The sequence below is a fragment of the Nyctibius grandis genome, chromosome 4 (assembly GCF_013368605.1).
Source record: "Nyctibius grandis isolate bNycGra1 chromosome 4, bNycGra1.pri, whole genome shotgun sequence".
NCBI lineage: Eukaryota > Metazoa > Chordata > Aves > Nyctibiiformes > Nyctibiidae > Nyctibius > Nyctibius grandis.
In genome coordinates, this window is record NC_090661.1 from 40,394,758 (window position 1) to 40,683,115 (window position 288,358).

The following is a 288,358-nucleotide window of genomic DNA, read 5'->3' on the forward strand; positions in this document are numbered from 1 at the left end:
GTACTTCAGCTGCCTTAAGCATCTTCTGTAGATTTAGTGTTATCCTGGGGGAATACAAATAATTTTCCTACTTTTCACCCAGCAAGGCTTACAGCTTCCTTTCCAGATGAGCTGTTCCCCTAAACTATCTTCTAGGCAGGAGAAAGTCTCTCTCTCTCTCTGTTGTCAACATCTTAATAAAAACACATTTTCCTTACATTTCTAATTTTCCTATTTCCACCTGTGGCCAGACATTTAAACCCATGTTTAAGTCCAAGCCAACAAACTGCATCATACAGTATTAACTGGAATTTTGATCTCACAGTCCTACTCCTTTCCCAAAATGCTGAAGTTTACACAAACACACACAAAAAATACATTTTTAAGAAAGCTGAACTGCAGAGTACAAGGAACAAACTTTACATATATTGCATTACATGCAAATTCTATGCTTCGAAGTAGTTTTCTAATATATTAGAAGCAATAGATATAAAAAATTTTTGTTGCTGCACACAAAACTTGAAAAATAAGTGTTTATTGCCATAAATTGTAGTTACTGGCAGCAAGACAGCTGACTAGGGTCCTGAGGATGGGCTCTGTTTGATTTTTATTACCCTAAAGATTTATATTCACTGTCAATCTAGCATGAGATAAAGCTAAAGATATGTATTTGAGTTTTAAGGAAAGATTTTACCCAGCAGAGCTGTATATAGAAATTTCTACGTTGCTATTCTGTATATTTCAGTTTACATTCTATCAGACATAGAAGTGTTGATGTTACAAATCACAGTGTAACTGCCCTCTTTTTTTCCCTTTAAAAAAATCTATGTTTTGCTAGTTCTGTTTCAAAACCTTTAATGTCAAGTTTTACCAAGTAGATAATTTAGTCACCATAGTGTAGCATGATGATCTTTTTCTTAAACAAGCGTTTTGTCACAATTCTGAACATTTTCTTGCAAGGAACAGCTTGAAATATTATATATAATACTAAACTATATTAATGAAAATTCTTGGGCGATTATAACTTTTTCTTCTGGCAGCAGAAAGCAATATTTCAGATAGACTCGCAGATCTATATAAAGTGAAAACTTTCTATTGCGCAGCCATGATGATATAAAGTTCACTTATTCAAATTCCTCTGTTTCCCAAAACAGGGTCATATTGCCTGAGGTGAAGGGGGTACAGTTAAGTGAATTGTGCATGACTGTTTATGCAGACCCTGTTTCTCATCACTCCTTATCCACCTGAACAGTCTGGCTATAGTTTTTCCCTGTTATGCCCCCATCACTGGAATTGTCAGGTTCTCCAAAGCCTGTTGGCTCAGCAGTACATGTCACCCTACAGCATGTAAATCTTTATGAACTATAGTGAGATGTCACTGTACATGGAGCTGCTGAAGCAGGTGGCACAGGGGATCTTGGATGGCTCTCCACAGACAAAGAAATCATCCAGAAGGTGCAGGGTTTTTAAAGAGTCTGTTGATTATTTAACTACTGAGTTATCCTCTTATATTCCAAAAGCATTCAAAAGGTATTCCAAAGACTTTTTTATAATTTACAATAACTTGAACTAAAAGAAGTACATTGGAAATTAGCATTTTGTTATTACTTAGATTAATCTTATTTTTTTTTGCATGACTACTGTACCCAAAATACATTTAAATTTGTGTGGTTTAAAATTTTATTTAAGGTTTATGGACCAACACACAATTAATTTCCTCTCATGTTCCTTGTTAGGTTTTTTTTCTGATATCGACTTTAGAAAATTGAAGATTACAGTTTATTGAGTGCCACTATACACTATATATTTTGGAAAGCACTGAAGAGTGTTTGACATAAAGTAATGTGCACTCTACTATATAAATCAAAATAAATAGGATTCCTCTGCACTCTCTCTAGTCTGAAAATGGTCATATGAAACAGATAAGCTACAAGTTTATTAAAATAGACATTTAATCATATTTTTAAACAACCTTCACCTATAAAATAAAATTAAGGAATGAATTAACAAAATAATTATAAACTGTAATTAATCTGAATATATGCATTATGAAATAGTAAATTAGAGGAGGTGAGCAATAGACAGCTAAGAAAACCTTTGTTAATTTTCTCCAGTATAAACTAAAAGAGCAAATTTGGCAGTATAATTCTAAACTTAGACTGTTCTGATTTTAATTCTTCACAGTTTCTAGAACACTAGATGAGATATCTAATGTTTAATTTCTTTAATTAATTTTGGATTTAAATACATTTTCATCCCTATTTTTCCAGTGAGATAAAAATATATCTACAGCTGAATCTATAAAAACCATTAAGTTCTAATCCTTTGGCAAAGTGCTCTGTCCTTATGGTTCTATGCTGAATTCTATAAATGTATCAAATAACTCCCTTCCATATATTCAGTCTGTGACACTCTATGGCTTTGTGTGGCCCAGCTACCTTCTCCTGGTTGTCTGTTAATATCTCAGTCATATATAAAAAAAGATAAGAACATTGAATTGGCTGACAGAGCTTTTACACCAGTTCATTTGTACTGACAGTATTCAGCTTAAAGCTACTGGGTGTTCCTGACGCACAGTAGCAGGAGCAGTTCATTACCTCTGCTAGGGCTCCAGCTCTTGCAAGCGGAGGAAATAAACTGCATTAATCAAAGGCTGATCATCTTTGGGTTTACTTCAAGACCTGATTCTTTGAAAAGTCTTTGATTCTTTGAATAGGATCGGAGTGGCATTTCAGTAATGGTTTTCCTTTCTTCCACTTGGCAGAACATTTAGACTATGTTGTAATCAGGTACAAAAAAAGACAGGAAGAATCAAAGCAGCTACTGACTTTTAGATGGCAAAATGGTTTATCTGAAATCTGTTTAGGTATTTTATGAATGCCTTCTGTAAACATCCATGAAATAGGTGGTAACTATGGGCTTCAATTCAGGATCTGTTTGTTCCGTAGGTCTGGGAGTCAAGAATAATTCTGTAGAGGACCCTTGGGAATAACTTCGCAGTGTCTAACTTTTAGATATTTTTCTTGTTTGTGTAATCTTCATCCTCAGATTTGCTGCACTGCCCTCTTACACATTGTGTAAGCAGAAGTATATGCATAAAACTGCAGTTGTAAGAACTGACTTGAACTTTTACTAAGGTAAGTAGTTTTAACTCAAATGGACAGATTTCTGAAAATGTCAACTAATTCAAATGGCATTCCTGCATCATTATTATTGTTATTGTTGTTGTTATTATTATTACAGGTTGCCTAGAGAAGTTGTGGATGCCCCCTCCCTGTAAGTGTTCAACAACATGTTGGATGATGCTTTGAGCAACCTGGTCTAGTGGAAGGTATTCCTACCCATAGCAGAGAGGTTGAAACCAGATGATCTTTAAGGTACCTTCTAATCCAAACCATTCCATAGTTCTATGATTACTGCTGTTATTATTATTATTCTACTTTGCTATTCCAAGAAGACTATTGACTGTGTGTAACAGTTTTTCCTCCTTTCACTTTTAGGAGACATGGAATTCCACCATAACATGTGGTGTATTACTCATGTATTACTCCACACACAAAACTGGGAGCTTTTAGCCTAAAGCGAGGACTTAGACTTACAGTTCTTATATAATACACACAATTAGATCAAGCCAATCTGTTACAGGTTACACAAGTAGAGCATTTTGCTGTGTGTGGAAGAACTTCACCTATCAATTCTAATTCTAAATGCTGACTGATTTAAAAGGCTAGTTATTTGTTGACAACTCTAGCTTGCAGTAAGCTGTAATAAAGAAGTGTGCTTTTAAGGCCTCACTAATTTACTTGCCTCAAGAACAAATACTTCTTTACGTTAATTTCATGTTTTATCATATATTGAACTGTTACTAAGCCATTAAAATAAAACTGTTGGTTTTTTTTTAATGTTAAATAAAACATCTGGAACTCTGTAATAGACTTATGAGTCTTAAATCCTTATTGACAGGTCCAGCAATTTTAAGAAAGTTAGTCTGCTGTCCATTCTGAATCACTTACAGGTTCTACTAGTTTTGGGGATTCTTTCTCTTTTTAACAATTAATTTAACACTTTAACACTTTATTTTTTTTATGATACAATCAAGATTCTGTCTGTGTTATGGTCCTTCCATTAGACAGCTTTCAGTATCAGATCATTTTATAGTTCTGCATTATTTTTATTCCTCTTTTTTCTACTCCCATTTTAAAGATACGGGATTCTTTAAGAAATTGAAATTTGACATTTATTCTAGTTCACACAGCAATAAATCAAGAGAGCTAGTTCTGAATGCTGTCTCTGTACAACATAGAGGGACTATTGGAGATTCTCTCTGACTCTACCACATAGTGAGTGGTACCAGCTAAATAACTGGGGTGCTTTGTTTTGTTTTTTAGCTTTATCTTGCCCACCAGAATTCTCTTCGGATTCTTTGGTATCTGGCCAATTCATCAATATAAGACCTAAACCCTTGAGATTTATGCATGCATTTTATCATTCTGCTATTTCTAAATTAGTTTGAAAATACAAGGGACATGCTATTTAGAGAATGTGACTTTTAAAATACAATTATTTTATTTCTTTACCTCTTTCTCTCAATTTCTCTGAGCTTTTGTTTCAGAAATGCTATGGCTAATACAGATATATTTACATTCATTAATTAATCCAAGCATTTTAAGAACCTGTTAGATGGTTTTTCTTTTTTGGTCTCCAATTAGGTTTGTAGATGGCAGAAGGAAAACAAAAGTATGTCATGATTGTTGGTAAATAAAAAGTCCTGCATGAGTGCTTTTTAATAGCTTATCATCAACGTGTAATTGAACTGAGTAATTGCTGCATAAGAGAGTGGCTGTGAACCAGCAGCTGCCCCTAGGCAGTACTTTGTTGAGGAATGTCACTGCGACAAAAAGTGCTGGACATATAATGCATCATCAGCATTTGTGCTATAGGCATGTCATGTAGGTGGATAGGAATCACTGGGGTGTGGTAAATATAAGTGTGTCAATGACATCTGAGTGGTATTAGATGGATAGGGGGCAAGCAGAAAGACAAAGAAGGCAAAAGACAAAGAAGCCAAAAAATTGAGGAAAACAGCTTTTACCACTAAATGGAAATTACCTTCAATACTGCAGTGCACCACTGACTTTGACAGCTGAAACAGCAGCAGAGAGAACTTGACAAAGATATTGGTTATAGCGTTTTCTTTGCAAGCAGCTAAGTCTGTTTGATTTTCCACTGGCAATATTAATCAATGTTCTTGCAAAAACATTAGACTGAACTGAAGAGTATTTTCTTAAGGCCGTAAGAAATTATTTGAAAGCCTAATTTTGTGTGTATGAATGTGTGTCTGCGTATGTCTATATTTTTGGAATAATGATGCATGAGTGAAAAAATTTTGTACTTTTGCTCATTGGACTCAAAGACTATGTCATTCAAAATATGAAAATAGTTCTGTAATGAACATATATGTTACCTTTATTTATCATAACTTCACCTTAATAGATACTGTATATCAAAACCAGAAGCTTATATATTAGGCTTAATTTAGACTTGGATACTAACTTCCTTGCTTGCTCTTCTTGGAATTACATTTCCTTCTAAACCTTTATTTCCAAACATTTTCCTTCAATTCTTCACTGACATATCAAAGATATCAAACCTTAGTAGAACTTATGCAGTTATTACTATATGTACCTTAAGAGACCATGCACATGTAATAACACTTCACTATCACACTGTTCTTTCAATTTATAAGAGAAGGGAAAATACCGTTAACCATACTTTGCATTTAGATACTTGAGTGAAGCGCCTTGTATTAAGTCACAGAGTATGTCAGTAGTAGTACCCTGCATAAGTCTAAGTTTCTGGATCTTACATTTAGAACATATTGCTTCTTACCTCTATTGCCTTCACATTTCTTCATTTTGAAATATAAATAATCTTTTATGCTACTGAATGTAAAAATTTATTTAACAATTGCCTTATAGAACCTGTACGAAAAAATTAATATATTCACAGGCCAGATTCTGCTCTCATGATTAAGGTTTCCTTTATATGAAAGAATTTGTCTTTATAATGTGGCTCTATGCTGCATATTCACCTTAAACTGTCAATTAGGGTATAATGATGTTTAGTGCCAGCTGCTTGCAGCAGGGCATGTTTAACAGAACCGGCAGTGACAGCCTTTAGTGGTTTGAACCGTTGTTCCTGAATTACTGTGAGCCACTCAGCATTATGACAAGTAACCTAAGCTGATACTTTGTTTCATTACTTTTACAGAAGAAAAAGATGAGCATGGGTGTTTACTCACAACTTGTATGCTTCTGACAGCAAATACGAGCTAGATCGCTTCCGTATCATCACAGTCAATGTGAGGAGGGAAGAATTTCCAGAAGTGTTGCCAATCTAACTCTACCTGTAGAAAAAGTAAAATTCCTCAGTGAGCTCAAATACATACATTTACTATAACACAAATACTTTAATGTACTTCTCTGAGAGGCCAATATTATCCTACTCAAATCCTGTGCCAGAACAGGCGGACTGGGAGAGATTCATATCCAGGATGCTTGCCTGTCTATACCCCTGTCTGAAACTAATCACCCATAAGCACAGCAGAGTCTTTGTACTGGAATTAACAATTCACATAAGCCGCTTCTGCTGTGGAGCAATTTTAGCAGGGAGCTGTCTGTCTGCCTGCATGAGTTTTTACACACCTGCCAGCCAACCCAAAGATTCATATGTGAACTTCAGCAGCCGGGGCATCATGTAGATATCCGATTCCCTCTGCAGACTTGTGGGTCTGTTAACAAATGAATGAGTTGCACATAATATTTTTTCACTTGCAGTAGTTAAAACATAGGCTATTTCCCTGTTTAATAAATAATTGTAGCATGTTTCTTTAGCTTACGATTGCAAAGAATTAGCCTCTGTTTTAACAGGGTTAAGACTGCAACTGTCTTAACCCGGCTATCAGCCCAGCTATCAGTGAAGTGATCAACTTGACACATGCTGAGCTGCTGTAGTGGTGCACTATTGCCATCTGAAATCTTTGAGAGGCTTTTCGTTTTACTGAGAGGCTTCCCGTTTTACAAAATGCTACCTTGTCCCAGAGAATGCATGTTGGGCAGAAGCTGACATACTTCAGCTGACTGCAATTACTGTAACCACAGGCAACACAGACAAAATAGCATAGTCTGTACTTCTTGCTTAAATATCTGTTCATTATTATGTGGACCTCGCAGCAACATCCAAAAGCTTTGTTTCTCATATGAGGTCAGTCTGGGTTAGTAATCTCAGCTAAATTATATCCAGAAATAAAGATGTAGAAATTTGTTTCCCCATGAACAGCTAAAAAAAAAATAAAAATGTATGTATATATGTATACACACACAGAGTGAGAAATCTAGTTCAGCTTTAATGCTTGAAATAGGTAAAAGAGTAATATACCATTCTTTGGGTTTGGAGTTTCTTTGTATTTTTTTTTTTTAAAGATGAATGTGCCTTCCTTCTGGGAGAAAAAGGCTTAATTTGGAGTGTCTGCAGGATCTTGGCAAAAAACACTTAGTGAAGCAGTCCACTTTTTAAGCTTCTGCCTCTCACAACTGCAAAATACAGTCTTTCATAAACTAGGTATCTTATTCCTCTGTGAGACATGGAAGGTCCATAATCCCAAGGTCTGGCTGAACTCTGAATTTGCTGGAGGAGAGATCTTGTACCCTCCTAATGAGCCCCTGTAGATTTTTTCTGAGCTATGGCTTCCCTCCTGTCCTGCTGAACACTGCCTATGGTAACAATTCAAGCCTGCCAATAACTGGGAAGGGAAAGAGCGGGAATTAGAAGGACAATACTTTTCTTCTCTAAGTCTGACTCTTGTTCCTGCCATAAATACAACTAAAGGACTTCTTTCTCCCTGCATACACCTGAAAGAGGCAAGGATTTGAAAGTTAAGTTAGAAAAATTCTTAAAGGATGGCTTGTAGGAAAACTGCTGGAGACAGAGTTGCATAGGAGAAAGATGCAATAAACTGAATGGAATGGATGTGAAGGAAGATGCAATTAGAGGATTAACTGGCAGAGAATGGATGAAGTAATGGGTTATGCACAAATCTCCAAAGACAATTTCAAGTAGATGATGATCTAGTTGAGAGAAAGGAAACTGAGAGGAAGGAGAAGAATAACAGTTTGAAACAGAGGTTTTGTAAGTCCTGGGATTTTAAACAGAAGGTAAGGAAACAAAACACTGTGAAGAGCCAAAGAATTTAAGGCTACCATAAAATATTCAACTAGTTGTGGAATTTCTTATGGCTGAAACTGTAGTTGAGCAGCACAAAGGAGGAAACATAAGATAATTTGGGCAGACAAATAACAATAATATTGGAGTACCAAGTTTGGAAAATTAACTGAAAATAGATTTAGGAGTTGTAGCTGTCAGAAGATAAATGCAAGGATACAAGAAAAATTAGATTTTTTAGAGGGTATAAAATAGGTGAATCAGCTATGAAAGTATTGTATGGAATTATTCAAAATAAAAAGAAATGGAGGGACATATTAAGGTCATACTGTCATATGGAAAGAGGACAAAAGCTTAGGGAATATTTTGACAAGAAATTTAATGGAGATGTATGGAAGTGGCACGGGCTGACGTAAAGAAAACCTAGACCACAAAAAGTGAGCAGGAGAAGTCAGAAAAATAAATCAATGTTTTTTCAAGCTAAAAAAAAAGGAACAAGAAAAAGTGATTGGCAAACTTGGAGTTTTGTTAGTTTCCTAGACTTTAAGGTAATAAGGGACCACTAGCTTTTCTAATTTAAGACATTAGATGAGAGTTATTCAGCTTCCTTGGTTTTGAAACCAGCAACTACAGTATTCAGATCTTCAGGTACAACCATTGTGTCCCAGAACAGTAGAATCACAAAGGTGGAAATGTCATGAATGTCTAAAGAGCTTTCACTGACATAAATTCTTTTTCTATGAGGAAAAACTAAGATGATCCTAGTAGGTCACCTATGCTTCAATCTGTTCCAGCCAATTGGACTTTCAGAACCATTTATTCCCAGCCTAATCTAGGAACCATTAGAAACGTCTTCATATGAGTCACAGCGAGCCAAAAGTCTATAAAGGGAATACCCTTCTTCTGTTACAGTATCTGTTGAAAAACATCTGTATATATCAGGAAAACTATCTGTTTCATTCCTACCTTATAAGTGTCTAAGAACATGATAAGACTTAAGATAGTTTGACTTACATTATTAAATAGAAACAACACAAACAGCAACAATGTTTAGGGCAAATATTATAAAAACCCCAACGTTTTGCTATTAGGATGGGCTAGAAATTAATTTAGAAGACTCAGTTTGGAGACAAGAGTTTCTAGAGCTTTAATATTATACATATGGAGAAATATTTCTATGGGGATTTTTTTTTGTCAAGATATAGAGCAATTTTGACAGCATCTAGATGAAAGTCACAGACAATGATTTTGTTGGTTTCAATGGAAATAAGCTCAGACCTGCTGTACTGCTACAGATGAAATCTCCAACCTCTGGTGCTAACCTAAGTGATGAATAAAGTGAGTTAATATACATCTGTATTTTTAAAATTAAATTAGGTCGGTTTAGAGAACAGAAATATATGTTATATTGTATATTGACACAGAAGTTGAGGCAAGAAATTCTTTAAAGAACAGAAAAAGGAAAATAATAATTTCCAAAGAAAACTGATTCAACCTTTTATTCAGTACTTGAAGAAACTTTTTCTGTTTTGAAAAAATTTGGTTTTCTTTTCTTGTTTGACATTTTGAGTCTTGACGTTAACCAGGAGTGGAAAACAAAACCCACATAAGCAATTGGACAGTTTGAGATGTTTATGAGCCAGACAGACCAGCAAATACTGCCAAATTATTTTTTAAAAAAAGCATTCCACTTCATTTTAAAATTAACATATATTCCATTAAAATGTTCAAACTCTTGAAACTATAGCACATGAATATATTACTGCACTTTTATTACAGTACTCACGAGATCTTCAGCTCAGCTCCCAAAACCTCTTTCTCATTAATTAAGTCTTGCTTACCTTTGGGGAAAAATGACAAAAGTGAGTAATCTCTCTGGTGTGAATGTCAAGACCTGCTGCTGTACACATAGGGGTCCTGTGATCACTTTTCTGCATAGACTATAGAAGAGCACACTTGCTCTTCTGTGGGTTCTTTTTTAGCATCTATTCTTTCTATGTACTTCTTTCTATTGATTATATCCTGAGTTCTTGTGCGTGAGAAAAAAGGTACTAGATAATACAGAGCAGAAGGGAAAAAGATAGTACAGATTCCTTTTCAGTCTGAGAGAGACACAGGAGCCTCAAAATTTAACACATACTCTATTCATCTTTCCTCCACTCAGGATCTTACCATAAGACAGATCAGTATTGAAAGCTAACTGAACAACAGGTTGGAGTACAAAGTTATCTTGTCTGTCTTAGCCTTAGCTAAACTTGGCTTCTTTGCTAGTACTGAGGAGTAACAAAGCAACAACAGAGAGGAAGAGCTTGATTTAATGTTGGAATGATGAATGAGCAATTCATCCAAAGCTTCCTTTTGGTCGGGAGAACAGTCTTAGACCTGTGTGTGAACTACTCTCTGGACAGCTGGATAATAGGTCAAGGCAATGTCATTCCCTTCCTGAGTTAGAAACAGTACTTTCTGTACTTAATGAGAGATTAGTTCCTTCCAATGGAAGCAAGAAATGCCATACAGATGAGTCAGCCTTGAGTGTCCAGGTGGTGCCATTACTTAGTTTTTGGACACTGTGCTACAGCATATTCATACACTCATTCAAACACTTCACAGTTGTGTAAAGGGGAAACATCTTTTCACATTTTTCCCTTTGAATTTTTAAATTAAGGACATTAAAACAGGCAGAGTGTTCCTAGTTTCTGATCCAGACACTACCCTATCAGTTTTAATTTCCCCTGCTGTTTTTTCAGGTGTTCCTAAAGTGTGAGGAAGTAATAGATTCAAACAAAACAAACAAACAAAAAAGCTTCAGAAGCTTCTCTCTTACTGAAAGGCAAAAAAAACAGATTTCTGTTCCTTCAGCATCAAAGTCCTCTTTGCAGCAAGTTTCCATGTTGACATCTTAGACACAAGGTTTCTGAAATGAAATAGAACTTGAATAATCTACCTAGAGCTCAATTGACGTGCATAACCATATCATTTTATTGTCATTGCTTAAAAAGAAATCAGAAACTGAAAAAAGATTGTGATATTTTTTATTTTGGCAAGGTAAATTCCTTGACTTCAGTATACTTAAAGTCCTAGGAATCTGAACTATAAGAACATACCTTAATTCATTTTCTCCAACATGCAAAAGAATATACATATCATATTTTTTCTAGCTTAACAACTGTGGTGGGTTGACCTTGGCTGGATGCCAGGTACCCACCACACTGCTCTACCACTCCTCTCCTCAGCAGGACAGTGGGGGAGAAAACAAGACGGAAAAAGGAAAAAAAAACAACTTGTGGGTCAAGATAAAAGCAGTTTAATAAAACAAAAGCAAAGGCCGCATGCAGAAGCAAACGAAAAAAAAATATTTATTCTCTTCTTCCCATCAGCAGGTGACGTCCAGCCACTTCCCGGGAAGCAGGGCCTCAGTACGCATAGAGGTTGCTCCGGAAGACAATCATTGTCATAACTGATACCCTCCCTCTCCCTCCTCCTTTCTCTTAGCTTTTGTTGCTGAGCAGACATCGTATGCTGTGGAATATCCCTTTGTTCAGTTTGGGTCAGCTGTCCTGGCTATGTCGCCTCCCCAACATCTTGCCCACTCGCAGCCTACTGGCCTTTTGGGGGTGATGAGGGGGAATGTTGGAGAGACAGCCTTGATGCTGTGCAAACACTGCTCAGCAGTAACCAAAACACAGGTGTATTATCAACATCTTTCTAGCTACCAATACAAAGCACAGCACTATGAAGGCTGCTATGGGGAAAATTAACTCTAGCTCAGCCAGACCCAATTCAATAACGAGTACTGCTTCAGTATCATTATCTCCGTACTAGACAATCTCTCGCCTAACTGCAAACGGGAAAAAAATTTCTTCATGGTCACTGGATGGAGTTAAATGTCAGTGAAAAATCTGAAATTTCTATGGGCAAATTCTGGATAGGCTATTAAAGGCAAGAAGGTTCACTGTGTGATTGCTTTGCTTATATTACTAAAAATACTGGAGCCTCCATTCTAGTAGATCATCTTGTTACTCTCCAATACATATGCTTTAACTCCATCTCTCAGTTGTCTGCCATAGTTTAGCCATCTTGAAAAAGTATTTCCCAGTCTCTGAAGAAAGAGTTTAGACAATGATTCACCGTGTAAAACTTTGACAAAAGCTTCATAAGTTTCATAAGCTTCTCTCACAGGCTGAGAGAGTTGGGGCTCTTCAGCCTGGAGAAGAGAAGGCTCCGGGGAGACCTCACAGCAGCCTTCCAGTACCTGAAGGGGGCCTACAGGAAAGCGGGAGAGGGACTTTTTACAAGGGCATGTAGTGATAGGATGAGGGGGAATGGTTTTAAACTGAAAGAGGGTAGATTTAGATTAGATGTTAGGAAGAAATTCTTTACTGTGAGGATGGTGAGACACTGGAACAGGTAGCCCAGAGAAGCTGTAGATGCCCCCTCCCTGGCAGTGTTTAAGGCCAGATTGGATGAGGCTTTGAGCAACCTGGTCTAGTGGAAAGGTTTCCTCCCCATGGGTTGGAACTAGATGATCTTTAAGGTCCCTTCCAACCCAAACCATTCTATGATTCTATGGTTCTATAATCATACAGCTACATGAAATTTGCTGTTAACCTTGATCTAAACCTTTATTTCACTAAAAAAAAGGACTGGAAGGAAAGACTCAGCAGAATGTCTCATAATTTATTGCTGAAAACTGAAAAACAAGTGAAGGAATGTTTCCATCTATGTTTTTGGGCATTACACATGCAGATAAGATTCTCTAAGCCTAGAAAATAATCAGGATGCTTAAGGATTCAGAACAAACTTTCTAAATGGAAATACCCAGATTATATTTATATCTGGCTGTAAAAAGCATGCAAAAGCATGCATCATTGAAGGTACTAAAAAAAAAAATCATAAAAACAGATTTCTGGGTTGGCATGGATTCAGGATAGAGAGCAGTAAATTTATTAAGAGACACAGCACAGTTGTGGCTGAAGGGAAGAAATAAGAAAATTTGAATTAAATTTTTTACAGTCACTTTCTACTATTTTACTAGAGAACTTGTTTAATGTTTACTGTTTTATGTATTTTATTTTCCTATCCTCTTTGGGCAACAGCTTTCTTGTGTTCTAACCCCACACAGTAGCTTAAAGAAGACACTTTAGCTCCTTGACTTGGAAACTCTCAGATCTCTTGCAGACTAAACAATTACTAATTATAAACTTGACCTCTTATGTTAAAAAGAGTTTGCAATATGTATATGCCCCTCCATGTGAAAATTCAACACCCACAGTGCTATGTTTCTAAATAAAATAAGCAGCCCTTTGACACACTGGAGTTTTTGCATGGTAAAAAGTAATGATTACTAGTGTTTCCATCTTCTTTAGAAGTATTTCAAGGAGTGCTGAGTTACTTTTTGCTGTGATATGCATCGTTATACTTGTGAGGAACTGTAGCACAAAAAATGACTACACCCATATATGGAAAGGTACTCATGGTTATGAAGAAGACAGTGAAGAATATTGGGCTGAATATTAAATACATTTTTGTAAACAACTACATTGTGTCACAATGTCAATGTAATATATCTTTGCATTGCATCCACTAAAGCTTCCCCATTACTGCACCTTATACTTTGAAGAGTCTGGAGTGCTGGCGACAGTCAAAAAAAGCTTCTATCATCTTTTCTTATTCTGTGGTTGGAAAGCAAGCAGGAAACTTGTGTCACAGCTATTGAGTTGTTGGCAAGAGTACTACTAGTGACACCATGAATTCTACAAATACATTCTAGTACCTCACCAGGCAGCACCACCAAAGATATTCATTATGTTTTTTTAAAAAAATACTTTCCTCAAAATCTTAAAAGGTTTAGCAACAAAAAAGGAAGGAGGGAAGAGAACAGAGCACAGTTTAATGTGTGAAACACAGTGGCTAATTTTTATTTCAGATTTCCTTTCTTGATTTCCATACACTGCAAAATTTCATGCTCTTTTCTTGTGCAGCCATAAGCACTTCGATGCAGTGCAGGGGGTTTTTGTATACATAAAAAATATTATAATATTATTACTCCTTGTTTCACAAAACCTTAATTATAATCTACTGAATAGTTAATCTTCAGTAAATACAATTTCAATAATCCGATGGTAATTATTTTGCCCACCATACCTGATTTAATAAAACCTAAATTAAGCAGGGAGACAGTTAAAACATTTAAGCATTTGATTGCTTTCAAATACAGCCTGTAGTTTCTGCAGATTATACACTAGCGCTAAGCAAATTTACCACATGGAATTTGAAGCACATTCATCTATTTCTAGTCTCAGTCTTCAGTGTTTTGGACTGTCTTCCTTGTGAGCTCAGATATGAACACAGGTCTGTCAGTTCTTGGGATTTAATATGGTATATCAAGGCTAATGACCAATAACATCATCTTTCTCCCCAAAGAAGTACGCAAGATGAAGTGCCAAAACGTTTAAAAACCTTTCATCCCAAAGGGTGCCGCTTCAGCCCAAATCTATGTAGTAACACACGCCCCTAAGATACTAACCACTGTGATTTTTCTGGGGAGTTTTGAAAGAGGCAGTAGTCACAACTCATGTGACTGACACACAGACAATTCACCAAGTTCCTGAAATCTACAAGCACCACCTCAAATTTAGAGACAAATCCCGTTTGTTTTATGGAGTTATCATCCCTAGGGACTAAATTTAAGTTAGAATATGGGCTTAAAGAGCTGTGTTACCTAACCTTATATAAAACATTCTCTGTAGACATCAGCAACATGATCTTACCTTTTTTATTGTAGTCAGCTGACAAAATAATGGAATTTAGGTAACTTAATAGATTATCTAGTTAATTCTCTTACTCTAAGACTAGCTATATATTGAGATCAGCTGGGGTGTTTCCTTACCTTCCTGATACAGTCTTTCTAATGTGTTTTTAAAAACACCTACTGAGAGAGGTTCCTGAAGTCTAATCTAACATTCTCATCCTCTTAACCATAGATATGACAAACAGATTAAGCTCCTTTTCATACTTAAAGACTGTTGCCATGTCTCTCTCTGGACTTCTCTGGAATAAAGCAGCTCAGTACATCCAGTCACTGAGCTTGGTCATTTTCTCTCAACTATCACAGAATCACAGAATCACAGAATCAATCAGGTTGGAAGAGACCTCAGGGATCATCGAGTCCAACCGTTGCCCCTACACCACCATGTCAACTAGACCATGGCACTAAGTGCCATGTCCAGTCTTTTCTTAAACACATCCAGAGACGGTGACTCCACCACCTCCCTGGGCAGCTCATTCCAATGTCTAATAACCCTTTCTGAAAAGAAATTCTTCCTGATGTCCAACCTGAACCTCCCCTGGCGAAGCTTGAGGCTGTGCCCTCTTGTCCTATTGTTAGTTGCCTGGGAGAAGAGGCCGACTCCCACTTCACTATAACCTCCCTTCAGGTAGTTGTAGACTGCAATAAGGTCACCTCTGAGCCTCCTCTTCTCCAGGCTAAACAACCCCAGCTCCCTCAGCCGTTCCTCATAGGTCATACCCTCCAGACCCTTCAGCAGCTTGGTTGCCCTCCTCTGGACTCGCTCCAACACCTCAACATCTTTCTTGAAGTGCAGGGCCCAGAACTGAACACAGTACTCAAGATGCGGCCTCACCACCTGAACTATCTTCAACTAGATCTTAAATAATAATGACCACTGCACACATTGCTTACCTGAATAAAATCCTAAAATAATATAATATTTTAAAGATAAGTCAGTCCCAAGTGAATGTACACTGGCTTTAGGAACCTCATTCCTCTTCTGGTTTTGCCTTGACTCTTATATGGCAGAATGTCAGGCAATGGTGTATGTTCTGTACTGTCACTGGCCATTCCCACACCTTGACACTACGCTCTACAGGTATTATAAGCTTAGCAGATGAGTAAGTTTGTAAACTGCAAAACTCAGCCTCTGTCACATAACTAAAGGAAGCACATCTCAGAAATGACGGCCCACAAAATTGCACTTCTATCAGCTTCTTCTAAGTCTATTCTGGAAACAGCTCATCCTTGCTAATAGTAGTTATAAGGAAACAGCATCTTGAAGCCACTCATGCTTTAAGCTATGGGAAAGGTACATCCACACACCATAGGGCTGATTGAATAGTGTTAGCAAACCATATAGTAAACAAATAATTTCTCTAGTAACTGTTAAATAAATTATTGGCTAACAAATGCCTTTATTGTTCCTCTGTCCCCAGAGAGAGTGGCAAAATATTCAGCTGTTACACTGTTTCTGGTTTTTAAATTACAAATGCTCAGAATAAAATATTTATGAAAACATATACATATATATTCCTTTATTTAATCAGCTTTGAGGGACAAGTGTTGCTGTCCATGCCCAATGCAACTGACATGAATAGGCTAAATTCTCTACTGGCATAAATCCGTTAAGTTTGCAACAGGCTAGACTTTGGCCCTTTGTTATTATTTAATGGGAAAATAAACATTCACACTTGAATTTGTGAAAGGAAATGATAAGAAGGTTGTACAGGTCAGTTTCTTATTAATGAAATAGAGACCCTTTCAACTCTGAGCTACTCAGATGAATTTGAAGCAGGTCAGAAGTAACCAGAAGTCATTAACATCTGACAGCTGGGTGACTGCCTGTGTAAAATGAGTTGGTGCTTTCAGCCCTGTACATAAAACATCAGAATAATTGGTGGTTAATTTGCACCCCTGTTGCACTCTTAGCACAGAGGCCAAAGATTGAATGGCATGAAAATTAAACTATCCTGTCAGCCATTAAAGGTTCTTTCAGGTCAGGATTGAAGTGCATTAACAGGATACTATAGAGGAATTTCCACTGTCAGTGCTAGGGCTGTAGCTGTTTGGTGAAAAAGCCAAAGACTTTGTGACTAAATTCAGTAATATGATGCACTCCCCAGACATTACAAACACTGAGGGTTTTCTTCTACTTTATTCATTTGAGAGAGAGAGAAAATAAATTTACGTCAGAAATACAGTGGTGGCAAGAATCAAGGAGGTCAACAGCTGATCTCCACATCAAGTGCAAATTATTGTATCAGTGTCAGGATCTGTGGAGAATCACTAACGTATTTTTGCAACTAAGAAGACATAAATGGTACTTTGTACATATGTGTTGATGGTAAAAGAATTTGCCATGTGGATAATTAGCCTTAGGTATGTTATGGTCCACTGTTAACTTCTAGTATAACTTTATTTTGGATTACCTCTCTGATAGTGATACAACTTGCAGTCTTTTTCAATCTAGTGCAGTCAATATTTGACACCAGGCACGCCTGTTCCTTTAATTCCTGGTTGCACATGAGAATAAAGTTTGCAATTAACTTGGAAAGACATGGAGATATTGAAAAGATGAATGCCTTCACATTGCCAACTGGCAGAAAAGCTGGCTGGGGAGGTTTGAGAAAATTCTGCAGTTATGTGGTTCTATACTAAGGAAGATGAGCTTCAGAAATTGAGAGTGGGTAAGTAACAACTCAAATTAATTTGCGTGGAGTATGTTCACCACTTGTCAAGTCTAGCAGATATCCACAAGAAATAAAATAAATCCTCTGAAGATTTAATCACAGGTTTAGATTTGCTTTAGTCTAAAAGGAAGGCAATCCTGAGTGAGCTGCAGAGTTAAGTAATGCGGATGTGGCTTTCATGTGCAAATTTCTTTTGACAACAACAGCTCCCAGAGTCTGGACTGATGTCCACACAACCAGGCCTGCATGTGAATGCAAATGACTTCATTATAGGCCAAGTCTCTGTGCACCTATGAGCTGTGCAGGACACTTGCAGTGATACCAGCTTTGTGTGCAACTTTCTTGCTGTTTCTGTTTCCTGTCTGAAAATACGTGGCATCTTATCTGTTGCTAAGCAGTAGGAAAGGAGTCTAGTGTGGCAGGGGAAGCAAAACTTCTTTTTGTTAGAGCATTCCTTTCACCCTGACAATGGTTAACTTTTATATTACCTTTTTCTTCTATAATCTTGAATTTCATAACAGTCATCTTAAAATGAGTCTGAATTCCATTCAACTTGCTGTATTGGTGAACTCATTGAATTCACACAGCAAACGATATATTAAGCAACAATAGTAATAAAAAAGATCAGTTATTTTCAGTTAAGTATAGCACAATATTTTACAGGAAATATTCAAGGAAAATATAAAGAACAAGGGCAGATCTTTATATATATTTTTACCCTTCTAGCTCAGAGATCATTGCCACTGTACTGTGAAGAGAATTTCAGATAAACACTGCAAGCTTTTGTTTGGCTTGAGAGACAAGCTCACAAGTCTTTTAAATTATGCCACACAAGTAGAGCACTTTAACAGATTGGGTTAAGAGTACATCCTGCAGAGCTTCTTAGCAGTTCCTGTAGCTAAAGATCTTTTTAGGTGAGGTGGGAAATGTGAATTTGTATCACACCACTGAGTAATTGAATTTGGATTACACAAAGCATACGTGTGGGCTGTCATCCCCAAAAGAAGATTTTATCCCCTACTAAAGAGATTTTAGGCACTTTGCACAATCGGTGGCTTGTGGACAGCAGGTACATTGACAGTGTGTTGTAAACTTGGTTCAGAATCCTAGATTCAAGACCAAGTCTACATTCCATTTGAATGGCTGAAATCTTCAAATCCGTGCCTGATTTCATCCTCCTCTGAACTACAAAATCTGCAGGACGTTCAAGGAGTAGTGCAGTAAAGCATAGACAGGCAACTAATTGTTCTTTCCAACTCTCAAACAGAAGGAGACCTTTTCCCATAGTGCAGATATTGAGACAGAGATAAGAAACATTCCTTACATAAGAATTTGTAGCTGAGTCCTGAAGATGATTCCCTTCTCCGGTTACCAATCATTGAGAAATAGTCTCTCAGACACACAGCTTTACCCTTGTACAAGATGCAGAACTTTAGCTCTGGATTTTGCTGTAGGTGTGGTCTGACTCCTTTTGTAAATTTATCATTTTGAGCATACAAATGCATTGCTTTATCAACCCTAGCTTTTATGTGTTTGAGTGCAAGAGGAAGAGACCAGATATGCTGTTTGGCTAAAATACTGTTCTTTTCCTAAATGAAAAGAAAATACATCAATATTTCTCTCTTATGGACATTCTCACGTTTCTGCTGAGAAAAGAAACCTAGAAGAAGAAACTAAAATACAAAGTAAAAGGAAGATCCCTCAGCATGTCTTTAAAAATTATTTTTTCCATCCTACATCGTTAGACAACTAACATCAACAACTGCAATGCACAGGCGGATGTAGATGTTTGAGGGCCATTAGGCACTGAGCCTTTCCTCGAATGAATCACAATTACATGATCACTGGTCCTAAGTCATTTTGTGCTAATCCATCATGAAGATTTATTAGTCCTTAACATATCTCACTGTTTACAGGAGTGCTTGGTGCTTGAAGGTGATCTGACAATCCTCTGCTTGCTAGTGCTGTATATTCCATTCCATATGAAAATTACATACGAACACCTAGTAACAAACACCAGTATTACCTAGTACCAAACACCCACTATTAAACACCAGCCCCTAGAAATACATCTAAGGATTCCAGGCCCCTGGCTGCCTTCCCACATCTGATGATAAACACATAGCTATTTTATATTCCATTACCCTGATGTCCCTGTGCTTCGGCATATGCTGTTGTCTGTCTTGGGCATATATCCAAACAGAGTGCCTGCAGGCTGTATTCTCCTGTAATCCATTGTATGTTCTGAGAAATCATATGATCCCACTGTTTTTTCAGATACCACAGTTTTAAGCTGTCAAAATTGACCTCGTGTCATGTTTCTCTTTTGCTTTTTTCTGTTAAGGCTGTCCTAGATCTTCAGGTTCAACAATGATTGAGTGCAGCAGCATGCTTCTGTCACAAAAAGAACAGATTTTTCTCAGATCAGACAGAGTATTATTATATAGGCCCTACATATTTCTAGGCTGTGCAAATTAAATTTTAAAATATATTGTTCCATCCCCTCAAGAGCTGAATTCAAAATTATGTAGCTGGAAACCCAAGACGGTTCTGATATAAGCAATAAAACTGTCCATCACTTCAGACCTCTTGGCAAACATTTCCTTCGGATATGCTATACTTAGTGTGCCAATTTGTACTTTTACGCACAGCTCAGGAAAAGAAATAACACATAAGCCACAGCAGTTCAGGAGTAGAGCTCCCTTCTTTGAGTATCTTTTTGTCTGTATCCATCACAAATTACACCACCACTCTGCACCAGCTGTGTTTCTTAACACAGTGACTGGGCCAAAGCAAGTGTATGTCCTCTTGCCTTTGCTCCGTACATGACATCTGATTCTCTCTCACTCTGAGTTCTTGTGAGCCTTCTCCAACAACAGTAATTCACCTGGTTTAAGAGTGAGATAAAAGAACAAAATAATGGTTTTGCAACTATTTTTAAAAAACAGGGAAAAATAGGAACAAAATTACATGTAGTTATGTAATTATAGATGGCATCATCATCATCTATGCACTCAAGGAAATCTACTTAAGGATGCCCAACTGATACTAATTTTGATATTTTCTAGGTTATATTTTTCCATATTAACATCTTTCAACAAAGTCTTCTGTAATTGGATGCTTTTGGGGATATGTGTATATGTGTATTTGTAAATTGCTAGGAGTGAGTGGTATTATTTAATGTATTTCCCTGGAACTTCTAAATGCTGTTTCATTTTGTGAGGAAGAATATTTTTACTCAATAGATTCCACCCTCATAGCAGGAAATTTTCAGCCCATCAAAGGAATTTTAAGACCCTCGGACCAAATTTTACAGTCTATATGTAAAATTTATTTTAGAAAATTCTCATTAAAGCCTATTCCCAAAACTAAGAAAGTGCTACAGGAGTTTGTCTCCAGTGTTATACTGAGGTTTAGATACAATTTATTAGTGGACGTCAAAAGAGAGCTTAATGAAGTAAGAAATCAAATCCATAAAAAAATCTGAAGTGAATTTTCAGTTACAAGGAAACAAATAACTTTAGAAAATTTTCAGAAACATTCTCTAAGATATTCTTATATGTCAAGCATCCAGTGGTCATTAGGGAACTTGTATGTGGAACAGGTTACAGTAGACTTCTAATAATTCCTATGTATCAAAAACACCCAAAACAACAACAAAAAAACGAAGTACAACAAGAAAAAAAAAACAATCCATCTCTCATAAACTCATAATACAGCAGGAACTTGTTATTCTCTCCAGCAAACAGCACAGGACTGAGTGAAGATGAAAACATAAAAATAACCAGATTCTATATATTGGCTTTTGGTGGGAGCACTGAAATGTTGTCAAACCACCTCCTATACCTGAAATAGTCATAGATGTGAAGGTGTTATAGTAATTGTATTTATTGCAGTATTAAAGTTTTTTCTTTATATGGGGAGATAAAACTTGACTGACCTGAAGAATAATTAATTTGATGGGCTTTTCAGTCCCTTGTACTCAGAATCACAAGTATATGGCCAATAGAGGCCTCTGCTTTCTCTTCAAAAGCCCCTGGAGCCTTGTGGTTGTTTTTCAGGATAGGGTAAATTTGTGCATGCTCTTTTCATGTCCTGTGTATAATCAGAGGAGTTCAGTCTGTAGAGCTCCTATGGTTACAGCTTTCTTGCAAAAAAGCAGCAGTTTGAACTGCTCCCTGTAGGAGAACAGGGTAGACAAGAATCTCATGAAGTTCAAAAATGAGAAGTGAAAAGCCCTGCACCTGGGGAGGACATATTCAAAAGCTATCTGGACACAGGCCTGGGCAACTGGGTCTAGGTGGCCTTGCTTGAGCGGTGGAGTTGGACCAGATGACCTCCAGAGGTCCCTTCCGACCTCAACTAGTCTGTGATTCTGTGATATGTCTAGGCTTAGTTTTTTCCTAAGTGCAATTTATGGTAATGTCTACACAAAAAAAATTATAATACAGGCCCATGCTAAAAATACAACATAGATTCTCCCAATGAGAATTGTAGTGCCCAGAATCTTGTAGGACTTGCTTCTACAGCAATAGTTCTACTAACTTTTCAGGAAGAGAAAATTTTTGGACCCAGGGAAAAGAGTGGGTCTTGATGAAAGTTTTTTATCTCTGACCACATGTAACAATTCAAAGGAAAGAAAAGAAAAGTTTAATGAACCTAAGATGAAGGGCAAATCAAGGCTTAAAAAACAGTAAAATAATGGGAACACTCCTTTCTTGTTAGTAAATAACACCATAAAATAAAAATCAAAATACTGAGAAAACTTGGAAACATCATGTCATATTTTTAATCCAACTTTTTTCCTCAGAGTATTAAAAATACAGAGTGAGAAAGAACAGTAAAGATATTTTCAAGCTTCAGGGAATCCAGTGTATCCTGAAAAAAGATGACAATGTTTTCTCCTGTAGCTATTAAACAGGGACAGTTGTTTCAGATGTCTCTCCAACAACTCAAGAACCAGTTTACACCACCTATTTAAGGACATTGCATTCAGTGAAAAAAAATCCCAAAGTTCTTGTTAAATTTACAGCTCATCATGTTTTCTTATGGGTGCTAGTTGCAGAACACCCTCTCCAGCAATTACACGTCTTTATTATCTGTAAACAAGGATTTGCATTTGGCACAGAGCATGAGTCTATGTTTAGTGTTGCACAACTTCATAGTATTTCTTGTTTTTTAAAAGAAGCCTAGTTCATTTCCATTTCTTTTCATTTCAGGGGCGAACAACTTACCATCAATTGTCAAAATTTCAGAAATGACTACTGTGTGTGGCAGCAAGAGCTACTCACTGAGGTAATGGCAAATTGTTTTCTAGCTTGAATGTAAGCTCATTGGGAAAGGAATGTGTATTTGTAGAGTGCCTACCACAAAAACTCCTTTCCAAACATTGGTCTTTACTTACAGAGCTCCAGCAAAGCAGCAGTAGAAATTGCTCTGGTTTAGCTCTGTAGAACAACTGTTTCATCCTTCTTCTGTTTCACTCTCTATTAAACCCTCTAAGCATCCTTCTGTTTTCTTTTGTGTTAAGTTCTTAAATATAATACTTTGTCATATTTTTGGTGCACAGAAAGATTCATTAACAGGTAGCAAAGAATTTCTTCAAGGCACAGTAGTACTTGAATGACATAAAATTAGAACGTCTAATTCTTTTTAGTTTTTAAATAAAACAAATCTTGTCCATTTGTTTCCTGCTGTCTTGCAGAACATATGAGCTTCTGGCCAGAAATGAAAGCCCAAAACATTTTCTAATGAAAACTATTAATTTTCAGCCAAACTATGAACATTCAGAAATGCTATTATGTGAACTCCAGGGAACTTTAGGTTAGAATCTCATGCTTCAGTCTTTTTTACAGGCTGGATTTCATGGCAAGACATAAAGACCTCCCAAGATGTATCTTGAAGTTACACAGAGTACACAAGATGCATTGTGTCTTTTCCAGCTAGCCACCTGCAGCCGCAGAATGGTATGGTCACACAAGTAAACCAGATTATTTCAGATGAGACATTAGACTGTTAATATAACAGTAGATTGTCTGTTTGGGAGTGCTCAGTTCTCTCCCTAAAAAATACCAAAAACGTCCCAAAAAACCCAACCAAACAAACAAAAAAAAATGCAAATGACAAAAACCAACACAGAAGGTCCTTCGAAAAAATTTACACTGAATCAAGAGACAATTTCCAGTGTAGAAATTTCCTTTTTGAATGAGAGATTTCCCACTAGAAAACATGTAAGATTTTTCATGTTCTTTTCCATTTAAGATGAAGGATCATATTCCCAGGCTACTCCTCACATAGATTCATAACAATATGTTAACAAAAAAATAGTCAGTGTTTTCCTCTTACAGTAGTCCCTTTGACTGCTTAAGTGGCTGAGTATAGAACTACCAGCATTTGGGAATCTGAGGACCAAAAAAACCTGGGAGGGTTCTCTGAATATTTGATATTAATTTCAGGTCTAATTTTGTTGCCTTTCTACCAATAGTTCCAGGAGTCAATTCTCTGAAACAGTCAAAATATGCCTACTTACTAGAGATTTATACAATAGAATTGGACAGATATTTTTTATCTTTCAGATGGAAAATGGCCTATCACACAAAACAATAATTTCCTCCAGAAAATTTTTAAATCAAATTTTTATTGCAGAAGGGGACAATGGCAGCTTTCTTGATTCTTTTCATTATTACTATGCAGGCAGCAGCTTCCAACTCACCACCATGTCAAAGGCTTTTGGCACATGTAAATCTTTTGGCTGCAAAAAGCCTTCCAGGCAGACTACTGACAGTCCAAAAAATCTGGGTGAGCATTCATTAAATGGAGTTTTTCAGAAAACTCCTTTTTTTGGGGAAAAAAATCATACACTTTTGCCTCTTGTTCTGTTTGCTGTGGGAGAAATAGGGAAAGCCTGAACTTTTATGTATGGATGTACATTTTACAGCTCCACTTTCAGTTCTGATAAGTATACATATATATTTGTTAGAATACATTTATATAAAACAAATACATAGAAATACATGCATTTGTATAAACATGTATAAATGCGTATAGTTGTTATACAGGTATATATTTGTTACAACAATAACTTCCCTCAGCTTGCAAATATGCTTCTGACTATTATTAAACTCAGTTTACAGTAGACTCAGTGTGGAATACAGCTTAAAACACTCACATTTTAATTCTCTATTAGATTTAAAATCTGTCTCCTCTTCTCATGTATTTCCACCTCACACACCTGCTCTGTGTTTTAATAATTACTCATAATCAATAAAGAACCACACTACTGTGTTTTAAGGAAAACAAGTACACTTATAAATGTACTATTTTTGAAATAACGTAGAAGCATATTTGTGCTACTTAAGCTCTTCTCAACATTAATTTGCTGTCTGGTAGTCTTGAGCTACTGTTAGATTTCCATGTTTAAAGAAGCCATATTATAATTTTGGATCTTAAAATAAATGTCAAAAAGATCTTCACGTGCTGAAACCTTCCTCAAAAATTTATCGGTAACAACAAAACTAAAAATAGGAACTGCACTCAATTAAAAACTGGTGGGTTTGTATGCAGAGTGGAGCTCTCTTCACTGTGATGTTATTAAATTTGCATACACTAAATTATAGTTGTTGGTTATAGTAATCTAATTGTTATATTTCTTTGAATATAAAATAGTCTGTTACAAGCAAGATTTATTTGCAAAAGTAACAGTATAAAAATGTTTTTTCTTATTTCTAGTTTTGATTTTTGCAAATTGTTTATAGAGAATAATAGATTAATCCAGTTCTTTCTAGGAACTTTCTAGGAACAGTCATCCAAGACAAGGCTGAATTTTAACAGAAGTGATCTCTCCATGTGTGCACGCCAAATACCTTTTGTTCCTTAAATCCTTACAGCATAAATCTACATTTGATCTTTCAAAGTGTTGTACAAATTGGTATGGCTAACCAGCATCACTAACCATTGATCTTATTCCTTTTAGCCACAATATAAATTGAATCCTTTTGTAGCAACCTCCTTCCCAACCAACTCCACTAAATTCTTAAATATTTTTGCAATGCAGAGAAGCAATTATCTTGGAACTACTTTGAAATATATAGCAGCTCTAATAAACGCAAAGGAAAAATGTGTTTATGACTATTTCTTACACATTTCTTTCAGAAGAAAACAGCATGAGTAAATTGGCAGAAACTTTGCAGGTAGCCCGATAAAGTTTATTTAAAGTAGCTATGATGTGAGTTTAAAAATGATTTTCAATAACATAAATCTTTAAAAGGCAGCTATTGGTTTTCAAAAGCCAAACAATTAAACGTCTTTTGCATTTTTATGAGATATATTTTTAGCTCAAAGAAAAAAAAATAAATTAAAAATATTTGATTTAATTAGTTTATAAATAGCTTTTATTTTGAAAACCTGCTGCAATATTCAATGCGTTTAAATACAAGAATGTGCAAATGAGAGGCAGAGCTAAATTTGTAGCATACAGGCCAACTTAACACTTGCATAAATCTTGAAAAAATTCCCCTTGTCTTCATTATGGCTCGGTCTTCTGGCAATCAGATTGGGTGTATTGTTTGTACTGTATAAGATGTCTGACTAACTTTAATGAAAGATTTGTTAAATTTGGAGCTTATGCTTTCTGATCAAGACTCAATACATGAGATATTTTGCTGTACTTTAGATTTTCATTAATTACTGTTGTGAATTTTCTCTACCCTTCACACAGCAAAATTGTCTGATACTTAAAATTTAAAGTCTGTGGTCTACTGCAGAAGTTATGCATAACTTAGCATTTTATCTGAGACTAATAGTAGTAGATGAGCTTATATTTATATGTATTACCTCACAAAGTACTCTAAAGATGTTCAAAAAACGCTTTAAGAACCATATTTACTCAATGAGTATTTCAGAATCTCTGAACCCATCAATGAAATGCCACCTCCGCAATGGGATGGAGTAGTGGTTTAACAGAACACAGCAATATTTTATAACAGCTCTTCTTGCATTTACTGTTATTTTCTAGAAATGGATGAAATATTATATCATGGAACTAAGTGCTCATATGCAATAATGCAGAGTTCAGCATCAACCAGAGCAGGATATAGTGTTAAGCTCTTTCATTTAAGTATCCCAAGGTTTTAACATTTCAGGCACCAGGCATAATAATTAGATTTTTGCATTTCTTAAAATATTTAAATCGGGAAATGAATGTTAATTAAAAACAACAAAAATACAAGGGAAAAAAAAAAAGAGGGGAAAAAAAGGTGCAAAAGAACACGGTTAGCAGAAGCCAGACTTCAATTAAGAAAGGACAGACTTTCCTGAGAATTCTATTTGCACTGAATTTAAAGAATTCTAATATCCCATAGCTGAATACCTACTTATTTTTATAGGTATTACTTTGAATTTGCAAGGGAGGTGTCACTGTTATAAATGATCCTTTTCTTGTTTTGGGTCCTGCTAAGTAATGAAACTACCTTCATATGTAGTGGTCCATTGTTAGAATTATTGTTGCATTCTAACAGTGAATTTTGACTTCATGTGACAAATAGGTTCAAGTAGACAAGATATGGAAGAAGAACTTCCTGATTTACTATTTGGGAAGACAGCATCATAACTGACAAAGATCTTCAGATGCAAGCTGCCATAAATATTCAAAGGTAAGAAGAAAAATAGCTATGGATTTTTAGTGTCACATTTTACTGCTGTTTTTGATGAAGTTTTTCATATTGTGTTTATGAAATAAAACTACTGATACATCCCTTGCTCTTAATTTCACTTGACAGAACAGTCTTTTTCAGAGGGTGTTTCACATTTCTTTCTGTGAAAAAAGACAGCCTACTGATTCTTTCTAGTGTTTCTAAGAAATGGAAATGACCATAACAAGCTCAAGGCAACAAAGCTGATAAAATGCAAGTACCTCACCCATGGTTTTTCCTGTGTGTGACTAAGGTTCTCTTATTGCTTCTCTTTTTCATCTGTGAATGGTGCTGCCTGTTTAGATGGTGCTATAGTGCTACCTCTTTGCTGTTGCTTTGTTTATGGGTACCTTGTAATTGTTTAGATACCCCAGCCAAGACTAGGACATGAGAAGCTCTATAAAAAAAGTGAAGTACAAGTCATTTTCTTTTCTGTTGTGCACTTTGAACACAGAAGAGGGGCTCTCAGTGAACAGCAAAAGCTGACACTCTATTTCCTTATCAAGCGAACCAGAATATTTACAAGGTAGTGCATTTTTGAGCACAAAACATCAATATTTTCCTGCTTTTAGTAACAAAACCTGTAGCAACCCCTCCATCTTCCTCTCACCATCATTCCAATGGTTTATTAATATTTTGAAAGCCAAGAAGTTCCATTCATTCATTAAAATCACATGGTCCCAGATATGAACATGTTCTAAGATTTAAAATGTGCAGTCAGTTTGATATTCTCAAAGATACCAGATATGTTAAAGATCTTTTTAATTATCCCATTGAAGAAAAAAGAAAACAAAACTCTCTTCTCCAGCAGGCTAGAGGTAGTGGTTTTTTTCTTTCCTTCAGCATTGGTGATAATTAAGCATGTATATGCTTAATGATAATGTATGCATGTTTATGTGAATATTAGGAGAAAGGGGGAGGAAGAGAAAGCTCATTTAGAACAATTCCAGACTTCAAAACTGACAAAAACAAACAACAACATAATATTAGTAATACTACTCCTAATAACAATAATGTGTGTGTTTGTTCTTCCTATCTAGGGTATCATCTAAAATATGTTAAATCTATCTGTTTACTCAAGGAGAAACATTACCTCATTTGCAGTTATCTCCAAGTAGGGGGAAGAGGGGAGGATGGGAAAAGCTGTCATCCAAATGCAGCCATTTGAAGACCCATGTTTTGAGACTTACCATGTTCTCTTGCTAATAAACTGCTCCTACATACATACCTACATATCACAATGGGGGAAAAATTCTTAAAATAAGAAATTGATTTCTAAACTATGGTGTTTTTTTTTCTACATCAATCTGGCTTTTAGAGTTTAGAAGCTGTCATTCCTGAAGTTTGAAAGGAAAAATAGATTGTTTCTGTGGGCTGTCACAGTTTCATATTTATGGTGGCATATCACTTTACCACTCCTGCTGATGGCCCACCTGTCTCCATTGCTCTGAATCGACACTTCAGGCCTCAGCACCTACTGTTAGCCACCAAGAAATACTCCCCAAGCAGGAAAGAGGCAGCAAGCCAAAACCAACATTCACAGCTAGTTAATGAATGCAGAAATTAAAACAAAAAAAATACCCTAGAAACATTTCCAGAAAAGCAATTAAATCATATGATAAAGAGTAAAAGGTAGAGTTAAAATATAGACTGCTAGAAAGAATAGAAACAAAATCATTTTATATGGCACCTGATTCGTCCTCTGTTCTATTATGTATTGAATTATTATCTTATTCTCACCTCACACTAGCTTAACTGATGCACTTAGTCTTGATTTAAACTGTATTGAAGGGAAAGCAATCCTTCAACTTTTAATTTCTTTGTGAACATCAGATGGAACATTAGAAAGAAAACTCTTTTCTTGTATGAAATTTTTACCCAGTAGCTGAAGGTGCTTTTGAGGTTTGTAACTTCCAGTCTTGTCACTTTCTCTTATAAAGTGATACCCTTAGATGAAAAATAAAGAAAAAAATAAAATAATTATCTTCTAGAGGTTTTAAAGCACAATCTGATTTAGCTCAGGTGTATGACCTGACCTAACTTTTGAAGAAGCTTGAAAGATTTCTTTTGTTTTCAGCAGGAGTTTGCGTAAGTTATCAGCACACTACAGAATTCTAACGTTACCTGAATGGTAGGTAAAAAAATCGTGTTTATAAGGTTCTCAGCTCAGTAGGAGCTAAAAGTCATTCACTCTTAGGCTGACTGAAAGTATTTTGCTTTCCTCCCAGCTCCTGCTGAGCTAGAACACAGTGGGAGCTAGAAACCATTGTCTGTGGCAGGAAGGGTATTCCAGCTCTTGCTGGTTTTGAAGCTTGTCCTGAGCTCCAGAGAAGATGTTTCACGTGTGAGAGATGAGGACATCTTCGTCTTGACGAGTTTTGCACTCAGTAGAACCTGTGAGCTAGAGCCTGCACATTCAAACCTGACTAGTGGCTGCCAACATGTTTCAGGACTTACTGAGTTCTGGCTCCTGCAAAACTTATGATCAGCACTTTTGTCCTGGTTTCATTGGGACTTGGTTTCAGTTTGTGGCCAGCCATGGTGATCAAGGCCCTTAGCAGTTAAATCCAGGGCAGCTGGCCCTGGCTGGCCCACAGGTGTATTCTATATCATTGACATCAAGCTCACTATAAAAGAGGGGGTTTTCTGGGAAGAGGTGGGGCTTTTTTTGTTTGCTCCTTCTTTTGTCCCTCTTATTCATTTCCAATGATTGTGGTTCATAGAGCAACTTGCTGGTGCTCTGTAGATAAGTATAGTTTTGTCTCTTGTGTGTTGTCATTTATATTGATTTCTTTATTTCATTAAATCTGTTTAACTTCAACCTACAAGTCTCCCTCCTTTTCCCAGTTCCCTTCCTCATTTGGGGAAGGGACACTGGGTGATAGAAGAACTGTTTATTGTTTAGCCCTGGGTGCAGGCTAAATGAGGACAACTTTTCATCAGTGCCCATCTTGTTTAGCTTTTGCTGGGAAGAAAAGCTCAGCTGCTGCTAGGTGCTAGACTGCCTTCAGAGGTCAAGCAGAAATTCAATTGGAGCAATACATATTACTGATTTGCTGATGATATGCAAATTCAGTAATTTGAAAAGTTGCACACTATCATACACTGCCTCATTATGTACTGAATGTACAGAAAAGAAACTATGAAGTGAAAAATAATTGAAGAAACAGCAAGGGCTTTAATAGACTTGATCCTGAATAACGCTGAGTTTATTTCTCTACCTATACCCATATTATATAATAGGGCCTTGAGACTGCGTCATGTAATTCTACTGCTACTTTGTTCAAATTAGAGTACGCTTAGGCATGCATCTCATCAGTATAAAAGCAAGTACTACACTTGTCTTTTGCAGCACTACCAATAATCATTGCTCAGACTAGTTCCCGAACTCAGATTTTACCTACTGTTTGGGGCAGAATGTGGAAGGAACTAATACATACAATCTAAGAGGCCACTTCATACCTGAGCAGCTTACTGCTGTTATGCTCAACTGTTTCGCTTCAGACACCGGTGGAGCAGAGAAGAGCACAAAAACCACGTTGTTGCCCTCACTGGAAAGCAGAAACTAACAGCACCTGTTCCTGGTTTAAAGTGAAAAAAAGCTTGGCTCTTTCCTTTGGTTTTAAGGGGAGAAAACCTCTAGGCTGTTAGCTATTGCAACCTAAACCCTGAAGAAAGAACTCACATAGTGTATCTCCATTCTTCTTTGGGAAAAGTACCCTTAATTTCATCTTCTTAGCTAAGAGTAAAGACAAAACCTCAGATTAGTCTTCCTCTCCTTGTCTCCATGTGGCCACCTGGAGAGATATTAGTCTCATATGGGAGATGGAGCTAACAGCTGCTCCTTTCCAGGACAGCAAAGGAAGATCAGTCCAGCTCAGGCTCAGCTGGGAAGTGGTAATTAACACTAGGAAGTAGTAGGGTATAGCTTTCTATCCTGTTTCTTGGCTGTGACTCATCATTGAGTTCACACTGATAGCGAAGGAGCTCTTACTTTTCTAGAAGAGAGCTCGTCAAGATCCAGAGCTGGAGTATTCTGAAATGTAGAAGTTTCATATTGCCATTGTACAGCAAAAAAGTCCGTGAATAAGCCTGGGCTCAGGCTAGTCCAAATCTGTACTTCAGATATGAAGGGAGACTTCAGGGCCTTAGGTCGACTAGTTAAGGGGTCAGGGGCACAAGTAGTGTTCTCCTCTATCCATCCAGTCGTAGGGTGTGATGAAGGAAGAAACAGGAAGAGTCAGGAGATCAATTCCTGGCTCCAAGACTGCTGTTACTGGCACGATTTTGGGTTTTTCAATCATAGGTCCATCTACAGGACACCAGGCCTGCTGGCTGCAGATGGGGTACACCTGTCTCAAACAGGGAAAAGGATCTACGCGGAGGAGATAGCGGGGCTCACTGAAAGAGCTTTAAACTAGTATGGAAGGGGGAAGGGGATAAAACCAGGCTCGCCAGAGACAAGCCTGAGGGTGGCACATCAGTGTTTGAGGGACGGTGTGCTAGCGAGGTCCTTTGATCTGCCAGCTCAGTGGAGGCAGGGGATGGAGAGCCATGCGGCAACAGGGACACAAGGGTTAGTGATGATTTAGAAACCGTGGAAGTGCCCAAGAATGGTCATGCAGGAATTAGGGCTTTTTCCCCCACAAAGGTGGCGGGATCAGTAGCCCAGCTGAAGTGCATCTACACCAATGCACACAGCATGGGCAACAAACAGGAGGAGCTGGAAGCTCTTGTGCAGCAGGAAAACTATGACGTAGTTTTGTCACAGAAACATGGTGGGATGACTTGCACAACTGGAGTGCTGCAATGGATGGCTATAAACTCTTCAGAAGGGGTAGGCAAGGTAGGAGAGGAGGTGGGGTGGCCCTGTATGTTAGGGAGTGTTTTGACTGTCTAGAGCTTGAGGATGTTGATGATAGGGTCCAGTGTTTGTGGGTAAGGATCAGGGGGAAGGCCAACAAGGCAGCTATCATGGTGGAAGTCTGCTATAGAACACCCAACCAGGATGAAAAGGTAGATGAAATAATCTATAAGCAGCTAGGAGAAGTTGCACGATCAGTAACCCTTGTTCTCGTGGGGGACTTTAACTTACTGGATGTCTGCTGGACATACAATACAGCAGAGAGGAAACAGTCTAGGAGGTTCCTGGAGTGTGTGGGAGATAACTTCCTGACACAGCTAGTGAGTGAGCCAACTAGGGAAGGTGCCCCACTGGACCTGTTGTTTGTGAACAGGGAGGAACTTGTGGGTGATGTGATGGTTGGAGGCCAACTTGAGCATAGAGATCGTGAAATGGTAGAGTTTTCGGTTCTTAGAGAAGTAAGGAAGGGGGTCAGCAGAACTGCTACCCTAGACTTCTGGAGGGCAGACTTTGGACTGTTTAGGAGCCTGATTGACAGAGTCCCTTGGGAGGCAGTCCTGAAGGGTAAAGGGGTCCAGGAAGGCTGGACGCTCTTCAGGAAGGAAATCTTAAAGGCACAGGAGCAGGCTGTCCCCATGTGCTGGAAGACGAGCCGGCAGGGAAGACCAGCCTGGCTGAACAGAGAGCTTTGGCTGGAACTTGGGAAAAAGTGGGAGAGGTTATGAGCTTTCGAAGAAGGGGCAGGCCACTCAGGAGGACTATAAGGATGTTGTGAGGCTATGCTGGGGAAAAATTAGAAGGGGCAAAGCCCAGCTAGAACTTAATCTGGCCACTGCTGTAAAAGGCAATAAAAAATGTTTCTACAAATACATTAGCTGCAAGAGAAGAGCCAAGGGCAAACTCCATCCTTTACTGGATGTACGAGGAAACATGGTGACAAAGGATGAGGAAAATGCTGAGGTGCTTAATGCCTTCTTTGCCTCAGTCTTTAGTAGTAAGATGACTTGTTCTCCAGGTACTCCGCCTCATGAGCTGGAGGACAGGGACAGGGAGCAGAATGAAGCCTCATAATCCACGGGGAAATGCTTAGAGACCTGCTATGTGATTTAGCCACACACAACTCTATGGGGCTGGGATGGAATCCACCCAAGGGTACTGAGAGAGCGGGCGGAAGTGCTCACCAAGCCACTTTCCATCATTTATCACCAGTCCTGGATAACCGGGGAGGTCCCAGGTGACTGGAAATTAGCAAATGTGATGTCCATCTACAAGAAGGGCCGGAAGGAGGATCTGGGGAACTACAGGTCTGTCAGTCTGACCTCAGTGCTGGGGAAGGTTATGGAGCAGATCATCTTGAGTGCTATCATGGGGCACATACAGGACAAAATTGTGTTCAGTTCTGGGCCCCGCACTTCAAGAAAGATGTTGAGGTGTTGGAGCGAGTCCAGAGGAGGGCGACCAAGCTGGTGAAGCGTCTGGAGGGTCTGACCTACGAGGAACGGCTGAGGGAGCTGGGGTTGTTTAGTCTGGAGAAGAGGAGGCTCAGAGGTGACCTTATTGCAGTCTACAACTACCTGAAGGGAGGTTGTAGTGGAGTGGGAGTCAGCCTCTTCTCCCGGGCAACTAGCGATAGGACAAGAGGACACAGTCTCAAGCTTCGCCAGGGGAGGTTCAGGTTGGACATCAGGAAGCATTTCTTTTCAGAAAGGCTTATTAGACATTGGAATGAGCTGCCCAGGGAGGTGGTGGAGTCACCATCTCTGAATGTGTTTAAGAAAAGACTGGACATGGCACTTAGTGCCATGGTCTAGTTGACATGGTGGTGTCAGGGCAACGGTTGGACTCTATGATCCCAGAGGTCTCTTCCAGCCTGGTTGATTCTGTGATTCTGTGAACCAGGCGATCAGGCCCAGTCAACATGGGTTTATGAAAGGCAGATCCTGCTTGACTAACCTGATCTCCTTCTATGACAAGGTGACCAGCTTACTGGATGAGAGAAAGGCTATGGATGTTGTTTACCTGGACTTCAGTGAAGTCTTTGACACAGTCTCGTACAGCGTTCTCCTGGAGAAATTTGCTGCTCATGGCTTGGATGAGCGTACACTTTGCTGGGTAAAAAACTGGCTGGATGGCCGGGCCCAAAGAGTTGTGGTGAATGGAGTTGAATCCAGCTGGCGGCCGGTCACAAGTGGTGTTCCCCAGGGCTCAGTGTTGGAGTCAGTTCTCTTTAATAACTTTATCAATGATCTGGATGAGGGGATCAAGTGCACCCTCAGTAGGTTCGCAGATGCTTGCAAGTTGGGCAGGAGTGTTGATCTGCTTGAGGGTAGGAAGGCTCTGCAGAGGGATCTTGACAGGTTGGATCAATGGGCTGAGGCCAACTGTATGAGATTCAACAAGGCTAAATGTTGGGTCCTGCACTTGGGGCACAACAACCCCATGCACCACTACAGCCCTGGGGAAGAGTAGCTAGAAAGCTGCCTGGTGGAAAAGGACCTGGGTGTGTGTGAGAGACTGAAATGTAAAGTGATTGTCTCAAAGTTTGCTTGTGTGTGCAGGCTTGACTGATAAGACGGCGGAACTGTGGAATCCACAAGCTTGTTGATGCAGCACACCACTCTTCTGCTTATCAGTCACCGAACATCATCTGGGCTGAGCGAGTAGCCCACCAAGAACATCCTGGTTACTACAGATTACTACAGACTACCACGCGAAGGCTGAGTGATAAGCGAGACCTGAGGTGCATAAACAGCACGAGACGTATGCGTATATGCAAAACTGTAACCACACCGTTGTCAAGACACCGTTGTCAAGAAGACAAAACCTTCTCCCTTACCTACATGGTATAAAGAAAGACCACCCCTGAGACGCGGTGCCGGACCACCACCAGAAGTCTGAAGACAGACAGAGGACCTGCGTAATGCCGCTGGATCCTGGGTGGTGACTATCTTTGCTGATCTATCTTCAATCATAGATTTTTTTCCCTCCTGTCTCTTGGTTTCCTTTCCGTATCTTTCTCCCTCTTTCCAGAGTATCATTATCCAATCATAGAATATCATTATCCAAGTAAACATAGCCAAAAGTGATCCAATACCGTGCCTCGTTTGTGCTTTATCTTCGTCTCAAGGATCAACTAAGAACCTTTCATAGGAGAGGGGAATCCCTACTCCCGAGTGCACTGGGAAGGAAGGGAGGGGGAAAATTATTTTTAGGGGACTCTAACCCATACAGGTGGGGCTAACTGTGGAGTTTTTAGGGGGCTCTGACCCGTGCCGGCTGGGCAGGGCTGACTGAGGAGGGCTGCGATCTGATCAATAGTAGCTGGTGAACCCCGACCCACAGGGAAACCATATTGGTTCTTGACAGGGTGTTGATCGATGGCCAGTTGAATATGAGCCAGCAGTGTGCCCAGGTGGCCAAGAAGGCCAACAGCATCCTGGCTTGTATCAGAAATAGTGTAGCCAGCAGGACTAAGGAAGTGATCGTCCCCCTGTACTCAGCACTGGTGGGGCCGCACCTTGAATACTGTGTTCAATTTCGGGCCCCTTACTACAAGAAGGACATTGAGGTGCTGGAGCGAGTCCAAAGAAGGGCAACGAAGCTGGTGAAGAGTCCAGAGAACAAGTCTTATGAGGAGCGGCTGAGGGAACTGAGGTTGTTTGGTCTGGAGAAAAGGAGGCTGAGGGGAGACCTTATCGCTCTCTACAACTACCTGAAAGGAAGTTGTAGCGAGGTGGGTGTCAGTCTCTTCTCCCAGGTAACAAGCAATAGGATGAGAGGAAATGGCCTCAAGTTGTGCCAGGGAAGGTTTAGGTTGGATATTAGGAAAAATTTCTTCACAGAAAGGGTTGTCAAGCATTGGAAGAGGCTGCCCAGGGAAGTGGTGGAGTCACCATCCATGGAGGTATTAAAAAGACGAGTAGATGTGGTGCTTAGTTTAGTGGTGGACTTGGTAGTGTTTTGTTAATGGTTGAACTCGATGATCGTAACAGTCCTTTCCAACCGAGATGATTCTGTGATTCTGTGGTCTCTGTCACCTCTTCTCTTACAAGATCTTTTTTGCTTCCATAAAATGCCCTTAAGGATGGCATATATTTACATTAACTCCTTTTTTAAAAAAATTAATATTACTAAAGGTATGTAAAAGCATAGGACAGGTATTAAACACCTTCTGTCATGGATATGCTGGAGATAGTTGCAGTCTCCAAGTCAGAATCTGGGATGCATTCCAGTTTCCCAGTTGCAGCAAATCATCAGTACCAGATTCATAGACATACTTTGATGGTGATCTTTTCATTTACTTGAGAATATTTGGCAAAGCTATGTGAACTCAATGAGACTTTTCAAAAATGGATTCCATGTCCTACCACATGCAAGTGCTGAATAAGTTTATTTCCATTTTAATGATGTGGTTTGTGCTGTTAGCTTGCCATTGGAAGCATTGCAAAGAGGAGAAAGTTCTGTGAGACAAGAATGAGAAAACAGCTTTGTAAATGAGAAGCTGAAAGCATTGCCTATGTACTGACCATGGCTGTGTGATGTTTTACTCTGGGATTCCTCTTCATGGATTTGGTGTTTCACAATATCACATCTTGGTAATACATTGCAGGTGTATTTTTAAAAGGAGATGTGCAACCTCTAATAAACCTTTGCTTACGTTAAGATCTGCAGGCCTCTGGCAAAGCTTTACAAAACTGGAGGCTTTCAGTTCACATGTGGTTTAAAAACTGATTGAAGAATACAATCTTAGAAACTCTAGGCATCAAATAAGGAGAGAAAACTTTAAATTTAATTTGAGTGACTTCTTGCTCAGAACTACATTAAAAACAACTCTATCTGACTCTTGCAATTCTGCGTTAGTAAGCAACTTGGTATGCCAGTCAGTAAGACTCAGTTCTCCAGAATCAATATTGCAGTTATTGAGTAATTACAGTACTTGCCTGAGAGATGGACAACGTGATATTTGTTCAGGGGCTGATGGGTGATAATGGTGCTCAATGAAAGACGATAATTGAAAACAAAATGGTCTTAATGCAGTTGACTGACACAATAGAAAGACTATGGTCTTTAAATCAAAACATTCTTTGTCTTCTTGATTATCAGAACATTAGTTTAAAAGTAGCAACCAGCAGCAAGACTTTTTAGAGGGTAATATACCACTTGTACTTCTTCATTAGCTTCAGATTGTCAATAAAGACTCTTTAAATGCTAATCCTCTTGGAAAAGCATTTTCTCACTCAAGGTGTTCTTACAGGCTACCAATAAGAAATAAGAGGAACTGTCTGCAATTCCTTTAAAAGCTAAGAAAATTAAACTTTGGCAATACACTCTTTGACTCTTCTGCCACTTTTAGCAAGTGCTCATTTAACATAAGTCATTAGTTCGTGAAGCGTACATAGTGTGCATTCCCCATCCCTCTACTCCTGCATATACACACTGAGGAGTTTGTCTCAACCTCATGAAATTGCTGCAAGTTCATCAGCAAGCACTCCCAATGAGTACGTAAAACCCTATGTTTCAACATTCAAAATACTGGAAAATTACTTAATATCATATACTTTGGTAATACAGTCATTTTACTGGGATTGCGTGGCAAGGTTTTGGTAGTGGGGGAGGCTACAGGGGTGGCTCCAGTGAGAAGCTGCTAGAAGCTTCCCCCATGTCCGACAGAGCCAATGCCAGATGGTTCCAAGACGGACCCACCACTGGCCAAGACCGAGCCCATCAGCGACAGTGGTAGTGTCTCTGTGATAACATATTTAAGAAGGGGAAAAAGTTAATGCACTACAGCAACTGCAGCCAAAGAGGGGAGTGAGAATATGTGAGAAGCAATTATGCAGACACCCAGGTCAGCGAAGAAGAAGGAGGAGGTGCTCCAGGCACCGGAGCAGAGATTCCCCTGCAACTTGTGGTGAAGACCATGATGATGCAGGCTGTCCCCCTGCAGCCCACAGAGGTTAATAGTGGGGCAAATATTCATCCGCAGCCCATGGAGGACCCCGTGCCAGAGCAGGTGGATGCCCAAAGGAGGCTGTGACCCTGAGGGAAGCCCATGCTGGAGAAAGCTCCTGGCAGGACCTGTGGAGAGAGGAGCCCACACTGGAGTATATTTGCTGGCAGGACTTGTAACCCCATGGGGGACCCATGCTAAAGGAGTCTCTTCCTGAAGGACTGCACCTTGTGGAAAGGACCCACACTGGAGGGGTTCGTGAAGAACTGTAGCCTGTAGGACTCACATTGGAGAAGTTCTTGTAGGACTGTCTCCTGTGGGAAGGACCCCATGCTGTAGCAGGGGAAGAGTGTGAGGAGTCCTTCCCCCGAGGAGGAAGGAGCGGCACAGACAACATGTGATGAACTGACTGCAACCCCCATTCCCTGTCCCCCTGCGCTGGTGGAGGGGGGAGGAGGTAGAGAAATCAGGAGCAAAGTGAAGCCCCGGAAGAAGAGAGGGGTAGGGAGAAAGTGTTTTAAGATTTAGTTTTTATTTTCTCATTACCCTACTCTGATGTGATTGGTAATGAATTAAGTTCATTTTCCCCAAGTCAAGTCTGTTTTGCCCATGACAGTAATTGGTGAATGATCTCTCCCTGTCCTTATCTCAACTGACAAGTCTTTCATCATATTTCCTCTCCTCTGTCCAGCTGAGGACGGGGAGTGATAGAGCGGCTTTGGTGGATGCCTGGCATCCAGCCAGGATCAACTTATCACAGTCATAAACCATTCTTCTCAAGAGAATGAGAAGTTAATCTAAAAATACCAGAATAGGAAAGATGTGATTTGCCAGAAACCACGCTTTGGTTCCATGATATTTCCCCACTCTCTACTAAAGCTGTCAGTGACCAATCAAGCACTAATTCTGTGAATTTAATGACATATAACTGGGCAAATTACTCAGCAAGGGTGATGGCCTGTAGAGGTTTGGTTGAGTGAGAAGGGGCACGATCCTGTGTCAGTCACTGAGCAGTCTGAGCAACCCAGGCTTTGAGCAAGGGTTAAGCCCAGAGCTAGCGACCTTGCACTCCCCTTGCACGGAGCAGAACAAAGAACCCCGTGGTGCCTGCTTCGCGGGAAGCAAAACTACATCCGGGAGGGGAGGGGGCGGTCACGGCTCTGAATATGTAAACCTATGGACCAATCACAAGTGCGATCGGGGCGCGCGATTAACATATGCATAGTCTATATAGCAACTGCTTTCTTTGTTAATAAACGAGAAGCTTCCATACTCACATTGAGATCGCGTAGCTTACTCCAGACCATTCCCCAGCACCTGCGAGCGCGCCTCCCCCGGTTTTCCCCTTACTACAACTGGTAGCAGAGGATGGTTCCCTTCGGCGTGCTCTCTCCGAAACTGCGGTAAGCAGTGAAAAGGAGGTGTTGGGAAAAAGACGGCTGGGAGCAGTGCTGTTCGGGTTCAAGAAAGGGCAGAACAGACACTGGAAGGGTTGGCCACCCAGCTCCCAGAGTTCAGGTGCTGTTCAGGTTCAAGAAAGGGCAGAGCAGACACTGGAAAAAGGGCAGCCATGGAGATAGAAGCTGCAGTCGTGCTGCTTGCACATATCTTCTCTAAGAGAGGGAGCAAGACAGCGGAGAAACAGCTAATTAAGCTGATAAAGTTGGGCCAGCGCTGGGGACATTTTAAAGACACAGCGCTTGTATTTTCTGTGGAGGAATGGAAAGAAGTGGGAGACATTATGTGGGAAAAGACTGTTGAGAGGGACCCCGAGGAAGAAGAAATTAAGGAGGTGCGTGAACTCTGGCAAAACGTGATAGAGACTTTAAAAAATATGAGGGCAGAAGGAGAGGTCGCCCGTGCGGCTGCTGAGATGCGGCCGGCGCCGCCGGAGCCCAACCCCCCAGCTAAACCAGAAAAACCTGGGGTTCTGGCTCGTTTCTTCAGGTTACCGGCAGTTAAGGGCATGTCGGCAAACATAAAGCCATCCGTGGCTGAGATCCGTACGGCGGTAGAAGCGGCGAACTCCCGGGGGAAATGGCGCAGCAAGAATTTAGAGGAGGAGGTTGCGAACAAAGAACCACGTGGCGCTCCTGGGACCGCATGGCAAAGGGAGCGGAAACAGGAGGGGGAGGGGTGGTCAGCCCCTCACCCTGCTCAGCCGCGTCCAGAGAGGGGGGGGCCGGCCCCTCCCCTCCGCGCCGCCGGAGTACCCGCCCCTCCCGCCTTGGCCCTGTCAATCAAGATCGCGAGCGCCATTGCGAAAGTGGTTTAGTGGCTAGCTTTCTTGGTTTTCACCCCGGTGGCCCGGGTTCGATTCCCGGCATGGGAATCACGTGATTGGAAAATTCTTTAACAAATAAAAGCTGCAGTTACACAGTATGGAGTAAAATCAGACGCTGTAGCAATACCAAATATACAGGTTTAGTACTTTTTTTGCCTGTTAGTGAATGTTTTACATGTGTAAGGTTTTGGTTGAGATGTTAAATGGTGGAGGAGTACTGTGGATGTGAATGTGGGAAGTAATTTTAGTCATGTGTAATTGGTTATAGGGCCTAAGTTGCAGTAATTAACTTGTTGCTGATTTATTCAACAATGCCTTGTTGCTTTCTGTGCATTAATGTTTGGGTGTAAAGATTGTGTGTATATCCAACAGGGAGACACAGTATTTAAATTGACTAACCTAATGTTACAACTGCTTTGGGGTGGCCTATGACTGAAGAGCGACTGCAGATTACTAAGGGACTGGTGGAGGAACAGTTAAAAGCAGGACATATCAAACCCTCAGTTAGTCCTTGGAATACACCCATTTTTGTCATCCCTAAGAAAACTGGAAAGTGGAGATTATTACATGATTTACGGAAAATTAATGAGCAAATGCAAGCAATGGGAGCATTGCAACCAGGTATTCCGTCACCTAAGATGTTACCAGCAGGATGGCATATATTGATTGTAGACCTGAAGGACTGTTTTTTCACCATACCCTTACATCCTCAGGACACCATGAGGTTTGTCTTTTCTGTTCCTGTTATCAACAAAGCGGAACCAGCTCAAAGGTATGAATGGGTAGTTCTGCCGCAGGGCATGAAAAATTCACCTACGTTATGTCAGCTTTATGTGGCATGGGCACTGAAACTATTGCGCCAGCTATGGCCACAGACTATCATCTATCATTATATGGATGATATTTTGTTATGTCAGACCGATCCTTTTTCAGAAGAAAGTCTCCACAAACTAGCAACAACGTTGGCGGAGAAAGGTCTCGTGATTGCACCAGAAAAGATTCAACGAACTGATCCCTGGAAGTACTTAGGATGGACAATTTCAGATGCTCAAATCCGGCCTCAAAAGGTGGAGCTACATACAGATTTGAAGAACCTGAAGGATGTACAAACACTTCTCGGAGATATTCAGTGGGTCCGTAACTGTGTTAGTATCTCAAATACCAAGATCGCCCCCCTCACCGAACTGCTGCGACAATCACACCCTGCTGACACCATACAGCTGTCTGAGACTCAACAAAGCGCGTTGCGGTCAATCATCGCCAAATTACAAACTGCATGGTCATCGTGACGCATTCGTGAACTACCTGTGTCTCTGCTTGTAATTAACAGTGAAAATATGGTTTGTGCTGTCATTTGTCAGTGGCAAAACAAAAAGGGGGAACTCCCCCAGGGCTATAACCAATGCCACTACAAATGCCACGATAAAGATGAAGCTTTTTGGGTGTTGGAATAACAGAAAATGAGGTAAAATCTATTGTTCAAGCATGTCCGAGGTGTGGGGCTCAGGGACCAGGCATTGGTATTGGTGTAAACCCGAAGGGCTTGGCAGCACTTGAGTTATGGCAGATGGATGTAACACATATTCCAGAGTTTGGGAGACAAAAATATGTACATGTCACAGTAGATACTTTCTCGAGGTTAATCTGGGCATCTGCAATGTCCGGAGAAAAGGCGCAACAGGTTTGTAAACATTTGTTGGCGTGTTTTGCCGTTATGGGGGTGCCAGAACAGATCAAAACAGATAATGGGCCAGCATACACCAGCCAAAGATTCGTGTATTTTTAACACGCTGGGGAGTGAAACATGTTACTGGTATACCACACTCCCCGACAGGTCAGGGGATCATCGAACGCACCCATAGAACCATAAAGGAATATTTAAGGAGACAGAAGGAGGTAGATACTGATCCAACATCGTGGTTGCATAAAGTGTTGTTTACTTTGAATTTTCTGTGTTTAACAGGGGACCGAGAAGAACCACCGGTTGTAGTACATCACCAGCAGTTGAAATTTAATAACAACACCATTATACCTCAGTTACAGGTGATTTATCGGGAACCTGCTACAGGGGAGTGGAAAGGACCGGTGCCAGTGATCCTTAGTGGCCGGGGATATATGTGCGTGGCCACTGACCAGGGACCACTTTGGGTGCCGAGCTGATCAGTAAAACCACACCTCCCCGAGAAATCGGATGGGTGATGGAACTGGTAAAAAAGGTTCTTACAGGAGTTCTTGTGATTGCAGTTATATTGTTAATGTTACCATGTTTATTTTCTTGTTTGCAGAAAGCGTTAATGAAACTTGTGAATCAGGCCTGGCTTGCTCACAAACAAGAAGGGGGAATTGTAGAGGTTTGGTTGAGTGAGAAGGGGCACGATCCTGTGTCAGTCACTGAGCAGTCTGAGCAACCCAGGCTTTGAGCAAGGGTTAAGCCCAGAGCTAGCGACCTTGCACTCCCCTTGCACGGAGCAGAACAAAGAACCCCGTGGTGCCTGCTTCGCGGGAGGGGAGGGGGCGGTCACGGCTCTGAATATGTAAACCTGTGGACCAATCACAAGTGCGATCGGGGCGCGCGATTAACATATGCATAGTCTATATAACCACTGCTTTCTTTGTTAATAAACGAGAAGCTTCCATACTCACATTGAGATCGCGTAGCTTACTCCAGACCGTTCCCCAGCACCTGCGAGCGCGCCTCCCCCGGTTTTCCCCTTACTACAATGGCCCTCTCTGAAATTTCAGGGTGATGATAAGGGCTCAAAAAGGAGCAATTGAATTTGTGGACCACTCACTGCCAAGCGCATATCAGAATCAAAATATTCTGGTTTCGGATGTAAAATCTGGAAGATGGGGTGAAATAGCTGAGGTTTTATTTTTAATCAAAATTTATACTCTTCACAGGGAAAAGGAAATAATCCTAGCTCATGCAGCACACAACATCTCACAAGCATCTCATTAATAGCGCTTTTTGTGCCAAAGTACGACAAAGTTGATGATACGTGTTTTTAACTGTTATACTCTATTTCTTATGTATGTTGCCCCTAAGCCTTACTGGAGCATTTGCCAATGCTCAGTGCTTGAAAAAATGGCTGGCTGAGGCACTGGCCAAAGTAAGCTCCTACCAAATGTGACTAATTCATTAACCCCTTGACAAGGCAGAAGTGGCAAGGTACCGACATGAGGATGACCAGAGATGCCAGGTATGCAATTTATCATGATAGGAAGAAGAAAATAATGTATAAAGTGCAGGATGACCCAGGTTAATCTGGAATGAGAACATCAAGAACAGGATGCCCTTAAAAAGAAAAAAAAAAAAAAGATAAAGATGAAAGGTAAAAAACTTGGTCTAGTTCATATCTGAACATGATATAGAAAGGAATATCTTATTAGAATAAGAAAATCTTAAGTGTTTTGAATTGTGAACACCAGGAGAAAATGTTTTGCTGTCTCCTCTCTAAAATTTAAGCGTAGGTATAAAGATAATAAGAATTTCCTCTAATGAAATCCATTTCTTTCCAAAAGTGGTGGTTTCTTATGAAATTTAATTCCTTAATTACCTATCAAAATGTAAATCCTTCTCTAAATCTGAAGAGTAATCAAGTGATTTGGAAACAGCAAGTACTGTAAGTAGTATCCTGTGTAGAAGAACTACCACTGTGCCTAATTATCTAGAAATTATTTTTGTACATTCCACTTCTAAGGTTCGTGTTTTTACTGCCCAGTAATTCTGTTAGTATGTGGGTTCATCTAGAATAACAGTGACCTCTAGGGATACAATTTAGTGTGATACATCAAGAGATGCAGTTCAGTGTGATAAATCAAGCTTTAAACTCATAACTGAAGATTTTATATTGCATGTAGCAATAGAAAGAGCATATATGAAAATGCTAAGTGAAGTTTCTCAAACCTTCTGGGCTGTTGAACACATATGCTCTGATCATGAATTAAATTCACATATATATATTTGTATACATGTACATATTCATATATACATGTTTATGGACATCATTATGCTTGCTGCTTTTTTCAGTTTAGGGCTACTTTAAACATTCTTTTCTGACAATGAAAAAAACTATTCTTTCAACATTTTATTCTTTTTTGTCCTAGACATTTTCTTAATAAATTATTTGGAAATTAAAAACTGTAATGTTTCATTTTTACATACAATCTTCTTGTTTGTTTTTTTTTTCTTCTTACTCAAACAGTTAAAGTAATTAAAATTGAACTTGAAAATTCTTCAGAATTACCTGAATATGCTTTTTTTCAGTGAATTTTTATGAGAAAATTTTTGTCTTTTTTTCTAACTGGACAAAAAGAATACAAATGCAAAATAATAGTTAATCTATTTCTTACTACTTCTGTATCAGAATATATAATCTGAAATCTTGATTAAATATTATGTACCAGTCATTTCTTCATCTTTAATGATATTAACTTACCATCAAACTGCTTACTCGGATGAGATTCTCAGTAAAAGATAGAAATTTCCTCACTAAGGAATATTCTCTGTGCTGAGGACTAAGATTTACTCAACTAATTTTATTGTAAAAATAATAATAATATTCTGGACAGTGTAATGATTTGGTTGGCCTAATGGTTTGGTTAGATGTAGAACTAAAGAACATATTTAAATTTCAGTACGTTGTTAACCCCCATGAAGGAAATACAGAACTGTTGCATCTGTTGCACAGTAAACAAGTCATACAATCAATTTGTAGTTCAAGCCAGAGTTTACAGAAGCAATAAGCAATAAGGTTACATTAGTCATTCCAGGTGCCAGACAGATGAGGAAATTACAAGTCCCAGTCTTGTTATAATGGCTTGACTAATCGACATCATTGCACATATTCCAACAGACTCTCATCTCTTTTGTGCTGTGTGAAGAGACAGTTGAGGACTTCTAAAAGTCAAGAATATGTGATTTGCCAAAAAAGTACTCAGTGAAAAGTGCTTGTTTCTATGCAGACCAGGCAACTGAATAGGACAAGGATCCATAAAATAGTAAAGGTCTGGGATGAGGCTGAGGGATCTGTTATGTCCTGTCCCAAGAGGGAAAGAATGATTGCGTAGCTGGAACACAGCACAATAGGTACTCCAGAGAGGATTGGGGCTGGTGACCTCTGCAAATTCCCACCTCTGCAAATTCCCACCTCTGTTAGCAACAAACTCAAATGTGGGTAAAATAGGCAGCAGGATCATGGCTATCCTACTGCTGCTTCTTTGTTGCCCTAGGCAGGTACCTTATTTGCCTTTGACAAGAAGATTGACAAGAATGCCAGGTAGACTCTGATTATTCATCCACCCTTAAGACCTGGGACTGGCATAAATAAACACCCCAAGGATGTCTGTAACTTGTGCTGTAACTAAGAGACAACAGTTGTCCTCCAGGGTCTACTCACAGTCTGAGCACAGAGGGGAGATAGCTCCCCAGTCTGCCCCTTCCCAATACTTGTCTCCTCATCCTGTGGACAGCACGAGGGCAGCTAGATTATCTAAAAAGATAGTCTAAAATGCAAGTTTACACTAGCTGTGCCCTTGGTTGTCTCATCTGCTAGAGAAGGCTTAACTAAAAGAAGGAAACTTGCCCTTTCTGACACCTTGGTTTTTAGCAAATATGTCTCTGTTCCTTCTTACAAGAAGCTACAGGAGAATCAAATGACTATACATCCTAATAACTCATGAGACACTCATTGCTAATGATAAAATAAAGCATAACATTGCATGTATGACATTATGGAAGCAAGCGTATAAACAAAGGGTCCCCAATTGTAAAGACTCTTATTTCTTTCAATGTTTTTACTCTCAATGTTTTATTTGTGGTTATATCAGATCATTATTTCTCTCAATATGTTTTCTCTCAATTCTGCAGTAACATACTGATCCTTTTTTTTTCTTCTAGACCAGCAGAACCCAGAGATGTGCTAGCTTTTTTTTTATATGAAAACCAGCTGAAAACTTGGCATAGTAGTTCACATCTAACAGAAACAAGCCTTTTCTTATTGCATTTATATTGTTTATCTTTACTGAAATAAATACGTGATCCATGTATGATCAAAGAACAATACTTGATTCTCATGGAAGGTATTTGCATTTTTTTAAGCTAGCTGAAATTAGAAGGGAAGACCCATATGGATCAGCTGGAAGATGATGGTTCTTTCTCTGGGTAGGTCAGTGGACAGGGAACTGGATTTGGGAGACACCTTTCTGCCTGAGGGAAACCAAACTCGGTCTCCAGTGTGGGAGCTTTCCCATCACCATTCTCTAATACATTGGGGAGTAAGATATTCGCAATCAATCCATACAAAAACTTTAAAATTTAGTAATCCAAAAATAACTACAGATTTTGGGTTGGACCAGATAATTTCAAGAGGTCCCTTCCTACATCAACCATTTTGTGATTTTCTGATTCTGTAATTTTATACCCTTATATACAGGACAGCTGCAAGTTTTGGACATGTGAGTTTCAATTCCTTTTCTTTTCCTTTTCCTTTCATTTCTTTTATAGACTATTGTCACGGTTTAAAGCTGGGCCAGCTATTAAACCTGTGGCAGATGCTCTCTGTTAACACACCCCCCCCCCCGCAAAGGGAAAGGGAAAAGGGAGAGAGGCTTCCGTGTTGGAAAGTTAAAACAGTTTTAATAAACTATAATAATGAAAAAGAGTATAATAATAATAATAGAAATAATCAAATATATACAAATATATACAAATATATATACAAAACCAAGATCGAGCTCCCCTGAAGTCAGCCACGTCACCACCGGCACTGCAGGGCAGGCTCCGGGAAGGCCCAGGCTGGGCCCAGCAACAGTCGAGAGCTGGATTCAGGGATGCATGGATCGGAATCGGGGGCAGCAGGAAAACAGTCGGAGTCCTCCTTGGACACCGGCCATAGCAGAAAGAGAGCGAGACCCTCGTGATCCCCCCGCTTTATACTGAGAATGACGTGTATGGGATGGAATACCTTCGCTGGTCAATTTTGAGTCACCTGCCCTGTCCGCTCCTCCCTGCAAGTGCGACCCCCCTTCGGCTCTTCACTCGTAAGCAGTGAGGAATTTAGCAGTGACCTTGGTTTCTCTAAGACTAAGTACAGCAAGAGCCTTTCTGCATAACATCCCTACCAGTGCCTCAGTGATAACTACAAACTTTGAGCGTTACCAGTACTGGAAGCAGACGCTGTCTACAAAACATGCAGTTAGTTTCAGAAAGTGCGGTTACTTAGAGGAGACTTAGCTGAAAGTAAAAATCACTGAAAGGAAAATTGGCCTGGTTTAGGCCAAACCAGGACAACTATTAACCAATAGGACACTCCTTTGAATAGATGGCAATACAAGTGAAAGTCCCTCTAGGAAGCAGAACAGAATCTGAGTTTTTTATATCTTGGATGAGTCTACTGGTGTTGAGTTTGTTGCATGAAAGATGAAGTAACTCTTGGTTTCAGAAGTGAGCTTTGTGTTCCTCCCTTCCAGGTGGCTATTTTTCAGCTGAAACTGCTCAGTGAGCTTGGATCAAAATACACAAGTAATTTCAAGCCACTGTAACTTGCTTTGTTCATCCAGTAAACTATTTGCCAAAATATTGTTGTTAGTGATTGATTTGACCAGTTCCAAACTCATTTCTCATAGGTTTTCGGGTTTCCATTTGCAAGGTCTCATTCACCTGTTTTCAGTTGTGCAGAAAGCTAAAGATGGTAACTTCTGTTAATTTATAAGCTAAATCAGAATTTACAGATCACTTATATTTTGTGTGTATCATCTACCATATATGTATATGTACACAGCATATACATCTTCCAGCATGATATCTACAGAAAAATTCAGAAAATAATACATATGATGAGTATCACACAGAGTTTATTATCAGCAGTATGACTTTTATTAAGTTAACAATGTCAACGATAGTGCAAAACAGAGTTAATCATTTTACGTTACACCGAATTCATTGTCTCTAATAACAAAATAGTATTCTTCTGTGGGCTTTTTCTCTGATGCTTTAATATTAAAAAAACATAAATCAAAGTTGTTTTGACAGAAGAACAACCCAATTTTGTAACAGAATGGAAAATTTTAAAAACTGAATAGCTGATAAAAGATGAGTAGAAGCAAGGAGGATTGATGTTATAGCTGAAGGCAGCATTAGAGATTAGGTACTCATTTGGCTTTTCAGAAGGCCTGGTGATTCATTCCACATAAAGTTTGTGATATGTAATGAAAAGCTGTCTATCTACACTGCAAGAAAATTAGCAGGTATTTTGTGGGAAGAATGTTAATGTTATCTTGCATTTGTTTCAGAGCAGAAAGACATTAACAGAGGAGATTTGAAAAGAATTTCACTTATATAACATCAGGTGCTGAGGGTATTAAAACAAGGTCACCTCTGTAAAGCAACGAGAGAAAATTAGGTTATAAACAAGCAGTGCCTAAAATATATTCAGTCTGTTTCACTGACCAAATGTAATACAGTATTGCCCCAAATTGTTAATTTTCTTTACTGAGAGTGATATTCATATGCCCAGACTTGAATCTGCAAAGTTAAACAGTAAAAAAACATTGTTTGGTGAGAGAGATGGGATAAGCATCTCAGTGGGCAAAGTCATTTCATTCCATTAAGGGAGAAAACCAGTCAGGCTGTTTTCCAGCCCTTACTGTTCCACATTATAAAGCAATAGACTATTTGAAGACATTACATCTTTTTTTTAAGGAAGGGAGTGAGGAACAGGAAAGGAGATATATCTGAGGAAGAAAAGATAAAAATAATCATTTTTCAATACTGAATAACTGAGAAAAATAGTGATCAAGACAGAAAAAAGAAAAATTTATTCAGAAAATTAAAAATATGTTTTAAATTATACTAGAGGAAACTAGAGTATATGAGAGATACAGAAAATATGTGTGCACTAAAACCAAGGCAGACAAGACAGAGAAATAAAAAATACCACCTTTATTTTTTATTTGAAAGCAAGACAGAAACTAACTAAGACTGTGTACATTTGCTAACATTAAAATAAAGAGGAAAACAGGACAAAGACGAGACTAGTTAGTAAATTAAAAATATTTCCTTAGAGATGACTGGATTACTTCATGGCTGGTTGGTGATTTAGGCACAATAAAGTCTTAGAGTGGGAAAATAAATACATATATATACACACACTTGTAGAGATAACATAATGGAGATAATTTAGGAAGAAATACTGAACATGAGGAAATGATGGCTAGATAGGAGGACACAGATAGGGAGACAGATAGAAAATTGATCTTCAAGGCAACCTGAAAAAGTAGATAAAGAAATACATTTGATGATAAAAGCGGCCTTGCAACCTGGGAGATATGACTTGCTATCATGATGACTTGTGGTAACAGTGGAAGAACTCCTAAGTAGGTAGCATATTTCTAGACATGATATAAGACTTTTTTATCCCTCCTGGTTTATGAAAGGGCCATAAAGATCAGAGACTACCCTTAATTTTTCAATTTATATTAAAGTAGATATCTTCTACATAATTCTTTTAAAATATGTTTATAAAAACCTTGCAAACCTTACACACACACACAAAAAAAGAATCACATAACTCCTCATTCAATCAGTGGTTTGTATCTTCACTCCCCCTGGCTGGGTCTAGGTCAATGCAATGAATCTGATCTAGGGTGTAAAAAACAATAGGCAGCAAACTTTTTGATGTTTAGCCAAACCTCCATCATCAAAATATTTTTATGCCACCTTTGGAATTTGGTAGGTGGTCAGGTAGAAGTTTGTGCGGGTTGGGACAAGTTAGAGTTGAGTGAACTTTCCTGTTAACCTCAGTAGTTGCTTTAGAAACGCTATTTTAAGATACAACATTTTAATATCCACTTTCTCTGAAAAGTAGTTCCCTTCCCTTGAAACAGTTTATAAACATAATAACTTCAAATGTTTGATAAAGAAAATGCCAGGAAATCTAATAATGCTTGTCTACCACACATTGGTGAAATAAAACTTGTTCAGTTAATGTTTCTAAAAGACCTTGAGGGCTTTTGATGAGGTGCTTGTTACTTCTTGAGCATGCTCTTATAATAAAATATTATGCTCTATAACTTCTGCTGGGGTACACTGACAGAGCATCAATGAAACCAACACAGCTACAGTTTTATACCAAATATATATCTACTCAAGAATATTTAATGCTTATTGCAGATAAATAACCTGAGGAACCTACATAAATAAAGAGCATAGTGTTAATATTTTCAAAGGAGAAACTCAGAGCAGAAGGAAAAAAAGAAGAAAAAAAAGAAAGCTTTATTTTGCATCTCTCCCAGATAAAAGCATAACATTTTAACTAAAGACTAAATCATAGAACCATAGAATGTTTTGGGTTGGAAGGGACCTTAAAGATCATCTAGTTCTAACCCCCCTGCCACAGGCAGGGACACCTTTCCACTAGACCAGGTTGTTCAAAGCCTCATCCAATCTGGCTTTGAACACTTCCAGGGAGGGGGCATCCACAGCTTCTCTGGGCAACCTGTTCCAGTATCTCACTACCCGCATAGTAAAGAATTTCTTCCTAATATCTAATCTAAATCTACCCTCTTGCACTTTAAAACCATTCCCCCTCGTCCTATCACTACTTGCCCTTGTAAAAAGTCCCTCTCCTGCTTTCCTGTAGGCCCCCTTCAGGTACTGGATGGCTGCTATAAGGTCTCCCCAGAGCCTTATCTTCTCCAGGCTGAACAACCCCAACTCACTCAGCCTGTCTTCATGGGAGAGGTGCTCCAGCCCTCTGGTTATCTTTGTGGCCCTCTTCTGGACTTGCAGCAACAGGTCCATGTCCTTCTTATGTTGGGGGCCCCAAAGCTGAACACAGTACTCCAGGCGGTGTCTCAAGAGAACAGAATAGAGGGTCAGAACCACCTCCCTCAACCTGCTGGTCACACTTCTTTTGATGCAGCCGAGGATACTGTTGGCCTTCTGGGCTGCAAGCACACACTGCCAGCTCATGTTGAGCTTCTCATCAACCATCACCCTCAAGTCCCTCACCACTGGGCTGCTCTCAATCCCTTCTCTGCCCAGCCTGTATATGTGCTTGGAATTGCCCCAACCCACATGCACAATCTTGCACTTGGCCTTATTGAACTTCATGCGGTTCACACAGGCCCAGCTCTCAAGCCTGTCAAGGTCCCTCTGGATGGCATCCCTTCCCTCCAGCGTGTTGACCGCACCACACAGCTTGGTGTCGTCAGCAAACTTGCTGAGCGCGCACTCAATCCCCCTGTCCATGTGTCTACGTTTAGCCTGTACCGGGGCTAAACAATAGCAGTTTTTCTCTCACCCAATGTCTCTTCCCCAAATGAGGAAGGGAATTGGGAAAAGGAGAGGAAGACTTGTAGGATGAAGTTAACCAGATTTAATGAAATGAAGAAATCAATATAAATGACAACACAAAACAGACAAAAGTATACTTATCCACAGATCACTGGCAAGTTGCTCCAGCAATCACAATGAGGTAGAGGGAGAAGGGGCAAGGAGAGCAGGAAAAGCTCCACCTCTTCTCAGCAAACCCTCTCTTTTATAGTGAGCTTGATGTCAATGATATAGAATAAACCTGTGGGCGAGACAGGGTCAGCTGCCCCGGATTTAACTGCTGAGAGTCTTGATCCCCACGGCTGGCCACACATTGAAACCAAATCCCAGTGAAACCAGGACACCATGTCACCAACAAAGATGGTAAACAGCGCCAGTCCCAATACCAACCCCTGAGGAACATGACTCGTCACTGGTGTCCACTTGGACATCGAACAGTTGACTGTAACTCTTTGAGTGCGACCATCCAGCCAATTCCTTATCCACCGAGTGGTCCATCTGTCAAGTCCATGTCTCTCCGATTTAGAGACAAGGATGTCAGGCGGGACAATGTCAAATGCTTTGCATAAGTCCAGGTAGATGACATCAGTCACTCTTCCCTTATTCACCGGTGCTGTAACCCTGTTGTAGAAGGCCACCAAGGTTGTCAGGCATGATTTGCCCTTAGAGAAGCCACGCTGGCTGTCATCAACCACCTCCTTGTTTTTCATGTGCCTTAACATCGTTTCCAGAAGGATCTGCTCCATGATCTTGCCATGCACAGAGATGAGGCTGACTGGCCTGTAGTTCCGCGGGTCTTCCTTTTTTCCCTTGAAAATGGGGATTATGTTTCCCCTTTTCCAGTCAGTGGGAACTTCACCAGACTGCCAAGACTTCTCAAAACTGATGGATAGTGGCTTAGCAACTTCATCCGCCAGTTCCTTCAGGACCCATGGATGCACCTCATCAGGTCCCAATGGATCTATGTAATCAATCTTGATCTATGGATCAAGATTCTGGAGGGAAAAACATATGATCACTTATTGTTTTCTGAGTAACATACATTTAAATTTGTCAGAGCATTGCTTTCAGGTGAACACAGAGTACATCCAAGTATGTGAAAACAAGTGGAGATGGAAAAAGGAGGTTTAATATATATATCCATAGGTTCACCACATGCAAAAGATATTCCCAAACACAGGACAAAAGCCAAAATGATGTCATTATTTGAAATATGAACCCATTTTCTAACTTAACACTACTTGTCGTCACTGATTTTAAAGCAAAACTGAAACTGTTTCTCCCTATCAGACAGTCTTCATTTATCACTAGGAAAAACAAACTGTAAGATTTATTTAAAACAAACAGAGATAATGGAAAGGGATATTTATGGATATGTTGTAAGTATGCCAAAACAGACCCATGAGATCTACCTGTAGTTTTATGAATAATATTTTCAGAAGCTGTGGGTAAAATTCCATTGAAATGCAATTATTTGAATGTGAAAACTATATACGTCTTCTTTTTCACAGTGAGAAAACAGAATGGAGGAAAAAAAGATGAAAGAAATAGAGGGCACTTGTATACAGCAAGGGTCTACAGTTACACAGAATTTGTACCTTACTCTACAATAGTCTGAATGAGCTTTCACTTAGGTTTGAAAATTATATCCACAGTGAGGAAAGTGTTTTGTGTATTGATATGCTCCCATGTAATACAATATTGTCTAGTGACCTGATCATGCTTATAGCTCAGACTTCATATTCGCGTTGGAGAGTCTGAACTTGCTCTCCAGACAGCATCAGCTACTGCAGACATTTCTGAGTTTTGTACCATGTAGACCTTCCAATTAGGGGTGGCCTGTGCCATGGAAGTGACAGACAAGTACCAAAAGCTGCAGGTATTCAGAGCCAGCTCAAGGTTCCCAGCAGGGTGGAAAAAAATTTAGGACATAGCAAGATTTAAGTAGCAAATTTTACTGTTTTGGGGATAGTTAAATTATTTCCGTGGAGAAGGAGGTGAGAGGTCAGTCTGAAATATCTTCTTCAGTGTCAGAGGATTACCAGAAGGTGTTTATTTAATATAGATTACCCATTCTGTAGCCTCAATTTATCTTTCAGAATCCACATCTCTTTCTCTCCCAACCATAAGACATGGTTTGACTACAATGGTAGATAAAGAACTACAAGTCCTATGAGGGATTTTTGAGCATTCGCAGGTAAGAACAGTTTTGCAGTGTTCAGACTGAATTCAGTCAATTCTTTAATTTATTAGCATGCCCTACCTAATATCTATTTCTGAGGTAGTCCTTCATGTACACTATGTAAAGTGATATTACTTGGAAGCAAATTTAGACGTTTCAGGTTAGCTTATAGTTAAATTTAGACCGTTGTTACTAATAGACTGATAAGGCTTTTCAATTACTGTATTTCTCTTTTCAAGTTTAACAATGAACAGGGCAAAAAGCTCAACCTTTTTGTCAATTGTTCTTGTGGCTGATAGCTTTCAACCCTGCAAGCATGAAATTTTAATATAAACCGTTTGTGACTCTTCATTGTTGATGACTTCTGTTACATGGACCCTCTTTGCTTGCTTCATAAATTACCAGTGAAGACTCCTATTTAATAGGGGATTGAGAGGATGATCAGAGCTTACACTTGTAGATTATCATTTGGTGTTTTAAGGTTGCATTAACTTCATCTACTCACTGTTTTCTTGGAAATGCCCAGTCTTTGGAAGTTCACCTGTCATACACAAATAAAAGATGGAATTGTTCATAGAAAACAGTGTGTCATCACTTCCATGGGTGAATATGAATGATTCTTATTACTAGAAGCAAATTGTATTATTTCACCCTGGAATTACACTTAAATATATTATATAAAATATCACTGTAAATATTGTACTGCATTCTTCTGTGATGACAATTCTAATTAGAAATTTATTAATTTCTGTTTTACGACTATTTTTATTACATATATTTTATTATATTAATTTGTTTTTGAAATTGTTATTTCATGTTTTTATTTTGTTTTCTTGTAGTTTTATAAGGAAGAGTATTGAACACTAATGGGAATTCCAGCAAAAGTTTGTTGAACCGGTCATTTGTAATGAAGTTGCATTAAGTTTTTTGAAGTGTAAAATCAAATGCTAGTAAAATATATCAGCCTCTCAGTGAAGCCAATTACACAGCAATTGATGAAACTCCCTTTGTTCAATAAAGAAGGTTATAATGTTCATGAGTAAAAATCCTTGTTGGCACTTAGTACTGCACACAAGGTAGTTTTTTCTGGCTGCTAAGCTTCACTGTGGAAGGAGATCAGTATTCCAAGAAAAATTCTTTTCTCATCTACAGTATCTGGTATTTGACTAGTGTTTGAACTACCACCGAGCTTAACAGTGTTTTGTTTGCCTGCACAGTCTGTGCATTATCAGTTTCTAACTAATACCTTTGTAAAGTAATCTGTGATCATTTAGTATAAAAATAATATTAAAGAGTCCAATTTATTTATTTTTAACATTCTTTAGACCTCTTCATTGAGAACTGTCAGTGCTGGTTTTGATCATTAGCAATGAATATCTATGTTAGCAAATAAATTATCACACACAGAAGTAGTCCTGATTAGCAAGATTTTCATATTTTCTTAAGTACTCAAAAGAATACCGGGGAATGTGCTATAGTAAATTGCCAGAACAAATACTTAACCTGAGCACCATTGGAAGGTTCAAAGGAAAGCAGTTCAACGTCTTCTGCCTTGGACTCCTGTCAGGCACATATTGATGTATTGGGCATACAACACGTTCCAAATACTTTCAACCCTGCAGAAACAGATGAACTCTTAATCATACATGCTGTGTGTTCTACACATCTATGAACAATAGCAGGTTTTTTATGTGTCATATATGGGAAGCATCTGCCCTGGATTCCTAGATGTCAGGCTGCTGGATATAGCTTGTCACTAGCTGACAAGGGAGCACTCCAGTAACAAATTATGACCAAAGTGCTGGTTGGCTTCCATGCCTGTAGAACTGAATGGGTCTGGTGGTCTGAATGTTCTGTCTAGCAGCAGAATCTATTGATTCTAGATCTATTATTCTAGATCTAAGTTTCTGCTTTCTTATAAGTCTATATGGTACCATACAAATTTTCTTTTTGAGTAAATAAATAAAAACTAACCAGAGAGAAAGAAATAATGTATTTATGCTAAAGTCCAGATTCCACTATGCTTAATCATAGTAAGTGGTACAGTACTAAGAAAGTTGTTTCCATGGCTTTTACTGAAAGGATCAGAATCAAACTATTATTTTTGCTTCTTCCTCACTTTACATTTTTCCTTCTCGTTTGAGAAAATACAAATCACTGTTTTTTTTTCACCAAGAGGCTTTAGAGAATGATGCTGAGAAGAAAGAAACAGAGAATAAAAATGTTTAGATCTTGTAAGCAAACTGTGGTGACATTTAAGATACATCGATAATATATTTGTTTTCTATGAATAGTACTTCTTACCCCCAGGTAAGGGGGCCCAAGATAGTTGGTTAGCATTCAAGGACTGCTTCTTCCAAGCTCAAGATCAGAGCAACCCAGCAGGTAGGAAGTCAAGAAAGGGTACCAGGAGACCTGCATGGTTAAACAGGGAACTGCTGGGCAAACTCAAGTGGAAGAAGAGGGTGTACAGATCATGGAAGGAGGGGCTGGCCACTTGGGAGGAATATAAGTCTGTTGTGAGAGGATGTAGGGAGGCAACTAGGAAAGCTAAGGGCTCCTTGGAATTAAACCTTGCAAGAGAAGTCATGGACAACAGAAAGGGCTTCTTCAAATACATTGCAGGTAAAACCAACACCAGAGGCAATGCAGGCCCACTGATGAATGAGGTTGGGGCCCTGGAGAGAGAGGATAAAAAGAAGGCAGAGTTACTGAATGCCTTCTTTGCCTCTGTCTATACTGCTGGAGGATGTCCTGAGGAGCCCCGGACCGCTGAGGTCCCAGAAGAAGTCAGGATAGAGGAGGAATCTGTCTTGGTAGATGAGGGCTGGGTCAGGGACCAATTAAGCAACCTGGACGTCCATAAATCCATGGGCCCTGATGGGATGCACCCGCGGGTGCTGAGGGAGCTGGCGGAAGTCATTGCTAGGCCACTCTCCATCATCTTTGCTAAGTCGTGGGCAACGGGAGAGGTGCCTGAGGACTGGAGGAAAGCGAATGTCACTCCAATCTTCAAAAAGGGCAAGAAGGAGGACCCGGGTAACTATAGACCGGTCAGCCTCACCTCCATCCCCGGAAAGGTAATGGAACAACTTGTCCTTGGTGCTGTCTCTAGGCACATCAAGGATAGGGGGATCATTAGGGGCACTCAGCATGGCTTCACCAAGGGGAAGTCATGCTTAACCAACTTGATAGCCTTTTATGAGGACATAACCCGGTGGATAGATGATGGTAAAGCAGTGGATGTGGTCTATCTCGATTTCAGTAAAGCATTTGACACAGTCTCCCACAGCATCCTCGCAGCTAAACTGAGGAAGTGTGGTCTGGATGATCGGGTAGTGAGGTGGATTGTGAACTGGCTGAAGGAAAGAAGCCAGAGAGTAGTGGTCAATGGGACAGAGTCCAGTTGGAGACCTGTGTCTAGCGGAGTCCCTCAAGGGTCGGTACTGGGACCAGCACTATTCAATATATTCACTAATGACTTGGATGAGGGAATAGAGTGCACTGTCAGCAAGTTCACTGATGACACAAAACAGGGAGGAGTGGCTGACACACAGGAAGGCTGCGCAGCCATTCAGAGAGACCTAGACAGGCTGGAGAGTTGGGCGGGGAGAAATTTAATGAAATATAATAAGGGCAAGTGTAAAGTCCTGCATCTGGGCAAGAACAACCCAATGTATGAGTACAAGTTGGGGACAGACCTGTTGGAGAGCAGCGTAGGGGAAAGGGACCTGGGGGTCCTAGTGGACAGCAGGATGACCATGAGCCAGCAATGTGCCCTTGTGGCCAAGAAGGCCAATGGCATCCTGGGGTGTATTAGAAGGGGTGTGGTTAGTAGGTCAAGAGAGGTTCTCCTCCCCCTCTACTCTGCCCTGGTGAGGCCGCATCTGGAATATTGTGTCCAGTTCTGGGCCCCTCAGTTCAAGAAGGACAGGGAACTGCTAGAGAGAGTCCAGCGCAGAGCCACGAAGATGATTAAGGCAGTGGAACATCTCCCTTATGAGGAGAGGCTGAGGGAGCTGGGTCTCTTTAGCTTAGAGAAGAGGAGACTGAGGGGTGACCTCATTAATGTTTATAAATATGTAAAGGGCAAGTGTCATGAGGATGGAGCCAGGCTCTTCTCGGTGACATCCGTTGACAGGACAAGGGGCAATGGGTGCAAGCTGGAACACAGGAGGTTCCACATAAATATGAGGAAAAACTTCTTTACTGTGAGGGTGACCGAACACTGGAACAGGCTGCCCAGAGAGGTTGTGGAGTCTCCTTCTCTGGAGACATTCAAAACCCGCCTGGACGCATTCCTGTGTGATATGGTCTAGGTAATCCTGCTCCGGCAGGGGGATTGGACTAGATGATCTTTCGAGGTCCCTTCCAATCCCTAACATTCTGTGATTCTGTGATTCTGTGATTCTTCTTGCACAATAGAGATAAATATTCAAACACAAATAAATACTGTGACCTAGAGCCTTAGGCATGCCAGACACTGGGCTATTTTGGTTTTATGCCAGCTTTCCTTTTTTTCCAGGTTGGGGGAATCCCCAGCTGCTCATTTGAATCAGTGGAAGTGAGCAAGTATGGGAGTAGAAACTGGCTGTCCCAAGTCTTATATACATCTCTCTAAATTATTTCCCAGCTGAGGGGTTTATCAAGTTGTAAATATTTATATTTAGGACATCTTATTACTATCATTATTATTTCTTATGTAGTGATAAAAACATGAGCGATGAGTTCGTTATAGAGTTTTAACAAAGCTCCTGCCCTGAGGAGTTCTGAGTTTAAGCTGGATCTTACTCTAGATGTCACTGAATACAGCAAAGTGAAATTTCACAGTAGACGTGGCTAAAGAAATCACAAAATTACAGAATCACAGAATGGTTAGGGTTGGAAGGGACCTCTGGAGATCATCTACTCCAACCCCCTGCTAAAGTAGGTTCACCTACACTATGTTGCACAGGGTCACGCCCAGGCAGGTTTTGACTATCTCCAGAGAAGGAGACTCCACAGACTTCCTGGGCAGCCTGTTCCAGTGCTCTGTCACCCTCAAAATAAAGAAGTTTTTCCTCATATTGAGATGGAACTTCCCATGTTTCCGTTTGTGTCCATTGCCCTTTGTCCTGTCACTAGGCACCACTGAGAAGAGTCTGGCCCCATCCTCTTGACACCCGCCCCTAAGGTATTTGTAAGTGTTGATAAGATCCTCTGTTTAGCCTGTGTCTCTTCTTCAGGCTAAACAGACCCAGCTCTCAGACTCTCCTCATAAGAGAGATGTCCCATTCCTCTGATCATCTTCGTAGCCCTCCGCTGGACTCTCTCCAGTAGTTCCTTTTCTTTCCTGAACTGGGGAGTCCAGAACTGGACACAGTACTCCAGGTGTGGCCTCATTAGGGCTGTGTAGAGGGGGAAGATAACCTCCCTCGACCTACTGGCCACACTTTTCCTAATGCACCCCAGGATACCATTGGCCTCCTTGGCCACAATGGCACATCACTGGCTCATGGTGAACTTGTCCACCAGGACTCCCAGGTTCTTCTCTGCAGAGCTGCTTTCCAGCAGGCCAACCCCAACCTGTACTGGTGCATGGGGTTATTCCTGCCTAGGTGCAGGACCCTACACTTGCCTTTGTTGAACTTCATTAGGTTCCTCTCTGCCTAACTCTCTAGCCTGTCCAGGAAATGAAATGGTTTCATTTTCAGTCTAGATTTGTATTTGTATTAAAAAATGACACAACCCCAACATGCATTTACTACCAGAGGTGAAGTAGATACTCATAAAAATGAAACAGATATCCATAAAAGTGCATTCCTTTTCCATTTTCAGAATTCGTATATTTAACTAATTTGTCAAAGCAAAAAATCTGATGCTCCATCAATCTGCATACATGACTGCAGATATACCTAGATTTCACTAAAGTGAACTATATACAATGACAGTCATTTATCTGACAGTATATAATTTTGTCCGTCTTCTTTCTTTTATATATTCTTCTGTTTTCTTTTTGTCTTTTTTTTTTCTTTTTTTTACATGCAAAACTAAATCAGCTATTCCGGTAAAAGTTTGTGCTTTCGAACTAGTTTGAGGCTATCTTGCAGGGAATTAAAAAATTCATAGGTGACCTTCAGATTCCGGGAACAGATTGCTCCTGAGTAGTTCTTTATGGCACATAGGCTAGATTTTTTTTTCTCTAAATTGAAGGTTATTATTAACTGAAATAAATAAAGGATTAAAGCCACTGGAGGCCCAAATCTAGTCTTATAGTGTATCTGTTTTAATTAATATCTCTGTATTCAAAATGTGAATCCATTTGGCTATGCAATACTTGTGTTAAATTCTTTAGCAAAGCATTTTAACACAACATTGTGGTATTGAATTGATGTGCAGACTACATAAGAAAGTCGAAAGATGCCTTGTGGGGAGAAAGGTGACTTACTTTGCTTTAGAGCTGTGTATTGGTGTCTCTCAGAGTTTCACGGGTAGATCACAGTCTGTATCTGTATCTGACAACTGAATAGCAAATCCTACCAGCATGTATAACATCTAGCATATATCTGCAGGGGATACAAGGTGTGGCTGCACTAGAAAGGTTTTGTTTGACTTCTCTGCCTTCTGAACACATAAAATGTCAGAGCTGTGTTAATTGTACATGCACTAAAGATCTTAAAGTGCAGACCATTTTCCAGACATACCATTAAAAATTAATCAATTTTACTCTATCCCCTTAAGACTACTCTACAATTCATTCACCAACAGTCATGAGACTGAATCCTAATACTAGCAGTCAAGTTGGGATTTTAACTCAGTGAGTTGTTGTGGCATGTTTCCAGATCATGATCGCGGGACAGCTGTTTTCTTCCATAACAGTGTGAATTATAGCGGACAGTGAAGCCAACAAAACTCTTAGCATTTGAGTAGGGTGCTCTCTGCCAACCAGGGAGCAGGCATTGACAGGCGTTGGCTTTGGAAGTGTTGGCATTTGTTCCATTGCTTTCATTTGCCAACAACAGTCATTATATAGAATGGTCCTGTGGTGCCTCCTGCAGGAACACAAGATTACAGTAACAGATAGGTAACAGCAGAGAGAACGCTGGTGTTCTTGCAAAACCATCTATGAAAAATCTCATTTTCAGATGACGTTTTGTATGTGTATGGCTGAAATACAGCTCCTAAATCTATGTGAACCCTGAAATGCTCCTGATTAAACATCTGATTATCAGGAAAGAATTAGAGAGTCTGTCCTGAAATACCTGTAAGATGGAGAAGCCACATACGTAAGCCTCTGCATCGTTGAGAAAAGTCGTGATCAAACTTTGCAGCCTTTTGGGTGATTTGGTACACTACACTTTGGTGAACGAACTGGTAAGATCGCCATGGACTTCCAAAATAAAAGAAAAATCTTGAAGTGGAGATCAGGACAAGACTTGCTGATATGCCCCTCATTGAGTTGTTATGGTAAAAATGTCCTAAGTCTTTCATAAATTTTGGAGAAAACAAGCAGTGTTATCATTGACTGTGGATTAATTCAAATCCTTTAGGCTAGAATCAAAATTAAGTGCCTCTATATCTAGTATGAAAAGTACAAACAATCTGTATCCTACAATGATAATAATCTGAATAATATTACTTTTATTCTTGCTCCATAAACATGAAACAAATGCTCTATCTACACTACAACATCAAGTCATAACCTTTTATTAATCCAGCAGTGAGGTACCAAAGTAGTACACAAATCCATAAAAAGGATCATCTCTAACATTGTTTGATGTGTTTAATAATTGTTCCCTAATCAGGGAAGACTGATGTTTTTTCATTGCTTCTTATTTAGGTTTGGCTGCTTTTGAGAGGTTGCAAGCCCATTGTTTTCTAATAGGGACAGTTAGAAATCTCTGTACGTAATGACAGTTTTTTTATCTGGCACTGCTTCTCTTCCAACATCTTGTGTAATAATACTTTTCCCAGTACGAATTCCAAACCAACTGCTAACAATACTTTTAATCTATATTTTTAAGGCATCTTGGTTAAATTGAGGCATTACGATATAACAACCCAGATTGCTCCCCTTGTACAAACATATATGCATAGTAAATGTTAAAATACAGTATGGTTGTGAATAAAATATGAACTCAACCAGATTTGTTAACCATATGTACAGACACACAGAAATACACATGAATAGCATACAGGAATGTTTTCTATAAGAGGATCAAACCAGATCTGTTAATCTGATCAGTATGTAAAAGAAGAGTTAGACTTACAAATTAAGTAAACACATAGTTCATCTTAATTTTTCTCATCAAGAGAATGTGACATCCAAGACTGAGAAGTCAGGATAATAAATATAATATTCCTATTGGCAAAATTCTGATTGATTGGAAATTTGACATACATAGATCTTCATGTGAATAATAAGAAATGAAGTTAAAAGTGAAACAAATCAAAGGCAATCTATAAAATACAATATTAGAGACCTCACAATAGCACAAAAGTTGCCATCAAAATGAGATTGTAATTGAACTTCTTGTTTTCTTTCTAAAACAAGTACCAGTTTCTTTCAGATTGCTTCCTGGGACAGCCATGATCAGTAAGGTCAAATAACATGTAAGTATAGGAATAATAGTATTTGAATCAACACTACATTTGGGATCAGCTGAACAATACTATGAAAAGCAAATTAATGATTTGAATGAACTACATCCAGAGTTACTGCTGCATCAATTAATACTGTATTTTAAACATTTCCATGGTGCAAATTCACATTCACCACTGTTGTCAAAGGAATTAATGTTGATTTGCATAACCTAACAATCTGGGTTTTTTTGCTGTCAAGCAGAATTATAACATTGGAAATCTAGATTACCATAGTGTTATTTCCAGTACCCAACAATCTTTTTCCTAACAGTCACTGGAAATTACATTAACCGAAAAAAGCTGACATAAAGAGTACTGGATTAATAACTGATTAGTGACTAAACTATGCAGATTTACACTTTTGCTGTTGGAATCACTTCCTACTTACAAACATTTCCACAGCTACATCATACTTGGATGTGGAAGGATGTGTGTGGCTGCTCTAAAGCAAGGCTTCAGGTGTTATTGTGGACCTCACAATATTTATTATGAACCTCAACCATGCATATGGAAAGATATAAAACCAAACATGTTAAAATATTACACAAAGAAGTTAAAAAGAACACTAATAATGTTTCAGTCCTACTAGAAATGTTCTGAGTTTCACTCAGGAAGAATACTGAGGGAGATTTAATTACTGCCTTATCTGATGAGATACAGAAGAACCAGGATCAAGAATATGAAAAAAGACAATGGAAAGGCTGGGGAGAGGGAGGAAAAAAGACATGGAAATCCTTTGTATTTGCATAGAAGGAAAAAGAATTATCATATGTCAATGACGATAACCAAAGAAAAAACTGATATAATACAGGTGTCTTATAATATTACAAAAAAAGAGAAAAGCCAGACAGGTGCCCTGCCAAATCTTACTTTACAAAAGCCTTCCTAAAAGTAACTGATTAAATGAGCTTGTCAACTTCAAATCACACTAATTTTATGGCAAATAATGATTTTTAGTGCATATTTATCAGATTAATTAACATTAGAAAGGTAGCGAAGATGCTCTGAATTATTCTAGACGCATACATGGTGGTCTCAAACTTTTGTCGCACTGCAGGTGATGTGAAGCCTCTAATGCAATAAGGCTGAAATAGCATTGCTTGTTTCTTGAAAATATTCTCAGGGAAAACTAGCCATTCCCTGCAACAAATTCCTGGTATCAAGTAGACTGCTAAGGAGCTAATGAACTGAATTACAGAGCAAGTTTCACTAACATGGAAGGAAAGGCAAGACACACCTTCAGTATGGCACTATAATGGCTTTTAGCTATCCAGATAGGTCTACATAGTGATAACATTCATAGAAAGGAAAAGCATAGAGCCATGTGCTGCTTCAACTAGATTACAGCTAGCACTTGATCTAACTAGTTTAAAGCCAGCTTAGGTATCTCTCTAACAGACTGTTGGCAATGCAGACATGCTCTCCATCTTATATCTTTGCGTGGTTCGAGTTCACATTTTTAACATAACTAAGAACTGGTCTTTTCTTTATAGATTGTGTGCAGTTACATATAGTCCCACTCCCTGCACCTGATTACCTATTTTATCAATCTTGGATAAAATGCAGGACTCTTGACTCTTAGGAAAATAATAATTTTATTTTATCTGTCCTGGATAAAATACTGTAAAAATAAATAACATGAAAACCAAATTTTAGTGAAAATATATTTCATTTCTTGGCTTAGGAAATTAATTTGAAAATAAAGGAAACAAGAATATGGAAAGATCAATCTAAAAATCCACTAACAGGACTTTAGTAATGGAGAATAAGTAGAAGAAAGATGCATATCAACCAATCAGATAAACTCACTCAGAAAAGTTCACAAATAAAGTGAGAGAATGAGAGATATTTCAGGTCCAGTATATAGCAAATAAGCCAAATTTAAAGAGGATAACAAGCACTTTTCATTTATTTAAAAATATTTATTTTAAAAATGTTGATATTGAAAAATATTTTATCCAGATGTCTCAACATAATTTTTAAAAAATAATTTAAAAAACTAAGCAGCACCTTAAAATGTTCCTATGAGGACCATAAAAATTATTTTATTCTGATAAAAAAAATGAGATATGCTTTGGATAGCTGGGAATAGCTGAGTCTCTTAACTTCCAGCTTTCTGTGTTAACCATGAGCCCATTCTCAGAGTGTCAGTCAATATGCCAGTTGGAGCTGGCATCTGAAATGACTGTAACAGATGGTGAGTGTGGTCATTTTTATTTGGCTCTGAGTGCATTGATTGAGCAATTATGTATAGAAAAATACATTCTAAAGGTACTTTATACAAGATGTCTCTGCACTGGTCATATGTGAAAGCTAAGAACTGAGACAGAATAAACACATCAGAAATGGTTAAAAAAATTCCTGAGTACAGCTAGAGTTAAGAAAAAAGGTCAAAATGGGTGACTAACACATGCTCCTTTTAAATATTCGCTGTTCCACCCCGAGGATGTTTTAGGAAAGATATTCTTTAAGACATTTGCTACTAACTAAATATTCTTGTCGATCTTAAGGAATAATTTTTCTTAGAGAAATTTATTTCTCTGAACTTAGATTCCTCATTCAACTGATATGTGCAATGGAGTGAGGGTAAAATGTCTGAAGAGACATCAGCTACTGTTGATAGTGGCCACTGATAGAACAGCTACATTTGACATTGTGATAAGTTGTACATGCACACATTAGCAGAACAGAATTAATAACTGGTACATTTATAGAGTCCCTAAACCAGTATATATCTACTAAGCCAACTACAAGGTAGTGTCAAACTAGGGATGGCTAGGACAGTAGGGAGTGTCATATTCTAGGGATGGAAAGGATTTCATTCCTTTCCTTTCATAATATGTTAATTTCAGCTGTTGATATTTGAAGGGTATAGAGTGTTGTTGAATAGAGAATATATGACAGTGACTTCTGTCTGGTTTTCACTCTGGCTATCATAATTTTCTCCATATTGTGTTCCAAACATCAAAGAGTAAGTTTGTTCTGCTTCCTGTGTTTGTTGATACTCTGCTGCAGTTTAAGGCAGAAAGTTCTGCTGAACTTTCTTATAGAGTTAGAAATCATACTAGAATATAGACTGAGAGTGTTGGGATTAATCTTCTGTATAGTCAGGAGTCTGGATTTTTTCCATTTTTCTTTCACAGCATATGTGAGATCTACTAAAAAAAAATTCCTTCTATGTCTTTTGTGTGCAAGTTTAGTCAATTTAATGTCCTTATGTGAAGTATTTTTATCATATCATTCTTTGATGCATCATCTTATGTTTCAAAACATTTAGTTACTAACAGCATAATTGAGATAAAATCCTCGCACCTCATTTGGGCTTTTGTATATAGAAAATGGAATCAGACAAAAGTTGCCTTTGTGTATGTTGCTCACCTATGGAAAAAAATGTGCAAAAATATTTAGGAAACATTAAAAAATGTAAGCAATTTTGGGTTTTAGAGTTGCAGGAATGTACGTGAATAAGCAGGTAAAAAAAAATTAACTAGATAACAAAAATTCTAGGAGTTTACAACCTGGGTAAAATCAAGCTAATATAATCCTAGTAAGCGGTTTTCATAATAACAACCAAAAATAAAAACAAGCACCGTTAAATTTACATTAGAAATATTTCTGAGGCAACTTTTTCAGTTGTCTGTCTTACTAAGCACAGTTATAACAGGCAACAGCTGCTGCAAACTTATATGTTGAAGTCACACAGAAAAGTTGACAAGTCACTAGAAGGACTGGCATAGATTCTAGTCAGATTACAAATGGGATTTACATGGGGCATTTCACTCTATGTAAGTAATAAATAATAATTACTCATTTTTATTAATTTCTATTTCAAATAATCTTTGACATTTTTATCAAGTCCACTAGATGTGATGAAAAATTAATGTACATTTTTTTTTATAAAATTGTCTGCCTTTTCTGTCCTCATCCTTTGTTTTTTTCCCACAGAATAAACTGCCCACGTGGAAATAGTCTGTGTAGTTTCTCAATCACATTTATCATCAGATTTTAAGTAAACTAAAATTTAGCAATACTTTAGGAATACTTTAGGAAAATTTTAAACTTTAACCAGGAAAAAAAGAGTTTACATGGTGTATGAAGTATTTCCTAGTATTTTTTGTCAAGTGGAAATAGCTATCACCTTGCATCCAGTTTAGAAATTATTTCTTATGAGAAAATGCATATTTGCCTATATTTATAGATGTAGGATTCTCAGGACCATAAAACTTGCTATCAGTTGTGTTTTAGGAATGAGCACAACCTACACACACTTATTTTTTTGTGCAGTGATTTCATATAGATATCTTTGAGGTTTTTTCAGCTTTCAAAAATAACTTGCAGATGTTAATAAAAGGCAGATCTTAACAGAAGTCCTGAAGCATTTCTGAACACCTATAACATTTCTGTAGAAAACTAGAAAATATGTCTATTTCAGGGAATATCTTATGATAAATTGTTGAATGCAAGTATCACATAGAAAATTTCAGAAAAAGCTTTTAAATCTTGGAAACCAAATATATCTTGAAAACGCTCCTCTCATTATGACAAGTGTTAATTTCATGAAAGAGATCCAGGTTTGGCAGAGTACTAAACCTCATGAAAAATACAAGTTTACACCTGCTTTTTAATATGTTTGTTGTTTTTTTTTTCTGAATTCAAACTAGTTGGTATTAATCAAACTACTAAGTAAAAATTTTTAATTCTTACTTTGTAAAGAGACTATTAGAACTATTCTCACATTCACCTATGATATTGCTTAATTCAATATATTTACATGTGTAAAATTTGATTTTTTTTATTATGGTAAGGAGTTTTTTTAAGAACAAAGTTAATTTTTTTACTTAATTTGACTTCTAAAATATTTGTTTAAAATTATTGTGCTGCTTTAAATCTTATTCTCAAAAATTTTATCACATCATACATTCTGCAGAAAATGTATAATGAGAATCTGGTTTGTAACAACAATAAATAACCTAACATTGTACATTCAGAAAATAAAGTAAATCCATCATAAAGACATATTTTAAACTGCATCTTCCAAGAATATAATTTTCTATGACTAGACAAAAATCTTACAAATTAACTTATCAAAACTATTTTTATTATCAGAAGTTGAAATATTGCAGTTCGAAAATGAATTTGTGTTTACAATATTTAAACTTTATTCTGTAATTCTTAATATGCTCAATTCACTATTTTTGCACTGCATGAAATTATTCTAGCAATTATCCTAGTAGAGGATATTCAGGAATAACCCCTCCCCTGACATATTATCTTTGATTACTGCCTATAAATATTAATAATGTTCCTGTCTTATAATACAGCGCAAACATAGAGAAATTCAACTACATTCATATGGTGCTACTGCCCAGATATTCATACTCCATGTGACAAGAGATGTAACCTGTAATACCAAACCCAGTGATTTCTCTGACTGTATCTCATTTCTCAGAAGTTCCTGAACTAAATAGTTTTGCTCTGATAGCAAAATATTCATTTCTGGTATCTTGCACTGATTTTAACAATCTACATTGCATATGTTAGAGTGTACTATAGGACGTGCAGATTTGGGGATAATATATATTCTTTTTTTTTCTTTCTCTAATTAAAACTCTTGGCAACACTTGTTTTTAACTATATTTATTTTTGCTTTAGTGTCTGCATTTATATTTAGTTTGAAAGCCAACTGTACAGATGGTATTTTCATAAAAGCCCATTGAGAAAGGCTGGCAGAATAATTCCAAATAAGTTCCTATGAGAAACAGCAAAATATATAAGGTTACTTCTGGAACTATGAATTTATTTCACTACAACAAATGCCTTACAAACAAATGAGTAGTATATACTTCACAGGGGCAATTAAAACTTATCATCTCACTGTGGGCTAAATGTACAAAAGGGATTTAGCCTAGAAGCCGAGTCTTTGAGTAAGCACCTGCTATCCATAGTTAGGAAAGCTTCATGAGTAAGCACCCGCTATCCATAGCTTCATGAGGTGTCTGACTCTCTGCCAGTGGATACATGGAAGAGTCCTAAATCTTTTTAAAGTCCAACTCAGCAGGGTTTTCATTCTACTTTTTTCCAACCTATTTACTCCCATGTCCTTATTCACACTACAACTATGAAATCAGGTCTTTCCAAAAAGTTTTCTGAGGACTGTGCTGATCTGTTACCACAAAGGCCACAAACTAGTTGATCCCTTACTTAGGAACTGGGAGAAGTCACCAGAATAAAAAAGCGGGAAAACATCTGTTAACTGTACACACTTTGATGGTTGTATGCGCTAACAATCAGTCACAGGCAGGGAAACATGTAACGTACCTTACTAGGTATGATGAAAATCTTTAACTGGAAGGACTCTATAAACATCTTCCACTATTGTCTGACTAATTTCACTGTATGTTTTATTTCCTTATAGCTTTTCACTTCACTTCAACAAGATCTCAGTAACCTGCTTTTGAATTTAAATTGGCACCATTTGTACAAGCTATGTTCAGACTAGGATTGTAAGACGGCCATTAGTGCAACTCATACAAATGGAGGACATCTGCAACTCCCTGTTACAAAATTGCCACGTAACTTTCCTGCTTTCTCAGGGAAATCTGTTGCTCAAATGAAGTAAACATAGGCTTTTTTTTTTGATCGTGGGATTTTTGTCTTATTGTAGTCCTCCACAGATTCCATAGTGGTTATAATTACCTTTAAAAAATATATTTTCAGGAAGTAATTATCAGTCCTAAAATATTCACATTCCTGTCAGTATTGTTTTTTTGTAGTACTTGTTGGTAGTACCAATTCCTATTTACAAAGTAAGAATATTTAATCATTTCATACTAGAATAAGTTGGATATTGGATTACCAAGTTTTGATAGTTTTTTAATTAGCTTGCAATAGAAATATTCTGAAAAAATCATATGCACTCTCTTCTTATGCGGCTCAAAAGAAAAACCTAACAAATCTTAACCCCAAGATATTAGATAGATGCAAAATGAACAGGGCTTTTGAGGTGACTAAAAATTGCCTAATTCTACTGATAACATGAAAAGATCAACGAACTTCAGCTTTTAAAATGGAGCTTTCTTTTTTTTCTCAGATATGCTCTTACAAAGCATAAAATGTTTTGTAAATAAATGAAGAAAAATGGAGTACATGCTCTCTTACACTATGTCATTAGGACAAAAAACACTGTATTTTTCCTTATCTGTATCTTGGATACATATAAGCAACGCAGATTTTAAATCATATATAGACCTTATTCCGGAACCTTGACCAGATTAAGGACCATGTTAAATGTACACACAGTTTGAATAAGGTGTTCCTTTTTGCTTGATTAATTTTCTTATCCATAGCTGAAAGTGTTAAGTCTATTGATCCGTTCTTCACTCCTGCTTCACTTCCATTGATGGTACAACTGAAAAATGTGTTGCACACTAGCTGTGTGAATTTCATTCATTTCTGTGGGAATTGTGAGAATGTTATGCGTGTGAATATAGAGAAACAGATATATAATCTGAAGTCATAGTACAATAAGCTTCAAATTTAACATAAATGTTTGAAACTAAGGAAAAAATATGGTTCTGCAATGACTGTGAAGATGTTAATAAAGATGTATCGTTTCTGGCACTAGAAAAAATCGTAAAAGACTAGATACTAAAATGAAAAGCAGAAAAGTGTGCAGCATTGCAATTTTAATATTTTTCTGTACTGCAGTGCATCAACTCTATAAACCTGCAGTACAGTGCATCAACCTTACCACTGAAAGCAAACCTAGCTAGTGTCAAGCATGTCTATGTGCTGTACCAATCCCATTGATATTAAATTAATTGAAGCTGTGTATAAAACAACATTTCTTTATCAGTTTGTCTTCAGAGTTTATCTACTATAACAATATTCAAGTACAGTGGCAAAGACCTGCAGTCTCATCACCACTGAATGCCTTTATTCTGTGGCCTTACTCCATTAAATTTGAGGTTTATCAGAAATTGCTCTCTTAATCTATTGATTCTATTTTTCAAATTGAAAAGAAAGCGAATTTGTCACCCAGCAAGCAGAGAAAGGGTCAAGATTTGGGTCAAGATTTTCAATGGTATTTAGACATGAGAATATATTTTAATAAGGAGCTTAGGCAACTAAATCTAAAAACATTACTTTGTCAAGCCCTTAACCCTCTTTTCAACAAAGTTTTCAGCAGTAAAACATTTATTTGCCTAAAGTTTCACAGGTCTGCAGACACCTTGGAAGGACTGAGCAACTACCGAAATCTAGTGAGAAGCTACTTACAGTCTCTCAAAGGCCCAAGCCTGCAGCTGATCTTGCAGCCAATGTGCACGAAGAACAGAGTTCCATTCAAAACATAGCCAACAAATACATTTTCTTGAAAGAAAGATGATGGTCTTTTTCCTCTAAAACATATGAATTAACTAGCAGGTACTCTGGCTGTATCTGACCTTGCTTCAATCATCTCCTCATTCGTAAGTATCCAACGAAACCTTCATGAGAGCCTAAACTGCAAAGGGGTGTCCACATAAAGTTATTCTCTGTTTTACTGAAGCTGAGCAAATTTTAAGAAACAACTCAAGGTTTACAGGAAAGGAACATGATTCTCTATCCGATGATTAGAATAACGAGATGTATGAAAGAAGAGAAGGACCTCTGTCTTTTACCAAGCTGATAATAAATTTAATAATAAAAGTTGTAGGAATTGAATATGCAGCCTCAGGAAATGGATCTCTCTTCTCCAAGATAAGTACTATTATAAAGAAACAAAAATCTCTGGCTGCTTGTCTCTGGTTTTTAGATATTTTTTTTTCCTGTGGAAAGGTACCCTATAAATGGAAAGGAAAAGTGTCTTCCTGCTTAGAACACGGAAGACTGATGATTTATCCCCATTTTCCAAGCTATCAACTGAGGCAGTCACCATCACAAACGTTCTCCAGAAAATAAGAAATGTAACAACAATCAAAAAGGAGAACTTGAGCCCTTCTGAGCTCTTGAATACCCCTGGTTTTACTTTTCTGTATATATTTAAAATGCAAAGCAAAAGACAGAGAAAATACTGCTGGGAATAACAAGTAAAATTGTCCAGTGCATAGCAAACTGTGTTGTAAAAAGGTTATTCTGACAGCAGTCAGCATAGCCCCTACATTCCATGTTGTGTTAAAACTTCACCCTGAAGGATTAAGCACCCGCAGCCAAGTAACAGATTGTTAGAGAGGAGGCAGCTTTCATCTGTATACCAGTGGCTACTAAGGTCTGGTGTTTTTTGAAGAAATAATATCAGCACTTCCTGCAGAGATGAGAGTTCAAATTCACAAACATGAATTTCTAATGTGTTTCATACCTGCATAAGTGTGTTCACCTGAGCAGGCCATTTTGCCAATACTTTTCCCACAGAAATACTCAGAACCTACTGAATTCAAATGAGTTCAATACACAGTCTTATGATTAATGGAAAATGGCAGAGAGTAGGGGACTGAAACAGTTCGTGTTTTGTTTGATTAATTAATAAGAGACTCTCTTTTCCCAGCTTCAACTCATTATGCTAATGAAATGTCATCAATTAAGGCTTTCCCCTGATTATTGAACCTGTCAGGTAGTACTCAGTTAAAAAGCTGCATTCCTTTGCTGTCTTTGTAGAGTTGCCATCACAGCTTTTTATGAAATGCTACTTCCATTAAACAGTGTTTGTTCTGCTTTCTCATTATTATATCATCCTGTTGACCTTGAGGCAGGTGAATATGGAAGACCCAAAGTGAAACAGAGACAACACTATCCGTGGCACTGTGAGTCAAGATAATGTGTTAGCAGAAAGATAGATACCATTCTTCATTCACGATTCCTTCATAATTATTAATAGTCTGGTCAAAGATAAATCCAAGGAGAGCGTGTGACATTCAGAAACCTATGCCATGCTGTACTAGACTATACTGGAAGATTAGTGCAAGATGGAGGGGAAACATTTTAACCACTCAAAATACATCTTTTGCTATGAAAGTGATTTAATAGACATATGGAAGTGCGACTGTATGATAAAGGTATTCTCCTAAGTAGTTCACAGAGACAGAATAAAGAAATTCACATTAAAAAAAAGTATAGTTACAATATTTTGGGGTATTCATTTTCTGTGCATATATTTAGGACTGTTAATTACTTTGGATATCAATGTATGGCATTCAGAATACTGATCTATGTGATGCCAGTGGCTACAGTAAATTTTGATTAATCTCTTCTCATGGAGAGAACATAAGACATTACACAGCTGCTTGGGAATGAACCTTTGGAGGGGCAGGAGGTGGGGGCTCTGAAGGTCTTATCTTCCGCTTTTTCTCCAGCAGTTGGAACACTATGACTTCTCTCTAATGGGCTACTCTGCACATGAGTTACAAATGATCAAAGGTTCAGTCAAATACCTGTGTCTGGCACATGGGTCATGAACTAGGGGAGAAGCTGTTGTGTTGCAATGCAAATGCATGAGATACAGGCACCACGGCAAGGAAACATACAGGGCAAGCAAAATGCATTACTTGAATGTTTCTGAATTTTCAAAAAAAAATCTCACAAGAACCCTCTTTGAGAGAAACAAAGCTCAAAGCTCTCAAAAGAGTGGGTCATCTTGTGATTTAAAAGATATATTTGAAAGACAGAAAACAGATTAGAGAAAAATCTTCACAGTGATTGATATGAGTGATGACTATATCGGGTCATCCAGGGATCTGTACTGTTCCTGCACAGGCTTATATATTATATGTACAGGCTGGAGCTGGAAAAGAGATTGAATACTGAAGCAATAAAATTTGCATACGACATGAAATTATTAAAGAATATCAAATACAAAACTAACTGCAAAGAGGTGTAATACAAAAAGGTCTCATGATACTTTATGTATAGCTAGACAATAAAATGACTGGTGAAATTCAATCACAGACTCTGAGTTACCTATTACCACACAACAAGAAAGTGCTGGGATCTGTGAGGATAGTTTTTAAAAAACTTCAGGAATCAATAGCTTTTAAAATGGTCAAGATTCAATAGCTGTCAAAATAGTAAATAGGATATTAGCAATTACTAGGAAAGCACAGAGAGAAACTTTATAGCACTATTTTAATTTGGTATGCACACATATCACAAAAATTTAATATAGTTCTTGTCCTCAGTCCTCAGAATTATATAATGACACTTGAAAATGTACAGAGAAAGGCATCAGAGATGATCAAAAGCATGAAATGGCTTCTTAAAAAAAAGATATTTGGTAAATGTCAATTACTTGATAAAGAAGAGAAAGGATAGGAAACATGGTTGAGTTTTGTAAAGCTTGGAGAAGATGAATCAGTAAAGATTTTTTCATTATTTACATATTGTGTTATTACATTGAAGGAACTAAAGAGAAAATGAAGAAATAAGAAGATATAAAACAAGGAAGTGTGGTGATTTTTGAACTCCTCACTCAATATGTCATCAATTTGAGGAAATCATTGTTACTAAATTTTGCAGAGGCCAAGAATATGAATAACATTCAATTAGGTAGGAGATGCCCTTGTGTAGGACAGGTCCAACAGTAACTGTTACATGAGAAGGCTCTGCTGCAGTTTCTGTCTTAAGTCCACTGAAGACACTCCCGCAAAAAGAATCACTCTGCTTCTTACCATCTTTCCCTAAGCATTTCTTTCAGGCTACTGTCAGAAAAATGATGCTAGGTTAGAAAACAGGGCTTTTGGCTTACAGCAAAATAACCCCAAAACAACCGATCAACCAAAGAAGCAGAAAAAGCAGACATCTAAGTTGTAGAGCTACAGTTCTTGTACATCTTCAAGAAGTCTGTAAGTCAGAAATTTGCCACTTGGCAACCATACTATACAGACCCTTAATCTAATAAAAAGATCAAATTCTTGAGAAAAGAAAGAAAATCAGCAAAGAGAAAACACCCCCAAAATTATAGTCTTTGAAGTATATTTTGATGCTTTCTTCTTATGGTGGAAGTTCACTTTAATACTTTCCCTTTCTCCTCACATCACTTCTGTTGGAAGGGGTACAAAAAGTTACAGAGACTTTTAATCTTAGGAAATTAAACCAAATATTAAAACATACAGCACAGCCTCTGAATCATTGCAAGTATTTTTTATATTGTCTTAGTTTGTTGGACAGGAATTTCCCATTTAACACAACAATTAGAAGTTTCTCTAGCAATTCTATGTTGCAAGTTGTTATAGCATTCACCATTTTATTTTTATCTTCCCACAATCCAATCACTTTAATAGCTAACTATCATCCAAAGCAGATTCAGGAAATTTTCTGGGTGAGAGGGTTCTGTTTATTGCTAAAATGACTAATTCTGTGAAGTTATTCTTAAAAAATGTGCAGTGTAAAAGTGGCCCATATAAATACAGAAGAAAGGCATAGTATACTGACTATTTTTGCGATTACTAAAATGCCAAAAAGTTTTTTCTTTTTTTTTCTTCTTTTTGTACATTAGTCATGGATTCCTCAGTTTAATCACATACGTTTATCTATAGTATCAGCTGGCCTGTGTCAAAGACAAGAATTCCGAATTTTTTTTTTTGGTTAATCTATTCATTTAAAATATCCATCTGTCTGCAAAGGGGGATAAAAAATGAGTGGTTATAGAAGGAATACTTGCAACTTGGGTTCAAATTCCAGTTATACATCTATTTTAAATGAGATTCAGTATTTGTATGGTTCAAATCCCTTTATAGTTCATTTCCTTGCCCCACATGCTCTTTTAAAATTGTTGGATATTCTTAATTTTTCATGGTTACATAGAACCTACAAAAGAATACAGAATTTCTCAGAATTATTTTTTTCATGTTTTTAATCATTTAAAACAATTGGACTGTATGTGTTTGCAAATCTCTCCTTAGGTTTGCTTGTAGGACTTTGGGACTGTAATTGGTGTTGAATTATTTCTTCTAATGTTCTTGGGGAAGGACTGGAAATATTCTGAATACATTTCATTTAATAAGATTAAGCACCTTGACTGAGACTGCAGTATGTTTGCAGCAGGGCCTGAGACTTGATTTTTGAAGGTGCTTGATTGTTGAAGGTGCTTGATTGACACCTTCAACTTCATTACAGATTTGGTTTATAACATTTGTGGAGATACGTAACTTGTATGCTTCATTTTACTCATTTACTAAGCATAAATACTTTAATTAAAGAAGATGCAATCACATTTTGAGTCTCTCAAGGCTCAATGATAGAGTTCTACTTCAATATGAACTCTAACTATTATTTACCATAGCCATTACCTTTCTAGTGTTGTGAACACTTGAAATTCCCCGCCCTCCTAATTCAACCTCTTGTTATCGTGATTACGTAGTAGTCAGAAGAGCTTCTATGTGTTATGGAAGCTGTACAGATACAGGAAGACACTACTTCAAGAAGTAAAATATAAAAACTATACATAAAAGGAGAATAAAAAATTAGAAAAGAGTTCCAAATATAATAGCTGCATAGTTAAGGTGATAACAGTCACAAATAACTAGTTGTATTTATTTGCATATTTATTCAATGCTGCTGTACTTTCTCTTAACATCAATACAGCCTACCTCTCTTCTCCTCCTCTCTTCCATACAAAATGAACTATCCATTTGGAATCATCCGTAAGCAATTCCTGATAATTATTTGAAAGAGTGCTGCTATTATAGGTAGGACTCTCCTTCAGGGAGTAGGATAATAGTTCACCAGTATAGATAATTGCACACTACCATAATACATAGTCATGTGCTTTGGACCACTTTAGTTTTGTAGTTCAGCTGCATATCAGTGGAAAATCTCACAAGATTTTCACTCCCCTCTTGTGAGTAACACAGTTTGCTTTAGATGGGGTAACAGAAAAAAAAAAAAACCTACAGGAGCTAGTCTTTTATGGGATAGAAATGACTAAATATAAGGAGATGATACAGACCTACAAGAAATATTTCATGAAACCTAAATGGAGCAAACAGCATGAAAAGCAGAGCCTACTGGACTTTGCCATGGGGTAAGATTTCATAAGAAAGCTGAAATATCCCATGTAGCACACTTTGGGAGCTTTACGATTAGTACTCTGTTGAAGAATATTATAGAAGACAAGATAGTGTTTATTACTAAGAAAATCATGCTTCTCTTTCAAGGATGTACATAACCTATGAAGCAACAGATTTGGCAATTCTGATGCTGAAACCATCTTCCCATTTCAAGAAATGGGGCCACAGAGAAATAATATACAAAAAAGTCATGTAACCACATGTCAAATTGTGTATAAATATTCCAGTTCTTTATGAGGAAGCTAAGAAATCAACCTGTGCGTTCACTTGATGTTTTGATAAATTACTGGGGTAACGTACATACTAGTTATATTAGATCATATCTTTTTGATTTGATACAATAACAGATACAATGGCAATCAGTAGCTCCAGTGGTTCTGGAAGAGTGGTGGAGAGATGAAGCGGGGTGGCGGCTCACCGGGTGTCGGGCGACGGTCCAGAGTAACGACACAATCTCAATGTGAGTATGGAAGTTCTCCGTTTATTCGCTAAGCACACAGCGGGTATATAGTCTGTAAGCTGAGTACATGCTGATCACGCGTCCCGATCGCACTTGTGATTGGTCTATAGATTTACATACTCAGAGCCGTGACCGCCCCCCCGCTGAAGCAGGCGCCGCGGAGCCCCCCGCCCTGCACCGCTCAAGGGGAGTCCAAGGTCGATAGCTCTGGGCTTAACCCTTACTCAAAGCCTGGGTTGCTCAGACTGCTCAGTGGCACAAGATCGTGCCCCTTCTCACTTAACCAAGCCTCTACAATTCCCCCTTCTTGTTTGTGAGCAAGCCAGGCCTGATTTACACGTTTCATTAAAGCTTTCTGCAAACAAGAAAATAAACATGGTAACACCAATAAGATAACTGCAATCACAAAATCTCCCGTGAGAACCATTTGTACCAGTTCCATCACCCATCCGCCAATTCCCAGGTCTCCAAGCCAGTCATCCAGGAATCCATGGTGTTCACGTAACTGGTTTGTGGATTTTATCAAATCCTGGACCTGCTTATGAATAGACTGAGAAAAATCGTTTAAATCCATACAACACAACCCATCAAAGTCTTGGCACCCATGTCCATGCATAAGCAAAAAAATCTATAGCAGCTCTACTTTGCAAAGTTGCATGCCTAACACTGTCTACATCATTTGCTAAAGCTTCTAATACCCGGGATGTTTTATTGACCCTTTTTCCACTCCGGCAGGCCAACCCTCGTATCTGCGAGATCGCATGTGCCGAAGCAACCCCGGGGGCAAAGATAGATGCGAAGATTGTCTCAGTTTTGACCATAGTTCTACCTCATCCTCACACTCCTCATCAAATGCGACATGCCCCGTCACCAATAATTGGCTCATTCATGGGCAGTCACTTACATCTGTCGCATTTCCTCGCCCCTCCGATTTCTCGGGGAGGTGTGGTTTTACTGATCGGCTCGGCACCCAAAGTGGTCCCTGGTCGGTGGCCACACACATATATCCCCGTCCACTAAGGATCACTGGCACCGGTCCTTTCCACTCCCCTGTAGCAGGTTCCCGATAAATCACCTGTAACTGAGGTATAATGGTGTTATTATTAAATTTCAACTGCTGGTGATATACTACAACCGGTGGTTCTTCTCGGTCCCCTGTCAAACACAGAAAATTCAGTTACATTTGGCCACCTCAAAGCAGTTGTAACATTAGGTTGGTCAATTTAAATACTGTGGCTCCCTGTTGGATATACACACAATCTTTACACCCAAACGTTAATGCATACAAAGCAAAAAAGCATTGTTAAATAAATCAACAAAAAGTTAATTACTGCAACTTAGGCCCTGTGACCAATTACATATGTTTAAAATTACTTCCCACATTCACATCCACAGTACTCTTCCACCATTTAACATCTCAACCAAAACGTTACACATGTAAAACATTCACTAACAGGCAAAAGTACTAAACCTGTATATTTGGTATTGCAAATACACTTATGACTATATTCCTCGTAGCGTCTGATTTTACTCCATACTGTGTAACTGCAGCTTTTTCTTGTTGAAGAATTTTCCAATCATGTGGTTCCCAAGCAGCTACTCCATTCTGAATCCATGAGCAGATGCTCTTGGCTGTAGTGGCTGTACCTTTAAATCCTTCAATTCTCGCAAGACCTGCCGTAAGAGGCCGGTGGGATCAGTTTCCGGGTTCTCACGGTCAGGTGGGGTAGATGACGTTGATGTTGACGAGCAGGGCGAGGGAGGAAGGGGTGGGTACGCTGGCGGCGCGGGGGGAGGGGGGCGGCTCCCCTCCTCTCCCACCAACCGGGCAGGGTCGGGAGGAGCTGACCACTCCTCCTTCTCCTCCTCCTCTTCCGCTTTCCGCTCCCTTTGTCGCGTGACTAAATTCGTGCTGCGCCACTGCTCCCGAGAGGCTGCCGCTTCTACCGCCGCACGGGCTTCGGCTACAGACGGTTGTATCGGCGCCGACATGCTCTTAACTGCTGGTAACCCGAAGAAATGAGCCAGAGTCCCAGAAGTTTTTTCCTTTTTAGCGGGGGGGGTGGACTCCGGTGCCGCCCGCATCTGAGCAGCCGCGCGGGCGACCTCTCTTTCTGCCCTCATAGTTTTTAAAGTCTCTATCACGTTTTGCCAGAGTCCACGCACCTCCTTAATTTCTTTTTCCTCGGGGTCCCTCTCAACAGTCTTTTCCCACATAGTGTCTCCCATTTCTCTCCATTCCTCCACGGAAAATACAAGCGCTGTGTCTTTAAAATGTCCCCAGTGCTGGCCCAACTTTATCAGCTTAATTAGCTGTTTTTCCGCTGTCTCGCTCCCTCTCTTAGAGAGGATACTTGTAAGTAACGCGGCTGCAGCCTCTGTCTCCATGGCTGCCCTTTTTTACTCTGGGAGCTGAGTGGCCAACTCTTCCAGTGTCTGCTCTGCCTTCTTTGACCCGAGCAGCACCAACCAGTGTCTGCTCTGCCTTCTTTGACCCAAGCAGCACCACTCCCAGCCGTCCTTTTCCCAACACCCTCCTTATCACTTCTTACCGCAGTCTCGGAGAGAGCACGCCGAAGGGAACCATCCTCTGCTACCAGTTGAAGGAGGGGAAGAAGGGGGGGGGGGGCGGCTCGCAGGTGTCGGGCGACAGTCCAGAGTAACGACACAATCTCAATGTGAGTATGGAAGTTCTCCGTTTATTCGCTAAGCACGCAGCGGGTATATAGTCTGTAAGCTGAGTACATGCTGATCACGCGTCCCGATCGCACTTGTGATTGGTCTATAGATTTACATACTCAGAGCCGTGACCGCCCCCCCGCTGAAGCAGGCGCCGCGGAGCCCCCCGCCCTGCACCGCTCAAGGGGAGTCCAAGGTCGATAGCTCTGGGCTTAACCCTTACTCAAAGCCTGGGTTGCTCAGACTGCTCAGTGGCACAAGATCATGCCCCTTCTCACTTAACCAAGCCTCTACAGAGAGATCCAGAGTTTGACCCTCACTCTCATCAAACTTTCTCCACAAACCTCTCTCTAAAAGACTAAATATTTAATAGCATTTGTAGAGGACAAAAGTATTTGCCTACAAAATTTTCATAGCTTGCCCAAACTATACAAAAGGTTTCCAGTAAGATTTTGAATACTGGATTTATTTTCTATAAAAATGGGATTTTTAATTATTTCACAGGATTTCTTTGTCTCACTTCTTTTTCGTAGGTGAAGCAAGATACTTTTAAAAGTCAGAATATCTGACATTGTATGTTATACATTTTGTGCAGGAAAAACTCAGCTTACATTAGCATGTCACAGTCTGGTGCTAGACTACGGGGGAAAGAAGAAATACAATTAAATTGAAGTCTCTACCACCCATATTTGCGGAACAACAGGAACAGTTGCTCAGCTGCATATATTAATGTGTACTAATGTTTTCTGGGCCAAATTAATTTTAGATGTATATAGGTGCAACTTACTTAAATAGAGTATACGTACTCAAACCTGCAGTATGTCCCTCTGTCTTTATCATATGAGTTACTCTAATTTCTGTTCCTGAAAATGATTCAAACATCATTTAAATTTATTACTTTCAAAGTCCCCTTGATTTCCAAGGAAAAGGTAGCTAGAAAATTTATTATATATTTCAAATGCAGTTTTTTTGCTTTACTTATTCCTGACGCATGAGAATGGAAGAATCAATCTATTGAAGAGCTGTAATACCAGAAACTGACTTTTTCAACTCATCAATGAGCTGCAAAGTCTAGATTTAATCAAATTGTTCTCTTGGTTCAGAGGGAAAATTTATCTAAGAAAAGAGTTAAGGGCTGTCTCTGTCTTCATATAGAAAAAAAATGCATTTAAGATATCTGTGTTATCTTGGACACAAATGAACACAATGAACACAAGTATCAGTATCCCAAAAATAAATTAGGGAACATAGCTTTTAGATGGAAGCAGCTGAACCTTCTATTTACATGCTATTGCATGTTAGGGTGCAGTGGTCTTGTGGGGTTTACTGAAAAATCAATACAAGTGAAAACAAATATCACTTTACAAACACTCAATCAACTCACACTCTATGCCATTTCCCACCTTTGAAGTGAATAGGAATGTCATAAAAGAGGTGTTTATCTGCGGTCATGGCTTAATACCCTGCATAGTACATATTGTAACCATTGGCTAATATCTGTGCTATTAAAAATAATAACCAAACTTTTAGAGACATAGAGACATAGAGACATAGAAAAAGAAAATTGCTCCTGAAAATTATCCTGACCATCAAAGCAGCCATTTCCTTATAAAAATAGTTCACACAGTTAGATTAATATGTTGAAAATTTTCAATTGTCATTGTTTCAATGAATTGAGCATATACAGTATAATTCACACAAATGCCATCATATGCAAAGACAACAGTTAGCAGAACAAACAGGAAATCTAAAGGTCCCAGGTTTTTATGTTTTACCTACGTGTGTACATATAAAAACACAGAGAATGATACAGAGGTGAAAGCATTAGTAGTTACCAAATCAAATTCTGATTTCTCTTGTATTTGTTAAATAAGAAGTGTTCTGAAGTAAGCTATGGAATCTCCATTATTGTAAAAACCAAGATCAGAATTATTTTGTTTACGTAACTTAGATTTTTCAATGGGTAAGGTTTTCTAAAATAGATATTTAACAGTCATTGATCAAGGAAGATTAAAAGTAAATATGAATTAGGTAAGTACACTTTAAGCATAAATTTCTTGATGTGCAACCCATGCGTGATTAATCCAAAGACTGGAACAGTTGTAAATAGTCGACTGACTCATGAAATGTAATGGATAGCTAATAAACATTACAAAAGGTAGAATTATCAATATGAAATTCTGTGTGTCTATTTTCACATCATGGACATAGTAGGAAAAACTTGAATTTAAAAAAGTATTTATAAGTAGAATGTTATGTATGAAAAGAAACATTAATTCATCAACAAAATGACGCAGACTGTCATATTGAGAAGATAAAGCAGGAAAAAAGAAATAAAGTCAACATGTTTGTATAAATACATGCAAATTTGTTATGAGAAAGCAGATCAGCCAATTAGTTCAGAAGTTACAATTTCCAGCCAGGTTACTGTCCTAGGGTTTGAGGAACCTAGAGGATATTAAACAGTCAAATTTGATTTTCCAGGTAAGGGCAGGTTACTTATCAGTTGCTGCTCATAAAAGGTAGAGCTGGAAGTTTCTAGCAGACTGGGAGGTCCCTGTTCTACATAGGACTGCCTGACCTCAGCAGGGGGCTGGAGCTGAGGCTGTCAGTGCTGTTGTTTGTATCAGGGTCACGGAAATCCAAATAATTGCTATGAAGTGACTTCTTCCTGTGTTCTAGCATCTTCTCTCCTGACCTAGGACCCTCCTTACTTGCTCTGGTTATTAATCCCTAAATCTGCTTCTGCATACCTCAGCTCACAACCTGCTATGCTGCTAGACTCTGTGAGCCAGATTAAAAAGCTTTCAACTACAGCAACTTGGTCTGACAGGTCAGTGTTATTTCTACATTTTAAATAACCACTCGATGCCAGTATCTTTGGATTGGCAGATCTTCTGAAGTTAAAAAAGGTCTCTCTTGCATAATGAAGATTTTCTTGTTTTTTTAGAAAGGCAGTCCTCAAAAAAACCAAAAATTTTACCAGCTATGTTTAGTTTCTAAGGAAATCCTAGGAAAAGAACGACAGTCCTTGCAGGTAACTGGTAGCTATGACAACCAAACTATGGATTGCAGCAATAACTAATTACTAGATAATAAGAATCAATGATTTTTGTTCAGAAATGAAAGCTAGAATCTAAAGATCCTACATTAAAAATTATGACTCTGAATATTAAAAACAAATTAAAAAAGACAAAAATCTCAATTAATTCAATAGGGAATTCTGACAATATGGAGTGAATTTTTTTTTCATTACATGTAAATTGCAGAATTAAGAAAGAGGCTTGGAAGGGAGAAAGCATTCTAGTGGCTTTTGCTTTTCTTTCTTTTAAATACAACACTTAGGACACTTAATTGACTTAGTTTGCTTTTCTGCTGCAGTTACTTCTTTCTTAGTGTATTGGCTGTATGTGGCAAGGTCTTGGTCTCATGGTGACTGCAGGGGTTGCCTCTGTGAGAAGAGACCAGGGCCCCCCCTCTGATGAACACAGTTGGTTCCAGCTGGCTCCAAAATGGACCCAATGCAGGGTCAAGTGTGTGGCACCTCTGTGAAAACATATTTAAGAAAGGGAAAATATGCTGGATGGAGAGAGGGGGAGAGAACAAAAAGGGTGAGAAGTAACAAAGGGAACACCAAGGTCAGAGCAGGAGGAGGAGGGGCTCCATGATGCTGGAGCAGATATCCCCTGCAGTGCATGGAGAGGTGTCCCTCTGTATTCGGCACTGGTAAGGCCGCACCTTGAATACTGTGTTCAGTTTTGGGCCCCGCACTTCAAGAAAGATGTTGAGGTGTTGGAGCGAGTCCAGAGGAGGGTGACCAAGCTGGTGAAGGGTCTGGAGAGTATGACCTATGAGGAACGGCTGAGGGACCTGGAGTTGTTTAGTCTGGAGAAGAGGAGGCTCAGAGGTGACCTTATTGTAGTCTACAACTACCTGAAGGGAGGTTGTAGTGGAGTGGGAGTCGACCTCTTCTCCCAGGCAACTAGCAATAGGACAAGAGGACACAGCCTCAAACTTCGCCAGGGGAGGTCCAGGTTGGACATTGGGAAGAATTTCTTTACAGAAAGGGTCATAAGACATTGGAACGGGCTGCCCAGGGAGGTGGTGGAGTCACCATCTCTGGATGTGTTTAAGAAAAGACTGGACATGGCACTTAGTGCCATGGTCTAGTTGACATGGTGGTGTCAGGGCAATGGTTGGACTCGATGATCCCAGAGGTTTCTTCCAGCCTGATTGATTCTGTGATTCTGTGAGAGGACCATGCTGGAGCAGATGGATATTCCCAAAGGAACTGTCACCTATGGGGAGCCCACACTGGAGTAGAGGAAAAGTGTGAGAGGAAAGTAGCAGCAGAGAGAAACTACTATGAACTGACCATAACACTCCCCAACCTACTGCACTGGTTGGGGGATAGAGGAGTCTGGAGTAAAGGGCTGAATTTGAATCTGGGAAGGGTCAAAGAAGGGTGTTGGTTTAATGCCTGTCTTTTTGTTTCATGCTACTTGAACTGCTAACTACATTGGCAATAAATTAACTTAGTTATCCTCAGGTGGAGTCTGTTTTACTTAAGACACTAACTGGTAAGCGATCTCCTTGACTTTATATTAACCCTCAAGTTTTCTCATTCTTGTTCTTCATATTTTCTTCTGTCCCATTGAGGGAGGAAGTGAGCAAGTAGCTGGGTGTGAGTCTGGCTGTTAGCCAAGGCCAAGCCACCATGATTAGTTACAGAATAAATATCTATACACAACAGCTCTCACTTTCTAATTCTGTATGTCTTTGTATAAGCAGTAATCAACTTACAAAGAGAGAAACATGTTTTTCCAAGCACCCTCTTCAGTGGATTCTTTGTGCTTTAATCAGAAAATGAAACTCATTAATACAGATGAAGGTATTACTGACTGATGCATATGACTATTCTGTATGTTAACTCTACTCAATCTATCACTGTTAGCAGCAAAATAAATTAACATTAGAAATTGTAGTCATTCCCTCTTGAAAGCTAAAAGCTTTCTGATCATCTCTCTATCTTCATCTAGAAAAGAACTTAAATGCACAGAAAATCTTTTGTATTTTATATATGCTCTTTCAACATTCCCCAAAAACTTCGGGATCTTGAGTTCTGAAGTAGAAGTAACTCGGCAAAAACCTAGGTGCCTCTGAATTTTTTCTGACTAAGATACTGAGATAAAGGCTGCTGAAATTAGTACAGCAATCCTGACATAGCCACCTCTTCAATTCTCCCTCAGCTGTGTCATGGAAGTCTTCCAGGGTTCTCTGGGAAGACAGGGTCTGGAAATATGACACACTAAGATCTGAATTTTCCGTGATCAGCAAGACCTAATAAATTGAAGAGCAGAGCAGCAGAAAGAGGTAGTTCCCTAAGTGAAAAATTTGGGGAGCTATTTATAACACCTAACATTAGGGACAGAAGTTAGCTGACCAGTCTCTTTACATCCCTTTTACATGTACAATTGGTAGCTTCCCTACAGAATGTTTTAGATCAGGAACCTAATGTATGTGCACTGAATTGTTTTCTGAAGGAGTTTGTCTTTCTCCACAAACTGCAGAAGCAGCTTATGGAATCTATTACATAACATAAGTAATTAAAATTTAAAGTTTGTCAGTATGAATACCATTCACTTTTCATTCAGTATTAATCCTATTGGGGGAAAACATACACTATAATATATGATATTTAAAACAACATTGAATTGTGAATGTCGTCTTTGTTTGCATTACACTGAAATGTACTGAAGGAGGAGTACCTGTATATTCAACATGGTAAATCCAGATCAGTGGATCAGAATTATTAAAAACTAATACCTTCCTCAGGTACAAGTATCCTAGAGATCACAAGAAATAAAATGTAACCCCTTTTTCTGGATGCCAAGGTGATTAATGATTTTATTTCTGGGATTAATATTATAGATGAACAACAGTGCAATCTTTAGATAAAATGGGAAAATATAGAAGATGATTAAGGAGTTTAATTTACTTGGTATATTATAATTATGTTATGTTAAAATACAGAGAATTACACAAAATTTTTCTTTTTATCATTAATACTATTTTTGCTCCAGCAGGTTTATATTAGCAAAACAATCTTTGAAGACAGACAAAAGAAAGGCTTATTTAATATTTTTTACATCTTTCCTTTCTATATAATTGTTTATGCCTGTCTTTTTATATCTGAAATCATGATCTTTCTCCACATTTTTTCCTTTCCATTGCATTATAGTTTCAGTTTCACATTGGAAGGCTGCTCAAAAAGCTAGATTCTTGCCAGTAACAACATTAACTTCGATGTGCATGTTTTATCCTGTTATTTCATACAGTTTGTTGTTCTAGTTATAATCAATGGTGGCCAAGAAGAAGGTTTATCAACATTAGACAAGAGCAAAAAAGAAATGAGATCTAACAAGGTCACACTGGTTCTAATGCAGTGTGAACCAGTTAGAAGGCAAAAATCAAACCCTTTCTAACTTAAATAAAACATTGTTCATGCATATAGACATTCCCCATTTTTTATTATTTTCTTCATATCCCAGTGTCTCAGAAATGTTCCTGTCTATTTTAATAAATATTCAAAAAAATTTACGCTTACCAAATATTGTATTTTTCAAAATGTAAATATGTAAATAAACTGGAAAGATTAACAAGCATTTCCTTAGGATATGTCAGGAGCTTTCTCCTTTTATTCTCTTCACATCTGTAACTATAAGAGAACATTTAATGTTTCTATAGGCCATTGAATTATCATTCTGTTAGGCATACTATGCAGTCTGTTTTTAAATACTATATGACCCTTGGTTTCAAAGCATCAAAGAACAACAGGAGCATGGAGACAACAGAGAAAACAAATGTCCAAGAAACGATAAAATGTTTGATAACTCTGCATTATATAGAGCTGCTTTTTCATATTACCTTTATTCAGCCTGACTGAACTCTAAAAAATAACATTATTACAAAAATATCATGGTAAGCAGTCAGAAGGTGGTAGATATTTCCTGGTGGTGGAATTAGCCCAAATAAAATGTTTTTTTGAGTAACTGCCATAAATGCAGCACTGTTTCCCAGTTTGCAAAGTATCATGAAGGTTGACATTATTTAATTTTCACCTTCACTGGTATTGAGTAATATTTTATTACACAGACAAGAAGTCTTATTGCTGCAGCAAGAGTACCATGCTACTTATAGTGAGACTCTATTCATTTGTCATCTGGCCTCTATTCACTGGCCTGAGCCTGATTATAGATACATTGGCTGAACATTTTCACATGTATTTGCAAGGCTAAAAACCAGGAAAGCTGAGTTATTCCATTTTTAAGTGGATGCATGCATACCTAGGATATGTCAGAAATTGAACAAAATAATTAATACTGTGTTCTATTGTTATGGGAACACAGTAGATACATTTCAGTGGGGGATTCTTTCCTCATGATTACAATTTCATCTTTGACATTGCTATTTTGAACACGGTATTAAGTGAAAATTATTTTCAACTTTAGATTTTGCTAATACACAATAATAACTTGCAATTCTTCCTGTCACACTTGCACTGAGTCTAAACTCACCCTAAGTGCAGCCTAAAGTGTTAGTCTCTTGCTAAGGAAATCTTGCAGAGATAGGCCCATGCAGCCACCTCAAAGCACACACAGTACAAATCAGATGTAGTTTTTGTGCCTCACCTTAGTGTTACAAAATTATGGAGTTTTCTCTATTTGGAAATAGTACATACTGCAAAATCAAGGGAGGTGATTCTGCCCCTTTACTCTGCTCTCGTGAGACCCCACGTGGAGTACTGCGTTCAGCTCTGGGGCCCCCAGCATAAGAAGGACATGGAGTTGTTGGAGTGAGTCCAGAGGAGGTCCACGAAAATGATCGGACGGCTGGAGCACCTCTCCTATGAAGACGGGCTGAGAGAGTTGGGGCTTTTCAGCCTGCAGAAGAGAAGGCTTTGGGGAGACCTCCTAGCAACCTTCCAGTATCTGAAGGGGGGCCTACAGGAAAGCGGAAGAGGGACTTTTTACAAGGGCATGTAGTGATAGGTTGAGGGGTAACGGTTTTAAACTGCAAGAGGGTAGATTTAGATTAGATATTAGGAAGAAATTCTTTCCTGTGAGGGTAGTGAGATACTGGAACAGGTTGCCCAGAGAAGCTGTGGCTGCCCCCTCCCTGGCAGTGTTTAAGGCCAGACTGGATGAGGCTTTGAGCAACCTGATCTAGAGGAAAGGTGTCCCTGCCTGTGGCAAGGGGGTTGGAACTAGATGATCTTTAAGGTCCCTTCCAACCCAAACCATTCTATGATTCTATGAAGATATAGTCCTCTTGATCTTGATTTTTCTTGATCAAGGTCCTGAATTGATAGAGGCAGATGAAGCAGTAGCATGTCACAGAAACATGTCCTACAGTAAGAACCAGGAGTGCTAATAAAATGCACCAGTGAGTAATACATAAATCTATAGATTTCAGTGTAAAGAGAAGGAGCAACACAGACCTATTTGTATGTGGGAAAAGTTTCTTATTCATATAGCAGTTAGGCAGTGAAATCCATCATATAGCAGTTCTATACCTAGTATATGATAAGAAGGACAGATAGGAGTTCCTTTTTTTAAGTGTCCTTCTTGAAGAATACAAAAATTAAAAAATAAAATAAAGTAAAATAAAATAAAATAAAAGCACAAAACTTTCCAAAGCCATTAAAAAGATTGAAAGCAGCTTCTTTATTCAGTAGCTATAGCAGAAATATTTTCTAGGGATGGCAAATCTTTCTTGCAGGAAGCATATATTAGTGGGTATAATGATGGCATGCAAGGATGCAAATTAACTAATTAAAATAATACTATATTGAAATTGTATTAAAATATTTACAGAGATAACCTGAGAATTGTCTTACTTATCAGGTCATTGATGTTTGTACTCACCGATGAACTGCATTACCATCATGATGAGTTTTATATAATTTTCTAAATAGGTGATTAAAAGAAAATCTCACTATGTTAACAGTTCCTCTACCTTTTTATAACAGAAGTCCTACTTTTGTCATGATTTTGCTTCATTAATTCCCCATACTGCTGACATCTAGTGACCAAAGAATCCCATCTGCTTTGATATTTCTCTGGTATCTGAAAATAGGTATTTGGATATTGCACTATAGCTGTTTCGAGATATTTTTGTCCATACAAATATCAGTTGTCTAGATTTCATTAACTTATTGAACAAAACCTGTATCTTATAACTAGAATACTTGAACTGAAAATACACTTTCTTTTCCACTTTAGACAGTGAATAGATACAAATATAAAAAGTAGCTTTGTCAGGCTTAATTTATGTATGTTATAATTTCACCCCAGTGTTTGCTGTGCAGTCTTTTATGTTGACCGTTTGGAGTTCAGGTTCTATTTTTGGAAATTACACTAGCGGTGGGCATGTAAATGAATTGATGAAATGGAGAGATAGATCATGAATGATGAAACCTGCAGAAAGTAAGTTGCCCTGAGCTTTGAAGTAAAGGAATTGTCTCCTGCTGAGCACAAATTAAAGAAAGTACTGTTAGAGCTCTGTCCAGCAATTATGAAGAGTTCAGGCTTTCCATGCTGGGTTCAAAATTCTGCATTCTTTTGCATGTGGAATCAGTCTACCAGTGGCAAAATTCCTGCCAAAGATCAAATCCATGCTACAGTTCACACAGATGAATAGAAGAGCCAAACTTGTGCCAAAGCTCAACTGATGGAGCTAACCTAACTCTCAGCTCCGAGTGGTGCAGACTCCAGTGTATTGTGTCAGGCAGATGGAAAATACTTTTAAGTCCTCTGAAGTTTTTTGAAAAACTAATATGATTCATTGCTGAAATGGCTGGTGTGTAGGCATATTTTAGCAAAAAAGACTTCAGAAACAGACCTGATAAAACAGGTAGGTTAGTCATACCATCCATTCCTAGTTCAGTTTTTGACAATATGAATATTAAATAATTAACAATTTTAAATTGTGGTGTTATCATTATTTCCTTCAATAAAAGGCACTTCATGTTTCATATTTTGAAGTGCTTGACAGTGAGGACAATACACGTACATGGGTAACCAGAGTATCAAAAAAAAACAGGGACCAGACAAATTCATTTAATTGCTTATCTGCTCTATGCAGTTGCACAAGATGATCTCCAGAGGTCTCTTCCAACCTCAGCCGTCTTGTCATTCTGTAACACAGTTCAGGTGTTTGACTCTGGCAGACACTTCTGTTCACTCTTATTCTAGGGCCTGAAGATGTCTTCTGAGCATTGGTAATATAACTTTTAAAATGTAGTTGAAGAAATGACATAGACACCCACATTTTCATATACTAGACTAATAGCTACTGTTTTCTCAGCTCCACCTCTGGAAGTTATACCACTGTATTGGAAAGACTTCAAGACTGATGAAGCTAGAAAAAAAAAGAGATATCACAAATGATGTGACTGTAGATTACTGTTAGGTCATTTACTGTCTTAAAACACTGATTTGGGAGATGTATGCTCCAATCTGCTATCTCACCACTTTCTATGCATTCTACGCTATATCCATCTACATTGGATAAAAATTACAAAAATTACCTTGGATGTAGAAACTGGATCTTGAACAATGAGAATTCTCACTGACATTAAAACCAGAGCTCCAGAGTCATGTTGCTTTCTGCCCCATGAATCTTGCAGTGTGCAAGTGAATCAGCTTTCCAACGAAGGCAAGAGTGCAGAGTGCAACTCTGGCTTATATGATTCAAGAACTGTATTTGTATCCATTGAGGTTAGGAAGAAAACAGGCTAGGGTTTTCCTCTCTCTGGATGAATTCTTTAGTTTGCAAGCTGTTGTAAATGGAGAATACTAGTTCAGGAAAATTTTGTTTTATTTAAATAGCAAGCTTACCTAAAGGGTGAAATGAACTGTAAATGAGAATCCTCATTTCTGCTTCCTCTGTTGACAGAGGCATCTTCTCAAAAACCATTATTCTCAGCTTTTCATTATTTTAGATTCATTCATTCAATATCATTTTCTTCTTAGCATTTCTTGCTGGGAAGCTTGCAGCTCTCTATTCAGCATATATATCTTTGTATCCCATCTGTGAAGTACATAATTCTTATACTCAGAATTTAAAGCCAAATGCATTAAAGTTGAGCACTGCAGTGTCTCTGTCCTTTCCCCATGCATTCAACCAATCCTATGTATCTATGTTTTAATCTGAAACTGTTGTTAAGTTCCTAATACCTGTGAGTCAGTAAAGTGTATGTGAGGAACTGAGAAAAATCAATGTTTTTTGTAAAATTAATACTTATATTGACACAAGCCCTATTTTTATGTCAATAGGTGATAAGAGAGAGATTCTATACAATTCAGTAGTCATAAGGCCAAGGAAGCAAATTCTACCCATGAAGAGTATAACAATGAATCTCTGTTGCACAATGTATTTTTAAGAGACATATATTTGTCACACCCAAAATATTATCTTGCTATAGACTTGAGGTATATTTCTTTAAGGGTCTGACTATGCAAAGTACTAAAAAAAATTTAACACTAAGTATATGAATACCCCTACCTCATTCAAGCTGTGATGCTTGTTAAACTTCAGTACGCTAAATTAGAACCTACCAACCCTGTAGTTGGTCGTAACATTCATTCCTGTCATAACACTCTGTTTAAAAAAGAATATATATTTCAGTGTCATTGGATGCAAATTTTAGGTTATTTCTGTTTAATTAAGACAGAAAAGAAAAAAAAAAAGATAAGAACAAGGAGTTGTAAAAAATTTGCAGCCATGATAAGATTATTTGTTTGTGGTGACTGATTTTTCTTGCATTTGATAATGATAATAGCATTGCAAGAAGCTTTGTCAGCTCTGCCAAAGGACTTGCACTCTTAATTACTATTTTCACTTATTTTTTGGTGTTTGATGGTAATTTTGAGCCACAACTGCTGATTCCATTTTGATTTGTTTACTTCCGATATGACAATTTGTATTACAGAAATGAATTCCATTAAACTGGGTTTCTTTGATATGTGAGTATAATTCTTGTCTTAGGGTTTTCATTTTAGTGAACACTTTTTTTATAATTGCTTTTTTGCAGAATATTAGGTTTAAAGATTTAGTTATTCGTGTTTATTTTCTTAAGAAATAATGCAAATAGTTTGTGTTGATATTACATTAAGGCAATACGTTTAAAAAGGTTGAATGAAAAGTCCTGCAACTGGAAAGGAAGATTCCCCTGCAACAGTGCAAGCTGGGGACTCACTGAGGAGCACCTCTGCTGAAAAGGACCCTGGGAATCTTGGTAGGCAGCAAGCTGAACATGAGCCCACATTGTGCTCTGGCACATCAGAAGCGCAGCCGGTAGCTCAACAGAAGTAATTGTCAGGGAGTTGCAGTGGCAGACTGGGAGCTGAGGGTAACAGAGGAGTGGGAAAGAGTACCAACCTCACTGACAAGGAATCAGAGAACTGAGTCAGTAAGTCAGGATCAGGATAGGTGTGGAGATGGTGATTACAGTCAGCCTATGTTCTGTGATCACACAGCAAGTCCATTGTAATGAGGCAGGTCCAAAGTCAACCAGAAAGCAAGTCAGTGGTTTAGGAAAGGGGTAAAATCAAGGCAGCACGAGCTTGGGAGCAGATCTGGCTGCAATACAACTGCAGTGGTGCTTAGGTAGAGGCCAAGTGTGAGAGCCTCAGCTGAAAAGGAACTTGCCAGGGAAGGAGGGGCAGATCCTCACTTCCACCTTTCTTCATAACAGCTTGTAGCAATTGGACTCGGTCAACCTTGGACTCAGTCGACTAAGCTCCTAGAAGAGAGAATGTGCTCATAGCCACAACAATCATTATTCTCCTTTACTTTGTATTTGTTAAATCAATCTAGAGTACTTACATATAGATTTGGGCCCCGTCCAGTACAAGAAATACATTAATAAGCTGATATTTGTTCAGAAGAGGACCAGCAATATGGTCAGGGAACTGGAGCCCTTGCTCTGTGAGGAGGTGCTGCGGGAGTTTTCTTGTTCAGCCTGGAGAAGAGACAGCTTTGGTGGGCAGCTAATAGCAGCCTACGAATGTCTACAAGGAGGTCGTCAAGACAGAGCCAGTTAAAACAATAGATGTCTGAAGTGGATATAAGGGGAAAATTTTTTTCCACCATGAAGACAGTCAAGTAGTGAAACAGGTTGCCAAGAGAGGTTGTGAAGTCTGTATTCTGAGGTTTTCAAGAACATAATGGGTGAAGCCCTGAGCAGCCTAGCAGTACCTTACATCTGACCCAGCTTTGAGAGGCCTCCTGAGGTCCCTTCCAGCCTGAGCTGTCTTATAATGTTAGGGTGCTACAGAGTCTATTTACTTCATTATTTTAACTGATTTATTTCAGTTTCTAGAATTTTATTTTTTATTAGTGTTACATTTATCAATATCAATTTTGAGAGGGGAAAATTGGAAAGAGGAATGGAAAAACAAATTTATTTCAAGATTAAAAAAAAAAGAGGCAATGGTGTCTAATAAAGATCCGACCTAGATCTTCAGAAGTTAATTAAAATTTACTTATCCTGGTCACTGGTAAGTAAAGATAGGAGCTTGCTACTAAAAAATACTTTCTTCAAAGAGCAAATTAAACCAAATCCAACTCTACTACATAAAACTGTCAGGATATTAGGTAGTTATTCTCTGTTACTCAAAGGAATAGGTTAGATAGATAAATAAGTCAGGAATAAGTTCTCCACATCAAACAAAGAAATAAAAAAAAAAATCCTACAATAAGTCGATGAAGAAAGAACTACAAGGCAATCAAAAAGTCTTCAAATTGAACTATTAGGAAGTGTAGAACTACACAGTAAGGTCCTTGGGGGAGGAGGGGGAGAGTGAGGGGGAACTGAGGTTCATTTTACCATCCTGATACCATCTTTGAAATTAATGCTTCTATTTGTAGGGTAAGGTGTGAATCAGCATGAGCTAATAGCACCTAAGTTATCATGAACTAGTCATACTTGTTCATTTTTTTTAATTAGTATTTTAGTTTGGGTAACAGATGTACTTTTGAGGACAGTCTCCTGATCATTCCCTCTCACTGCATTTTGTTTCACTTTGCAGACAGGTCTTAGAGCTTACCAATTGTACTTCTTTCGGGCAAAACTAAATCAAGAAACTGTATTTAACTGCTAATGGGCACTCAGTCCACAAATCCAGACAAGAACCAGTCCAAAATAAAACCTTCTGAAGTGCATATAGCATGGACATAGGTCTCAGTACCAACCGTCACTATAGATCTCTTCTCATTGGTCTGCACTAATTACTGACACAGAGATAGCAGTTACTTTCGGGAATTAAAGCACCTCTCATATGTAAAAAAAAAATCTTGTCTAAAGGATATTCTAAGACATGAAAACTCAGTAACATCAACTGAAACTCTTCTATTGACTTCACAGGAAACTGGTTCAGTTTGAAAAACAGATAATAGCTCACAAGTATGAAATCTTATACTTACCTTTTGAATCATCAGTATTTTAAAAGGCCAGGTAAAACAAAACTTTTGTGTTTTTTTCACAAATTGCTGTTTTTAACAAAAGGCATCTTTTTTTTTTCTTTACTTGAAGTCAAAGGAAAATGAAGCCTGGTTCCATATCTTTTTTCTTCTAGTGGCAGACAATAAAGTTGTACCTCTGTCCTCTAGAAGGAGAAGCTTAAGTCAACTCGTCTATCCACATTTCCATCAATTCAGAAAAACAAAAACTTGGCAGAAAGTTAGGACTTGGGTGTTAAGGATTCCTAGTGATAACATTTCTGAATTAACAACAAATTATTAACTGCCTTTGATAGCACTTTTATAGCTGGGTACAGCTGGATTAAACTTAAATGCAAAGGGAACTCAATTTTCTTTATCATCAATTTGACTTTGTTTAACACGTTTTCTGGAAAATATTGTAATATTTTTAATTTGTCTCTGTGTAATGTGCGGCAAATATCCTTGGTTAATAGTTTGATTGTTAAATTTAGTTATTTTTCAATAGCATTTTTCACTGTTGCAGAAACTTTGAATCCTAATAACAACGTTGTAAAGAACACTGATTTCATTCTGGTTTTAAAGCCTACAACTATTTTACAACAGACACATGCTAAAACAGTCCTTAATATGAAACACTCTGTGACAGCCTGATGCCAATAGATAGTATAATAGATGAGGGAATCTTTAGTGATCAGTCTTTATCTAAAGCCTTGGAGATATTTTGTCTTGATGTCTTTCTGATTTCTCTGAAATCTTTCTCCCTTACACCACCTACCTTCTCTGCCCTTTACATAAACCTCCTTCCACCCTTTACGTCTCCTCATGTGATATTCAGACTTGTTTCTCTTCCACTCCCAATGTCAATGTTTCTAATTTTAGATGACTTCTGTGGCTAAAATGTTAGTCCTCTCTGCACTGTCACTCCCTTTTCCTCCTATTTCAGTGTAGGGTCAGTATATTTTAAGATCTTACATATGTGTTTGTATTATCATTCATCATTTGTTTTAAGTCATACCTACAAACGACTAAGCACTGTACAAAACAGATAATAATTCTTATTAAGAATTAGGAAGACTTCTTAAATCTGAAGAAGTTTACAGTCCAAATTCTGTAAAGTATAAGAGGCAGGCTCACTCTTTGCCACTTTGACATACTGTTCTCCTCTACATTTGGAATATATAAATCTTTCTCCACTGCATAGCTCTTGCTGTCACTGAGAATTTTTCATAAACATGTCAAAAAGATTTGGAAGACCTCAGCATGAATATAAGATACATAGGAAAGATGAGTTAAGAGGACATATAACACTAGCTGAAAGCCTAGAACAGATACTATTTGTTACCATACTCTGAAATTACATCAGAGTTGAATTAATGATCAAATAGGTTCAATTCAAAAAATGAAATAAATTAGAGTTTAAAAAAACACCATGGATTTGATAAGTCAGAAATTTAATGAATGCCTTACTAAAATACAGATGAAGAAGTAGTCACAAATTCTTTGGGAATTGTATTGAAAAGGGAAGTAAATCCTAAACTAAAAAAAAAAAAAGTAATAAAATTAAGCACATGCTTATGTGTTTTGCTGGAGAGAAACCTCTATCTCTAGTACTTGAACTGATCAGAAATATGGATATTTTTATTGATTTATTATTATTGTTATTTTTAATCTAGAGACTAAACCTGCTTATGGAACTTGTGGAATAGAAAAAAATATAAACAGAGGTAAATTACTAAGGAAGATCTGTCTGAACACGAACAAATTAGCAGAAAAAGTAGAGTTTCAACATAGGTGGAGACTATTACACATTCATAGAAGACTAGAAGACTTAGGGCAGAGACACATTCAACTTGTACACACAAGCACACTAAATGTGTCTTGTTAAATAAAGTAGAAATTAATACTTTATATTTGGAAAAAGTCAACATGTATTTGTTTATAAGATAGTTCAGAGTTTATTAGTACATAAAAAACAACATAAGGTAAGTATGTCAAATTATATTGCAAAATATTGTTTTCCTGTGCACTTCCTCCACTATTTATCACAGGCATATCACAGTTACTTTAAACCTTCTAAAGGTGTTCCTGTATTGCTGGATGAGGGTGAAATAGGATCCCAGATGGAAGAAGGTAGTGTTAAACCACACGACAGAGGAGAAGACAATCGCCTCCTTCAGGAAGAAAACCAGGGCGGGGATGTTAGTTGTGAAAGAATCTAAGCAGGTTTTATCCCTGTGTAGGATTTGTGTAGCTTGCTTTAAAGATTTCACTTTGATTTTGTTCTATTTCATAATAAAATATCCAAGTATGCTTTGAAATGACACATACTCTGTATGAAGTCGCATCCCACCACATTACAGAGGTATTGTCTAAATAAATATTTAAAACTTCTATACAAAATGAAATATCATCAGGACAAGGGATTAAGAATCATCTCAGAATATCCCACTAGCTAGAACACTTCATCTAGATTGTCAGAGAGCTTTCTCTTACCAGATCTGAAATGTGCATTTGCAGTTTCTTAGAAAATACCATCACTGCTAGTGAAGTTTCTATAAGCTACTGGTATTCACCTGACTAGAGAAGGCAAGAAAAAGTGAAGACTTGATTCCATAACCCAAAGATGGGTTATGGAATCAAGTCTTCACTCTATAACATCAGAGACACAGGAAAATCATTGTCCATCTCTTACAATTAGTATTTAATATAAAACAAACCCTACAGTTTATTTATTTAAAAATATTTTTATTTATAAATTATTTATAAAACAAGTTATTTATTTAATAACCTACATTTTTGTATAACCTCTCTTACCATTACTGTTTAGTATAAAAGTGGAATTGTCCCAAGAGACAGATATCTTTCTTAGAATGTCTTTCATACTTAGGGAATTTCTGAGCTGAAATTACGTCACTATTTTATTCTTAATTGGCTTTCGTGGACTTTTATTTAATGTCATCTAGTTACTATTTTATGAATTTGGGGAGTATTTTTATGGTTTTCCAAAACAGAAGCCATTCTTTTTGCCACTGTTCTTACCTAATATTACAGCATTATATCTCAATTCAGGTAGAATGAGGAATTCATGTAGTATTCAAGATATGGATACACCACAGCTTTTCAGAACAGCATTTTTTTTGTTGTTCTCTAATCCTTTCTTAAAATTTCAGTCATTCTATTTGCGGTTTTGAATGCTGCCAAGCATTGAGATAACGATGTGACAAAGACACTTACAATGAAAACAAAATTTTTTTCCTGAGCAGTCATAACTAAATCAGAGTTCATCACTGTGTATTTTTAGTTAGGGATGTTGTTTCTCATGTGCATTAGTTAGCATTTATTGACATTGAATTTCATCTGTCAGTTTATTGTTCAGTCACTTAGCTCTTGAAACACTCTCACATCATTTTACCATCACAGTTATTCAGAGCAGTAAAAAAGATCGTCAGACCTTGTCACATCACTGTTCATCACCTTTTCCAGGTCATTTATACTGAACAGGTATCATCTCAGCAGATAACAACCTCCATTGTGAGAACTAATAATTTATTCCTACCTTTTATTTTCTATCTGTTAACCATGTATCACTCTACAAGAGGACTTTCTCTCTTATCGCAAGAAAAATTGTTGTCTTTTTAGGATGAGAACATAAAAAAATTTAGTAGTTTAAGTACACTATATCTGCTGAGTTTCTTTTGCCTGTACATTTGGTGATGTCTACAAAGATTGCAATAGATTTCTGAGGCCTGGCTTGCCCCTCCTACAAAATCCTGCTTGAACTTTCTCCATTTTGTCATTTATCTGCATGTTTACTTATTTCATATTTTATTTTACATTTTTCCAATTTGTGTTGGACTAACTGACCAAGTTTTATGAAACTGACCTTTGTGCTCTAAATTAAGCAGAGAAAGAATTCAAACCTAGGTTTTCCACCTTCTATTGGTGCTTTCAATCACTGGGTTGAAGCAGCACCTCTGACTCTAGAGATGGGGTTTTTTGTTTGTTTGTGATGGAGGAAAAAGAATCTGGTTTATGCTCTTAACTCCATTCTCACATCTGATGCTTGTTCTGAATTTCAAACACAGATAAGACCCAGATTTAACCAAATAGATGCTTAACAAAGACTTAAATCACACACCATTTTCTAGTACTGACTAATAGCTAGCTCAGGCAACTATGGACACTGACTTTCCTTGGGCACTTGGTCCCTTTGTTGTAGGAGGCCCAAGGTGATATCTCTACCAACAAACTGCACATGCCCAGGAGCATTCCTAGGCACTGAGGCCAGCTGGCACAGAGTGCTCAGGCCTGTCTCCTGCACAGAAGGCTGCATGCAGACTGCCTATGGGAATGGTCCCTGGAGCAGTCACCCTTCTAAACCAAGTGATTCTTTAGGAGGTTTCTAACTGGCATATGCTGAAAGCACACAAGGACTGCATAAACAACCCAGGTTAGCACATAGCAACAACCTTCCCTGCAGTTACAGTCTCAAAACAAAGGACCTGTGCTGCTGTATGGAAGTAGCTCTTTGTTCCCCCTCTAAGTATAACTTTACAATAATGAACAATTTGAATTGACTTCTTTGAGAAAAGCATTCGGCATTTCTTTTCACTTCTCCAACACCTCAAAGAAATTCAGTGGCATAATAAAAAAAAATGAGTTCTCTACTATGACATTCCATTTCCTTAATCCTAAAGAAATTTATATTTTTTTTTTTTTGCAACACTATTTATTTATTGTACGATATCATGTGCTGCCACAAAGGAGGTAAGGTTCCTTCACTAAATACTGCCACGGTTGCTAAGTCGTGGGCAACGGGAGAGGTGCCTCAGGACTGGAGGAAAGCGAATGTCACTCCAGTCTTCAAAAAGGGCAGGAAGGAGGACCCGGGTAACTATAGACCGGTCAGCCTCACCTCCATCCCCGGAAAGGTGATGGAGCAACTTGTCCTTGGTGCTGTCTCTAGGCACATCAAGGATAGGGGGATCATTAGGGGCACTCAGCATGGCTTCACCAATGGGAAGTCTTGCTCAACCAACTTGATAGCCTTTTATGAGGATGTTACCCGGTGGATAGATGATGGTAAAGCTGTGGATGTGGTCTATCTCGATTTCAGTAAAGCGTTTGACACGGTCTCCCACAGCATCCTGGCAGCTAAACTGAGGAAGTGTGGTCTGGATGATCGGGTAGTGAGGTGGATTGTGAACTGGCTGAAGGAAAGAAGCCAGAGAGTAGTGGTCAGCGGGACAGAGTCCAGTTGGAGGTCTGTGTCTAGCGGAGTTCCGCAAGGGTTGGTTCTGGGACCAGTTCTATTCAATATATTCATTAATGACTTGGATGAGGGATTAGAGTGCATTGTCAGCAAGTTCGCTGATGACACAAAACTGGGAGGAGTGGCTGATGTGCCGGAAGGCTGCGCAGCCATTCAGAGAGACCTGGACAGGCTGGAGAGTTGGGCGGGGAGAAATTTAATGAAATATAACAAGGGCAAGTGTAGAGTCCTGCATCTGGGCAAGAACAACCCCATGTACCAGTACAAGTTGGGGGCAGACCTGTTGGAGAGCAGCATAGGGGAAAGGGACCTGGGGGTCCTAGTGGACAACAGGATGACCATGAGCCAGCTGTGTGCCCTTGTGTCCAAGAAGACCAATGGCATCCTGGGGTGTATTAGAAGGGGTGTGGTCAGCAGGTCGAGAGAGGTTCTCCTCCCCCTCTACTCTGCCCTGGTGAGGCCGCATCTGGAGTATTGTGTCCAGTTCTGGGCCCCTCAGTTCAAGAACGACAGGGAACTGCTAGAGAGAGTCCAGCGCAGAGCCACGAAGATGATTAAGGGAGTGGAACATCTCCCTTATGAGGAGAGGCTGAGGGAGCTGGGTCTCTTTAGCTTAGAGAAGAGGAGACTGAGGGGTGACCTCATTAATGTTTATAAATATGTAAAGGGCAAGTGTCAAGAGGATGGAGCCAGGCTCTTCTCAGTGACATCCCTTGACAGGACAAGGGGCAATGGGTGCAAGCTGGAACACAGGAGGTTCCACTTAAATTTGAGGAAAAACTTCTTTACGGTGAGGGTGACTGAACACTGGAACAGGCTGCCCAGAGAGGTTGTGGAGTCTCCTTCTCTGGAGACATTCAAAACCCGCCTGGACGCGTTCCTGTGTGATATGGTCTAGGCAATCCTGCCCCGGCAGGGGGATTGGACTAGATGATCTTTCGAGGTCCCTTCCAATCCCTAACATTCTGTGATTCTGTGATTCTGTGCTGCGTGGACTGCAGCTCCATGTGGGCCTGAGTCCAGGAGTGGCAGGAGCTCCCCAGGCTGGCAGCAGGGCAGAGACTGGCAGCCAGTGCCCATTCCAGCCCCCAGCCAGAAGGAGGGCAGACAGAGGGCACGAGGGCAGCTCCATCCCCAGGCATGGGACACTTCCCTGGGGATGGAGACTGGCTGAGGCTGGGCTGGGATGTTGGCCTGGCTTGGCAGAGCCTATGGTAGGGCAGAGCAGGGCTGTGGAGAGCTGGAGACCAGCCATGCTGCAATGTCACTGAGGCATCACTGGGGCAGGGGCTGATGGCCCTGAGGGTGTCAACATGGGGTCCTGGGCAGTGGGCAGGGGGGAGGGACCCCCAGGGAGGAGGGAGGACAGACAGGGCTGTGTGTGCCCTCAGGGCCCTCACAAATATTTTCAATTTGTCCTCAGAAAAATTATGTGTGGGGAGAATCTAATCACATAGTGACAAAATAGTATAATTCATGTACACGGGGGAGCATAGAAAAGGCTGCACAAGAAAGTATAATTTTACCATATCCCAACTTTTGACTGTATTGACTGTTTGGTGTTCTTTTAATATGCTTTTTTGTACATAATTTTTATAAAATGATAATAGGTTATCCAAATGACTCAAACATCAATAAAACTATATCAGCAATACATAAACTTAGAATGTTTATGATAAATATAACATTCTGAGAATTAAAATATTACAAATAATGGCTTCCTCTTTGGGAAGCTTAGACATGTACTGAGAGGAATTAGAGAGCCAAGAAGTATTTATGATGCTTTTTTTACTAAAACTGAAGGTATTAACATAATGACATTGACATCATACCTTAGTCTGCAGTTACAAATTACAGATCTGAATGGATGAACTGCTAGATTTGTTTTTTTAAAACTTTACAGGTAACTCAGTTAACTCTTCTGGACCTTTGCAAAACTCTACAACTGGTGGCTCATTGAACAACCTGTAAGCTTTCTGGGGTAGAATTTGCTTATAGCACCCTTCTCACCTGTTTAAAAGAATATATATACATAACAAATGGGGTATATATCACTAATGGTACATACCAAAACTAGCAGACACACACAGGGCCTCAGCATGGAACAAGTTCTGCGGATACCTCACTGTTGTTTCCTGACATCTGTCTCTTGTAGGACCAATTGACAGTCTCATGCTTGCACCTGCTTTCCATATCAGGTGCCTTGACTAACAATCACAGCCATAGTAATTGAGGTGATAGATTGAGGGATCACTTGATCAGATCTGTCTCTAGAAGAACTAAGAGCTTTTAGAAATCTGAGCATGATAGAACATATTTATCTCTCATTTATGAGTGAAGATAAACATGTGAAGTGTTTGTATCATTTGCATTAATCAGTTATTTATAAGACTAGTTAAATGATGCTCTTACTCTGTGTGCCAGAACAACTGCTTTTGATTTTTTTTCCTTTGGGATCAATGTCGTGTCACTACGATGACGAGTGACAATGTCTCTATAACTACCACCAATTTTCTAGGCATACTGTTAAAAGTAGTGGAGATGCTCTTGCCTGAAGTACCTACAGTCTTTCAGACCTTTCACTGCTATTATTAATGTTAGTTCACAAAAGTTAAAGGACAATTTTACTAACTTGTGATCAGGATATTGACTTTTTCCTTTATCCCTGTTCTGTCCTCTTAAGATTAACAAATGGATAGTGATCTGTAATCAGCTATATTGACTTTACTGTACCCATGCGTTAATTTATACTAGGAAACTTCTGATTTTCCTTGTACCATGGGAGAAGTCAAGATACGTCCCTTAGCTCTCTTAAGCATTCAGCACTGACTATTTTGTAGTTGTCTTGCAAAAATTCTAAGCAACGTTATGGTTTTTAACTGTACTTAGCTGTGATTTGGGACTTGTGACTGTTCTTACGCTTTCTTTATATGAATCATAGAATGGTTTGGGTTGGAAGATACCTTAAAGATCATCTAGATCCAATTCCCCTGCCATGGGCAGGGACACCTTTCCACTAGACCACATTGCTCAAAGCCCTATCCAACCTGGCCTTGAACACTTCCAGGGATGGGACATTCATAACTTCTGTGGGCAACCTGTTCCAGTGTCTCACCACCCTCACAGTAAAGAATTTCAAAAACATCTGAAGCTTCAGCAAGAGTAAACAGACTACCAATAAATGTTGGAAAAAAGTTGGCTATAAGAAAATGGATCAAGTACAATCAGTGAAAAGGAAAATAATCAAAGATTTCTACATAACACACTAACTGGTTAGGCTAATTAGTGTGAAATGCGATTTGTATTCTACAGCCCAGAAACAAAAGGACTCCCAAAGGAATGTGGCATATTATTTTTTTTGTTTTACAGCTACTACTACCACCAAAAAAAAAAAAAAAAAAAAAGACACCCACTGGTGTAACTTCTGTTGCTGTTCATTATAGCAGGGACATGAGTGACAGAAAAGTGGCACATGGACAGGTATACACACAAATGCAATCATGGCTTTAAAAATTTTCTGTGTTCTTTGACATTTCAAACAGTATCCCTTAGAATTTATTTCCTTTCATCTATTTTTCCTGTCTCAAGTTCATACAATGAAATATGCTAAAGCTTTTTTTATATTATTATTTTCCTGCTTTGCCCATCCTCAAAGTTTGATAATCTTTTTCTCCTATTATAGGTTGCCTGCATCTCCTTTGGGCAGCAAGGTATTTTGATGTAGTATGTAATCTTTTGTTTTTCCTGCAATTCCTTATCTTCTGCAGAGGAAATTGATTTTGTTTTTCTTTTTATCATTCAATTAAATGATTATTTTTCTCTGGAGATAGTTTTTTCTTCTTTTGACTTGACTTTATTTTTATGGCTATGGCATATTTTTTGGCTGAGATTTGAGTAAGATGATTTTTGTGTTGACTCTTAAGCCATCAGCATAAATATACTAAAGCATAAGAAGAAAAAGAAGCATAGTAACATTTAAAAAATAGTGAATAAAATTAGTAATCTATCCAGATATAATATTAACCCTACAGGACATACAATCCATGACATATTTTACTTACAGGAATTTTATTTTCCTATTTCTCTGATAATCATGGTAGAGCTGTTTCAGCAGAATTTCTTGGAAGAAAACAGAAGACTGCAGCTCTTGACGTGTGCTTGCTTCCCCCCACCCCCACCCCATATGTCTATAGTAGTATTTCAATGTACTCCTTTGATATTTTTCCTGAAAGCACTGAAATAAGCCAAAGAGGTTGCGGGGGATAAGCATGCAGAAAGTAAAGCCATATAAGACAACTCAGTGAAACAACAGTGGGTAAAATACTTACTAGAACCAGCAGGAATACTCCCAATCTAACTATCAAAATGTACTCTTCCCAGGCCTGAAGAGTAAACTAAACCAGTGGGTGATCCTGGATTTACAGAGGAAGAGGCAGACTGGATAAATAGTTGTGGACGTCTCTCTGACAGGGAACACAGCACCGTCACATGAATTAAACAGAACAAAACTACTAATACCCAAGACGGGATGTGGTGATGGAAAGCGTGTGTTAACACTTGAGACATGGGTGGAGTGGTGATGGTGGAAACGTTATATACTGCTTGCTGTGCTGGTGTTATTTTCCAAACCAATGGAATATTCCCCTTTTCTGTGATGTTTTCCATCAAGAGATGAAAATACATGGCACGAATGGAAAGGTGGTGATAGTTCTAATGAAAAGGCCATCAGCCTGAGGCTGGGCTTAGTCCCTGCAACAGAGAGGATTATATGCCATGCTCACCTCTGCTGCATGTGACAAGAGAGAGTGGAGAAGAGGAGGAAGCTGACAGGTGGGGAAAGCAAAATCCATATAGCACAGCGAGTGTTTTATTCCTAATAAAGATCAAAGCTCGGGCCTCTTGGGCTTTTGTCTACATGAGTACCTATAATCATGAACACTGTTTGCATTTCCCTGTTCAAAAGAATATTGTTGGAAAAGTCCTCATAAATGCGAGAAGGAAAAGACATACTGCTGAACAGGCATTGATCTTCATATTCAACAGCTACTGAAGTAGTTTCAGGGATGCTCAGGTGGACGGCAATGGTCAAAAGATAAGATTGTCACTGACCAGTGCTGTCCAAGGCTGCCCTGACAAGAGTCTGTGCAGGTTTGGGTCACCTAACAATTTTCTGGACACTTGGAACACAGTTTTAAAGGAGATGACTGTCTGAAAAAAAATGAGGATAGATAAGTCCTGAAGCCACTTTATGTATTTATCTACAGCCAAGATCAAATACCTATTGCTTTTCTGTTAGCATTGCTTCTTAGGACTAGGAAAAGACAGGGGTAAATTAGGGTGACGACAAAAGACATGGGCTAGGACAGATGGGAACTAAACCCCAGGAGAGGTAATGTATCATAGTCCTCTGTGATGAAGAGAGGCTTTTGATGACTATGTTTTTAATATGAAGGAATTTCACAAAACAAATAACTGCCACTGGGTTCTACTTACAGTCAGAAGGCATAAGAAGGAGTTGTACTACTCAGCCTTCTATATGGCTGAAAATAATGTGACTTTCAGAGCAGTGTTTGGAAAAATTGAATTAGTTGAGAAGCAGAGATTGTATCCACAATCCTTGAGAGCAAGGAAGTATCGCAAAACTGGTTTGCACACAGTCAGATCTTAATCTGAGCCTCAACAATGCAGTTACAGACCTGGTGAAAGTGATGGGAAAACAAACTTGGTTACAAAGTATGCAAACTTCCATTCGTTGTTTGGGGAACATACCAAATTTTGTACTTGCACTTTGATTTCACATTAGACAGAAATAAAACTATTTGTTCATCCTCTTTTTGGTTTATGGCAAATAAACTGAAAAACAAAGCACCACTCGTGCAATTCTTACAAGTATACTTCATTATTTAGTCAACTGTGATCAAGGCTGTAAATTCCTTTACGTGTCAATTTTCAAACCAGAGCCAAAAAGCCCATATCTGTCAGCAATTAAAAAAAAAAAAAAAAAGGGCTGTGCATGGTTTCTGGTTTCCATCAACTTACTGACACAGCATCCCTTGCACTACTGGAGGCAGGAGTATTGCTCTGTGGAAGAAAGTATTCTATAAACAGTGTAACACCTTTCTCATTTTGAAGAATAAGATATCACTACATTCACTCTTCGCTACTGCTCTAATCTTTGAAAAGGTCTACTTCTTCTGTGATGCAACCTTTCATCCAAGCAGCAAATAAAAAGCCCTTCTTGACTGTCAGCCACCTACAGAATTTCATATCAACATGTTTGAAGTCCCAAACAAATCTTTGTTTGTCCTACTATGGGCTGTGTCCATCACATGGACTCTTATTTCTGAGTAAAAACACAAGACAAATGAAAGTAAGTTTCTGCTCATTGCACAACATGAACTTATAGAGCTCTCTGGAAATATGTCCCAGTGACTTACTCGTCTGACAGGGACACATAGAGGTACCTCACAAAGTCTTTTTCCACCTCAAAGTTATCATGGCCAAAAGCCACCCTTACTTAGTTTGGTTATATTCTCACAGTTTGCAGCTGTGTCAACACACTGAGCTCAAACTAAGATCACTATCTCGTACTAACTGTTTCTCTACCAACCTATTAGAGACACATTATGTTCCTGTTTCTGTTTTGTAGGCAGAGGCATACCTTTTAGTTTGGCTGACTGTTGCTCCATACTCTTCAGCTGTTATTATTTTTAGTCTAATAGATGAAGCTGTTCTGAGGACATAGTCAGGATTTTCCCTTGAGCATCAACCAGCTCAGCCTGTGGCTCTGAGAACAGTTGTTTCCATCACTTCAGCAAGTTAATAGACAGAGAGGCCTTACACTCAAAAAAATGTCATTCCTCTGGTCTTTTTGTTTACTTTTATGCCAGTAAAAGGAGAAATGAAGAGTAGTTTTACTTTGCAAAATAATACTTTCCCTCAGAGCTGGCACAATGTCATCTCCTGAATGTCAGTGCTTTGTTTCATACACTCAGTGAAGGTGGTATTACACAACTCTCCTTTAAAAGGAGTCTTACACAGGTTCTCTTGCAATTGCCTATCTAGACAACAAAAATGTTCCATACGCTCTACACCTACCACAGAGCCATCTAACATGAATATTGAAACCATACTTCTACTGCTTGTTAGAGATGAGAGCTCTATTCAATTAAAATGGAACTAAAATGGAAAGCAAGCCAGATGTGGTATTAGGAGACAGAATAGGGTTTTTTTATTTCCAACTAAATGATTGTCACTTGTAGCTGATAAAACAGTATCAGTATATATGTAAAAACGCTGACTGATAAGGACTGTGCTTAAGAGCTGCTACTAGAGCTTATTTAAAATATGGCTTGAGACATGTCTAATATGTTTGTATTCACATTCACATTTTTCTGAAGTTATGGAGTGTTGAAATCCAGGGATTTTGTTTAGGCCAATCATTCGGTTTTGATGTTTATTCTTCTTTCTTTGCTGTTTTTACCATCATCTTAGAAATATCCCTTTCTTTTCCAGGTCAGTTATTTCCATTCCAACAAACAATGTTTTCTCTCTGTTTCTTCCTGATTCCCAGCCAATGAGTCTTACTTGTTTATAACTGTAATTTTATTTGTCAAAAGCATCTGTGATTACATCATCAATGATGTCAGTATAGTTCTGGGAATAGACTTTCTGAGTTAACTGTTCTGTCTGGAAGACTACATCTCTGTACACAAATTAAAAGTGCTAGAGAAATATGGTATTTTTTTAAAGTTAAATTTTCTCAGTCAGAGAGTAATGGATTCAGAAAACTCTGTTCATTTAAAAATCTAGGAAATATTTTCTGCCCAGTTTCACTTAGGTCAAAACTGGGACTAAACTACTTATTAAACAAACAAAAAAGTCTTCACAAGTAGGGAGGTCTCTGTTTCACTGTAGAAAAGCTGAAAAAATTTTATATTCTATGTCACATTTTTCTTAGAATCAGGAGCTTCACATAGGTAAGACCTGCAATTGTTAATTTTCTAAGCAGCAGCTGCACAGTGAGACAGAAATGCTGCTTGTAGGAGGAGGGAGGCAAAAGAGAGCAATAGCATTTATTTCCCCCAGGAAATATTTAAAAAATAAAATCATTTTGGCAGATCTCTTGCACTTCATTAAATTTAAATTAGGGGAAAAAAGGAGTTTCAAGAACTGCAGCGACTGGCCATCTGTCCAAACAGTGAGGAATAAAAATGCACTGACCCTTTCCCATCTGTATTTTTCAGTGGTTTGGGAGAAGTACATAATGCTGTCTCTCTGATCAGCACTGAATGTTCAATCCATTTTCATTTACATAAGCTTTGGGAGTAAATTCATGCTGATAATTATTTGGCCACAGAGACCATTATTTAATTTTTTTTTGTAAGTGAATGTGTTTTTCTATGATATTGATTTTAACAATTTGACTAAAAAATAGCAAACAAAACAAGGTAAATGAGTATTTATATCTATCGTATGAATTTATCCAATAAATAGGAACAAAGGTGCACACAATGAGTGTATACATTGCTCTCTGAAGCAACTTACCACAAGCAACAAAACAGACAAATTAATCACCTACACTCCATATTCCACCCCCTCAATAAATCTTCCTCATTTAGCTATGACATAGACTGAAGTCCATTATAAGTGTAGGGAGTGATACAAACTATCCCTTGCCAGTTTCCAAGAAATTAGTAATACATTTCTATGCCCGTGGTGAACAAGAGATAAGGCATCACTAGTGTTAAATACACTGTAAAAAAACCATGCGGGTGCTGGGTTGTTGCAGGATCCAGAAATGTCTTTTACAGTCATGATGTGAAAGAAGAGCTTTGGCAATCACTGTATTAGTTCCTTCACAGCTCAACACCATGTTGCTGTGAAGTTCAGGGTTAGGCTGACCCTTTGCAAACACAGACTGGATGATATTTCATTGCCAGCAAGAAGTATACTAGGGCATTATGGTCTGCGTGTACTTTTGAGTGTTTAAAGAGAACTAACTTGTTGCCTGAAAGCAATCAAAATTAGCTTGCCAGTGTTGGAATTGAGTATTGGTATTGATATTGAGTATTGGTAAAAACTGATAAGCACACTTGGGAGAAGGAAAAAAAGGAGTATTTTTGTGGAAGAATTTGTTGTGGAAATGTCATCTGCGTGTGAATGCACAGTGGGGGTTTTGACAGATTTTTATTATTATTTATTTATTTCCTTATTCAGTCCAGATCATACATGGAATTTGTGTGAAAAGAAGGGGGTGGGACAGAAAGAAAAAATAGGAAATTATTGCAACCAGATTAAATAACAAAGGAGAGCTATGTACTTCAATTTTTGACCACTTCTGCAAAGTAAATAAAGCAGTTCCTGAAAAAATTCTGTTAACAATATATACTAATGCTTGATGGATAAAATCATAAAGTTACACCATTGGAGATTTGATTTATAACTCTCAAGGCTATGCTGAAGTACAAGAAGTGTAGGGCATTCTGTGGTAGAAGTGAAGGCTGAGAAACAAAACTCCAAGGCTTCAGATATTGTCAGTTGAACTGATTTAAATTTCTACCTGCTGAAAACTCTATGTCTGACAAGAATTCAGATTTTCTGCTAGATAATGTTGTTTGAATCTTGATTTTCATTTCACACCTATCATCTCTAATTAAAATTGGAAACTGTAATTATATATAATTCAGGTATTTTTTAGCCCAATGAAATAAGCTCTAGCTATATAATTTCTTTATTTTGATTTTTCACATTTTGTCCCACCATTTACAGATATAACTATATTGATTAAGCAACAGGTTGAAAAGGTTATACTTACTGGAATTCTCTAGTGAGCCAAAGCAACCATAGCCTTGGCTCGCTTGCGTGGCAATGGCAAGTTGACGGCTACGTCTCTAGGTGGCTGATGAATGTAATCCAATGCCTCTATTATACAGGTAACTCAAGTGATCACTCTGTGTGTGAAAATAAAAAAAAACCTAAACGAAGATGAAAATGAGAAAAAAAATGATACATTCATTTTCATACCTTCTTCTGAGAGATAGAACCAATTCTCTGGGCAGCTTCAGAATTCTTTTCCTGTTGACAAAAAAACCTGTATGTTGCAGCTATGCAAAAGTATATAAAGGTAACCAGCCAAAGAAACAAGATCACTACACTAAAGCATGAAGTTTCCTGTTAAGGTAATTTGCTTGACTTGGTCTAGAAAGATTTGGAGAGAGGGTTGTTGTTTAGGTTTTGGGTTTGTTTTGGTTTGTTTTTTAACAAAGAATAAGGCAAATAAATACAACTCTAAAGCAGCTAATTTTTCATGCATTGCATATTACTTTCTAGTATTTTTAGTATGTACCACTCTTGCTGTGAGCTAATCAGTCGTGTAAATTTTTTAGTTTAAATTACTTTAGATTGTATACAGTACATTTGATTTTTTCTTTGAAGCTTAACATTAGTTTTTTGAAGTCTTCAATACTTGAACTTTTTATAGGAAACCATAAAGAGATGAAACTTGGGGGGAAATTAATTGCTCTTTTCTAGCAAAACAAAAATACCTGGGTATCCATGAGTTAAGTTTAATCTAATCATATCTGTTTTTACAGGGTGTTATTAGTTATGCTAGTGATTAATAATGTTACATTGCCTTGCATTTCGAAACTCCAGTATGTTAGTAAGACATTGCAAAGGATAAGAGATGTCATGGCATTTTACTTCATTGTATTAATTCCCATATTACATGTATTACATGTGTAAAATACATTACATTTTAAAATGCAGGAGTTCTTCCTGACCAGTGTTTATTTAACAAGGTTTTTCCACAGTTCCTTGTTAACTCTGTTTCAGCCTGGAAGAATGGAGTTAAATAAGACTTTAAAAGCTAAAAAATAATTTTAAAAAGACACAAACCTTTAACATAATTTTATACAAGTTTTATAATATCTGGGATGGTTAATCTAACTTTTAACTGTCCACAAAAGGACTAGAAAGAGATTCTTATTTGGGACACACTTCATGGGGAAATCCTATTATGAGTTCATTGGTAAAACTTCCATTTACTTAACTGAGTCCAGAATTTCAACATCTGTGTGAAAAAAAAATACCATCGGTTCTTTAAGAGCTTTAAAAGCTAAAAGATTCTTTGGTTTCCACCTAAAAGAAAAAATAAAAGGACCTTTTTAAGGACAGTCAAAATACTTGTGAAAATTGTGTATGATTGTAAAACTTGAATGATCTAGTCTCCATTTTGATAATGTTTTGTGCTATGAGCTCACTTGGTGTTACTTTTATCTGGCTAAAATTACCACAACAGAAATAGTCTTACAACCAACAACCTATGTCCATCCAACAGAGCTTGTGCTCCCAGTGACTAATTTACAGGGAACCCTTTTTTTCACTCAGCATCATCCCTTGATTTATTCAAGACTTACAGGGCCAAGGGTAAGCCATGAGTGTTTGATTTTTAAAGGTATTTGCTAACACTCCATACCTAGTCTAAATATTTTTGAACTTTAAAACAGTAAATATGTATCAAGTCTTTAAAAAACATAGTTATGCCTTCAGGAAAATAATTACCTGTTTCACTAAATCTGACACAATCAAATGAAAATCACTGCAGCACAGAAAGCCCTTGAGGTACCCAAACTGTAAACATCATTCTGTGTGCAACTGGGAAACAATTTTTCAGTTGGTATCAAAGTTACTTAAAAGGACTTAGCTCATCACTAAAATAAATCAGACGCATGTTGATTTTATCTTTGCCATACTAGAACTAGAATGTGAATTACAGAAAGGAGGAAAAAAATTGTTTTGACGAGTAAATGAATATTGGGACAGAAAAATTATATTGGGAGTACATTTATATGATGCCATAGTATCGCTTTTACAAAGTGACTTCTGCTGGAGGGGCATTTTCAGATAAAGCGTATGAATTAGGGTGTCCCCAAGGCATAGTTTTTCATTCTATGTGAAACCAAGAAAGAATTATATGTCTGAAAGGAGTCTGTAGGGACAAACAGGCTCATGCTTAGTTAAGGGGAAAACTGCCATAGGGAGGGATGTTAGATACATGATCTTGATACTCAGCAGGGAAGCTGGGTTGATATCACTAGCAATAAAAAACCATCAAACTCAACATGTAGTTCAGCCCTTGGTTGGAAATGCTAAGTGACACTGACAAAAAATGTTACAAGGGTCATCTGCAGAATTGTTCGAAGTCAGGTGTGACCTTTTTTAACTTGCTGTATCAAAGTTAAAGTAATGTGAAGAACAGTAATTATTTGCCACAAAAAAAAAAAAAGATAATTTAAGAAGAAAAGGTGACAGAAATCTATCTACATACGAGAGCATTAGTGTGTTCTCAGTTATAGTTAACTGAGTAAAGATAACCTAGCCAAACAGCAGATTCTGACCTCTGCAACACACACTTCAGGGAGAAATCTACTGAAAGGTACTGGATTTAGAAAAAAGAAAAATTATTTAAAATTGTAGCTCCTGCTCATAGATTCCATAATGATTCTGAATTAAAATGTTAGCTGATATTACTCAAGTCCTACTCTGATAATTGTCCCAAGTGACTGTTTTAAGATTGGGATGAAAAAGAGTAGCAAAGCAAATAAGCAATGGAAAATCTGAGAAATAATCCCATTTTAATTAGATGACTTCATGATATCTGAAACAGAAAATCCAGTGGGGGCTATTGCAACCACTCCTGAAGAATTTTCATTCTTTTTTAACGCACTCTTTTGTGTTTCTATGAATCAGTTTCATTTGGAATCTTTCCAGAGTTTATTTGATATTAAAATAAATTAATATTTTTTTTCTCCTGATATTGCTCTTGCTCTATTTTCTCTTTGTCTACTCTTCTGCCTCCATTCTGTTCTTTCTCTTCTCCATTCACGTTTAGCTAGAAGACTATATACCCAAAATAGGTACTTTTGCATTTTCTTTGCCAGAAACATTAGCTGGCATATATTAAAAGAACCATTTTGACTCCCATTTCTTCATTTCTCCAGAGATAAGGTTAAGTATCTGTAGAGTAATTTAATATGCCTGGACTGTTTGAAATCAAGGATTTATTCCAGTGTTTCATTTTATAGCCATAAATGCTACTGGTTTTGACAAATTGTTTTTTATAAGTGAAAGAATAACAGATGTCTTGCAGTCCTCACCACCAGCAGCTAATTTGGCTTGCAGAGTCAACACTGTAAAATCCCTTTGTGTCTATAATTATCTCATTCATGTGATTACTGGCATGGTCTGGCCAACTTTACCAAAGTTAATCATAAGAGTTGGGCACAACCTAATGGAAATGCTAATAAAAAGTCAGCTTTTGCTAAAGTAACTTCTGTCAGTCTCCAGAAATAACTTGAGGGTTACTGACTGTAAAAACTGGGGAACATGAGCAGCCTCTGTGGTGCTTGAGTTTGGCTGAATTGAAAAGTGCTAGCTTTTTTGGAGTCTATATAGATATTGCTGGTACGTCTTGATGGTTGTCAGAGGTGTGATTATGTAAATGTATCTGAGTTAGGGTGTAGAAAAATATACAGACAGCTGAAATACTAGCATCAAACCCCAGGGTAAGTACTTGCATTGCTGGATCCACTATCTGCAATGACTAAAATAGTATTGGAATGTTGCAGTCTAATGCCAGCTTAGATTGGTTTGTATGAGCTGTGAAGTTGTACTTTTGATGGCAATATAGTCTCCTGTGTATTTTCCAGTCATGGAAAGGTTAGAAACACCTACGTGCTTGACCACTCTTTGCAAACATTTGTCTCACACAGGCAATTGCATCTATAGCTGTATAGTTGCCTTGAAGCAGACAGTAGCTTGTGCTCCAAAGTTTCTTTTGGCAGGTGCTTTTTCAGTCCTTTTTCAGTCACAAACATCCTGAGATTGACCTCAATGCCCAAGACTTCGAAGTAAACTCCTGTATGGCAAAACTTCATTGCATGCCAGTCTCACCATTCCTCCTACTCTCCTTTTGTAGGTGATTCACTTACAGTCAGTTGGATATTGGAGAAAGGTAGTTACATCAGCTAAAAGGCTATCTGCTCCTTTGGTACAATGCCGCTTTGCAACAATGCATAAAGCCCTGGTCTACTATAGAAGGTTAGATGTCCTTTCAGGCTTATGCTTCCCCTCAACACCTGGCACTGCTTTCTAGCGTAAATGCAAAGTGCCTTTTGTATGAAATCTCTTGTTGCATCTATTGCCATTTCCTCCATTCCATGATTTGAAATGATATGGCCTGCGCAAAGATTTTTCCATGCCTTGTGAATGGCAACAACCATACTGCTTAGGGCAGGGTGGTGTAACTGCAGCCTTGTCGTATCCCACTTTTAGATTACCTAAGTGCTTCATGTGAAAAAAAAGTTTGATTTTGTTTCAATGACTTTTGTTATTTATCTCTTTTTGCTCTTTCTGATCAGACCAGTTTAGTCTATACAGTTCGTGTTTTTCTCTTCTTGATTCCTTTTTCTGTTTTTTGTTCATGGCCTTAGCAGTTATGCACTTCTTTCATGTGTTTATTGACAAGGACTTGAAATGGAAGGGGCTGAGATGTGAAGGCAAAATATTTCTGGAGATGAAAGTTCCCTCAATATAATTCAGTCTATGCTATGTCTCTCCTTTGCTTCCACAGCAGTTGAAATCAAAAAGGACAAAGACAAAGCATTTATAGAACTCTATGAGAAACAGAAGTAATTTGGGCTTTCTGGAGAGAAAGAAGAAGCAGAGTAGGCTTTGTCTGGAATACACAATGATTTACTGAATTCCTATGCCTTTTCCTTTTGAGAGATTTTCAGGAAAGTAACAGGCACAGACAACCCCAATATGACAATAGATGAAGCTTGTGTACCATATAACCACTTAATGATTATGCTAATTAAGTGTTTCGTGATGTTGGTTTTGTCAAGTAACTTTGCAAAATAGAAGAAAAACATGAAAGAAAATAAAAGTTATTTTATTTATTTTTTTTACAAGTATTTTGATATGTTTCTCTGGAGATCAGTCCTGGTATCCTAGGAATTAATTCTATGGAAGGATGTTTGCTAGAACTAGGTGCTAACGAAAGTGTTTCAAAAACACTTAAGGAAAATTAGAAGCCTGAGCTGTGCTGAGCTATACTTTCAGGCCTGAAACTGGTGTTTTCTACAGCCAGCACTTGGCTCTCAGCTGTCCAAATCATCACTGAAGGTGAGTTGGAACATTGTGGAGCAGCACCTGGAAAACTAAACTGTAACTTTACAGCTACTATACTGTGTTGCTAGGTCTACAGTGACAATGCAGTGGTGCACAGTGAACACCTTAGTGTATGACAAGGTACTGAAATTTGCTTTGGGCAAATTCCCTCAGTATGATGAGGTGGTCTTTGAGCAACACTGCAGGAGCTATTGGGTGTTGTGTAACTGTGAACATAATAAAGTGTTTTACAATGCCAGCTAGTATCAGTAAAGACAAAGTTTACAGTGATTCACAGCGTCCATTTAATCCCAGTGTATGTAAATACAATGATGCACATAAAGGGCAGGTTTCTTACTGATACCTGTTCAATATCAATGTTCATGTGGGGAATAATGATACACTATCAATATGCTGCTTTATTTAACAGCATTTAGCTTGCTTGGTGCATCATTTATGGACAGGCTCTCCCTTTTGAAATCTTGCAATCTTATTAAAAGGCAAAGTGTAAGAGAGTGATGCATGGCTAAGGGGGTAAATGAGGGTGAGGAAAGGGATCCTTTATGGGGCCATACACATGGCTGTTTGTGTGCCATGATAATTTAGAAGCTGTTATTGTCAAGAACAAATAAATAAATATGTATGCATATCTGCCTAGGTGTTTTGGTTTCAGCATTCTTAAAGTCCCATCAATGCAAAATTAACATTAGTGTATCCACATTCCTCCCCCTCTCCAATTCATAATTTTAAAACCTCCATATATGTCACCTCAGCGCTTCCTCTTACACTATGTTGCTGTCCAGAAGAATTATGAAAACAACATGATGTTAAAACAAGAACAATAATCACTGTTATTCCTGGAGCACTAAGAATAACAGCATTTATTGTCCTTGTGCTGACATTGTTTCTCTGTTACAGTTCTGACTTAATGCTTTGTGCTTTTGCTGCTCCCATCCCAGTGAGCTTTCAGTGCACGTTTAGTTACTAACCCTTTAAGGGCGAGAAGCCCTGATTTGTTGTTGCAAAAATTAATGCAATGTAAAATGAGGTAAAACACAAACCCTTTTTAGATCCCAGTGATAAAGAGGTCTTCAGGGGGTGCCTCACATTGTGCAAAGTGTGGACAGATGGAAATTGGATGTGAGAGTTACTCCAGGGGAGAGTCTGTCAAAATGGGAAGAAGAAGGATATACATTAGAGAGAGGGAAGTTTCCAGACTGCACAATGTGATTTATAAGAATAAATAAGTGGAAGATTGTCCTAGCTTAGAAAACAAGTCTGTAGAAACCTGTGGTCAGAGAAAAATTCACTCTTCGACACAGTATATAGGAGAAAGCTATGCTAGAGGTATAGGGAATTTTCTTTCTGTCAGCCTTTCTAATGAGCGCGAGAAAAACAATCCAATCACACTTATAGAACAATATAAATGAGTGATTTCCAGAAAAAATCCTTTTCCTTTTCTGAAAGGCAGGAGCTATCAAATACCCTCATCTCAAAGTTAAGAGAAATCTCTGCAGGGAGAAAGTGTTTACTATTCCTAGCACTGATACCTCTGAGGTACCGGGAGCGTGGAACAGATCCTGTTACTGCCTCTCTTTTCATCCTCTGGTTTCAGCTGGTACGTGGCACTGAAGCCCTTTTTTTTTCCCTTTTCCTTTTATCACCCTTTCTGCCTTAACTGTCCAGACAGTAAGGCTTCTAGAGAAGAAACTCTCACTGTATTTTATTACTACGTATGGCAAATTGAGGCCTTTTGACACTCCTGTAATAAGTACGTTCCAGTAAACAAGTTAGTGTACATTTATGTAAAATACTATTAAAAACATAGGATGAATGTACTTCAAAATACCTACATCAGTTCAGGCCCAACAAATTAGAGGTTGCACTATTCCATATTTCCTGCTTATTTACTTTTATGAAAATTTCTTTGCTTTGTTTCCTGCCAGCTGTGCAAAAATCTACCATTTTTAGCTCCATATATTTTTACGGATCAAAACTTATGGGTCAGGTTCTTACAGATTCTCATATAGAGCTGTGAGATGCTTGTTATTTCATGTGTTTAAAACTTTTGACTTTTCGTATCATTTAGAGATTAGCTTTGTCAGAGGGAAGGGGTTGTAGATTAAAGGCTGTTGGTGCCTATGTACAGCTGTGGATAGAATCATCAAACTAACTTAAAAGTACGTGATCAGGTTGTCCTCTAGTGGCTGCCCAAGAGAAGATCTAACCATAAATTTCACAACAAATGTTGCTGCAATGGAAATTAGTGTAAGTCCTTGCAACTTTTGTTTCTGCAAGGATTTGATAACCAGATCTCAAAATTATCAGTCTCTGTGATTTGCATTCTAGTGGCAGACCCTGCAAGCTTTTTTCTTATCTCTTCGTGAATTATGCCTCACAATAACATCCTAAATTATGCTTCTGAAGGGTCTTTTTGGGTAGAAAAAACAATCCCACACATCTAGGCTTTTTTTTACAGGGATGAAACAACCCTCTTCTGGCATTCTTTTTTCCTGTTATACTTCTACCCTCTCTGCCACTGATTTCAGTGCTTTGGCCCCAGTTCAAGTCTGTCTTCTTGGGAGACAAGAAGTGTAGTGGGAAATAGGAGACAATTTCCCCCTCTAATGCCACAAGAGAGCATTCTGTCTTTCCTGTAGCCCCACCGGGTGTGGTGCAGATACCCTCTTTATGTTAGTGAATGAAGGTCTTGTATCCCCTGAGGAGCTGTCTGGCAGGGCTTTTGACTGTTCTACTGACCCAAGAGAGGTCTTAGACTCTGAGATTTATTGGGAACCATGAGTTTTCTGAACACACTGACATTGGTTTTCAGATCACTGTAATAATTTGTAGTAAATTATGTAATAGAGTTCTTTTATTGTTATTTTAAAATGGAAGGTCTGCTTATAAGACAAATAGAAATAGAAAAAGAAACCACGTTTCTGAAAATAAAATATTTATTCATAAGTGCGTATTCAAATTGTACACCAAAATACCCACAGAACTGAGATTTTTGAAAGCAGCTGAGAAATCTTTCTGAGTGGGACTTACGGAACTTATGAGGCATCCACTGGCCAGTTAGTAATACCTGGCATCAGAAGAATGGAAGCTGAATCAGGCATCAGACAGACTACAAGGCCAAGATTCTCTAGGTTTTTGCTGTATGTAAATCTACCTGTTATTCAAGCCACAGTTAAGATTTCTCATTGTAAAACAAAGGCAGCAATGAAAGCATTCCACGACTGTTCTCAAAAGGAAGTTAGGATGCATAAGTTCTCATCCAACAACGCACTTATTACATGTGTTTCACAAATGATGACTACTGAGGCAGAGAGCAGTTAACTGAGTTGCACAAGGTCACACCTCAAATATCCACAGCAGAGGAACAAATGCATTGTTCACTCCTGTCCCCTCTGGACCACTGTTTGTCCTTCTCCAGACAAGGAAAGCTTGTGTGTTGGTGTTAATTTATAAACAGAATAAAAGTAGCAATACAACAATCGATGGTTACTGTACAAACATATTCTATATGACACTGCAAGATTAACGCTAATAATAGTTGGAGTGTGGATCTATGAAGCCATAGTGTAGTACAAAGCAGAGAAAAAATATCAAGTTCAGCAGCGAAAGCGGCGGCAGCAGCGAAAGCGGCGACAGCGACTTGAGGTTAGTGCGGGGGCGAGGGCAACATCGGGCTTAACCGGGCGGTTTTTCATACTCTGGGCCCCCCCTGAGCCCCCCGCGAGCATCAGCCCCGAGCTGCTTCCTCCTGACCCCGGACCCGGACCCGGAGGTTCCCGGCAACGAATCAGGAGAGGAGGGGGCGTAGCCGGAGGCACCGCGGAGGCACCGCGGGCGATTTAAGCGATTTAAACGCTCCACCCCCTGTTATCGGGTGATAAAAAGCCTCCTGGAGGGCAGGGACTAGTCCCTGGCCAGAGGGGAGAGGGGGAGGAGACTCAGCAGTGCCTGTGTGAGTCAGCACTGACTGGGTGTGTCCCAGGGCAGGAGAGGCTGCAGTTGTTTGCAGCTCGTTGGGGAGGGCACTGACTCCCTCCCAGTGCACAAGGTGAGGAAGGCGCCAAGGAGCTGTGAACCAGGGGTGGCACCAACAGGTATTTCCCAGTTCAGTGGAAGAACAATGGTATCTACCCGGTGGAAGAAGACCAAAATGGATGTGGGAACCCAGACAGAGCTCCCACGGAAGGAGGCGAAGGTGCAGGTTGCAGGCTGCAGGGAATGCTACACCGTCTCTGTGGTGTCAGGGGGCTGTGTGCGCTGTGAGCAAGTAGATGATCTGCTCGGCCGAGCGGCACAGCTGCAAAGCCAGGTTGAAAGGCTTCAAGCCGAAGTAGAAAGGCTTAGGAGCATTCGGGAGGCTGAAATGGAGATAGACTGGTGGGGCCAGGCTCTGCTCTCCCTGCAACAAAAATGGGAGCACCTGCCGGAGAGCTCCCAGGATCGAGGGGCCCCTGTACTCTGCCCCTCTCAGGTGGAAAACAATAACCTAGAGGAGAGGAGTGAGTGGAGGCAAGTCTATGGCCGTGGCAAAAGGCGAGTGCCCTCCTTGCCTACCTTGCCTCCACAGGTGCCTCTGAGCAATAGATATGAAGCCCTAGTGGAATACAGCCGGTCCAATGGGGATGTGGTGGAGAGGCAACCTATATCAGAGGTCCCACCACAGTCAGAAAAACCTGACGGGTGTATAGCTACCTCCTCCACAAGGAAGAAGAGAAGAGTTTTAGTGGTGGGAGACTCCTTCCTAAAGGGAACTGAGGGCCCAATATGCAGAGCTGACACCCATCACAGGGAGGTCTGCAGCCTGCCTGGAGCCCGAATCAGGGATATCACCAGGCAACTCCCCAACCTGGTGCAGGCCACAGACTACTACCCCCTGCTGATCTTCCAGACAGGTGGGGAAGAAGCTGCATCCCGTAGTCTGAGGGGGATGAAGAAAGACTATAAGGCTCTAGGACGGTTGGTGAAAGAGTCTGGAGCACAAGTTGTTTTCTCCTCCCTCCTTCCATTTTCAGGTGATGACGTGGGATGGAACAGTAGTATTCTCTCTATTAACGCCTGGCTACGAGACTGGTGCTACAGGCAGGGCTTTGGGTTCTTTGATAATGGCTGGTTTTATAAGACAACAGGCGTGACAGTGATACATGGGAAAGGTTTATGTCGTAGGGGCAAAAGGGTTCTGGGACAGGAATTAGCAGGGCTCATTCGGAGAGCTTTAAAGTAGATTCGAAGGGGGATGGGGTGGTAGCTGGGCTTGCACCACTGGGGCAACGCTCTAGTGTTGAGGAAGACCAGGAGGCCTCCCATCCCCCTGGGGTGAATTCAGGGAGTGAATCTGGGATGAAATCGGTGTGCCCAGCTCGCTCCCTGAAATGCCTGTACACCAATGCACGCAGCATGGGGAATAAGCAGGAGGAGTTAGAAATCCGTGTTCGGTCGGGGGGCTATGATCTAGTGGCAATTACAGAGACTTGGTGGGACGCCTCGCATGACTGGAATGTGGTCATGGATGGCTATGTCCTGTTCAGGAAAGACAGGCCGCTAAGGAGAGGTGATGGAGTTGCTCTTTATGTGAGTGAGCAGCTAGAATGTATTGAGTTCTGTCCAGAGGCGGATCAGGAGCGAGTTGAGAGTTTGTGGGTGCGAATTAAGGGGCAGGCTGGCAGGGGTGATACTGTTGTGGGTGTCTATTACAGGCCACCGGATCAGGATGAGGAGGGTGATGAGGCCTTCTACAGGCAGCTGAGAGCAGTCTCGCAATTACAGGGCCTGGTTGTTGTGGGGGATTTCAACTACCCTGATATTTGCTGGGAGGCCTACTCAGCCAGCCATCCTCAGTCCAGGAGGTTCCTCCAGTGCGTTGATGATAACTTTCTGATGCAAATGGTGGATGAGCCAACTAGGAGAGGAGCGCTGCTGGATCTGATCCTCACTAACAAGGAGGGTCTGGTTGAAGCAGTGAAGGTTGAGGGCAGCCTTGGTTGTAGTGACCATGAGATGGTAGAGTTCAGGATCTCATGTGGCAGGAACAGAATAGCTAGCAGAATCACAACCCTGAACTTCAGGAGGGCCAACTTTGGCCTTTTCAAGCAATTGCTAGGGGAAATCCCATGGGACAGGGTACTAGAAGGTAAGGGGGCCCAAGATAGTTGGTTAGCATTCAAGGACTGCTTCTTCCGAGCTCAAGATCAGAGCATCCCAACAGGTAGGAAGTCAAGGAAGGGTACCAGGAGACCTGCATGGTTGAACAGGGAACTGCTGGGCAAACTCAAGTGGAAGAAGAGGGTGTACAGATCGTGGAAGGAGGGGCTGGCCACTTGGGAGGAATATAAGTCTGTTGTGAGAGGATGTAGGGAAGCAACTAGGAAAGCTAAGGGCTCCTTGGAATTAAACCTTGCAAGAGAGGTCAAGGACAACAGAAAGGGCTTCTTCAAATACATTGCAGGTAAAGCCAACACTAGAGGCAATGTAGGCCCACTGATGAATGAGGTGGGGTCCTGGAGACAGAGGATAAGAAGAAGGCGGAGTTACTGAATGCCTTCTTTGCCTCTGTCTATACTGCTGGAGGCTGTCCTGAGGAGCCCCGGACCGCTGAGGCCCCAGAAGAAGTCAGGATAGAGGAGGAATCTGTCTTGGTTGATGAGGGCTGGGTCAGGGACCAATTAAGCAACCTGGACGTCCATAAATCCATGGACCCTGATGGGATGCACCCGCGGGTGCTGAGGAGCTGGCGGAAGTCATTGCTAGGCCACTCTCCATCATCTTTGCTAAGTCGTGGGCAACGGGAGAGGTGCCTGAGGACTGGAGGAAAGCGAATGTCACTCCAGTCTTCAAAAAGGGCAGGAAGGAGGACCCGGGTAACTATAGACCGGTCAGCCTCACCTCCATCCCCGGAAAGGTGATGGAGCAACTTGTCCTTGGTGCTGTCTCTAGGCACATCAAGGATAGGGGGATCATTAGGGGCACTCAGCATGGCTTCACCAACGGGAAGTCTTGCTCAACCAACTTGATAGCCTTTTATGAGGATGTTACCCGGTGGATAGATGATGGTAAAGCTGTGGATGTGGTCTATCTCGATTTCAGTAAAGCGTTTGACACGGTCTCCCACAGCATCCTCGCAGCTAAACTGAGGAAGTGTGGTCTGGATGATCGGGTAGTGAGGTGGATTGTGAACTGGCTGAAGGAAAGAAGCCAGAGAGTAGTGGTCAATGGGACAGAGTCCAGTTGGAGGTCTGTGTCTAGCGGAGTTCCGCAAGGATCGGTTCTGGGACCAGTTCTATTCAATATATTCATTAATGACTTGGATGAGGGATTAGAGTGCGCTGTCAGCAAGTTCGCTGATGACACAAAACTGGGAGGAGTGGCTGATGTGCCGGAAGGCTGCGCAGCCATTCAGAGAGACCTGGACAGGCTGGAGAGTTGGGCGGGGAGAAATTTAATGAAATATAACAAGGGCAAGTGTAGAGTCCTGCATCTGGGCAAGAACAACCCCATGTACCAGTACAAGTTGGGGACAGACCTGTTGGAGAGCAGCATAGGGGAAAGGGACCTGGGGGTCCTAGTGGACAACAGGATGACCATGAGCCAGCTGTGTGCCCTTGTGTCCAAGAAGGCAATGGCATCCTGGGGTGTATTAGAAGGGGTGTGGTCAGCAGGTCGAGAGAGGTTCTCCTCCCCCTCTACTCTGCCCTGGTGAGGCCGCATCTGGAGTATTGTGTCCAGTTCTGGGCCCCTCAGTTCAGGAAGGACAGGGAACTGCTAGAGAGAGTCCAGCGCAGAGCCACAAAGATGATTAAGGGAGTGGAACATCTCCCTTATGAGGAGGGGCTGAGGGAGCTGGGTCTCTTTAGCTTAGAGAAGAGGAGACTGAGGGGTGACCTCATTAATGTTTATAAATATGTAAAGGGCAAGTGTCAAGAGGATGGAGCCAGGCTCTTCTCAGTGACATCCCTTGACAGGACAAGGGGCAATGGGTGCAAGCTGGAACACAGGAGGTTCCACTTAAATTTGAGGAAAAACTTCTTTACGGTGAGGGTGACTGAACACTGGAACAGGCTGCCCAGAGAGGTTGTGGAGTCTCCTTCTCTGGAGACATTCAAAACCCGCCTGGACGCGTTCCTGTGTGATATGGTCTAGGCAATCCTGCCCCGGCAGGGGGATTGGACTAGATGATCTTTCGAGGTCCCTTCCAATCCCTAACATTCTGTGATTCTGTGATTCTGTGAAAAACAAATTCAACGATCCTCTGGGCCAACAAGTAACATGAGAGCAAAAGTCATATTATTTGCATTTGAGCAGGACTGTGCTCACCAAGAAGGCATCATTAGCAGGAGCAGAATGTGTCTAGCAATGGAGAAGGTCCTCTGGTTATTGAACATTGTTCCACAAATAAGCCAAAAGTCCTGGAAATCTAGGTATTTATTCCTTTTTGCAGAATCAACACTCATGTACAACCATGAGTATAAGAGTAACATAAGGTTTTAATCTTTTCTGTTGTAGCGAGGAGCTATAGTTATTGCTTTCACTAAGGCATATTGCATTTTTTAGAAGATAACTTCCAAATTCCCCAAACGCGTCTACAGAAAAACATCTATATTCACGCATATTTATAGGATGCTACAGGAGGAAGATTGCTCCATCTGACATCAGCAGGCAGCATAGTTTAGCTTTAATAACCACACAGTACCTCCTAACTGCTGCTTAGCTATTATTCTGCTCCTACCAGTTACGTCTTTCTTGCACTTTGCTTTCTCTCAATTTCAGCAGCTGGACCTGCATTAGAGTTCAGGCCTAAGGGAGCACAAAGAATGTTTGAACATTTAGTAATAGTGTTCTTTGAGAATTCCTACAGATAAAAATCTTCCCTCCTCCAGCTCATGATCTGGGGTATTAGATAGCTGCTTACTCCCTGTACATGACATTGCTTCCAGCTGGCACTGTCACAACATGATCATCACTCTCTCCTGAGAGTACAGGATCTGCAAGATAACAAAACTAGTAATGGATTTCAAGCCATTACCCTCCTACTAAATAACCTAAAAAACAAATACAGGAGAAGATGTTTTTTTATTTCTGTTCCCTGTCCCCACCCCCACCAATATATTTTGCTGCAATTGGAAGAAACTGTCTCCTTGAAATCAAAGAACACATAAGAATTATTGGTGATCTCTTATTTTAAAAGTTCACAGACTGATAGACAAAGAGATATAGAAAATCATCATAGTGGTGGTATAAAGGTTAGTGCAATTGCGTATGTATTGGGAAATAGAACACAGGAAAATGAAGCTTTTAAAAATCTACAGTACTCTCAGATCTGTCTAAACTATGAATTTACAGACACAAAAAAAGAAGCTGTCCTGCAAAAGACAGGAAGGTGCACAAAAGCTTTAACAGCATAAGTCTGAAGCCTTAAGATTAAGAAGCCTAGTTGGAACATTTCTATCTATAAGGGTTTCAGTTTAAAAAAACAATAACTTTTCAATAAAAATAAGTTTATTTTGAAAAATGCCTGGTTTTGCAGGAAAGGACCTCTTTCCATCAAAATAAACTGCGTGAATACTGAAAAGCTGATAGGCATAGACTAATAGATTACATACTGGAAAATAATACCTTTTGAACAATTGCAGACTTTGTGTCTTACTGTTCCCAGCTTATGTGGACCACTTTCCCAGCTGGACTTCAATTGTAGTGTGGCATTATGGCCAGAGATTCCCATAATAACAAATGATAGGTTAGCAAGACTAAAGATGACATATGGTTAATATTGCCTGAGAAGGGAGCCTGGTCCATAGGCAAGAACAAGGGCAATGAAACATTTAAACTACAACGTCTTCATCCATTTGGGCAAAGGAGAAACTGATATAACGAAACATAGAGGATAATATTTTAAGATCTTATGTTTGGGTCAGTTAAAAGAATTACACTTTATACTAGGCAGTTTTTGAAATGAGATACAGTTTTATACAAACTTGTTTTATTAGTACAACAAAACTACTCATCCATTGCAGAAAATAAAACCTCTAGGGTAGCTATTGGAAAATTTAAGTTTTGCTGAACTGGCAGAAACCAAAAGTTGTATAGGCTAGTCCAAAAAACATGAAGAATAAACTTGTCATTGCACATGAAATAAATCAATATACTGTTGAAAGGCATAATGTAGCTATTAGTGAGTCACTTAGTGACTATCACTTGGGAAAAGTAAGCAGAGGGAATCAAAATATATTTATGCCAGTTCATTCTTGAAAAAAAATTATGAATCTTTTGTAAGGCTGTACTCTCCCAAATGCCTTTTTTCTCATACTTAAAATGACTTTTCCTAATAATCTAACATTGTTGGTAACAGAAGGAAAAAACAGAGAGTAGAGAATATTCGGTATTGGAAGCTTCAAATTTTAAATAGAGTTTTAACAATTATCAGAAACACATGAGAAAATATCTAATACTCAAACTCACAAAATCCATCACCAGTGTTTTCATATCCAGATGCTGTTGTGAATGACTGCCTTCCATATCTGAAAATGTAATTTTGTTATAGAAATTAGATATCTTCTGTCTACAATACTTTTTTTTATTTTGTACTTGTATTCAAAAATATTCCACAGTGTCATAGTAAAGGGACTTTTGGATGGTAAAAATAGATTTTTTAGAAAATTGGAAGAGAGTATGTTTTCATTAAAGATAGCATAAACTGTTCAAAATATGGGTATTGGCCAGATATTCACAAAAATTGAAATTTTACAATTGTAGGAATCCAAATAGCATAAAGAAATGTTAGTGTAATGAGTCAGCTTTATGCTAGAGGTGAACAAAGTTGTGAGGCACACAGAGAAGATGAATAGGAAATAATTATTTATTATTTTTAATAATAAAGCATCCTGAGGAACACCAAATGAAAATGATGTCAGGTGATACAGTCAAGACAATAAAAATGAGATTTTTTTTCATTACATGTATAAACTGGAGCAAAGTGCTGTGAGATACTGTGGATATTAAGACATGAATTCAAGAAATTACATTAATTCAAGAAAAAAGAATCCATCCAGGACTAGTAAGCACATAGCTATGATCAGTCATGCAGGAAGTGCCTCAAATGCAAATTGATGAAAGCTGAAAACTTATTGCTCTGAAGCACTATTATCATATACTTACTTGGTCTTATAATCTTTCCATAAGTATCTGCTCCTGGTCCCTGTCAGATTGAGGTTGCTGGACATGATAACGGTTGGACTTGATGATCTTACAGGTCCTTTCCAACCAAAACAATTCTATGATACCATGATTCTATGGTTCTATGATGGACTTTTGGGCTGCCCTGTGAAGGATGCCCTTATAACCCTGCTCCCCACAAGTTCTATTTAAACAGCAGCCACCAGGTTTGGAATTTTAACCAAAGCCTTCTAGCTGAGGAAAGCTATTATTTATCCTTTATAAAATGCTACATATTGTTTCAGGAAAATTATTTATAACAGGTAGTAAAAATTTATTTTCTAATAATATTATTATTAAGGAATCTAGAAGCCACATCTTAGATGACTTGTTGCAATTTAATCCCTCCAAAATAACTTAAAGAGTATCTATTAAACAGTGGTGCCTTGTGCCAGAAACTCCAGTAATGTGACTTATCCCAGTATATCAATTCAATTGTTGCTACTCCAGATCACTGCTCCTTTTTTCATCACAGAATCACACAGAATCACAGAATGTTAGGGATTGGAAGGGACCTCGAAAGATCATCTAGTCCAATCCCCCTGCCGGGGCAGGATTGCCTAGACCATATCACACAGGAACGCGTCCAGGCGGGTTTTGAATGTCTCCAGAGAAGGAGACTCCACAACCTCTCTGGGCAGCCTGTTCCAGTGTTCAGTCACCCTCACCGTAAAGAAGTTTTTCCTCAAATTTAAGTGGAACCTCCTGTGTTCCAGCTTGCACCCATTGCCCCTTGTCCTGTCAAGGGATGTCACTGAGAAGAGCCTGGCTCCATCCTCTTGACACTTGCCCTTTACATATTTATAAACATTAATGAGGTCACCCCTCAGTCTCCTCTTCTCTAAGCTAAAGAGACCCAGCTCCCTCAGCCTCTCCTCATAAGGGAGATGTTCCACTCCCTTAATCATCTTTGTGGCTCTGCGCTGGACTCTCTCTAGCAGTTCCCTGTCCTTCTTGAAGTGAGGGGCCCAGAACTGGACACAATACTCCAGATGCGGCCTCACCAGGGCAGAGTAGAGGGGGAGGAGAACCTCTCTCGACCTGCTGACCACACCCCTTCTAATACACCCCAGGATGCCATTGCCTTCTTGGACACAAGGGCACACTGCTGGCTCATGGTCATCCTGTTGTCCACTAGGACCCCCAGGTCCCTTTCCCCTACGCTGCTCTCCAACAGGTCTGTCCCCAACTTGTACTGGTACATGGGGTTGTTCTTGCCCAGATGCAGGACTCTACACTTGCCCTTGTTATATTTCATTAAATTTCTCCCCGCCCAACTCTCCAGCCTGTCCAGGTCTCTCTGAATGGCTGCGCAGCCTTCCGGCACATCAGCCACTCCTCCCAGTTTTGTGTCATCAGCGAACTTGCTGACAGCGCACTCTAATCCCTCATCCAAGTCATTAATGAATATATTGAATAGAACTGGTCCCAGAACCGATCCTTGCGGAACTCCGCTAGACACAGACCTCCAACTGGACTCTGTCCCATTGACCACTACTCTCTGGCTTCTTTCCTTCAGCCAGTTCACAATCCACCTCACTACCCGATCATCCAGACCACACTTCCTCAGTTTAGCTGCGAGGATGCTGTGGGAGACCGTGTCAAACGCTTTACTGAAATCGAGATAGACCACATCCACAGCTTTACCATCATCTATCCACCGGGTAACATCCTCATAAAAGGCTATCAAGTTGGTTGAGCAAGACTTCCCGTTGGTGAAGCCATGCTGAGTGCCCCTAATGATCCCCCTATCCTTGATGTGCCTAGAGACAGCACCAAGGACAAGTTGCTCCATCACCTTTCCGGGGATGGAGGTGAGGCTGACCGGTCTATAGTTACCCGGGTCCTCCTTCCTGCCCTTTTTGAAGACTGGAGTGACATTCGCTTTCCTCCAGTCCTCAGGCACCTCTCCCGTTGCCCACGACTTAGCAAAGATGATGGAGAGTGGCCTAGCAATGACTTCCGCCAGCTCCCTCAGCACCCGCGGGTGCATCCCATCAGGGTCCATGGATTTATGGACGTCCAGGTTGCTTAATTGGTCCCTGACCCAGCCCTCATCAACCAAGACAGATTCCTCCTCTATCCTGACTTCTTCTGGGGCCTCAGCGGTCCGGGGCTCCTCAGGACAGCCTCCAGCAGTATAGACAGAGGCAAAGAAGGCATTCAGTAACTCCGCCTTCTTCTTATCCTCTGTCTCCAGGACCCCCACCTCATTCATCAGTGGGCCTACATTGCCTCTAGTGTTGGCTTTACCTGCAATGTATTTGAAGAAGCCCTTTCTGTTGTCCTTGACCTCTCTTGCAAGGTTTAATTCCAAGGAGCCCTTAGCTTTCCTAGTTGCCTCCCTACATCCTCTCACAACAGACTTATATTCCTCCCAAGTGGCCAGCCCCTCCTTCCACGATCTGTACACCCTCTTCTTCCACTTGAGTTTGCCCAGCAGTTCCCTGTTCAACCATGCAGGTCTCCTGGTACCCTTCCTTGACTTCCTACCTGTTGGGATGCTCTGATCTTGAGCTCGGAAGAAGCAGTCCTTGAATGCTAACCAACTATCTTGGGCCCCCTTACCTTCTAGTACCCTGTCCCATGGGATTTCCCCTAGCAATTGCTTGAAAAGGCCAAAGTTGGCCCTCCTGAAGTTCAGGGTTGTGATTCTGCTAGCTATTCTGTTCCTGCCACATGAGATCCTGAACTCTACCATCTCATGGTCACTACAACCAAGGCTGCCCTCAACCTTCACTGCTTCAACCAGACCCTCCTTGTTAGTGAGGATCAGATTCAGCAGCGCTCCTCTCCTAGTTGGCTCATCCACCATTTGCATCAGAAAGTTATCATCAACGCACTGGAGGAACCTCCTGGACTGGGGATGGCTGGCTGAGTAGGCCTCCCAGCAAATATCAGGGTAGTTGAAATCCCCCACAACAACCAGGCCCTGTAATTGCGAGACTGCTCTCAGCTGCCTGTAGAAGGCCTCATCAACCTCCTCATCCTGATCCGGTGGCCTGTAATAGACACCCACAACAGTATCACCCCTGCCAGCCTGCCCCTTAATTCGCACCCACAAACTCTCAACTCGCTCCTGATCCGCCTCTGGACAGAACTCAATACATTCTAGCTGCTCACTCACATAAAGAGCAACTCCATCACCTCTCCTTAGCGGCCTGTCTTTCCTGAACAGGACATAGCCATCCATGACCACATTCCAGTCATGCGAGGCGTCCCACCAAGTCTCTGTAATTGCCACTAGATCATAGCCCCCCGACCGAACACGGATTTCTAACTCCTCCTGCTTATTCCCCATGCTGCGTGCATTGGTGTACAGGCAATTGGTGTATCAGTTAAGTATTAAATCAAAAGTGAGGGAAGTCGCAAGTTTTCAATGACACTTTAAAGACATATTTTTCCTGAATCACATTTATTTAATGTACTATTAACTAATGATGTAAAAATGTCACTAAAATTAAAGGGAGTACTTTAAAGTCATAAAATAATAGGAAATGCAATGTTACAAATGAATTTTCTTCTAAGCATTTCAGCCTACTAGGATAAGGCAAATTCTAAACCTTCTTGTGAGTCGTTCAGCTGATGGAAGACAATGATTGCTTCTGTCACTATGGTTTACTCGATCAGTCCAGGTACATCTGATACAGTAGACTGCAAAGTTTTATCCACCACCATTTGAAGTGATTATATTAATTAAGAAATGGCAAAGCAGCTTGTTGAAGAACCGGTTCAAAAGTACTTGGAGTTTTTTTAATGACATTAAAGCAAAGAAAGGCCTGTTCTACTCCCTCTTTTTGGAAATTTGACCACTTTGTCCCTGCCTATTCCTCTTTACGATTGTGAGGCAATAATTATGGAGGGTTTGGGTTTTTTTTTAATTAATTTCCAAGTAGCTGAAATTAGGATTCAACAAGTGCAACTCCTTACTCAGTTAGATTTTGCATTTTTAAGCTTCTGGAATCCTGATCTGACCCTATAGCTTTAAAAATCTTTAGCATTTAAGAAATCTGCTTCCTGTGCTTCACATAATCTCTTCTTGGTGTATGCCCTAGAACTTCTACAAACCAAGTCTTACTTTCAGTTGAAAAAGTCTGGAAGCAATTTGGATATCAAAATGAATAACATGTGGGTGAAGGTGGTTCAGGTAGTGAGTTTGAGTGTGAACCAATAAAATGGTTCCACCAATATTCATCTGCAGTGTAATCCCCTTGACAATTAAGATATTCAGAAATGAACAGTTCTGAAGTTAAAATGATAGAAGAAAGCAGATATTTTTTCTGTTATTTTTAATTTTGAAAATGAAGTCTCCTACATTGCACAATATTTTAAAGAAGGGCATTAATTTTCTTTATGGAGTAACTCAGAAATGTTTATTCTGAGAGTCTGGCTTAGTTTTGATTGTACAAAGACAAATAAATAAAAGCTTGACCAGGATACTTTTACTCAGGACAGTGTATAAAAAGCACATACTTCTATGAACTACATAGCAACTTTTAAAATAAAGTACAAAAACCTGTCTGGAATTTAAGTTTAACCCAGTGCTTATATGCTATGCTATATTTGTATCACAGAATCACAGAATCACAGAATCACACAGAATATTAGGGATTGGAAGGGACCTCGAAAGATCATCTAGTCTAATCCCCCTGACGGAGCAGGATTGCCTAGATCATATCACACAGGAACGCGTCCAGGCGGGTTTTGAATGTCTCCAGAGAAGAACAACCTCTGTGGGCAGCCTGTTCCAGTGTTCGGTCACCCTCACCGTAAAGAAGTTTTTCCTCATATTTAAGTGGAACCTCCTGTGTTCCAGCTTGCACCCATTGCCCCTTGTCCTGTCAAGGGATGTCACTGAGAAGAGCCTGGCTCCATCCTCTTGACACTTGCCCTTTACATATTTATAAACATTAATGAGGTCACCCCTCAGTCTCCTCTTCTCTAAGCTAAAGAGACCCAGCTCCCTCAGCCCCTCCTCATAAGGGAGATGTTCCACCCCCTTAATCATCTTTGTGGCTCTGCGCTGGACTCTCTCTAGCAGTTCCCTGTCCTTCTTGAACTGAGGGGCCCACAACTGGACACAATATTCCAGATGCGGCCTCACCAGGGCAGAGTAGAGGGGGAGGAGAACCTCTCTCGACCTGCTGACCACACCCCTTCTAATACACCCCAGGATGCCATTGGCCTTCTTGGACACAAGGGCACACAGCTGGCTCATGGTCATCCTGTTGTCCACTAGGACCCCCAGGTCCCTTTCCCCTACGCTGCTCTCCAACAGGTCTGCCCCCAACTTGTACTGGTACATGGGGTTGTTCTTGCCCAGATGCAGGACTCTACACTTGCCCTTGTTATATTTCATTAAATTTCTCCCCACCCAACTCTCCAGCCTGTCTAGGTCTCTCTGAATGGCTGCGCAGCCTTCCTGTGTGTCAGCCATTCCTCCCAGTTTTGTGTCATCAGCGAACTTGCTGACAATGCACTCTATTCCCTCATCCAAGTCATTAATGAATATATTGAATACTACTGGTCCCAGTACCGACCCTTGAGGGACTCCGCTAGACACAGGCCTCCAACTGGACTCTGTCCCATTGACCACCACTCTCTGGCTTCTTTCCTTCAGCCAGTTCACAATCCACCTCACTACCCGATCATCTAGACCACACTTCCTCAGTTTAGCTGCGAGGATGCTGTGGGAGACCGTGTCAAACGCTTTACTGAAATCAAGATAGACCACATCCACAGCTTTACCATCATCTATCCACCGGGTTACGTCCTCATAAAAGGCTATCAAGTTGGTTAAGCATGACTTCCCGTTGGTGAAGCCATGCTGAGTGCCCCTAATGATCCCCCTGTCCTTGATGTGCCTAGAGACAGCACCAAGGACAAGTTGCTCCATCACCTTTCCGGGGATGGAGGTGAGGCTGACCGGTCTATAGTTACCCGGGTCCTCCTTCTTGCCCTTTTTGAAGACTGGAGTGACATTCGCTTTCCTCCAGCCCTCAGGCACCTCTCCCGTTGCTCACGACTTAGCAAAGATGATGGAGAGTGGCCTAGCAATGACTTCCGCCAGCTCCCTCAGCACCCGCGGGTGCATCCCATCAGGGCCCATGGATTTATGGACATCCAGATTGCTTAACTGGACCCTGACCCAGCCCTCATCAACCAAGACAGATTCCTCCTCTATCCTGACTTCTTCTGAGGCCTCAGCGGTCCGGGGCTCCTCAGGACAGCCTCCAGCAGTATAGACAGAGGCAAAGAAGGCATTCAGTATCTCCGCCTTCTTTTTATCCTCTGTCTCCAGGACCCCCACCTCATTCATCAGTGGGCCTACATTGCCTCTAGTGTTGGCTTTACCTGCAATGTATTTGAAGAAGCCCTTTCTGTTGTCCTTGACCTCTCTTGCAAGGTTTAATTCCAAGGAGCCCTTAGCTTTCCTAGTTGCTTCCCTACATCCTCTGACAACAGACTTATATTCCTCCCAAGTGGCCAGCCCCTCCTTCCACGATCTGTACACCCTCTTCTTCCACTTGAGTTTGCCCAGCAGTTCCCTGTTCAACCATGCAGGTCTCCTGGTACCCTTCCTTGACTTCCTACCTGTTGGGATGCTCTGATCTTGAGCTCGGAAGAAGCAGTCCTTGAATGCTAACCAACTATCTTGGGCCCCCCTTACCTTCTAGTACCCTGTCCCATGGGATTTCCCCTAGCAATTGCTTGAAAAGGCCAAAGTTGGCCCTCCTGAAGTTCAGGGTTGTGATTCTGCTAGCTATTCTGTTCCTGCCACATGAGATCCTGAACTCTACCATCTCATGGTCACTACAACCAAGGCTGCCCTCAACCTTCACCGCTTCAACCAGACCCTCCTTGTTAGTGAGGATCAGATCCAGCAGCGCTCCTCTCCTAGTTGGCTCATCCACCATTTGCATCAGAAAGTTATCATCAACGCACTGGAGGAACCTCCTGGACTGAGGATGGCTGGCTGAGTAGGCCTCCCAGCAAATATCAGGGTAGTTGAAATCCCCCACAACAACCAGGCCCTGTAATTGCGAGACTGCTCTCAGCTGCCTGTAGAAGGCCTCATCACCCTCCTCATCCTGATCCGGTGGCCTGTAATAGACACCCACAACAGTATCACCCCTGCCAGCCTGCCCCTTAATTCGCACCCACAAACTCTCAACTCGCTCCTGATCCACCTCTGGACAGAACTCAATACATTCTAGCTGCTCACTCACATAAAGAGCAACTCCATCACCTCTCCTTAGCGGCCTGTCTTTCCTGAACAGGACATAGCCATCCATGACCACATTCCAGTCATGCGAGGCGTCCCACCAAGTCTCTGTAATTGCCACTAGATCATAGCCGCCCGACTGAACACGGATTTCTAACTCCTCTTGTTTATTCCCCATGCTGCGTGCATTGGTGTACAGGCATTTAAGGGAGCGAGCTGAGCACACCGATTTCACCCCAGGGGGATGGGAGGCCTCCTGGTCTACCTCAACACTAGAGCGTTGCCCCAGTGGTGCAAGCCCAGCTACTACCCCATCCCCCTTCGAATCTAGTTTAAAGCTTAAATCTGTATGATTTAAGCATTAGTAAATATGATCACATATAAAAAAGACAATTACATTTGGTTCAAGTATCAGTGAACTGTACTGTTTTGCTCTCTTATGTTAATATTTGTGTATGGGACTTTAATAGTTTTCAGCCCAGAAAGCTTATTGCTGTGTTGCAATGGCTGAAAAGCAGTCCAGTATTCTGTTAATTTTATACCAAGAGAATATCGTCAGTTTGTTCTGGTTAATTTTCAGAAACAAGAGAAACAAGAACATTTCAGAAATGAGCCGTTAACTGACGTAAAGAACTGCTATGAATTTGACCAGAGCTTCACTTATCTGTTTCTCTTTCTGCTACCTTTTGCTGTTTGTTACTTTGTGTTGACTTTGACTGTCCATGGCATATTTTTCCAGTCTAAAGTAAAACAAGAGTCTCGCTTAATATTGTGTATGTTTAAGATAATAGACTGTTCTTCATTTAGAAAGATGAAATTCTTTATCACAAGTCCTTTTAAAAAGAGAGTAAAATTATCTTGTCAGAGGTATATTCGATATTTTTAAGCTTAAGCACCCATCAGTAGAAATTAATCTGACCACTTTCTCCGTAACACTTTTGATGTCATACACTGACCTTTTGGGTCTCCATTAAGAGTAGCTGTTGTCGTTTTCTAACAGTGGCTACCATATTATTATAAATTCCAATAGTTTCTATTTGTATTATCCAGTGCCTTGTAAGATTGTATTAACCAGAATTAACTTGGTAAGTCAAAAATAAATGATACCTGAGACAGAGTGGTTTAAGTAATGTCCAGAGAAGAGGAAGACCCTTGGTTATTTTCCTCACTCAGATTAAACACCACATATAAGTCACATCTTTTCTCTGATTATATACTGTATACTTTTTCCATAAGAAGTGATTTTTTAACACTCTAATTGCCCAGGAAATTTAATTTTCATTTAAAAATCAATTTAATTAGCTCTGTAGCAGTACAATGAAACACCCTAAATGATTCTGTTTGTTAATCTTTCATTTTCATACTTCAAATAAAACAGCACGGTTAATTTTGTTTTATTTTTTCCTTTCCTTGTCTTTCAAATATAATAAAATCTGTTCTTTGAGGGGAGGTGGGAACGGTCAAGGGGTAATGAAACTTAGCATGCTCTGTCTTATCCTGGAGGAAAAAAAAGTCAAGAAAATTAGGGGGTTATAATGGATAAGCCTGAAGACCTTTAACTATAGTTATAATAAATGGCATATCAAGCAGAGGGATCACGATATCTGCAAAAAGCTCTCCAGTAATATCTTGAAGCTGAAGAGGAACAAGAGCAACTGATTGGCACTTTGTTACTTGAATGGTGGCCCCACTGATGAGGCAGAAAGGCCATTAAGGATTATTTTTACACTATCTAAAATCTGCCAGATGTCAAACTTAAAACTGTGAAAGTTATAATGCAAAAAAAAAAAAAAAGTTCCCAAATTCAAAAACCAATACCTTTCCTAGGCAACCAAGACTTATATATACTTCTTCCTTTTTAATACTTTCCCAGCATACTCTTCATCATAATGTCTCCTTTATTCTCCTACAAACCAAAAATTGTCTTAATTTATATGCAATATGGGCCTACTGCCACTACTGCCACAATATGAATGTGTTGCATTAAAAATTAAAAATATTTTTTTTACACTCCATCAAGATAAAAAGTGAGCCTTCATTCCCATTTGCAGTTCTGCTTCTACGCTGTCATCCTTCTTGTATTGTACTGCAGGACATGATCGCTAATAGACAGCCAAATTCCTACAGACCTTAAATTACCTCAGCTGTGCTCTGAGCTTGAATCCACATCATAGCAAATACAGAAGAATTTTCAAAGGTGAGCTAAGTCAGTTGCTGTGCTTCACTGGGAATAAACTTCTTTGATCTAACGTCAGAACAACAGAGAAAAGAATGTATGGGTTGGTTTATCTTTCCACACAAGACTCTTAAAAGTTGAAGGAGCCATTATTTGTTTTGGAAGATAAGAAATACAAAAGTGACTGTTTCCATACAGTCCACCAATCTTTCAAAAAATAGAATAAAATCTCTACTAGATGCATATCTCTTGGATCCTTTGTCCACTTAGTCATTTGATTTTTTTTTTCTTTTCCTGGGGCAATACTGAAGTCCACATTTGTGTTTGCAGAGAAGTAAGGCTAACTTGCAAGTTGGCTGAAGTCCTGGCTCTGCTGAGCACTCTGTTTTGTAATTTGAAGGTTAAATTCTTCTCAGACAGCCTTGCTAGAGTTAGTGTTCTCACTCCCCATGACTGTAGGAGTTGCCTGACTTTTGTAAGTGCAAGTCAATATTCACACTGTCAGAAGAAACATCGTGGAGTAACCTTCACAATCACGAGCAGAAGCGCTTTGCCACAGGCTGATCATGACCAGTGGTGAGGAATCAGTGAACAGCCAGATAAAACTGTTTTAACTGTATTCAAAGAGTATCTTTTACACAGCTTCAGGTTCTATTCAAAAGTCTGCAGACCTGCAGCTCTTCTCCAAATTTCAACAAGATCAATGGAAAAATAATAATAAAAAAGGAATTAGGAGGGAAGCACTCTAAATGTTTTGACCTCTAGGTCATCTTCTACAACACTGCTTTCTGGCAGATTTAGACACATGTAACTGGAAAAGATATAAAATAATTGCCTATTGCCTTTGTCCTGTACCCAATATAAATCCCAGAGCAGGTTTAGTATGAAAATGTTTTGGCGAAAAGCACTGTCTTAACATACAGTATCTTGAATACCTCACTGCACCTCATAAACATTTCCACTTTTACAATAGAAACACTGGGAGTTTTGAATACAATGTCAGACCAATAATAAACACATCATCTCTAGTCAGACTCTCAAAGTAATAGCAGCTTTTCTGTGTACCTGCAAAAGCAGGGAAAAACAGTATTCTGTTTGAGATAATGCTGGTATCATGCAAATATGCTCAGGTTCCTGTTAGCACTTACAAATAGATGCATGCAAGCAAGGGAAAAGAGTGAACAAGGAACCCAACCAAGAAAGAATGACCCAAGATGCAGCACGTAAGTGAGAGCTGGTTATTTTTGTGAAAAAAAGAGATGTCATGAGCATTTGAGAGCAAAGCGCACTTTGGAAACTCTGTTTCTCCATGTCTTCTAGACATCTGAGGTTACTAGAAATCCCCAAATTTTGTAGAATCCCTTGCTCCAAAATAAATGTTTTGGACCATACTTCCTCTTCTAAATTTTCAGTAAATGAAAAGTCTGTTTATAATTTAACGACAAAGAATAAATTACATCTGAAACTTGGCAGAATAATGTAAACTGGGGCTTGCCTGACTCAAATTAAGTTTCTGGCTCTGTTTAAAGCAGGAGACAACGGAGGAACCAAGCCAGTGGAAATTTTGTAACTTCGCTAACATAATAAACTAAGATAGTATATAATTTTTTTTTTTAAAGCTGTTTGTTCAGTTCTTTGGCTCATGACCTGGCTTATGTTTTGAAACATCTGTTACCGGCTGCAACCAAGGCAACCAGAAAATGCTGGAAATTTCATAACACTTAAGGCATGTTGAAATATTATTTATGGGAACACCCTACAAGTCAAAAGGATTTTAACTAAAAACTGGTTAATTTTAGGATCTGCAAAGATATATGCACATCCTTTTCTTCAATTATGCAAGGCAATATCTTCACTTATAAAGATGAACTATTCCATCATGTATATGATTTTAATACTATTGGGTATTTAAAAAAAAATCTTGCAAAAAATGCATACATTTCAGTTTTAGCTTTCACGTCAAATAGACAACTTTTGCAAAAGTTTCCATCCCATAACATCACTTGGACTTTTCCTGTCAAAATTTTCATTCAGAAAGTCGTGGTTAAAATGAAAATTTGATTTTCACATATCATGACACTTTGATTTTTGTTTATTGTTCTGAAGAAATCTTCATTTTGACTTGCTATGGCACTAATTTATATATACCTGTGTTTACCTTGTTTCTTCTGTGGTTTGTATTACAGGTTTTTTTCTAGGATTTAGTCTTCTTTCTGAAGTAGTTCCCTGTTGAGAAAAGATAGATAGTGATCATAAAATTCTTGTCTTGAGCTGTGTCTGTTCAATTTCTGGGCATACAGTGATGTGCATTACGGGCATTGCAGTCCAGCCTTTCTCTTATATTGGTGAACTGGTATAAAATGGAGTGAGAAGACAAGAATGATGAAACAGTGAGAAAGGTCAAATAATTAAACTCAAAATAACTCAGAAAATATCTATATATTTCTATATAACAGCTTTAAAATGTCAATTACATAGAAAGATTCATTTTGCCAAAACAAAATTCATAATCATAAAAGTGAACTCCATGAGGCAATTACTGGGAAGGTACTATTCATTTAATTTATTTTTACTTTTTAGACAGGTTTCAAACAATTGTTCAAACAATCTTTATGGTTGAAAACAAATTACAAAATACAATAATAATCATCAGCATCCAACTGCAGTTTCGTGACAATGATTTTGTTACTTCATTTTAAGTTTTTTGTCCTCCTTTAATTCTCCAAGAGGAAGGAAATAGATTTTAACGGTGCAGAGTTGCCTTGGGCAACAGATTATATTCTTCAGGGTTTCTATTTTCTTCACAGGAGGAGATATAGTGTGGTACCAAAAGAATCACTTATATTTTCCTTGCTTGGATAACATTTATTACAGCATTTTATAGTGCCTGATTTTTTCTGTTTTAAATCTGGTCATTCTTTTGATGTCAAGAGTTATGTTCATTATTTCCAGAGCATGGTGAGAAGTTATATGAAATATTCCCATATAGAGCAGATATAAGATACTGTCTCAATACCTAATCATGGTTTAGCAGTAATTTATAGTTTAATTGGTAATAACATTCAGGATTTGAAGTGATTCAGAGCACGTTGATTTGCTTCTTTAAGCAATGAATCTCAGGAAGGGTCTGTTCCAGTTATTCCTTCTATCTTGCATCTTCATGTGAACCACTAGGTAGGGTGTGGTCTTGTTCCCATTTACAGTGTTTACTGGTAGTGGTATTTGGCACCCACAGATTTCTAAACTCAGCAAAACACATTCTCCATCCAGAAGTAGAATGACATTGTTATGTGAGACAAAATGTGAAATACTTAAAAGAGAAGAAACAGTTACAAGAAAATAGTAAGCATAGTAGGAGTCTAAATAGACTATTACAGAGGATTATGATAAAACAGTTGTATGGTCTTCCAGGTATTATTCAAATCCCAATAATTTACCTTGAATTTCAAGGAGCACAACAAGCAGGGAGGTATACAATCTTGCTAACTGAAAGGAAGTTGACAGTCCCCCCAAGACCCCCAAATCAAACCAACTCAAACTAAAAAACTCTACCAAAAAACACCCAGAGTTTTCTTAATTAAAAATTTGGATACCCAAAGGTCACAATTGTCAGCCAAAGCTGGCAAACTGTTCCCGTTATAAGACATTGGGGGTTTTAGGCTAAATGCTTGTCAACCATTTGCAAAGCTGCCTAGTACTATCCAATGTTAGTCTCTGGATGCAACCTTTTAATCTTTTTTGAATAAATATTCCATGAAAGTATTAATTTCACTTTTGAGAATGAAGGAAATATTTGCTCTGACGGTGTTATAAATTCTGGCATCCTTTCACAAGAAGCTAAAAAATACTTACGCTTCAAAACAGGCTAAAGACTTTCAGCAGGTATGTTACATTCATATCAAGACATTATTTTTCTATTCCTCTGAAAACTGTCCCAAATGTAGGCTTAAAGGTTTTGTTTAAAATAAAACCTTTGAAAAATCTCAATTTTCATTTGCTAAGATATCATTGATTTTTTGCTGTTAAGTCCCACAGATTACTGCTGCAGTAGCACTAGTTTGTTCTTGTGGCTAGGAATTTTGTTTCTCCCATTGTTTTAGAAACTCAAAGTGAGAGAGAACGGGCATAAATCTTGTGAGTTCACTGTGACAGTTGAACTGGAGACCTGTGAATGTGTGAAATGTTATTTTAAAAGAAGAATTTCAGAAAATCAGATTCAAGTTACCAAAGTGGAACACCCAAATTATTGATTTAGTGTATACATAAAATATAAATATGAAAGAAACAGAGAAACATAAGGATCATTGGCCGATACACTGTTAACTGCAACTTCAGCCAAGCACAAATATATTTTCTTTCCTGTATTGTAGCAAAGTGCATATGCAACACCCCAGAAGATAGGCACATGTGCAAAAAAAGCATTCTATTCAATGATGAGAATAAAGTGGCTAGTGAAACTGGAATGAAGGTAGAATATTTTTACACTTTCTTTTTTCCTTTTTCTTTTTCTTTTTCTCTTTTTCTGAAATAGGCATTGCCTTGCATACTCCATGCGCAGAGTGCCCCATGGCCAGTTGGAACAAAAAAAGGAACTTGCTGAGGAACAAAACAGAGAAAATATTTCTGCTCTTCTGAAATGTTTATAAGAAAGTAAGTTTGGCTGAATTTCAGACATGGAAGAAATAACGTATAATTTTCCATATATGGATATTTCTGTATCTTGAAATGCCCTTTCCTTAGAAAATGTGTTTATTCTGGGACATACTGATGCAATGAAAAAGGAGTCCAAGGGATTTCACTAAACAATTAGCGAAGTTCTTACAAAAATATTTGTAAAGAAATTAATCACTTGTTTTTAGTGTAGATCAGACCAGATCAGACTAATATCAAACACTCTAAGGTCCGAGTGAAGTAGTTTGCAGATATCTACCTATTGTTTGTAACGACTGAGTTCAGAAGTTTTAAAATAAAAATATAGAATTATATGACAGGCAGAATATTTCTTTGCAAGTAATTTACTATTTTATACTCTCACGTCAGTATTTTTGGTGTCTTCTGAAAAGTGTGGATAGCACAGGAGACACAGAAGCTGAAATTATTAGCTATTGTAACTGCCACAGAAGAAACCAGTGATTAAAGTATGAAGGAATAAATTATATTTGGCTAACTTGTTGAATAAATTATATGTCTAAATTGAAGAACAGAAATTTAAACAGTTTTCTTGCTAATAAACAATCTGGACAATGTTAGCACTAAAGAGAATAATAGGACAGAACTTTATAACTGCAAATTATATTTTTTCCTGTCTGTATTTGTTGACATTTATAATTAAGGATATAGCTTTATAAAGCTCACTTACTAAATGAATGTGAGAGAAAGTCTCTAGTGCTAACTGCTTTACTGAAGCCAGGTTATACATACTTATCAGTGATACCAGAGTGAAAACAAATTTAATTTTGTATTTTTCACATTCTAGGTCCTGTTCTACTGTGAGAATAAGATTCTGCACACCAAACTGGCAAAAGAGGAAACAAAATATACTTTGTGAAAGTTTATAATGCTTTTACTTCACTTCTGCTTTATTCCATGTGAGATTTACAGTAGATTTTATTACCAGCTGCAGCCACATCCATTCTGTGGGTTTTTCTGTTTACCGAGGACTGACTCTGGCCCTTCCCTGTGCATGTAGTTATCTTGAGGTTGAAACTTTGAAGAAAAATTGTAAGTGGTTGCTCATACTCAGTGAGTTAGTATGTACTTGAGACCAATAAGCCACAACCTCATGCATAGTCTCGGTCATTACCAAGAGTATTTACTCTGATAATCAAAACTTAGTAGCTCCCCTCAGACAGACATCACAGGAGACTGAAAATAAGGCAAAATCAGGACAATGCATCAGAAACTGTTTATACTGATGCATGTATTGATTCACCTTATACTTTCTTGGACAAAAGGTTCACTTAGGAATAAAAATAAACTTTTTATTTTTATAATTTTAAAGTCATTTTCCACCACTGAAAAATTAAAACAATAAATCCTACCCTGTGAAGTCCCATATCCCAGCCAGCTTTATTCTGGACAACTACAGGGACTGAACACTTCAGAACGGCCTAGTGGATTATATACTTTAGATCAAAATTTTAGTCTTTCTAAAATTTTGGAATAAAAGGTGCTTTTGAAAAGTGACATTAATTAATATTATTTTCATGTTTTCAGGTTTTTTTCTATAGATATTGCCACTGAGATTTGCTGCTATGCAACAAGGGAAGCACCAGTTGTTTTAGTCTCTGCAGGTTAAAATTTGTAACTGGTTGACTTTTTTAAGTACTCATCATCTATTATTATTTATTCCGCCAATTCACTGAAAATGCATTCCAGTTGTCAAGGGAAGTTAAGAGTGCCCACTGCTTCCAGCAATTCCATGCCCAAGAATTCCTCCTGCCCTGCTGCTGGAGCCCAGTCCTGGACATCCAGGGACCAGGATGTCTTTGTGCCAGAGTGAGGGACACAACTGCTACTTTCTTGCAGGCTCAATCAGTAGCAAAGCTCAGCCTGTGTCTCACATACATGCATGGCCATCTATATAGAGTACCATAGACAAGGTGTTGCCTTCAACAGCACCTATTTATGACTCGTATAAAATGTAAGTACAGACAGTCAAGTTGCCTTCCTTCTCTTTGTCTGATAAAGACTGAACTTCATGAGTGAAAGCACACAAACACTATGCTCCAGATCCATGAGATTCACAAGGACACGCACATCGTTGGACCACCCTGAGTACTGGCACATCATGGTCCCTCTGTCTGTCCGATACCACTGCCTGGATCCCAGGCACTATAAACCACTTCCCAGGTCTCCTACTCTTCCACAAGTTCAGCTTGATGCTCACCAGCAAACAGATGCACACACTCACACTCATCTCACAGGCACCCCACACTCACAGGTCCTCCCAAATACCAGCACAGACCCTCTGCCCTGATAGTCATTGCTGGACTAAGGGCCTTCTACCCACTGGCTGGTCCAGCTTGATGCTTGCTAGCGAATGAGGCATGCAAACCCCATCACACACCATTTTGGGGAAGATACAGGCAGTTGGCCCCCTCCAGCAGTGGGCACTAGTCACAGGGGCTGTGACTCGTGGTTCTGATCCAGCCACCAGCATTGAGCCCCTCATCACCCCACTCACTAGTCTCCCCAGTAGCTGGTTTTCAGGACACACACCATTCCCACACCAGTAGCTAGCAGCAGAGACCTTCAGCCACTCCAGTAGCTGGCACTGAGACCACTTATTCTTTCCAGTTGCTGGCACCACAGGTCAAAGTCACCTATGCCCCCACTCTGACTCCAGTTGGTGGCACAAAATCCACTCATTCTGGTCCCCTCAGTAGCTGGCACTCTGGGCACAAAACCTGCAGGACCTAACGAGACCATCTGGAGAGCTATTTTTTGATAATCTTTTTTTGATTTATATACCCTGAATATAACTTTATCAACTTTCAATACAGAATATAGCCAAATATGGCTTCAGTCTTAACATTTTCCCACCTTTTAAATACAGAGATCCATTTTAGGTTGTTTTCATGCCATTATCCAATGTTCTAGCATCTTGTAGAACTAAGGTTGTAAGAGAGAGGTGCTGTGAAATTTCCACAGAGCCAAGATCTGATGCGTAATTCCTTTGTAACTCAGACGTCAATTTTGTTATGATTCCTGCCAGAAGATCCTTCCAGACTTTGCATTCAGGAACCTTGGACTGGGCTGAGAGGTCTGTCTGCTAAAATCAGGGCATGAAAGCTGCCAAAATTTGAAAGAAGTGCTAAGATCATTTGGCCACCTCAAAAACTCTACCCCTCCCTTTCTTCTCCCACTCCTTTCTGTGAAGAAGAAAATCATAGCTGAAGTGTTAAGAGCTGGGATAGGAGAATTATGTCTCTTAAAACATTTAAATCTTTCCACCCCCTAATTGCAAATTGCCAAACAACAGATTGCAAAGACAGCTTTGACTACTGTGCTTACAAGTTCCATACCATTTGCCTGTTAAGTTCAAGATGGAAAGGTAGCCTGAAAGCTGTCAGTATTTTTTGTTTATTTTTTTTAGATTCATCTGTTTCAAGAAAGATTGAGATAAGGTGTAGAGAATGAAAACAAAAAATGAAAAAAAAAGGTTGTTATTCAAGAACAAACAAATTACATATGCATGCTACAGAAATCAGGTACATGTCATGAGTCCCCCCTTAAATGAATTCAGTGCTGCCAGACTGATGGAATATGTGCACTGCAGGGAGTATCATCAGACTGCTGGTATCTCAAGTCTGCCTATCTCAGCTCTGGACTAGCCATTCAGTTTATGTCTTTTAGTGTATCTTAGCTCTGAACTGAAGAGATTGCTCATGAGATTTCTGTTTGTGCTGCTTCCTTCTTGGATCTCTCTAATAAAATTTTCAACGCAAATGTCTATTAAAGCAGCTTTTCTGATTTACATTTTCAGTCCAAGAAGGGCTAATGTTGTACATTCTGTTCCAAAACTCTTTTAGTTTTGGATTAAGGAAAACAACAAAGACAAAGTGAAAATTTGTAGGTGGAAAAGTGGAACAAGACATACATCTTATCTTTGATAATGTGATAATTGACTAAGATGACTGAAGAAAACTTCCTTTCAGTCCCTCTGCAACTGGTACAGTGATCAGGGAGGTTTGGAAGTCTGATTTTCTCTCTGGAAGCTTCCTCTTGGAGGTCATCCTTCCAGAATTAGCAACACAAAGCAAATTGAGACCATATTCCTTACATTTTAAGGCTGTCATTTTGATCAAGATGGTTATGCCAGGTTACTGTTTACGTATACTGCCTTTTCAGTCCTGGATTCAGGGAAGAAGGAGACACTAGTTGCAAGCCTTTAATTACTCAATCTGATTAATTAAGTTAGCAATTCTTAAAGCTGAGAATAGAACTTTTCTCATTTAAGTTTAGTAATAAATTGATACAAATACATATGAAGTAAGACTAATTTCCTTTTGATATTCTGCTTGAGTGACCATCAGTAGAACAAGTTCACATTAAGAGGTTTGGTCAAAAAAAACAGAGAGCTGAAGCTGAGCTGAATGACTGACCCAAGTAGGAGTTACATAAACAAGGAAAAATAATTCCATAACTCTAAGGTAGTAAAGAGCCTCACTCTGAATTTAAAACTACTTAAGAGATGGGAAATAAAGTGTACTAATAAAGTTTTTATTGACAGAGATTCTGATAGATTGCTAAAGAATTTTGGTGGTTCAGTGTAGCTATAAATCCAGAGCAGAGGTTAGTAGTAAAACGCCCTAACATTTAGACTATATTACCTTACATTGGTTAGTCAAAATGATGGAGGATTACAGAATACTTCTTGAAGGTCAAATGAAACAAGAGGAAATGATCTCAGCTGTTATAATTTATTCATTAATAATGCTGTTCATTATAGGTGGTTTCAAACTAATATATGTTTAGAATTCTGGCATAGAAATGAATTCAAAATTCTAGGGAATAGAATATATTTTATATATAATAAGCCTTGGAATCTATGGTACTGAAAAACTGCAATACCTGATTTCTACTGCAATAATAGATAAATTGGTTAATACATTGGCATTTTGTGGTCACAGGATATGTGATTAACTTACTCTGGCAACTGCTATACACACTATATAATCTATTTAATATAAAGCATATATTTTAGGGATTTACAACATGAGTGAAATGAAACCCTGTAGCACATTTGTGTTTCTAACTTTTCATTTAAAGCTGTAATAACTAATGGTAAGTTATATCAGCTTTATTGTCTTCCAAAAATCACAAGTAATAAGACATAATAAAAGTGATTCTCAAAAGTATGTTGATAATCTCTTCTCATGTCTTCACATGGTATACATCACGTACCTAAAAGATAATTTCAGACAGATATTTTTATTATCATCATTTTTATTCATGTTTAAGTAAGGACTTTTTCATGGCTCTTGCAAATTTGTAGTATGTTTCTTATCACCAGCTTGCAAAATCTACAGAAATGCTTCCTTTCACTAAGAGTATATGTAACATTTTCAATGTTTAATGCATAGCAAAAACTATTAAGAGCTCTAAAAAAGTCTCCTTTTCTTTGTTGCAGTAATATATCATCATCATTATTGTCATCACACATCGTCTGGTAACACTTTCACTTCTAGAGGAATTTTACATTTCTCATCTTTAAAGTTCAGAATCCATGGATCTTATAATGCTCTCATGCTGATAATGCACTTCAATAATTGTGCTGTACAGCGAATATTTCTGTGTGCAAGTTTTAAAGTTATTCAGCTGAATAATGTCACAAATCAGAGGCTCTATTTAAAATGCCAGCATGTTCTTTCCATTAATACCACAGGAATGAGACTGACATTATTACCAATGCATAACAAACAAGACTTAATGAGTAACTGCAAGGCACATTGCTCTGTGTACAGCTGTGCTATCATAAGTATAAAATTTTATTCACTACATCGTAGGACATACATTTTGTAAGATAAGAAAAGATAATCTTCTTTTAAATATGATAAACAGGAGCTAAAGGCAACATTATGTCAGTATATCTCTGTTGTATAATCAAAGCTCTTAGCAAAAACCACTAAGCTGGACATTGAAGTCAGTTTTAAAGGCTTTAAAAATAGTTTTCTGACCTATTGTATCCAATATCCACAGGAATGAGCTCTCTGTCATGTAAGTGAGTTGCTCTGTGTTCCACTCACTCTCAAGCATTGTCTTCTGCCAAACTGTCAACTTAAGATTGCAAGATCATCAAAACAACTCAATGTCTTTATTGCCATAGCCATGTCATAAGAAAGACAAGGTAGATGGATAGTGCTGTATTTTGGATTTTGCTGAGCAACGTTTACACAGCGTCAAGACCTTTTCTGTTTCTTATGCTGCCCCACTAGTTAATAGGCTGGGTGTGCACAAGGAATTGGAAAGGGACGCAGCCAGGACAGCTGACTCCAACTGACCAAAGGGATATCCCATGCCATAGGACATTGTGCTCAGCAATAAAACTTGAGCAAAGAAGGACGGGACATTTGCTGTTACGGCGTTTTTCTTCCCAAGTATCTGTTAAACACGACAAAGCCCTGCTTTCCAGGAAAGGGCTTAAACATCTGCCTGCTGATGGGAAATAGGGAATTATTTACCTATAAAACTGTCTTTATCTCAACCCACGAGTTTTCTCACTTTTACCCTTTTGATTCTCTTTCCCATCCCATCTGGGGAGGAGTGAGAAAGCAGCTGTGTGGGGCTTAGCTGCCTACGGTGGTTAACCCACAACACCCATTAAAAAAAAAAACCTTGAATAAAGTATCTCTCACCTATTATATCAGAACATTTAGACAAGCAACAGCTTGTCTCTAGCTAAGCAAATCTTTAATTTTTTCTGTGGGTGGTCAGGAAAAGCTACGTCATCTTGGCCATCAGTAAAAAGAAACAAACTTGATATAAAAGTTGGTTATTAATACAGTGTCTTCAGAAGAGTTGAAAATAGACTTCAAATGACAAAAGAAGGGTTTGACAGGGTGAGTATGGTTATCAATCTTTTCTTTTACTCCTTGTGATAAGATGAATTCTCAGTCAGGTTATGTTTTTTCAGATTTTGCTTGTGGAGACCACCAAATGAACACAGGAAGCAGTAGTACATCAAAGACAGTGGCACATCAGGGACCAAAACAAAGGCTGTCTTAATAACAAAGATTCCAGGATAGAAAGTTTAATGTGTGATATGAAATGTCTATATTGAAAGAATATGTTTCACTGTCATAGAATCATAGAACAGTTTGGGTTGGAAGGGACCTTAAAAATCATCTAGTTCCAACCTCCCTGCCATTGGCAGGGACACCTTTCCGCTAGACCAGGTTGCTCAAAGGCCCATCAAAACTGGCCTTAAACACTTCCAGAGAGGGGGTATCCACATCTTCTCTGGGCAACCTGTTCCAGTGTCTCAGCACCCTCACTGTAGAGAATTTCTTCCCAATATCTATTCTAAATCTACTCTCTTTCAGTTTAAAACCATTAGCCGTCATCCTATCGCTACATGCCCTTGTAAAAAGTCCCTCTCCAGCTCCTTCATGTACTGGAAGGCTGCTAGAAGGTCTCCCTGGAGCCTTCTCTTCTCCAGGCTGAACAACCCTAACTCTCTCAGCTTGTCCTCATAGGAGAGGTGCTCCAGCCCTCTGATCATCTTCATGGCTCTCCTCTGGTCTTGCTCCAACAGGTCCGTGTCTAGGTGTCCTCCTGTAATGGTGACAAATCAAGAAAAAGACTACTAAAATGTAATACATTATATAGTATTTATTCTTAAAATTAGTTTTCCTGGGAAAAAAAATGCTGGAGATAGTCTTTGAAGTATAAAGACTTACCTGCTGTAGTAACTTTTATTTCTCATCTAAGAATGAAACTCAAGAATGAAAGACTAGGTAGAACTCCTTAATAATCTACAGTCTATCCACTGTATTCAATTTTTATTATTCAATGTTATTCTTATCTTTATCTGATTCAATTGTTTTTATTTAATTTGAAAGTAACTACCACAAAGTTACTGCAGGAAAAGACACTACACTGATAAAACAAGTATCTTCATCAGTAATCTCATTCTTGGTAACTGAAATGGAGATACGTAACTGACAGGAAATTAGCAGTAACCTCAAGAAGTTCTTTTTTCACAATTCATACAATTCATCAATGAAAACAAAATAAGCAAATACATAACCCCTGAAACAATGCTATTATTTTCTTTGTAGTGTTCTTCAGTGGTATTCAGTATAAAATATTCGTGCATTTAAGTCGGCTTACATTGTTTGAAATAATTTCACTTAATATAAAAAATAATCAAGCTGATTTCTAATGTATTTTTTCAGATTTTCCCGAAGTTACTTGTTTCAGTAAGGATATTAAAAAAAAAAAACAAACAAAACCCCCCAAAAGTACCCCAAACAAAACAAAAACCCAAAAAACCCCAAAACAAAAAAACTCCAACTTCCTTAGGCAATGGTACAGTGTCCACTATTCTCATTTCCACCTTTTATAAGTTATATCAATCAGAAAGACATAATAGCGTAAACTCTCAAAGAATAATTTTCTAAATAACAGGACTTAGGGTTCTTTTTTCTGAAAAATTCCTGCTAACTAACAACTCAATTCAAACAGGAAAACAATAACCTTAAAATTATATATCTCTTGAATGAACAAACAGGATTACAAAGTAAACAAGCTTTTTAAACTTGAGTCATGGTTAACAGCTGAGAAATGTTTGGACACTCTTTTTAAGCAGCAACCCTTCCTAAATGGCAATATATGCCCTTGCCCAATATCCAGTGCTCAAGTCCCTCTAGAGTCCATCAGCTTCTCCTTTTTCTGTTTCATCTGCCGTTCAAATTACTGCCATTGTTAAAACCTGTTTCAAAATCAACTTTTGTCAATCACCCCCAGTTTGTAGAAACACACATAAAGGTGAAAATCCTGTTCTCAATAGGTTAAAATAAATCTTTAATACTTGGAAGAGAAGCAAGCACATATAAGTGTCTATTTCACACTATAACTTATTTTCTTGAAAGGTGAGGAAAAAAGGGTATTCGTTATTCCATGTTTCCTTGGTGAACACCTGAGCTTTTCTTTTTGTGACAAAATTTACTTCTGTGCATAGGACCAGCTCACTGTGACAACAGGACTTGCATCCCACTAACAAATACAAAGTAGTTTTTAATTACAAAAGAGGCATTCTTTCACCCTGCACAAATGACATCGTTCTACTGCATTTCAGTTTCATTTTACTGAGTAAAGCAGAACCAAATATGTAACCTTCATGATTTTCTGAATCGCATGGTTTTCTAGTATTGATATGAAGATATTCCTTTTTCCTGAATCTTCCTGAACCCTGTTTACAGGGTTAAGTGTCAGTACAAAGAGCTTCACAATAACATCAATTTTTTATTATGAATATATGTTGACAAAGACCAAAACGTGACAAAATCAGGTGTAGTAGTTTACAAGAAACCTTAGTCCAAATATAGAACTTCAATTAACATAGTTGCAAAATGGGAGACACAAGTGACCCTGTAGGTAGGTTGCTTGGTAAGTTGTATTTTTCAGTCAGTTTTATCTACAGGGTAAGAATTAAAAGACATATTTTCTGTGTGATGGATTGGTTAAATAGAGTGGTACCATTTACATTAAGTACAACAGGTATTAGAATGTCAATATTTCAGTGAGTCAAAAATAACTTTAATCCTTCCTAGACACCATCATACTATTAATATTATTTTATATTATTTTACATATGAGCTTACTGTATCATTAGAACTCTCAGTATGCAATTAGGTATTAATACGTGCCTGAGAAAGGAGGTATAATTTTTGACAGTGCTTCAGGAATAAGACAGAAATCCAAATCTCATTTTCAAACATGATTTGGGAATATCCTATTGTAGATAAATACCCTGACTCTTTATGGAGCTCATCAGTGGTAGTGAGGTGCTTGAACACCTCGAAGGTTCTTGGATGTACATATTAAGATTACTTTGGAAAGAGGACTTGATACACCAAGGTATATCTATGATTTCTAAAAAAAAAAATGCTATTCTTACTGAGTAACTGTATATTAGTACTAAAACACTGTCAAATTTCTCCATTTCTCATGACCAACTTCACAGTCCTTTTTTCTCATTTCTATACGTCTTAGTCTTGAAAGCTATACATAAGCAGCTGAAATTCCTAGCAACATAAAATGATGGACCATAGCTTGCAAAGGTCGGTTGATGTTGGTTCCTGAACACAGACCCCTATGTTCCAAACATATGCTCATTTTCTAATTTGGTGTATTCTGATAAGAACTGTCACACATACCTATAGACAGTCCAGCAAGACCTTAAAAGTCATCCAGAAAACATTTTTTTAAAACTTTATTGCAGATTACATCTTGCTGTCATTATGACATTATGTCATGTCCAGTGTATTCTGATTGCAGGCATGGTCTTATTAAGATAAAATTATCAGGGAAAATATACTTTGTTGAGGGCCACACTGAAAATACTTCAGTGTAATAATGACTGTATCTCATATTTAGGGCATTGATATGACATAAATAAAAGGTTAAGTCAAGTTAATGGTAATTTCCAGAAGCTATACAGTGATTCATCTGCCAACATATCTTCTCATATGCTTTTTCCTTGTATAGTTCCAGTATGATAATATCTGAGTATATTAGAGATAATGAGAAGTTTTTTCATTCATTGTAGGATTTTAATAATGACCATTTTAAATGCAACTTCACACATAAAATGTATTTATTATAATACTTTAGGGGAAGAACTTGCCAAATTCATGGTGGACATCTAAGTTTGGGAATAATACTGCAACATGTTGAAACAAAGGATTTTGTCAGTTTCATTACAAAGTAATTAAAGAGAGTTTCTGCAAGTTTCAATTAGGTCAACAAAAAGGACTATGTACCTGTACATTGAAAAAAATCACGTTGCTAGAAATTAATTAATTCACAGTTACAAAACAATCACAAAATCTTCACAAGCAGTTAAATTTGTAGATTTTTTAAAATAAATTTAAAAATTAATTTTTATATTTCCCTTAGTACTTTATTATGAACTAAAATTTAAAAAAAATCAGAACTTTTTTATTGGCTGATTACATAACCTGGCATTTTATATGCTGACTGACTGAATTACACACACACACACGCACACACATATATATTTATATCTCTAATTAACACTGTATAAAGTTTTTTTATAGCTTCTAGGATCACTGTTCAAACTTCACTTTGGATTTTGTTTTAAATATCATACATTTTACTTTTTATTTTAAATGAAAGACTGATTTTTTCCAGAAAGCAAACATGAAAGCCAAAATGTAGTGAAATTAAATATTCATGGAGAAAAGTATCCTCAGCAAGATATATTTTTACACAGGTGTGAATAATTTTTATTTCAGTTCAAGCACTATAAATATATTTCAAAAATTTTATCACTGCCTTCACTGTTGTCTGGAGTAAATATTCATGTCTGGATTCAGTGATCTACTTAAAGGATTTTGATTTAATTGTGCTCTTACTATACTTGAAGTTAGAAAAAGTCTTAAACATTTTGCTGACCTTTTGCCAGGGTAACTTAGATGATTGCTCCAACTGAGAAAATGCATTAATAGTAGAAACAGAAGCCCAATATATAGTAATATGGTACGGTCTTTGTTTCATGTACTAGGAACTACAATTCAAGTTCAAGGCAAAAGATATTTTTTAATAGCATATTTCCAGTTGTCTCAGGTTAATCTTCTACTATTTTATTTTATTTGTAGCAGTAACGGCTACTAAGTAACATCTGCAACGGCTTATTTCCCTACATCTTTTCTTATAACTGTCTTTTTTGTTGTTTTTTACTTTTTTTTTTTTATTACTATGCCCTTTTATTTTCCTACTAACACTTCATTCTCCTGAGAAAATGAAGCACATTTTGAATCTGTGTTTAACTTCTGGGTGAGCCTGAAACAAAATGAATTGTCTCAATTCTTCATTTTGTTCATATAGCAGTCATGATTTAATTCAGACTTCAGTTGATACACTTTTCTTTATAATTGACATAGTTGATACCTGCTATAATGAACACATACGACCCATGAAAACCAGGAAGAGATATTTTGAAGTGGGGAGCCTGGAAACTACAATTCATAGAACCACTAGATGTGAAAATTATTATCTCAGAAAAGATAGTGACTTCATTACATATTCCAGTTTCCTCCTACTTCATTTCTCAGTGTCCCAAATGTGATATTTCTCTCTTTTTTGTTTCATGGATAGTGACGTTATCTACTCTCACCTTCCTAACATGCTTCTGTGTTCACCAAGTACAACACCCTTTTCTCTCCAGCAGCATAAATGATGGTCATAACTGGATAAAACTCAGACCCAGTTCTATTCTAAGTCTGAAATGAGTTGATTCTTTTTCACATCTGAAGAAGGAATTAAATGTCCCAAATCTCATTTTTAAAATCTATCTTATTTGATCTATCTATTTAAAAAATAGATACATACAAGCTGTGCCTTAGGGACATTCTTAACTTATGTCATTGATGCTAGTAATACTGCTTCCTCTTAGAAACAGAGGTTTTTCATGGTGACTCCTGCATACAAGATAGGTATCTGAATAATTAGACTGTCTAAGGATAAAATGACGAATATTATTATAATTTTTCATATGTTGTTCTTTTAGCAGTGAAATAAGATGGCAGATTTATGTTGAAAAATCATTGCATTATCTTAGGTTTTTAGCAAATGTATGTTTGAAGGATTTGCTACTAAAATGCAAATAAGGGATCTGTAAGTGATACTGAGGAATTTGAGTCAAAGATTAATGAACATCTTTTTTTTAAGTAAACACATTTTGTTCCTGCAGAAAAAGGTAAAGGATGCCCCACATGATGATGCAAATTATGACCTCCTAGAAATAAAACAGGGTCTATCAGTGACTGTCTGAGCTAATGTTCAGTATAAACAGTGCTAAAAATAAAGACCAAGGCCTTAGTTTTATGTTATTTTTTAAAAGCCATTAGTTGCTGAGATACTTCTGACACAACTCAACCAAAGACCCTACATGTTGTCTGTTAGCATTTACTATTATGGAGTCATCTGTAGTTTGTCATTTACAGCCTCGAATTCTTTCCTGATGAAGACAGAGTTAGAAAATTAATTCATGGTTTAGGAAAGATGCTTTGATTTAAAATAGTATGCATGGTGGAGAAAGATTTGTTTCCTTTTATGAGAGCAAGTACTATCTGAATGATATCTGAGGATGACCTTCCAAAACACGCAGCTGTTATCTATCTGAAACATGAATCAAATTAAATGCGTTCTCTTTTCCTGTCTGTAAAACATGTATTATGAAGCATTACATCATTGATATGTAATGAAAAAAGAAAACTCTGCCGTCACTGAACATCTGGAACTGCACTGATGATGGAGTGCAGCTGTTGCCTTTTATGTGAACTGTGATATACAACTGCACAGAGGCATTTACTTCAAAATCCTTTACTTATGAAATAATGTGTGACAGGAATGTGCATTTTTACTTCATCCTACACACAGTCTTCAGAACACTATCAAACACACACAAAGATATACATAGAATACTTCTAAGGTAAGTTTGTGAAGTGTGAAGTATGAAGTCTCAGCCCTTTTAAGATTTCCTGAGAATAGTTTATCTTAAATTATTATGAATAATTGAGAAATTCAGTCACAGAATCTTGTAAATCTGGAGCTGAATTCAATACTGAAAAATAATTGGCATTAAATGGATCAAATACTTGGGGTACAATTATTTGTACCATTATGAGTGGTTTTTGCCGTTCTTTAGAGCACAGTTTATTTAACTCTGTCCTTGTCCAGTTTTCTTCTCATGTGACAGAACAGGCTGAAAAGTAAAGTGAAAATTTTTGTCTATATTTTGTATTGATTCTCTCTTATGCATAGCATTTAAATTAAAATTGGAAAAAAAAAAATAATAATTCTGTAGACAGAGAAAGAGATTACCTCAGTAAAGCTCACCTTTTTATTCAATCCGGTCATCCTGCCAAATGCCAGTTGTAAATTATTTTTGTAATGCCTCTGCATACCAGACAAATAATCACATTTTAGTCTCATAGAATATGGCCTTATCTAAATAGTTTTCTCTTTCCCTTTTGAGCATATCCTTATCAAGCTTATTAATGTCTACAGTTTATCCCACCATAGGCTCTTGGCCTTCAGATGATAAATCAATGAAATTCAACAGCACTTCCTCAGAGCCTCATCTACACAGTACCTGTTACTTTTCTAAGTACTCTGTATAAAGCTATGTACTTTAAATGAAATATCAGACATCTCCACACATCTTTATTTTAAAAGGAACAATAAAATGTGCAATAGAATGTTTAATTTCCTGACACAGAGAATAGTTTATATTTCTTGATTAAAAAGCCAAATTCCTATGTACATTTCCTCATTTAGAAAAGCATAGATTGGTTCCCCAAACAAGCTCTTACCACTTGTAGACAGAGCAGTCCAGACAGGTATAGGGTCCTATGATTAGGCAAAGCAGAACTGCACTAGACCATCTCACCTCCACTACTGCCATCATTAATACTTCCTATGAATCCTTCCCATATAAGTACAGGCACAATATTAGAAGGACAGTTATATTAACTGTCTATACAGTCCACTGAGAAAGCTAGCAAGTTAAAGGAGAACATTCAGTCCTTCAGTGGCATAAATTGCTCTTCGTCCCTGTCTTTTGAGGGCTATCTTTTGAGTTTAGTTGGATGTTTAACACTGAGTGGGATGAAGCTGGTCCTTGGGCTTCAGGGCATAGTGGGGCTGACATTTCAACAGGGACATTTCCTTAGCTCTTGTAATGATTCAATCCTTTTTGCTGCATTACTGGTTTGAAGTACCTGGAACAGATTACAGAATTTGAGTATACACATCCAAATACCAACAGTAAAGAGACTTACTTGAATAAGATTTAAAAAATATATTAATTCCAAATAATCTTCTGTTTTATTGTCTAATATTAGACAAGTAAAATATTATAGCAAGATCTTGCTAAAATCTCCCAGGAAGTACAACCTGTGTAGGTGTTATAAATGAAAAGATGGTTTTCACAATTATTCTTCCCCATAATATGTCATCAGTCTTTCAAAACTGCAACCAGAATGACAAGAAGTAAGATGTCCTCCACAGATATATTAACCAATCTATGGATTTTCTATTAAATCTTGATTTAACAGCAATAAGAAAGATCAAGTATATATTTTATAAAAGGATGACCTGGAAGGTGACTGCGCTATAAAATGAATAGCCTCATTTTTCACTATCATGAATTTTGTACAGATTTAGTACACTTAAAATACTACTAATTTAGATCTTGACAATTCTACAATAACTCCCCGCCCTTTTCCTGTGAAACTGCACAGCCCTGTTTGAAAGCCCTGATGGAGTCACTAGGACACTTTCTTTGATCCCTCCCTCTTATCCCCACCCCCCATTTTCATAGTACTTCTGCATGAGCATAATTGTAAACAGAGTTTTCTCCATCTCTGTGACAAAGCGCCATAGCTGTGCCTTAATCCTAGTACTCGAAGATAGTAGTCAAAAGCCAACACGTCAGCAACAATAAATGTATATGGTTACAACAATGGCAAACTATTTTCCGAATTCAGTCAGAATTTCAACATTGTATTTGCACTAAAAATACCTAAAATTTAGAATTAAATTTTAAGGTACTTGAATTTCATTATAACCTTCGTTTTATTTAGCATTTGCTAAAACAGCTACAAAGATAGTACTGAAAGAGATTCTTTGTTAACGAGTTGCATAGTCCAAGCACTTTCTTTCCTTTCCATCCCTTCACAAAACCAAAAATTTTGTGTCTGGGGAAACTCCATGATATTCTGTATTCATTTATAATAAAAGGAATGTGAAAGGTGAATTTCCTTCATTATTAATATTATTGCAACTAGAACGTCATGATTATTGTTGCATGCTGTCTTCAATAGATAACATGTAGAGACATTTTTTAGTCACAGCTTTGCATTTTGTATTTTCAGTATATCTAGTGTAATTTTACAAACCTGTGGGACTCCTTGATTTTAATGAGATTACTGAAGTAATAAATGAAAATTCTAGTGTTCACAAAATACAGGTTTGCTGTGGACCATTCCCAAAGCTAGTAAACAAGGAATATTCTTAAATCAAATTTGGACATACCAACACTGACAGCAGGTAATCTTCCCAGAATTCTTTCTGGCACTTTTGCGATATGGGTCATGATAATCTCTCATTATGCCAGATTGCCAACATTTTAATCTCTGGGATGAAGGAAAACAATTACAGTGTGTGTGATATGAACAGTCAGAGCACCAAACCTTTCATCACCTATGTGAAGCCTGAGGAAATAACATTTATGATAAACCACATTATACAATATATTTTATAACGACATTAAAATGAAATGAGGGAAATTTGAAACTGAAGACAAGACTCCAGTCTCATTGTTTTCACTGCACTCCAGGAGAGTGGCAGATATGATGAGATTGTAGAAGTAAGAGTGTACTGGTAAATGCTGCACAAGATCCAGTGGGATAAACAGAACTTTTATTAATCTTGCAATGTATGTATGCATCATATTTCTGTGAATATTCAATAGCAGTTTTTTTAAAATATGGCCATTTCCAAAATTAAAAAAGAGCACTAAAAATTAAGCCCAAAACACAATATTTCTGTTGGACAATGACATCTCCATCTTTATTGAATGGAATGCACCTTTTACCTGTTCTTCTGGAATTTCAGAAACTTCCAGAATACCGGCTGTATGCTAGCAGATCGTAGAGATGAGCCCAGTATTATTAATGTTACCAACAATGAAGAACTGCATGCAAACTAATTCCTGGAGAGAGTAACAATGAACAAACTCTTCTAAAAACACCCATACCTCTGCATCATCCCATTTTCTTTCCTCACTATGTTTAGGATTATGAGTCATAACTGTCCTAAGACTGATAGGAAATGATGCAATTGTAATTGTAAAATATTGTATTGGTGCACACTTCATAACATTGTGTTTGAATTTATCCTAAATGTTGCTTTCAGCTTTTAATCACCTATCTTTAGATATGTGTGAAAAAGTTTTCAGCTAGTATACTTAGGTTTGAAAAATATCAAAATTTTCAGTGGAAACAAGCCCTAGAAAACTGTAAGACAATATCTAAGGGAATTCATTAACTAAAATAAAGGTCAAATAGTAGTCTCAATTACAGTGGCTGGAATTCCCTCCTGCAAATCCACTGTCAGTTGTGTGAGAATGTTGCTGCCAAGAAATCCCTCATTATAAAGATAAGATTTTGGGGGTACAAGACCTCTGAGTGCTCAGATACGACGTTGAGCACTTACACTTATCTAAAGGTAAGATTTCAAAGATTTCAGATGTTTATGACAGCTGATTGGTGACATTGGTATACTCAATAAACTATATCTATCACAATCCATGTCATCTTTGCTTCTTTTTTCAGGGGCATGACTGCATGAATTTATGATTGCATGAGTATTTGCCTTTTTTGTATATGCTGCTAGTGGGTTTTTCCCAGGAAAAAGGTGAATTGGGCTTGCAGAAATAGCTTGGAATTCACACTTTTGTAACAGCTGATGTTCTACGAGGGGGGAAGGGTATCAGAGTCCAATACTCTCTGACTGTCACAACACTGGGCATCCGCAGTAGCCAGGAAGGAATATGTGGACTGAAACCAGCTGAAGCCCTTTGCTCTCTTCAAAAGTCTTTTGTTATTTGTCTAGTTTTTATACCATATGTTGGGCTGAACAATGAATTCACTCCCTCCATGCTGGTCTGACTACCTCAGGGTAGATATTCACACTCTTTTAATGAACTCAAGGAGAAACATTTACATCACCAGTTGATCCAATCAGCTGTTGATAGTTGTTGAAAAATTGAAGGCCTGCTCTAGTTCCTTGATGGTGAAATAAAGTCAGCTTCTTTGCAACAGCTGTGGTCAGACATCCTGCATTATTCGCTGAGCTTCACAGGCACATCTTCCTTGCCCATCTCCTCTGAGCTTTCCTCCATTTAAGGGGTTTATTTAGTGAGTCACATTCTACCCCTAGGGGCTTAGTCAGTCACAGAGAGGGGGAACAGTAGTGTTTACATATGCATCTACCAAAAAATTAAATCAACTATCACATTTTTAATCAAAGTTTTTGGGAATCATGATGTTAGAGCTCTAAATAAAGTGCTGTAAATTAAAATCTTATCTGTATCTATGAGGACTAACCAATATAAAATACATAAACCATATTAAAGTATTTTGGAAGACTTTAAAATAATACAGTGAGCTCCTAACAAAATCTTTGTTGAAGTATTAATAAAGAAAATGAAGCAAAACCATTGCAAAATGTGTGTTGAGAAACAATTTCAATTAAGTCACTGTACTGATGAAGCAGAAAACACTTAGTTCTACAGGTAATAGAAATAATAAGTCTTGAATTCGTGAGAAAATGTACATTCCATACATTCCATTTGAATTCTGCTACATTGCACATTGTAATGGAAACTCAATACTGTGGAGGGTGAGGTAGTAAGATTTTTCTCAGTATGTTCAAGGTATGTCTTAGTATTTTTTTAGGAAATCATTAGAGAAATAGGTCCAGCTCCTCCTGTAATGTGAAAATACACATATATACAAGATCGTGTAAGCATATAAGCCAATTTTAGTTTTAAACAACATTCAAGAATGTAATTGTTGTTCTTAGAAATTACTATAGCAGGAAATGTGGATAAAATAATATTTTCATTTACTATGAAAGTCTTCGAGCTTTTGAGCAAATATTATACTTGGCTGATATTTAATAATTTGTCTGGTTCCTTAAGGAATGCAGCAGTGATTACTTCCAATTACTTGGAAAGTTTAATTAATATTTTGCTTAATGAATGCCTTAAGAATGTATAGATTAGCTTCCTTACACTTGGTTGCACTTTAGAACACTAAGTCTTTATGTATTCCTCAAAATGAAACAAAATCTCTTCAGAACAAAGTTTGTCTAGAGTGCTGTTCATTTTTCTAATCTTTTTGACTCATCATCCCTGAAAGTGTAGGACATCACAATCTGCCACTCCTTCTGGCCTATCCAAACTACACCTATCTAATCATTCAGAGGAAGGGAAAAGCCCTTCCTCAGAAGAGAATAAAATTAACTGTCTTGGTTTCCAAAAATATTTAGATTAGCATTTTCTACAACAATATGAATTTCACTAGACTAACAACACACAAGCAACATGCCGTCTAAAAATTCTATAAAAATGAACTCTTCATTATCCAAAATTCTGTGGAAACCATGATGGAGGTATAAATCCTACTCTGCAAAATTATATTACCTAATGATGGAGCAATTACTTCTTCAGCTTCAGCTAAGTAACTGATTAGCAACAGCTGGGATAAAAACCTAACAATAAGGAGATATTAAGTGTCTGCTCCTAGAAATGTTAAAGTTTATTTTATGAAAAATTCTTATAAAAAATTTTATGAAAAATTCTTTGTATCAAATAGCTAAGACTGTGTGTCCTGGTTTTACCCAGAAACCTATTCAGGAGTAGAGCAAAAAGACTGGGAAACAGAAGAGAAAAGATTCCGCTTTCTTATAAGACAGGACTGATCAGGCTTGAGGACAAGACTTTTAGATTATCATATACAAAAACTAAAATGTCTTGGTGTAGTCCTGGAAATAATAATGCTTATTACACTTTAAAATGGATGAAGTAGTAAACATCCTAAAAGGGTATAGTAGAAGTGGGATATTAACTGAAGTGCTTACAAATGGATGTAGGAGATTTCCATGAAATGATAGAGGCTGATCAATGACTATAAGAACAAGATGTGTCTTTACAGAAGCAGAAAGAAAACAACAACAAAAAGTACAGATAGATGCTGGTGATTCTACTATTACAAAAGTAGCAATGTTTCCCAGTGAACTACTGGCTCTAAATATCAGCAGCAACAGGAATAAACAAAACCTCCAACTATTTTTAGCGGCAGTTCAACACTGGTAGCTGGGGACCTTGTTCCAGGGCACAGAGCTTGGCCTGAAGCTTGTATCTAGGCAGAGGATATATGGGCTGCTAACACAAGAGGCCACTGTTCTGGTAGGGAAATTAGTAAATCAATGATTAGCTGGATCAACCACTCAATTGTCTTTTATTGAAAATCTACCAATCTCCTGAAAATAAGAGAATGCCACTGCTTAGATGCAGAAAAATAGACTAATTGCTCTAGTCCTAGGGAGAAGTACCCAAAAGACAGATTTTTGTCATAGACTTTTTGAGAAGTCTAAAGCCCATATAGACTAAGTTAATCTTCATTAAGTAACTCATATTTGAGTTTCAAAAGCCTTTCAATTATTATTGGGAATTCTGTGCGGCATTTCCTGACTGGGAATTCATCCTCCCTGACCCAATATTCATTTGTAGAATACAGAATCTGAGGCATTAATTCCTTCCACCTCCTAAGATATCAGGAAAAGACTTTCTTCGCTCCTTAGCTTGAGATAAGTTGCTGTAATTGCTGTAAATAAAAATGTGCATTTTGCTCATTATTGTCTTCATGGTAAAAGTGGAAAAGAGTTTGTACCCCACCTATTAGACTTTCAGAACAATTATATAAGCCTGTGTAGGACAGTCTTCTTATTTCTTTCAAAACTACTTGAATGATGTGTAATCACTTTCAGATTCAAATAAAGTCCATTGATTTTAGTTTTTAACCTAGAAAATTTAACATCAATAGTCATTTCTTTCTATGATGCAGGTAGAAAGAAAAGAAATACACACTATATAATAGATGGTAGCAAAGGGCCTTATGCTTTGTCGTTACTTAAAGTTTACCCTTTGTAACTTGGAAGGGTAAAAAAGGCAAATCATTATGGGACAGTAAAAATATACTCTGAGAATATTAGTCACAAATTGCACTATAAAAGCATGCATTCAAGAAGATGAGAAACAACCCGTCATCATTAAAATGTCACAAAATTTGCAGAGGCCAGTATTTCTTTGCGTTAGAGGCTATGAACATAACGATTATGCAGTTATAATGCCAGGATAGCTGCATAAAATATTTTTATTTCACATGACTGTTTTCAGTCTTTCTGTGCTGATTTCAACTTGCCTTCCAAAAGAGCAGTCATTCTCAGTCATTTTGAGGGCAGCCAAGTGAAGCAAAAGGTCAATCTAATTAAAAAGGAAGAGAACTTCAGCCCACAGGGAAAAGGGTCCAGTAAAATGCCAAAGGAGTTTGTACTAGAGAAGTACAAAGTAAACAGTCCAAAACAATGAAAAAAATCCACATTGGTGTCAAAAATATAAAAACAAAAGGAGAGTATGTGACCTTTTCCTACATTATAAATAAATGGTTTTGTCCACATAACAGAGAAATATTTTTTATTAAATATAAGGAATAAAACTTTGGGTTCAGAAATTTTACTACCATTTTCTCAGAGACACAGAAAATATTATATTTTAATAAGTACTTTGAGGGGTGAAAGAATTAAAATGAAACCTGTTTTGAAATTGGTTTTCCCCCAAAAGACATGCTTAATGAGTTTAATATCAATGTGAGTCATCCATCATTCCAAAACCCTCAAAGAAAAGATACAATTTTAGTGTATACATGCAGTTCAGTTAGACTTGCAAAGAGCAGGAGATTTACACCTCTATGGCTTTTGTAACTTCTTTAGTCAAACAAGAATTTACTTATGAAAATCAAACATACTCTGCATTTTATTGAGTCTGGCTTATGGACTGGAAAGAAGAAAGAAGTGAATTTCAAACTCCAAGTTTTCTGAAATAGTTCATAAATCATATAGAAAGCACACCAGAGAAGCAACTTACAAACTCATCAGAAAAATATTCATTAGCTATTTCCCACTACAGAATCCTTGTTCTGCATCATGACCCCATCCTTCAACCATTTTAATTACTGACAAAACTTTTGTCTTTGGAAACTCTGCCTCCACCTTTCAATGTGAACTTTTCATAAAATATGAATATATTGGAGTCCAGCTTCTGTACTAGAAACATGTACATAAAGCACACTTAATGCAGTGATGGTGTAATACAATGTGACCGTAGGTGCTTCTCTTCAGTTCATCGGTGGTCTTGTCCCAAAGTCATAGTGCATTAACAAGTTGTCACATGGCCTAAGTGGACATCGGTGGCTGATTCTCTAACAGACGTGTTTTGTGAATTAACTGTATCTTTCTCAACATACAGTAGAAACCATTAGTCACAATTCAACCTTTTTTAAGTTTCTTTTTTCTGAATAATGATAATATGAAAATAGTCTTGAGGGACTTCAGTGGTCAATGTCTCAGTGCTTTCAAATTGAATTCTCATTAAAAAATGGAGCTTGCACTCATACATCATGTATTAATAAAGAGAGGTTTGTTTTGAATTAATTTCTGAACTCAGTCATTCATCTTGGAGTTTAAAAATTAACTGGCCAGTCGGCAACGGCGCAACGGCGGCAGCGGCGGCGGCAGCGGCGGCGGCAGCGGCTGAGGTTGGTGCAGGGAGAGATCGGGCCGTGGCGGGCGGGCGGTTTCCGTGCGGTTTCCGTGCTCGGGGGGGCCCGGAGCAGCAGCCTGAGACCCGCCTGGACCCGGAAGTTCCCGGCAACGAATCAGGAGAGGAGGGGGCGTAGCACCACCCCCTGTGATCGGGTGATAAAGAGCCTCTGGGAGGACAGGGACTAGTCCCTGCCCAGAGGGGAGAGGGGGAGTCAGCAGTGACTGTGTGTGTCCCGGGGCGGAGGAGGGCACAGCCCCAGGGGCGTGGCAGTTTGCGCAGCAGTTCTCGCAGGCAGGGCGGCAAGCAGGGTAGGCGGGCAGGCAGGTATGGTTTCCACTCGGCTGGGCCCTAAGTCCCTTGCGGGTGCCAGAAAAGACATGGCAACCCAAACAGACCTGCCGCGGAAGCATGCGGAGGTGCAGGTGGCAGGCTGCAGGGAGTGCCAGAGCCTGGCCCTGGCACTCGAGGGTAACGGAGACCTCACCTGTGTGAGGTGCGAACAGGTCGACAACCTGATCTCCTTGGTGGCCCAGCTCAAGGAGGAGGTGGAAAGGTTAAGGAGTGCAAGAGCATCCCAGGAAGAGGATGGCGGGCAGTGCTGTTCCCTGCCTGTCCTGGGGAAAACGGACTGGCCTAATGCTCCCCGGGTAGTGGAGGATCCTCTTCCTCCTCCACAAGGAGCAGGAGGAGACCTAGGGGATGGGGGGGAATGGAGGCAGGTCCCTGCTCGGGGTGGCAGGCGAATCCCATCCCGACCTTCCTCCCCTCCCCACGTCCCCCTGCAGAATAGGTATGAGACGCTGGAGCCTGAGCGTCTTCCTGAGTGTCAGGAAGATACAAATCTAGGTGAAAGATCCTCTACGGGGCTACGTAAACAAAAGCAACCAAGTAAGAGGGTTGCAACCAGCTCCAAAAAGGAGAAAAGAAAAGTAATTGTTATAGGTGACTCCCTGCTAAGGGGAACGGAGGGCCCCATATGCAGGCCAGACCCGACTCACAGGGAAGTCTGCTGCCTCCCAGGGGCTCGGGTAAGGGATATTGCCAGGAGGATTCCTGATCTGGTGAGGCCCTCTGACTACTACCCACTATTAGTATTCCAGATGGGTAGGGATGAGATTGAAGAGAGAAGTCCCAGGGCAATCAAAAGGGACTTCAGGGCCCTGGGGCGTTTGGTAAAGGGGGTAGGTGCGCAGGTGACATACTCTTCAATTCCTTTGGTATTTGGTGAAAATAGGGAAAAGACTATGAAAGTACAGCAGATTAATATGTGGCTAAGAGACTGGTGCCGGAGGTGGGATTTTGGGTTTGTTGACTACGGGGCGGCTTTCATGACACCGGGCCTGCTTATGCTGGATGGGGAACAGCTGAATCAGAAGGGGAAAAGGGTTATGGCCCAGAAGCTGGCAGGGCTGATCAAGAGATCTTTAAACTAGGTTCGATGGGGGAGGGGGATAAGACCAGGGCAGCCACAAATGAACCTAGGGGTGACAGGCCTGTGTCGGGGGCAAGGCCGCTAGCCCAGCTGAAGTGCATTTACACCAATGAACGCAGTATGGGCAACAAACAGGAAGAGCTAGAAGCCACTGTACAGCAGGAAGGTTATGATGTGGTTGCCATCACAGAAACGTGGTGGGATGACTCTCATGACTGGAGTGCAACTATGGATGGCTGTAAGCTCTTTAAGAGGGACAGGCGAAGCAGGAGAGGCGGTGGGGTAGCGCTATATGTTAGGGAGTGCTTGGACTGTGTTGAAATTGAGGAAGATGGAGAGGATGACAAGGTTGAATGTTTATGGGTGAAGATCAGGGGGAAGGTCAGCAGGGCGGACCCCAACCAGGATGAGCAGGCGGACGAGGCGTTTTACAAGCGGCTGTCAGAAGCCGCCCAGTCGCCGGCCCTTGTACTCGTGGGCGACTTCAACTTGCCGGATGTCTGCTGGAAATAAAACATGGCAGAGAGGAAGCAATCTAGGAGGTTCCTAGAATGTGTGGAGGACAACTTCCTCATGCAAGTGGTAAATGAGCCCAGTAGAGGAGGGGCCCTGCTTGACCTGTTGTTTGTGAACAGAGAAGGACTAGTGGGACTGTGAGGATCGTGAGGGTCGGTGGACTGTGAGGACTGTGAGGGTCGGTGACCGTCTTGGGAGTAGCGACCATGAAATGTTAGAGTTTTCATTAGTGGGGGAAGTAAGGAGGGACAAGAGTAGAACTCCTGCCTTAGATTTCCAGCGGGCTGACTTTAGCCTGTTTAAGAGGCTGGTGGACCGAGTCCCTTGGGAATCGGCCCTAGAGGGCAAAGGAGTCCAGGAAGGCTGGACATGCTTCAAAAGGGAATTGTTAAATATTCAGGAGCAGGCTGTCCCAGTCTGTAGGAAGGCAAGCCATCGGGGAAAAAGACCGGCCTGGTTAAACAGGGAACTTAGACTAGAACTTAAGGAAAAAAAGAGAGCCTACTTGCTCTGGAAGAAGGGTCGGGTAACTTGGGAGGTCTATAGGGACGTGGCCAGGTCGTGTAGGGAGAAGATTAGAAGGGCCAAAGCTCAATTAGAGCTTGATTTGGCTGCTACAGTCAAAGATAACAAAAAAAGCTTTTACAAATACATCAACAGCAAAAGGAGGGTCAAGGAGAGCCTCCACCACTTGCTGAATGAGGAGGGTAGTGTAGTGTCAGGGGATGAGGAAAAGGCAGAGTTGCTCAATGCCTTCTTTGCCTCGATCTTTAATGTCAAGACCGGTTGTCCTCAGGAGACTCGGCCCCCAGAGCCTGAAGTTAGGGACGGGGAGCTGTGTGAACCTCCCAGGATCCAGGAGGAGACGGTTAGTGACCTGCTGTGCCAGTTGGACACCCACAAGGCTATGGGCCCGGACGGGATTCACCCTAGAGTAATGAAGGAACTGGCAAATGAACTTGCCAAACCACTCTCGATTATCTACCGGCAGTCCTGGTTAACTGGAGAAGTTCCAGCTGACTGGAAATTAGCAAATGTAACGCCCATCTACAAGAAGGGTCGGAAGGATGATCCAGGGAACTATACGCCTGTCAGCCTGACCTCGGTGCCAGTCAAGGTAATGGAACAGATCATCCTGAGTGCCATTACATGGCACATGCAGGACAATCAGGGCATCGGGGCCAGCCAACATGGATTCATGAAAGGCAGGTCCTGCTCGACCAACCTGGTCTCCTTCTATGACAAAGTGACCCGCTTAGTAGATGAGGGCAGGGCTGTGGATGTAGTCTATCTAGACTTCAGTAAGGCATTCGACACTGTCTCCTACAGCATCCTCCTGGACAAACTGGCTGCCCGGGGCTTGGATGGGTGGACTCTTCAATGGGTTAAAAACTGGCTGGATGGCTGAGCCCAGAGAGTGGTGGTGAATGGGGCAAAGTCCAACTGGTGGCCGGTCACTAGCGGTGTTCCCCAGGGCTCAGTTCTGGGGCAGGTGCTGTTCAATATCTTTATAGATGATATAGATGTAGGGATTGAGTGCACCCTCAGCAAATTTGCAGATGACACCAAGCTGGGTGGGAGTGTCGATCTGCTGGAGGGTAGGAAGGCCCTTCAGAGGGATTTGGACAGGTTAGATAGATGGGCCGAGACCAACGGCATGAGGCTCAACAAGAACAAGTGCCGGGTCTTACACTTTGGCCACAACAACCCCATGCAGCTCTACAGGTTGGGGGAAGAGTGGTTAGAAAGCGGCCCGGTGGAAAGAGACCTGGGGGTGCTGATCGACAGCCGGCTAAACATGAGCCAGCAGTGTGCCCAGGTGGCCAAGAAGGCCAATGGCATCCTGGCCTTTATTAGGAATAGTGTAGCCAGCAGGTCTAGGGAAGTGATAGTCCCTCTGTACTTGGCACTGGTGAGGCCGCACCTTGAGTACTGTGTTCAGTTCTGGGCCCCGCACTTCAAGAAAGATGTTGAGGTGTTGGAGCGAGTCCAGAGGAGAGGGACCAAGCTGTTGAAGGGTCTGGAGGCTCTGACCTATGAGGAACGGCTGAGGGAGCTGGGGTTGTTTAGCCTGGAGAAGAGGAGGCTCCGGGGTGACCTTATTGCAGTCTACACCTACCTGAAGGGAGGTTGCAGTGAAGTGGGAGTTGGCCTCTTCTCCCGGGCAACTAGCGATAGGACAAGAGGGCACAGCCTCAAGCTTCGCCAGGGGAGGTTCAGGTTGGACATCAGGAAGAATTTCTTTACAGAAAGGGTTATTAGACATTGGAATGGGCTGCCCAGGGAGGTGGTGGAGTCACCGTCTCTGGATGTGTTTAAGAAAAGACTGGACATGGCACTTAGCGCCATGGTCTAGTTGACAGGGTGGTGTAGGGGCAGCGGTTGGACTCGATGATCCCTGAGGTCTCTTCCAACCTGGTTGATTCTGTGATTCTGTGATTCTGTGATCTTTGGCACATTTGTTTTCATACCAATAATATCACAGAATCACAGAATCACAGAATGTTAAGGATTAGAAGGGACCTCGAAAGATCATCTAGTCCAATCCCCCTGCCGGGGCAGGATTGCCTAGACCATATCACACACGAACGCGTCCAGGCGGGTTTTGAATGTCTCCAGAGAAGGAAACTCCACAACCTCTCTGGGCAGCCTGTTCCAGTGTTCGGTCACCCTCACTGTAAAGAAGTTTTTCCTCATATTTATGTGGAACCTCCTGTGTTCCAGCTTGCACCCATTGCCCCTTGTCCTGTCAAGGGATGTCACTGAGAAGAGCCTGGCTCCATCCTCTTGACACTTGCCCTTTACATATTTATAAACATTAATGAGGTCACCCCTCAGTCTCCTCTTCTCTAAGCTAAAGAGACACAGCTCCCTCACCCCTCCTCACAGGGAGATGTTCCACTCCCTTAATCATCTTCGTGGCTCTGCGCTGGACTCTCTCTAGCAGTTCCCTGTCCTTCGTGAACTGAGGGGCCCAGAACTGGACACAATATTCCAGATGCGGCCTCACCAGGGCAGAGTAGAGGGGGAGGAGAACCTCTCTTGACCTGCTAACCACACCCCTTCTAATACACCCCAGGATGCCATTAGCCTTCTTGGTCACAAGGGCACACTGCTGGCTCATGGTCATCCTGCTATCCACTAGGACCCCCACGTCCCTTTCCCCTACACTGCTCTCCAACAGGTCTGTCCCCAACTTGTACTGGTACATGGAGTTGTTCTTGCCCAGATGCAGGACTCTACACTTGCCCTTGTTATATTTCATTAAGTTTCTCCCCACCCAACTCTCCAGCCTGTCTAGGTCTCTCTGAATGGCAGCACAGCCTTCTGGTGCATCAGCCACTCCTCCCAGTTTTGTGTCATCAGCGAACTTGCTGACAGTGCACTCTATTCCCTCATCCAAGTCATTAATGAATATATTGAATAGTACTGGTCCCAGTACCGACCCTTGAGGGACTCCGCTAGACACAGGTTTCCAACTGGACTCTGTCCCATTGACCACTACTCTCTGGCTTCTTTCCTTCAGCCAGTTCACAATCCACCTCACTACCCGATCATCCAGACCACACTTCCTCAGTTTAGCTGCGAGGATGCTGTGGGAGACCGTGTCAAACGCTTTACTGAAATCAAGACAGACCACATCCACAGCTTTACCATCATCTATCCACCGGGTTACGTCCCCATAAAAGGCTATCAAGTTGGTTAAGCACGACTTCCCGTTGGTGAAGCCATGCTGAGTGCCCCTAATGATCCCCCTATCCTTGATGTGCCTAGAGACAGCACCAAGGACAAGTTGCTCCATCACCTTTCCGGGGATGGAGGTGAGGCTGACCGGTCTATAGTTACCCGTGTCCTCCTTCTTGCCCTTTTTGAAGACTGGAGTGACATTCGCTTTCCTCCAGTCCTCAGGCACCTCTCCCGTTGCCCACGACTTAGCAAAGATGATGGAGAGTGGCCTAGCAATGACTTCCGCCAGCTCCCTCAGCACCCGCAGATGCATCCCTTCAGGGCCCATGGATTTATGGACGTCCAGGTTGCTTAATTGGTCCCTGACCCAGCCCTCATCTACCAAGACAGACTATTCCTCTATCCTGACTTCTTCTGGGACCTCAGCGGTCCGGGGCTCCTCAGGACAGCCTCCAGCAGTATAGAGAGAGGCAAAGAAGGCATTCAGTAACTCCGCCTTCTTTTTATCCTCTGTCTCCAGGGCCCCCACCTCATTCATCAGTGGGCCTACATTGCCTCTAGTGTTGGTTTTACCTGCAATGTATTTGAAGAAGCCCTTTCTGTTGTCCTTGACTTCTCTTGCAAGGTTTAATTCCAAGGAGCCCTTAGCTTTCCTAGTTGCCTCCCTACATCCTCTCACAACAGACTTATATTCCTCCCAAGTGGCCAGCCCCTCCTTCCATGATCTGTACACGCTCTTCTTCCACTTGAGTTTGCCCAGCAGTTCCCTGTTTAACCATGCAGGTCTCCTGGTACCCTTCCTTGACTTCCTACCTGCTGGGATGCTCTGATCTTGAGCTTGGAAGAAGCAGTCCTTGAATGCTAACCAACTATCTTGGGCCCCCTTACCTTCTAGTACCCTGTCCCATGGGATTTCCCCTAGCAATTGCTTGAAAAGGCCAAAGTTGGCCCTCCTGAAGTCCAGGGTTGTAATTCTGCTAGCTATTCTGTTCCTGCCACATGAGATCCTGAACTCTACCATCTCATGGTCACTGCAACCAAGGCTGCCCTCAACCTTCACCTCTTCAACCAGACCCTCCTTGTTAGTGAGGATCAGATCCAGCAGCGCTCCTCTCCTAGTTGGCTCATCCACCATTTGCATCAGAAAGTTATCATCAATGCACTGGAGGAACCTCCTGGACTGAGGATGGCTGGCTGAGTGGGCCTCCCAGCAAATATCAGGGTAGTTGAAATCCCCCATGACAACCAGGCCCTGTAATTGCGAGACTGCTCTCAGCTGCCTGTAGAAGGCCTCATCACCCTCCTCATCCTGATCCGGTGGCCTGTAATAGACACCCACAACAGTATCACCCCTGCCAGCCTGCCCCTTAATTCGCACCCACAAACTCTCAACTCGCTCCTGATCCGCCTCTGGACAGAACTCAATACATTCTAGCTGCTCACTCACATAAAGAGCAACTCCACCACCTCTCCTTAGCGGCCTGTCTTTCCTGAACAGGACATAGCCATCCATGACCACATTCCAGTCATGCGAGGCATCCCACCAAGTCTCTGTAATTGCCACTAGATCATAACCTCCTGACCGAACACGGATTTCTAACTCCTCCTGTTTATTCCCCATGCTGCGTGCACTGGTGTACAGGCATTTCAGGGAGCAAGCTGAGCACACCGATTTCACCCTAGGGGGATGGGAGGCCTCCTGGTCTACCTCAACACTAGAGCGTTGCCCCAGTGGTGCAAGCCCATATACTACCCCATCCCCCTTCGAATCTACTTTAAAGCTCTCCGAATGAACCCTGCTAATTCCTGTCCCAGAACCCTTTTGCCCCTACGACATAAACCCTTCCCATGTATTACGGTCACGCCTGGTGTCTTATAAAACCAGCCATTATCAAAGAACCCAAAGCCCTGCCTGTAGCACCAGTCTCGTAGCCAGGCATTTATAGAGAGAATCCTACTATTCCATCCCACGTCATCACCTGAAAATGGAAGGAGGGAGGAGAAAACAACTTGTGCTCCAGACTCTTTCACCAACCGTCCTAGAGCCTTATAGTCTTTCTTCATCCCCCTCAGACTACGGGATGCAGCTTCTTCCCCACCTGTCTGGGAGATCAGCAGGGGGTAGTAGTCTGTGGCCTGCACCAGGTTGGGGAGTTTCCTGGTGATATCCCTGATTCGGGCTCCAGGCAGGCTGCAGACCTCCCTGTGATGGGGGTCAGCTCTGCATATTGGGCCCTCAGTTCCCTTTAGGAAGGAGTCTCCCACCACTAAAACTCTTCTCTTCTTCCTTGTGGAGGAGGTAGCTATACGCCTGTCAGGTTTTTCTGACTGTGGTGGGACCTCTGACATAGGTTGCCTCTCCACCACATCCCCATTGGACAGGCTGTATTCCACTAGGGCTTCATATCTATTTCTCAGAGGCACCTGTGGAGGCAAGGTAGGCAAGGAGGGCACTTGTCTTTTGCCACGGCCATAAACTTGTCTCCATTCACTCCTTTCCTCTAGGTTATTGTTTTCCACCTGAGAGGGGCAGAGTACAGGGGTCCCTCAATCCTGGGAGCTCTCTGGCAGGTGCTCCCATTTTTGTTGCAGGGAGGGCAGAGCCTGGCTCCACCAGTCTATCTCCATTTCAGCCTCCCGAATGCTCCTAAGCCTTTCTACTTCGGCTTGAAGCCTTTCAACCTGGCTTTGCAGCTGTGCCGCTTGGCCAAGCAGATCATCTACCTGCTCACAGCGCACACAGCCCCTGTCACCAGGGAGACGCTGTGGCATTCCCTGCAGCCTGTGACCTGCACAATTGCCTCCTTCCGTGGGAGCTCTGTCTGGGTTCACACATCCATTTTGATCTTCTTCCGCCGGGTGGAGACCATTGTTCTTTCACTGAGCTGGGAAATACCTGTTGGTGACACCCCTGGTTCACAGCTCCTTGGCGCCTTCCTCGCCTTGTGCACTGGGAGGGAGCCAGCACCCTCCCCAACGAGCTGCAAATGGCTGTGGCCTCCCCCACCCTGGGACACACAGTCACTGCTGACTCCCCCTCTACCCTCTGGGCAGGGACTAGTCCCTGACCTCCAGGAGGCTTTTTATCACCCGATCACAGGGGATGGTGCTACGCCCCCTCCTCTCCTGATTCGTTGCCGGGAACTTCCGGGTCTGGGGTGGGGGGGGGAAGCAGCTCGGGGCTGCTGCTCGGGGCGGGGGCAGAGTATGAAAACCGCCCGGTACAGCCCAATCTCGCCACCGCACTCACCTCAGTCGCTGCTGCCGCTGCCGCTGCTGTCTCCACATGTGTATGTGTGAAAGGCATTATGTGTATTGAATAAGTGTAACAGGAAGAATTTTGGATCCTGCAGTTAAGGCTTTGTTAATGATTGCATTGATAATATTCACACCTGAATAAAATTTATTTCAAATTTTTTTCCTCTGCAAGTTAAAAGGGGACTAACAAAAATAACTGTTATTGAGAAAGGAGATAACAGTTTGAATTCAGGGATAATAAGATCCGCTGAACAAAAAAAAATACTGTCTTTCCTTTGTTAGTATTTGGAATAGAAGTTTTTGGACGTGTTTTGCTACGTCATGGTTGAACAAACTCTCCTTTTCCAAATTCAGACAAATGTATTTTTATTGAAACAACTTTTATAAATTAGGTTTTTAATTATTTTTTCTTTTTTTTTCTTAGTACATTCCCCATTTTTCTTCTGTAGTTTTATTGTTTGGAGATCAAATGTACCAACATTCACAGTAATATATTTATTATTAATAGATAGTAATATTTTTAGTATAACACAATGTCTTTTATACTAATTTGAATATTGATAAAGAATAATTCAGTATATAATAAATATTAAATAACATCTATTTTTTAATGTTTAATAATAGTTATTTGTTCTTTGAGCAAAACATAGAAGACAAAGACCTGTTTTTGCAAATTCAGTTGTCAGTGGGTATTCCCCATTTTCCATATACTGAAGTTCAAATAGCAAAGCAGAATTACTATATTATGTTAGCCTAAAGTTTATTCCGAGGTTTCTAGTAAATCATAGAATGTTTGTAACAAATTGTAGTGATCTCTTCATTTTCCATAGTAAGAGAGAGGAATACTGTCCAAAACTGTTGAACAGCTGTTATATTGAATTCCAGAGGGGGCTGCATTTCCATAGTGGTTGAAAGGGCTTCTTATATACCATGGAGTATGGAGTATTATTATATACTCTCAGGTTAAGTGTATTAAACTCCCACTGAAAGTAAAAGAATTTATGCTTGCTTCCCTCAGTGACTGAATTTAGTGTATGAACGAAAGAAGCACATCAGCCTACAAGGTGAAAATCACTGTTATAAATACAGGTAATCCCATTCTAGCTATGTGGCATCTGCTGTTGTTCCCTCACACTATTTGCACTACATACATAATAGAAAGGAACCTCAAAGGCAGAGGTGACTCAGTTCCACTTCTGCTTCTACAGCTGTGTTAAGAGTGTGTGGAAGCGCTTTTTGAAACAAAGCCTTACAGTGTGAGCTGCAGCTAAACAAAACAGACACAGAAATTTACTTTCACGTAGATTTGAAATGCTGCACACATAGATTCTTTTCCACAGTTGCCAGCTCTCTTAGGATAAAACTCATCTCCCTGCAATATAATAAAGAATTCAGAAACTTCAGGTTTCTCCATAACAATAAGACTACTCCTTAATGCTGCTATACTACATCAGCAATGCCTTCTTTCTGCATCAGTGGAGAGACACTTAAATCTAATCTAAGGAGGTACCAAATCAGTTATTTTGAATTCTATATTGAATATGTGTATTTATTACTGTAGATTTCCAGCACTTTAAAGTATTTGTGCAATCTATTGCTAAAACACTTGGCAAGATATCAAAACATGAGGTGAATACTAATGATGTTGATCTGATTCTTTCTTGGGTGCATAGGGGTTTAATACTGCTCTTCAAAATTTAATAGAGTACCAGAAACACAGACTAATTCAGTTTTATATTCAGTAAGATTTAAAGCTAAAAACTTTTTATTAATCTATCAGAATAATAAAATAAAATGAATAAATAATGATCAAATTTCGGGATGCTGAAACATATTATTCAAAGCTTAGTAACAGAAAGCTATCAGAGTTTCCTAATGCTTGTTTCAAGAGTTATCTTATTTCATGGCCTGAGTTGGAGGAAATAAATGTATAGGTTTTGTGCAGAAAATGTCACAAGCTATAATTGAATTCTATTCTTGGAAGTCCCCATTGGCTGCAGTATGAGCTTTATATTATAAGATGGAAAAATCTGAATTGGATATTAATGGTATCCATAGGAAAACATAGTTGGGGTATGTCCATACAAGCTTGACAATGGTGAAGCTCTCTAGATATAGCTATATGGAAGAATGACATCCTGTTCAGAGATACCTGAGCTACTTCCAAAAAACTACTTCTGGAACTGGGAATTGTAGAACCATGGGATTATACCTCAATTAGTTGTTCTGCTGAGAAGCTATACATGTTAACTACTGGAGAAGCACTGTAGTAATTCAGCACACTGCATCCACGTTCAAAGGACTACTACTGTATGGAGCTGTGGTATTTTATTCAGCCACACAGATATAACTCAAGACATGGTTACTATCTGTCAGCTTTCCTGTTCTTCCAGTCACATCTGATTCCTGAAACACTGTTCCAGCTTTCTTATTCCTGTTTTTTTCCAAAAGCATGTGTACATTGGAGACAGAAGACTTCATATCCTTCTTCACACTCCTATGGCAAAGAACATCTCAGGAGCAGGGAGACAATAAGGAATAACACAGTATTAGGCAGCATAGTGCCTAATACTAGGCATAGGATTTATACAGCAAAGCCCATAGTTGTTTATTGCAGATCTACAATGAATTATACAACCATCTTCATTGCAAACTAATTCAGTCACCATTAGTATTATTTGGACATTTCTAAAACAGCATCACATAGTAAAGGTATTATCAATGCATGCTATTTTTAGCACTTCAGAACAAACACTTCCCATATATTTTTCAGTATTTTCATAGATTCATACAGGAGAGAATCAAAGGAACACATCTGCTGAAAACATCTCAGTAACTTCAGTAAAGATTGCCCCATTTTCACCCCAAGCCAGATGAGCCACTGTGCCCTGGTTCCATACCTTTTCATTATACCAGCTAGTGCTGAACTCCAGCCACTCTCTTGATTCTCTGTCTCCTGCCCAAAGCCAACATTTCCCCTGAAGGGAGTAAGGGATCGACAGAATCTACCAGAAACCTGAGGGCAGTTTCTCTTTCTTCTGTAACCTCTGAGTAGTTCAGAGAAAATCTTCTGCACAGACCAGAAGCAAATGTTTGTTGGTGTCTGATATAGCTGGTTGACTCTAGCAGATTAATAGCTCAAGCTATGCATAGCGGTCACAGTTCAGGTACCAAACTGAAATATGACTTGACTCAAATCCTCCCTTGAAAAATAAATGTTCTATTTTGTGATAGTCTTATGAAGTCTTTCTAAGCAAATGTAGATTTTCTATTTTTTAAAAGCTTAATTCCAGTGCTTAATTTCTTTTATAGTAAGAAAGTATTTTTTTAAAAATATCTAAGCTTAATCTTTTAATCTGCAAATTAAGCTGATTATGTCTGTCCTCAGGGGATATAGTGAAAAAAAATACATCATTGTTCTATTTATTTTTTTTCCATATGAGCAAACAAGCTATTTGGAACTAGTAAATATTGACTTGCGTTTCATCATATGCTATACATTTTATTAAAACATTAATTGAAACAGAAGAACAACAGAAAAAGTCTAAATGACCAATAGGCAGCTAAATCAAGCCATACATATTTGAAAATTCATATTAAGTTCCCTGCAGTCCTTTTTGTTTGGGTGGGGGTTTTTTCCCCCTCCAAAGAAAATTACTTTAGTTCCTTCATTCTTTATTCTTAGGTCATGTTCTTCTGTTCTCTTATTATCACCATTAGTCTTTGTAATTTTTCCATTTAACCCACAGGCCCTAAGTAAAATTTTATCCTATGTCTTACACATTACAATCCTTTTAATATGTCCTTCAATAAGTTTTGAATTTTCTGGGTGTTCTTTCAACTGTATTTTTTTTCAGTTTATGAACTATTATAATCCCAGACCTCCCAGAATCTTGCCCTCAGCCATGCTGGTTTTGACTGGGATAGAGTTAATTTTCTTCATAGTAGCTAGTATGGAGACATGTTTTGGATTTGTGCTGAAAACAGTGTTGACAATGCAGAGATGTATTCGTTATTGTTTACACAGAGTCAAGGCCTTTTCTGCTTCTCACATGACCCCATCAGCGAGTACGCTTGGAGTGCACAAGAAGCTGGGAGGGGACACAGCCAGGACAGCTGACTCCAACTGACCAAAGGGATATTCCGTACTATATGACATCATGCTCCGCATATAAAGCTGGGGGAAGAAGAAGGAAGGGGGGTACATTCAGAGTGACGGCATTTGTCTTACCAAGTAACCATTACGTGTGATGGAGCCCTGCTTTCCTGGAGATGGCTGAACACCTGCCTGCTGATGGGAAGTAGTGAATTAATTCCTTGTTTTGCTCTGCTTGTGCGCAAAGCTTTTTCTTTACCTATTAAAACGTCTTTATCTCAACCCATACGTTTTCTCACTTTTACTCTTCTGATTCTCTCCCTCATCCCACCAGGAGGGCAGGAGGTAGTGGCTATGTGGTGCTTAGTTGCTGCCTAGGGTTAAACTACAACAGTTCTTTTTGGCACCCAATGTGGGGCTCAAAGGGTTTGAGACAACGACGGATTTGACTGGAATGTGCCAGATCAAATTTATAGCTGTTATTGCTGTCTAGCTATTAACTGACAGGCTTCTGTGCTTGCCATGGGGCTTGCTTGCCTTACTGTAAAGTAGAGTCTTGTGCTCTTTAGTGGCTGCTTTTTGCTTTCGCTGCTTGCTGTGCTGCTGTACTGCTTATCATCTTACTCTGCTGTGCTGTCGCAGAACCTCACAAAACCAAGCCAGACTGACTAACAGACTAGAAACAGGATTTATTTTTACAAAATGGTAACAAAATCAAACTAAGTTTTACTCTAACTGAAACTGCTTTGAGACTCCGACAAACATTAAAAATCCACAGGTTCAGAATCTCATTCAGGTATTAATACTACACAATGACCTGAGAATTCTTAAGTTTTATGGCCAATGACCCAAAATGTGCAATCACTCACCTAATAAAGGGAGGGCTCTCAACCTTGGGGAGTTTCCTTTGGGCAGTGTCCTGACGCAAGGGGAGAGTCTCCGACTGCAGACCCTCTGCTCCGAGGAGGACTGACTCAAAATGTCTCTCCGGCAAGGTTCCATTTATATTGGCTGAGGACCCCAGCTTCCCCATGTTTCAACCAAAATGTGTACGTGCTGACAACCCCCATGTGAATGTGAAAAAAGCTGTGGTGGGAAGTTTTCATAGGCCTTTGTCAGGCCTTTGTCATGGCAGGTGCATCTGTCACAGATGCCTGGGAACATTTTGATAATAGCAACGGCCATGCACTTGGGCTGACAGATGGGCAGGGCATCACTGCTGTTTCTGTGCCACTGTACTGGACAGGCTGGAACTCCAATGTAAACTCTTCCAGGAATGGTAAACTCCAGGAAGAAGAATGGAAGTCAATTGTACTTTATATCTAGATCTAAGAAATCTCAATTCTTCTCCATACCAGTTTATTCTACCCTGTTATTATCCTAGGAAAATGTCTTGAGAAGTTGTTTTGGTTTTTTTTTTTTCCCCTCCTCAGAGGTAAGGTCCGAGTCAAACAACTGCAGAAATTAAACGGTTAAAGTTCAGGCAAAATAATTTTCAGCCACTTGGAAGTTGGTAATGAATGTGAAATCTTAAATGAGGAGGACTTGGAAAACGTGCTTAACAGTCTAAATAAAATCCTGGCTTAGAGGAAAAAATGCATTTTTCTTGGAAGAGATCTCTGAGACTGGAGAAGTAGAGTCTGAGGACACTAGTTTATTCTTAATTGTGTCTGGTGTGTAGTACCTTAGAAAAGCTGACGCAGTGGTATCAGAGCAATGAAATTTTATATATTATGACAGACTAAACAACCTGTAGGATGTTCAACATCCTACATATTGTAGAACATATCATATCCTAGCATATTGTAGAACCAATTTTGCCTTTAGGCCATTACATAAGCTATAAAAATCACTTTTTAAGAAGTATAATTCTGTCCATGTCTGCTCTCTGCTGAGAAACAATATTTCTATGCATTGATCCTGTGTTGCTCACACCTTATCTGGTAAAATAAGACAACATAAGATGCTAACCGAAGTGCACTATTGATTCCATATTTTTGCTTCCACAAAAAGTGGTGGCCACAGATACTTACAGTATACTGGTCTAAATCTGTATGTGCAGTCACTCAAATATAATTTATATCAGATCATTATTAAAAAACATTAATTTTTAAAAAGCTTGTTCCAGGTTATTTTGCAGATGCACATGCCATCACATTACTTTGTGTATATATAGTGGGCCCCTGTTATCCCTTCTGAAATGGTAACAGACCACCTAAACAGCTTAACTTGCTTCATTTTTTGATAACAAAACCACTAAAACCTTTGGAAGAGGGCAATTTGCTATGGATTTTCCTTTAATGTAAAAACAGAGGATCCAAAATATATTTCTTTGGAAAAAATAGAAGTAATACTTCCTGATCTCTCTGAGTAGGATTCCAGTGAAATCATAAAATTAGTTTCTTACTGCTTCCAAAAGGTTGTGGAAGAAACTGAAGGAATAAGCTTTCTTGATCAAACACAGGACTACAGTGTTCAAATATGACTGCAGATACACCATCAATAAGAAGAAATGTAATTAGATGCTGATGAGACTTAGATAGCATTCAACACATGCAGAAAATCGCCACTTCCTGAAATGAACCAGTTAATGGAATGAAACATTATACATTATAACATGAAAAATTATAGTCTAGTATATAGACTTTGTAATAACAGGATGTTTTTCAGAATTCTTGTGCTTATTGTATGATCTGGGGTTAGCTGAGAAGATACATTGTCTTGTATTAGTAGTAGCTTTAAATCCATAAAATCTAGGGAACTCATGCCATTTTACTTTTCCTTTTCTGTCTTCAAGTAAGAGTTTCTGAAACAGAAGTAATAATTGGAGACTTGTTTTAATGTGTTGAAAATTGAAAATATTTTAATAGAGCTGATTTCTTCTACAGAAGAGGAAAGAGAGCCCATAAACTAATAGTTTTGCAGTAAATTTATCTTTGTTCTTTTTGTTTTATCAGCAGGATGCCTTTGTTGTACAGTTCTTGGCGTCTTTTCTGTTATGAATAACCCCACACTCATTTTTATCCTATTTAATTATCCACTCTGGCTTAAAACATAATCAGCATTAAACCAGCTGTGCAACCTTGAAAGAACACCATTTCAATAATACATTGATAAAAAAAGAGCAAGCAGGCTATTAATTTTAATAGGAGCCCCCCCTTCCGACTATGGCTTGAACACCGTTTCAGAAGCTGTATCCATTTACCGCCAAGCAGTAGCATCCCTGGTGCACTCATTATCACAACAGATTCCATTCATAGCCTGACACTGTGACTAGCTAGACAGCCATCCTGGGCCAATAAGGTCACCTTTGAGGTGTCAGCTTCCCTGCTAATACAGTGGAATGACTCCTGGAAACACTGATCAGTAGCAGAAGGTAAAATATGTAGTAAATAATTAAGAAGCTTAATACAATTTCAAAATGTTTTGTCAACTGAATATCTGTGACAATGAAATTTAATGCTGCAAGCATCTTAATCACTCCACCCTGTCAGTTATGAGTTCTGGCCAGAAACCTTAACTGCTAAAGTCAGAAATTAATAATAACATATATCCCCTGATCCCCCTATGTACCATGATACAAAGCAGAAGTCTTAAATTAGATACTGGATTCAGACTTGAAGTCTTCTATGACACTTTAAAATCTATCTATAGGTGCTGTTATTCAGTGGGCCCAACCCATCCTAGTGAAGCTGCACTAAGAATAAGCAAGATTTCAAAAATTATGGCATTTTCTATTCGGTGTATTTGCTGCACTCTAACACAGACCATTCAGGTGGAAACATTACTGTTCTCAAGTTTATGTTCCTTACCAGAAAGACCAGGTACGTGCACAAAGAACTGATATTAGAGGTACCAAGGCAATGAAAACTTCCCTCACTATCACCAACAGTCGCTATATTGATGTCATGAACAGTATGCACTGTGCATTCTCTCAAGCTTAGTAACCTTCCAGGCCTGCCATACAGCACTGAAGGGTTTAGCACAGTGGTGATAATGACATTTTACTCTTCACTCTGCTGAGCAGCAAACTTACAGAAAGTAGTGCTGATAGATTTATAGAATCCGTATTTTGTTCATTCTGTATGGTGGAAATACTGTAGTCCTCTTATTTGGGGATAAAGACCTAACTGTGAATTATCTGCAGCCATAAATTATAAAGCATGCACATACTCACTTATTACTGTATTTATAAACACTTAGTATGATCTACAGGTCAATGCAGCCATGAAGTACATTAACTCCTACATGTTAATATATGTTTATTTAATATAGAGCCAAACATATATAAATTAGCCTGGATGGCAGACATATTAATGAATTTCATTTTAAAATAATATAGCAAATACTTACATCAGCTCAAAACCAAAAATCTTTCTCAGTGAGATGTTTTCAAGCAATCTAGATATTTTAGATACGCATTTTTCATTACTTTGATTTAAGCTCTGTGGTTAAATACCATAGCATTCTTTGAAAATAAGCTTGAAAATACTGCTTCTGTTACAGCCAGAACATAACATGGAGAATACAAAAACTTTAAATTAGATGGGAATAGAAATTCTATTTTGCATTTTTTGTTAAAATCTACTCATAAGCACCCATTTCTAGTGGAAAAACAAGGAAAATCTTTACTGGTCTTACAAAAGTTTTGTAATTTTAGGCATACGTTAAAGCCTGTTTATTTACAGCTTAGTGAAAAAGGTAGGACAAAACTAGGACAAAAATTCTGACCCTTAAAAGTCTCCTGTAAACTGCTGTCTAAGTATGCAGCACTTTTTCACTCTGAACTTCTTAGGTACCTTGAATTCTTGCTGTATGTGTAGCCAGAGGAGCTACCAAAGAAAGTTCACAACGCTCTGACAAAAACTGAGAGGGATCTATAAGTGGTTTCGAATACATTAAGGAGTTTGATGTCCTAACTGTTCTCTGAATCAAACTATGTGCAAAATGTAATAGTGAACACTTTTTTTATAAAAACCACAAACATTAAATAGACACTTTTTCCATCTATTTTGGTACAACTGCCTTTTCCTGGCTATTTCCCACTTCATAAACAGCATTACTCTTCCTAAGGCTGTGTAATTGACCTCATAGATTGCTTAAATGTGATTCTGATCCTTAAAGCATTTTGGAATAGCTCATTTTCAAATCATAGGAGGCACGGTCAGTCTCAGCTGGGCTGGCATAGAAATGCAGTAATTTCTTATGACTAGTTTTGATGTGATCTGTTTATGAACTGTAATGAAATGGCTGCTAACATAAACAATGTCCTCAGGCTGAAAACTGTAAACAACTAGACCATTGTGTCCCTAGCCAAACACCAGCACATATTTCCTGATGGTCTATACCTTATTATGTTCCTCTTTTCAGAATAGATGGCTACATTACAGGAAACGTGACAACAAAATACATAAAATTCATTTTTCTGGGCATACTTTAGGAGTTATGTTCTCCACCGTATCTCTTGATTTTTCTGAGATACTTCTATCAAACAAATTTTGGAATTCAACTTAAAGGTATCTACTAATATCTTTCCTTTTTTTCACTTGTAATTAGAGTTCAACAGAGTACTTTTGGATCTTATCCTTCATTCTTTTGCTCTAGACTTACCTCAAAACATTTTATATGAAAAAAATTACATCAATTTGAACAGGCACAAGTTTTTTGTCTCTATCCCTGAGTCAGGTAAGAAGGTTTTGTCCCTGTCTTTGTTTAGCCCACACCCGGGGCTAAACAATAACAGTTTTTCTCTCACCCAATGTCCCTTCCCCAACAGAGGAAGGAAATTGGGAAAAAGAGGGAAACTTGTGGGTTAAAATTGAACAGATTTAATAAAATAAAGAAACCAATATAAATGATAACATAAAACACAGAAAAGTATATTTAACTACAGTAGCAGCATATTCCAGGAATATCAATCATTGGCAATGAGAAAAAGGGAGAAGGGAAAAGAGAGCAACAATAGGCCCACCTCTCCCCTCCAAGCCCTCCCTTTTATAGTGAACTTGAGGTCAATGATATAGAGTACACCTGTGGGCCAACCTGGGTCAGCTGCCCTGCATTTAACTGCTAATGGCCCTGATCACCATGGCTGGCCATAAACTGAAACAAAATCCCAATGCAACCAGGACAGTCCCATTTTGTAAAACTAACTAATATGTTATTTCTAGGGGGAATAAAAAGAATTACTGAGAAAGGAAGGAAAACCAACACTCCACAACTGCTGTTCAACATACTCTACACCCTCACCCCAACCAGCTCCCACTGAATGCTTGGTATTACTACAGCTTTATCTTGTGTACTGTGAATCAGACTCCGAGCCAGACTGAAGTGCTGTAGTTCCACTGACTTCTCTTAAGCTACAGTAATTTACGTTAGCTCAAGTGTTGTGGGGAATGGAGTTAAAGCCACTTGGTGGCCGGTCACAAGTGGCATTCCCCAGGGCTCAGTACTGGGTCCAGTTCTCTTTAATGTCATTATCAATGATCAGGGAGAGGGCATTGAGTGCACCCTCAGTGTTGCAGGCAACACCAAGTTGAGCAGGAGTGTTGATCTGCTTGAGGGTAGGAAAGCTTTTCAGAGGTATCTGGACAGACTGTATTGATGGGTCGAGGCCAATTGTATGAGGTTCAACAAGGCCAAGTGTCAGGTCCTGCACTTCGGTCAGAACAACCCCATGCACCGCTACAGGCTTGGGGAAGAGTGGCTAGAAAGCTGCCTGGAGAAAAGGACCTGGGGGTATTGGTCGATAACAGCTGAATACGAGCCAGCAGTGTGCCCAGGTGACCAAGAAGGCCAACAACATCCTGGCTTGTAATGGGAATAGAGTGGCCAGCAGGACTAGGGAAGTGATCGTCCTCCTGTATTCAGCAATGGTGAAGCCACACCTCAAGTACTGTGTCCAGTTCTGGGCCCTGCACTTCAAGAAAGACACTGAGGTGCTGGAGTGAGTCCAGAGGAGGGCAACGAAGCTGGTGAAGTGTCTAGAGGGTATGTCCCATGAGGAGCGGCTGGGGGAATTGGGATTTTTTTAGCCTGGAGAAAAGGGGGCTCAAGGGAGACTTTATCACTCTCTACAGCTACCTGAAAGGAGGTTGTAGGGGGATGGGGGTCGGCCTCTTCTCCTGGGCAACTAGCGACAAGACTAGAGGACATAACCTCAAGCTGCGCCAGGGGAGGTTCAGGTTAGACATTAAGAAAAATTTCTTCACAGAAAGGATTATTATGCATTGGAATGGGCTACCCAGGGAGGTGGTGGGGTCACCATCCCTGGAGGTGTTTAAGAAAAGACTAGATGTGGCACTTCGTGCCATGGTCTAGTTGACAGAGTGGTGTTAGGTCAAAGGTTGGACTCGATGATCCCAGAGGTCTCTTCCAACCTAGCTGACTCTGTGATTCGGTGATTCTGTTGCTTCTCCCAGGTAACTGTTGCCGCTTGTCTGCGGCAAGCTCCGTTCAGTTGCTGGCTGGCCTGAGGCTATCCGCACCCCAGGGCCATTGAGCACTGACACCAATGTGAGGATGCAACAAATGGCATTTATTTAACTGCGCAACAGCCTTATATAGTCGTCTTGTCCCGTTCGAACTCGCACGATAATGACACATCCTGCTCCTTTCGCCACGCCTACCTTCCATTACAGCCCGAGATTTTCCGGTCGCCGTACCCTAATCTACCTACATTTCCCCCTCCCCATGCTTCCAGTCGTGCGAAGTAAAGCGTATCGCTGATTCTGGAGCCTTGCATCAAAGCGTAAGTGTAGCTGGCGGATACAACATCCCGAGCCCAGGTTCTCCAGTAAGATTCCCCTGCAACTCCTGAGATGCAAAGCAAAAGCAAGCTAATCATGAGCGCATTGTTCAAAGCTTTTGTTTCACTCAGCAACGGCCGCCGTTCCTCATCTTTCTTGGTGCCCCGCCGCTTTACCAGACTCTCTGTACTGTCATGACTCCTCACGTCTGAAGGTCGAGGCTGGTGCTGTTTCGGCTTCCCCCACAGGTACTCCTGCAAAACATAAAGCTCGGACAGCGTACATATTACTTCGGGTTAGGATTTTGTTTAAATCAGGGCGTAAACAGCATGTAGGGACCCACTGTATAACATCATCCCATTTAATGGCGGCATACCCCCTCCCGTGATGTAGCAGCTCCCAACCTGTTTCCCACTCCGCTGTCCCAGGGAACCGAACCTTGACTGGGGGGCCCACTTCTGGCACCCCTGGACCCCAATGTCGCTCAATTGGGGCACGCTCTTGGTCTCCCCGGGCAAAATGATTTAAAGAATAAAGAGGGCGATGTAAAATGTGAGATTGGTAGTTGACAGGAATTACGTCTGGGAATCCTTCCTCCTCCCCAAGAATCTTAATTCTGTGTTTTTGTTTCTTACTCAAACCTGGTTCCCTGTGTCTCGCAGAGCCCAGCCAGAGAATCCCAGCCTTGGTTACCCATAAATCCTGCTCTCTGTTGTTGAGCCACAAAGGTTGTATTGACCATTCGTTGCACAGTTTTCTGCAAACATGCAAACCAACAGGGTAACACAAGTAGGATAATGCCTATTATAAACATTCCCATAAGCAGACTCTATCTGCAAAACATGCAGTTTACTTCAGAACATACTGTTATTCTCTATTATTCTAGCTGAAAGGAAAATTACTGACAGGAAAGCTGATTCTGTTTAAAGGTAACACAGATCAGGCCTTTAAGAACCTACTCTGAGGCCTACTCTTGCTAAACCGTTGCTAAACCATCCGGTATAAATTCCCCCTTTGGAAGTAGTTAGATTTATTATCTCACTACTTCCATATACTATTCTCAATGATTGCCTCAGCACAACCCACGCAGATCCCTATGATAATTATAATCACAACTATATAAACTATTCCCTCTAACAATGCGGCTAACTATCCTTTTAGAAACAATCCACCGTACTCCTGCGCCTGTAGAGACAGAAACATAACCTCGACCCATTAGTAATAGTTCCCCTGGTCCCAACCACTAGTTAGTACCTGGTTCCCTATACCACACTTCGCCTTTCTTTTGCACATAGCTTGCTCCCTGTCGAACTGCCTCCCAATGTATTACAATTGGGGGTCACTCCTTATCTCCTGCTAAAGTTAAATGGTTAAGTACACAAACAGCCTTTGCAAGTCTCTCAGAAGGTTCAGTCTCCTCTCCCTCTTTTTGTTTTTGCAGAAGCTGTTTCAATGTACTATGAACACGTTCCACAATCGCCTGACCCGTAGGTGAATGAGGAATCCCAGTGACATGTGTAATATCCCATAGTTGACAAAATTGACGAAAAATCTGTGAATAGTATGCTGGTCCATTATCAGTCTTAAGTTGTTGTGGAACCCCAAGACTTGCAAAGCAAGCAAGTAAATGTCATTTGACATGACGACCTGTTTCCCCAGTTTGTGCTGTTGCCCATATTACATGTGAAAACGTATCAACAGATACATGAACATATTTGAGCCTTCCAAATTCTGCAATGTGAGTAACATCCATTTGCCACAGTTGCAACGCACTCAGTCCTTGAGGATTTACCCCTATTCCAATTCCCATGCCAATTTTCTGACAACTAGGACAAACACTAACTAATTCACGTGCTTGTGCCATGGTGAGGTGATATTGTTTCGCTAACATTTTCGCTGATTGATGAAAGAATTGATGGGATAGGTGTACTTGTTCAAATAAATTTGGTGATATTTGCGTATAGGACACAAGTGTGTCTGCTTTATTATTGCCAATGCTCAAACCTTGATCAAATTGATGACTACGAATGTGGGTGACAAAATAAGGTATCTCTCTGAGGTTTATTGCTTGATGCAACTGTAGCAAAATGGTGTAAAGTCGCATATTTCTTATTGGTCGTATAAAAGCTCTTTCAATTCGATCTAGAATGCCTGCTGCATAAAGAGAGTCTGTTACAATATTGACAGGTAAATCCTTCCATTTCACAAAAACCTGATATATCGCAAAAAATTCAAGTGTCTGCAATGAGTCCTCAGTAAATTCCTGAGAATTTACAATGTTTCCATTGTCCATCCTCTTGTCAGGTAATAACTGCTGAATGTGATCGCTTTCCTGCATCAGTAAAAACAGTTAGTCCAGTCACAGGTATCTCTGATCTGATAGGTTTTTCTTCCCAATCCTGTTTTCAAATAAACTGTAGCTTTTTATCTCTTGGCAAATGTGTTACCAGTTGTCCAGTAAAGTCCTGTAAGGCCATTTGAAAAAGAGTTGACTGATTTGTTAACCACTGTAGATATTCCTTTCTGATAGGTAAATAGATAGCATCTGCGTCTAGTCCGGTAATGTCTGTAATCCTTTTATGTACTTTGATAAGCAATTGTGTTATTGCTTCCACTCTGGTACAAAGTGTTGTTTTAGGATGAAAAACCAAGAGTCCACTCGAGCATTGTCTTCTGCAATAAACCCAGGCAAATTAGTATGATTTCTTACATGTAAAACATAAAACAATGCAGTTCGGATTTGAATTTCTTGCCACAGAGCTCGCAGCAATTCAAAAACACACTGATTACATATATGCTCTATAACAGATCTATCCAATTGCTTTATAATGCCAGCTACATATGCTGGATCTGTAATCAAATTAAAGGGAATGGGAAAATTCTGAAATATTTTTAATACAGCTCGTAATTCTACCACCTGAGGTGAACCCTTTTGTTGTACTACCATAGATTCCCACTTGCCATCAGAATACCAGACAAGGCCCGCCTTGCCTGTGTTCCCAGATCCATCCGTAAAAATGGTAGTTCCATCCACAGGAGTGTCTGCGCACCACACTCCTGTGGCAATTGGAAGTTCCGCACTCAATTTTATAACAGGATGGGAGGGCAAGTGGTAAACAACCTGTCCCGAGAAATTCTCCATAGCTGTTTGCAAAGCAAAGCTATTAGCCATACACCACTCAAAATATTGAGCTGCAATAGGAACGGTTAGTGATGCAGGGATCTCTGGCCACAAGCTTCCGACATCGCATCCGTCCTTTGATGAATAATCTGTGCCAATAGCTCTGTAACGAATCTGATCATTCTGAATTCCATTGACCAATTATTGCATACGGAATTTGCCTATCAAACAAAGTGATAATTTGTATTTCCTGATTCAAATCAATACGATGTACAAATTTGGAACGTAGCCTGCTTTCTATTTCTGTAATCAGTTGCTGTACCTCTGCAGTAGTGTGTCGTGGTGCTGTTAAAGTTGTGTCCCCTGCTAACAATTGGAATAGAGACTGCAATTGTGACCACGTAAGCCCCAAGCACAGCCGCAGTCATAACTTGAGCCTTATGTTCCACAGTACCCACTTTTGCACATGCCTTTATCATAGCATTCAAATCTGTTTTTTCAGGTAAAGCTTCAATGATCTTTTGACAATCAGCATTAGCATTATCCCTGTTTGCCACAGGTCCAAGGCTTGGCAGCCGCACAGGTTAACCCCGTGTGGAAACACCAGTCCTGCGCTCCCTGAGGTTTGGGCTGCGAGTTAACTGCATAGGCCTGGAACTGGTTGGGAAGATTCATTTGTGTCAGCATACAGTTCCCCCTCCACGTTCTTTCTCCAGTTTCCCTGCACTCTGCAGCTGGTTGTTATCAGCTGACCTTGAGCATTATACTGAGACCTGCACAGCTTCACAAAATGCCCTAGCTTCCCACAGCAATGACACATCAAAACAGAGTTATCTCTCCCACTCAGCTTCAACTTCTTAAGGCAGTTTTTCTTAAAGTGACCTTCCTGTTCGCATGTATGACAACGATGAACTACCTTAATTGCCGCCGCAAAAGTTTTTGCTAAATGCTCCATCTGAAATGTGGTGGTTCCTACTTTCTCACAAGCATCCATTAGCTCATTTAAGGTGGCATTACTATTTGCCATCCCTGCAACAACTTTTCTGCAGTCCTCACCTGTGTTGTCTTTCGCTAACTATAGTGGTAATGCCTCTTTTACAATTTTCCAATCTAACAGTTGCCAAATATTTCTTCCCTCAGGACCCGCACCCACAATCACCGGATATGCTTGTGGAATTATAACTCCTTCTAATAACGCATCTCGAATGACCCCTTTCCATTTCACTCCTCCCTCACCTCCCCCCCCTTCCCCTGTATACGCGGGCGGACGCTGACCCTCTCCCTCACCTCCCACATTACCAGATGGACGCAAACCTCCCCCCCTGCCCTGATCTAAAGGTGGAGTAGGGAGTTGTAAAGGAGGTTGAGGTGGCCCTAATACTTGTCCCGAACACAGAGGGGGGTTTTGGGGGAGACATAGTCACGTGTCTCGAGGCGTTGGCTGAACGATGCTGTTGCAATTCCGTCTTTAATTCTTCCAGTCGTCTACCAAGCTCTGTCATGTCAAGTTCGTGTCCATTTCGTGATGGTAACAGTCCTTTAAGTCCTTGTGACTCTGGTACTGCTGACTCCGTAAATGGCAAATCCGGTAAAGGTGGGTACAAAGCATGTTTACCCTCCTTCTTGTCCTCCTGCTCAGCCTCATCCGTAGAGAGATCAGTGAGAGGGAGGGGGTTTCTGCCAAGTCTCCTGTTCAGCGTCTGAATCAATTAGTCTAAATCGAGTTCGTGTTTTAGGGCGCACTACCGGTTCTGATGGATCTGTATCTATTTTTCTCCCTCCCCGCTCCTCAGCTTTTTTCGGAGCCGTCCGTACCCACGGTGATAAAGGAGCTGCCACCGGTACAGCCACCGGGGCTGTGGGAGGTGTTGGTCCCACAAACAGTGAGGGGGTAGTAGACGTCTGCGGTCCTAAAGCCATAAAAGCTGAATGCGTGACTTCTCTCTCTGCTTTTATTCCTTTTAACGCTTCGTTAACCAGCCTCCATGTAGCAGACAATTTAAAGGCTTCCTTATCACCACTTGACACTGCATTCCAGAGAGAGTCACCAATCTTCTCCCATCAAGGCACTTCAAAGACATCATTAAAGGTTGTAAAATGTCCTTTATCTTTTGCCCAGAACAGTAACTGCTTTAACGCAGCTTCATCGTATTTAATTCCTCTCTCAGAGAGTATATGTTGGAGGAGTTTCACCACTGCCACTTCTGTCTTGGTCAGGGTAGACCCCATGTAAACACGTCCGAGCCGCATCCCATGTCGCCCAGTCCTCCCGCGCAGCCCGTAGCAGCCACAAGATAACTCGTCATGTTTTTAATTTTTTGGCAGAACCTGCTGCCATAGCTCGCTCAGCGAGCTGCATCGAGCACCGCTCCCAGGTATTCGGCTGTAAACAATCAGCCGGTCCTGCCACCGCCCCCCACTTTTAACGAGACGGTCCACACACTGGGCTACATCTTTCGATTTCACAGAAATCTTAAATTCCCCGCCCAGTAACGAAATCACCTTTATCAAGGTTTCCATGGTTCGCGAACCCACTCCGACCGCCTGTGGTCCTCCAGCCCAGCAATCACGTCGGGGTCACCACTTGTTGCCGCTTGTCTGCGGCAAGCTCCGTTCGGTTGCTGGCTGGCCTGAGGCTATCCGCACCCCAGGGCCATTGAGCACTGACACCAATGTGAGGATGCAACAAATGGCGTTTATTTAACTGCGCAACAGCCTTATATAGTCGTCTTGTCCCATACGAACTCGCACAATAATGACACATCCTGCTCCTTTCGCCACGCCTACCTTCCGTTACAGCCCGAGATTTTCTGGTCGCCGTACCCTAATCTACCTACAGGTAACAAAACATAGGACAAGAGGAAACAGCCTCAAGTTGCGCCAGGGGAGGTTTAGATTGGATATCAGGAAAAATTTTTTCACCAAAAGGGTTATCAAGCATTAGAAGAGGCTGCCCAGGGAAATGGCTGAGTCACCATCCCTGGAGGTATTTAAAATACATGTAGATGTGGTGCTTAGGGATATGGTTTAGTGGTGGACTTGGCGGTGCTGGGTTAACAGTTGGACTCGATGATCTTAAAGGTCCTTTCCAACAAAAAAATTATATGATTCTATGATTCTACAATTAGGCCTTATTACCATTTAACAGTATACCGTTTTTAAATGCTGAACATATTTTTTGAGATTCATATTATGATACAGCATGTGTTTTGGTGGATATCTGTACATTTTGGGTAGCTGGAGACACTTCACTTTGCCATATATCTGCCTGTACTCCCAAATCTTACTGATGGCTATAATGCACTACTTGTTTTTCATGTCTTATTGCTTAAAAGCATCTCAATGCCTTTATGCCAGGAAAGTAATGTTATATCACCTTAATGACATTTTTCACCATGTACATTTGCATTTTTGCATTTGTTAAATATGTTCTAAATTTTAATAAACCCTAACAATATAGTTAGAGATGGGTAAAATCTACAGGTTCCTGGGGTTTTTTAAATCTGGATGGAAATTTATATTTCAAAGTTGTGCTCACAGTTAAATTCTTTTTCTCCTTCTTTTTCTTTTTAAGAAAAATAATAGAAAGTAGACAAAGAAATAAATCTAGTGAAAAATGCTGTGCACTATATTGGGCATCTCCTTTGACAGACAAGTTTGCTACATATTTTGTACTTTTAGTAAATATCATTGGTTACTTTGTTTCATTCCAATCATTATGTGTTCTCTCTAAATGGAATTTAAGTTGCTGAAAAAGATATATTTTTCAGCTTGAAATAAAATGGATTGTGCATGCAGATGCCTGAACAGCAGCACTGCAGAAATATAACAGCTTAATGTCAAACTATCCTTAATGTCATACATCTACATTACATAATGTCATACTATAAATTCAGAGTCTGGGTTGATAAAATGTTTTCCTCTTCTTAGGTGCCCTTATTAGTGTGTTTTTCTCAGCCATGGAAGTGCCTGCTCTGTTATTGTGTCTTGAAAATAAAATGGAAACTAAATAAAGTGAAAAACTGCAGGGCGCTATTAAAAATAAATGCTGCAAAAATGTGAAATGTTGATTAGAGATCAAATAGTAGGCAAATTAATTATCTAGGAGCTGTGCAATAATTTCTAAACTTCATCCATTAAAAAAAAAACCCTAAGAAGTTTATAAACTTACTTTTAATTCCATTTAACTTACAAAATTTTAATAAACACAGACAATAAAGAATAAAGAGATTTTAACATTTCCAACACAAGTTTTGCACTTCCCACAATAGACTTATTCTAAAGAAAACATGTCATTTTTAATCAATTTCATTCTCTCAAAATTAGAAGACAATGAAATTTAATTAGTAAAAAGGTGACTACAGATGTAAACCAGACATGAATATTTAAGGAATACATAACAGCTTTGGTTTCAACACTGAAAGTGCCAATGGAAACAGTACTATCATCCAAAAACCAGGTATTATCATAAAGGGAAAATTACTGGACTACAAAGCAGTACGGACAAGAATACCGTAAGGACTGCTGGGATAAAATACTTAACTTCATAAATAAAGACTTAGAGGGAAATAATCTAAATTAATTTTATTTATTTTCATCTTTATTTTTCTGAGCAGATAAGAATGCATTTCAAAGAGGGAAACTGCACTGAAGATATATTTTGATAAATGTAAACTTTATGCTTATTGATGAGAAATTGCTAATTCACTGCCATTAAAAGTCACAGAATCACAGAATCAATCAGGTTGGAAGAGACCTCTGGGATCATTGAGTCCATCCATTTCCCTGACACCACCATGTCAACTAGACCTTGGCACTAAGTACCATGTCCAGTCTTTCCTTAAACACATCCAGAGATGGTGACTCCACCACCTCCCAGCAGCCTGTTCCAATGTCTAAGTCTAACTGTTCCTTAGTAGTTCTAGTTCTTAGTAAGAATCTCATTTGCTACTTGCTCTATATGGATTTCATCTTTTCATGAGATACAGATAAAGTAATTCAAGTCATTGATTGTTCCTATATAGCACTGAAAAAAGTAAGATATTTTTGAAAGCCCATCCTAAATTTCAAATTGTACTGCTTTTTGATGCAATTTGGATCACACTTTTACCTCCCTGGGGAAGATCAAACTTGTGAGAGATCTGCAATCTTTCTAACCAGAGATGATTTCATACGATTTTTAATCAAAAACTCAATAAGATCTTGCAGCTATTAAGCCACTGTTTGTCACTAAATGAAAAGCTTTAACATGAGCTATTCCTTTCAATTCATAATTGGAGAAGTTGTTGTCAAGTTTTCCTTTGACACACTTTTACTTTTGCCAGATATCACAGAATGACAGAACGGTTAGGGTTGGAAGGGACCTCTAGAGATCATCTAGTCCAACCCCCTGCCAAAGTAGGTTCCCCTAGAGCACATTGCACAGGGTTGTGTCCTGGCAGCTTTTGAATATCTCCAGAGAAGGAGACTCCACAACCTCCCTGGGCAGCCTGTTCCAGTGTTCTGTCACCCTCAAAGTAAGGAAGTTTTTCCTCATATTGAGATGGAAATATCATATCCTTTCATGTTGGTATTTTTCAGGAATAATGTCTCCATTTTGGTCAATGAATTACTGTGTCCAAACTACTCTGTATCAATTAATGAATGAATAAACTCTGCAATACATCCCCTGCCTTATATCAAGGTGAGGCCAGAAGAACTTATTGCTATTATTGGTAGCAGTGCTAATTTCTATTTTAATCTGTAACATTTGCAATTTTTTTTAGTTAAATTAAGATTTATTGTTCATCTGCATTAGTAGTTGTCAGTACCATTTATTGGGAATTACTCACTAAAAGAGATTAATCCTTCATGTACAAGAAAATTCCTAGTCTAAAATGACATAGTGTTCCACAGCCATTGAATGCCAAGATAGGCAAGACTAGTGAAAAAGAGCGAATGAAAATGCTGATAAAACTTCACTACAGGTAGAAATGCCTTAGAATTCTTAGTGTTGCAGTTATGTAGACTTATGATAAATTCTCCTGAATGAATCATTGACATGGATGCACTGAGATATTTTTGGTATTCAACAGTATTTCCTTCTTTGCAACTCCCCACAATTCTACAAAAGGTAACATTACATCAGGTTGCCAGAAAAATTATTGCTGACAATTAATCAGAATATAATAGTACTTAAGAGATTTCCGTGTCTTACCAACAAGAGAAAATAAGTCACTCTGTTGATCACGTATCCTATATTCTGATAGGCAGCATGTACTTGCTACTGAAAGTAGTAAATCTATGCCTATATATAAGGTCCAGTGGCTGAATTTCCCTTCCTTTTTAAAAATGAACACTCCATCAGTCAAATCAATTGAAGCATCACTTAAATGTTTTACAGCCTTCTTCCATCAAAACATTCTTTTCAAAGCATCACAGAGGGATGTTTGACTAGCTGAAAGAGACATATTATTGCAAAGATCCTGGCTGAAATTCTGGTCCTACTGAAATCAGTGAGAGTTTTGCCACTGATTCCAGTCTGGCTATTACTTCATCATAGTCCAGGATGCCAGGCTTCAGAAAAATGCAAATTAGAATAGCAAAGTTATAAAAACAGAGTTTGTAAAAGAAATAAGTCACCCTTATCTACCTGTAATGCCCTGAATTTGATACTATTATGATAGCACTTAGCTATCTGTTCTGCATTGTGACTTATTGCGGACAAGGAAAAAGCTAATCGGTGCACTTACCATCAGAGACAGGGGACTTTTAACATGTATATGATTTTCCCTCATGTCACACCATTCTTATTCCTTCAATTTTTTAGCCAGTACCATGTTTTTAATTGCGAAGTGAAATAGATAGTGCTTTAATTTTAAATTAGGACTTTATGCATTTAAGAGGTGACACAGGTATTTTCAGGATGATTTCTGTGTATCTTAGCTATATTTTTTAGGTGAAGAAAAAGGCCAAACTTCTAAGGAGAAATGTGTTAATGTCAGGGTCTCCGCTGTCCACTCAAATGCCATAGAACACATCTGACTTTATAATGAGCCAAACAGTTGTCTCTTCATAATCTCAAGTTAGCCTTCTGTTAGGTATCTGTTTCCAAATTTTACAACACTATAGTGGAGGTTGTGTGCTTTCATGGCTAAAATCCAGTTGAAGATGCACTTGTTCTAAAATCTCCCACATTTTGTCAAAATTATTGGCAAGCAGTTGCCTTCATATCCTTTGTAGTGAAAACGTTTGACCTTAAAGAGTCCAAATGGCTTATTGCCTAGTTTTGATCTACTTTGTACACTAATGGGGAAGAGATCAAAACCAGATGACAGACATCAAGGCAAGCAGCCAGTGGCAGAATGGTTGGCCTCAAGGCCGAAAACTGAAATAAACCTGCCAAGTATTATTTATCTAAGGGAAAAATACCTCAAGCTGACTGCTTTTATGATTAACTCCTAAATGGTTACTGAGAACCACCAACAAAATTTATTTTGAAATTTGACAGCTTGAACCTTTTTTCCTCTTCTAAAATGGGTTTTCTTGTATTGGTTTTAGAAGGAAATGCAGAAGAACCATGGTTTGATAGCTGCACATATAAAGGCAGGCAGATCTTGAGAAAGTACAAATATGGCTGCATGAAGGACATGGTAATAAAAAGAAGTAACTTTCCCATATTTTTCTTAGGTAAAGGACAGTGTTAAACAATTTCAGTTTCATGGCAATTTAATCAAGTAAGTTGGTATTGTGTCTGTTGGATTCTTCTCTCTAATATAACCTCAAGTAGAAGGATTTAACTACAGACATAGCAAAAGGAAAAATATTAAAACCCAAATTTAATAAAGCTTCTTTTTCTTAATAAAAATAAAATAAACTTGACTATGTTTCTGCTTTATGATTGTTTATCACTTCTACTGGCAAACAAATGTTATACTCAGAGTAACGAATAATAGAAGTGCATAAAAATTAATAGCTTAGTAAACAAACATGATTGTCATAATTAAAAGTCACAATTTAGTCTCCATAAATTACACCTTTTCTTTAAGTATGATAGCTTGTATTTGTTAACTTTGCAATATCTTTAAACACATTCATATTTAGAGGTTGAAGACTGCACAGCAGACTATAGTAAAAGAAACCTCAACAAGCCATTACTGTATTATTGTTCTCTTACTAACAGAAACAAGGAGTCAAACATAGCACACAAAACACAACCACAATACATTGACCCAGACATCCAACAAAAGAAAAAAAAATAGGATGAATCAGCCATTTAGGTGGGATTAAACCAAATACCCTAACTATTTTTTCCATTTTTTTGCCCATGATTAGGTATATAAATCTACAATCACATATTAACTAATTATAATGCATTACCACAGGCAAATCTGTAGCTGTCAGTCACCAAAATCCTTGGGTCATTTAGGGATACTGCATGGTAAACAGGAAGAGAAGTATTTCACATGGATCCAGAAATCTCAGCCCCTTCCCCAGAGTTCAAGTTCCATGACTCTAAAATGCTGTCCCTAGTCAGAGACCACGGTCCCCAAAACTGCTCTCAGACCTTGTTTTTTGTGAAGACTGACCCTTGGCAATCCAGCTGTATGATTTACTGACTGAAACAAAAAACTAATTATCAGCAAACATTAACATCTAATATCAACTCTTGGTAACTTGCAGACTGTAAAAGCAGCTTGCAGAGGTGGAATGGTGTGGAAACAGTAATCTTTATGGTGTGCTTTGGGTGTCCAATCCTATGCAGAAACACTACTGGATTTTCTGATATTCCACAGTTTTAATTATGTTTAAGACATTACCATGGGATTTCACAATAATCTGCATAAACTACCAATAATGTTGGTTTCATACTATCCTCAAAGTGTGATAACACTGTGGTGGAATAGCTTTGTACTACAGATAATTTGTTAAGTGGTAAAAGAAAATTATCACAATAAAAATGACACATAATAAGTATTAACCCTTTCTTCTCAATTTTTGTTGGTATATTTTGTTTTAGCTACTGGGATCACAAAATATGCAGCATTGTTTGCTACTTTACAAAGGAGAAACTTGCTTTATTTCTAACAATATTGTGGCTGTTAGGTGATTTTCAGCCTCCTGCTTCTGCATTTTCTTTCCTTTTCAGTCCATTTGGAAACAATAACATGTGTAGTTTAGGAACATCTGAGCTTGTCCTGATTGAGAATGGTGGTACAGTAGTCACAGTGAAGTGATGCACCAACCTTGTTAGCTTAAATTGAGATTTCCATCAAAACTGTACAGAATTAATTCAGGTATTCTTTAATGGCCCTGCATTGTGCCATGTAGACCAGCTCTTGAAGAAAGGCTGTAAACGTATTCAAAGGCCTACTGAGAATATAGTAACTAAACTTCTGGAAGGAAAAGTGATTCATGTATGAATTCCTCTGATGTACTTCTCTTGAACTTATCTTTACTGTAGTGGTGAAGAGGTAAATGTTACACTTACCGATTACAGGATGCACAAACCATTTGGTTACAAAACATGAACCGCCAAACATGCCATTCACCCTTTAGATGGTAAAAGGGTCTGGCTAGGACTGGATTTATTTCTCATTTAAAACTTTCACAGAGATGTACAGTTTTGCTTGATTAAAAAAAGTTGTGACAAGTTGGTTGGAAATAACTTTCACCTCCTTAAACAAATTTTCAAACTTTTAATTTAGAGACTTTTAAACAAAATATTTCCATTTTTAAATATATTATGGTGTTTTACTTTGAAAATTGCTATTTCCTTAAGAACCATTGAAAATCCTTTTAAACAAAAATTATTCTGGTAACCATAGGGCTACCTTTTATTTTTTCCCAATAAAATAGAAAGTTATATGCACATTTTTAATCCAAACTTTACATAAGCTTACCCTGTACATTATGCTGCTCCATCCTGTAGCTTGTGTGAAGACAATTAGTTATTGAGTCACATAGTGTTCCATACTATATCTGATCTCACAGAAGACAAAATATTTACCACTAATATTTTAGAATACAGTAGCTGTCTCCCCTGCTGTCTATAATTAAGACAGCTTTGACTCCTGTGTCCAGCATATGACATGTTACAGCTTTCCACGAAAGAAGTGCAAGCATACTCCTTTTTCAAGGTGACCTTAATTTTGCCTTGAGAATGACAAAATAAGAAACAAAAAGTAAAATCTCTATGGAAAAGTAGCATCCCCTTCTAGGAAAATTCATTATAACCTACTAAATGGCAGCTGCTCCTGCAGCATATATAGGGAATGCCTCACCATCTAAACTTGCAATATACACAAAATAAATCCAAGCAGATATATACTCCATAAGAAAAAGAGTTAATAGACAGCAAGCTTCTACAATGGAAAGCTCATGGACACATTTTATTTCTGCCTCAAAGTTTATATTTATCTTTCTACATTCTGCTATTACTTTACATTGCTTTTTTAACAATGTCTTTCAATACACCAGTTACACGGATTCTTCTGATATTTAATGATGTGAAAATAGAGGTGAGAGGTAGGTTTAAGACACGAAAAATGAATCAAAAATATAAAATATTCTATTTAGGTTTGTTAACTAGATCAGATGCAGAATGGATTTTCTACCAAAATGATATTTTTTTCCTTTTCAAAAGAAAGAACATTTCTGGATAAAGATTTAATTATATTTAATTCAAATAAAATATTCTGCTTTTGTCAAAATTTTATTTAACATAAATTTAGATGAGAAATACAGTTGCATCTGAATCGAAAACGTAATGTTCTATTCTAAAAATCCTAATAAATGTTTTGATCTCATAAAGGATATAAAAATTTATATAAAATTTATTGAGATTAACAAAATCTCAGGACCAGGATTTCCCAATGAAAGGCATTTCTTCAAAGGAACTGCTGATGGTCATGGCAAAAGGTGAGTGCCCTCCTTGCCTACCTTGCCTCCACAGGTGCCTCTGAGAAATAGATATGAGGCCCTGGTGGAATGCAGCCAGTCCAAAGGGCATGTGGTGCAGAGGCAACCTATATCAGAGGTCCCACCACAGTCAGAAAAACCTGACAGGCGTATAGCTACCTCCTCCACAAGGAAGAAGAGAAGAGTTTTAGTGGTGGGAGACTCCTTCCTAAAGGGAACTGAGGGCCCAATATGCAGAGCTGACACCCATCACAGGGAGGTCTGCAGTCTGCCTGGAGCCCGAATCAGGGATATCACCAGGAAACTCCCCAGCCTGGTGAAGGCCACAGACTACTACCCCCTGCTGATCTTCCAGACAGGTGGGGAAGAAGCTGCATCCCGTAGTCTGAGGGGGATGAAGAAAGACTATAAGGCTCTAGGACGGTTGGTGAAAGAGTCTGGGGCAGAAGTTGTTTTCTCCTCCCTCCTTCCATTTTCAGGTGATGACGTGGGATGGAATAGTAGGATTCTCTCTATAAATGCCTGGCTATGAGACTGGTGCTACAGGCAGGGCTTTGGGTTCTTTGATAATGGCTGGTTTTATAAGACACCAGACCTGACAGTAATACATGGGAAAGGCTTATGTCGTAGGGGCAAAAGGGTTCTGGGACAGGAATTAGCAGGGTTCATTCGGAGAGCTTTAAAGTAGATTCGAAGGGGGATGGGGTAGTATCTGGGCTTGCACCACTGGGGCAACGCTCTAGTGTTGAGGTAGACCAGGAGGCCTCCCATCCCCCTAGGGTGAAATCGGTGTGCCCAGCTCGCTCCCTTAAATGCCTGTACACCAGTGCACGCAGCATGGGGAATAAACAAGAGGAGTTAGAAATCTGTGTTCGGTCAGGGGGCTATGACCTAGTGGCAATTACAGAGACTTGGTGGGACACCTCGCATGACTGGAATGTGGTCATGGATGGCTATGTCCTGTTCAGGAAAGACAGGCCACTAAGGAGAGGTGGTGGAGTTGCTCTTTATGTGAGTGAGCAGCTAGAATGTATTGAGTTCTGTCCACGGGCGGATAAGGAGCGAGTTGAGAGTTTGTGGGTGCGAATTAAGGGGCAGGCTGGCAGGGGTGATACTGTTGTGGGTGTCTATTACAGGCCACCGGATCAGGATGAGGAGGGTGATGAGGCCTTCTACAGGCAGCTGAGAGCAGTCTCTCAATTACAGGGCCTGGTTGTTGTGGGGGATTTCAACTACCCTGATATTTGCTGGGAGGCCCACTCAGCCAGCCATCCTCAGTCCAGGAGGTTCCTCCAGTGCATTGATGATAACTTTCTGATGCAAATGGTGGATGAGCCAACTAGGAGAGGAGCGCTGCTGTATCTTATCCTCACTAACAAGGAGGGTCTTGTTGAAGAGGTGAAGGTTGAGGGCAGCCTTGGTTGTAGTGACCATGAGATGGTAGAGTTCAGGATCTCATGTGGCAGGAACAGAATAGCTAGCAAAATCACAACCCTGGACTTCAGGAGGGCCAACTTTGGCCTTTTCAAGCAATTGCTAGGGGAAATCCCATGGGACAGGGTACTAGAAGGTAAGGGGGCCCAAGATAGTTGGTTAGCATTCAAGGACTGCTTCTTCCAAGCTCAAGATCAGAGCATCCCAGCAGGTAGGAAGTCAAGGAAGGGTACCAGGAGACCTGCATGGTTAAACAGGGAACTGCTGGGCAAACTCAAGTGGAAGAAGAGGGTGTACAGGTCATGGAAGGAGGGGCTGGCCACTTGGGAGGAATATAAGTCTGTTGTCAGAGGATGTAGGGAAGCAACTAGGAAAGCTAAGGGCTCCTTGGAATTAAACCTTGCAAGAGAAGTCAAGGACAACAGAAAGGGCTTCTTCAAATACATTGCAGGTAAAACCAACACTAGAGGCAATGTAGGCCCACTGATGAATGAGGTGGGGGCCCTGGAGACAGAGGATAAGAAGAAGGCGGAGTTACTGAATGCCTTCTTTGCCTCTCTCTATACTGCTGGAGGCTGTCCTGAGGACCCCCGGACCCCTGAGGTCCCAGAAGAAGTCAAGATAGAGGAGGAATCTGTCTTGGTTGATGAGGGCTGGGTCAGGGACCAGTTAAGCAATCTGGATGTCCATAAATCCATGGGCGCTGATGGGATGCACCTGCGGGTGCTGAGGGAGCTGGCAGAAGTCATTGCTAGGCCACTCTCCATCATCTTTGCTAAGTCGTGGGTAACAGGAGAGGTGCCTGAGGACTGGAGGAAAGCGAATGTCACTCCAGTCTTCAAAAAGGGCAAGAAGGAGGACCCGGGTAACTATAGACCGGTCAGCCTCACCTCCATCCCCGGAAAGGTGATGGAACAACTTGTCCTTGGTGCTGTCTCTAGGCACATCAAGGATAGGGGGATCATTAGGGGCACTCAACATGGCTTCACCAATGGGAAGTCATGCTTAACCGACCTGATAGCCTTTTATGAGGACATAACCCGGTGGATAGATGATGGTAAAGCTGTGGATGTGGTCTATCTCGATTTCAGTAAAGCGTTTGACACGGTCTCCCACAGCATCCTCGCAGCTAAACTGGGGAAGTGTGGTCTGGATGATCGGGTAGTGAGGTGGATTGTGAACTGGCTGAAGGAAAGAAGCCAGAGAGTGGTGGTCAATGGTATAGAGTCCAGTTGGAGACCTGTGTCTAGCGGAGTCCCTCAAGTGTCGGTACTGGGACCAGTACTATTCAATATATTCATTAATGACTTGGATGAGGGAATAGAGTGCACTGTCAGCAAGTTCGCTGATGACACAAAACTGGGAGGAGTGGCTGACACACCGGAAGGCTGCGCAGCCATTCAGAGAGACCTAGACAGGCTGGAGAGTTGGGTGGGGAGAAATTTAATGAAATATAACAAGGGCAAGTGTAGAGTCCTGCATCTGGGCAAGAACAACCCCATGTATGAGTACAAGTTGGGGACAGACCTGTTGGAGACCAGCGTAGGGGAAAGGGACCTGGGGGTCCTAGTGGACAGCAGGATGACCATGAGCCAGCAATGTGCCCTTGTGGCCAAGAAGGCCAATGGCATCCTGGGGTGTATTAGAAGGGGTGTGGTTAGCAGGTCAAGAGAGGTTCTCCTCCCCCTCTACTCTGCCCTGGTGAGGCCGCATCTGGAATATTGTGTCCAGTTCTGGGCCCCTCAGTTCAAGAACGACGGGGAACTACTAGAGAGAGTCCAGCGCAGAGCCACAAAGATGATTAAGGGAGTGGAACATCTCCCTTATGAGGAGAGGCTGAGGGAGCTGGGTCTCTTTAGCTTAGAGAAGAGGAGACTGAGGGGTGACCGCATTAATGTTTATAAATACGTAAAGGGCAAGCGTCATGAGGATGGAGCCAGGCTCTTCTCAGTGACATCCCTTGACAGGACAAGGGGCAACGGATGCAAGCTGGAACACAGGAGGTTCCGCATAAATATGAGGAAAAACTTCTTTACGGTGAGGGTGACCGAACACTGGAACAGGCTGCCCAGAGAGGTTGTGGAGTCTCCTTCTCTGGAGACATTCAAAACCCGCCTGGACGCATTCCTGTGTGATATGATCTAGGTAATCCTGCCCCGGCAGGGGGATTGGACTAGATGATCTTTCGAGGTCCCTTCCAATCCCTAACATTCTGTGATTCTGTGATTCTGTGATAATTCTATGTTAAGCTGTTGTTCACTTTTGCAGTAGTTCGCTTATACTTGTAAACCTTACAGTACTCTGAAGCAATAATGTTAATCTGCTTTAAGTAATGCTGTAAGAATATTTTCATTGAAAAATGAGCCTTCTTCAACTACCGAGATAATACTAATTATATGTACATATAACGTGGATAGTGTAACTACTGTTTTCTAATATACATAGCTTTCCAAGTTATTTTTTAATGATACATGAATAAATTTAGGTTCTTGGGTAACTATCATGTCAAGTTAGGAATTCTAAATTGCATAACTTTTTTTGTAATTCCAGACTACCTTCTGCTGACTGTTTTGTTTGTTTGTTTGTTTGTTTTCACCAAATCTTCAGAAAGACTATTTTATGGAAAGAAAAAAAAAATTATTTCCAGTTCATTGTTGCTATTTGGAAAAGAAACAAATTGGAAATATGACATTTTTCTTGAGAGGAAAGCCAGTTTATTCAGCATTCTACATTTTTCCTGTGGAGTTCATTTTCAGGGAAGAAGCTGTGTTAACGACTGAAAAGTTTATCCTCTTCCCTTAAAGTGGAATGAGATCTTGAAAGTTGTTCCTGGAAAAGAGGCATTGTTAAGGGCTGTTGTGTATGAAACATGGAATTGCATTGCAATCTGTTTTGTCATCTTGTTTCAGTACTATATATAAATAAAGTATGTGTATATTGACCTGTGTCACCAGTAGGTCAATGGAGGTGATTGCTTTTCTATGCATTGGTGAGATTGCATCCGGAGCACTGTGTCCAGTTCTGGGCTCCCCAGTACAAGAGAGATATAGAGCTACTCCAGAGAGTCCAGTGAACGGCCACAAAGATGATTAAGGGACTGGAGCATCTGTTATATAAGGAGAGTCTAGGAGAGCTGGGACTGTTCAGCATGCAGAAGAGAAGGCTTGTGGGGGTATCTTGCCAATATGTACAAATACCTGACGGGAGGGAATGAAGACACAGGAGCCAGACTCTTCTCAGTAGTGCTCACTGACAGAGCAAGAGGCAATGGGCACAAATTAAAATACAGGAAATTCCATCTGAACACAAGAAAACACATTTTTGCTATGAGTGTGGTCAAACATTGGAACAGGTGGCCCAAAGAGGTTGTGGGGTCTCCATCTGTGGGAATCCATCTGGGTCAGATGGATCAGATAGATCAGATCTCCATCTGGAGACGGTCCTGGACAACCTGGTCTAGCTGACCTTGCTTGAGTAGGGAGGTTGGACTGAATGATCTCAAGAGGTCCCTTCTAACCTCAAAATTTCTGTGATTTCTGGAATTCCCTGATCTCTTTTCCTGAGAGAAACAGATTAGAAAGTGTTATTCTCAAAAGAGAGGTATCACTGCTGTCAAAAGATGCAACAAAAACAGTAAAAGGAGGGGTTTATTGTTGTTATTTATAAGGCATGTACAACATAAAGGATTATGAAAAATTCATGCAATCCAACGTCCTTCTGTACATCCTGGAGAATTTGAAGAGAACTTATAATACAAGCCCTTATAATGTACGTCTAAAAAATCTGAGTAAATTCAAGCACTGAAGACTGGAAACTGATCTTCTAAGCTTCTTAAAATTATCTGAATTTTTAAGACTCTTAAGGAAATAGCACTCAAATTCCAATGCAAAAAAAATCTATTCTTCTGGATAATCAATTTCCAACATGAAAATTCTATTCTGGATTTTACTAGGCTGGGTAGTCTTTCATTTTTTTAAAATGCCATCTCAGTGAGAAGCAAGGTATACCATAATAATAAAGTTTCCCAGATTGAATGCTGATTTCAAGACAGAAACTCTATATCTGATTCATGGGGAAAGTAGAAAATGTGAAATGCAGCCCAGAACAAAAATATATACTATTTTGTTTTTTTCTAATTTTGAAATTAATGACGTTTTCAGTAACACCACTGTCACTGCACGGGCCTCAAAAGTATGTCACAGATAAAAGTACCTCAATGACCAGAATTCCACCCACTGTATCCAAGTCTGACAACAGAAGGTTGTTGGATTCAGCAATACCATGGCTGATTAAAGAAATTGTAACTTTCATTTACTTGTTATAGATTGGTAGAGTAAACTTTTAAAATTATAAAACCTGATATGCTTAATTGGTATTGGCTTGGGTTTTTTTATTTAGTTAATGTAAATATTATTCTACCTTTGAATGAGACTTTTTCCTGTTCATTTGAGCCTTCAACAAGTATCTACATTTCCCCTTAAACTTAGCACTGATTCCTTGTTAATTCTTTTTTCCGCATTTTTTGTTTGTGTCTTACATCAGGTTTCTGAACAAAAAATTTTGCTGGAACATCTGTTATTGCATTAACCAGAATACCAAAAAGAACCAAAATCTCAAAACCAAAATCTTTTGAAAAATGTATTATACTCCCATATTTGTACTAAATTCATTGGCTCTCAATAGAACATCAAAAAATATTCATTCTTCCATTTAATCCAAATTTTAGGAATGGAGAAAAGTGTGTTATCTTGCTAGGTAATAGGAAAACACGAGCTACACAGTTTCTTCATGACACCTTTCACAAGATGCTTCTAGAATTTTTGCATTTCCTGAAACACTCATTTTGAGTTTTATGGTCTTTGATACTCTCCTGCTGTTGAAAGATGTAATTTTTCCTCCAAATCTTTTGTGCTTGATATGTAAGCATAACCTAAAGATACACATTCCTCCCTCCTCACCCATAAAGTTGTTTGAATTATATGATACATTAAACTGAGAGGAAATGCCAAAAAATTACAAAAGATTATAGACTTTTTTATGGACGAGCTGAATTCTGTAAGGAAGATAGTCATGCCATCAATTCAGCACAGTCCTGGGTCCTTGAAATTTCTCCTGGCCAGTAAAAAAGGAATGTTTTTCTTCACATTTAATTTTTAATTAGTGGATAATTGTCAGTAACACGTGGATTTACTTTGATTCCAGGATTAGGTAAGAGAAAATCCAAAGGGAACAGTTGTAAGAATGTATTTTCCAGTGACTAGGCATATTCCTCAGTCTGTATACATAGAATAATGCACTAACAATTCCTAGTACTTTTCACATACTGGCAAGATATTCTTAAGTGGTATGTGAATCAGTAAAAATAATACATAAAATCTCATTACTTTAAAAAGTACTATAAAATTTTGCATAAATTTGTTCAAGAAAAGTTTCTGAAATACTTTCATTTTCTTCAACTATTAGAAATCTGTTTTCCAATTTTCTTACTGTCTCTTCTATGTCTTCTCATTTCTAAGCAGCAGCATATTATAGTACTTTATCATAGTATAGTACGTGAGACTTCTCTAATACAGAAAAAAACATATATAATTTATATGCTATTTAAATAAATGTTTTCGTGCAATATCCTAGGAAATCTCTTTCTATTGAAAAATTAAAATAATCAGATTTCTTGTTTGTCCTCAACAGCAAGGGAGATACCAAATTTCTGTTTAGCTGTATTCTCTCTATGAAAAGAATAGGCATTTATAAAAAGAACAGGAAAGTAAGTAGTACTAGGTATGTTGTACAAACCTGGATTTGTTCGACAATAACAAAACTAGGATACTCAGAAAGACAGCTCAAGGCTTGCCAGAGATGAGAGCAAAAGTACATTTTCCTTCCCAAAGAATGGGGGTACCATCCCTATCTTGAGCAAGGAAAGAATAAAGCTGAAAAAGGGTTGCACATGGCAGAGAGTTCTGAAGACTTAGTTTCCTGTGTTATTCCCATTGGATAGAGTAAAAGAGGAGAGAAACATGGGAAATCTTGGAGTAGGAATAGATAAGTACTGCTGCTGGAAAAAGTTGTCTCAGAAATAGATCCTGCTCCACTCTTAGCAACCAGTCTGTCTTTCCAGAACTCTAACACAAGGTTTACTTTTCACCATATCTAGTAGTTTGATGGTCTCTGTGACTTTTTTTGTCTATATCTACATCCCTCCTTGCTCAGTTTCTGTAAAATCCCATAAGAAAATTTAAAAGCGATTAAAATTTAACCTCATTTTCTCATACACTATGCATGCTACTCCTTTGCAAGCTGCACTAAAAACAGAGGGCAGAAGACCAAGATGAAACTTTTAAGCAAAGGAACTTAGTAAAGAGTAACAGTCAGCTTGTGACCTGAGCTGAACTGCTTCATTGGAAAGATTAGATATCTGAACACTACACTTACAAGAAGTAGCCTGTGTTCAGCCCCATGTACTCCAGAGCTGCCTGCACAAGACCGTATGTAGACACATCCTTGTTATCTTTAACCTAATACAGTCAGCGTGTAATATCTCCATAGCTAATTAAATGAAAACCTATTTTCAATAACATTTTTTTGTCCTTTTCTTTTTTTTGACTTGGTCATAAATGCCAAAACAGATTTCAGAGCAGACGACAAAAATGCGAAGCTTGAAGAGTATATCAAAGCTTAAAAACTGGAGGTTATTTTGTGGCATTTTGGTGTAAAAACAGGTAAAACTGAGGATGCCACCCAGACAGTTATAGGTCTGTCATTTCCAAAATGATCCAGTAAAGACTGAGAGAGCTCCTAAGTGCATTCACCCCTGAACTATGGTATCTGAGAACAATTAGAGAATCTAAGTCTGTATCTCGTTCCTTTATTTCTGATAGTGAATGTCCTTGCCTCTTAATACTATCCATCTCTTTTGGGTTGGTGAAGGAGTCTTGTGAACTCCAAGATTATGCTAGTATAACAAGCTTGGAGATAATTTTTTTAGGGATAGTAAGTAGATATTCTTTTGTTTCTGGGACTTTGATATCGCTTTTTTTTTTTTTAAAAAAAAAGCTGTCTCTAAAATGAGAAACTGGTAACACTGATAATTCCTATCTGGAATCAACAACTTACAATTTTTGCTTTGCACACTGATGAATGTAATAAAAGCTCAGTGTATTGAAACTTGTCTTTCAGACCTTGGATAATTTTTGTATTCGTGGTTTACTTTTGGTTCTAGCAATAGTTCTAAATCTATTCAAGTGTTATGCAGTCTTTTCTCTTTGAGACTTTTGTGTTTAAAATTTCCATTCTAAGACTGTTAGCTGCATCATATTAAATTATTTATTCTTGTAGTTAATCTTTTGCATATGTCTTAGTATTGCATCAATACTCCTATTTCTGAATTAAATTCCTGGACTTAAACACATGAGTAAATGTAAACATCTGAAAAGACATATTTAAATAAAGAAAATTACTGACATTGAGAGCTACGCTTACTGAGCTAAACAAAGCATTGAAATATATAACGTATTATATATATGCAAGCACATTAAAAGACCCTCCATCTACTGTACATGTTTTGTGTAATAACTTAAAGGCATCTTCTCCTCATAATTTGTCCTAGTTTCATTTGTGAGTTCTTTTTATATTATTATGAAGAAAACAATTTCTAATCAAAACCTGTGAAGGTACTTCAGAATTCTGGGCTCTTCATTTTTATAGAGACATTGTTTATGTGGTATCTGTCTTAATTTTCAGATAAAATCTTGAATAAATGAGAAAAGATTTTAAAATATTTGTTGATGTAAATGTGACTCATATAACAATCAGAATACAATGAGAAGACAGCCCCATGTGAAAATAGGACTGGGAAAATTGTGGTACAAACATATATTTGCATCTGGTAACTACTTTAAAAGGGCTTTGAGAAAATACTAGGCATGCCATTAAAATGTACTAGGTGGGCCATTTATACCAGCACATTGTTTATTGACATTAGAAGTCCATTGCAAAAAATATGTTTCCTGCTGATCACTCCAGCAAATGCTTGTGCTCATTTATAAGGGTTCCAAGAAAAACTGGATTCCACTGCAGTATATTACCCTCCAAAACTTAAATAATGGTGATGACAACTAAACCTTCCCAAAAGCCCCTACCTCCCAGAATTCCATGCTAGGAACTTACCTTTCCTCCTTTGTCAAATATCTGTGTGACCTCTTTCTTATTATTAACTACATCTTATTCTGTTACTGGGGATTGGTAGTTATACACCATAGGAATACGCTGATCTATTTAAGACAAAAACCTACTGTTGTATTCAATGTCACAGCAGAGTTTTATCGCAGTGAGGAATTGCCTTGATAAATGGCCCTGACATTAGCGTTTTCATGACTCTACCTTCAATGTCATCGCATCACAGTGCAGAGTGTTAAAGAAAGACCACTGCTTCCAACAACATATTAAGTTGAAGCTCACTCTATCTCTGGATCCCATAGGCACAATAATGGAGAAAATAACACATTTACAAACTGATAAAACCCAGCAAAGCTAATAAAATCAGACACTTTATAGCTTGGCTAATAGTGTCCTTTGAAGGGCATCAAATAACACATCATGTACTGCTCTGGGGGAAATCAAATTAGGTACAGCAATGCTCCCTCTGAACTATGCATTTGAATAGGTAGGAGATGATAAAGCTAATCAACTCATAACGACAGAAATTTTACCATTAATGCCCTGGTTTTGTTAATGTGGATGTATGCTGTTTTGCTAGGAGCAGCGATCACCTATTAAATAGTTCCAATTTCAATAAGGAAGTTGTTCCAAAATTTTAGAAATATTTCATCTATTACACTCTCTTTCCTAATATTGTGTGTGAAAGTCTATCGGAAGGACATCACCATATGTCACCTTAGCAAAGATGACTTTTTTGTTGTGGCCAGACAACTGCAACAATAGCTATATTATTTATTTGTTCTGGCTCAAAAATTAATACAAATCCTTTTTAATTTCTGATAACACATTCTATGCAGCCATAAAATAAAAATATTGATTGCCTTTGTTCTCATGTTGCAGTTTAAAATAATACTTCAATTCCACTTTTCTTTTACTCTGCCACAGAAGGATTTCACTGTGTTGATCTTAAGTACCAAGCATCAGATCTAGTCTGTGTTGAGGCTTAGCTACTGGCTCTAGCTCCCTTGATCTCTGACCACTTCCTTCATTTTAACAATATTTAGTCTGCAAAGAGTTCAAAAATAAACTTGTTAATTAGTATAGAAATGTGGAGCAGGGTGCCTTGAAAGGCAATAACACTCATTTGTGCTCTGATTCTATCAGATCTGACAAGCTAATCAAGATTAAGCCTGGATAATAACAATGGAGGAGATTTCCAAGGACAAGCTAGACTAAGAAAGAAAGGTAGTACTCTTCCATTTTTGTCATTATCTCAAAGACTATGTAGAGAATGTCAGTCTGCTCTGCTTTAGAGCAGAGAGCACTTTTTTTTTTTTTAATCACCTAAGGCTAAAAACTGAGACCTGCAGACCTGTTTTCTATCAATCATTGCTAAAAAATACCACAGTATATTACATATTTAAAACAGATAGTATGTATTCTTGACCCAAGGAACTTGCGATAGAAAGGCACAACAGGTATTTCTGCAGAGCAGCGTAACTGATTTTTAAAAAGCAAAACCACAAAATGGTGTTTGTGAATAAGGTAACTGAAAATCATAAAGGGTAGGTGGTACCTTACATGGAGAACCCATTGCCTTTTGTAGGATTCTGGGCTCATAGGTTGTTGCCATATTCAACCAATATCTGCAGATCTATCATCTACAGTTTAATCTCATTTCATGAGAAATAGTGGTCACTGTTATGAAATCAGGAGCAATTGCTAAAAATTTCCACATTATTCCATCACATACACAATAAAAATACATTATAGTGATACTGAACAAATAACTTTCTGGTTTTAGATATTAAACTGCTTACAAGTAATTGGTTATTAATATTTTCAGGTAAAGTATAGTCCTAACTCCCAATTAGCTGTAGTGCGATTGCTGTTTTTTCTCATTTAGCAATTACATTCCATCTTTGAAATTGCTGCGTATCTCAGGTATGTGAAATAATCTTTATTTATAGGAAATTCAATACATTTATAAGAAAGCTAATGTGCATATATATATAAGCTGACAGAACCAAAGATCTCTGAAGAACGTGAACCATACCTTATGCATGGTAGAAGGTTGCTCATGTTATTTCCTGCAATGCCAAGGAAGTTTTTGGTATTGGATAGAACTGATCACATGACAGTATTGGCAGTCATTAGCAGGTTGACTCAGTGACAAGCCAGATAAAATCCTACCGTAACATTAAAAAACTATCTTTAGTAGTTGTGAAGGGACTTATCTGAATTGTCATATTTCAATATGACTGTGCTTTCATCTTTCCTATATATATTGGAACATTTAAACAAATATTTCTTGACTGGTAGGAGCTCTTCTGAGAATCAAAACAGCCCTGTTACAATGCTTTTTTTTAATTTAAAAAAAAAAAAAAGAGAGAAAAAAATATGACAAACTGGTTCTTAATTGTGAGTTCTTTTCACTTTTTGTCACCTTTTGAACTCTTATGAATTCTTCCTATATATGAGGCACTGGCACATCTACCGTAAATAAGCAGTTGGATTTGTCACATGAATTAAATGGTTCTGCCATGTTTTTATGAGATCGCAGCATGTCTTGTTTTACCAGAAAGATTGCTGCACACTCTACACTTGCATACTTTCTAGGTCAATGTAGTTCTTATACAGCTGATCAAAGACTGGTTGACATGCCTTCGAATATAAGAATAAGCATTTCAGGAAGTGTTATTTATCCCATCTAAGCATATGTCTGTTATAGTCTTGGTCTTCTTAATTAAACATTCTTATATGCTGCATTAATGTGTGATACTGGTATAATGTAATCGATCATTCATATTCACTGTGGTTTGTATCTCCTTTAATTAAGGACAGAAAATATGCTTGTGCAAAATAGAAGATAAGAACTGAAATTTCTACTCTGTACTGAGGCAATTGATCATTTAAAAATTTTGTGAATTTGACTGTAAATACGACTGTGTCATCTAAAAATATCAAGTACAATGAACAGCCAGGAAAGCTAAACCTAATCTCAATTCTGCAAGAAGAGAAACCTCTTAAGGAATGTTTATTAACCTAATAAATTAACATATTAACATCAACTTCCTTTTCACAACCTGTGAAATGATGAGGATCACCATATTATCTCATAAGTTCCTGCTGTAGCTCTTTGTTGACAGTTACAGTGTACCTTAATATTTGGGCAAAGTAATAGTATATAAGACCATATATTACCTTCCTCTGTCCTTTCTGCAGTAGCCATTGCCTTCTCTTTCACTCCTGTTTTAACCTCCTTTATGTTCTGTGGGCATCAGCTACCTTTCTGAGATGATCTAAATGATGCAGTTCTTTTTTACATAGATGTGTTAGATAAATAGGCAAATAATAAATACATGATACATGCCTGAACATCCATAGATATAAACAATAATAAAGTCCAAATGATAGCTAGCTGAATAATTGCTTCTAACTTGTATTGAACTATTTTTCACCAACCAACTCGAATAGCTGAAGGTATTAATGCAACACAAAAAACTTTTATTACCAAAGTCCTTATGCCATCAGTGCTCCAACAATACGACTAATTAAATACTAAGCATATAGGACACTTCTTTTCAAAAGTATCCAGCAGTGCTTCCTATAGTTAAGACGAAATAAATCAATCTTCCATTAATCCTTATTTTTGCATAACCTCTTTTGAACAATATTTTCAAGATTTTACCTCCTAGAATTTTTCCTCTACTGTGTAGGGACAATCAATACGAGAAGACCACAAACTTCTAAAACAAAACTTAATCTTTCAGAAAAGTGAGGAAAGATTAACTTCCTAGAATCTTCTGTAAATTCTTCTTTTCTATGGTGTTCTGTCTTCTTTCAGATTGTGTGTTTGCTAAATGTATTCTAACAGAATCACAGAATCACAGAATCACAGAATCACAGAATGGTAAGTGTTGAAAGGGACCTCTGGAGATTATCTAGAGTAGATTGCACAGAGTTGTGTCTAGGCGAGTTTTGAATATTCCCAGAGAAGGAGACTCCACAACACCCCTGGGTAGCCTGTTCCAGTGCTCTGTCACCCTCAAAGTAAAGAAGTTTTTCCTCATATTGAGATGGAACTTCCCATGTTTCAGTTTGTGTCCATTGCCCCTTGTCCTGTCACTGGGCACCACTGAGAAGAGTCTGGTCCCATCCTCTTAACACCCGCTCCTAAGGTATTTGTAGGTATTGATAAGAACCCCTCTCAGTCTTCTCCAGGCTAAACAGACCCAGGTCTCTCAGCCTTTCCTCATAAGAGAGATGCTCCACTCCTCTAATCATCTTCGTAACCCTCCACTGGACTCTGTGCAGTAGTTCCTTGTCTTTCTTGAACTGAGGGGCCCAGAACTGGACACAGTACTCCAGGTGTGGCCTCACTAGGATGATGTAGAGGGGGAAGATAACCTCCCTTGACCTGCTGGTCACACTCTTCCTAATACACCCCGGGATACCGTTAGCCTTCTTAGCCACAAGGGCACATTGTTGGCTCATGGTGAACTTGTCCACCAGGACTCCCAGGTCCTTCTCTGCAGAGCTGCCTTCTAGCAGGTCAGCCCCCAACCTGTGCTGGTGCATGGGGTTATTCCTCCCTAGGTGCAGGACCCTACACTTGCCTGGGTTAGACTTGATGGTCTTAAGGGTCTTTTCCAACCAAAACAATTCAGATTCTCTCCTTCATTTGTTTTCAGCTAATGTATTATAAGCATCTAACTTTGTATTCTTTCCTATTGTCACAAAAGAGAATGGATATAAAAATAAATAAATAGTAAATTAAAATAAAATCTGCAGTATGAAGAGATTAAATCTATTTATTACTCCATTAGCAGCAGTTTTACAAGAGTTACAGAGAGCAAATGGTATTTTTTCACTGCAGAGGATTTTGCACTCTAATCCTCTTCACACTGGATAGTTCACCTGTACACAATGATTATTCTTGTGTTCATCTTATATCAGTCAAGCAAGATGTCTTCAATTTTTTTAAATTTTTTTAAGATACTGAATACAAACACCAGTGTGGTGACTTAATCTAGGTTTGCTGTCATACTCCCACTCAACAAATCTCTTGCTCCCTCTCCTCAACAGGAAGAAAATAAGATGGAAAGCTCAGGTGTCAAGATAAAGACAGGGAGATCACTTACCAGTTACTGTCGCAAGGAAAACAGACTTGACTTGAGGAATATTAATTTAATTTATTGGCAGTTACAGATATAGTAGGATAGTTAGAAACAAGACAAAACTAAAACCACCTTCCTCCCACCCCCCCCTTCTTCCCAAGCTTAACTTCACTCCTTCATTCCTGACTCTTCTCCCTCCTCTCCCCCTTGAGTGGCACAGGGGGATGGGGAATGGGCGTTGCAGTCAGTTCATAACACCACATCTCTGCTGCTCCTTCCTCCTCACACTTTTCCCCTGCTCCAGTGTGGGGCCCCTCCCATGGGATACAGTCCTTCATTAACTGCTCCAGTGTGATTTCTTCCCATGAGCTTCAGTTCTTCAAGAACTGCTCCATCATGGGTCCTTTCCACAGGGCACAGTCCTTCAGGAACATACTACTCCAGTGTGGGTCACCCATGGGCCAGAAAATATGATCCTGCATGGGCTTCACTCCATAGGCTGCAGTTTCTGCCAGGAGCTTGCTCCAGTGTGAGCTCGTCTTGATCTGCAGCTTCCTTTAGGGCACATCCACCTGCTGTGGCATGGGGTCCTCCATGGGCTGCAGTGTGGATATCTGCTCTGACATCATCCTCCATGGGCTGCAGGTGGACAACATGCTTCACCATGGCCATCTGCAGAGGAATGTCTGTGCCTGGAACACCTCCTCCCCCTCCTTCCTCACTGACCTTGGTGTCTGCAGGGTTGTTTCTCTCATCTGTTTTAGATTGCTTAGATCTCTTTTAGCTTTCCTACCATTATATGCTTCTAACTTATAACTCACAGATCTGACTTATTTATGTTCCTGTTTCCTTCTCAGCTCTGAATGTGAAAAGGTCTTGATGTACATGTAAATGGCACGTAAGTGCATACCAAAATCTCTGTGATAACAGTCAAATAAGTCTATATAGAAGCTGGTTTGCTACAGATCTAGATTTGAGTTCCTTACATATACTTCTAGTTTAAGAAAGAATTCTTTTGCTACTATTTCTCCACCTCTCTTTCTTTCTTCACTGTCCTACACTGAGGTTTGTCCTGATATACTAGTAGTTAAAAATACCAAGTTATCGCTGGGCAGTTTCCAATCATCTAACTTCTGGCAGCTGCTCAAAAGGTTGTGGAATTATATTTGTACAAATGTTTTGATGTTACCAGTGGGGATCTAAAGATCTATTTTTCAAACAATGCCCATATCTGTTCCTGGTTTCCCCTGGAAAATGACAGTGAGGCATCACTTGTAATTCTCTGTGTTGGATGTAATCTGCAATATAACTAATGCATCTTCATTAGAGTGACAGCTCTCATCAGATATATTGTGTGCTAGAATCTAGCAGCAATTGAAGCAGTGATGAGGCTTGGATCATGTCCCAAATCTGTGAGGAGCATGAGTGGTATATTGGCCTCGTCTTTTTTTTTTTTCTTCTTCTTTTTTTCAGACTCAAAGAAAAAGCCAGAACCGGATATGTGAAAAGTGACATACTCCTTTGCTTCTGGTCTTTGCTATCTAGCACATTAATAGAACGGAGATAGTTTGGAGAAACTTACATTCCCACTGACTGCATTGTGGTTGGTCATTAAAGTTTTATTTAGTGACTAGGATGCAAATTGGCTTGAACTTTTAATTCCTAGAAGGTAGGCATTATTAACAAACAGGAAATAAATTGTGATGTCCCTAATTTAATTTCCTTAAATTTTAGTTTGCACTTTCTGACCATGTGTAAAATAAAATAAACCGTGTATAATTTTCATTCTGTGTGAATGAAAGAATATATCAGGCATAGCCGCTGGCTCATACTTCAGTGCTATGTGATGTTCAGCAGCAGGACATGCTCTTGCAAAAAGTAAAAAAAAGAACATTAAAAGCTAGCCAAGGTGCCCTCAGGTTGACGTGCAGACTGAATGTTCATACTGCTAAACAGTGTGATAAAGTTTATGTTCCTTCAATGTGTGAATGTGCTCTTTGGAAATGTTTTTGCTTCATGCCTGAACAACCAGCAATAAAGAGAAGAGGCACAGCATGTGAAGCAGATCCCATCCAGATGCACTCTGATGTCCTTCATCTGCACTGTGTCAGATAATGGACGGGATTGTTACCGATGATCATCAACTTCAGTATTATGTTCAGTGAAAATGAAATTAAAACACCAGACAGATTTAACTCTCCCCTCTCTTATTATAGAGGCTTTTTTCTCCTTTCTTTTCTTTTTTTTTTTTTAAGAAGAAGAAACTAGTAGGCAGACATGCTTGAGGCAGAACTTCACAATCAAGCAACATCACGAAACATGACATAAAACATAAGTGACTGAGCATGAACTTTGCTTAGTGAAAATTCACAGATTATTTGAATACTGGATGCTAACTGCCATACCTACCACAGCAGCTTTAAAACTATCAGGATATGATTTCAATGTTTAAACAGTAAGTTCAAAGGTATGAAACATGGTACACTAAACCCTTTTAACCTCTTGGATCAGTACATTCTTCCAGCAAGTTCAAAAGCAACAGCTAATCATTAATCAGAGCACCTAAAATTGGTTGAATTCCCCTCCCGTTACTTCACAATAGGTCTATGGTCACAAGTCCTTGCAGGATGTAGTTATAGGCAGAGAAGGTGCTTGTCCAAATAGCTTACCTTGCTTGTAGCTGCTCAGTGTAAATATCTGATGTTTTCTTTGGTGTTTGTGTTCCACGTTCACATTACAGAACACAGAACATTAGTTCTCCCCTCCCTGCCTCCCCCCCAAAAAAGGATAAATCATTTAGCTTTTTTTTTAAAGCAACACAGTGTGGCCTTCATCAAACCATAAGGGTTGATCATGACATTGGGGTATTCCGTTGTTAAGAAAAGGATCTTTCTGGCTGAGACACACGTGATAACAAAGTAGTTCTGAAATAATTATTCTGTTTTTTCTGTGTGAAAAACTATGGCCTGGATTTCCGTGTGGCTTTTCCTCCCTGCCCTTAACTCTAAGCCCAGACTTGAAAGAAGAGTCATGCAGGGAATGTTGCTGGTTTAAATGAACTTTTTTGTCCTCTTTCTCAAAATATTTCTCCTGGAATGAAATCTGGTAGAGTTTCTTGATTTTGGAGGATTTGCCCTTAATGGTCATCATAAATAAAAATATTAGTCTTTTTTTCTCACTTTTAACAATAATTCATGTGTTCATGGCTGTATTCATGGCAAAGAAATTTTATGTAGATATTTGTGAGTTAGTCCGCAAAGGGCAAGATTCACCTCATTCCTCCTAGCTGACTACTTATTTTTGAGGTAACCCCTTTTCAGGAGCTGAGATGGTTTAGGAAACATTTTGATTGTTTATTTTCATGGCCATTTTTATGAAGCCTAGGAACAGAAGTCCTGGAGATTTTCTCACATTTCAACCTTTATTTGTAGGCTGGAAGTGTTAGAATAGTTCAGGTAGTTTGGAAAAGCAAGTGAGCATTTGGGAGTTTAACCAAAGGAAACCCTGTGTTCTAAGCCTTCAGAGGTTACAAAGGATTGATTTCAATCTTGTTTGCCAGGAAAGACTGATTATAAATCTACAAAAATTGAATACACCCTGAAAAATTATTCACACTGTTTACACTTCTGAGTGTTAATTCAGTCATCCAGTTGGAGAATTATGGACTACGGATAGTCAAAAACATGAAGTTCTTGAAGGCAGGAAATAGATCTTGCTCTCAGAAGTGTGTTCAGGCACTAAGTCATTCATCTGTTTGTAATGAATCTTCTTTTTCTTTTTTTAATAAAAAGCTAATATCTGACCAAATCTCATGAACATATAGGAAAGTAAATGTAAGTAGTATAAACTCGAAGGTTCAATCGAGTCTTGAATACAAGATCAAATACAAAAGGGGCGAAGCAAATGAACTAAAACCAGAGCGGTAAGAGTTGTTAAGGACCCAGGAATCCCTCATCTGCATTTGCACAGATCACAGATGCCTTGAATGTTTACATGGGAGCTGAAGTAAATAATTATTTTCAAGTATAAAGGAGCTTGTCTCCAGGTAAAGTCCTCAAGGGTGTTTTCCAAGCACCAATTCAGAAAACAGATAAGCTAACAGCTTCATATATGTAGTATACCCTTCATATATGTAGTATACCCTTGGGCCCCTTAGTTCAAGAAGGACAGGGAACTGCTAGAGAGAGTCCAGCGCAGATCCATGAAGATGATTAAGGGAGTGGAACATCTCCCTTATGAGGAGAGGCTGAGGGAGCTGGGTCTCTTTAGCTTAGAGAAGAGGAGACTGAGGGGTGACCCCATTAATGTTTATAAATATGTAAAGGGCAAGTGTCATGAGGATGGAGCCAGGCTCTTCTCAGTGACATCCCTTGACAGGACAAGGGGCAACGGGTGCAAGCTGGAACACAGGAGGTTCCACATAAATATGAGGAAAAACTTCTTTACGGTGAGGGTGACCGAACACTGGAACAGGCTGCCCAGAGAGGTTGTGGAGTCTCCTTCTCTGGAGACATTCAAAACCTGCCTGGACGCATTCCTGTGTGATATGGTCTAGGTAATCCTACTCCGGCAGGGGGATTGGACTAGATGATCTTTCGAGGTCCCTTCCAATCCCTAACATTCTGTGATTCTGTGATTCTGTGTGATACAAATGTTTAGAATTGAGGGGTTATGCTGTAAAAACAAAAGACTTGATTTGTGAAACTTATATGTAACAGAAATAGAAAGAATGGAGTCATAACTGGAGTATATAAGAGAATATATTGTTATGAACTCTGAACCCATGACTCTAATGGCAAGACTGGGGACTTATACATAACAGAGGCTAACAAATACATAAATTTCCAGTTGTTAAGCATTGAGTCAGACTGCAGTACTACACTTGTTTCATTTGTAAACATTTCTGTCAGTCTTGTAGTTAGAAGCCTGAAGTCAAATGGAGTAAAACTTTACATCATTTTATGATTAAGCCTGAGAGATATTTCAGGTAGAACATGATTCAGGGTGAAAATTTACAGTGCTCATTATGCTTGGAGATTGCAAATCCAAATACAGCCATGTGAGACATAAGAACTCTCAGAAATGTTTAGCAGACTCAGGAACACAGGCTGTTTCCTAACAAGATCCAACAAGTTTCTGAGAAGAAATTGTGTCTGATGGCACAAACCATTGCTCATCCAGAAAATATCAAAAAGCTAAGAGGCTCTTCTCCAGATGAGTCAAGTCTTCAGGTGTCACAATACAGAAAGTAACAGTAACAGATAAGCAGAATCTTGCATAGGTTTTGGTTTGGTGTGGTTTCAATTTTGAACTGTGAAGCATTTATACTTTAAAGTCTTCAATGAAAATGAATAATTATTATTAGATTGGAATGCGGTCGAAGATTCATACTATGCATTTAGGACTTACTGTAAATGGTACTATATAAACACTGTGTAAAACATATTTCTTTTATTATAAATCACAATAGCAGGGAGGTATAGATAGAAGAAAATAGGAAGGAAGAGGGAGAGAAGAAGGTCAATGTACAAACTGTGAAGTTAAACACTTGCATAATTATATTGATTCCAATCAGTGTTTTGTTCTTCAGTTAAAATTGTTAAGCAAATGTAGGTATTCTTTGCAAATGTCCAACTGAGTTTCCACAGTGGAAAGATTTTTTGCAGGTGTCATGATCCAGAAGCTGATGCTAAGAAAGCTGGTTTGAAGAAAGTTTAGGCTCTGAATAATTAAAAGTAATAGTAAAGAAAGAAATGTAGTAGCTTTGCATACACAAGTAAGAAAAGATTCTGGGGTTGAGGGAGTTGTAACAAGTGACGCACTGCATTCTGTTGGTCTGCTGATTTTGCTTCTCACTCAGCCATAGTGTCTGAAAAAAAACATCCAGCCTTAACTAGAGTCATATGTATTGTGTTGATCGATAGCCAGCTGAACATGAGCCAGCAGTGTGCCCAGGTGGTCAAGAAGGCCAACAGCATCCTGGTTTGTATCAGAAACAGTGTGGCCAGCAGGACTAGGGAAGTGATCATCCCCCTGTACTCAGCACTGATGAGGCCGCACCTTGAATACTGTGTCCAGTTCTGGGCCCCTCACTTCAAGAAAGACATTGAGGTGCTGGAGAGAGTCCAAAGAAGGGCAACAAAGCTGGTGAGGGGTCTAGAGCACAAGTCTTATAAGGAGCAGTTGAGGGAACTGGAGAAAAGGAGGCTCAGGGGAGACCTTATCGATCTCTACAACTATCTGAAAGGAGGTTGTAGCGAGTCAGGTGTCGGTCTCTTCTCCCAGATAACAAATGATAGGATGAGAGGAAAGGGCCTCAAGTTGTGCCAGGGGAGGTTTAGATTGGATATTAGGAAAAATTTCTTCACCAAAAGTGTTATCAAGCATTGGAAGAGGCTGCCCAAGGAAGTGGCTGAGTCACCATCCCTGGAGGTATTTAAAAGACTTGTAGATGTGGTACGTAAGGTCATGGTTTAGTGGTGGACATCGCAGTGCTAGGTTAACGGTTAGACTTGATGATCTTAAAGGTCCTTTTCAACCAAAAAAATTCTATGATTCTATGTAGATTCCTTTTCTCTAACAGATATCATCCATATTCATAAGGACCAACTGCCCTGAGGTGCATGGTTTCTGCTAGAACCCAATGGCTCTGCATATTTCACTCTCAGAAGTACAGTATCACATACCCTTAATTGACATAATGACACTGTGCTGTTTTATTCTTCTCATGCTACCATGAAAGTTGGCTTATTGCCTAGTTCAAATAATCTAAGCTTATCAAAAGAAAAGTGGCTTTCTGGAACAGTAATTTGTTAAGTGCCTATCTGGCAAATTCTAGTTCCTGAAGTCGTGTACTACACAGGGAATAGAGGATAGTTTTCTAACTTTGTGTTCCAACTCTGTAAATGCACTGGGACTGGATTAGAACAGTGGATCAGCACAAATTCTCCTTGAAAAAGTAAGGTTTTCACCTAGGAAATTATGTGGAATGGCATTGTAAAACAGCATTTTTTTAGAAAGCTGACTTTTTAATGATTTTTTTTTTGTAAAGTCACTCTTCAAGACCATTTGAACCTGTTCTGGGGGAATCACTGTGCTGTACATGCAATTCCTAATTCTCCCAATACTGTAGCCTTGTCACTTTCTTATATTGATGGAATAATTCTCTACAAATCCCTGGGAGATTAATGTTTTTATCTGTGTAAACATAAGAAATTACTTTTAATATGACGTCAGAAGCAGAGCTAGGTAATAACGTTTCATCTGCCTCACAGTTTACACTATAAGACTTTCTCAGAAAGCTACTTCAATGTTCAGAGTGATTTCCTGTAAGTTTTAGTAGAACTACTCCAATCACTTCTGAAAATAAATCAATGAAAACTTTTGTCTTTTCAATCTCCCATTAAAAGTGAATGTTAGAATAGTTTAAACAAGAGGCTGTAGCAGCCCCACAGTTTAGAATAGGAATTTGAAATGTATCAAAACACACACCCTCACTGGCAGGATTATAACATATTTCTGCTAATGACTGGAGACAAATCACTAAGATAGATAAAAGTCTTTGAAGACCCCTATTTGTATACACCTTGTAGAAACCTATTAGACTTCAGCAGATAAATATACCTAAGACTTAATTTCTACTAAGTATGCTCTGGTGTTAGAGCACTTTTTAGTATTCGTAGTTGTGTTATATCAGGTAGAATGGAGGATAATATTGCCTGACTTGAAATGACAAGGTTCGGATACACAGCTAAGGCTGGTGGAGAATGTAAGTTTAAAAAGACATGTATGAAAAGTGAAAATAAATGCTGGTTTGTAGTTTGGATAAACTAACCTGCAGAAAAAGCCCTCTGGCAACCATGATGACTGATGTCACTGGAAGAGTCTGACACTTCCCCACTTCATCCATTTCTGGAACAACCTTAGCAAAACTAAATAATTACAACCACCTACACAAATGAGCAAACCTCACAAACCTACAATTTTTAAATGAAAATTTCAAAATTATATCCTTTAATTATATTTAACCTATGCCTTTAATCAATTCTTTATTTTAATCTTTACATAAAGGACTTACTTGCTATCCAAAAGGACCTTGCCATCCAGAGGGACCTTGACAGGCTTGAGAGCTGGGCCTGTGCAAACCGCATGAAGTTCAATGACGCCAAGTGCAAGGTCCTGCATGTGGGTCAGGGCAATCCCAAGCACAAATACAGGCTGGGTGGAGAATGGATTGAGAGCAGCCCTGAGGAGAAGGACTCGGGGGTGACGGTTGACAAGAAGCTCAACATGAGCGAACTGTATCCTGGGCTGCATCAAAAGAAGCATGACCAGCAGGTTGAGGGAGGTGATTCTGCTCCTCTGCTCTCATGAGACCCCACCTAGAGTACTGCGTCCAGCTCTGGGGCCTCCAGCATAAGAAGGACATGAGCTGTTGGAGCGAGTCCAGAGGAGGGCCATGAAGATGATCAGAGGGCTGGAGCACCTCTCCTATGAAGACAGGTTGAGAGAGTTGGGGTTGTTCAGCCTGGAGAAGAGAAGGCTCTGGCCAGATTGGATGGGGCTTTGAGCAACCTGGTCTAGCGGAAAGGTGTCCCTGCCCATTGCAGGGGGGTTGGAACTAGATGATCTTTAAGGTCTCTTCCAACCCAAACCATTCTATGATTCTTTGATTCTAAGATGTGAGAAACACAGAATATGTGATAAATCTTAGATAAGATGTGAGAAATTTGGTAAAAATCCTCCTCTAATTAGAATACTTCTGTCTATAATAGATCTTTACCAACTCAAGTGGATTTTTTCAGTGAGTTAACATTCTCATGCCTTTCTCCTGCACCATTGACTTTAGAAACATTATTTTTGCAGAAAAGATCACTAGTGATAACAAAATAGACAGCACTCATCAAATCTGCACAAAAAAGTTTTGACTTTTTAATGGATCATTTTTTCATTCTACGCTGAATACAGAGAAACAGTGCACTTTCAGTATTAAATCTTTCGTTCCTCATCCTCTCCTGAGCTTCCACTGTGCAAAGTGAGTCAATGACCTCATGTTGTACAGCAAATGAGAAGGAAAACAGCTTACTTCAGCTAATGAAATGGAGCTCATTTAATTTGGGTGGTGTTTGTTCCTCACTTTGATTTACATAAAGTTCTCCAATATTGCCATTATTCTCTGTTTGTCAGGTTTGTCCATTTTGGCTTCACTTATTTACCATTCAGTTTTCTGTTTTTGTAGGTGTAACGGAGTTATGAAATGTCCCCTGATATTTCCTCTTTGAATTTCTTTATGACAGTATTGCTCAAGGAGTTCACCAACCTTCATGGAGACGGGATTTGGACTGAGAGCTGTACAACTGGAATTTTTCATCTGACTAGTAGTTTGGTAAATCATCATGTCTTTGCTAAGAAGCTAGTCATACTGCCTTATCTACCTATCTTTAGGCTTTTTGGTAGAATATTCCATACTGTCTCATATAGTCTTGTATAAATTTCATGTGTTAGACAGGAAAAACAGACTGTTCACACCTGAGTTAGATATCCAAACTGAAATGATACGAATAATCTTTTATTCCTGTGGGACTCATCAGAAAAAAAAAAAACAGCACAGAAGTTCCCTTTCAGGTCAGTCAAAGTTAAAAAAAAAAATTAAGATTACATTGTTGGTTGACCAAAAAACCTCTTTTCATTCCAATTTGTGCATATACTAGCTTTTAAAATATTTTTTCAGAAAATCAAAGAAAACTGTTAAATGAGAAAGGGCTTAATATCATGATTAAATATTTTCATTAAAATCCTTTTCATTTTCATTAAAATTAGTGTGTAGGGGCCTGTACCGTGGGAAAGTTATAGAGAGAACATACCAGTACACTCTTATGTAACAGCATGAGATAGCAAGAAAGCATAGGGATGTGGCTTGCTTAAGTTTATAGTAAGTATCCAATTAGAACAGTAGAGGTGGCACGCAGCCAGATTATGGACAATACTTGTAGCCAATATCTTAGTGTGTAACCGTTACATAAGAGAGTATGTAGGTTATAAAAGTGTGTGTTAACCAAAATAAAGAAGCTACTAGAGCACCATATTGGTGTGCTGTAGTTCCTTCCTCGCACGGACCCCAACATTAGTGATGTAAACAAAACATTTAGAAGAAAGTTCTGATTCTCAGATATCAAAAATCAAATTTGGAAACTGGCAAAAGACACCATGATATGTGATTTTGATTAACTTCATGGACATGAATACACAGGGGCAGAAAAGAATGTTGCTGGTAGTTACATGCAAATAGTTCTGTAATGAAAAATATTAGAAAATTACTTTTCATGAGCTGCTAAATCTCCATTCTATAGCCTTTGGATTAACACAATATACGCAAGAAGAAAAAGTAGAAAACACACACTCACAAATTCGCCTTAAAATGTGCTTCATTCCGAATTCTTACTCTATGTTTCAGATATATTTAAACTTTTATATTCTTGTACAAGAAACAAATTAATAGTAAGTAATACAATTTTTTTTCCTCATAACAAGCTTCTCATTCACAAATTCAACTAAAGATGTTTGAGAGATTATATATTGTAGTTCGGTAACCTTGATTTTCCATTGGACTGGTCCTCTGCAATTTGAAAGACAGTGGCAGCCCAGGGGCGTAGTATAAAAATGGATTTCATATGGTTTGCATTTCTTTTCAGCTTTTATTATTTTATTGCAAATGTAATATTGTTCTAAGAAAAAGGAAAAGAGGATTTTTTTTTTTCTATTCATTCTTTGCAGCCCTACCTTTCTTGGGACTTCTTAGAAATAATGGTATTTAAAAGTAAATGCAGAGCTGCTCTAATTTCCTGAAACAAAATCTTTTAAGATTTGTCAGATATATTTTTAAAAGCCCCTTGGGAACTGAGATATTAAAAAAATCTACTAGCAACCTATTTTTTCTCTGTCTGAAACAGTGTGGTCTCTAACATCTACTGCATATGTAAAAACTTGTAGAATAATCTATGAATTTTTAAAAGGGTCAGTTACACAATAATAGAAGTGTATTTTCCCATGAGCACAACATTCCTAATAGCCTTCTGAAAACAGGCTTCAGAATAAGCAAAATATAAGTTTCTTTTGGAAGTTTCATTTCTACTGCTATAGCCTAGATATGTGTGGCAGAAAGAGAAGAGGAAAATTAAGGCAGTAATCATAAAATGGAAGTAAAGAACAGTTTCAATTCACAACAGAAAATTGAATGATGTATATTAAATACAACGTTAGATTCTAAATTGTAAAAATTTTTAAGATTTTTGTAAACTGTAACAATATCTAGAAAGATGTTATTAGAAGTTCTAAGAAGAGTGCCTGTTGTAATGAAAAGACAGATGGCGAGAGCAATTTTATCCTCTGTCATTAAGACTTATTCCCTGGTAACACCATGTGAGCCTCAGTTGATTTCATTTAAGCACTACTGATGACACTAACAATAATAGAGGCAGAAGTATCTCCTTCACCTATATTGATGTTCATATAAACACGTTGATGGCTCTTTTACTTTACAACCACTGTCATTTTCCCACCTACTATGATGTCAAACTCATAACCTTAACTAAGGCACAAACTTACTGAAAACATTGCTCTCCACAGAAACTCCTCCATAGCTTCCTCATATTTTCCCAGCATACTTTCATCATTTAAACTAACACTCAATGCCTAGGTCCCACACCATGGTTTGCTTCCACCTTTGTGCACTCAGTTAGTCTTCTCAAGCTACAGCCTTAGAATCATAGACTCTTTTTGTCAGAAAAGACCTTTAAGATCATCAAGTCTAACCGTTAACCTAGCACTGCGATGTCCACCACTGAACCATATCCCTAAGCACCACATCTACTTGTCCTTTAAATACCTCCAGGGATGGTGACTCAGCCACTTCCTTGGGCAGCCTCTTCCAATGCTTGATAACACTTTTGGTGAAGAAATTTTTCCTAATATCCAATCTAAACCTCCCCTGGCACAACTTGAGGCCCTTTCCTCTCATCCTATCATTTGTTATCTGGGAGAAGAGACCGACACCTGACTCGCTACAACCTCCTTTCAGATAGTTGTAGAGATCGATAAGGTCTCCCCTGAGCCTCCTTTTCTCCAGTTCCCTCAACTGCTCCTCATAAGACTTGTGCTCTAGACCCTTCACCAGCTTTGTTGCCCTTCTTTGGACTCTCTCCAGCACCTCAATGTCTTTCTTGAAGTGAGGGGCCCAGAACTGGACACAGTATTCAAGGTGCGGCCTCATCAGTGCCGAGTACAGGGGGATGATCACTTCCCTAGTCCTGCTGGCCACACTGTTTCTGATACAAACCAGGATGCTGTTGGCCTATCATGTTAGTTCATTTATTCACTATCCAAGTGATTATATTTCATGACTTATAAGGCGTAACTCTTAATATTGTGCACCCATGAGTAAAAGAAAAGAACTGGTTACCTAGCTGATGGTGAGAGTGCTCATTCTTCCTCCTCTGTCATGGTGCAGGCGTCCCCTGTAACACACTGGGAAGCATGAAAGCCTCAGCAGTCCTGCTGCTTTTGAATCTGCTTCAAAACCTTTTTTGTCTAAGATGGTGTTTTATACACTTCAGCTCGGAGTTTTGGTCTATACTATTTCCATACATTAGTGGATTCTGAGGAAACTGCCAGACAAAAGATAATGGTTGCTGGAGACAGCAATTTGCAGGTGACCATGGCTGCATAATGGCCCTTTAGCTCTTCCTGGCGACCTATCCTGCCTACATGATGCTCTCGTGTTGACCTAATGGAGCTGCTCCCAGCATACATCAGGCCTTAACATGAGTCGGGTTAGCCAAAATCTAGGCAGGAGTTGAGTGAACAGTCACAAGAGTAAAATAAAATGCTTGAAGAAATACCTTAAGAGATGTAAAACTATGCTTTTAAACTTTTAACTATACATGAAACAGTTCAAGGTGAAAAGAATATAAGCTACCAAGCAGCACAGATATCAGTTCTCCTTACACCTACCAGTAAGATAAAGATTTCTTTTTACAGTAGCCTAGCAGCAATTAAGGAGAATAAGTATTTTTATGTCCATTGTTCTACATAATTCTCTGTCCATTTTGTAGCAGTATTGCACTTACAGAACCTCTATTAGAAATCAAAGATGCCAGTGAACAACAATGATACTGCCTAGCTGCATAATATAGCAGTCAGACAGCTATAATCTGAACAACTAGCCTGGCATAAACCAGATAGATTCTTTAAAATAGACCTTCCACAATTTAAACTATGTCAGCCTTGAAGCACCTTGATAGCAGAAGAAACTATATTAGCTGGAGGCAATCTAAAGAAGAGCATGGCAAAAAGATTATTGAGAGGAAAAGTTGGTTTATGAAAAAAGATTTAAATTTTTGTATACAATTCCTTTGCTTTTTGTTTTTCTTTCATCTAGATGATTTCACTAATCTAATTTATAACACGTCATCTCAAACAGCAGTATTAACACAACTGCAAGGATAGTCAATTGCTGTGGGAGGGGAGAGGCAAGCAGATAGGAAAGAGAGAGATTGGAAACCTCTTAAACTAGCTTTGCAATACAGAATTGTACCTATGGTATAAATCAATCAAACTGAGCAAAATTAAACTGAAGACTTATCTCATAAATGAACTGAATGAATTCCTAACAGCAAAATGTACCTCAGTATATGCTGATTCAACAAAACAATTGTGAAGGTTGCAATTAAGTGATTCTAAAATAATCTACAGAAAACGCTGAGTGGTAACAAGGCTCCGCGTAGCCTTGGAGCAGAAGATGGAAGATAAGCTTATTGAGACCACTTGTCTAAAAATGAGTGGAACATAACTGGGTTCTGGTATAAGGGAACTGGTATTGCGGTACGAGAGAACATGTAGCTGAAGCCTTAAAGACAAGGCTTGCCATCACGGGTTCTATGATTCTGTGACTATGCAGAATGTGGAAACTTTCCACCCTGTAGGCCTACATAGGCCTAAAGTATCTCCTCTGTGCAAAAAAATTGAATGGGTCCTAAAGAAGTTTCATAGAAGATGTTGCATGAACAATTGCTCCCTATTTAATATGAGCTGTTAAAATGATTCCCTACAAATGCCATGTTTTCTCTGGTGCTTTCACAGCTTCATTTCACGAGCGGCACAGCTGCAAAGCCAGGTTGAAAGGCTTCAAGCCGAAGTAGAAAGGCTTAGGAGCATTCGGGAGGCTGAGATGGAGATAGACTGGTGGAGCCAGGCTCTGCCCTCCCTGCAACAAAAATGGGAGCACCTGCCGGAGAGCTCCCAGGATCGAGGGACCCCTGTACTCTGCCCCTCTCAGGTGGAAAACAATAACCTAGAGGAGAAGAGTGAGTGGAGACAAGTCTATGGCCGTGGCAAAAGGCGAGTGCCCTCCTTGCCTACCTTGCCTCCACAGGTGCCTCTGAGCAATAGATATGAAGCCCTAGTGGAATACAGCCGGTCCAATGGGGATGTGGTGGAGAGGCAACCTATATCAGAGGTCCCACCACAGTCAGAAAAACCTGACAGGCGTATAGCTACCTCCTCCACAAGGAAGAAGAGAAGAGTTTTAGTGGTTGGAGACTCCTTCCTAAAGGGATCTGAGGGCCCAATATGCAGAGCTGACACCCATCACAGGGAGGTCTGCAGCCTGCCTGGAGCCCGAATCAGGGATATCACCAGGCAACTCCCCAACCTGGTGAAGGCCACAGACTACTACCCCCTGCTGATCTTCCAGACAGGTGGGGAAGAAGCTGCATCCCGTAGTCTGAGGGGGATGAAGAAAGACTACAAGGCCCTAGGACGGTTGGTGAAAGAGTCTGGGGCAGAAGTTGTTTTCTCCTCCCTCCTTCCATTTTCAGGTGATGACGTGGGATGGAATAGTAGGATTCTCTCTATTAACGCCTGGCTACGAGACTGGTGCTACAGGCAGGGCTTTGGGTTCTTTGATAATGGCTGGTTTTATAAGACAACAGGCATGACAGTGATACATGGGAAAGGTTTATGTCGTAGGGGCAAAAGGGTTCTGGGACAGGAATTAGCAGGGCTCATTCGGAGAGCTTTAAACTAGATTCCAAGGGGGATGGGGTGGTAGCTGGGCTTGCACCACTGGGGCAATGCTCTAGTGTTGAGGTAGACCAGGAGGCCCCCCATCCCCCTGGGGTGAAATCAGGGGGTGAATCTGGGATGAAATCGGTGTGCCCAGCTCGCTCCCTGAAATGCCTGTACACCAATGCACGCAGCATGGGGAATAAGCAGGAGGAGTTAGAAATCCGTGTTCGGTCGGGTGGCTATGATCTAGTGGCAATTACAGAGACTTGGTGGGACGCCTCGCATGACTGGAATGTGGTCATGGATGGCTATGTCCTGTTCAGGAAAGACAGGCCGCTAAGGAGAGGTGGTGGAGTTGCTCTTTATGTGAGTGAGCAGCTAGAATGTATTGAGTTCTGTCCAGAGGCGGATCAGGAGCGAGTTGAGAGTTTGTGGGTGCGAATTAAGGGGCAGGCTGGCAGGGGTGATACTGTTGTGGGTGTCTACTATAGGCCATCTGATCAGGATGAGGAGGGTGATGAGGCCTTCTACAGGCAGCTGAGAGCAGTCTCGCAATTACAGGGCCTGGTTGTTGTGGGGGATTTCAACTACCCTGATATTTGCTGGGAAGCCTACTCAGCCAGACATCCTCAGTCCAGGAGGTTCCTCCAGTGCATTGATGATAACTTTCTGATGCAAATGGTGGATGAGTCAACTAGGAGAGGAGCGCTGCTGGATCTGATCCTCACTAACAAGGAGGGTCTGGTTGAAGAGGTGAAGGTTGAGGGCAGCCTTGGTTGTAGTGACCATGAGATGGTAGAGTTCAGGATCTCATGTGGCAGGAACAGAATAGCTAGCAGAATCACAACCCTGAACTTCAGGAGGGCCAACTTTGGCCTTTTCAAGCAATTGCTAGGGGAAATCCCATGGGACAGGGTACTAGAAGGTAAGGGGGCCCAAGATAGTTGGTTAGCGTTCAAGGACTGCTTCTTCCAAGCTCAAGATCAGAGCATCCCAACAGGTAGGAAGTCAAGGAAGGGTACCAGGAGACCTGCATGGTTGAACAGGGAACTGCTGGGCAAACTCAAGTGGAAGAAGAAGGTGTACAGATCATGGAAGGAGGGGCTGGCCACTTGGGAGGAATATAAGTCTGTTGTCAGAGGATGTAGGGAGGCAACTAGGAAAGCTAAGGCCTCCTTGGAATTAAACCTTGCAAGAGAGGTCAAGGACAACAGAAAGGGCTTCTTCAAATACATTGCAGGTAAAGCCAACACTAGAGGCAATGTAGGCCCACTGATGAATGAGGTGGGGGTCCTGGAGACAGAGGATAAAAAGAAGGCGGAGTTACTGAATGCCTTCTTTGCCTCTGTCTATACTGTTGGAGGCTGTCCTGAGGAGCCCTGGACCCCTGCGGCCTCAGAAGAAGTCAGGATAGAGGAGGAATCTGTCTTGGTTGATGAGGGCTGGGTCAGGGACCAATTAAGCAACCTGGACGTCCATAAATCCATGGGCCCTGATGGGATGCACCCGCGGGTGCTGAGGGAGCTGGCGGAAGTCATTGCTAGGCCACTCTCCATCATCTTTGCTAAGTCGTGGGTAACAGGAGAGGTGCCTGAGGACTGGAGGAAAGCGAATGTCACTCCAGTCTTCAAAAAGGGCAGGAAGGAGGACCCGGGTAACTATAGACCAGTAAGCCTCACCTCCATCCCTGGAAAGGTGATGGAGCAACTTGTTCTTGGTGCTGTCTCTAGGCACATCAAGGATAGGGGGATCATTAGGGGCACTCAGCATGGCTTCACCAACGGGAAGTCTTGCTCAACCAACTTGATAGCCTTTTATGAGGACGTAACCAGGTGGATAGATGATGGTAAAGCTGTGGATGTGGTCTATCTCGATTTCAGTAAAGCGTTTGACACGGTCTCCCACAGCATCCTCGCAGCTAAACTGGGGAAGTGTGGTCTGGATGATCGGGTAGTGAGGTGGATTGTGAACTGGCTGAAGGAAAGAAGCCAGAGAGTAGTGGTCAGCGGGACAGAGTCCAGTTGGAGGTCTGTGTCTAGCGGAGTTCCGCAAGGGTCAGTTCTGGGACCAGTTCTATTCAATATATTCATTAATGACTTGGATGAGGGAATAGAGTGCGCTGTCAGCAAGTTCGCTGATGACACAAAACTGGGAGGAGTGGCTGAGATGCCGGAAGGCTGCGCAGCCATTCAGAGAGACCTGGACAGGCTGGAGAGTTGGGTGGGGAGAAATTTAATGAAATATAACAAGGGCAAGTGTAGAGTCCTGCATCTGGGCAAGAACAACCCCATGTACCAGTACAAGTTGGGGACAGACCTGTTGGAGAGCAGCGTAGGGGAAAGGGACCTGGGGGTCCTAGTGGACAACAGGATGACCATGAGCCAGCAATGTGCCCTTGTGGCCAAGAAAGCCAATGGCATCCTGGGGTGTATTAGAAGGGGTGTGGTTAGTAGGTCAAGAGAGGTTCTCCTCCCCCTCTACTCTGCCCTGGTGAGGCCACATCTGGAATATTTTGTCCAGTTCTGGGCCCCTCAGTTCAAGAAGGACAGGGAACTGCTAGAGAGAGTCCAGCGCAGAGCCACGAAGATGATTAAGGGAGTGGAACATCTCCCTTATGAGGAGAGGCTGAGGGAGGTGGGTCTCTTTAGCTTAGAGAAGAGGAGACTGAGGGGTGACCTCATTAATGTTTATAAATATGTAAAGGGCAAGTGTCAAGAGGATGGAGCCAGGCTCTTCTCAGTGACATCCCTTGACAGGACAAGGGGCAATGGGTGCAAGCTGGAGCACAGGAGGTTCCACTTAAATTTGAGAAAAAACTTCTTTACTGTAAGGGTGACTGAACACTGGAACAGGCTGCCCAGAGAGGTTGTGGAGTCTCCTTCTCTGGAGACATTCAAAACCCGCCTGGACGCGTTCCTGTGTGATATGGTCTAGGCAATCCTGCTTTGGCAGGGGGATTGGACTAGATGATCTTTCGAGGTCCCTTCCAATCCCTAACATTCTGTGATTCTGTGATTCTGTGATTTTGTTGTAGACACATAAATCTGCTCTAGCAGTAGCCCAGAAGGTTTATGACAGTGTAATTTTCTGTCTGTAAAGCAGTGTTAGAGTGATCACAGTGACAAACTGTGATCGTGGTAGTTTGGATGAGCCCAACAATTCTACAGATCGTGCACAAAACACTGCTCTTCTCACCTGAGGCTAGAAGAGAACCACAGAGTTCATTGTCTCTTGAGGTGCATTTCATCACCTCCTCGTAGGAAGTTTTGTGATATTTCCTTGCTTTGGTTCTCATTGCAGAGCAGTTTCATATTAGACTTCTTTAGTTCAATTTGGTGTCTGGAACTAAACCAGAAGATATGTTTCAGAAGCACATATAATCCGCTTGGTAATGTTTATTTAGTCCATGGAATGACACTATAGATAGTCTAAAGTAAACTTTTCATACCAGATATGTTGTGTGCTAAGTCTTCCAAGTTTTGTTCTACTGTTCCACTGCTATTGCATCATACTGCTTGCTAATGTATATCTAGTCGGAAAGTATGCAGGAGAATTAACAGTGGGACACTTCTGGGTTATGAGAGGAGGGAAAAGATTGGAACACTTTTCTTAGTTGTAGACCCAAGGTAATATTTTTATGGCTTACAATTATTGTGTGAAAACACAGTTTAATGCTTTTAAAGCTTAACCAATTTTAAAACTTTATTAAATTATTTCTAGGGTGATTTATAAGTGCTTTAATTCTAGGTGCACAATATACCTATGGCAGGCAGAGTGGAACTGAGTAATGATTAGCTATTCAAGTTCTAAGGTGCAGACAGACAGGGTTTTTAATCGTTAGTCTTTATGTGAGTGCTTTTTATTGGGGTTTCAACTGCTTGCTTTGCACTTGGTTATTTGCAAGTTTATGTACACAGTGATTATGTGAGGTATACATTGCACATGCTGAAGTTGAATTTAACTGACAGATTATTTTCACATTATTGTAATAGCTCTGTTTTTCCAACTGCTACAGCTAGATTTCAGAGAAACATTCTATACACAATGCCAATGTAGTTAGATAAACTGGTCTCCTGTTATTTTAAATAAGACTATGGTAACTTGTTTCAGGCAATCTTAAATTGCTTTAGGCAATGTCAAGTAGTTTCAGCCAGGCTGAGATTTCCTTATTTTGCGTTTTTTTTTCCCCCAGTTTATCTGGCATATGGCCATGATCCCTGACAATTATACAGGCATTCTTACATTAAATGTTTATTAATTTATTTCCCTTAAGTATCTTTTCACTTCATCCAGAACAGAAGATATTTTCAGAGCCATGCTATTTCCAAATAAGATATTTTAGTAGAGTTCCAGCAGATGCCATTTTGAGCAGAATACCTAAATATATATAGACATATGTATATGTGCAGATATACATATAGCTTTCCCTCTGGAAAAGTCTCACCTAAGTACTTTCATCAGGAAAACTCTGCTGTTTGGATGGGACAGATGATACTAAGTCTACACTGAAGATGCATTTATCTGGGAAGATGCACGTAAGAACTGTATAGCCAAATACACTCAGCAGATTTGGAAAGAGTGAGAGCTTCTATCTAGCACTAAACAAACAGAAGTACCAAACCCATAAATTATATCTATGAGACTAAAAGAGCAAAGGTTTCATGTGAGCTTTGCAGCTGTTAAAATGCCTATCCCAAAGAGCAAGGCAGGAAATGTATGACTGACCCAGTTCATTAATTCTTATTGGATATTAAATGTTTGGGTCAGGTTTTAGTGATTAGTAGTTTAGTGGTTTACTGTGAAAAATAGGTTTAGACATGCCACTACTGCTCCCCATGTGTTGGAGGAAAAGAGTGACAAAATTATAAAGTACCTGCTACAAAGGATTTTGGAATTTCAGCAAAATACAGTACTGCTCAATTAGAGCATGTACTGGTAAAACTTGTGTTGTCACCCGCTGATATTTTGTTCAGCATAAAACTGAAAGTAAGAGTGTCTGCCCTCTTAGATGTTGATGCATCAATGATTTATAGGTGTATAAAAAGACAAATATAGTGTAAGAATATACAAATACATATGTTCTCAAGAACTCCATCACCTTCACAAGCAGCCGGATTTTCTTAAAATTAACATTATTCTATGGAGACTAATTTCAGTAAGCTCCTTCTGTAGTCAGTGGATATCCTTCTCAAGGGGATAATTCAGAACACGTAAGTTGGATGTTTTTGTGCAGCATTTTAACAGAATTGTGTTTCAGATGCACTTTATTTCTTTTTACCAGGCAACCAAGGGAGACCATTATCTGTAAGTTGGAATATTGTGTATTTCTGTGGTAGGAAACTGCAGTTGTAATGTAAGAGTACATATAGGTACATGCTTGAAAGGAATAAGCACTTATTTGATGGTGAAACAGTAAACTGCTTAGAGAGCAGGTTATTGGAACCTTTAATGCCCTTGCACAGGAAGAATTTGAGTATTTCTTCTTTGCAAATATTTCTTAAAAATTTAAGTAGCAAAAATAAGCATGTAGACCAAGAACATGCATTCCTGTTCTTTAGAGATCTTAATCTCACAAATACATGAAGAAATAAAATGTTTGATGGAAATAAATGTCTCAGTAGTTTTTATCAACACCATGACTGAATACTGATTAAAAAAAGCTGGAATCACTGGATCCCTCATGAAAACAGACAAAACAGCAAAGCATCTAGTCTTACTCTCATTGTGTTAACCATCTTCATAATGCTACAATAACAGTAAAAAATCAAGCATTGCAACTTCAGTACTTCCAAATTGCCAGTCTGTTCTGCTTGTAAAAAATCCTGCATTTTATTGAAGGTTTAATACTTGTAAGACACAGACTTATTTGACTGCTTCAATTCAAGAAATCTTTCTCAGCTACAACTTGAAAATTCCAGGAATTTAAATCAAAATAATTCTTTCTAATATCTGGCTTGGTACAACTTCCTCCTCTCATGATGACTGGCACAGAATGATTCGAATCTGCAGACCAATGCTCCATAAGTCAGTGACTTACCTGTCACTTTCACCTCTCACAGGGTGTGTTTGTTTACAGAATGTATTAAAAATTTATTCCTTTGTATAACTCCGTAACTCCACACATTGGTTGCTTTATCACACATGAGTCACTATATTAGAAAACTCCTGTATAATAAAATGGTTATACAGGAAACTGCTGAGATAAAAAATTAAACAGAGCTATGCAAGAAATTCTGCTGATCTTTCTACTGAATTCTACTAATCTCATTTGTTAGATTTAGTACCGTCACGAATACCTTGAATTTTGCACCTTCTTATTGTGTGGCTTTCAAGCACTATCTCAGTTATTTTCACTGATTTAACCAGGAATGCACTTATTACAAACTATTCTCCCTTTTCAACCTGTTGAAATACTTTGGATTGAAAAAAATTATTTTTTCAGGAGTCAGCCCCTTGATACTTTATTTATTAGTTCATAAATTCAGCTGAAATGATACATCTTTAACTTGCCTGTACACAGAAAAAACCCTCATTTTCATGGCATCGAATGATATAATTTTGTTGTTTATTCAGGTAGCTTGACTGTTGACAACAAAAATTAGTTACAATTGAAATGAAAAAAAGCCCTAACTACTGTTACGTTAATAACAGCACATCTTTATTACGAACCACCCTATTTATTGAAATAGCAGCTAACTGTTGTTCAAGTTTGGATAAGAATAATATAAAGTTAGCTATGAGAAGAAAAAATAAAGTTGACTTTAATTGTAAAGAAGTTACTTCCAAATACCAGATTTATAATACTGAAACTTGGAAAAAGACTGCATAGAATTAGTTAATGAAAAGTATTCTTGGTGTAAGCTCACATCTTTACTTGATGAAAGCGAGCCCATCTGGTGTACTTCACGGTGCCCATGAGAAGCTGGGAGCTTATCACCTCTCCCTTTCATAGTGGATTGTGTTAAATGAGTATCAAAGAACTTGGAGATTTCTTGATCTATATGAAATACTGAAAACTCAGTATTTCATGGGTAATGCTTCTGCTACAAGAGTTCTAATTTCATGAGTAACAGATTGACCGAGGGGCCATCAGTAACAGATCAACTTGTTTGAATATTGGAAATTGTGATTAATGACATTTCAAAACAGAGTGTGGAACAAATTTAGGCACCATTCTATAGAATGCTGTATGTTGTAAGGACGTTTTTCTTTTTTCTGGGAACAGTAATTTGCACTTATTTCAGGAATTAGCTATTGGTGGAAAAACTTATTTTATAGGTAGAACATATTGCTATCCCTGTGGGTCTGAGAGATCTGTTTCCTTCTAAGGGTGGGTAGTGTGTTTTCAGTAGGTGGAAAAGGAACAACTGTGGGGTAGAAGGTGGCACATAATCTGAACCAACAACTTAACTGCAGGAAGAACTGTGGCAGAAAAATATCCTCTCATGCTCACAGTAACAGATTTTCAGTTCACCTCCATTATCTGGGAGTGAGATTGAGGAGGGGTTATGTGGACAGTAAATTAAGACTTTCACACCTGCATCACCCATCTACTGATAGATAGTGTCACACAGGGCAGATTCCTAGTACCTTTCATAAGCATGAAATCCAGTTTATGGTTTAGTAAATGGAATATTTATTTATTCATACTGATGTCCATTTTAAAATCTCAATACTGATCTGTTTACACAAAGTAATTCCTTATTAATTGATAAATTTAAATTATTTCAGTGGGTTTTCCCTGAACTACGGACTTCGTTCAACTTGAGCAAAAACAGTATAATCAATCAAATTAATTGTCAAATTTTTTAATAGAAAATCTTTCCTGTAAAGTATGTACTATCTGGAATCACTACTAAACAGCAAACCAGGAGAATCCAGGCATTAGATTTGTAATATTTCCTCATTTTGTACCTATCTTGGGATTCTACCTATTTTGAGATTTATGATCTATTCCGAAGTTTCCATACAGTTATGCGAATCATTATCAAGTGCGATGGTAAAGGAGCATTGTATGGATATTTTGAAGGCATCTAAAAAAGGAGACAACAATACTCAACTGAAAATCTGAGGGCTGCACTTTCTGATCTTTTTTACACAGAACTACACCTTAATCCATAAATAGTGTGCTTTTCTTAAGATTATGTCATTAAAAAGTAGATAACAAGTAGCAATGTTTTGTTTCATATGAAATACAGAAAAATATACAGCCTAAGTAATATCAGAGTTTGATCCCATATCATAATTTTCACAGGATTGCCCTCATAGCCTGATTTTAAAAAATGCTGGAAAACTTAGCTAATTAGGAGAGCACAGCACACTTCAGAACATATTTGTGCTAAAAGAAAGAAAAGGTTCATGTTAAAGTAAACACTTTGGTTTTAATTCTTGATGTCACTTTCCATTCCAATTCATGATACTATACTTAAAATCTTAAGTACAATTTAACATAATGAAAGTTATTATATGGACAACAAACCTTATTTTCTCTGTCTTAGCAGTACTTTCCCTTTTCTTTCTTCTTTTTCTCTTTTTTGCATTCAGTTATATTGTAGAGGACCAAATATTCACTGCCCTTTATTTATGTGCATAGAGCTTTACTCGCACAATAACTGAACAGTTTCAATATTTGAAAGAGGACACACAGAACTCTTGCATTGCGAAATACTAGGTTTTGGACATGAAATTTTTATTCCTCGTTATTCAAGGCCCAGACTCTTTTGACTCATGGGAAAGTGCTACTGCTTAAAATTTATTCTTTTTGTTTTTGAAAAGAAGTTGCAACATTTTCTTTAATTTACTGCATCTATCTTATTTAAATAAAATACTACGATCATTTACCTCTATCTTTTATGATAGTAGAGCTACTTCCTAACACTTCCTTAAAGAATTTTAATACTTTTAGAAAAAGTAAAAGGCTGGTACAAGGCTCACAGGCATTAAAATGTGTTCTCAGAATCTGAGGAATATTAAAGATATTTCACCATAGGTCATGTAAAAAGCTGTAGTTATCTGTAGTTAGCTGATTTTATAATTATTTTTAAATATAATTTATGCACAGTAGATTTTATTTAATAATGTTAGGCTTAAAGTTAGAGACAGCATTAAATTTTCATACAAAATATTATTCTGTAAAAAAAAAAAGGGAAAAACCTCTTTCTTAACATCGTTTAACCATGAATGGTTCTATCAATAATCAGCAGTTACTAATTTTTCTTACTAACAGACTACTATGATAACACAATAAATATTTACCTCAAAAAGAAATTCAAAGTTTGTAAGATTAAAAATGGTAACTCACAATAAGTGTATTAACCCAAACCTAAATAATGTGTTTCATACCTACAGAGTTTATTCAGTTTAACCATGGTACCAAAAAAACTTGGTTTGTCCAGATTAAATCTAATATAACCTCTATTTTGCAGCCTAAGTAAACCCAGTCTGAAATCTTTCTTAAACTGCGTTTTGTTCTGCAGCAATCTTTTTGCTATCCATAATCCCACCCCTTCTCTGTTTTAACACACAATTATGCCTCTTCTAGGCTGCTAAAATTTCCTAAGCATTCTAAAACTCATAAAAAATCAATAAATATAGTTGGACGCATCTCAGTACGAACTGCCCTTCTGGAAGAGGGATAGTGGATAAAAGCTGGAAAAGGTGTCTAGCTTCCCTCACACACAAGTTTAGGGGTCAATAGCACAGAAATTAGTCCAGATGACCTCACCCATGAGTTGGGAACAAGAGAAGGAATTACGATCATGTTTGACCAACACTGACACCTAAAAACAGGGGATAGATAGAGGTAGAATTTGCAAGTGTATGGTTGCTGTTAACTGTGTCCAGAAGTTGTGGAACACCTTAGAGAGAGACTAAAAGGATAGATGTGAACAGCAAATGCAAAAGTATGTAAAGACATAAACGTGCTGGAGGGAAAAGTCCAAACTGCACAGGAGGGGTGGGGGGGGCGGGGAGGCAGAGGTGCTGCCCAGGAGGTCTAAAACTCTAGGTATGGGAGACTGTACTCCTTGACAGTTATTGGGATGGAGTGAAGAGGATCCAACAGTGAGAATATCCAAATTTAGTGCTGCACATAGAACAGTGAGTCACTCACTATAAAATTGACATACAGGTGAAAGCTTGTGTGGGGTTAAGGGTAAAGTTTAATGGTGAATTCAGAACACCCTATTCTGATTTTATTATTGGAAATTATGTCACTCATCATGGTTACCATTGCCTTGTATATTACAGTATTATGTATTAGACAAAAATATGAATCATAAACTGGCCTGCATATAACCTGTATAGTAATCTGCTTGAAATCATGGGGTAGAGTGTAGTTAGTAGGCCACTGCAGAAGACCTTGTAGCAAGGAGATAGTGATTTCAGGCATAATCTAGGCAGAGTTTAACCATAGGCCTTTGTTGCAGAGACTCGTACGTTAGCAAGAGTGACTGATAAATAACCTGAGGACATATATTAGCATGTGCTGCCTTTAACAATATTACCTGTATGCACTGCTTGTAAGAGCTCATTCTTGTGGAGGTGTGTAAGACTGTAACACTCTCGGCAAAGTTTCAGTACTGCACAGGTAAAGGATTGATAGCTTTGTCCACTTGGAAGGATACTACAAAGTTGTGAAAAACAGTGAGGCCACTGAGTCTCACCACAGAGAGGAACTGTGCACAGTGTACTGAGATCATCCTATGGTACAACAACTGAGGTTCCCAGCATCAGAAGGGATGTAATATTGTTATCACTGTAAGATTTCCATGATTTCCATCTTTTACAGAATAAACGAGATAAACCAGCCTTGGGTGTCTGTGCCTGTCTTATTGAGATCCCAAAAGAACTAGCACCTCCTTGGTGCAAAACAATATTGTGCCAAGCATTCCTTCATCTTCACTCTTAGAAGTGTTGTGTGCAAGTTATCTGAGTTTGCTGGTACAACATGTTTAGCCCAAAGACAATATAATATAAATTCATCTTAGATACCAATTGCCTGTATTTTATGTTAGAGTACATGAGCTGTTTCTGTTTCCTCACAAAATGCCAATCATAATTGGGAATTGATAAATCCACTGGAATTAACAACTTAATTTTATAGTTGTAAGAGAGAAAAATAGTAAACAGTTTTAAAACTGTCTTGAAATTACTTAGTATTTTTTGCTTCTCATTTTGTTCAAATGTATGTTTTCACAATGGTCAAACTACATAGTAAAATTTTGGCTAAAGTTCAAGATTTCATTCCCTCCAGCTGCATGCTAAGACTTAGTATCATGCCCAGTGTTAACACTTCAGGACTGAATGGGAGTTACTGCATAGTTAAAGCTCTTCTAGTTTGATTAAAATATTACCTATATGATAGTCACTTTTCTGTATGGCGAGAATATGATTTGTAGTGAAGTTCTCAGTTGAATTCTGTTTGAGCTTTATATATCTGGGCCAACAACTCAAATGCCAGGGTAACAGTGAAGCTGAAATAGATCTAAAAATATTTAGTGTTAATCAATGCATGGAGGGAAATCTATTCAACTGTTTAGAGATTAGATATTTTCCTCTCTAACAGACAGAAATTTTACCTGCAAATTCACAAATTCCTCCAGAGATTCCAGGATCATTGATTTGGGAAGGGCTGGCAGTCCTCAGTCTCTTTCCATAACAGTGCTGCAGATGGTGAAGCAATTAAAAAAACAAGAAGTGGTTCCTTACAAAATTGCACAGAATCTTTTGAGTTTTTAACTTATCTTATTAGTCGTAACTGAAAATTGCCGGCTACCTGAGTATGACATAACTTGTGCAACAGTGATAAGTAGTGAATGTTTCAAAATGAAAACATATGCAACACGACTTTCCCTCAGTGTAAATAATTTTCCAAGCAATACGAAGATTTCGGCTCATAACATTTGGATTCTTCCATTGATACCCCTTTCTCCCTGCCCCTCCCTGGGAATGCAAGAAGTTAAAAAAATGAAAGTTACTTCTGTGATTTCTGTACTCAACAATTTTATGGGATTGGGAAATTTATGTTTATTTGGTCTTTAGTGATAAGTGTATAACAAAAATTATAGTAAAAATAAAGAGTATAATTGTCCAGAGAGGAAATAAAAGCCCTGCATATACTTAAGTGGCTTCACCTGGGCATGGACAAGATATGTTCTTACTACAGAAGGACAGTAAGGGTATTTGAAAGATATTCCGCTGCATTGCTGACTCCATAATCTTCGTTCTAAGTCAGGTTTGCCAGTTTGATAAAATATTCCTCATAATTAAGTAAATGCTTCAGTTAAGGTCTACACAGCCTTATACACGTCTCTTATTTCCATTCTTCATGACCACAAAATGAGCTTGAAGAAAGTGCTATGAATTAAAAATGCCAGGACTGTGGGAGTCTCTCTCCTACAGCGTGGCACACTATGAAAATTTAAAATGGTTATCTAAACCATTCCTATTTTTACATATTCTTGACATTTTTCATTATTTTCTTCTGGGTATTTTTTTTCTTCTTAGATTCATTGGAAGATACAATCAGAAAATATTTTTTTCTCTGTTCTATATGCTACTATCTTAATACATGCCATGGAAGTAGTGCTTGCACTTCCAGAGTTAAGAATGATCTAAGTTTTGGATGCAAAACAAACATCAAATGACCTATTTTGTAACGAAGCTATATTCTTCAGGTTTTTTCTGAAAATTCAAAGTAAGCTTTCACGGGTGAATTTTAAAAATTGATCACAAATTGCTTGGGCTTAACATATATTTCTCCTTTGTCTTCAGTTATCCTCAGTATGAAATATGTATAAGACTTTCTATGTCCCTCTGTTAAATCTTTTAAGATTCTTTGGTACAGTCTGTACTTCATGTCATATAGGATGAAAGGATTTTTCCTCTCATAGTTTCATTCCTGAAGCTGGTTCTTCCACAGGGGCTTATGAATACTATTCTACTGTAAAAAAAATCCATACAGCACTGTATTCTTTCAAAGCTTGCCAACATTTAGGTGATTATTCTGAGATGGTTATCTGCCCCCCCATTGTTTTCAATTTGTTCTTAAGAAAGATGTCTGCTGGCTTTTTTCTCTGGAAACAATCAGAATTTTGAAAGGGAGCACAGCACCTTAACTGAATCTCATTAAGAATAATAGGAAATGATAACCATTTTGAAAGGGAGTGATGGATGATCTTCTTTGAGGATTTTACCTCTGGTGAAAATAGTCATGAAAATGGCTGTTTAACTTAAGATTTTCAATAGTTTGTCTGGAAAAAAAAAGCCTCCATTGTTTTTTTCTAAGTTGGATAGAATAACCTCTCCCTGATAGGTTTGTTTAACTTGTTTTTATACACCTCCAAGAGAGATTTCACAACCTTGCTCACTAGCTAGTTTGTGTATGTAACTACCCTTATAGTAAGAAAACCTTTCTTAATATCTAATGTCTAAATCTTCCTTTCTGTAAACTAAGATCAGTATTTCTTGCCCTATCCAGTGGCATAGAGAGTACTGTTGTCTTTACAAAAACTTTTTGTTTGATACTGAAAAACTCTTATGTCTCTGAAGTCTTCTCTAACCTGAAAAATAAGTTCTTTCAACCTCTGTCAGTCACATTTTACAAATACCTTGCCCTCCTAATTATCTTCTTCAGGACTGACCCCAGTTAGTCTGTACCCAAAAGCATTATTCCCAAAACCAGTGGAAATACTCCATGAGACCTTATCAATGTCAAATAAAGCAGAGGAATGATTTGTATGCATCAGGTCCATTGCACACAGTAAGTCTCTCTAAATACGTTACACAAGGTTATCTTTCCAGAATTATTTCCCTTTTCCAGCTACTTATTTCCCATCTTGTACCTGTGCTTCTGCTTTCACTTTTCTAAGAGCAGTACTTTGTTCTCATCTAACTGAATTTAATTTTCTTGATTTTATATGATTTATCCAGTCTATCAACATTACTTTGAATTCTAGTCCTCTTTTCAGTAATGTGTCAGCTGTCCCAACCTGGGTGTCTGCAGTTCATGTGAACTTATGTTTTATTTCATCATTCAAGCTAGTGATGAAAGTGCTGACGAGAACAGGATTTAGGACAGACATTCTAGTCAGACAATGAACCAGTGTTAATTAATCTGAGTATGATTTTTAACTATTTTTGTACCCATGTGGTGATTTCATCACACCATTTACTTGCACTTTGTAAGTGGAACTTTTCATTCCAACATCAAAATTTACCACATCTATTGCCTTCTGCCTTATCTACTAGCCCAGTGTCCCTGCCAGAAAAGGAAATTCGGCTGGCTTGACATGATTTGTTCTTGATAAATCCATGTTGGCTATTTCTGATCTCTTTCTTTTGTGTAGGTTTTTATAAATTGATTGTTTAGTAATTTGTTCTACTATCTTTCAGAGTATCAAAGTTACTCTGTCTGGTCTTTAAATTCCTACTCATTTTATTATTTTAATTCGTGTAATCAAACATTGAAAGATTGTCAGGTTGCTAGTATATATTGCCAAAAATTATTTTTAACTGCCTGACTTTGCTATTTTAAATTGATGGTGAGTAGTGTATTTTATGGACATAGTTTTTACAGGAAATTGCTTTCTACATCAAATCTTTCCTAGATATGTATCAGACAGAGACTGAAAGAGAAAAAAAGGGGATTGGTCCAAAGCTTACTGGAAGCAGTGGAAAGCCTCCCAGCTGAGGCTTCAGACTTCGGATAAGTCTCTTAGTATGTGTCTGGCACTTGCATCAATCTGGCACCTGCATCAGTTTGACAGACAGATCAATTTGCGAGCCTGGCTATGCAAACTGAAAAGTCTTTAAAAAGGCTTTGCTGCTATACAAAATAAGAAGCAATGACATACTGACCATAATTTCTTTGATAAATGTAGCAACACATACTTTGCGGGAGTCACCACTGTACTAGTGTTTTCTGTGTCAGTAATTAGAGATTTAATAAGAAGAATAGAAATGAAGTGTATTACAGTGAAGAAAGGAAAAGTGAATAATTTAAGGAATTCACTGCTCTAATAAAACCTGCAGCCAATTAAAATATCTGGAAACAGTTTATGCTATTCAAGGGTTTTGTTTTGTTTAAAAAAAAACAACAAAAAACCCCACTAAATAAAAACCAAGGAAAACCCAGACACATTTGTTTTGTGTTTCATTTATGCAATTGTAAGGTCTCCATCTGGTGGTTGTTTTAACATCAAAAATGTGAGGTTGTTCTTGAACAGCTGTTGATTTGTGATCGTGGAGGTTGAATTTAAACAAAAAAAAAGAATAGGGGTTCAAATACTATCATACTGAGTTCTTTTCCAAAACTTTTGCAAAATGTTTGCTAAATTGTTGGGGTCCATGCAAGGAACGGACTACAGCACACCAATGTGATGCTCTGATAGCCACTTTATTGCAGTTAACACAGTTCTTTTATAGCATACATACTTCCTTATCTTGCGATCACGCCTTAAGCTATTGGCTGCAAGCACTGTGCACGCTCTGTCCATGCGCCTCTTCTGCTGTTCCAATTGGATACTTGCTATGAGCCTAAGCAAAGCCACATCCTTATACTTTCTTGCTGTCTCATGCTGCCTCAGCACGTACACAACAGTGTACTCGTATGTCCTCTCTATAGTTCTTCCACGACCCAGGCCCCAACACTAAATACAACATGAGATGACCAAAGATCAACAACTGAGTAATAACTATCCTAACAAAAGGTAGGGAATAGAGGTTACTATAATGACTTTAGCCAGGATGCACTATGAATGCGAGTGGTGAGATGTGTTTGAGTGCCTATATAAAAACTCATATTCAGGAAAATAAATTTAATCAATAAAAATAGTGTCAGAGAATATATTTTAGGTTCCAAAATCAAAGACAGGATTTATCTTACCCAACTTCAGCCATCGGAAAATTAAGCAAGCTGGCTGTCTGGGAGGTCTCTGTTGCCAGTGAAGAAATACAAATCCCTTTAAATAGAAATTCATCTTCATCTTATAAAGACATGTAAGATAAATATGATGAAACACACTCTAGAGGGGGTCATCTCTGTCTCTAGTTGACTAGCTTAGTGACTACGCCCAACCTTTAGACAAGTAAAGTTAAGAAAGATGAAATCCAGTCTTAAGGTCAAGGGTTGGACATTCCCTGCCACCCAGGAAATCTTCCTTTCTGTCTCTTACGCATCAAACAAACCATCTGATTGTGAGTTGTTGAGGCCAGAAATTGTGAGTTGTTTAGGTCAGAAGGATGGTAACAGCGCAGGGACTGAACTTAGCCTATTTCGAGCTACATTTCATGTGCAGCTATCCATGCATTATAACAAGGCATTGTGAGACGTAACTGTGACTTCACTAATTATGAGCTTTTTATTTAACTAAGGACATCACTTCCAGTTTTTGTTTGATTTCCCACTAGGAGAGAAGAATAATTGAGTCAGCTTAATAGAAAACAAGCAGCCTCTCAATTAGTGCCTGTAACTGTGTATCTTGGCTGTAAACTAGATATCATTTAACAAATTATCAAGATGCAGGACACATTTGTTTCAATCTGTTGTATGCTGTAACTGTTGCCTCCACACATGTATATAGTTATATAATTGGTTGTTAGAGAACATTTTTAACTGGCAGAGAAATACTTCAAAAATGTGCTACAATAACATCTCAGCCACTCCAGGCAAGAGCAACCTAGAGCTTTGAAATATCTTCCATTACAAACTTTGATGTAATCTGTACTTGACATACTGTCTCACTGCTGGAATAGCTCCTTGAAAGGTGCGATGAGAATGCTGCAAGTTTGGTAAGGTCTTCCTTTCAAATTCTTGGTATAAATGTGCACCATCGTGTACCAACATACCATCACAACCAACGCATACTTGATAACCTTGAATATGGGCTAGACTTCTTTGGTCATAAAATTAGATTTTACACCATACTGTGAGAAATGAATGTTTTATGAAATGTGCTTCATTACCAGTTGCAGCTCTGATGCAGTCCTTGACGATGTGTACTGTCTCCTATCTGTGGGACCATCCTCAGTGGCCACTGATTTTAAGCAATGAATGTCCTGTAATCAGGTTTTGGAGACTTGATCAATAAGCTTGTCACAGAGAGTCAAACAACTTAATTTAATACGTCATTACTGGTCCTTATAAAGTTATCTAAGCAACCAAGCTAAACATGGAATTTGGTTTATGGTCAGGATCTTGAAACAATGCAGAAGAGATTTAGCTGAGCATTCTATTTACATAAGTTCACAATGACTTTTGACAAGGAGCATCAGAGTTATTCCAGATTTAAGCCAATAGAACTTTGTACTTCAAAGAGCATACATATGATGTGTTAGACAGCTCTAGAATTAGATACCTCTTTGATGCTGCTGAATCATATATGAAAGCCTGTGTTCTGAAAAACACGTGTTGGAAAAAATGATGAAATAAATTAGAAAAAAAAAGGACTTCACCTGCAAAGAATGAAGGAAAGAATATTTACTTTTAGGGGCAACATGTGGTATCCACCTTCTTTATTTTAACATGATACCTTCACTGTTGCCTCAGACCTTGGATTTCTTGCATTGAGCAAACGGTGGTCATTCATTAACAACAAATGCATAGCAAAAAGGAAGCAAATGATCTTTCCCAAATAAAAAGAATAAATTTGTGGCCCTTTGAACATAAATGATGCAGATCATTTATGTTTTTGATTCACTAGCTGAATCCAGGATCATCAACAAATACAAGACGGAGAAAAATCTACCATGATTTTATAACATGTTGATCATGTTTCTTTTTCCCTGAAATGTTCTTATTCAGAGAATTTACATTTTTATTATAGTAGTTAAACTTAGGTAGGATTCAGAAAAAAAAAATAGTCAACTCAAAATTAAATTTTTGGATTCTCCAAATAAATTATGGGAATAGGTCAAATCTGGAGGCTAAACAATCTCTGTGTGCCATATTTAGATGTAGCTAATTCAATTTAGAGAATTAAGATATTTTAGATGGAATAAAGCTCAAAAATGGATTTGGTATTTAGGTTAAGACTATATAACTTGCAAATTTTGTGACTAACTCAATTATGAGTTTGGTTTATAATATATTTGCAATAAGTGTTTATTGCCTAAAAGCTTTAAGATTATTGTCCCATACTGATCTTTGGCATCAAGATCCTGGAGTGGGAAGAGAGAAGAAAGACTCTATATTTCTTCAGAAAAATAAACATATAGTCATTTTACTTACTAGAACTGTATAAATAGGACAATCACTAATTTAACAGATTCAGTTGTTGGACTTTACAGCTGGGCAGTGTTTTTCTTCTTATTTTTTTATGAATTTGAATTCACTTACTAAAATCCTCTGCTTCAGACAGACTGAAGCTATTTACATTTCAAAGTTGTCAAAATATTTCCTTTATAGTTTTTAAAAAATTTTCCTTTCAGAAAGACATTTTGTTGAGTATTTCCTCTCAGAAAAAAAGTTAAGCAAACAGAAAAAGTAAGCAGAGAACTAAATAAAACATTTCATCTCAGGTTGATCAAGATGCTTCTAAATTTTTTGCTTGCTTGTTTGTATCACCAAAAGAAATATTAAAATATTAAACACTAAAAGAAATATTAAAATATTAAAAATGTTTTTCAAGTTGACCTGAACAGGACTTTTTCCATATTTTCCATTAAACCAAAAGTTCTTTGGTTTAAGATTTTGGAATTTCTGTCAATGTGCATACCATATGAAAATTATGCCTATGTAACCTCAAAGAGTAAAATTATACAAGGGGATTTGTATATAAAGTATTTATATTATTTTATTACCCTATAGAAACAGAATGTTGGAATTGAAGAATCCTCTCAGAACAGAGGCCCAAGACACAAAAAGAAAGATGACACTGCCATTTCAAATACTCCTAGAGAGATTTCTTCAAAATCTGTATATGTAATATCACATCAGAATACTTTTTTAGTTCATTTCCTTCTGCGAATATCTCAAGCCTTCCATAAAAAAAGATGAAGAGAATGGTTATTCTGTGAATTAACCTATACGATAAGGACATTATACCATTTAATAATAGAGGAACAATATTTTCTCAGGACTGTTTCTCTCCTTTTCCTGTGGCAGCCACCTTTTTTAAAGATTTCCGATTGCTAGGAAGCAAAAAAGATTAGTGTTCTTCCTCTGTAAATAGGATATCATCAGAGAAAGACTATCTTACCTAACATATCACTGAAAATTTGTGGCACGAGAACTAGTGTTCAACTTTCTGCTTCCAAAATCTTTGTTATAGAACTCATTTTAGAAGAATGACTTAAATATTTTTAAATCATATCTCTGAAAATATTTTTCTTTTTAATTTTCAATACAGTTTAAAACTCTGTGTTTTTTTAGAATAATTGGTGAATTTGTAATTAAATGTAAATGAAAACATAAAAAAAAAGTAAAATAAAAAATACAGTCCATTTTTTTTGTGAAACACTGGGGAAAAGGAGCTTTTCAGTAATGTCTATAAGTGCTAAAACAGTCCTCAAAAGAAGAGGACTTCTGCCTTCCAGGAATCCTAACACTTCATTATTCTGTTGCTTATAAACTCTTTTACCAGAAAATCATGTCAGAGTTCTGAAGTTACTCTGAAATACTGCTTATAATGTAAATCATGCCTTGTCCAGTCCAGACTGAAGCAATATTAATTTTCCATCATGCAAATATTGCATTTTATGTTGATAGAAAAAAAAAATTCAGAACACTGGCAGGCACAAGTAACATAGTATGTTTCATATACATAATTTTGGTACATTAAAACATCTGCATGGGTATAGGGTTACATATAAAGGGTTACATATAAAAAGGAATAGTACATACAAATTATCACGTTCTTTGAGATCACATTTTTTAAGCATGAGTACCTATTTTTACTCTGTGATATGTTAGTATACACAAATTTATATGCTACTATATATATTATATATTCTACAGTATTCTTACATCTTTTTAGCAATAAATTTATGTGGTCCATTTAAAAATTTATAAATTTCACAGTCTTTTCTCATAGTATTAGCTTATTTTTTGGGATTATAAGTATTAGCTTATGTTTACTTTGGATTGCATCACCCTTTTTGTACCTCTCCTGGTTCTGCAAAACCGAACAAATTTCATAGCACACAAATATATCATACTTCTATTTAATGTAAATCTGTATCAGCCCAAACCAGCGTTGTTTACATAGGAATAAAAGTTCAATATAGTAAAATATTACAGAAATGAACTGTATACAAATAAACCACAAATAAACTAAGTGCTATCTAAAAGTATAATGAACAGTTGATTAATAATGCATTAGAAGTTAACACTGAAATCAAATTAGTCATCTCAGGAAGTTTGTATGAATTTTTTTTTCCTTGATGGTGCAGTAATGGTTTTTAAAGCAAGTGTGTTTCTATGACGAATTCATTTAGTATTCAGTATAATAGCACTGATAATAATGAGCTCATTTGGCTTCCATTATATAAGTATTAGATAATGGATACCTATATTCAAGTGTTACTGTTATGGCGGTGATTTTTTTCTTCATTTGGTACACAGCACTAAATCTGTAAAGTAAAGCTTTTACGCAAATTGTTGATGTTTTTATCTTTGAATCATGACTAGTTTTATGGACTCTGGAATCCCATTATTGTCAAAGTTGTTTTTGATATGAGACTCCCAGTAATTTGACTTGCCAAGAGTTTTATTATCATTAGTTCTATCCCAGTTTTTTGCTTTCATCTTTTCTCCTTTTGTCAGCTTTTTACATACTGTGACTTGTAGTATCATCCAACAAAAATATACAGACACACTTCTGGCAATGCTCTGTTAATGTTAACACTGTTAAAGTGTCAGCCCAGTACAGAGGCTTGCTCTCCAGTGAATGACCTGTTTGGCTTGCTGGATACTAGAATCCCCCCTGACAATTGCCGATGCTGTAATTCTATGTTTCTAGTAGGGAAGATATTTACATTAAAGATTAAAAGATTTAAGCAGTAGGAAAGCACAGGCTGGAGCTTTATTTTATTTAAGGCTTATCACACTCCAAAATAATTCAGAGTAGATGTTGTGGAACAGTTTATTCATAGCCATTTAACTATGAAGCCATTTTAAGACTTCAAAGTATCCTCAGTAGATAAGGAATTGGCTGGATGGTCACATTCAAAGAGTTTCGATCAACATCTCCATGTCCAAATGGACACCAGTGATGAGCATCGTTCCTCAGGGGTCGGTATTGGGACCAGCACTGTTTAATACCTTGGTGGGCAACATGGACAGTGGGATTGAGTGTGCCCTCAGCAAGTATGCTGATGACATCAAGTTGTGTGGTGCAATCGACATGCTGGAGGGAAGGGATGCTATCCAGAGGGACCTTGACAGGCTTGAGAAGTGGGCCCATGCGAACCGCATGAAGTTCAACAAGGCCAAGTGCAAGGTCCTGCACATGGGTCAGGGCAACCCCAAGCACAAATACAGGCTGGGTGGAGAACGGATTAAGAGCAGCCCTGAGGAGAAGGACTTGGGGGTGATGGCTGATGAGAAGCTCAACATGAACCAGCGATGTGCGCTTTCAGCCCAGAAGGCCAACCGTATCCTGGGCTGCATCAAAAGCAACATGGCCAGCAGGTCAGGGGAGGTGATTCTTCCCCTCTACTCTGCTCTCATGAGACTCCACCTAGAGTACTGTGTTAGCTCTGGGAGCCCCAAGATAAGAAGGACATGAAGATGTTAGAGTGAGTCCAGAGGAGGGCTACAAAGATGATCAGAGGGCTGGTGCACCTCTCCTATGAAGACAGAATAAGAGAGTTGCAATTGTTTAGTCTGGAGAACATAAGGCTCTGGGGAGACCTTATAGCAGCCTTCCAGTACCTGAAGGGGGCCTACAGGAAAGTGGGAGAGGGACTTTTTACAAGGGCATGTAATGATAGGACAAGGGGGGACAGTTTTAAACTGTAAGAGGGTAGATTTAGATTAGATATTAGGAAGAAGTTCTTTTCTGTGAGGGTGGTGAGACACCGGAACAGGTTGCCCAGAGAATCTGTGGATGCCCCCTCCCTGGCAGTATTCAAGGCCAGATTGGATAGGGTTTTGAGCAACCTGGTCTAGTGGAAAGGTGTCCCTGCCCATGGCAGGGGGGTTGGAACTAGATGATCTTTAAGGTCCCTTCCAACACAAATCATCCTATGATTCTATGAAATGGAGAATGTTATTAGATCACTTCCATTTTATATTGTGTGCAAGTGTCACAGAAAAAAATAGTAGCTACAGTTCTAATTGGCTCAGCTTCCTGTATGCATTCTGATTTATTTTTTGCATCTACACTGCTCGGTAGGTAGTTGTCCCTGTGGTAGGCCAAAACAGTGACTGCTTTCTGACCTGTGTCTGTCCATGTAACCCTAGTCCTAGGGCAGCACATCCATACTTTTTTCAACAGGTCAAAACTCAGCCAGACCATACTGTTGTTCTTATGTGCAACACTAGGATCTTCTAGGAAGGGTCCCAGGTCTGACTTCCCTGGCTGTGTCAGCCCCATGACACCACAGCAAAACACAACTGGTAGCCTCAAGACAAGTGTGTCCATACTGTCTACATTGCACCTAGCCACACACAGTCTTGAGCTGGTACCAAGAAACTGAGTAAGTTTAGTCTGTCTTTGCTGTGCTCAAGACCATGCTAAAACCATTTTGCATACGTGCAATCAGGACACTGTACAATTTTAGGTTTTATGCCAGGTTTGGTCTTGAGGTTAGAGATCACATCTAAGACTGTCTCACTAACATGGGAATAGAGGGCTGAGAGGATAAAACACTGAAAAATTTGAGGTAAATCCATCAATCAGTGCCTATTGATTTGTAACTTATGAGACTGAGGAATAAACTGTTCTTAACAAAAAGGTATCTGAGGAATAATTACGACAATCTGCTGTATTAGGTCAGCTAGAGACCCTCATCGTCCAGACAGGGGAGACACTCTTGGTTGTGTTTGGATTTCTTTTAAAGGGCAAAAATAGTTCTATTAATAAGACAGAGAAATGGGAAAAGAAGGATCCACATTTCTGGTGGATCCACATAGAAGGCTGAGTATACTGTTTACTTTTCTACATTCTGCAGAATTATTGAATTTAATAAATAAATTTGAAATTAAAGTTAATAACTAAAGATATTAACTCTAAAATTGAGCTTCAAATTTTTTAATTTTTTAAAATGAGCCCAGTATCATTGAAAGGCAAGGGGGGTGGACATTTGAAGTACCTAGTCTAACCGTCTGTCCTGAAGCCAGTAAATCTATATTCTCTAATAGATACCTATCTAACCCGTTGTGAAGACATCATGACTTGGGATCCTTTTGTGCTTATTTCTATACTTGTTGGTATTAAATATGTGTGTGTGTGTGTGTGTGTGTTTTTAAATAATAATGACACATGGATTTAAAACATGAACAGACTGCCAACCAAGAATTTGCTCTGAAAAGTCATATTAATGTGATATATATTTTTTTACAGAAGGCTATGAAATAATAGTATTCTCTGGTAGGACATACAAACATAACAAAAACAGTACTGGATCCAGTTAAAGGTCCAGGAAGCCCTTTATTCCGTTGTGAATTGAGGCTAAATCAAAAGCCTAGGGAGAGAAGTATGGGCAAGCATAAATGATACTCCTGTTGAGTACTATCTCAGTCTCCAATTGTGTTTGACTCAGAGATTTCCTGACCTGGCAGTAGCTTCTGTGTTTTTATGACCTTCAACAGTCTCCTCTTCATTGAATGTGTCCAGTCTCCCCTTACGCCGATGCAGATTTTTTACATACATGTTGCCTAAATGACAAGGGGATCCAAAGCTTCAGTATGTGCTGTGTTAAGATCATCTGCCTTTAAAAGAGTTACTAGTCGATGAAAACAAACTACAAGGTGCTCAAAATGTATAACTAAAGCAATCAGTTGAGGTGTTGACAGGGATGATTCTGTAGTAAAATGAAAAGTATGCAGTTGTGCAAGTTTTTGACAGCTCATGTTCATTTAACACTTTCAGTTTTAAAAGTGCACATTCTTTAGATATCTGTTTACACCAGATATGGATAAGGTTTCTTCATACTATGCTTACTTAAACTCTAGACAAAATAAGAGAAAAATAAAATATTTTTTCTTTAAAAAAACCACTTTTGTCATACTTGTCACATATGATTTTAATGTTTCTTTAAAATCCTTATATATGCAATGGATGCTCCCTTTTGAATATCCAGAAATCTAGGTAATAGAAGAACTGCAGTCTTCTGAAAGGTTCTAAACATCTTCAAGTTGGCAAACATATTGATTTCCTAACGTACCCAGTCTGTATAGCAGCAGATAATGAAGGCTTCCTACAGCTGATTTAAAATTTCTTGTGATAAATATGTCTCTAAGCACAACATATGTGCTCTGAATTAATTTTTGAGAGTATCATCTAAGTTTTAGCAAGTGGATAAAAGAGGATAAAAGAGTTTATCTTTTTATCTTGAGCTAACCTTTCATTATCATAAAACCATTGTATGGACATGGAGCTCAATTTGTTGGTTGGTCTGTTGGCTGGTTTCTCTTCTAAGAGTAAAGACTGTAGAGCTTACTCTCCCCATGGCACAGGCTGTCTCTTTTGGGTAGATTTGAGCCCTCAGTAGCACTGATCCTGATCTTGGCTTCTCGGGGTCTACTAGTAGTATTATTTATTTTCTAATAAAACTTTACCCTTGCTAGGTTAAAGACAAGTAGGCAATTAACAGGTTGGTCAATCTTAGGCAATCTTTAAAGAAGCTGTAGAAAAAGCAGAAAAAATTCTCAGTATTGATGTTAGGAAATGATGAGAGCTGGATGGGAATGATTTCCTGATGATTAACATGAAATTGTTGAACTACTGTCCTAAGACAAAGGTGGCCTCATGTTTTCTCTTCTTCTTTCTCCTGCAGTATGCAACCTTGTTCTTAAAGGGGACTTTGACTAATAAATCTAAAAGTCAGCAGAAGAGGTTAAAAGCAACAGAACAGACCTAAGAAGACTGAGGTGAAGAACATCTGTGTACATCTTATGAATGGGCAAATAAAAATGTCTCTCTCTAGCTTACTTTCAGGACTTTTGCTCTGTTTCATTCTGTTCTTAGTCTCACCTTTCTTGGACGTGTATTTTGAAATGCAATAGATGATTGGTAAGATTGTTTCCTCCTTATCTGAACATGAAAACAATTTTCAACTCTAGAGAAACTTCATATGATAACTTTTTTAATTAACCAACAGTGTATATAAAAACTGAATTTTTGGAAGCGCAATTCGGCACAATTTTATTCTAGGCTTGTTCTTTAATTAATTGTAAATGGAGAGCTTCACCAATTTGATCTGAAAGGACCATGCTGTAACTCCTCCATCTCCTCAAGCAGTCTACACCATGTTTTGATTTAATCTTCCTGGTTTGAGAAAAAAATCAGGATTCAACTGTGGAAAGAAGAGAACAGCTCATCAATGTTAGAGTGGTCCCTAATAACAAGCTCTGAAAGTCTTATGAGTAAGGGAAACTCAGAGAATAGAGGGTGTCTAGATCACATCTGATGAGATAAATATTTCATCTGAGTTCTGCACAGGGAGCATTTCTAGGGATTTATACCAATTTCAGGGCAAGACAGTGACTAACTGTTGGAAAAGGAAGATGGAAAATCATCCCTTCCTCTCTTGCAATTTCTGAAAACACTGAATAAACTAGAAATCTCTGAAACTCCTGAACTTTTTTTTTGTCTGGAATGACAGCACAGATAAAGAAGAAAGAGGAAAAAAGTACCTGTCCCCCACCAAAATTCAGAATCACAGAATCACAGAATCACAGAATCACAGAATCAACCAGGTTGGAAGAGACCTCTGGGATCATCGAGTCCAACCGTTGCCCTGACACCACCCTGTCAACTAGACCATGGCACTAAGTGCCATGTCCAGTCTTTTTTTAAAAACATCCAGAGATGGTGACTCCACCACCTCCCTGGGCAGCCCATTCCAATGTCTAATAACCCTTTCTGAAACGAAATTCTTCCTAATGTCCAACTTGAATCTCCCCTGGAGAAGCTTGTGGCTGTGTCCTCTTGTCCTATCGCTAGTTGCCCGTGAGAAGAGGCCGACTCCCACTTCACTACAACCTCCCTTCAGGTAGTTGAAGACTGCAATAAGGTCATTCGCCTGCTCAGCTCCAGCAGAGCACTATCAGAAGAGTCTATGTCGTTGTAATGGACAGTGTGCTGGGTGAGCATTTCTCAGTAAGCATCTATGTGAGAACTTTCGAGAAGGACTGTGACTCCACAGGCACAATTTCTCTAACTGATCTCCATGGGTCATTGAAGACTTGTACCCTCACCTGTGCACATTTCAAAGTCTAATTGCAACTGACTACCCAGCCAGTCTGAGTGAGAACAGGATTGGTTTCACACCCTTTTTAAATGGAAGTCAAGGGAAATCGAAAATTTTAAATCTTTTAGACTCCTCATAAAATCCTTGTTGAGTTCAGTGGTGTCTGAATAAGGGAAACTGTTAATGTATATTGACAGGAGTATGTGTTTCCCTGAAAAACCTTAGACTGATTAATCCATAAGAGTGTTAGAATTGTCTCCTCCACTTTACTAAATAATATTGGAATTTTTCCCTGATTTAGTGTTAATACTAAATCCCAAAGTATCACAGATCTTTTTTTCTTGAACTGCAGAAGAACACTTTGAAGTTATATAGAAGCACAGACTTAGCTCCAGAAATCATAAAATCAACTTCCTCCTTGTCTGTTGGTTTGACCATTTGTAGGGGCTTCTAAGGTGTTTGCACCCCACTGTACATTTTAAAATATTCTGACATTGTATGTTGACAAGGTTTTTAAATGTTGCCTTAGAACTATATTAAAATTTCTGGTGCAACTGAGATCAAATAATATTAAATTACTTAGGTAGTTCTTTTATTAAAAAAAGTAACTTACCCTCTAATACCAACGAAAAAAGGATCTTAGATTGTATGTCAGCATTTGTGATTAAAGTCTTCATTTTAAAGTACATTCATAAATACAGTTGATTTGAGAAATCCTTGGATGAAATCCTTTGTTTAACGCTTTAGTATAAATCCTACTAATTAATCAAGAATCAATAATTGAATACTTCTGTCCGAGTATATACTTATGGTTTACAACTACTAGGCAATGTGTTTGGTTTTTTTCTTTTTTTTTTGTCTGGGTTAAAACATAACAATGACTTCTTAAATTAAATGTTATATATTTTAAATTCCTTTGATCAGAATCTTATGAAATTTATTCTGTTCCTTCTCAAAGGAGTACTTCCTTTTCCTACATTTTTGGGGGTTTTTGTTCCTTTAAATCTTGTCTTATGTCCTTGTCTTCCCACAAAGAGTTCCTTTGCTTTACATGTGAAAAACAGGTAAGTAAAACAGCTTCCCCAACCACTTAAACACAATGTTTCGGGGAGAAACTTAATGAAATATAACAAGGGCAAGTGTAGAGTCCTGCATCTGGGCAAGAACAACCCCATGTATGAGTACAAGTTGGGGACAGACCTGTTGGAGACCAGCGTAGGGGAAAGGGACCTGGGGGTCCTAGTGGACAACAGGATGACCATGAGCCAGCAATGTGCCCTTGTGGCCAAGAAAGCCAATGGCATCCTGGGGTGTATTAGAAGGGGTGTGGTTAGTAGGTCAAGAGAGGTTCTCCTCCCCCTCTACTCTGCCCTGGTGAGGCCACATCTGGAATATTGTGTCCAGTTCTGGGCCCCTCAGTTCAAGAAGGACAGGGAACTGCTAGAGAGAGTCCAGCGCAGAGCCACGAAGATGATTAAGGGAGTGGAACATCTCCCTTATGAGGAAAGGCTGAGGGAGCTGGGTCTCTTTAGCTTAGAGAAGAGGAGACTGAGGGGTGACCTCATTAATGTTTATAAATATGTAAAGGGCAAGTGTCATGAGGATGGAGCCAGGCTCTTCTCAGTGACATCCCTTGACAGGACAAGGGGCAATGGGTGCAAGCTGGAACACAGGAGGTTCCACATAAATATGAGGAAAAACTTCTTTACGGTGAGCGTGACCGAACACTGGAACAGGCTGCCCAGAGAGGTTGTGGAGTCTCCTTCTCTGGAGACATTCAAAACCCGCCTGGACGCATTCCTGTGTGATATGGTCTAGGTAATCCTGCTCCGGCAGGGGGATTGGACTAGATGATCTTTCGAGGTCCCTTCCAATCCCTAACATTCTGTGATTCTGTGATTCTGTTGCTTTTGGTAGAGCTCTCCAGTGGAACTCCATCTTGGATTTGCTATATTAGCTGTATTCTGCACGAAGTGTTGCCCCTCACAGAGAGAGGAAGAGATCTTGTTTGGTAGAAAATACCTTGTTAGAAACTCAAAGAAGAAGAATGAAACTTGTGAATAGGTTTAAAAAAAGATGCAGATGCGGGCATGTTTAGAAGATATAATTGAAATTAAGAAAACAACAGAAAGAAGGAAAGTGTAGAAAGAAGAAAAGAAAAAAGAGAGAAGGAGAAACAGCTAGAGAGGAAATAGGAAGGAAAACTTACAGAAGTAAAGAAAAACAAGTAGAAATAATAGTACAGAAGGAAGAAACCCAAATGGGGAAATGAAAGTTAAAATAGAGGGGAAAGGAAAAATTTCAAGTGGAACAAGGAATCTGAAAAGAAGAGAAAAGACATAAATAAGACAAGTATTTTGAAGAGAATGAGAAATAAGACTATTTTTGAACAGAAAGTTGTCCTGGTTTGGCCCAAACCAGGCCCATTAGTCTTAGAGAAACCAAGGTCACTGCTAAATTCCTCACTGCTTATGAGTGAAAAGCCGAAGGGGGCTCGCACCTGCAGGGAGGAGCAGACAGGGCAGGTGACCCAAGATTGACCAACGAGGTATTCCATCCCATACATGTCATTCTCACTTTCCTATTTATCACTAACCCACTGCCTCCTGGAGGTGGGGCCCAGGAGGGAGGGGCCCTCCTGTCTCCCACTGATTGGTACCAGCTTTGCCAGTTTCCAGTTAAAAGCCTGCAGGTGTGATGGCAGGGAGCTACTGCATTTTCCCCTCTGCTTCTGCTGGGGGGAGCTACTGCATTTTCCTCTCTGCCCGTGCTGGGGAGAGCTATTGTATTTTGCCCTCTGCCCGTGCTGGGGGGAGCTACTGCATTTTCCCCTCTGCCTGTGCTGGGGGGAGCAACTCTGCCTGAGGAGGATTTCCAAGCTCTCAGTCTTGGTTTTGTATATATTTGTATATATTTGATTATTTCTATTATTATTGTTATTATACTCTTTTTCATTATTATAGTTTATTAAAACTGTTTTAACTTTCCAATCCATAAGTCTCTCTCCCTTTTCCCTTTCCCTTTCCCTTGGTGGGGGGGGGGAGAGGGTTAACAGAGAGCATCTGCCACCTGGTTAATAGCCAGCCCAGCTTTAAACCGTGACAAAAGTAAATATTGCAAAAATATTGTATGAGAACATGGACTGAGAAGAAAATATTGAAAAACTAGAGAGAAGGTTGAAGATGTACTGAAATGAAGAAGAGGGAAAAAGAAAAGATATTGACAATTTTTGACTGTACTACTTCTCTGTAAAGAGAGGTTGTAAATATAAAGGGCAATCCAGTATGTTTATATATAAGTCATATGACTATATATGTGATATGTATATGACCAACATGCAAGTATTCCTCTCTTCTGGTCACAAGCATGCCTATTACATGATGAAGTATCCCAGTATTTTGCCATACTTGCCATTCATATTATAGAGCAATACTCAGGGCTGTAATTTTCCAGCACCTCTATGAGAAGTTGTGCCACTGGCCTCAATCTAAAGGTCCTTTTACATAGGAGGGGGGGCGGAAATCACACATGCATGAGTACATACTTTCATATAGGTATTTTATAACTGTGGGTTTTTTTAAAGGGACTATTTTTAGAAATGCTTTCTAATCTTGAAGTCTTAACAAGAAGGTGTTTCAAAGGGATATCTAGGGTTAGGTAGTGGTGGTATTAGTCTGTCAGTTTGTAGTTAATGTATGGGCAGGAAGTACTAGTTTGGAGACTCTAGAAAACAAACCAGTATTATGCCAAAATAAAAACTCCAATAATGAATACCAAATTGAAAGTTTAGTCCCAGAGGGTGAGATCAGGACCAGAGTGTATACTGGGCTTATTTAGAGGCTTAAAAGCACATTGATTTAGGATGTACCTCCAAGAAATAGAAACTTGGTCTGTCACAGAAAGGTTCATAACTTTCAGTACTTTTATGTTAGGTACAGCAGATGATAACCTTCCACACCTGCAGCTATAGCAGCAGCTTTGAAGACACAGCACAACATCAGGGTTTCCCAGGATCAAACAGCATAGTGAATCATGTAGTGATGGTGGGAGTTCAAGTTATCACAGTAGTGGCTCAAGTAATACTGACAGTAGTGACAGCTGTACCCAGAAGCTGTTCAGAATCATTCCATCCCCACCTCATCTAAAAAATGACGGCAGGATATTTGAGCCAAGCTACTTCCAACTGCTTGCTTTTAAGTGTAGTTTGCAGAACCTCTGGAACAGGCAACGTTGTGTCCCCTCACATCTGTCAGTGCTAGTTGCAAAGTAGTATTTTTCATGTATACGGAGTTTAGTGTTGCAGTGTACTTTAGGATAATCTATTAAATGCAAGTCTGTTGGCAAATGGAATTCTTCTGATCTACTGAATCATGGCTCTTCTTCATATAAACATGAATTTGGAGAGAAAGTTTCTTAAACATGATCTGCTTCTCACCAAAGCATGTTTCCAGTAAAAAAAAAAAAAAAAGTGACTCTTATCATTGACTTCAAAGCACGCCGAACAAACCGTTTCCTTGCTGCTTGCTGGAATATACAGAACAAGTAAAAGCAGAGTGTAAACGAGCTCACCGACAGACAGTGTCAGTTCAGTTCAGCCTTTGGTAGATATGTGGATATGGATCAGTGGAAGGAATGTCCCACCTCCCTTCTCTCTGGGCAGTGTGGAAATTCCAGATTTAATCCATTGTTTTCACAATAACATTTTAATCTATTGTGAGGTTTTTTGCCCTTTTGTCCTCATCTTTTACAGTCTGAAACGTGTAGTATAGAATTTCTCTAAAAACACACAGATTTTGTGGTTAACACGTCAGTAGATCAGACAAAGTTTCACTGCAAGTGTGATAAATTAGTGCTTTTCTATTGCTTCTCTCTTTAGAGCAATAAGTGCTATGGAGCTAGGTTCTTCAAATACTGAGGAGAGTCAGAGCTTGGTACTATGGACAGTATATCAAATTCAGATATCTAACAAAAGAAATCAGTCACAATCCCATTTCCTAAGGTGAAACAAAATCATTTCCAATTACACCAGCAGAATTTACAGCTGTTTTGACAGTGCCTAGTTTATATGCAGTAATAGCAAATCTTATTTTGGAAAGATAGGAAGATGCTGATAAACTGGTCTTATGATTCCAATTAGCAACCAATTCTAGCATTCTCTGCTGCTATGCAGTACTTCATATGACAAGATTATGAGTACTGGACAATATACATCAGTAATCTCCTCACTACTGAAGACAGTGTTGCAAGTCTAGCTTCGTGTTCTGTTTTGGCACAAGCCAGCTTTGTGTTTCTCTTTTGCTGTTACTTTCCTCCCCTCTTTTTGTTTTTACAAAATCTGTTAGCCCTTTTTTCAAGTCCTTTGGTGCTATGCTAGCTTTAGGGCGCTATCAAAAGCTACTTCTATCTGCTACAGCAGATGCCTAGAGCTGTAGTGAGAAATCAAAGAAAAACTCTCTTGACATGATTGGTAGCATAAACTCTGTCTATCATAGTAGGTTTCAAAAGTTGTCTTTGTAAAGCTCAAAAAGAATATTTTTTTATTCTGTAGTTATCTAAAAATTCTCATGTTAAAAAAAACATAGTAGCTGAAATCAGGTGCAAGTGAGTACAACATTCAAAGCAGATTCTCAGATGGTGTAACACGCCATAACTTGCTAGTGTAATTACGGTAGTTTATATTAGCTGAGAATCTGTTCCCTAATTATTATACCGAAGTACATAATATTAGGACCAAAATGATGTGTTTGCTTCTGCTACTGAAAGAAGTAGTCATACTTCCTTATTTGTATATGAGCTTGACGCTGTCAAACAGCTGTAAATTTTGTTATTTTAATTGAAAATTAGTTTGATCTATATTTTTTAACAAAAAAAGGATTATGATTGATTTCTTCATTTTAGGTATTTAAATTTGATGTACTGTCTATTTTACCATGTACTGAATCCCTCTACTATTTAAAGATAGAGTCACTGTGCTTACTGACTGCTCTAAAGGGAAAAATGAATGCAAAGAACACATTCATCACAGTTATGGGATAACCTAGTGTGATCGGTGACATGTTAACTACAAAATTTTTGATTGCTTGGTGGAGCAAATCAAAAGTTATTATTATTTTTTTAATCTCATTTGGTCCAGAAATAAGAAACTCTGCAGGAAGAAAAATTTCTTGAGAAAGCTGTTTCGCAGTCATCTGACCTGCTATGAAATGAACATGTGAATTGCTAAAAGAACTCAAATAAAACAGACCATGAATTTCTGAATAAAATCTATTTAGAAGACAGTACCTTTTGTACAATCATAAAATAGATTTTCACTGCAAATGGTATCAAAACATTTAGTTTCTTTCCTGGGTTGCTCTGGTGTCCTATTGCTCCTTATTGTACTTTATATTGTCTGGATTTTGGCATACCCAGATTAAGACAAAGGGCATTTCTAAACCTGTAAATGTGCTGAATTTTTTATGAATTCATGAGAAGCTTTACCTAGAGCTAGGGGAAGAATCTAGGACTCCTGTGTCACAAAAGGGCATTTTACCAAAAAAAAGTATCCTTCCTTTTTGGTGAAGTTGTAGCATAGACAACTCAAAGCTTCTAAGTACTGTAAGCAAAATCGATTTTTATCACCCCAAGGATAATGACAAAATTAATTCAGTCTTGTGGAAGAGCCAGAAGTATTCCTTCAGGTACCATTTCCCTTCCTGGCTCGAAATACTGAAACTGAACATGTTCTTAATACCAATAATGGACAGTTGCAGCCCGGCTTCCTGCACACACTTACTTGTCCTCTGTCTCTGACTCCCATCAATGCTGTGTACACAACTTTCAGAAAAAAAACAGTATTACTGGAAAAAAGGATGGTGAGAGAAAACAACCCTAGTCCCTTGCCTTGCCTTGCCTTGCCTTGCCTTCCCTTCCTTTCTCTTCTCCCCTCCCCTGCCCCCCACAGATATACACAGTCACCTACTGCTACAAACGTCTTTCTCAGGGAGGACTGCAGTGACCTTTCATCCCTACAACCATCTGGGATAAAATGCTGGCACTGGGCTCCATGGAGCAGAGCCACAAACATAAGCTGTGGAGCACTAGTCATGAGTTACTGAAAGTAGGTATTTCACTTCTATTTAGTGGACATCTTCCTACTTGCCTACATTAACCTACCCTGAGTTGTAGCACTTGACTACAGCACGTATAGACACAAAAACTTTCAAATTCCCTTCATTTTCCATGAGCTCAACTTTATGAATATATTTATAAAGCTGTGAAGTCACTCATTGAGTTCCTCACTAAACATTTGTTTAAAAAATTGCGCACAAATACAGTTTATCCCTAGAAGTTCACACACACACACGAGAGTGTGTTGGGGTCCGCGCGAGGAAAGAACTACAGCACACCAATATGGTGCTTTCTTGCTATCTCATGCTGTTACATAACAGTGTACTGGTATGTTCTCTCTATAACTTTCCCACGGTCCAGGCCCCTACACGAGAGAAATAATTTTTTCTTACCATCAACTGAAAAATAATGAATATCCACTTAGAAGCCGGGACACAGTATGATAGCTGGTGTGCCAGTTATGTTGGTGGGACTCTAATTATTCTCTGAGGGAAGGAAATATGGGTAGAGATTAAAACCTATTTTATTCTGCTAATGGTTTTTGTGCTGTAAATTTCTACCACATCTTTTGCCAGAAATCGACTTTGTCTTAGGAAAATATGCCTCTTTTGATCATGGATTCCAATAACAATGTACTGCACTTCACCAAGTTAATGTTCAGAAAAAATAGGCATAACTTTTAAACCCTGACTTCAATAGCTTTTCCATGCAGCACAAGAAGAAATGTAGGTGTCAGCATCAGTGCTGAAGCAAAGCAACTGCTTTAATATAAAAGGTAAAAGTGATACAGCTGTTATTCACTAAACACTTAAAAGACAATTCAGACTTAGTTTTGAATACTATTTTTTTTTTTGCCAGAAATTATAGGAAGCCTTAACAAATGTCTAAAGGAAGAGCTTACCTGGAACTTTTCCAATGCGTTTATGCATTGTAATTTATGTTCAACAAAGTACAGTAACTTGTTACTTAGTAACAAAGCTGGCTTTCCAAAAGTGCAAAATATTAGGTACATAGATAATATAGAATGTACTTATACACAGAGTGCTAGTATTCAATAGAACCTTATTTTAGGATTGTCAAACACTTCAAAAAACTTCAGAATATGAACACAAAATAAAGCCTCAGCCCTTTTTCATTTTTCTCTTTTTCCTCTAGGAAGCTCTAGTGTTGTTATAAAGCTTTCCTATTTTTTCTTATTTTCTTAGTAAGACAGTAACTAAAACAGTGGATTACAAACTCTGTAAAAGTAATGCATTTCTTCATTATTTGAAATATAAATATAATAGCACTAATTCTTGGAAGATAAAAACGTCATTTTCTTCTACCACTAGCATAAATATTTAATAAGCTGTAAATTTTCTTCTTCCTTTGTTATCTAGTTTTCCTGATAGAAGAGATGAACTATCAACATTGACAAGAAAATAACACACAAAGATGGATTTGTAGTAAGTCTGGATATAGGAATAACCCAAACAAATCCAGTTTTAATAGCTACCCAAAGGAAGAATCTTCACTTTTTCTCAGATTTTTTTCTTTTCCTTATCACAGATGTGTTTTTTTATAGAGCTTCTAGTTTCAGTTCTGAGGAGTTGGTAATAATGTCCACTGCACTAAATAATTAATTATTAGCTTGATGAATGTTCTCATTTAGGAATGACTATTCTGCTCTGTAATTCCTTGTCTCCTTACTTTATTGCTTCTCTATATAAGTTACCTTGGCTAATGTTGTTCAAATGCTGCTTACCTTCTGAACTGAGTTTCAGGATGCAGTAGCATTTGGATGGATGAAAATTCAGACAGGTTATCATTTCAGCATGATGCACTGCACTGCAGTGCAAATTGAAGTTGATCAGGACATAACACCTGTATAAAACCTTCCACACCTCAGAAGAAAGTATCTACACTTTGCCTTTCTCTTGCTCTTTCTAAATGCCTATCAACTGATCAAAGATGACACATTCTTACCGCTTATTTTCCACTATGAGTGGGAGAAGCAATTTTCTGAGAGTTTGGTCACAATAAGGTAATAAAAAGTCTGTGGCTTCAAAAGTGATATGATAAACATTTAGAGGTTTTGCTCTGGAGTTTTGACATAAATCTGTTTCTTGTTAAGTTCTGGTGATTTTGCATGCCAACAGCATTCAGTGGTATACTGTACCATTTGGGGGAAATCCTCAGTATGCTAAATCTGATTGTTAAAAGGCCTAATTACTTTAAAATACCCCACCCTAGCTATGATTTGCTCTGGACTGAATGTATTTGGCCTTCTTGTCTTCTCTTTGAGTCCAGATTCTTTGAGGCAAGTTGTTTTCTCTTCATGGGAGCTTAGATTTTATGATGACTATAAATTTATCACAGTTTAAGTATTTATGAAGTACCTACACAAAATTAAGGTAATGTTTTTATATCATTTAAGATGTTTTTTTCCTATTTTAAAACTTTTTAGAGTTTGGAAAAAAAAAAATATCCAGGACTGAACTTTTGGGTTCAGCATGCCTTTCGTTCCAAAATTCACATCGTCAGTAAGAAAAATACCAGCTAATGGTTGGACAGAAACTTGACAACCTTTGACTACAAAATCAAATAGAACTTCAAAAAGAACAATGTTGTCATGTAACAGAGTTGCGTCATGTTTATTTACACTTCCACAAACCACTGTTTGATAAAGACGTGGTGAAGCCATGACTTCTTACTTCTTCAAATATGGTTGAGAATCATGTGACATTTTAGTTAACTAATCACTCTTGCAAGAGATCATCTTCAGGGTAGTAACAAACATAGTAATGTACTCTACTATCAGTCACACTTCTAACATCTTGCAACTTCTTTGTGGCATATGATAGGAAACTGAGCATTATTTGTGTGACTGCTGAACACCTTAAAACAAATCAGCATAGAAAAGATACAGGGACAAACTGAACAATTCCAAACTGTCTTTTTCCGTAGTTCAGCTCAACAAGATTTAGCTTCAGGACTTCATTCCTTCCCAAGACTCACCTAGGAATGATATAGCAGGGGATGCTTTCCTACACTCAGGTGCTGGATATAGATTTTCTACTTGTGTTTATTCAATATGAACTAAATAACTCGTGGCCAAAATGAATTGAACTTATGAGGGAGAAAATAGGTTTGCTCTTCAAGTTGGTCATATTCTTTTCAGATCAATGTAATTTCACTGGTATTCTCCACATTGTCAGAATAGCAAGGCTTTGTGAAATTGTGTCTGTTTCAAAAGAACATTCTTAAGGTTTGTCATGGACTCAGTAACTAAAGTACAGACTTAAAAAAAGAATTGGTGTGTTCTAGCTGAAATTATGTATTTTAACACAGTTTGGGTTTGAAAACATATTTGAAAGATTGGTATTTTTTCCAGCATGGAGTAGAAGAATGTTTGGGAGGCTCACTGTTTCATTTCAGAGCAGGATTTGAATCCCTTTTGTTGGCTTCTTTTTTGCCTCTCTTTAAGCTTGCAAAGTTCCCAGATAGTTTGAGACGTGCAAAATTCCTCTGGGTCTCCTATTCTGTATCTGTGGGCAATGAAAAATTGGCAGCGGATTTTCACAAGGACATTGTGAAAGAAATCACCCAGAAGCTAAGGACACAAAGTAAAGATGGGAGCTTGAATATAACCTTCTACTGTGAATCTTTCAACATGAATTGCATTTGCTTAATACTTCTGCTGCTGTTTCAAGTTTGAAGAAAACCAGTGATACACTTAGCAATTGTGAAACTGGAAAATCAGTGAAGTGCGAAGTTTTTTCTTTCCCTTTTGAAATGAGTTTCATAAGCCTATACTTTGGTGTCTTGAGCCACACCAGCAACTGGGTTTTATTCATTTTGGGATTATTTTGTGAAAAGTATTGCACAACTAGAAAAAGACACAAAGGATGGGTAGTTGGACAGTATATTAAAAATTTGGCCTCAAAATTCCAAAGGATCTTTCAAAAATATTAGGCCTAGGAGATAAGGAAAGGGAGAAAGAGAGATATCATCTGCCAAAGCTAAAGGACAAGATAGAGAGTTACAGCTAATCTCTCAGCTGCACCTTTGATCACACGAGCAAAATGCAGGAAGCTCAGGGTCTCGATAAGGTGGAAGGCGTGATTACATTGTAATAAACGGTGTTCAACACCCTCTTCTCCAATTTTTTTTTTTTTTGGAAGCCAGTGTAGGAGTTATACTGCTTAAATTTTGTACCGTGTGCCTTGTCATTGCCTGAAAATTGATGTAGCTGTTGCTATGGCTGCAGCTTCATCCACTGCATATTCTCAGTTCTCTACAGCTAAAATGCTTCATGGAGTACAAATTTTCACTGCAGTGGTGCAAGAGAAACAGCATAAAATATTTTGCTTTTTGAGCCAACTTATATTTCCATGTGTAGAATGTCATATGTATTTTGAAAACCTAGGTACTGTCATTCACCAAAAAGCAGTTTCTTTTTCTGCTGATGCTACAGAAATTAGTTACTGTTTCCTTTCTCTTCAGTATATTGCAGAGGGCAATATGCTCACATAGGTTTACAGAGCCTAACTTGCTTTAGCAACCTCACTATTGTTTTGTTTCCTTTTCATTTAGATTATAGAGTTTTCTGGTTTTCCCAGTTTAAACACAATTGTTCTAAACTTTTTTTCAGTACCATTAAGAGGTAAGTGCCAGGATTCAGCATGTATAACATTGTCTGACGCATTTGTTCAGCTGTCTCTTGAATCCCCTGAAACTAATGCTCAGTCTCTATTAATGTCTCAGTCCCTGGAAACCAGAGCCCATTCTCTCCTATAATTAATCTTGCAGGTACTGCCTTGACATTATTGGTTCACCAGCAGAGCAGAACTGCCTCAGCCATCAATAATAATTCAACACATTAGGATGAGGCCTACATACACAACCCACAGATGTAGCTGAATTGTGTGCAGACTCCAGCACTCCTTGCTGCCTGAGGAAAGAAGAAAAAAAAAGAAGCCCTTTGCAATCGAAACTGTTTTGGTCACTGGATAATTTTGCAATACAAGGGTCGTGGTGTTACTCATGCTTTTGCTTTACGTTTTTTCTCCAAATGTAGGCACTGTTTAGCACAATGCTTGTGATTGTTTACCGAATCTTAATACTAGCTGTTACAAATTGTCTTTCACAGATGGTGGGAGTTTCTCAGATCAGGAGAGGCACGGAATTTATTACTCAATATTTCTGTATTACTGATTGGGACGTGAGAAGCATAAGCAATCTGTCCTACTGCAGGGTTTGAGCACTCCCTCCTCCTTCTCCCACCCTAAAAATTATGGCTAGCTGGAGAAGGAATTTTTTTTCTCATTTTGTGTAGATAGCAGCTGTGCAATTTCAAGCAGAATGTTTGCTTTGATCCTCCTTTATTTAATTGAAATCCACAATTATGAGATTTGTTTCTTTTATGTTTGCTAGTTTATTGGTTTAATCTACAAAATGTGCTGTCTTGCTGTCTTGCACAGTTAAAGGCAACAGCACAGTTGGGATTTAAATGGCAAACTTGAAGGGGGGTTGCAGTCTCTCAGGTATCGGAGGGGGATAAAACATCTTTCATCTGATTTCAGATCATTATATGTACAGGGCAGCAACAAGAACACAAACAATATGTCAACTAATTGTAAAGAATATCCCTAGGTAGCCACTTTATGTAAACTAACCACATGAAAGGAAATTTTAATATGGAGGCAAAAAATCCGACTCTCATAGCTTATTTGGGGATTTCCTCTATTTAGAAGCCTTTGTAGTAACAGTTTTCATTATGCAATGTTTTACTGGCCTCTCCAATACCAACTCCTACTTACATGAGCTTAGCAAAACATTTTAGAACAGCCAGGGTATTTGCAGTTTGAAGGAGTCATTGCCAAACTGGCAGGTGCAGAAGATGGGGTTATATGGCAGAGTAATCACCTATGAACCAGAGGAACTGAGAGAGCAGCTGGACTCAGATTTACAAAGGATTTTACCTTGTTAGGTCTAACTGAGCTGAAAAAACTGCAACGCTTAGCCCACCTATGGAATTTTTTTTTTAAGTTACAAATGTCAGCAAATCTCTTACAAAAAATTTTCAGGGAAAAAAAAAATCCTTTCCCTTAGTGTCTTTGCCAAGAACTATTCCCTGACAAGATTTTTGGCCAGAAAAAGAACTAGTAAATCAATCTTGAAAAATACTTTGTATTATAAAGTGTGTGTATTTGTGATAACTTACTTTTCTTGTGTGATAGATGCCTCAGAATAAAATGGTTCTAGCTCTGTAATTGCCATATACCATGGAGTGCATATCAGATTATCCTTCAGTATTCTATACTGTTTCCCCAATTAAAAAAACAAAAAACAAACAAACAAAAAAAAACACACAAAAAAAAAAAACCACCAAAAAAAACCAAGGACTTCTGGGTAATTCAGTTCAATTGTGTCTATTTTACTAACCACTTTCTTCAGAATTCTCCTAGAGATATTCTCGAATTAGTATAGATTGCTAAAAACTGTTGAGAATTTGTTCTCAAACACATGAAGAAAACAAAATAAAGTCATTAATAAAACTATATTGCAAGTCATGGATCCATTCTGGAGCTTTCCTAGTTTACACCAGTTAATAAACTTTCCTCAGTTTAAAAGAACCTTTTTGCTCATCTGTAGAGATTTTTTTCCTGATAACCTTATAAGGGAAAACTTACATAATTAATGTTGAGCAGAGCTACATCAAACCTGGACCTGACTGACACCGTGTCCTAAGGCTTAGTATGGACCTTATTGAATTCAATAAAAATAGACTCATAGCAGCTTCAGATCAATTTACATTAATATCTGAAGACCCAAGTCTATGAAGTCAGGAGGCTAAATCATATGAAGATAGCTACTCCATTCGCTTGCAGCTCTGATAATGAGTAGGATTGACAAGATAAGTTCTCCTTCAGTTATAAAAAGTCCTCAATGCTTTGCAAGAATCACAAATAATAATGAAAAGCAGTCTCCTCTTGCTAAAATAAATAAATAATCCCATGTAGGTATTTTTACAGCGATGATGAAAGTACAGGACTTTCTCTGGCAGAAGAGTGACTGGAGAGTGAGTGAAATATTTCATTTGTTCATGTAGCCCTGTAACCCCACACTACGGTATTGCCCTTGCTAATAGCACCTTAAAGGATTTGCATTGAGTTTGCAAGGCCTCAGCTCTGAGGGTTGTTAAGCTTACTATTTCTGAATTTGTATTGACTTGACTGTTGCTCTGTATGGGTTTGATTTAGCTATAACAACAATTTTTCTTCTGTTTTGTTTTTCATTAACTTTTCATGGTACAACCACAGTTTTATACAGATAGTAGTAGCAAGTAGCTCAGGAAATAAAGGGCTAGTTACTTTGATGGCTATGGAGTTGTTGTAGTTCTGTGCACAGATGGTAAACTATAAAATTTGTGACACCAAGAAGAGTAAGATGATAGGCCTCCTATGGACTAAAGAAGGATCAGGAATGCCATAATATCTGCCCTCCTAGATCTGACCACAAATAATTCTTGTCACAGGGCTGTGCTTCTGATGCCTTGCAGAGCTCTATGTTACAGACATTTTGTGCCATACTGGGTACATGTCATTTACTGACACATAAAGTATTGGGAAAAAATACCATTTTCTGTATCACTGCTATATTTTACTGTTAAGTTCGTCATATTCTTATCACCATTAGAATCCTTTTTCATTAGAAGCGTATTTACGTCATCTTGAGATCTTTCTGTAGAAATCATGATTAGCTACTGTAAATCCATGAATATTATGAGTATATGAAATATAATATACATATTTTGCTATAAAATACTGAGTATCATTTCAATGGTTATAATAAAAAGTAAAAAAACTTCTGCATATTAAACTTGTACTATCAGAGTAGCTCAACCTGACAGCTTTGAGGATATCAAATCAGAAGTCCAACCTCAGTGGCAGTAAAACAGCTAACATTAAATCACTTAATTGCTTGATATGAACCACACATCTCTGCATACAAATAGGTATAGCTGAGCAACAGCCACCTCACTAGTGGATTTGAAAAGAAACGAAGGACTGTAATAAGGGTGCTGAATGGCTTAGAAATGTGTGGGGAGTTAGCTTCTTAACTTCAAGTGAGTTCATCTTCATTTAGAGATTGCTTGGTATCTCCATGTCATTTCACAATACTATCAATCTAACCCTTGCACAGTGGTATTAGGTGCCACCACTACAAATTTCAACAGCTGCCAATCTCATCAGACTAGATTAAAGGTAAAAAGAACTTATTTCCCTAAAATTCAGGATGAAAAAGACTAAATAGGAACACTTACTCCAGCACTTGCTCTATTAGTTTAGATGATGGAGTTCATATTCTACTAACATAATTTGCTATCTAAATAATGATGCTAAAATTACAGAATTGCAGAAAAGGAGGGGGGAAAAAAAGACTCCAGGAAAAAATGTAACTGGATTATTCTACAAAATTTTATGTGTGACAATGAAGAAATTTGACACTTTGGACAATGTAAAAGATACCTGGATCTAGAAGACATGTCAGTACATCCCAGCAGGTTTATGTGTTTCTTTTATTTGGTATCAAAACCACAGATAGGTGGATATTATCATAAATACTCTGAGCAGACTTCGATGAATATTGCAGGGGGAAATAATTTATAAATATCTTAGCCAAATTAAAAGAATAATTTCTGTCTCCATTTCTCAGTCTTCCTTTTTCTATAGCTTTCTTTTCCATTCTCCACAATACAATGGGATACAGTGAGGAAATGTCTGTGGAATCAGAATGTGCATTTTTTCTTCTCAAAGAAAATACTCAAAACGAGTCAATCTAGGATGAATGCAGAATGTATAGTCTCAGAAGGTTTTATTCCTCCTAAAACTATCCCTTCAAGTAAGAATCCTCAGCCTTGCCTGCCTGCCAAAATTGCAGTTTTAATATGTCAACAGTGCAAAAAAGTGTAACTGAAATCTCTGCAGGTTTTAGAACTAACTTTATCTATCCAGCTCAGTTACTATAGCTGTAAATACAGACAGGCCTCGTGTATTGAGTATCAAAAAAACCTGATACTTTAAAAAAATCGTTTCTACAGACAGCCAGCAGTAGCTAAGATCTTAGGCAGGCTTGTAAGGCTTCATCTAAAGTTTATGAGGCTATAGTTTCTTTGAACTAACTTAGCTTTATTAAATAACATCTTGGCTACTTAGAATGAATCTGTCCACGATGATGATATATCCCTGCGTTACAGTATGATAACTCATGTGCAAGTTCATGGTCAGGAAGGTATTGCACATAAAGCTGTGATGGAAAGAATACCAAGTGGAAATAAAGAATATTTAAGAAGGCAAATCTTTTGATAGTACAGTTATCTGGAGAAACAGAAACCAAACCAAACTTGCAAATGTGAGTAAACTATGAGAAATTATCAGTTATGATTCTGTTATTGAAGAGGACAGTCAGCAAAAGGGAAATTAGGAACTGACTATCTTTGAGTACAAAAAGTAGGCAAATTTTAGCTTTTGCAATGCCCGTTCTCCTCTATAGAAAAAGAGGCAATGGACTTGATTAGGAAACATAAATACAGCTTTTAAAATTATCATTCAAGTGAGGAAAAAAACATAAAAACCTTTGGCACTTTGAAGGGAAAATCGTAAACAGAAGTAAAGTATTTCAGTGAATTTTTCAATTCTCTAGCAATGAAAAGTTTCATAAATTATATTTTTACCCTTAGTTTTACGTTCAAGATTTAAGTTTTCTTTTCTACCTATTTCCTTTTTCCCACATGAGCTCTTCTTTTCTTTCTTTTTTTAAAAAATATTTATTTATTTATTTTTTATTTACTAAGCAAATGGGGACAAAGGAGGTAGGAAGAAAATGAAAGAAAATAAAATGCAAGACAGCAAACAAAAATTATGAAACACAAATAAAAGTTTCAGTACTTATTTTTATGTCAGTACAGATAATTTGCAAGCTCTCTTTTGAGCACGAAAGAAGGAATATACCATTTTCAAACTTTGTTCTTGTCCCTTCTTGATGATGATCTTGAGATACAGTGGCAAGAGTAAAGCCAGGATACATTTCGGCAGTGGTTTTTTTTCTGAGCTGTATGTTCGTCTGTCAGCTGCATCAGATTCATGTAGCTCAGTGTAAAAACATAATCTGTCATTTGGTGTGTTCTAACAGTTGGTCACTTGATTAGGAAGGGAGTGAAGCACCTATATTCTTACATATATATTGCAAATTTTGCTACAGAATTCTCTCTGACAAAAGATTTATGTTCTTGTGAACTGGTTCTCCCTCTCACTCTTAATGATCTGATGCAGATTGTAAACTCCTGAGGATTTTCTCTGAAACTCTTCTGTGTACTGTGCTGTATTATTGTTTTATGTTGGTATTCTGGGGGAGTGAAGCTGGAACTGTATCACTATATCATACAGATTCTAATGAGAGAGTGCTTGCTGCAGTCGTTTCTGACATGAGCTACAGTAGTTCAGGTTAGGTATCTCTTATATTACACTAAACTGTCGTGAAACATACTCTTTCTTTTTACTTTTATTAGACTCCTACAGTTATGCCATCCTGAAAATAGTGCTAAAAAAGTTGTAATCTGAATCAGAGAGAAAATGGATAGCTGATACTAAGAAGTACTCACTACATTATCACCCTCTAGGGTAGCTTTTCCTGAAATGATGCAATGCAGTTTTATGATATGAGGAAGGTAATGTATGCAGGTACTGAAGGTATATGTACCAAGTTCTAGCTCAACAGTAAATTAAATTCACTCTGATGGGTAAGGAAAGAAAATATTTCCATTGCAAAACATAACAACATCTGTGCATTTTTTTCTTTATATCATTAAAGAAAGGACTGTCACAGACAAATTTTGATCCAGATTAAAATAGCTATTATGTTAGGTAAGCCAGGGGAGAAATATGTAAAACACAATCTTTTTAACCCCACAAAGTATCCTGCGTTGAAATTTGTGAAAACCACTTCACATGAGGGCAAATTTTGAAGTCAATATGAGTGAAATATAAAATTATCAATGGCTATGTGAACACTAATTATCCTTCAAAGACAGATAGATAACCCTCCTAGCATTACCGTGGATATTTCAGAAATCGGGGAGGAAACAGATAAAAAGCAGTATGCAAGACAGAGACAAACAGATTTGGGAAAACATCACGAGGTATATACAAATTCATCTATTTTTGCACTAAGAAAAGCTATCTTATTCTGGTTTTACGTTGAAATTTACTGTTACTTGGTCAGACCTAGAGGAAACTCAATTTACCTAAAAGTTTGTCTGCTTTTTCTAACTATATCACCTGCTTTATTAAAAACATGACCTTTCTTTACAGATGTCACATCTCTTCTAATGACATTTGCACACTGTGCTGTCTACTTCATTACAAAATAGCTTACAGTGTTTCAACAGTGAACAATAAGTGTAAGTCATTGTGTTAGCTAGCCTATGTAACAGAAAAAAAGTGCAACTCCAAAGATATCCTCTTAGTATCAAAGAAGCAGTACATCCAATAGTGTCATGTGATGGGACAAGAAAGAAATACTATACTGGTGTCATTTAGAGTTTGTTTATGAATAGCTGAATAGTGCATTCAGGCATTCAGCTACGCAGAGATCAGAAAGGTCAGAAAGGTTCCTGTACAGAACGCCTTTCCAATGATATTCCTCTAAATATTTGGAAATTGTGAAGAAAGGTGGCAGACATATTTCATGTAAGGTAGAACATTAGTAAAAAAGGCTGTTGGTCCATGCAGTAAAAAAATGTTTGTAAAAACAAAGATAAATATTGAGAATAAGAATGCCTCACTTATGGTGATTAAGTTCATTTGTGTAAACATAATTTGTAATTCTGACTTCACTAGTATGAATATATTTATTGGTTATTCATCGATATTTACCGTAATCTCTCTCAAATGTAGCACCACAGGGCTATTTGAATATTCCTTGGATTTTGGTGACTTTCAGATAATTCTTCTTCCTTTGATCCCATGAGTGGAATTGAGAAATGTAAGACATGCCCTGGTCTTTGAAGACTGGCATATTTAGATGTAAGAAAGTGAAACAAAGACAGCAAGGCATAAGTGGCCAAACTATTGCTTGAAACCACCAAAATGATGTTCCTTTTCAGACTTTTTATAAATACATAGTACAAATATTAAAGACCAGACAGGGAAACAATTTGGCTTTGAAGCAGATGAAAAGTAGGTTTTCAGATGGAGAGGAAAGAGCCATTTCTTGTAGAAACTAGCAGTTTGACATAAATCTTTGAATACAAAATGTGCATTTGCTGTGTATTTAAAAAAAAATAAAAGGTACAAAGAATAGTACATGCATAGGTTAGTTTCAGGAAATAGCAAAGCGCATGAAAGAGTACAAGTTTGAGCAACACCTGAGTTTACTTAACATTTTCAGTATTTCTGGCATGAGTAAAAGAGGGAAGAAACATTATGAAACCAACAAAGACACTTCTTTTTGACATAAAATTCCATTTTCATCCTACTGTCCATTTCTGCTACTAAGGAATTTTTGTTTTCATACTGCAGTTAGAGCAAAACAGAACAGATCTTACTCTTTGATCATGTAAATAAAAAATGTGACCAGAGTATTTAACTTTATAATCTCCTTACTGGTGGATAATGAAGAGCAATCTCCATCAACAAGAACACAAAAAGCAGACTTAGAATCTGTCCTGCTCTGTTCTTCTACTATCCCTCAGTGTTGTGACAACTCTCTCATTTGTTTTTCATTTAAATAAAATCTAATTTATTCCTATGCAAATTAAATATCATTAAATTTAATTTAAACAGTGACTGAGATGGATTGACAGGACAAGAACTTGCATAGCAGCTATTGGTTAACTGTATTATTGCCTCTCTATCATGTTTGCTAATATTTATCCACAGCCCACACACACACACAAAAAAAAAAGAAATGTCACAGAGAGCAATGTTTCTGCTTTAAAAAAATCAAAAGATGAAGCCACAAGGACATTACCTATCAAAGAATGTTACTACATAAATGTTCATGGAATCACAATAACCTGTAAATCATACACCACAGACAGGACGAGTTATTTTACCAGTACTTCAGATTAAAAAAAATCAGTCATTCATTTATATACTTCTGTGTGTGTGTGTATGTGTGTATATATATATGTAGCCACATACATCTGTCTTTGTGTTAGTATACCTCCATATCCAATGAAATTATCTCTCAGAAGTTGACAGGTGAATAAGCCTTATGGCTTAGAAGCTTGTACAGATGTCTGACAATCTATATATTCCTGGAGTTAGATTCCCTATCTGTAAAATAGGCATAACAATGCTTGGAAATGCTTGGAAAAAATATATATTGCAGCTTATTTACTATGTGTATGATGAGAGCTAAATGTATACAAACCTCTTTTTAGTATTAGTATCCTTTTGGGCCCTTCAACTGACATTTAAAATTAAAACATTTTGTACCTGAATACAACTCAGTCCTTTAGTCATAACATCAGGTTTGCAGAACATGACATAGGTGACCTAAAAATGCTCATAAAGGTCAGGAACAGACAAACTTGTAAAACAAACAAAAAAAATAAGAAAAAAATAACCCCTTGTTCAATATTAAATAATAAAACATGTTAATTTTAAGTATCATAAATGCCTACTGAACTACACTTCTGAACATCATAACCTTTGATTATTTTTAAATAAAGTATTTACTCTACATATTCTATGTCCCCACTGGTAACTCTTCTAGGTTACTGACAAAATAAAATTGTGGAGATTAGTCAAGTATGAATGCTAAACTTATTCAGAAAATATCTCTGGCATTTTGCTTTCTTCTAACATTCCTCTTTCCTATTTTTTAAAATACAAAATTAGATGTATTTTCGCTCTGGTAGTTAAATCAATGCATTTGATATCAGTTGTATCAGCAGTAAACTTGACTTGAAAATTTCAGATGTGACTGAGAAGAATCTTTACTTACTGTAGAAATACTCCAAATTTACTAAGAAAGGAATAAAGAAAACTTTATGCCACTGCATGCATCCTTCACAGCCACTTCTAGAATCCTGTATGCAGTTCAGAGCTCTCTGTCTCAAAGGAAACCACAGAATGAAAAAAAAAATATAGAGAATGTATTTCTCAAAGAGTCTTTCAAACAAAAGTTACTTTAAAATTATACACCAAATAACAACCACAGAATCTAAAAAGGAGGAAAAGGCAGGTGAGCAGTCAAATCTAAAATTTTTAGTTTATTGCATCATTAATTAGAATAGAGACAAAAATACAAGAAAAGGAACACACCAGTTACACTTTTAATTGCTCAGACACTGTATTATGGATTTAGCCATTAAAAAATGCTGGTTTTCTAGACAGAAATCAAAAGCAAACAGGACCACATTAAGAGGATGGAACTCAATAATCATTCCTGTAAAAGCTCCTTTCCTTGCTGATGACAGAAACACTGTGAATATGTAACACAAAATACATGCAGCTTTAGGAAGCTTTATAGCTTCCTAATTTTCAAATATTTCCTATAATTTTCAAACAATGATATTTCTAAAAATAAAAATAACTTTGAGAAGTATCAAAATTTAGGTTCAAAATTGTTATAGATTGTACATGTCAGAGTTAAAACTGCAATTATTTTTCCACTCTATTATTCACACTACAAAAGAATGCTTATTATTTGTCAATGTCAACAACATTAAAGTGAAAAGTGACTTTTCTTGGTTTTTTCTTCATCTGTTTTATGTGGGCTGAGACTATTTGATTATCTTCCATTCATCTTGTGCTAAGTGCTAATAGAACCTCCTTTATATGACTTTCATGAATGCTGGTTGCATTTGGTTAATTCTGGGATCCTAGCAACAGTCCATTTTACAATGTGCAAGGTCTTTTTTAAAGAAAAAAGCTTTAATTGTGGAAAAGCATCTAGAAATGCATGTTATTGTTGGTTAGAAATCAAATGTTTACTGACCCATATAAATATTTTTTTCTTTGGTACTTACTTGATACTTTTTTCTTCTGACCTTCTTTAGTCATAGTGCCTAGAGTGTGGGTTCAACTTGTCCTTCTGTTAATTTGCAGGAGAGGTGAATATTTCAAATCAATATGCAAAGTATTTTTCAGTCTAAATTATTAGAAACTTTTGATACTGAAGTAGTTGATACAACACAGCTAGAACACTCAGTAGTTGCTGGAGAATCTACATCAGCATCAAAATAGCAGATTGTAAGGAAGTGTCTTAAACTCAAGAATCATTTAATTATAGTGGGACATACATGAATTACAGTAGTTACACAACTAACCAAAGAACAAAATATCCATTCTGTCCTGAGGTGAATTTTTGACATGCATGTTGGGCATAAGTTTCAATAATGATGCAAAAAAGTATTTCCTTCTTAAAAATTTAGTGAAATCTTACTTTGTTTTTACTGAATTTTTAGTAACTACTTTTTATATTTTTCATGCATCTCATGCATAAGTAATGAGATTCTCTGCATGCTTAGATTTTAGTTTTCTATTTAATTACACATTATAGTCAAACTAATTTAAGAAATTCTTAGAAGATTAAGGACTTCTGCTGATGTGACAAGCCCACAAATATCAGTGAAGCTAACATCATATCTACTACCTCCACATGTGTTAAGTGAGATTTTGGAATGCAGATTTTTTTATTTTTGTCTCGTTTAACATATTATATGGGTTTTTCAAATGTTTTGTTTGGAGATATGCACTTTTATGTCTGTGTTCATAAAATATTTAATAAGACTCTTTAATCTGAAATTTGGTAAGACTCTTTTTAATTTGAAATCTTGGACTGTAAATCAAGAGACAATGGTCACAAGGGAAGAAAATGAAGAAAGTAGGACCAAAGAAAAACACAGTTCTCTTGTTCAATGTATAAGCTTGAGATAGGTATCACCATGCCTTTAAAGAAAGGACTTGATTGCATGTCTTCTGCATTTCTAAAAAAACGCATTGTTGTATGTTTGGTTAAACCTCAGTGAAATGGTTTGGTTTACCCAATGTACTCCATTTCACATGTATTGTATACATACACATTTTTATATATGTCTATACATACATAAAACAGTGTAACTCCTATCCCTGACCCATAAGAAAAACTAACAAGATTGATCAAGAACATAGACAATTTGAGAAAATATCCTTTATTAGAATCTGGCAGATGAATGCAAGTACATCACACAGTGCAGAAACAGCTCATTTGAGGGAAAGAATAGTAAGAGTAGGTATGGTCTGGAAAAATAAAAGACCTCAGTAAGAATATAATGGCAAAACTTCCTACAGAAATACAAGGAGGAGGGGGAGGGAGAGATATTGAATTTAATTGAGAAAAATATGTGTGTTTCTCAGATCTGAGAAATAAATAATGAATAAGAAATAAAGTATGTATTTGATCAACAGCTAGAAGTATTCAAGCAGACTGGAAAGCCCACCTAAAACGTCCCTAGAATGAAAGTTAAGACAAGTGATTATGTGATGGGCAAACTAGGAAACACTAACTGGAAATATTTCCTTGTAGTGAAGAGAGCCAAATAAAAACTGGCTAGCTAAAAAGTCATTGAGAAGAATGCATTTTCTTAGACTTGAGTGGATAAGTATTTACATGCAGAAGAAAATCAGAAAGGCAGAGACCACAGCCACAGTCATTCCTCCAGATTCTACACTGTAAAAAAAAAAAACCACTGAGTTCTCAGAGAACTATTGCTCACCTCTCCTCCACCCCACAAAATAAAACCCCTTTCAGATAATAAACTATCAATGAGTTTTTCAGTCCTGTTTGTATAGCAAGGAGTCTGGGGTTGTTAGAAAATTTAATTCCCTGTAATGGTTATTTATATTCAATACTGCTGAAAAGCATCTTACTAGACAGTTAATGAATCAAAAATTCATAATGTTACAGTTTCACATTGACCTGAGCACAAGTACTGGCCTATCCAAATCCATTCACTGTGGGGAGCCATTGCAAGTATTTCCTTAACAGGAAAGCAAAGGCTTGATAGCAAAAGGAACATACGTGCTCCAAAAGAACTTGCGTGCATTCTTTTCAAAATTTGTATTCCTAAGTAATCTATTGGAAAATGGATGGAAGATGGCAGGGATGGATTCCAGAACAATAAAGAACCAACCAAAAGAACAAAAAGACTTTGTCTATTGTTCTCTGGTGAAAGTTGCAGACAGTTTCTGGCTGACAAATTGGCAGTCATCTAGAATAAAGTACCCACTCCTAAAAAAACACAGAAAAACCTTTCCTCACAGTGGGAACACCTGTGACTGAAGATGGGATTTTTTTAAGATGGTGGATATAATTGTCTTCAAATTGCAATTAGTTGATTCAGTATAAGTCATAATTCTCAATCGACTGCATTTGGGGTTTTAAAAAAAGGACAAGATAGGAAAAAATAACTTTTAAGTAAACTCCAATGAAATGTTGAAAAATTATTAAATTCAAAAAAAAAGACATTTATTTGATATTTGAAAATAGAAAATGAATAAAAAAATGAAAGAATATAGGTGATATATTTGCACTGTAAAATATCCTTTCACTCATACCTTCATTATGAGAAATTTAATTTTGTTGGTATTTTGTGGGGCAGAAATATAGCAAGTCACTACTGACATGCTTTGGCTTTTCCCTAAGATGAAGCCTGGTAGTCAATGTAAGCTGTTAAATGTCATCTTATTCACAAGATAATCTTCTCCATAAAAACTGCCACCACATCAAAAACTCTAGTGACTGTATTGTCTTCCAGACTCATATGACAGGCAAGACAAAGGAAGATTATTGAATCCAAATTATTTAAGTTTTATGACAGGCCAGGTCAGGTTAACAGTCAACACAAGTAAGGTATGATCAGAGAGTAAAAGACTCTGGAGGACTTCTAAGGTTCATAGCTATTCAAGCTTTGTTGTACAATGTAAGAGGAATGAGGAATAATTCATCTTTATGCTTTATAAAACATTGGCCGATGAAACCACAGAGACTATCCTGATGTTTCTTGAGCTTGGGCATGAGCTGAGGATCTCAAGAAACTTATAGCTTGACACTGTTTGAAGATGAACAGTTCAGTTCTGATTGTTTAGAAATCTTAGAGTCTTACATTGAAAAAAACCTCAGAGTTTCTAGGAAAAAAACGTATGATAGTGTTTTTGAAGTAAAGCAGTGAGATTCTCACACAAGCTCACAATGTCTTGAATGTTGTTTAGTCAGCCATACATTTTTGTCACATGTTGGCCATCAGAGCCAACAAAAATCAAAACAAAGGAAAACCTTCGAGGAACTATAGATTCGCATTATAAATCTGTATAGTTAATTTTCATATCCATATATTGATTATTAAAGCTATTTCTAGAATGAGGCATTTCAAAGTCTATTGGAAAATGAAGCTGATTCAAAGCCAAGCTTGCAGTTTTCTTTCCCTTGAAGTTGTGGTCTGATTCAGCTGACTGCCTGAATAAAAGTGTTCCTTATTCCCTCTGAGCAAGTGATCTGTATCTAACAGCAACGTTATTAGCTACAGAGCCTACTTGATACAAAGAGTGCTACGTGTTCTACTTTTCTAGTCTGAATCTTTGTATTTTTTTCTCCTCTGCCATGCTCCCTTGGTCAATCAGAGTAAGTCTAGAGCAGTATGATATTTAGTGACTTTTTGCACATACTTGAAATTGGGAAAGGTGAACATCTTTCAGTCTGTCGCAGAACAAAAATACCCTGAAGTCAAAGTAGTTCATCCTAATTGGAGAGCATGGCAGAAACAATTAGTAACGATGAATGTTAAATGGAACAGAGCTGGAGCACCTGCAAAAATATCTAAGGATGTAATACTCGGAGGTTATAGGTGAATGTGAGCAGCAGGAATACCTCTTTAACTCGGTATTTGAGAAGTAAGCAATGTAGATGGTTTAAAGAAAAGGCCACTTTGAATTCAGCGGCCCCTGACATTTCATTATTCTATTGGCAATTTTTAAATGTCCTCTGTTCTAGAGTGATATTTCCATTTCTATGACTTGGTACATTCACACACATATGAATGATAGCTGCCCATTGTGCTTAGGGAACCTCTCAACAGAGGCAAAGAAAATGGGCCACTTTCATCTCACCATACTTACTGCTGTGTTAGCACAACTTGATAAGCAGCGTGACATACCCATACCACTTCTGGTGCTGCTAAGTGTGTCATCATTTCTGCTCTTTTCCTTTTACACTGTAATTTATTTATCCTATTTTTCTGAACAGACTGAAAGGTCTTACAGAAAGTTTTACTTATGTCCCTGAACTTTCCAGTGGGCAAATTTCTTTTGGTTTTGCCCAACACATTAAACAAGCACTGAAAATTGCAATTTCATTTTATTACAAAATGATTAACCACGAATAACATATTTTCGGTTCTGCAAGCAAAACACAAATCTATTATTTTAATATTTCTTTTTGATAACTGTCTAACATTGTAGTAGTACAAATTGTGAATGAAAAGATACAAGTCATAGATGCAACTTTTTCTCATGGGAAATCAAATATCAAATCATTATCAAAACCTAAAACAACCCTTCAATTTTTAAACAAGAGTATTGTTCAGTATTTAATGAAAATTTTGCCTAACTTCATTCCTGTTGACATACAATGCGTATATGCAGGTTTTCCCTCTTGTCATTTGTATGCACAATTACCCAAATTCCATGCACAATCACAGTATGTGCAACTATAAACCAGGCATTCTTTTTCATATTCAGTTGTATACTAGAAGTTTGCTAATATTCATAATTTATATCCCTTTTTAACATATTAGCCTGTGGGATATGATTTTTCTGTAACATTTTTTTAAATAAATACTTGTATTTGAAGCTATGTTACAGACAATGTGATATGGAGAAAGTATGAAGTTTTCAAATACTTTAATGTACCTCAGTTTTCACGATGACTTATACTTTTAGTATCAAACTGAGAATCCAGATTAGTTGTGTAATTTGCTATCTTCATTTTCAGACAAACATGGCAAAAACTGAGTGTGTACTTGATCAAAGAACAGATACTTAAATATCTTCTCTGGCAATGAATTTTTGAAGTGAATTATTATTGAGATAATTCATTCTCTGTTCTCAAAGAAAAACACAATTAGATTCTAAAGTAGGGAAATGCTTTGTTTCATCAAACTAATATTCCAGTCAACTAAAGAGGAACCTGTCAGGCAACACTGAGAGTTAAGCTGGAACTTGAAAGTTCTCTCAGTCTTATAAACAAACCTCATTTCTTTTATTTACAAAGCATTAGATGCATTTTTCTTTCAGCCATACACAAGCCAGATATACCAGCAAATTAATCTATTTTGCTGAGCTAAAAAGAGAGAAATCGCACTGTTCAAAATCTAAACATAGAGAGCTATGACAGAAAATTTTCGTGAAAGGAACAAGTTTTGATTGCTTAGGAATGACTTCTGGAATCAACCTCAAGCTGCATATTCTGGTGAAAGTATCTGTGAGAACTTGAATGCTCTTGCAAAATTCATAGTATCTTGTTCAAACAAGATTAATCCAGAGGGAAATAGTGATGAGACATAAAGCATATTAAAGCTATAAACAAAGTGAGAACTTTCTTTAAACAACAAAATCTCCAGACGGTCTTAAGGTGATTCAGTTACAACTGCCAATAAAATAAAACACCTCCCCAAGAAGGCTTACTTCAAGGTCTTCTCAGCCTTAATGAATCCAGAGGATTTGGAACCTGACAGTAACACAATGCTCTATATAAGCAGGGGGATTTTATGAAATGCTGTTATTTAACAACATATCTTGGTAAATATTATTATATCCATATATTTTTAGTGCAGTACACAAGTCTTTCCTTCATCTATGTAACTTACCTTCATAGTCTAAATGTCTTATCAGACCATGTAAATTCTTTTCCTTGGAAGAAAAGGGAATCAGAAAGAACTTCACTGTATATGAAGTTTACATGTTTTGGGTAAGATGTATGAGAACATCCCAGCTGTCGTATGCAAATTTCCTTTTACTCAACATAGAATATATATGTTTAAGTGCATTATTTCAGAGGATACTGGCAAAACAATGCTCTTTCACTGGGATTGGCTTAATTTCCCTTTTGTAACATTTACTTACATAATTCATATTTAGAAAGAGTTCACCACTTCTGAGTGGTCTCTTCTTCCCACTTCAGCTCAGTTCACTGAAACAGAAAAATCTCAGGCCCTGCTTAGCCCTCAGTTAGGTAAAACAATATTAAAGTCTAGTGGAATTTTGCCTGGGAATATTTCAGGAACTGGCTCAATAGCATTGGAAGCTAAGCCAGGAGAAGGTAGTTCACCCTTGGTATTTTTGTGCCCCCATCCTCTGTAGTGCCTATGGATATAGTTTAAAGAAAAGTAGAAAAGGATATCTAAATATTTAAATTTTAGAAGTAATTTCAATGTGTTCTTCTTCATGTTTCTATGGTTCTTAAAAACAGGCCATTTCATATTTGCTGTTGTCTGAGAATCTTGTCAAGAGCACATTTATGAGAAACACAACAGTCATTAATCTAGATCGATGTAGCTGCAGAAACTTTAATCTATTTGTCTACTTGCATGTCACTCCTGTCACCTTGCAAATGGCTGAATCATCGATGCAGGCCTTTAAACTGACAAACGATAAAAATGAGGCAGAAAGTGCAAATCAAATTTAGAACAGGCATAAAATGAATGTAGAAATGTTTCTTTTTCAAGCCTTTCATGTAAGGCTTTCTGGAATCAATGAATTTTACATTCACAAAATTTTATCAAGCAAGTTTTACAAACAACTCATCTCCTGTAGCATCCACAAAACTGTTTGGAATCAGAATCCAAAATACAGTACATACCAAAAACAGAAAAAGCTTTGAAGAGTTTTGAGTGTAGAAATTTTTCCCCCATAAAAAGGCTCAGTCAGTTTCTAGGCAAAGTAGCTCTCCTAAATCGCTTTCATGCTCTTTATAGTATTCCATCAAGTGACCCTGTTAGAAGAGACTGGTTAGAGCAGCCACAGGCATCATAATGATTTCTACCTGCCAAGCATGTTTGTTATTCAAGGTTTTGCAGGATGTCTGCTGTATAACCTAACAAGCCTCCATAGGAGTCAATATCTAAGTTGATTCCCCTGGCAGACAATCTCTTTGCTACGACTAAAGAAAGTGACTTACCGGCAACTGGCTTGCCTCTCTTCTTCTTTCACATCACTGATTGCATTTGCATGGACGCACACAAACCCTGACAGAGACCAGACAGCCTGATGCAAGAGATCTTCTCTTTGAACCTCTTCCTTCAGTGTCTAACACTGGCTTATTGTCTTTACCAGGGGACTCAGCTGATAGTGGTGTCTGGCTATAGCTGTAGGGTAGGATGCCTAATCTACGAAGATAAAGAAAGAAATTGTGCTTTAATTCATTTCTTACTACAATTCACCAGGCCTGCTGATACCGGTGAAATTGCTTTGGTCACTGTAATGTCTCTTCAGAAACGTCATTATATTATAAACACAATCTGTTGCAGAACTGAAAACTTGATTTATGGCATGCAACAATCCTACCTAATGGCTTTATATAGAATATTGTACATCCTTGACAAGCAATTAGATGTTTATGAAGACACTTGTTGCTCATGATTATAATCCTGCTAATTTTCTCATTCCCAAAAGCAACGTTAGTGTTGGCTAATGAACTGCAGATTAATTTCCTTTGAATTAGTCTCTACCCCTCCTCTGCCCCCTGTGCATACTAGATGGCACTAATTTTGCTTTGGGGACCTTAAAAGGATTTGTTGTTATGAGAGTAGATTCAAATGGCCTGTACTATTATTATTTAAGAATTTGGTTTACCTTAATTTGAATTCAATTATTCTTTAATGTTCTGAAGTTGAACTGAGAAATAATGTGTAAAAAAAAGAAAAAAATAGACAATTTATACAGATCAATACAAATAAATTGTATGTGTGATATGGTAAGAAGAGAACAAAGTGTTGCCATTTTCTCTGGGGCATCTAATGACAGGAAACTGGTAAACTGAAACAAGCTTGATGGTGTGAGTTCAGTCCATAAGGATTTAATAGCAATAGCATGTAAGCACTAAACACAACATAACACGTTTTCTCACATAAGGCAAATTTTATACCTGCTGATTGCATGCACCTCTGCAATGTCTTTTTAAAACAAAATAATGTTAACAACAGTGATCCTCCTTTTGCTTTGAGCATAAAATCCTGCTAATCTTTTTCTTTTACGTCTAAATCTGTGTAATATCTGACCTGACTATGCGTGACTAGGATTCACTATCTAGGCTGATACAAACAACTCTCAGAATTCATGGTTTAAAATAACAGATTCCTGCTTCCAAACTTTATATCAGCTGCCAACTTCACAATATAATACTTGATTCACACTGCAAGAAAGCTTTCATTCTCTGCCAGCAGCTGCTTACTCAGCTATTCCTGCCCTCCCCTTCTTTCCTTGTCAGAGGATGTGTTAAAAAAGTACTAACTGGGATATGTACCAGCTGCAGGTGTACCAAATGGGACAAGCAGATGCTCAGAGAACGAGACAGGATGGAGTTCTTCTTCCTCTGTGGGGTTAATTTTAAATACCATAATGAAGGCCATGTACATACTGCTTCGATGAAAGTACTATGTATGTTTTCACCACCAGCCCTCATTTCATACTGGCTGTTTTTAAAATTAGCTATGACTTTTTTGGTTTAGTTGCATTAATTAAGGAAAGGAGGATTAAATGTGTTAAAAAAATAATCCAAATACATGAACTGTGAGCCTACCGTAATCCTGAGGGAGTACACATGCATTCTACTAAGTGAAAATAATTAAATAAAAGCATTTATCTGAGTGATTACTAATTCTGGTTCTTCTGTGGTAAACTTCTGAAAATTCAAATCACAGCGTGACTGGGGCTTTTTCTTGAGTAATTATTAGGCAAGCACTTCAAGAATTTGTCCCACAAGGGCCAGATTTTCAAAACAATTCAGATCTCACTTATGAGCCAAATGAAGAGACCAGATTTTCAAGTGCTCAGTATGCAGTGGCATGATCAGTACTGAGTACTACCAAAAATGAAGCCACTATACAGACACTCCAAAAAGTGTACTGAGAATTAGGGGGGCAGAAGATCGATTATTAGTCACTTTGTTATACAACAGGCTTCAGGTGTTAATTTTGATGGTTTAGATATTTGTAAATCGTAAAATTGAATGATTTGATGATATTCACGTTAGCCAAGAGAAAAAAGGAAAAAATATATAAAGTTCTTAGTATTCAAATATTTTAAAACTGGAGCATGCAGTAGCTATAATCTTTCATTTAGATTGTTTTGAACCTTGAATGAATCAAATTTGTGCGTGTGAAGTTTGCTTGGAATATCATAAGATTTAATGAATTGTTCTCTGAAATAATTTCAGTGCACTTTCGTGCTCTGCCCCTGAAATGATCCAGACACTACTTGTTTATGTTTTTGAATGGAAAAGAAAATAACTTATTATATGCAGGTCTGAACCTATCATGACAGATTTAGATTCTTTGGATCTAAGCTTTGCATCTGAAATGACCTCTTACACGGAAATAGAAGATTATCACAAGCAGAAGTTGTATTGTCACACATTTAGGTTCAAATGAAAACAGATATAAAATACTATTAATTTACAGTGACATATTTTGTGAAGCAAAATCCATAACCACCATTAAACATTAAAAACATTCTGGGCAGTTATTATTCTTGTGAACTGTTTAGGCTTTTTAAAATTCACATAAATTATTAAGAAAAGAAAATAACTTTAGTCAATTAAATTGAGTCTTGAATAAGCGAAGATCCAGTTGAATGGAAAGCATAATGTAACCTACTATGAATTAACACTTTTATCTGCATTGGAGACATACGAAAACTTGGAAATAGATGTCTCTGGTATCAGCTCTTTTGCATAGTTTTATAGCTGAACATGATGGGGTATTTTAACTTTCTGAAAATATGTAGTAAGAAAAAACATTTTCAGTTTTCCGTTTTGATGTGTACCATAGAATATCAAAGTCATGGAAAAACAGTTCCTAAACTAATTACACAAATTCATATAGATATTCAGAATATGTAGTCACTGTGATGGTGGGTTTTTTTATGAAATCAGGGAAAAATAAAATAAACAAAAAGTTGGATCTGTGTAGGAGACTTACCTTTCTCTGTAACAACTGATTGAAATGCTACTGACATCTCAGAATAATGTGTGAGGCATCTTGTATGTAAGCTGAGCTATCTATCTTTGCAGCGTATGCTTCTGAAGGGGTTGCTTTATCCTCCGTGAGTTTCTTTTAAGTAGTTTTGCCTGCAGGGTGCATAGCTACCCTCACTGTGCAGGAGGTGAAGATTTTACTATGTGCCTGAAATTTAAAATTGGTGAGTCATAACCCTTCACAGGTTTTTATAGCATAATTTCTCAGTGGCAAGTGTATGGAAAAAGTTCAAAAAACAGTGTGGAAGTGATAGAGATTTTCTGGATTTGCACAAAAAAAAAAAAAACAAAGAAAAAAATTTTCATGTTACTTGCAGTTATTTGAAGGGGAAAGTTCAGAAGAGACTCTGCTGAATAAGTTAAGTCAGTCAATTCATAGAATTCTCAATACTTGACTGATGAGGATGATGTCACCTTTACTATTCAAAATTCTTCTGAAACTTTGTTAGAAATATTTTTTTTTTTCATGAGATTCATGGTGTTAGACACTGCCTATGAAGTAGAAGTCATACCCATATTTGTTTTCAGGTCACTGAATAATACCAAGTTTTTAACTGGTATTTACAATGGTACCGTTTCACACTGGACACGTAACTATTAGTTCTGCTTTCCATTTTACAGGTGTGAACAGAGACTGCTTTATATATAGGTAAATATTCAACTGTTTTCCTATTTCACTCATTTTAACTTAAGGATTTGGACTAGTTTTGGAATGAGAATTACTGTATTTACTCTGAAAGAAAAAGCATGTTCTGGGTTCACAAGCAACAAATTGCACTGATTTGGTGTATTCACTGTTACTAATTTTGTTGTTATTCCTTAGTTTATCATTTATGGCTATTCTTGTTCCAAATGTCCTGTTTGGAAATCTCCTAACTATATTGTATTTAAAGAAATCAAGCAGCAAATGAGCAAAGGAATCAATGTGCTTTTTGTAGCTACTCTGTATTGCACTTTTCAAGTAGTCGTCAAATCAAAAAACACCTTTCACCAATGCACAACAGTACCTTATATTAGTAGGTTCTTCAAATTCAATGTAGATTTACTAGCCAGGGCTTACAAACATTATAGCAAGTGGCATGATCTTGCTCAAAAGAGGCAGAGATTCGTTTATTTTGTTTAGAGACAACAGAGGGAAATTATACCCATGTAATACCATCATAAGCATCTTTAAAAGGGCTTTCCGGTATTTCCGGCTATGGATTTCTTTCTGGAAGAACCAAGCTGGATGTCTTTACCACAGCGACGAGACATGATGAAATGTAGTAATGACAAATGATACTTCAAATTCATGGGTTATAATTAGTCAGTTGTGACTCATATGACTAAAGTGTAACTACCAGATGCCGCAAGTGACTCAGGCATTAGACTACCTTGGTTTTAGATATTCTAACACTTAACTGTGCCTGCAGCCCCGAAGGAGATTTTCAGGTTTCTCCATACAATATACAGCAAACTTACAGAAGCCAACAATCTGAATTATCTAAGTTGGTCTTCAAGGACTTGGACCTTGGTCCTCTTAGAAACTCAGAAGGCTCACTCTGCCTGGGCTCGCTTCTTACATGTGAAGAAGAAGGTCTTTAAGCATGGTCATCCATTCAGCACTGAACAATAGAAAAGAACTTCCTAGTATTGTTTTTTACCCAATATCCAGTGGTTAGGATGACAACTTGAAAGACGAGACAACTAATTTTAAAATCCCTCATCTACTTCCTGTTTGGAAAAGAGATTCTAACAAGGGAGTTCTGCTCCCTAAATAATGCTCTAAGCACTGAGCTGCATTTAATTTCTCCTTTGAGTTTGTGACCATTTCATACAACATTGAGCATTTTTAAACAGAGACAGCTGAGACTTGTCCTACAGAATACCATGTTATGCAATAGAAGTAAGTTTCCAGTACAAGACAGGAAAGCCAAATTCCTTTTTCAGATCATAGCAATAAAGGATACCATTGATTTCCCCAAGGAAATTTCCAACATTATATGAATGAGTAGGAAGGCATCCTTCTCACCACACTAACTTTCTGCACTCTGTGAGGCAGAGCACACCTTCAAAACACAAGGAAGATATAGAAGCAAAATGTTTGCTTGACATCCAAAGAAACTTCTCAGAACTAGAACGGTAATTCTCATTATGAGAAACACTTACTATATATATTTGGAGAAGTTTAACAGTAAGAAATGTATGTATCACTAGGATTAGGCTCCAGCTGCCAGATGTGAGTCTGTTGACTTCACAGTGTCAGAGTGAGACGTCAAACTAGGAGATAAAACTAAATCCACAAACCCTCCCCAGCCACTCAGAAGAGATGATTTAACAGAACTTAACACTTCCATTTTACACATAACAATTTATTAAAATATACAGTCAACTTGCTACCAAAAAAGTTGTTAGATCTTTGCAGAAAGATAAAATAGTAAAGGAAATGTGATACAGTCTTGGTTGCTTCTGTTCTTTTGTATATACTTATTCCTAATCTAACCAAAGTATGATCTCTACTTTTGAAAGTCTCAATGATAAAACATTTGTGTCAGCTCTCTCTGTAAGATCTGTGCTTTTTCCTGGATTT